Source organism: Capra hircus, chromosome 11 (genome assembly GCF_001704415.2).
Source record: "Capra hircus breed San Clemente chromosome 11, ASM170441v1, whole genome shotgun sequence".
Classification (NCBI taxonomy): domain Eukaryota; kingdom Metazoa; phylum Chordata; class Mammalia; order Artiodactyla; family Bovidae; genus Capra; species Capra hircus.
In genome coordinates this window covers 21824507-22112864 of record NC_030818.1, presented here as the reverse complement: position 1 = coordinate 22112864, position 288358 = coordinate 21824507, and the positions used below count along the sequence as shown (strand labels likewise).

The 288358-nt window shown below is 40.4% G+C and overlaps 2 protein-coding genes and 1 non-coding gene across 4 annotated transcripts; 1 reads left to right on the top strand and 2 right to left on the bottom strand.

Annotated features, from left to right (window-relative positions):
- TRNAW-CCA lies at positions 145805 to 145876 on the bottom strand. The gene has a single exon. It is a non-coding gene; the product is annotated as a tRNA-Trp (tRNA).
- THUMPD2 (THUMP domain containing 2) lies at positions 170651 to 209313 on the top strand. 2 transcript variants are annotated; one of them, XM_018055158.1, is made up of 10 exons: positions 170651 to 170796; positions 176137 to 176272; positions 177610 to 178013; positions 178922 to 178999; positions 181704 to 181756; positions 184865 to 184952; positions 191293 to 191364; positions 191871 to 191985; positions 201392 to 201500; positions 208272 to 209313. In XM_018055158.1, exons 1-10 carry the CDS (start codon positions 170671 to 170673, stop codon positions 208594 to 208596), a joined length of 1506 nt encoding a protein of 501 aa, XP_017910647.1. In that variant the 5' UTR covers positions 170651 to 170670; the 3' UTR covers positions 208597 to 209313. The 2 variants fall into 2 exon arrangements, with proteins under 2 accessions (XP_017910647.1, XP_017910648.1); XM_018055159.1 differs by lacking the exons at positions 191871 to 191985; positions 208272 to 209313 and having other exon boundaries at positions 201392 to 201463.
- TMEM178A (transmembrane protein 178A) lies at positions 227613 to 286265 on the bottom strand. Its single transcript, XM_018055157.1, has 4 exons — positions 285195 to 286265; positions 243028 to 243141; positions 239607 to 239744; positions 227613 to 228586 (listed from the first exon to the last, which is right to left on the bottom strand). Exons 1-4 carry the CDS (start codon positions 285592 to 285594, stop codon positions 228345 to 228347), a joined length of 894 nt encoding a protein of 297 aa, XP_017910646.1. The 5' UTR covers positions 285595 to 286265; the 3' UTR covers positions 227613 to 228344.

The following is a 288358-nucleotide window of genomic DNA, read 5'->3' as shown; positions in this document are numbered from 1 at the left end:
TTATCATATTGTGACTTTCCATATAAAGTTTGGTCTGATACTGAGTTTCTCTGCTGTTGTACTAGTGTATTTGTCTGTTTACACGTTAGCATCTCCTTCTTTTAATTATAGAGGCTCAACGTTAATCTCTGATAGGTTTAGTCCACTCTCATAATTTTTCTTTTTCAGTGTTTCTCTTTTATTCTTTACATTTGATTATTCTTTATGTTTGACTTTTAATAAAAATTTCAGCATCAATTTTAAAGTTCCATAAAAAGCTTATTTATATCTTATCAATTAACAGGAAGAACTGATATCTTTGTAATGATGTGTTTGAGTTATTTGTATCTTTCATTCTCTTCAGTTTGTCAAATGTAATATACCATGTGCAGATATATTTTCTTTGTTTATTCTTATACTTTGATTTCTTGCATCTGACTCATTGATTAATGCCTCTAGTGAAACAATGAAATTAGTGACTGTATTGGCATCCATGCTATCTATTCCTTATCATGGAAATGCCTCTAGAGCTTCCTCATTAAGAAAATGGTTTTTGGATTTATATATATTTAATCATGTTAAGTGGAGAAGGCAATGGCAACCCACTCCAGTCCTCTTGCCTGGAGGATCCCATGGACAGAGGAGCCTGGAAGGCTGCAGTCCATGGGATTGCTGAGGGTCGGACATGACTGAGCCACTTTACTTTCACTTTTCACTTTCATGCATTGGAGAAGGAAATGGCAACCCACTCCAGTGTTCTCGCCTGGAGAATCCCAAGGACGGGGGAGCCTGGTGGGCTGCCATCTATGGGGTCACACAGAGTCGGACATGACTGAAGTGACTTAGCAGCAATCATGTTAAGAAAGTAGCCTTCAAGCCCTCAATTCATTTTTTTAATGCTTTTATCAGTTAATTTTGAATTTTCTCAATGCCTTTATGAATATCTATGGAGATGGTGGCTTGGATGGTAAAGAATCTGCCTGCACATAGAAGAAACATACCTCAACATAATAAAAGCCATATATGATAACCCACAGCAAACATTATCCTCAATGGTGAAACATTGAAAGCATTTCCCCTAAAGTCAGGAACAAGACAAGGGTGCCCACTTTCATCATTACTATTCAACATAGTTTTGGAAGGTTTAGTCACAGCAATCAGAGAAGAAAAAGAAATAAAAGGAATCCGGATTGGAAAAGAAGAAGTAAAACTCTCATTGTTTGCAAATGACATGATCCTCTACATAGAAAACCCTAAAGATACCACCAGAAAATTACTAGAGCTAATCAATGAATATAGTAAATTTGCAGGATACAAAATTAATACACAGAAATCCTTTGCATTCCTATACACTAATAAAGAGAAAACAGAAAGAGAAATTAAGGAAACAATCCCATTCACCATTGTGACAAAAAGAATAAAATACTTAGGAATAAATTTACCTAAAGAAACAAAAGACCTATATATAGAAAACAATAAAACACTGGTGAAAGAAATCAAAGATGACACAAATAGATGGAGAAATATACCATGTTCACGGATCAGAGAAATCAATATAGTGAAAATGAGTATACTACCCAAAGCAATCTATAGATTCAATGCAATCCCGATCAAGCTACCAGTGGTATTTTTCAGAGAACTAGAACAAATAATCTCACAATTTGTATGGATATACAAAAAACCTCGAATAGCCAAAGCAATCTTGAGAAAGAAGAATAGAACTGGAGGAATCAACCTGCCTGACTTCAGACTATACTACAAAGCTACAGTCATCAAGACAGTATGATACTAGCACAAAGACAGAAATATAGATCAATGGAACAAAATAGAAAGCCCAGAGATAAATCCATGTACCTATGGACACTTTATCTTTGACAAAGAGGGCAAGAATATATAATGGAGACAAGACAATCTCTATAACAAGTGGTGCTGGGAGAACTGGTCAACCACGTGTAAAAGAATGAAATTAGAACCTAGATGTCCATCAGCAGACTAATGGATAAGAAAGCTGTGGTACATATACACAATGGAATATTACTCAGCCATTAAAAAGAATACATTTGAATCAATTCTAATGAGGTGGATGAAACTGGAGCCTATTATACAGAGTGAAGTAAGTCAGAAAGAAAAACACCAATGCATTATATTAATGCGTGTATATAGAATTTAGAAAGATGGTAATGATGACTCTATATGCGAGACAACAGAAGAGATACAGATGTAAAGAACAGACTTTTGGACTCTGTGGCAGAAGCCAAGGGTGGGATGATTTGAGAAAATAGCATTGAAACATGTATATAACCATATGTGAAATAGATGACCAGTCCAAGTTCAGAGCATGAAACAGGGCACTCAAAGCCAGTGCACTGGGACAACCCTGAGGGATGGGATGGGGAGGGAGGTGGGAGGGGGTTCAGGATGGGGGACACATGTACACCCAAGGCCGATTCATATCAATGTGTGGCAAAACCACTGCAATACTGTAAACTAATTAGCCTCCAATTAAAATGAATCAATTAAAAAAGAAAAAAGAATCCATCTGCAATACAGGAAAACTGGGTTTGATTCCTGGGTTGGGAAGATCCCCTGGAGCAGGACATGGCAGCCCACACCAGTATTCTTGTCTGGAGAATTCCCATGGACAGAGGAGCCTGGCGGGCTACAGTCCATGGGATCTCAAAGAGTCGGATACAACTGAAGTGACTGAGCACATGCACATGGAGATAATCACATGATGTTCCCCTTAGAGTTATCAGTGTGTGATATTAATCAATTTACTATTAAAACCAACCATGAAATAAATTTCACTTGGTCATAGTGTATTTTTCCTTAATGTGCTGTTGAACTCCATTTGCTATTATTTTTGCATTAATATTCATAAATAACATGGTTCTGCTATTGTAATTTAATAGTATATTTAGCAGAATTAAGCATCAATATTATCTTTGCTTCATGAAGAAATTGGGAAACCTTTCATCTTTGTTTTCAAAGCTCTGGAACAACTTACACAGCATTAGACTATTTGCTTTTTGAAGACATACTAGAATTCCTCTGTGAAACCATCTGTGCCTGATCCTATTTTTGTGGGATACTTCCTATCTCTCATTATTTCTACTATAGACATTGATCTGTTTATACTTTAACACCAATTGGGCCAATTTTTGTAATCTCTATTTTCCTAAAAATGTATCCAGTTCATCTAATTTTTTTAATTTGCATATAGGTCTGTACTGTACTAGTAGTTGTAAATTTTCTTCTGTTTTGATGCTTATGCTCCCCTTGTCAATTATTATTTTGTATTTATGTGATTTCTCTTTTTGTCTTGATCAAGTTAGTTAGTTTTGTTGACTTTTAAAGAAATACAATTTTGGATTTATTGATTAGGCCTACTTATTCACTATTCTTTACCTCACTGACTTCTGCTTTATCTTTATGATTGCCTTCCTTGTGTTTTATTTAGTTTTTCTCTCACTAGTTTTCTGAGCTAAAAATTTATTTTCAGAATTTCATTTTTACTGTAAGTGTTCAGTTCTATGAATTTTTCTTTAATGACGGCTTAAAATGTATGCTACAAATCCTAATATATAGAGAGCTTTTTCTTAATTTTTCATTTTATAATTTCATTTTGTATTTCCCTTTTCACTAAGAAGTTGTTTAGTAAAAAGCTTTAAATGTCAAGAAGAGAATTTCTCTTTTTGTTAGTTATTTCTAGTTTTATTGCTTGTGATCATGGAGTTTCACTTGTAATATTTCTACTTTATGAAACTTAGTAATTCGTTAGAGCTGACTTGTACTGGTTTCTGAAATTCAATTGTCTTTATCTCTTCCCAGCTCCTTGTTCAGTGGCATTACATTGGTAACTTCAAATTGGCTATAAGAGGATTTACATCAGAGAATTTAGCAAATGGTATCACAGCTTTTTCTTCTAGAGAGCTGCTTGTTAAATATTTCTCACTGCACCACTGAATTTACTGTGTGAATGTACCTATAGAGTACCATACAATCAAATTGAGTGATTATTGCATGAACTTGAAAATGTCTTCTCTATCATCAGGGTATAGAGTTATACCTATTCATAAGATCTTCCACATAGATTGTTTCTAGGTCTTTCATCTCTATTTTTGTCTACTTTGTCTTTCCAGTATTAACATTGATGTATGAATGTCTCCTGGTATTACTGTGGTTATCTCTGTTCCTTTGCAGCTCCTATAGTTTATTTTTATGAAGGTAGTTGTTATATTATTTGATGCATAAATATTCATAAGGATACATCTATACTGTGAATTATGACTTTTCCATCAGAAAGTATCCTTCTTAGGTCTCAAAGAGATAATTCATACACTGATGTTTATAGCAGCATTATTCAAAATATCTAAATGCAACCCAAGGGTCTATCAGTAGATGAATGACTACATAAAATATACATATAATGGAATATCCAACCTTAAAAAGAAAGGAAATTCTGACATATTCCACAACATAAAAGTTGAGGTTATTATGCTAAGTGAAGTGAGCCGGACACACAAAAAACAAATACTGCTTGGTTTCACTTATGAGATACCTCAGGGCTTTCCCAGTAGCTCACCTGGTAAAGAATCCACCTGCAATTCAGGAGACCCCAGTTTGATTCCTGGGTCAGGAAGATCTTCTGGAGAAGAGATAGGCTTCCCACTCCAGTGTTCTTGGGCTTTCCTAGTGGTTTAGATGGTAAAGAATCTGCCTGCAAGGCAGGAGACATGGGTTCAATGCCTGGGTTGGGAAGATCCCCTGGACAAGGGCATGGCAACCCCCTCTAGTATTCTTGCCTGGAGAATCTCCATGGACATAGGAGCCTGGCAGGCTACAGTCCATCGGATTTCAAAGAGTCAGACATGACTGAGTGACTAAGTACAGCACAGCATGAGATACCTAGAGTAGTCAAATTCATAGAGACAGAAAGTAGGATGGTGGTTGCCAGGGGTTGAGAAGGGCTGGGAGGATGGGAAGTTATAGTTTAATAGGTATAGAGTTTGCTAAATGAAAAAGTTCTGGAGAAAGAAGATAATGAGGGTTATACAACAAAGTCAAGATACTTAGTACCACAGATCTGTACACTTAAATATGGTTAAGACAATAAATTTTATGTTCTATGTATTTTACTACAGTACAAAAAAAAATGGGGAAGAAAGTGCCCTTCTTTGACATATTTATGTTTTGGAGTTTGAATTCTATTTTGTCTAACATCAAGATTATTACCCCTACCTTCCTTATTTTTCTATCTGCCTGCCATGCCTTAGTTCATTGATTTGTTTTTAGCCTTTCAGAATTACTTACTTTCCGCTATAGCTCCTATACACAGTTCATGTCTTGTGAGCCAAATTGAGTATCTTTTTCTTTTAGTATATAATTTAAACCTATTCACATTTATTGATATAACAGATAATGCTTGATCTCAACCATGGCAAAATTTTATAATTACATGTATTTTGCTATATTTGCTACTTCTCTTTTTCTATGCTATGCATTGTTTGTTCTTTAAACAACTTTTGGTATTAGAAAATATTTGTATTTTAGTACTTGTGATTACAATGGTTCTTATGTGTCTGTAATGCTTCTAATCTCCTGGGTTGATTGGATTTTGCCTTTGATGATCTGGTTTATCAGTTTTTGTTACCATACTTTACCTCCTACCTCCTGCTAATACAAATACCAATAAGCTTAGTTAATTTTCTTCTTTCCTGTCCCTTTTCCTCCCACTTTTCAGTCACATTATTTCTACTATTTCATAACATTTGTGCTTTTGCTACCCTCATCTTCATCTTTTTTTTTAATTCTTATGTCAATATTTACACACTGAAAAATTTCATCTGAGTTTCATGTTCAGCAAAATCCTTTGGATGAAATTTCCTTCATCATTTCTTAGGGAGGGAGGAAGTTTATCCTCTACAACTGACAAAATTAATGCAATAATGACTACATATTCAACTTTTTCTGCCATATAAATGTTATTCCAAAACTATGCTGTTGTTATTTTATTTTCTTTAAACAAAATTAGTAGCAAAATACCACTATGTCTCTCATTTCCATCCATGGCTGCCAGGAAAAAAAATCTTAAGTCCATAGTAATATCTTTTGCACACTGAGTAACCCATTTGAAAATATCATCATTAAAAGCAACAAAAACAGACCACACATCAAAAAAAAAAAAAAAAAGTCTTTCCAAATACCTTTTAATAACATTCCCACTAGAATATTTAGATAAAACCACCATTTAATTGAATCTCTGCTAAAACATATAACCTTAATAGCATTATTCAATGCTGGCATCATCCCCAGTCAATCGCAGCTCTGTTTATTCATTTGATGTCTTAACACTTAGTTGAATCATCTAATGAAAACATCCCAAGAAAAAGAATGGTGTAATTATATAAGCATGTGGAGCAGAACAATTATAAAGCAAGAGCCATTAGCATTCAGTCAGGTTAGAGAGTTCATCAGCATATGCATATATCTTAAGGTGCAGGCATCAGTGGCCTTTACTATCTGTTTCATTGGGTTTTCATTCTGCATGTTTATTAATTTTCTTTAACTAGATGCCATAGAATGTTTTCCTTACTTAGGTGTTAGTGCTCATGTACATGTATTCACTAATTCCAGCTCAGAGATGCCCAGGAGCCTTGGAAACCTAAGCGGAGTATAATTACAGGACCCTGGGACATCAACAGGGAAGAAACAGACAGGGAAGTCTATGTGGAGAGAGACCTTTTATGTACATGGTAGGCACAAGGTCTACAATTAAATTCCTAAGTGGGCCTTCAACAGGCACACTGGTTCATCAGGAAAACCCCCAGCATTTAACTATAAGCGAAAAGGTCATGTAAGTTTAGAAGTCCTTTTTGCAGCCTGACTCCATTAGTCTGATGGGAAACCTTTGAGAGAGAGCAATTTCTCTGAACCTATTTTCTTGGTAGCCTTTTGCATCCTTCCTTTTACTCCTCACCATCCTCTCACATGGCAACTATAAATATCTCTTCCTTGAAGGCACTTGCTTAGGTACTTGACAGCTTGACTCAGTTCTCAAGAAGACGTGGTTTTGATTCATGTGTGCCTAAATCACTTGCTTCAAAATATCACGTTTCTCGAGTATACCACTTGAGTCAAGTGAAGGCAAGGAAAGTTTCATGAAGCTTGATAGAACTAAAATCCTCTTTGGGAGAAAGGAAAAAACAATCTGGCCACTACAGAATATCATTCTACAATGAAAGGGACTAGATGAGCAGTCCCAGGAACAGAATGTATCAGAACATGTTCTTCTGCAGAGAGGTGTCAGAACCTGAGATGTATGTCACCTAGGCAGGTTCCTTGTCAATACATTCACTCTAGGTGCCCTAATATAAGGAAATGAAAACCTTAAAGGCAGAACACATCACTTTTATACCTCAAGAATTTTAAGGACATACGTGTGTGAACTTCAGTCTTGATGAGGTGATTAGTACACAAAGGGAACATAAATGACTCATTTTCAATGACTCACTCTCTTTTAAAAATTTTTAAAATAGCATTTAATTTCAAAGGTTCAAATTATGTGATCAATTCATCTATGACATGTGTTAAGAAATCCTTCAGCAATTAAAAATTTCCTAGGAGGAAGGGGATGATAGCAATCTGCTAGTATCTTTTTTATATTGATGTTTTGCAAAAATAGCTCACATCTCTTTATAGATAATTATTCTCAAAGTTTTCAAGTAGTATGATTTTTAGCCTTCTCTAGTCTAGCCAAAGAAAGGCCAATGAGAGCACCTACAGTGAAAATGATGAGTGAAAATGACTCACCAGGAAAAAGGTACAATGTAGTGGAAAGGACTGAATTTAGGACAAAACAGGCAGGCATGTGATACACAATGACAGAGGTTTTCGCCGAAAACAAACAGGTTGAAAAGATAACTAGAGGCCTGAGGTTTCCTGGACATTACACCTAGATAAATCTGTCATGATGTGATTCTTACCATCAACTTCACAGACCTATGAGCCAGGCACTCAGACATGTACATATTCTTAGTGACAGGGTCAAAATAATGAAATTCACATTGAGACTCACATACAAACCAAAAGGTTCCCAGTGGGGGTGTGGTAGCCATGGAGATTCTAGAAAGAACTTGCAAGATAGAAACTGGTACAGCCACTATGGAGAACAGTATGGAGGTTCCTTAAAAAACTAAAAATAAAACTACCATATGCCCCAGCAAACCCACTCCTGAGCATAACCCTGGAGGAAACCATAATTCCAAAAGATACATCCACCCCAATGTTCAGCACTATTACAACAGCCAGGACATGGAAGCAACCTAAGTGTCCATCAACAGACGGGTAGATAGAGAAGATGCGTTACATATATACAATGGACTATTACTCAGCCACAAATCTCTTTTACTTCACTATCCTGGCATCCACATCCCGAGGGACTTGACTGTCCAGAGTAACCACCACTTTCCTGTCACTAAACTGTTGTATCTACATGAGACTGGCCTTGTCTTGTTACCAAAATAACAGAACAGTCAGCAATCAGAAACCTGTTGAGTCTAGCAATGTGATACGGCTGTTTCCTTGAACTCTATCCTCCAGCAGTTCTGACATGCTTACAGTTCCCTCAAATTCGCCATGAAATTTTCTCCTTCTTCCCTGACTTCTACCTGGTTTGTTGCTATTTACATTCCAGGATCAGATTAGGTATCTGTTCTTCTAAGAAGCCTTCTCTGACCTGAGCTCATTCATAGCTTTTCTAGTCCTGTTTTGTTTCAAAAGGATTATATATGTATCCCTTTTGTACCAATTAGACTATATAATCCAAAACTTCATGGCTATTTATCTCACTAGTCTACTATCTTGTGAGCAGAGACTGTGTTTTAACCTCCAGTACTAAGCACAGCACTTGGTAACTAGAGCTCAGTAAATGCATAACCCATAGTGAACAAGAGAACACATGTCACTGGGTACCACATTTATCTTCTTTGGTCTAAATCAAACTTATTTTTTTAATTCATTTCACCAAAGATTTTATTCCGGCTTCTTTTCTTGCACCGAAGTTTGCTGTTAGTCATTGCTGTTGCTTTCTTAATGTCAGCTAACCTTTTCTTGATCACTCAAGCTTTTCTTTTTGCATTTGCTTTCTGTTTTTGTCTGTTATGTTGGTTTGGGAGTTAATCTCTGTTATATCATTCGTGTGGGAAACTATATTCCAGGTTCCAAAAAGTTTTATATATTTTATAGGTTTTTAGTAATGGATTCTGCCTTTACAAAACCAACTAAACAGCTATACCTGCTAATGCCAAGCTACCATGATGGGGCTCTGAAGAGTGAGCAAGGAAGTGCTCCTTTCCTGGAGATGGTATGAACATGTTTATAAGCTAAAATATTTTTAAAAAAAGAAAAAGAAGGACAAGGTGGCAGAGTCAGGATACTTCTATGTTTGTCCTCAAGATGTCTGTTAATTAAACTAATTCAAATAACCATGCTTGAGATGTATTAAAGGTTTCAATAAATCAGGTAAGGTCCTGGATTAAGCAATTCACATATACTATTTAATTCTTCCTAGTAGCTCAGAGCTTCCCTGGTGGCTCAGCCAGTAAAGAATCCACCTGCAATGTGGGAGACCTAGGTTCAATCCCTGGGTTGGGAAGATACCCTAGAGAAGGAAATGGCTACCTACTCCAGTATTCTGGCCTGGAGAATTCCATGGACTAGAGAGTCCACCGGGTCTCAAAGAGTCAACACAACTGAATGACTTTCACTTCAGTGGCTCAGGTGGTAAAGAGTCTGCCTGCAATGTGGGAGACCCAGATTCAGTCCCTGGGCTGAGAAGATCCCCTGGAGAATGGAATGGCAACCCACATCAGTATTCTTGCCTGGAAAATCCCATGGACAGAGGAGCCTGGTGGGCTACAGTCCATGGGATCACAAAGAGTCAGACATGACTGAGCGACTATCACTCTCAGCTACTATGAGACAGGCATTATCTCCCCCATTTTATAGAACAGGAGACTGAGGCTTAGAAATGTGAAGTCATTGTCCAGGGTGGAAGAGCTAGCCAGAGATGGAGACAGAATTTGACAAGATCAAGACTGGCTCCAGCTGCACCTCGGTGAAGCATGGCTTCCTGTCCAACCCCATTAAGCTGTCAGGAAGAGTGATTACCCACAGGCATGGCAAATAGGTTTTAACTCATGCCAGCTCTGATATATTTGTGATTGTTTTGATAAAGATTCCAGTGCTCCATCAGAGCTCAGAGAAAAAGAATGCTGTTCTCACTTAGTAATATCTGCCTTTGGTGAGAAAGTGGAAGAGGGACTATTTGCTATGTATTTGCCAACCCTGGAATAGTGAATTCTCTGGAGAGTTTCTATCTTTCCAATACTCCAGTTAGAGTTATAAGAAGAAAAATAACATTGACAATTGCTGCCACTCTTGATTTATTTTTTAATGGAAAGACACCCATCTGTGATATACAACTTAAAAATGGAATTCAAGCTGCTAAATTGTTCTGAAATCTGTATTAGGAAAGGTTAACCTCAACTACTACTGCTTCCAACATTCTATAACTTTTTTAAATGATAAAAGAAGTGATAATCCAGCAGCAGGGACAAAATGAAGTGGTATGCTTCACCCGCACACCCCCCGCCACCCCCAAAACACCAAAAACTAACAAAATTTCCTTATAACTGTCAACCAACTGCCAGGAGCTTCATGATTCATGCACCCAGATTAATAAATCTCAGTTCACCATTGACCCAGGGAAATATACAGGAAAATCACATCTGTCTAAATATATCCAACCATTTCTCATCACCAGACCAGCAACTGCCATGACCCAAGTCATTCTCATTGCTCACCTGGGTGACTAATATCCCTCTACATGGCCTCATGGTTTCTATAATAACTTTGTCCTCTGCCGATTTTAGCACAGGTGCCAGATCAATTCTTTTAAAAACATAAGTCAGATCCAGTCACTCATTTCTTTGCTCAAAACCATCCAACATCCCATACTCCTCAGAGGAAAAGCCAAAGTTCATACAATGGCCTCTGAGGCACTAAGCTGCCTTTTATTCCCCTTCCTATCTGCATCTCACTTCTATCCCCTGCCTCCCAACTCTAATGACACTAGCCTTTGCTATTCTGTAAACATGCCAGGCTTGCTCCATCTCAAAGCTTTAGTGCTTGTGATTCTCTCTGCCTGGAACGTTCTCCCTAGGTCTCCCCACAAACTCACTCTCTCACCTCCTTGTCTTTGCTCCAACATCCTCACGTCCACATTCCCACTCTCTACGTCTATTTCTCTATTCCTCCCCTACAAATAGGTTCATCTGTACCATTTTTCTAGAGGACTGTTACTTAATAAAGATGCCAGTTTCCAGGGGTCTTGGTCCCCAAGGCTCCACACTAAAGTGCTCAGTTCAGAGTGACCCCAAGAGCACTTTTTGTCCTCACTACTGTGTAGCCAGAACCAATGTATCATAATATGCGTTGTACTGCCACCAACCCAGGTGACTCTTGTGCACTTGCAAGTCTGAGAAGCATGATCCTGAGTGGTTAGTTTCCAGCAAAGGGCTCTGAGGCCTTATCAATGGAAGTACAAGTCAGTCTTTGGACTTCAGGAAACCTATGTGTTGTTTGTTCTTACAACAGAGCTTTAAAAAAAAATGTTGACTTCAACTGTCAGGGTTCCATTTCTAAGTCCTGCATCAGCTACATGTGAAATCTCCTAAATTTAAAAAATCTTTACTGTGTCCCATGCTGCCTTTAGTTCACATGCCATGGCCAGCATGCATCTCAGCTTAGCCAAGAAAGCATCACACAAAGAAAGTAATACCAGAACACTTACATTGAAAGCCCATTGATTGATCACGTTTCCCTCTTGGGGCCCCTGAGTCATCTGTTTAGGTAGAGAGAAAAATAGGCCCTCCCTCCCATCAAGGAAGTTTTGAGTTTCAGATGGGATGGTATTTGTGAAAGTCCTCTGAAAGGATAATAGTGCTGCATAAGATGAGGTATTATCTAAGCATTAGTATTTTACTTGCCATTTCCTAACACATGCTTGGCTCATGCTTAATGAGATGGATTCATGCCATACCATGATTAGGAGTTGAGGCCCAACTGTTGTTTTTTCTTGTGCCAGAAGCCAAAGCAGCTAAGGTAGGACATCTTCCAATCAGATGGTTTTGGTCCTAATTATTTTGCACAGCACCCACACACACAGTAATACACTTTCCCTTGCCACTGACAGTATTATAAGAAATAATTACCCTTCCTTCCTGAATCATCAAATCATTAGAACCAAGTCTCTCCCCACCCCTTGCCTAGAGTTCTCATCCTCTTTCTGTGCTTCAACCACCCTGTCCCTGACAAATCTTCCATCACATTGAGGAACAACTAGCCTTGTCTTCACCAAGAAGGAAACTTCTCACCCATGGGAGCAAATAGTTGCTGTCCTTGAATCAACATGCAGGCTAAAACATCTCATAAATCTGCATTCCTATCAATAACATCTATTTGCCCTGGGAATTTGGATATCATTCCCAACTCTTCAGCTCTTGCTGATTCCTCTCTGACCTCATTGTTGTCCTCTGAATTCACAGGATTTATCCACCAGCAATTCCGCTATCTCTCCAGGCCTGCCAGTTGTGATCTCTGCCTCTACGCTATATTGTCGACCAGAACCAAAGTGCCTGGGCCTGGCCCCTCTGAGTTACTTGATCCCAAGGCCACTCAAGAGCTAGTACTGGTACCAACATGCTGGTCCTTCTCATGAAACAGCTCGCTCTGCTTGCGCCATTATCTGGGTGCCATTTCCATCTACAACCCCATGGTTGTTCTATGGGACACTCTCCAACAGCTCCCATAAGTTCTTTTATTTTAAAAGATGAACTTATCCAATGAAGTATAGTGAACATATAGAGAAGCACATGAGCCATAAACAGCTCAGCAAATATTCAGAGTGAGCACATGTGTATGATTTCCATTCAGATCAAGAAATAGAACATGTCCAGCATCTCAGAAGCCCCTTCATGCCATTTCCTAGTCATTAAAATCCCTAAGATAAAATACTAGCTACTCCCAGTCATCATCCACATCCCAACAAAGAACCATTCCCTTGACTTTTAACATCATAGGTTCGTTTTGCCTACTTTTGAGCTTTACCTATGGATTCATGCAGGATGGATTCTTTTCTGCCTGCCTTTTCCTACTAAGCAGGTCTATAAGAGTGGTCTGTGTTGTCACATGCAGCAGTTTTTTATTACCATAAAATATTATAGGTTATGAATATACCACTACTTACCTACTTTTGATGAACATTTGGCTATTTCCAGCTTTGTTCTGTTACAAGTAGCATTGCTATAAACATCTTTATTTATACATGTCTTTTGGTGAACATAATGTACACATTTCCTGTTGAGTGTATAACTGACTGAGAGGATGTATACGCCTTCACTGTCAGTACATGTGACAGTTTTTCAAAGCTATTGTGCCAGTTTATACTCCCATCAACACTATCTGTGAATCCCAGTTACTCTACATCTTTGCAAACATCCAGTGATGGCTTTTACATTTTAGCCATTCCAATTATTGTGATTTAATGCGACCTCTCATGACTGATGATTTCAGGCATCTTTTCATGTGTTTATTTGCATTTTATATATTTGCCTTTGTAAGTGCCTGTTCAAATGCTTTGCCCATTTTTCTGTTCACACATCTTTTTCTTATTGCCATATGGGGTAAAAATATTTATATTTGTAGGTAGTAGAAATGTCATCTCCCACTCAGCAATTTCCCTTATCACTCTCTAGCGTCTGTAAGAGATGTTCCAAACTTAGAGTTCAGATATCAAAATTTTTCCCTTTTGGTTATTGCTTTTTATGTGTCCAAAAGACACAGCAAGCCTCTAACGCATGCACATTGTTCCCACCATGGCATCTGTTGATATGAAAGTCACTCAAAATAGTCGACCTTTAAAGTCATACAAATGGCAAAATTTCTCAGGTTTTTCCTGAAATTGACTTCTCAAAGGTCAGCCAAGGGCTGGCCTAGACCTTTGAGTCATCCACACACTGCTGATATAAGATTTATTGACATTGGCTTGAGAAATCCAGTTCCAAAACATCCCCAGTAAATGAAGCAAAGACCTGTTTTAAAAAATGCCTCCCTCACAATCACTTATCAATTTGTTAAATAAAGACAGAAAGTATTGTATTTAATTATGTTGCCTTGTTAAAAAAAAAAAATAGTGATCAGCATTAGATTGTGAGGACCTTTATCCCCCAGAGACATTTTAGGGCCATTTTGTTGAATCCTCATCACAGAGAAAATAATAATATATCTTTTACAGGTGAGAATTTGAAGTACAACTGTAAGAATTTAGATAATACTTGAAAGCCCATAGAACAGAGTTTGTGACATTGACTAAGCAGTCAGTAAATCTTGGGTATTGTTGTTGCTGTTCATTTTGCACTGGTAAAAAATAAGGCCCACAGAGATAAAGAACCCAGTTCTCAACTCACATGGCTATCTCGTTGCAGAATTAAAACTAAACCCTATGTAATCATATTCTCAGCCAATAGATCCTTTTTCTTAAACAGTCTGTCAGCATTGCCTGCTGGAAATAGTTTCTGAGGATATTTACAGGAGAAATGGATTCATAAACACAATAGCTGATGGGGGGGCAGCACACGACTTCATATTTTCCTGTTTATCACTCTATAAATACTGTGCTTATAATGATTTGATCTTTTTGTTGCTAAAACAACATCCTTCCTATTTTTCAAATAAGACCATTTTACTTCAAATACTAATGTTACCTTCTCCACCAAAATGATAATGGTGAGTGTTTCAGTTAATTTTGTTGGGTAACAAACTATCACAAAATGTGGCAATGTAGAACAGCAATCATTTTTCCCCCCCTCAGGAATCTAAGGGTCAGTAGTTTAGGCTGTGCTTACCTGAGTGATTCTGATCTCAGTTGGACTCATACTTTTGTGGTCAACTACAGATCGGCTACCCAGCTCTGCTCCTGGGGGTTGAACTTTAGCTGCTGGGTTGATGGAGTCTCTGGGCCATGTAGCTCTCATTTTCCCATAGTCAGCCTGGGCTTATTTGAATGGTGATTCCAAGAGAGCAAACAATTTGTGCTATATTGTATTGGCCAAAGCAAGTCACAAGTTATTGGAGATAGTCATAGAGATGATGGGACTGTTGGTTGACCCAGACAAGTGGAGGCTCCTTATATGTTAATAATGATAATTTTAAAAATGCTTTTGCAATTCAACACTCCACTTTTTAATTTTTTTTAATATAGATTTATTTATTTTAATTGGAGGTTAATTACTTTACAATATTGTATTATTTTGTCATACATCAACATGAATCTGCCATGGGTGTGCATGTGTTCCCCATCCTGAACCCTCCTCCCTCCCTGTACCATCCCTCTGGTCATCCCAGTGCACAAGCCCCAAGCATCCTGTATCCTGCATTGAACCTGGATTGGCGATTCATTTCGTATATGATATTATACATGTTTCAGAGCCATTTTCCCAAATCGTCCCACCCTCTCCCATAGAGTCCAAAAGACTGTTCTATACATCTCTGTCTCTTTTGCTGTCTCACATACAGGGTTATCATTACCATCTTTCTAAATTCCATATATATGTATTAGTATACTGTATTGGTGTTTTTCTTTCTGGCTTACTTCACTATGTATAATAGGCTCCAGTTTCATCCACCTCATTAGAACTGACTCAAATGTATTCTTTTTAATGGCTGAGTAATACTCCCTTGTGTATATGTACCAAAGCTTTCTTATCCATTCATGTGCTGATGGACATCTAGGTTGCTTCCATGTCCTGGCTTTTATAAACAATGCTATCTATACCTCAGAAATCATTCCCAATACATGCTGAAAGATAAACAATTCATTCTTGGTGTTAGAATAACCTGCTCTTGGAATGGAGGTCCCACTATTCCCAAACTAGCAGCCACTTCAAGGACTAGGATGCACCGGTGAGAAAGTAAGGTGTTGTTGAGACCACCCAGGCTGTATACATGACTGAACCCAGTTAGGACCTCCACATCAACTTTTAGGATTCTGACAGTCAGGTGGGGTAATCTACTCATCTTGCAGCTGCCCCAGACAAGCCACAAGCCACATCTTGCATTTGCTCCAGACAACCCATATAAGTTCCCTTTTCATTAAACCTTAAAGGTACCAGTCTGGAGTGGTCTGCCTCTTTCTTCCATCTCTTTTCACCCTCTATGCATGAAGGCCAATTTGCAAACCAACACAAGTCCAGCCCAGATTCAAGAAGTGAGGAGGTAGACTCTACCTCTCAATGGAAAATATTGCAAAATCACACTGCCAAAGTCAGATATGGTAAGGGAAACAGTTGTGGCTGCTTTTGAAAAATATGACATTGAATATATGTAAGCATCATATAAATATGTGAATTCTATCCTTGTGTGGATTAGAATTGCTGCCATCTTTTAGCAAAATAAAGCTTTCTCTGTAGTCACTAAAGATTTATATTTTATATTTTTTCCTATCATATGAGCAAATATTTTAAAATTATAATACCCAAGGTTGGCAAATTAGGAAGGAAATGTACATTCTCATATGTATATGCAAAGAGCATACTTTTTGAATCAGGAATCTCTAATAAAGTTATGTTTTAAAAATGTGGCTTTCACAAAGACATACCCTCCTCCCACCAGCTATTTAATTAAGCTTTTTTTTAAATACTGAAACACTGAAAAAGTTGAGGTCTAATAATAAATTGGTTAAACACTGATATAACCATATAATTAAATACTATAAAGTCATTCAAATGAAGATGTAGTCAAATATTAAATGATATGGAAAGGTAGTCACAAATATTAAGATCACAATGATTATGGTGTTATTTGCATTATTTGTATTTTTTAATTATAACTATTTTCTAAAGATATTACAATTGTATTTTTGTTTTATTACAATCAAATGGATAGATGCCCTTTGACAATAAACTTGTCAGTCCTTTTACCTGCTGCAAATGTTGCATTTAGAAAAAACTAAATCTACCTTCAGTTCAGTCGCTCAGTCGTGTCCGACTCTTTGTGACCCCTTGAACCCCAGCACGCCAGGCTTCCCTGTCCATCATCAACTCCCGGAGTCCACCCAAACCCATGTCCATCTAGTTGATGATGCCATCCAACCATCTCATCTTCTGTTGTCCCCTTCTCCTCCTGCCCTCAAACCTTCCCAGCATCAGGGTCTTTTCCAATGAGTCTCTTCTTGGCATCAGGTGGCCAAAGTATTGGAGTTTCAGCTTTAGCATCAGTCCTTCCAATGAATATTCAGGACTGATTTCTTTTAAGATTGACTGGTTTGATCTCCTTGCAGTCCAAGAGACTCTCAAGAATCTTCTCCAACACCACAGCTCAAAAGCATCAATTCTTCAGTGCTCAGCTTTCTTTATAGTCCAAATCTCACATCTATGCATGACTACTGGAAAAACCATAGCTTTGGCTAGACGGACCTTTGTTGGCAAAGTAACGTCTCTGCTTTTTAGTATGCTGTCTATGTGTGTCATAGCTTTTCTTCCAAGGAGCAAGTGTCTTTTAATTTCCTGGCTGCAGTCATCATCTGCAGTGATTTTGGAGCCCAGAAAAATAAAGTCAGCCAGTTTCCACTGTTTCCCCATCTATCTGCCATGAAGTGATGGGACCAGATGCCATGATCTTAGTTTTCTGAATGTTAAGCTTTAAGCTAACTTTTTCACTTTCATTAAGAGGCTCTTTAGTTCTTCTTCACTTTCTGCCATAAGGGTAGTATCTGCATATCTGAGGCTATTGGTATTTCTCCCAGCAATCTTGATTCCAGCTTCAGTGATAGGCTATTATCACAGAAGAACTTACAAATCTCATGTACTGTAACACATTGTTTAAACCTGAATCTGTGCCATGAGTCACGAACCCATGCTTGCCAGTCATTTTCTGTTTTAATACTGTAGTAACCAGTATAGGCAGCACAGTATTTTGGGAATGGAAGTCATAAAATGTTGTTAATAGGTCCAGCTTTGCCATGTTCCAGTTGAATGGCTTGAAAAAAATCCTTTTTATTTCATTTTCCCACCTGTCAGATGGGATACAACTGACCAAACTTCTTGAGAGCAAAAGCTGACCAGGTCTAATTCAACTTTGTGTCCTCAGCCATGCCTGGGGATGCATTATATGTCCTCCAATAGTGCACCTGCCTACTTCACAGAGGTGTTTGGGGAGTCATGGAGGGTGCATCACTCTATTAGGAAGGTTTCCACAACGAGGGAAGATGAATCAGACACCACTTATGCACCATGTCAAGCCCTCTCACATTCACCTATGGCAGGACATTTGGCCACGTGTTCTAACCTCAGTGCCTGCAGTATGCCAGCTCTATGGGAAATCTGTCCAGTCTCACTTGGGACAACCAAATAGCATCTTACCACACACCCATATCAAGGAAGATTGAGACACTACAGGACCCACACACATGCAACACAAAAGTACATAAGAATTAGCACTTAAGGTGATACTCTGACCAGTGGACAAAGTCTTTTCTGTTTGTCCCCAAAAGAGACCATCCCGAGAAACGGCCGTTTATATGGCCAGTGAAACGTGGGTATGCATCATCATGTTAGATCGTCCACCTTCCTTGCTTCACTTTCCCTTTCCCTCACTTCTACTTCCTAGGATTTCAGGCCCCCACAGGAAGGGCCTTGAAGGGCAGTGGTTAATGAAATCCTGGTGGACAGAGCTGTGAGCAGTATATCTGACATTCACTTTGTATGAAGAGATCACCGAAGGTATAGGTATACAAGGAATCCAGGGCAGTTGATTGGCTGGTTTATCAGGGGTCCAAAAGGAACAGATTAGAAGACTGGGGAGAAAGAGTTCTATGAAAGACATAAAATGATGGACATTTTTGAGCACAGGCACCAAATGTGCAAGGTTATGCCTCACGTTCTCCAGAGAATGTGAATGTCCTCCAGAGAGCACCCACCATAGAGGAGATTCTCAAAGACCAAATGGATAGGAATGACTTGTCCCGCACGAGGCCAGGCTGTCTCCTTGACTACCCAAGGTGGCATGATGAGCCCATAAGCAGAGAAATCATGGTGTAGGAATGGAGGCCACAAAAGGGCCCCTTAGCACAGACTCACTTTAAGTAAGACAGAGCCAGTTCTACCACTGCTGAATGCACAAGCTGCAGAAGGAAAAATTAATGCCGAGCCCTCATATGGCCCCACGCTGGAGGGGACCAGCCAGCTGTTGGATGGCAAGTTAACTATATCCATTCCACCTTAAAGGAGACAGCTATTTATCACAACCAGAATCCATGTCTACTCTGTATATATGTTTTCCTTCCTCGCTACAGAGCAGTATTATCCTCTGAGGACATATGCAATGTCTGTTCTCCTGACATGACATCCCATATAACATGACTTTGGCCCAAAGGACCAATTTCTTATTAAGAACATTCAACAACAGGTACACAAACACATGCTATCCAAAAGCAGTCAAGCCAACAAAATGCTGAATAGGCTGCAAAAGGCTCAGTTCTTTAGCAATGTTGAAGATAGCCCTAGTGTGTTGAGGCCTTCTTATCTAAAATGTGATATACACATTTAACCAATAGCAGTCTGTTCTCAATATGGAAAATATGAGAATCCGAAGGGTAAAAATAGATTTACCCGCTTTCATCATCACCTCTGGTGACCCACTGTGAAATTTGTGTTTCTCATACTATTTCCTAATTTGGGATGGGGGCAGGGAAAAAGTGAACAACGTGAGGAATAAATTTTTCCATCAGGTAACACACAATGGTTCCAGTGAACTCTCCACTGTAATACCAAAGGCTTCCTTATGTTACCAAAGAAGAGAATCATCCTATTGGTAATGGCAATCAACCCTGACTGCCATGAGGAGCTGGGGTAGCTGCCATGCAATGGATGAAGGGAAGAGAAGCAGAGGATTCCCTGGATTCCTCGGTGCTTCTCAATAATCACAGTAAACAGACAAGAGTAGCCTTCACAGCCTGACATAAACAAGGCATAGAAAACCTGAGGGATGAAGGTTTGAGTCACCTTACTGGGGAAGCACAGATGGGAGAAATCTGAAAGAGACGGTGGAGGAGGGGGATGATACATGATTAATTAGCAACTGTCATCTGCATCATTAACCATCTTGTCCAAGTTTTTGCAGAGTTTGAGCTGCCCATTACCTTGGAAGGTCCTCTAACAGGATTTGCGCTCTCCCCTCCCAGAGAGACCATCATTTCATAGAATAGGAGCCAAATATGATGTCTGTTCTCAGTCCTGCACCATGTACTTCTTATCTCCTGCCCAGGGGTTCCTGTGGTTACTATGATGGAACATGCTGCAGAGCCCACATAGGCATATCCAAGGTGTTCAGAGGAATTAACACCCACAAAGTTAACTTTTGACCAAGGGCAGGCAGAAGCCAGTGGATAAATTCTTCTCACTTCCTCCCTTGGACAGACTTTTTGCAGACCAGTCATTTACACAATCTCTAAGAAGATGATCCAGCAAGATGAGCAGCTGATCTTGACACCAAGTGGCGGTGGGCTCAATAGTGTACCTTTGTATTGGCTTTCCCTCCTTTCCTAACTCATTTCCGTCTTCCCTCCTGTTCCTTGGGACTATACTCCCTAATCAAGTAGCACAGAAGCCTCTGCCTCGGGCTCTGATTTCATCAAAAACCAGGATAAGACAGAAAGCAATGGGCAAGCACAGCTGTGATGTTCACACCAGAGGAGAAAAACCTCTGAGGTAGACGACAAGGAATCTAGAAGTGGGAGGACACAGTCCACTCTTCCCAGAAACATGAGTCTTCATGAACTTCCCAGGGACCTGGGTTCAATGCCAGGATTAAGGCAAAGACTAGTCCTGTAGTCAACAAATGGATAAATATTCCCAAACTCCCTTTCTTCTTCATCAACCTCAGAATCTTTCCTGTTCTGATGGTGTTGACCCTATCTTCATCCCCAAGGATAGTCATGATACCAGACATGGCCTATCAAAAGCCCCCCACCCCTAGAACCATGATTGTTTCAAGCATTAGTCTCTGATTAGAACCAAACCAGTCAGGATCTTCTCTGGGATCTTTCTACCAGTTCTATAAGGGAAGAAAATAAAGCTCTCTTTTTACTGGGGCACTCAGACTGGGAGGATGTGAGTCTTGAGCTTCTAGTGGCCTTCACTCATGTCGCATGGAATCTGCCCAGTAACACAACCAAAAGGAAAAATGCAGAGCAGCAAATAAAGACTTTTATTATTGATGCCACTTCCACAGGTCCAGGTGGGACTATCAAGAGATACACATATATTAGTTTCTAGGAAAGTAGTCAAGGTACTACTTGACTACTATGACCACAAGGTTGTAGTACACAAGGTATTACTATAACCACAACACTGTCACAATGAGGTGAGCCCTTATTAGCTTCCCTGGTGGCTCAGACAGTAAAGAATCCTCCTGCAAAGTGGGAGACCTGGGTTCAGTCCCTGGGTTGGGAAGATCCCCTGGGGGAGGGTATGGCAACCCATTCCAGTATTCTTGCCTAGAGAATTCCATGGACAGAGGAGCCTGGCAGGCTACAGTCCATGGAGTCACAAAGAGTCGGACATGATTGAGCGACTAAGTACACAGCACAGGTGAGATTTGAAGGCTGTCAAAATGCCATCAAAGCTAGTGTAAGCCTAACAATCTAAAAGTTAGAGCTGCTACTGCTGCGAAGTCACCTCAGTCATGTCCGACTCTGTGCAACCCCATAGACGGCAGCCCACCAGGCTCCCCCGTCCCTGGGATTCTCCAGGCCAGAACACTGGAGTGGGTTGCCAGTTCCTTCTCCAATGCATGAAAGTGAAAAGTGAAAGAGAAGTCGTTCAGTCATGTCCGACCCTCAGCGACCCCATGGACTGCAGCCCACGAGGCTCCTCTGCCTATGGGATTTTCCAGGCAAGAGTACTGGAGTGGGGTGCCATTGCCTTCTCCGAAAAGTTAGAGCTAGCTTCACACGTGTCTAGATCTGGGATTCCACACATTATATAACCATGACTACCTCTGTTCCTCTGTTTTCAGCTCTCAATTCTACTCTTTTTTGGCAGGGAGGGGCTTTGCTATTGGGCAGCATTCCTGTGCAGAACAGTCATGGCCTTGAGGATCAGGGTCATTATAGTAACTGCAGTAACAGGCAGGGTTACAGCCAGTGAGTGGGGAGTGAGAGAGGGAGCTCTGAGTCGGGGAGCAACACATCCATCTCACAGCCAGAAGAATATATGCTCCCTCCCTTCCTGGATTTGGTGAAGATTATAAGGTAAACAGAGGCAGAAATCAAAGTTGGAGTCCTAGGGGTCCCCTGGAAGGGAGCTAGGGAGAAAAATGTTTCTTTTGATTGGCACTTTTTTCCTCTGTGGCTCCACCTTTGTCTACTATAAGCATGAACCACATCAAACATTAAGCAGATAACATCTGACAGACACAAGACCATGTTTCCTCTTCCCCTTACCACAATAACATTCCCCTGCACACCATTTGGATTTATCACTCTTTCCCAGAATTCTAACAGCTGAGTCATGAGAAACCACAAACTGAGAAACAATTTGATTTAAAAAAAATTTTTTTAAGTTAACATAAGCATCAAACTGTAAAATCTGAGCATATATGAAATTTAGTTTTGCGACTAAACAAAATTCCCAACAAAGTCAATTTCATACCTAAGACACACATAGGTAAGTAACATTCTTATGATGCCTAGGAATTAAGCATATAAGTGGTTTGAAGAAATTACTTGTTGCATTTTTCATAAAGTCAAGGCAAACTTTATGAAAAATGAGTCAGTTGTAGAGACAGGAAAGAAAACAAATGGTTCCCTTAATCCTCTCCCATCAAGAAGCAATTCTGGGAGGAGCTAATCAGTTTCCAAAGGACCCCAAACCTTGCCAGGAATGTAAACTTCCCACCCTACTCCTAGCAACCAGGGCCAAGACAGTGGTCAGCTGGTGCCTTGTAAAATAGCTGGAGCTTCACTTGCCCTGTGATTAATCCAAGAGATTCCAGAGCACCTTCCTGTTTCTTTTAAAGAACATACAACATTAGACAAAAGGATTTTGAAGGCAAGAAACTTCACATCCAAGATGTCTAATACAGCAATTTTGCCAAAATCAGGGGTTTCCTGTCTTTAATTTCTTTTGCTTTCTATAAAATTTTAGGCATGCTGAGCTCAAAGAAAGAATGAAGGGCTGAACTGTGATCCTTCCAGAAAAACGAAAACAAATGAAGCAAGATAAATGAAGCTAATGTGTATATGCGTGCTCAGATGTGTCCAACTCTTTGTGACCCCATGGACCATAGCCCACCAGGATTCTCTGTCCATGGAACTTTTCAGGTAAGAATACTGGAGTGGGATGCCATTTGCTACTTCAGTGGATCTTCCAACCCAAGCATCAGACTTACATCGCTTCTGTATCCTGCATTGGCAGGTGGGCCCAAATGAAGCTAGTATTAACAGTTATTTAGAAGGAAATTATAATAAAATAACTGATACTTTCCTTTAATTTCAAAAAACGCAGACAATAAGAATAAAATTCAAACCCAAACTTCTGATCCCCTTCCATACCTCTTACCTCTCCGCTACCATGTCCCTACCTGGAAAGGTGCTCTGATACCTGAAGGCAATAAAATGTTGAGAAGGAGAGGGACCCTGCCTGTCTATAATCAGGGAAGCAGAGGGTATGTGAGAGTGATGAAAAGAGCCCCCTAACCCAGACTCTGGGGATTAGAAAGGCTTCCTGCAGAGAATGGTATCTTTGCCAAAAACTAAAAGTCAAGTTTCCACAATGTGGAGAATAGTGTTCCAGGAAGAGGAATCACATACATTAAGCCTGGAGAGGATATTATCACTGAAAGATGCTCAGGTGAGTTCATTTGAGGGATGGATGTAGGTAGAGAGCAGAGAATGAGGAAGAGATGAAAATTGGGGGAAAGAGGCAGAAACAAGATCATGAAGGGTTTTAAGTCATGTTTAGGTGTTTGCAATTTATCGTAAGAAAAATAACAAGACATTGAGGAGATTTAACTGAGGGAGGGACCTATACATAAGTATTTGAGACTCTTTGCAATCCCAGTGTCTAGTATGGTGCCCAATTCTTAACAAGTGTTTAATAAATGTAAGGGGGTGAGGAGGTATGGCAAGTACAGAAGAGAAGACTAACCAATAAAAAGATTGAATTTTATAGACTGTTATAAAGTATTTATAAACATTCATAATTTTAAGTGTATGCTATAAATCAACTCATATCAGTCATAAAACAAAACCCATCACAACGTTTAAGATGCTAATATCACATCCTAAATATTAAAAACAAAACTATAACTTATTTCATGAATGTTTTCTCATTGCATAAACTCAATAGTTAAATGCTAACACTAAGGGAATAGGTGGCAAGAATGTTCTGGAACTTGAGGCAAAGACGATAGCATAACCGTAAAGAGTATGGGCTCTGGTTTATTCTACCTGCATTCAGATCCTAGGTCCTAACAAAATCCCCAGATATGGAACATTAGCCAAGTTACATTTCTGTACCTCAGTTTCCTTGTTTGAGAAACAGAAGTGAAGTCAATTACCTCCATAGTTTATTGGAGGACTCAGGTTACATAGTACCTCTAAAGCAACCACACCATGCCTGACAGGGTGACAGCTTGCTCACCATTCACTCCCCTCCTAGGTGAGAAAAGAAGGCTTTAAAGCACAGCATTACGAAGACTTTAGAGACCGTATGGAATTCTCAAGGGTTGGAGGATGCTGAATAAAGTTTAGAAAGGAGAGTGCCAGAGAATCCTAACCCACTCTGAAATTTTGTCTAGAGTTGGGCCCACCACCTTTCTTTGGAATTTAGAATCGAGATGAAGTTCTCATTCATTTTAGGTACTTCATTCATTCATTCCACAAGCATTTCTTGAATACCTACATGCCACACACCACATTAAGGAGTTATAGAGTTGACAATGAAATAACAGATCAAAAATAAAAAAGAAAACAAGGGAACCAGTACATGAAGTACTGTCACAAAGAAACTTATACCTACAGGAAAGAAATGGAGAGATTTAGGCTGGGGTTCATCAGACATTTCGTGAAAGGTGACCTTCTTTTGCTTTCCTAAGCCTAGAGATGAAGTGCTAACAATAAAGGCTCTGAGCAAAGTAATCACACTGCCAAGCAGAGGAAATGGTGTGGTCCAGATACGTAGCAGATACACGTAAATATAACCAGCAGGTCCTGATGTATTGATTAAAATCTCAGGGTTAGCAGAGCTTGTGTGGACTTCCTGAAGAATCTTCAAAAATTAAGAATTAAGGAAGGTAGAGATAATACATAGGAAGTTTTACATATTTTTTATGTTAAGGCCAACAACAAAGACCAAGGAAAAGAGGGGTGGTAACAGGACCTGTTCATGAGATGAAGGTAGAGATGAGAGAGGAGGAGCAGCAGCAGCTTCTTCAAAGGTACTGCTGCTGCTAAGTCACTTCAGTCTTGTCCGACTCTGTGTAATCCCATAGATGGCAGGCCACCAGGCTCCCCCGTCCCTGGGATTCTCCAGGCAAGAACACTGGAGTGGGCTGCCATTTCCTTCTCCACTGTATGAAAGTAAAAAGTGAAAGTGAAGTCGCTCAGTTGTGTCCGACTCTTGGCGACCCCATGGACTGCAGCCCACCAGGCTCCTCCATCCATGGGGTTTTCCAGGCAAGAGTACTGGAGTAGGGTGCCATTGCCTTCTCCTCAAAGGTACTAGAGAACTTAAAACCATATGTGCAGGAGTTAGGAGTGGTGAGTGGAGGAGACTAGACACAAAAAGGAACAACAACAACAAAAATACATCTTTGGGGATGTCATTAAAAAGAAAAGGGAAAGAGAAAAGTCATTAAGAATTGTAATTCACATATGCTGTTCAATAAGGGTTTAGACGAACAAAGCAGAAGAGTAAAGCATGTCTTGTATTAAAAAGGAGGGATGAAAACTACAAAGTAATTTATCAGTGTAACCAGCATGGTCCGTCTCTGTCACATATCCCCATTACCCAAATGATATTATCTGAGATCCTTACTCCATTTAACTGGATAAATCATCCCCAAGTATTCCGGACTCTCTGCGAAATGCTCCACACTCTAGGAATCCACCTCAATTGTCCCCTGGCTCCAGGCATCTATCTGCGGACCATCACTTGTATAATGTCCTGCCACCTCATTGGATGCTTCCAACAAGCCACTCCTCTCCTTTAGACTGCTTTGTCTAAAGCCTGGGTACAAATGCTTCCTCAAGTCTCAGTTTAAAACAAGTCAAATAAACAAGATTTTGTTGCTGTTTTGAGGATAATAGAGGGGTTGAAAAAATAGAAAGCAGTAAAATTGAAACCACTTTTATTAGATATGGTGCCCACCAAACCTCTAAGGGGCTTCTTGGTGGCTCAGATGGTAAAGAATCTGCCTGCAATGTGGAAGACCAGGATTCAATCCCTGATTTGGGAAGATCTCCTGAAGAAGGGAATGGCAATCCGCTTCAGTATTCTTACCTGGAGAATCCCATGGACAGAGGAACCTGGTTGGCTACAGCCCATGGGATCACAAAGAGTTGGACACAGCTGAGGGACTACACTTTTCAAACCTATAACCTAAGACCTCTTCCATCTAGACCATCTTTTAGGAATCTGCTTATGAACCACATATACCCTAATGGAATGTCTTTAACATATCTTGGTTTTCAATAAAACAGGTTCCTAATCCCAAGGCCCAGAAAGACAAAGGAATTTATTCCTCACTTCCTAGTGCTCATTCAAGACCTTGGACCAGCCTCCCCTTTTCAAAGGAAAAACTCCAAGGTAAGGCCTTGCTGTATGGCTTTCCTTTGAGTGAGTTCATAAATATTCAAGAGCTTATGCAGATTCCCAAGTCTGGATATTCACTCTTTTTAAAAGTTCCCTGTGTTGTACAATATATCCTTGTTGTTTATCTAGTTTATACATGCTAGTACATGTCTCTTCATCCCATCCCCCATCTTGTTCCTCCCCAGCGTTCCTCTCCCCAGCAGTTTGTTTTCAGTGTCTGTGAGTCACTTTCTGTTCTGTTGTATACATTAATTTTATTTCTAGATTTCTGGATATTGACTCTTTAATGTAAGATTCAGGACCTTGGTCTAGTTTGTGCTGAACTGCATTAGACTCAGGACACATGAGGCAAAGATCATATCTGCACATGTCTCCAGCCATGACAGGCCTCAGTTTCTTCTCTGCTATCAGCAACTGCTTAAATACACACAAAGGCTAGACTACATTGATACACAGAAGTCCAAATGTATGCATAGTGAGAGAAGTTGCTTAGTTGTGTCTGACTCTTTGTGACCCCATGGACTGTAACCCACCAGGCTCCTCCATCCATGGAATTTTCTAGGCAAGAGTACTGGAGTGGGTTGCCATTTCCTTCTCCAGGGGCTCTTCCTGACCCAGGGATCTAACCCGGGTCTCCCGCATTGCTGGCAGACATTTTACCTTCTAAGCCACCATTGGAAAAAGCATATTCTAGGAAAAACAATCCCAAGATGCAATTCTGTCTGCTGTAAAGACAAACACTGTAAATTAAAAAGTCAAACATCTTATTCTGAGGGGGCCAAGAAGCCTCAACCCTTTTGAAGTCCAGGAAGAAAACTTTATCCTGTGTTCAGCTCAAGGCCCACAGGATGGGGACTAATGGTGTTCAGAATAAAGAATGATTACAAACCTCTGATTAAGTAGCTGCTCTTCTTTAAGTTCTTAAAATGAGCAATTATTTTTAGCTTCTACCCACCGCATTGTTAGGATTGCCACCCGACACTAATTATATAAACAATTTGATATTTGTGAAGTTTTTTTAAAAATACTGGTGCATTCACAATATATCCATATATTAAAATTTATTTTTCATAATTTAAAAAACTCTGAAAGCCAAATACATGCAAAGGGCTTAGATCAGTATAATGTATCACCTCAGCCACTATAAAAGAGGTCAGTCTTTGCAAAGCTGAAGACAAAATAATTTAGAGATAATAATGAAGATCTTGAATACCACAAAGAGAGGGCATGTCCTCAAATTTTCACATCCTAAATTATATCCTTAGTTCATTTTGAAAACTCATTGCCATATATTCCTGGCCGGAGACCTTAGAAACCATTCAGCTCTTGGAACCCTTAACTACTTTTGTTCTTTGGTTGTCTGAGAGTCACTAATTGATCAGTTGCTTCTCAGACTGCATGTCCCTTATAGCTAAAGTCCTACAGAAATTGTATATGTAAATCTTCCATAAATCTGAATATCAACCTTGGGCTTCCAATTAAACATAACATAAATATGCATTTATTTTTACTTCTCCCAACTCCACTAAGATTACAGTGAATTCAGTTCAAAGCAGGGCAAATTTCTTAGACTTAGGAATTCCTTGGAGGTACCAAGTGCCTTTGAGGTCATGGGAACTCAGTGAAAACTCACACGCTGAATATGAAATCTCTAGTTCTTTTCCCAATATAACTCCTAAAAGGCAAAGCAGTCAGGTATATGCCCCTCACCCAGAAGGTTGGAGAATTATCCCTAGGAAAAACTAAAACTAGACACCTAAATATATTGACATTTTGCACCCGCAATGAAATGTCTTAGTCACACTTTGAGCCACAAAAGTGGGCAAACCCCACAATCATATGAGACTTTCCAAAGAGCATTTCAATGCCCCACTTCAAAATGTACAGCCAAGGACCAAGAAAGGTATTAAGAAATACCTCTAAAATGAAGACAGAATACAAAACAATAGGGAAAAAAAAGATATAAGAGTCAGAGATAATGCAGGGAAGAGAAGAATAAATGGAAAGAACTATTACCGGTCATGCTCCAAGAGAAGATTTTTGGAAACACTACAAGAATGAGGTGCTTTAAGGTGATATCAGCACCACAGACACACAAAACCTCCCTCACTTTTGTCCCCTTCCAACTCCCACCCCCAATTTCAGCATTCATCCCTGGACAAAAGTGCCTGAGTCTAGCACCATACACCAGGGGACCTAGGAAGTCTCACCTACCCATAAATCAGGTAACAGGCAGACAGACCTCAGTCTTAGCTGTGGACTTTGCAGTAGCCCATGACTGTCTCAGCCACAGTCCATGAGCCCCTGGAAAACATTGTCTCAAACACTCACCCAGGGACCTCCCTGGAGGTCCAGTGGTTAAGACTCCACATTCCCAGTGCAAGGGGCCTGGGTTCAATCCCTGGTGAGGGAACTAGATCCCACATGCTGCCACTGAGAATCCTCAAGCCCCAACAAGGGCCCACATGCTGCAACTAAGACCAAGTGCAGTCAAATAAATACACACATGAATAAGTACTTTGTAAAAAATAAAAATAAAAAACAAAAACCACTCACTCGTGGATGAGAGATTCTTTGTGGAAATCCAAGTTTTCAGAGAAGTGCCAGCACAGTAGTGAAGAAAAAAAAAATCAATTTGGATGCATTGAAGTGGGTCAGAAGAACAATTTGACTTTACTTCCATCACCCCTCCTCCAAGATGGCACAGGTTAGGGCCAAGAGATCTCTTGCTTGTGATTTCTCCTAAACAAGAAAGGGAATGTGTGAGTTAACAACAGCGTTCTCCAGCTATGCAGGATGCTGCCAAAGAGGTTAATTTCTCTCTCATCCATCCAGAGTAATGATTGTGAGCTACATGACTGGGAGGTAAGTGGAGGGGATAGAAGAGACTGGGAGACTGGCAGATATATCTCTAGGGGAGAATTGAAAGGAATTAACTCCAACAGAAACACTATCCTGTCCACAAGCTGCTGGGAATGTCTCATCCACAGATCTCCCCAGGTGACCCACAGGCACCCTACAAAACTCTGCATGCCTCATCCACACACCCTGTCATCCTGTGACTGGCTACTTGTGCACGCTCCCAACAGTGACAGCAAGAACTATATTTGGCAGACATCCAGTGAGCATGCACAAAAATCCAGTCCAAATATACTAGACACAGAGAGCCCATAGACTTGAACTTCATCTTTGGGAAAACACAAGAGGTTGTCACCCACTCAAACTAGTGTGTTGCAGAATCTGGAAAAGTAATACAAGTTTAAGAATCCTGCAACAAGCAGCAGAAAGCATGGACCAGGTTACCCACAGAAGGACTGAGATACTTCAGAATCTCTAGCAAAACTAATGGAAGTCATCTCTCTCCAGAAAGCAGTTATTAAAAAGATAGAGGTAGTTCTAAGAGACACATGTACCCCAATCTTCATCGCAGCACTGTTTATAATAGCCAGGACATGGAAACAACCTAGATGTCCATGAGCAGATGAATGGATAAGAAAGCTGTGGTACATATACACAATGGAGTATTACTCAGCTGTTAAAAAGAATACATTTGAATCAGTTCTGATGAGATGGATGAAACTGGAGCCGATTATACAGAGTGAAGTAAGCCAGAGAGAAAAACACCAATACAGTATACTAACACATACATATGGAATTTAGAAAGATGGCAATGACGACCCTGTATGCAAGACAGCAAAAAAAAACACAGATGTGTATAACGAACTTTTGGACTCAGAGGGAGAGGGAGAGGGAGAGGGTGGGATGATTTGGGAGAATGGTATTGTAACATGTATACTATCATGTAAGAATCGAATCGCCAGTCTATGTCCGACGCAGGATACAGCATGCTTGGGGAACGGTGATGATCCAGAGAGATGTTATGGGGAGGGAGGGGGGTTCATGTTTGGGAACGCATGTACACCCGTGATGGATTCATGTCAATGTATGGCAAAACCAATACAGTATTGTAAAGTAAAATAAAGTAAAAATAAAAATTTTTTAAATAATAATAAAAAAAATAAAAAGATAGAGAATGTGACTGCTACTTCAAACATAAACAGCAATGCAAAACTTCAAGGAACATGAAAAAATCAAAGTAACATGAAACCAAAGGATCACAGTTGTCCGGTGATCAAACCCAGAGACAAGGAGACAAGTGACTTAGCCATTAAGAATTAAAAATAGCTGTTTTTAAGAAACTCAATTAACTACAAGAAAATACAGAGGCAATTTAACAAAATCAAGAAAGCAATATATGAACAGAACAAGTAAAATTAAAAAGTACCAAACTGAAATTCTAGAGCTGAAGAATAAATAAATTCAACAGAAGCAATCAAGCAGGAAAAAAAAAATCTGTGTTACGGAAGACAAGAACTTTGAAATTATCCAGTCAGAAGAGAATAAAGAAAAACATGATAAGGAGTGAAGAAACCTGTGTTATCTATGGATACTCACAATGTTTTTAATTATTGTAGTTCCCAAAAGAGAAGAGTGAGATGAGAGCAGAAAGTTTATTTAAAAAATGATGGCAGAGAAAATCTGGAGAACGATTTGGACATTCAAGTTAAACTGATAGATCATCAAATAAAAAATCAACATAGACACTCTCCAAGAAACATTACAATAAAAATGTCAAAGATCAAAAGCAAAAAGAGTCTTAAAAGTAGCAAGAGAAATAAAGCATATAACTTAGGAAACCCCCAATAAGGCTATAAGCAGATTTCTCAGCAGAAACTTTACAGGTCAAAGGCTAATGGGATGGTATATATTCAAAGTGCTGAAAAAAAAAAAAAACCTGCCAAAGAAGAATATTTTACCTAGCAAAGCTTTCTTTCATAAATGAGGAACATTTGCTCCAGGACAAACAAAACCTAAGAGTGTTCACCACCACTCCCAAGCTAAAAGATCTGAAGGGAGAAATAGACAACACAAGAGGAGCAGGAAATTGAATATTCCACTTTCAACAATGAATAGATCAATCTTACATTTAAAAAAACAAAAAAATTCTGGACTTGAACCATACTTTAGACCAAATGGACCTAACCAACATATATGGAATATTCCATTCACCAGCAGCAGAATGTACTCTGCTTAAGCACACACAGAACATTCTCCAGGATAGTTCATATGACAGGTCACAAAGTAAGTCTTAGAAAAACTAAGAGGATTGAAATCATACCAAGTATCTTTTCCCCAAAAAACGACATGAAACTGAATATCAACAAACAAGAAAGTTGGAAAACTCACAAACATAAAGTTGTTTATGCTCCTGAACAACTAGTGGGTCAAAGAAGAAATGAAAAAAGATATCAAAAATATCTTGAAACAATTGAAAATGGAAATACAACATACAAACACCTATAAGACATCACAAAGGCAGTTCCAAGAGAAAAGTTTGTAGTGGTAAGTGCCTATACCAGGGGAAAAGATCTCAAACAACCTAACTTTACATCTCGAAGAAATAGAAAACCAAGACCAAACTAAATCTAATGTTAGCAAAAGGAAAGAAATGAAGATTAGAGCAGAGATAAATGAAACAGACACCAGAAAAAATTAGTAGAAGCGATCCATAAAACTAAGAACTCCTTTCTTGAAAAAATGCACAAAGATGACAGATCTTTCGCTAGAATAACTGGGAAAGATCAAATAAATAAAATTAGAAGAGGCTTTGCCACTGATATCATACAAATAGAAAGGATCATAAAGAAACATTATGAACGACTGTATGCCAACAAATTAGAAAGCCTAGAGGAAATGGATACATTTCTAGAAACATACAACCTACCAACACCAAATCATAAATACAAAACTTGAACAGACCAATAATGAGCAAGGAGAGTAAATCAGTAATTAAAAACTTTCCAGCAAAGAAAAGTGCTGGATCAGATGGTTTCATTGGTGAATTCTACCAAATATTTAAAGAATTATCACCAATCCTTGAGGCAGAGATTCACACTTATTAAGATGGCTGTCATCTGAAGGACAAGACATAAACATTGGTGAGGATGTGGAGAAAAGGTTGCAAGAATATACCTCAGTATAGCCATTACAGAAAGCAGTGTAAAGTTTCCCCAAGACATTAAAAATCATCATATGATCCAGCAATCCCACTCCTGGGCATATGGCCAAAGGAAATAAAAACAGGATCTTGAAGAGATATCTGCACTCCATACTCACTGCACCACTATTCACAAGAGCCAGGGTATGGAAACCTCCTAAGTGTTCATCAACAGATCAACGGAGTATTACTCAGCCTTGAGAAAAAAGGAAATCCTTCCTTTTGCAACAACATGGATTGACCTTGAGTACATTATGCTAGTGAAATAAATCAGAACAAATACTATATGATCTCATTTATATGTGGAATTCAAACATGCCAAATTCATAAAAACAGAGTGGTTGTCACTAGGTGCTAGGGATGGCAAGAAAAAAAAAAATAGAGATTGTCAAAGGGTACAAATGTACAGTTGTAAGATGATTCAGTTCTGGGAATCTAATGTACAGCATGGTGATTATAGTTTATAATATGGTATTATATACCTGAAAAGTTCTCATCACAAAAAAGGAATGCTAATTATGTGATGTGATGGAGATGTTAGCTAATACTAGTCATTGGACTTCCCTGGTGGCTCAGACAATAAAGCGTCTGCCTACAATGCGGGAGGCCCAGGTTCGATCCCTGGGTCAGGAAGATCCTCTGGAGAAGGAAATGGCAGCCCACTCCAATACTCTTGCCTGGAAAATCCCATGGACAGAGGAGCGTGGTAGGCTACAGTCCATGGGGTCGCAAAGAGTCTGACATGATCGAGCAACTTCATTATCTGACTGTCCTGTTGCCATATATCAGTATCAACTCAATATGGTAAATTTCTTAAACTTTTACAATGTTATATATCAAATGTATCTCAAGTAAAACCGGTAAAAATCACAATAGCAAAAGTTATTATCAGTAAAATTTGATATGCATTTAAAAATGTGGTAGATCTGATTGTGAAATATTCCAAGGGAATATTTTAGAAAAGTAAAAATAGAGCATTTTTAAAAGAAAAAACAATGAGGTGCTTTAAAAACTAAAGCAGAACAGTATGGAACAAGAGACAGTTTGTGATAAGTAAAAATACTATATATATACATATATGTACACACATACATATATATGTGCATATATATTGTGATATATATGTCTCAGAAGATAACAGTTGAACAAATCTCCCAGGGAAGCAAGTAGTAGCAGTAGTTTTGGGGTATAAGCCGCTTGAAATGCAGCTATACTAACTGCTCCTACTGGAGCTATGCCATATCTGGTCCTACTCTGGAACTGAGCTTCCAGGGCACCATATAAATCTAGTCCCTCCTAAATGCTCTGAAGCAGACAGAGGCTTGCAAGCTTTGTTCCTTCCTCCTTTCACACAGTGCCAAAGCATTATCAGTCAGATCATTTACTTTATTAGATAGATAGTTGGAATACAGGATGCCAAATATCGCCATATTCAATTCAAACCATATAGACACTGCCCTGAAGCAGGGAGATGGGAAAACCCTCAGAAATGTCTTACTTACTGTGTAACATGTACCACAAAGGAAAGGGGTATTTCCCCCCTGAATTTCCTGCTTCCACAGTCAGTTCCAAAGAAATGATTAAAATGTAGGAAAATATGAGCCTTTGTCACCCATCACCGCTGAGTAATAATCACTTCAGTCATGAAGGAGTCTGCTCCGATAAGGAAGCACAGTGCCTGGAAAATGTAATGTTTCATATTCATGCATCTGTGCTCTTGCAAATGCTTTCTTGGCACCATCGTATTTTGTATGATTAATTTTCCACTAGATTTACAAAGGAATAAAAGTCCTTCTTTATAGGAGTTTGACTTGTATTTTATAAGTAACTCCTGACACCAAATGCTGAAATTATGCCTTAGCTTTCAGCAGGGGGAAAAAAATGTTATTTTCTCTAGCTAGACATTTTTAGTTGGACATTATCTTTTCTAACATAACTCTAAGTTTTATCATTTTTTTTAAGCAAAAGCACATACTAGATAGGCATTATAATATACTGAGTCTTCAGGTCTATTATAGCCCTTCTAAATTTCCATATAGAAAAAAACCAGTAAAACTCAGGGTCCCAGGTCTCCAGTCCAGGACATACAGAGCAAGTTACTATACAACCCTCAGGGTACCAGAGTGTGCATAGCAGAGCTCTGTAGGAGAATAGCATGACACTGACGTAGGCTTGATACCCATTCTCAGAATGCAGAATCATCCCTCTTTTCTGAATTTAAGTTAGGAAGTGATAGAAGGGCTTCCCTGGTGGCTCAGACAGTAAAAGAATCTGCCTGCAGTGCAGGAGACCTGAGTTCGATTCCTGGGTTGGGAAGATCCCATGGAAGAGGGCATGGCAACCCACTCCAGTATTCTTGCCTGGAGAATCCCATGGACAGAAGAGTCTGGCGGGCTACAGTCCATGGGGTCACAATGAGTTGGACACGACTGAGCAACTAAGCAAACAAAGTGATAGAAATTTCAGGGTCCTGTGTCAAACGAAGAACCAGAATGCAAGCTATTCGCCAGGTGCCATGCTGTGCATCATAGGTGTACATCGTGCATATATATCAGGAGGCACTATATTTTGGAGACAGCTTTTATAGACAGTAAACACTATAGAACAACAATAACAACAACAAACACAGCTTCCTCTCACATCCCCCTAATCCTTCCTTCCCTCATCAAACACACATACTCGCACAAAATTTGATTCATTACACTTATGATAGGCCCAAGAACTTATATCTCTAAAAACCTCCAGTGATGATCACAGAGGGCAGGGGTCCCCAATCTCGGGGATCTAAGCCCTGATGACCTGAGGTAGAGCTGATGAAAATAATAGAAATAAAGCGCACAACAAATCAGAGAAGGCGATGGCACCCCACTCCAGTGCTCTTGCCTGGAAAATCCCATGGACGGAGGAGCCTGGTAGGCTGCAGTCCATGGGGTCGCTAAGAGTCGGACACGACTGAGCAACTTGACTTTAACTTTTCACTTTCATGCATTGGAGAAGGAAATGACAACCCACTGCAGTGTTCTTGCCTGGAGAATCCCAGGGACGGAGGAGCCTGGTGGGCTGCCGTCTATGGGGTCACACAGAGTCGGACATGACTGAAGCGACTTAGCAGCAGCAGCAGAACAAATATAATGCAATTGAATCATCCTGAAATCATTCTATACTCCAGTCTGTGGAAAAATTATCTCCTACCAAACCAGTCCCTGGTGCCAAGAAAGGTTGGGGCCCACTGAGCTAAGGGACCACCTTGCTAAGTCAACCTTTAAGTCTCTTCCAGAGCTTTGGTAGATAGAAAATATGGCCTGTGCTGTCCAGGAGCTTGAAATATAGTTAGACAGTTAGAACAGAGCAATATAGGTGTTATATGAGCTATATCAGTTTAATAAATGTTCTAGAATTACAAAGATTTCAGAAGCTCCTCTCTGGAGGAGGAGGACCCCAAATAAGTGTCAAAAAATCTGTAGGATGTGCAAAGTCAAGAGAGCTAGAAGAGGCCATTCACGGAGAGAGACACAAAAAGAGCACTGGAGTGTGCTGCTGCAGGCCCCGTGATGCCTGCAGATGGATACTGGCCATGAGCAATGCCAGTTTGGTCTTGAGACAACAGTTCTCCCCTCTGGAGAGCTTTCACCCAGGCTGGTTTACCTTATGAACCTTGAAGCGAAAAGGAGAGGAGTCCTCAGCCTACTATATCAATGTAGGCAGCTTGGTGTATCTTTCAAGACCTAACTCAAATCTAGCCTCATTTCATAAAGCCTTCTCAAGCCAACCCAAATCTCTTATGTTTTTCTCCTCTGAGCCCAGCTAGACATGAATTAAGAACGCTTCATCCAGTTCCCTGGATTACATCCACACAATACATCCTGAAAGGTTCTGCTGCTTGCCCAGTGTCACCCAGGTAGAAGAGCTGGGTGAAGTAGACCTCTGCTCTCTTGTTGAGAACCCAGCGTTCTCCGCGGTGGTTGCCTAGGGATGGGGAAGTTGGGGGGATAACGGCTGATGGGGTATGGAATTTTCTTCTGGAGTGAGAAAGATGTTCTAAAATTGATTTTGGAGACCACTGTGCAATTCTGTCCAAGAGCCACTAAACTATACACTTGGGTGAATTATATGGCATATGAGTCATCTTAGACACAATAGATAATTCAATATTCTGAAAAGTTATTCAAGTAACCCACAGTAAGGGAGAAAAAAAGAAATACAAAAAAAAAGAAAAAAATTAAGATGGTACACTTAAATCCTAAAATATGTAAGAAGTTATAGCAAACAAGGGTTGGACACGACTGAGTGACTTCCCTTTCACTTTTCATTTTCATGCATTGGAGAAGGAAACGGCAACCCACTCCAGTGTTCTTGCCTGGAGAATCCCAGGGACAGGGGAGCCTGGTGGGCTGCCATCTATGGTGTCACACACAGTCGGACACGACTGAAGTGACTTAACAGCAACAGCAATGCTAAGAAGGAAATTTATAGCACTAAATGATCATGTTAGAAAAGAGAGGTCTTAAATCAATAGTCTAAGCTCTTGTCAAGAGCCTGAAAAAGAGCCAGATAAACTCAAAGCAAGCAGAAGGAAAGAAATAACAAAAATCAATTTAAAGTAAGAAAACAAAAGCGTTAATGGGAGAAAAAAAAAACTAGTTCAATGAAAAGATCAATATAATTGTCAAACCTCAAGCAAGACTAACAAAAAGGAAAACACAAATTATCACTAATAGTAATAAAACATATTATATCACTATAGTCCCCACAGACTTCAAAAGGATAATAAAGGAATGCTAGGAATATCTCTGCAAGCATAAATGCAACAGATTAAGTGAAATGGACCAACTCCTCAAAAACAAACTATCACAATTCATCCAACAAAAACACAAAACTTGAATAAGCCCATAACTATTAAAGATATTAAATTATAATATTGGAACTCCCAAAAGAGAAGTTGCCAGATCAAGATGGTTTCACTGAACAATTCTACCAAACATTTAAAGAGTTAACATCGATTCTACATAATCTCTTCCAGAAAATAGAATAGGAAAGAGTAATTCCCAGTTCATTTTATGACGAGAGTTTTGTCCTGATACAAAAACCAAACAATATTTTAAAAACCACAAATATTCTTAAATATAGTTGCAAAGAGTCGTTAACAAAATACCACATAGAATCCAGGAACACACGAGAGTTATATGTCAATTACACCCTAATTTTAAAATTTTTATTTTAAAAAAGAATTGTACACATGACAGGCCAGGGTTTATTTAGAGATGCAGGATGGGTCCAATATTTTATAGTCAAACATTGTAACTCACTACATTATTAATAGTCTAAAAAGAAAAATCCCTGATGGTACCAATTAATATGAAATCCGCATTCAATAAAATTCTACTCCCATTCATGATTAAAAAAAAAAAAGTAAAACTTCTCAGTAAGGAGAGAGAAATTCTTCAACTTGATCAACAGACTCTACAAAAACCCACAGCTAAGACTTACTGGTGAATGAATGACTGCTTTCTAAGTTCAGGAACAAGGCAAAGATGTTTGTCCCCATGCTTTGATCCATTACTGTACTGGAAGTTCTAGCCAGTGTAATAAAGTAAAATAAACAAATAAAAGGCACACAGGTTGGAAAGGAAGAAATAAATCAACTCTAGTTGCAGATAATATGATTGTCTATGTGAAAAAAATCCCCAAACAACTACAAAACAAAACTTTCTCAAACTAAGTGAATCTGCAGTCACAGAATACAAGATAAACATAAAAAATTGCATTCCTCCATACTAGCAACGAATACTTGGGACAATGAAAGTTAAAAAGCAGTAGCACTTAGTGTTGTTCGAGAAAATAAATCAAACAAAAATAGAAGGTGCTCTTCTAATAGACTGAACTGGAAATAACGTAGATGTCCTCCAACATCGGAATAAACTGTGGTATACCTATACTATGGCACACTGCTGAGTAATAAAAAGGAATAAACTATTCAAACAACTAGATAAATATCCAGAGGAATCTGCTGAGTGTACAGAGCCAATTGCAAAAGGTTAACGTGTGTGCGTGCGTGTGTACGCGTACTTAGCTGTGTCCGACTCTTTGCAACCCCAGAGACTGTAGCCCACCAGGCTTCTCTGTTCATGGAATTTTCCAGGCAAGAATTCTAGGGCAGGTTGCCATTTCCTAATCTGGGGGTTCTTTCTGCCCCAAGGATTGAACCTGCAATTCTTGTATCTCCTGCATTTGTAGGTGGATTCTTTACCACTATGACACCTGGGAAGCTAAGGGCAAACTCCAGAAAGCAGAGATGTTTCTGCCTACTTAGGGACCAGGATGCTTTCATGTGTGAGGTGAATGTGATGATAACCACTACACTACAAAGTTTACATACTAATTCTATTTAGATACCATTGTTGAAATGATAAAATCACAGAAAAGTTGAAGAGCTCAGTGGTGGCCTGGAATTAGGCACAAGGCAGAAAAAGGCAGGAAATGGGTATAGCTATAAAAAGGCAACATGAAACATCCATGTGGTGATGGAAAAGTTCTGTATCTTGACTGTATCAATGTCAGTATCTCAGTTGCGATGCGTTGTCGTTTGGCAAGATACTCCCAAAAGGGTAAACTAGCTGAAGCATAATAGGGATCTCTGCATTATTTCTTACAATTGCATGAAAAGCTACAATCTGAAGTATAAATTTATCATTTAAAAAGAAGGTGGCATGCTTCATGAAATAACATGAATAAAATTTTGAACAAGCAAACATTTTCTAAACCTAAGTATCCTGTTCTAGATACTCATCCACCCCTCCAGCCTGATTGTTCTGTAGGTCTACTAGGAGCAGCATGCGGGGTAAAGGGTAAGGAAGGTCACACACCTAGAAATTATTGCCAAGCCTTGGAAGTTACTCCATCAACTCTAAGTTAGACAGAATGCCACCCCCTCACCCCACAATCCAGTTTCTGCTCCACAGCCAAACAGGAAGGAGACTTGAAATCTCAAAGACTTTATCCTATCTAGGAAAAAGAGCATGAGGACAGCAGTCCCCACAGACCTCTAACCAAGATAAGCAAGATGACATCTGTGACAAGAACTGAAGTTCTCAAGAGGCTTATTAAGTGAGGAATTAAGGTCTGTAGTGGTCATGATTGCAGTTTGAAGGAAAGGGAAGGTAATTCACACTAGAGAGTTCCCTCATGCCTACAGTTTGCAAATGGAAAAGTAAAATAGGAATTGAGATACAAAGGTGAGGAGGAGAGATTTTAGTTCCAAATTGCCTGGTTGTCTTGGAGCTTGAGGCAACCACCCCCTCCATCTCCACCACCCACAGGCACATGACCTCCAGAATTCCTTTCAGGATGTATGTTGCCAGTAACACAGCAGAATCCAATTTCGATCATGTGGTATCTCCTGTCATATCAAATTGTCTCATCAAATCATTTTCTGTGTAGGAAATTTAGCAATACTCTGCATTTCACACACAGCTTTCTCAAGTTGAAGAATTTATGTCATTCCAATGCTAACACTGCCCTCTAGTGGCTCAACAGGCAGCTAGCTGGGCAGAGCTGAACTTAACCTCTTTGCTCAGTTTTATAGCACTCTCCTCAACCAAAGCAGCTTCACAAGATAACAATTTCTTTTTGCTAAAAACTAATTCATCCTATGATATCACGCACAAGCACATTAGAACAGTATTTGCAACTAGGTTAGCTAATATGACTATGTTTAAGCCTCACTGGTGATTTAGTCGCTCAGTCGTGTCTGACTCTTGCAAGCCCATAGACTGCGGCCTGCCAGGCTCCTCTGCCCATGGGATTCTCCAGGCAAGAATACTGGAATGGGTTGCCATTTCCTTCTCCAGGGGATCTTCCCAACCCAGGAATCAAACTCAGGTCTCCTTCATTGCAGGCAGATTCTTAGCAATATCTAAATTTATCCCAGATTTTAAAGATTTGATAGGATTCTCCTTAAATATTCCTCATAAATGTATAATATCAATGTTACAATATTAAAACATTTGCCCACAACTCTAATAATATTTATGGTATAAGTTGAATATTTGGTTTCCATTGCCATTTAAGGAAGAAAGCATGACTCTGCCTCTTTAGAAGGCAAGATGTTGGGGAGTTGTATGGCATATAAGACACATGGTTTGAAGGATCCCAGATATGAGTTTAGATCCAACCCTGATACTGGTTAAGTATCTCGGTCAAATCACTTGATTTGACCTTGGTTGCCCCTTCTATAAAAATGGAAATAAAAATAATGCCTGGCTCACAAACAAAATGGGAGAAACTTAGAATTCCTGGCATAGAATAGCTTCTTCAGAAATCATGTGTATTATGAGTTATAAGTTTGTGTCAGTTACACATGCCAAAGAAACTCAAGTTATACTGGAAAAGTCATTAGGAAGAATTATGAAAAATAATTTCCTTTCCAATCTAATGACCAAGATAGGAACATAAGCTCCTATCTCCAAATACTGTCTTAGTAATTCTTTGAAATAATAGCATTTACTATATGATATCCAGTGTTTTCAATACTTTACATTAGACATTTAATCCTACAAATACCCTACCACAAAATCAGCAACAGAGATCAAGCTCCCACAGCTTGTCTGAGGCTCCATGGGCATTTGAATCAAGACACTTAACTGCGCCCTTCTACTACTGTGTGGGATCACCTCCCTCAGGCAAGTCCAAGCATGTATAAGGGAATGTCAGCTTGAGATTTGTGTTATCACTGATGGCTTACTCTTAACAAGACTGAAGATCATGCTGACTAGTTTTAGAGAATAGAGAAATAAGCCACCACCCAAGAATCAAAATATACATTTCTAATAAGAAATTCTTCCTACCCACTCATTTTATTTGCTTGCCATGCATAAACCAGAAAAATGAACAAGCAAAATGTTTTCACTTGTTCAGCATTTTATGATATATGGTTTCTTCCACCTCCTGAAGACTATTTTCATCCTCACAACAATGCTGACATAGGCAAGTGTTATTACCCATGTTAGACATCCAAGGCCAAGATGGGTCAGTAGTAGGTCATCCAAGATCACAGAACCAGTAAATGTTAGAGCTATGAGCCATAAACCCTATTCTTCGCTGCCAATCACATTTTTCCCCTACAAGTGAAGTGAAGTGAAATCACTCAGTTATGTCTGACTCTTTGCAACCCCATGGACAGTAGCCTGCACCAGGCTCCTCCGTCCATAGGATTTTCTAGGCAAGAGTACTGGAGTGGGTTGCCATTTCCTTCTCCAGGGAATCTTACTGACCCAGGAATCGAACCCAGGTCTCCCACATTGATAGACAGATGCTTTACCGTCTGAGCCACCAGGGGACCTTTTCCCCTACAAGGTCTTTGTAAATAAGGTCTCCAGAAAATCCTGTTCCCAAGTAGATCTCAAAGCCTATTTTCAACACCACCAGCCGTGGAAAACCCAGTCTTTATTAGGGGGAAAATGGAAGAAGCTGGAGGTTGACCAGGCCAGGTAATTCTGAAGGAGCCATTGTTGCCTTTCCCTGTTTCCCAAGTCAGCTGTGGTTCCTCCAAGCCATGAAGATTAGGACAGGGATGGCAGGTGGAAATGAATCCTCACACCTATCTTTAAATCCATCAACACAGAGAAACAGATCATCTGCCAGCTCTCAGGATCCATAACCACATTGCTGCATCAGGAGGACACACATCCTACTCTGCCTTACAATCAGGGGGCAGTGAAATTGGTTTTGTATATTGCTATTTTCAGAACTTCCAGTGAAAGCTGAAGATGATGAAGAAGCACTTCCCAAAATTATCACATCAGACCTTTAGTGGTTCATCCTACCCCAGCGTTCCTTTAGGCCCACATCTATATAGTCAAGCTCTATCTATCATATCCTAATATCTCATCTTCAAAAGATATTTTAGATGTTAGGTTGGAAGGATGCAGTCCCTTGAAATTGCTATTCTCCATCCTGAGAAATCTATCAACTATTCATGTTTACAGTCTTCACTCAAAATAAAGCCATACATATTAGCTATTTTATTGAAGGAGGGAAAAAAAACCCTCTAAAGAAAGAATTGGCTGTCTATGCCCCAACTACCATGATGTCTTATGGTGAAGGCGTGAAGCTTCAGTGGCCTTTCGATGCAAGAGGCAAAGTCACCCTCAAGCATACAGCGACAACGAAGACTACACTTTCCAAAGTTGCCTGGCAAATTATCTTGTCCCCCACTAAAAGGGAAACAAATCTCTACAGACACCCGCAGCTGCAAGCAATTACTCATCTTCATTAAACACTCACTGAAAAGACTAATTCCAAGGACCCAATGTCTACACCTGTGTGAGCAAAGTAAACAAGTTATAAGGGAAAAGGGCAACATCTACATTAAAAAAAAAAACACACATCTATAAAAACCTGTAAATGGTCATTTTCAGAACACCACTATTAACTAATCAAGGCACCCAATTACTCTTCTCGTTAGTAAGTGGCCTGCATTACTCCAAGAATAAATAATCTATGGCTTCTGTTGCCAAATATTGTTAGTCTCCTGCTACACAAAATACAAGTCTCACTCTACTCTTTAAAAATGGCATAAAATTAACAATTTGAGAGAGACTTTAAGGTCCAGGAATATCCTCCAGCTTTCACCCAGGGACTGAAAAATATGTACTTAAAAGGTTTTACAAAGTAACAAAAAATGTCAAGGGTGTGAATGTGGAATATTGAGTTGGCCAAAAAGTTCATTTGGGTTTTTCCATAACATCTAATGGGGCTTTCCTGGTAGCTCAGATGGTAAGATCTGCCTGCAATGTGGGAGACCCAGGTTCGATCCCTGGATTAGCAAGATCTCCTGAAGAAGGGAACAGCAACCCATTCCAGTATTCTTGCCTAGAAAATGCCAAGGACAGAGGAGCCTGGTGGGCTATCGTCCATGGGGGTCACAAAGAAGTGGACATGACTGAGTGACTAAGAATAGCACATAACATCTTATGGGAAAATTCAAATGAATTATCTTGGCTAACCCAATACAAAATACTACCCACTCTGGACATGACCTAGGATCCAGCATTGTGCTGGGAACATTTCATTGGTTATTTTATTTTCACCACAAATAAACAATGTTGCTAGTATCATTTTCAAAGTTCAGAGAAAAGAAGTAACCTGTCCTTGTTTTCACAGCTTGCGAATAGTCAAACAACAATGGGAATCCTTTTACTCCAAAACCCGAAGTCTTAATCACTCAGCTGGTCTAGGTAATGGGCTGAGTGTTTAATAGATGGAATCTCAAATTAAGCTAACATGTTGAAATCAACTGAAGAGTTGTTTTTCAACACTAATGTGTGGATTCAACCCCCAGGGAATGAGTAAATAGATTTCAAGTCTGTTCTGGACTTTGGGGTTTTTTTCTAAAATTTCCCAGGTTAACTCTCTTGCGTTCTCAAAATTACTGCAATGATATAACTAGTGGGGCTCCTGCATTCCTTTTCTCTTTATATCATGTTCTGGAAATGGGAGCAGTTTAGCAAAGGCTTAAGAGAGTTGGTTTGGGATCATTTGGATCTGGGTCTGAATCTCAGCTCAGTCACTCCCTGCCTTTGTAATTAGGGCAAAATTAATCTTGCTAAACCTTGGTTGTCTTGCCTATAAAATGGAAACTCAGTTGATTGTGATTATTTAAGGGCTTGGCATGGTGTTGACAAGCAGTAAAAATTCCCAAAACGTCACTACTGTTATTACTACCATCATCTTTGAAATATTGCTTATTAGTTTAGTGAGTTTGTTAAATCAAGATGGAAATCATGCATAAAATAACACTATTAATGTTGATAACCATCTTGGTGATTATTCACTGGTGTTTGTGAGATATATTCACTTATCACCTCATTTAATACTCATCACATCTCTGGCATTATTGTTTCTATATTACATGTGAAAATGAAGTCAGGAATACTGTCTCTTTCCTAATTTCACACAGTTCCTAAGGGGCAGAACCAGAAATTCAAACTGTCAAGGTTCAAGTAACACTGAATACAAATTGAGTGGTATTTTTGCAGAAACATATTAAAAAGCATGTAAGAGTTTTTCTTCAATGTAGAATCAACAGTTTGAGGTTATCTTTTGAACTGCCTGTAGAGTTAGTTTTTAAATACAAGATAAAATCACTCTTTGTTGTTATTTTATATGCTATGAAGTGTGACCCAGCTTGATCACTCAATCCACGGTGTTTAAATATTTGAGTATGGATTTGTTTTCAAACAATGGACAATAGAGTTTTCCGTCAACAAGCATGTTCAAAGAGATTTGCCTCAGATTCTGTAGTTTCAGAAAAGGAATTTCAAACTGATGAAGCTATAATAGCATTCTACCAAAATGACCAGAAAAGTTTGAACCTCTTTGGATGGACAAGGTCTGGTTTGTTTTTCATTAATTTCCTCATTTTATTGCAGCAGCTTATATACGCCTAGACTTATTTCTGAGGCACAAGTGAGACATCCAGAAATTTCCAATGACTAAGATTGTTACAGGAAAAAAATCCAATTTTATTTTCACTTTGGATTCCAGTTGGTCCTTTTTCTTCAGCTGGGAGTCATTTTTCCCCTGATGCACACAGATGAAATCACCTGACTCCATTTTCTTTGATTTCATAGAAATGGCCTCTATAAAGTTATCCTGGAGGTTTATTAATTTTCAGAGTAATTCCTTTACATTTTAATAGCTCCTCCTAAAGTTATATATTTCTATCAAACCCGTAATCTTTATGCAATTGAGGGTATTCTTTAAAATGCCTGAAAACTCATTTCAGAATCTTAGCCCTGCTTGGTAACAACCTAGAGAGATGGGATGGGGAGGGAGGTGGGAGGGATGTTCAAGTGGGAGGGGACATGGGTAAACCTATGGCCGATTCATGTGGATGCTTAGTAGAAACCAACACAATACTATAAAATTATCCTTCAATTAACAATAAATTTTAAAAAGAAAATCTTTTCCATAAGTAAATATGTATAAAATACAGATAAGGCAAAATTAAGGATCAATATAGGCAGCAAATGGACATTAGGTCCAAAGACTATGATAACTAGAAGGGGTACTAGGGATCATGCAGTCCAACTCACCCACCCCTATCCATGAGTTAAACTGAGGCTAAGAAGTGTTGAAGGACTTGAAGCCTCTCAGCTAGCAGAGTGGGAACTATAACTTCTAAAATGTTTCTTCTGACTCTTAGGGTGGGGTCCCACATCAATGTCTGCATTGCTTCAAGCAATAATAAGATAGCTCCTTCAGGTAGCCCAGGTTTATAAAACATGATCATCGTGGACACAGCATGGGGAGGAGTGTGGGGGACAAACTGGGAGAGAAGCACTGACTTATATACACTGCCATGTATAAAATAGATAGGTAGTTGCAACTTGTTACAAAGCACAGGAAGCTCAGCTCGGTGCTCTGTGATGACTTAGAGGGGTGGTATGGAGGTGGGAGAGTGAGGTTTGAGAGAGAACAGATAAATGTATACATATAGCTGATTCACTTCATTGTACAGCAGAAACTAACACAACATTGTAAATCAATTACACTAACAAAAAAAAATTTATTAAACAAATAAGAGATAAAAAATAAAAACATGATCATAATGAGATATTATAAGGATGAAGGAAAAAACACTAATGTTAAGTCCAGAACTGTTAAACTCCAGGAACTAGAGAATCAAGTTTCCTCCGGCTTACAGAGAGACTTGGAGATCATCTGATCCTCACTTACTTTACAAATAAGTAATCCACGTGCAGAAGAGTCGACATAACTAAAGTAACAGCAATAGTTAACACATATTGACTTTTGCTCTAAATTGAGCACTTTCCTAAGCCACTGATATGCACATTCTCAAATGCCTCCACAGGTAGATCCTATTAGTAGTTCTGTTTGTAAAAGAGGAAATTGAGCAAAAGGAGGTCATTATCAAGTTCATACGGCTGCTGTGGTAGGCAGCCTTCTGAAATGGCCCCCAGGGATCCCTGCCTTCTGGTATTCATCTTTACTAGTGACTAACAGAACACAGCTAAAGTCATAGAGTGTCACTTCTGAAATTTGGTTACAAAAGCCTGACTTGACTTAATGGTCTTCTCTCTTCAGTTCTAGCTTACTTGCTCCAATGAGGCCAGATGAACGACACAAGAGGAGAGGCCCACATGGCACGGGACTGAGGGTGACTTCTGGCCAAGAGCCAGCAGTAAACTGAGCCCCTCCACCCAACAGCCCACAAAGGACTGAATCCTGCCAGTAACCAGGGGAGTGAGTTTAGAATTAGCAGCTAATGTACCCTCAGCTAAATCTGGAGATGGCACAACCCAAGCCAACACCTTGACTGTAGCTGGTGAAGATCCAACTAAGCTGCACCAGGATTCCTGATACACAGAAACCAAGGCACAATGTTGCTTTAAGACACTAAGTTTTTCTCCTATAATTGAGATCTAATCTTCCTGCATTGTGGTCAGAAAAGATGCTTGGAATGATTTCAATTTTTTTTAATTTACCAAGGCTAAATTTATGGCCCAGGATGTGATCTATCCTGGAGAAGGTTCCGTATGTGCTTGAGAAAAAGGTGAAATTCATTGTCTGGGGGTTAAATGTCCTATAGACATCAATTAGGTCTAATTGGTCTATTGTATCACTTAAAGTTTGTGTTTTCTTGTTAATTTTCTGTTTAGTTGATCTATCCACAGGTGTGAGTGGGGTATGAAAAACCATTAAAAATTCCAACATATAGAGGCTGAACAATATGCTGCTGAATACCAACAAATCACAAAAGAAATAAAAAAAGAAATCAAAATATTCATAGAAATGAATGAAAATGAAAACACAACAACCCGAAACCTGTGGGACACTGTAAAAGCAGTGCTAAGGGGAGAGTTCATAGCAATGCAGGCACACCTCAAGAAACAAGAAAAAAGTCAAATAAATAACCTAACTCTACACCTAAAGCAACTAGAAAAAGAAGAAATGAAGAACCCCAGGGTTAGTAGAAGGAAAGGAGTCTTAAAAATTAGGGTAGAAATAAATGCAAAAGAAACAAAAGAGACCATAGCAAAAATCAACAAAGCCAAAAGCTGGTTCTTTGAGAGGATAAATAAAATTGACAAACCATTAGCCAGACTTATCAAGAAACAAAGGGAGAAAAATCAAATCAATAAAATTAGAAATGAAAATGGAGAGATCACAACAGACAACATAGAAATACAAAGGATCATAAGAGACTACTATCAGCAATTATATGCCAATAAAATGGATAACGTGGAAGAAATGGACAAATTCTTAGAAAAGTACAACTTTCCAAAACTGAACCAGGAAGAAATAGAAAATATTAACAGACCCATCACAAGCACGGAAATTGAAACTGTAATCAGAAATCTTCCAAGAAACAAAAGCCCAGGTCTAGATGGCTTCACAGCTGGATTCTACCAAAAATTTAGAGAAGAGCTAACACCTATCCTACTCAAACTCTTCCAGAAAATTGCAGAGGAAGGTAAATCCAAACTCATTCTATGAGGTCACGATCACCCTAATACCAAAACCTGACAAAGATGTCACAAAAAAAGAAAACTACAGGCCAATATCACTGATGAACATAGATGCAAAAATCCTTAACAAAATTCTAGCAATCAGAATCCAACAACACATTAAAAAGATCATACATCATGACCAAGTGGGCTTTATCCCAGGGATGCAAGGATTCTTCAATATCCGCAAATCAAATGTAATACACCACATTAACAAATTGAAAAATAAAAGCCATGATTATCTCAACAGATACAGAGAAAACCTTTGACAAAATTCAACATTCATTTATGATAAAAACTCTCCAAAAAGCAGGAATAGAAGGAACATATCTGAACATAATAAAAGCTATATATGACAAACCCACAGCAAACACTATCTTCAATGGTGAAAAATCGAAAGCATTTCCCCTAAAGTCAGGAACAAGACAAGGGTGCCCACTTTCACCACTACTTCAACATAGTTTTGGAAGTTTTAGCCACAGCAATCAGAGCAGAAAAATAAATAAAAGGAATCCAAATTGGAAAAGAAAAAGTAAAATTCTCACTGTTTGCAGATGACATGATCCTCCACATAGAAAACCCTAAAGACTCCACCAGAAAATTACTAGAGCTAATCAATGAATATAGTAAAGTTGCAGGATATAAAAATCAACACACAGAAATCCCTTGCATTCCTATACACTAATAATGAGAAAACAGAGAAATTAAGGAAACAATTCCATTCACCATTGCAATGAAAAGAATAAAATACTTGGAATATAGCTAACAAAAGACCTATATATAGAAAACTATAAGACACTGGTGAAAGAAATCAAAGAGGACACTAATAGATGGAGAAATGTTCCACGTTCATGGATCGGAAGAATCAATATAGTGAAAATGAGTATATTACCCAAAGTAATCTATAGATTCAATGCAATCCCTATCAAGCCACCAACGGTATTTTCCACAGAGCTAGAAGAAATAATTTCACAATTTGTATGGAAATACAAAAAACCTTGAAAAGCCAAAGCAATCTTAAGAAGAATGGAACTGGAGGAATCAACCTGCCAGACTTCAGGCTCTACTACAAAGCCACAGTCATCAAGACAGTATGGTACTGGCACAAAGACAGAAATATAGATCAATGGAACAAAATAGAAAGCCCAGAGATAAATCCATGCACCTATGGACACCTTATCTTTGACAAAGTAGGCAAGAATATACAATGGAGAAAAGACAATCTCTTTAACAAGTGGTGCTGGGGAAACTGATCAACCACTTGTAAAAGAATGAAACTAGAACACTTTCTAACACCATACACAAAAATAAACTCAAAATGGATTAAAGATCTAAACATAAGACCAGAAACTATAAAACTCCTAGAGGAGAACACAGGCAAAACACTCTCCGACATAAATCACAGCAGGATCCTCTACGACCCACCTCCCAGAATATTGGAAATAAAAGCAAAAGTAAACAAATGGGACCTAATTAAAATTAAGAGCTTCTGCACAACAAAGGAAACTATAAGCAAGGTGAAAAGACAGCCTTCTGAATGGGAGAAAATAATAGCAAATGAAGCAACTGACAAACAACTAATCTCAAAAATATACAAGCAACTCCTGCAGCTCAATTCCAGAAAAATAAACGACCCAATCAAAAAATGGGCCAAAGAACTGAACAGACATTTCTCCAAAGAAGACATACAGATGGCTAACAAACAGATGAAAAGATGCTCAACATCACTCATTATCAGAGAAGTGCAAATCAAAACCACAATGAGGTACCATTTCACGCCAGTGAGAATGGCTGCGATCCAAAAATCTACAAGCAATAAATGCTGGAGAGGGTGTGGAGAAAAGGGAACCTTCCTACACTGTTGGTGGGAATGCAAACTAGTTCAGCCACTATGGAGAACAGTGTGGAGATTCCTTAAAAAACTGGAAATAAAACTGCCATATGACCCAGCAATCCCACTGCTGGGCATACACACTGAGGAAACCAGAATTGAAAGAGGCACGTGTACCCCAGTGTTCATCACAGCACTGTTTATAATAGCCAGGAAATGGAAGCAACCTAGATGTCCATCAGCAGATGAATGGATAAGAAAGGTATAGTACATATACACAATGGAGTATTACTTAGCCATTGAAAAGAATACATTTGAATCAGTTCTAATGAGGTGGATGAAACTGGAGCCTATTATACAGAGTGAAGTAAGCCAGAAAGAAAAATACCAATACAGTATACTAACACATATATATGGAATTTAGAAAGATGGTAACGATAACCCTGTATGAGAGACAGCAAAAGAGACACAGATATATAGAACAGTCTTTTGGACTCTATGGGAGAGGGAGAGGGTGGGATGATTTGGGAGAATGGCATTGAAACACGTATAATATCACATGTGAAATGAAACACCAGTCCAGGTTCGATGCATGATACAGGATGCTCCGGGCTGGTGCACTGGGATGACCCAGAGGGATGGTATGGGGAGGGAGGTGGGAGGGGGGTTCAGGATAGGGAATACGTGTATACCTGTGGTGGATTCATGTTGATGTATGGCAAAATCAATACAATATTATAAAGTAATTAGCCTCCAATTAAAATACATTTACATTAAAAAAATTTAAGACACTAAGATTTGGAATAATTTGGTATGCAGCAATTTGATAAATAATACATTTACAAAATTGGAATCTCAGGATTTAAGCTCAAAGGCAACTGACATATCCCATTTCTTAGTTTATAGAATAACATCACATGGATAGTCTATGGAAGATCATAATCAACCTCAAGTAGCATGACTAATTCAGGTCTTCATTAATTAATTTTAAAAATATTACTGAACCTCTACTAGAGATAAGCAACTCCTAGATTCTGTGATATGAACATTTATGATACAAGGTTTCTGATCTGATTATACTATGTACTTTCTATTAGCAAGGAAAAACATGCAAACAAGTAAACATTTTTTAAATTACCACTCAAATTCAAGTTATACATATTTATTTTTCTGATTATATATGAAGTTTTGTATTTTAATGTAGATATGCACTGAACATCTAATACCTACTCTTAATAAGTTTTATTTTTTAGTAGCACAAGGATTAACCCTATTTTACACATAAACAATGTTATTTAGTATAAAAACCATTACCCACTCCTGTCTCTTCATTCAAGCTAAGCACACTAATATTTTAAATAATGCTTCCTGAAATTAAGATAGGAAGCAGACATACAGCAGATGGGGTTTTATAAAAAGAAATTATAGGAAAAGAATATGAGATATTTAGAAGTAAAACACAAATCAGAAAATAAGGAAGTTTTTAGGGAAATAAAAGGCAGGGGTGACATTAAACTTGACAGAAAAGAGTGGATAGAATTATTGATTGCTGGCTGTAGCTAACCCATGTTCTGACTTTTTTCCCCCTGCTTTCCTCTTAGGTACAAATGAGGAGAGTTTGCACTAAAATGATAATCCACGGCTTATTTGAAAATGTATCTGACTTAATTAGCAGAGGATGACAGAGAGGATAATGGCCCTGAATGTTGATTTGGGGTTCCTAATGGTTTTCAAGAGAATTTGTCTCAGTTTCGTTGATGAAACTGACAGGCTATGAAGTCAAAGTAGTGACAGAATAAAAAAATGATGTGATTTTCCCTCAAGCTATTGGATAAAGAGCTGGAGATGTAAATTTTTCACGAATTTATGTTTTAATATCCATAAATATTTCTTTCTGCCTCAGATAGTTTAAGGAGTCTTTCCTTTTCTCATCTTTTCCAAAAATATTAGTTTTGGCTTACTTTTTGGTTTTACGCTTTTTCTTTAGCTGCACAAATGCTGTGTTCCACCCTAATGACTCTTTTGCGAGAAATAAAGCAGTGATTTTTCTCTTTTTTTGTAATTCTCTAAAGTGAAAGAACTTCATACACACTAAATTGCTGCTGCTGCTGCTGCTGCTGCTGCTAAGTCACTTCAGTCGTGCCCGACTCTGTGAGACCCCATAGACGGCAGCCCACCAGGCTCCCCTACCCCTGGGATTCTTTAGGCAAGAACACTGGAGTGGGTTGCCATTTCCTTCTGCAGTATATGAAAGTGAAAAATCAAAGTGAAGTCGCTCAGTCGTGTCCGACTGTTAGCGACCCCATGGACTGCAGCCTACCAGGCTCCTCCGTCCATGGGATTTTCCAGGCAAGAGTACTGGAGTGGGGTGCCATTGCCTTCTCCACACACTAAATTAGCCACACCCTTATCATTCTTGCCAGACTGTGTCTAACAGGTAAGTATTTTCGAGGGAATTGTCCACCGAAACATGAAGACTCCATTGGAGTGTGAATTACTCAGCTTAGGCTGCCAGAACAAAACATCGTAGTTGTTTTGTTGGCATTGTAACATTAGTTGGCACAAGTAACAGATATTTCCTATGGTTCTGGAGGCTAGAAGTTCAAGATGATGGTGCCAGCAGGGTCGGGCTCTGGTACGGGCTCCCTTGCTGGCTTGCAGATGGCTGCCTGCTCCCCATGTCCTCACACAGCAGAGAGAGAGCAGCTGTAGTCTCCTCCTCCTAAAAAAACTAATCCAGCCATTCATGAAACTTTACCCTCCTCTAAACTTAGTTGCCTCCAAATGCCATTATGTTGGGGGTTAGAGCTTCAGTATATGAACTTGGAAAGAAACACAAGCATTCCCTTTATAATATTGCCTAATATCGTTGATTTAGGGCACTAGGGCTGATGAGTTCATAGACTGAGGTGCTCTGCTTAGCCTATGGGACTGTAGTCATGAGCAGCTAAAGAGAGAAAGCCATGCCAAGCTGGACTATCTATGATGCACACACTAACAGAACTAGCTGTGTAATGGAACAGGAATTTTAAGCAAGTATAACAAATACATAGAAGTTAACACAACATAAGCCAAATTAATGTTGAACACAAAGCAGGGCTAAACTCAATGATGTTAAAAATCTTTAAAAGCTGGATATGGAAGTTATTACATTGAAATGAAAACTCAGTAGAATGAATTAACAGCAGAATGGACTAAATTAAATCACAGATTACAGAGCTGAAAGATTCCTGGGAGAGTTCCTCAACCCAAACATCAGGAAGGACATAGGTAGGGAAAACAAAGATGAAAGATATGAAGAACAGAAGAAGGTGTGTCCACAAAAGAGAAAAATTAGGTGGAAAAAATGACTGATGAGACTTTCCAGAACTAAAGACAGACCTGAGGGCTCAGGAAGATTTCAGACTACAAGGAATTTTAAGAGGACAGAAATGTAACTGAGGCTCTTTACTAACTAAAAACAACAACAAAAATTCAAGACAAAGGCTTCTGAAGCGGCTGAGGGAAGCCGATCTCCTTCCCAAAATCCTGAAATCAAAGTCTGATTTCTCAGCTGCATTAGCCCCATGAATACCAAGTGCTAATATCTTCAAACTTCTGAAAAGATCATTGTGGTGCTGGTGATTTAGTCGCTAAGTCGTGTCTGACTCTTGCGACCCCATGGACTGTAGCCCACCAGGCTCCTCTGTCCATGGGATTTTCCAGGCAAGAATATTGGAGTGGATTGCCATTTCCTTCTCCAGGGGATCTTCCTGACCCAGAAATCGAACCAGGGTCTCCTGCATTGCAGGCAGATTCTTTACTGACTGAGCTATGAGGGAAGCCCATTAACCCTAGATTAGGGTGAATGAAAAGATCATTAACCCTAGAATATTATATCCTATTATGCTAATATTCAAAAACAAAGACACAATCCTATTTCAGACTTGTGAGATGTCACCAAAGAAGGAAAAAATACCAACACTGAAGCCATTTGAAAGATATTCTACAGGAAGACGAGAAATGAGTGCAGAAGGAAACAAAGAGATGGGAAGTAAGCAAAAAAAAGGTTTTTTTAGTTTAAATAAAGAGGAACAGGATGAGGAGGAAGGAAGATGGAAGGTGAAACGGAAAGAGACAGAAATGGGGATACAGGTGAGGACAATCAAAAGGGTAACAGAAAAAGAAAAATATACTCAATCTTGGAGGGGGAAAAGAAACTTAAAATGCTAATAAAAGAATTAGGGGATGGAGGTGGAGTATGAACAGACATAGGCAGATGAGCCTGTGCTCTAGTACCCCCCTTGTGTTGCTGGGAGCCGTTAAGTACCGACACATTTTGTAACCTGATAGGGGAATAGCTATAAATATGGCTTTCAATAATTTAGGAGTAACCAGCAGAATAAAAGGAGAAGGCAAGGCACCCCACTCCAGTACTCTTGCCTGGAAAATCCATGGATGGGGGAGCCTGGTAGGCTGCAGTCCATGGGGTCGCTAAGAGTCGGACACGACTGAGCGACTTCACCTTCACTTCTCACTTTCATGCATTGGAGAAGGAAATGGCAACCCACACCAGTGTTCTTGCCTGGAGAATCCCAGGGACGGGGGAGCCTGGTGGGCTGCCGTCTATGGGGTCGCACAGAGTCGGACACGATTGAATCGACTTAGCAGCAGCAGCAGCAGAATAAAAATTAAAGCCCAACTTTTAAGCCTCTCCAGAAAAAGAACTTTTTTAAAAGAAAAAGCATAGCAAATAGGAAACACTGAGCTAATTCTCAGATATTTTTGTCTTTGAGTCTCTACAGTAAACCACATTAATAAATTTTCTGACGGTAAATCACTCGTTTGAGAAACTATTTAATCACAATGCATTAAAAAGTTTTTATTAGATTATCTGTGAACTATATTCTTTTATCTAGACTTATAAATGAAATGGCCCTATAATTTTATTTTTTGTGTGTTCTTGTCTGATTTGCGTTATCAGAGATAATCTATCTCTGAATGATGATTCAAGCCGCCTTCCTTCCCCAACCCTCTTTTGGTATACTGTGTTCTGAAAACATAGTAAAGTCAACTTGTGCTTTGAATAACCTATAAAACCCTTTGTGCCTAGCACATGATGTGAAGGGGGTGCATTCTTGCTATTTTAATATCTTTAATGGCTAACAAGGCCTCAAGGCTCTTTTCTGTCTGGCCCATACACATCTGCAGATAGATCATCTTTTTCTTAGAATCTGTGGTCCAGGCAAGCAAGCCTACTTGCAGTCATCTCAATGCTACTTCTTCCCCTCTCTCTTTCTGTACTCTGTATGTGTTCTTTCTTCTGCCTAGAATCACCCACGACACTATCTGCCAATCCCCACTTGCTTTTTAAAACCTCTGCCTGGGCATTTCCCCTCCTGAACACTTCCTCAACACGCCCTCTAAGGCAGCCTTTAGGAGGTTCACCCACCTAAACACCCTCAGCCTTCTTGGCACCAGGGACCAGCTTCATGGAAGACAATTTTCCACAGACGGGTGCGGGTGGGTAATGGTTTCAGGATAATTTGAGCTCATTACCTTTGTTGTGTACTTTACTTGTATTTTTATTACATTAGCTCCACCTCAGATCATCAGGCATTAGATCCTGGAGGTTGGGGACCCCTGTTCTAAGGGACCTCACCAGGGTCTTGCTCACTGGATGGAGTCAACTTTCACAAACACCCATGCTCCATTTACATGTCTTGGTTTCATAACTGACACATTTTCATGGTCCTCTGAGGTCAAGATCGCAGTGTGGGACACATGTTCCCGCTACAGCACTCTGGGTCTCTCCTTTTATTGGAGCCACACTGACCTCAATACAGAGGAGAATTTATCAGGCCTCAGCAACCTGAAGACTCTAAACGGGGAATTTTAAATAACTAACCTAAGAAACAGGTAGTATGTTTCAACTTGCCAGAATCCTTTTACAGGGCCATTAACTTACCAGGATATACAATCGACCTGAGAGCGAGCCTCAAGGCGTGCTCGAGTCACCCATTCTTCATTAGTTCAAGCTCTTTGTGTGACCCCACCACAACCCCCACACCCTTGTGATCACAATTCTTCTCACATTGCACTGACACTGAGTGTGCCTCCAGCTTAGAAGTGGGTTAGCGAAAACTAAAAAGCCCCTGACAGACTGAACACTATTCTAAGGAACCATTTACATTATTGAATCAGATTATGTCTAAAGTGGATTAAGAAGAAGTTAGGGACTTAAAAAAATGATGACATTAATCACCGACTTATTCTTTGTCTACCTTGCATGTCTGAGTTGTGTGAGTTAAATTATTTGACCTAGTTCTATGCAGAGGCAGATGGAAAGAATCTGGTCTTTCCTTTAAGAATTCAGCACAACTTTTAGCTAGGGGAATTAGATGAACATTTCAAGCCAGGAGACTGTCATTTAGAAAATTCAGAAAAGCCAGACCTGGAATCCGAGGTCAGGTTAAGTTCCAGCCACACTGTACAGATCCGATTCCTTGGGCTAGTGATTTTAGTATTCTGCTTGCTATCTCTATATAAAATAAGCATTCCTATCTAGCTCACAGGGATCCCTACCATGAAAGGGGTAAAATGAGATTTCTCTTATGAAAGTGACTTGTAAACAAAGAATTACACAGATCTATTATTCAGTAAGCAAAGAATTGTTGGCTGGCCTTAAGAAGGGCTGCAGTATTTCATGCCTGGCTTGTACCTTTTGTATATTAAATACAAGAGATAATTTTCTAGATGACAGTCTCCTGGCTTGAAACATTCATCTAATTCCCCTGGCTAAAAATTGTGCTGACTTCTTAGAGGAAGGACCAGAATTTTTCCATCTGCCTATACATATAATAGGATCAAAAAGCTTATCTCAAACAACTCAGATGTGCAAGGTGGACAATTAGTCTATGATTAATGTCATCTTTCTGCCAGGTTCCTAACTTAACTCACTTTAGACATAATCTGATTCAATAATGTAACTGGCTCCTTACAATCATGTTCAGTCTTTCTAGAGAAGGATCCTCAGGGTCCAAGCTTGCCGCTACATGCCACAGCCCCTCTCCCTAACTTGGCATCGAGGTTATGGAAGACTCAAGTGTTTGAGTCCCTAGGGACATTGTGGGTGCACCAGTCTTATACTGGAGTTGTGGGGCTTGGCTGGCCTGACCTCTAGAACAATAGTCCTGGCTGCAATAGGCTCTGCTGGCCTTCCTTGTTGAAGCTGGTGTAACTCAGGCTCATTCTTCTGATTCAGATGGTACTCCGGTGCTGACTCACCATAGTTTGATTTCTATGGGCTGCGGGTCAGGAACTACTCACCACCACACCCTGGGTCAAGGGTCACCACTGCGGTATCAGCCCCCTTAACGGGCCCACTGGCACACGATCTGGACACTTCCTGACAGGGGCATTAGGGCAACTCACTATTGGCTTCTCTGTGCTGAGCTAAGGGGTGATTTCCCATGGCCGCATGCCAGAGAGAGTGGGGAACCTTTCTGTCTGGCATTAGCCTCGCTTACCCCACACATGTTTCTTCTCTTCAAGCCTAAACCTGGTGAAGGAGAAACTGGCAGCACACATCTTACCATGTCCCTTCTCCCTTTTTGTCTGTATTCTCTGTACACTTTTTATAAGCCAGCGGATAGAGGAGGCAGCCTCTTCATTTTCCTGCATCCAGTCCTCCCCGCACCCAGACCAGAGGAGCTGGCTGCCATGAACAACTTCCTCACCCTGGGCAGGACTCTGCTTATTTGTTGATCCATCCAGTCTTAGATATTGATATAAAGGAGAAATGAGGGAATCAAAACATTTCTCAAGACCCTATTTTAAATATCAAAATCTGAGGATGTCCGTGCTCTTTCCCTTAGCATCCCTTTTGTAATATAGTCTGTTCTTCAGCCCTTCAGGCCAACACGTCTGCCTGTGGGAGGCTGAGCCTGTATCCAGAAAGGGAGAAAAGGAAGGCAAATTAATACATTTTAAAGACATTACACCTGTGACAGACAGGTGGGTACACTGTGGTGACATACAATGTTTCCATGGAAGGATGACGAACGGAATTCAGACATAGATCTCCATCTGAAAGACCCACTCCCAGAGGCCTCTTGAGATCTTAAAACAAGGGATTCCCTGGTATTCAGGGACCCTGGAAAATGCAGCCTAGAGAGGGTCTAAATTTTCCGAGTGGTTAACCCTAGTATCAGTGTATGGCCAATATCCCGTATACTGCTGCTGTTGATGGAGGGGAAACAGTTGATCATGGCTAGCCTGACCCCTGTATCTGCAGGGAGCAGGGCCACAAACCCAGATGTTCACAGGCAGTAGACCAAGAATACACATGTCTGAAGCAGTGGGCTATAACAACTTTGGAGAGTGAGTGGGGCCTCCAGGGCACCACAGAGTAGAGACTTTAAAAAATGTCTTAAATGTGGTTTCTTCCCCCACTCCTTTGCCCCCCCTGCTAAAGCACTCAAGCCCAAATATATCCTGTATCCCAAATTTTGCATCTTTGGAATTTATATACAATTAAAATAATCCTAAATGATTGGTGTCCTCAGAGTAGAGAGGGGGGTGGCAGCACTGAAAGTAAGTAAAGCATCTCAAAAACACACCAAGTGAGGAGTTAGGAACTCACTAGCTACACTTCATGTAAAGAATCTGCCTGCCAATGCAGGAGACACAGGGAACGCAGGTTCAATCCCTGGTTCGGGAGGATCCCCTGGAGTAGGAAATGGCAACCCACTCGAGTATTCCCACCTGGAAAATCCCACGGACAGAGGAACCTCATGGGCCACAGTCCATGAGGGGTTGCAAAGAGTAGGCATGCACACTTCACATTCGACTTGAATGACACTTTAAAGTAAAACTTATTTCATCTACATTGATGGTGAAGAGGGTGTAGATTGTATAGTGGGGGGTTTATTGAGTTGGCCAAAAAGTTCATTCAGGTTTTCATACAATGTTACAGAAAAACCTGAATGAACTTTTTGGGCAACCCAATATTTCTATCATAATTGATCTTTAAAAAGTATACCAAGTCAGGAGTCACAAATCCAAATGGCCACAGGGCTCATGCTGGAAGGATCACTGTGTGGAGCAAGAGGTGAACTAGAGGATTGGGGACTGTGAAAACCTGGGAGGCCTATCTGCCTGCAGACACTCAAATGCAATGTTTTAATTTAGTCTTGAGGGACAAAAAACATCTGCTGTGTCTCCAGGGTCAGCAGGACACTTCTTGGGACCTCTGGTGTATGTGAACAACTCATCTATCTCCCAAAGAGATGGAACTGGTTTCTATTTCATAGAACAAGATTATGTTGGAATTAAATATCCCCTCGTTAAGAGCATATGTGTGTCTGTGGTCCCAACACAAAACACAGATCTATGACCCTTGAAGGTATTCTCTATGAAAAAGATCAGTGAGAAGACCATGAAGATACAAATGTCACAGGTTTCAAATCTTTCTCCTTAAAAATAGGCCTGAGACACTCATTCCTTCAGTTTCTTCTCACTACTTTAATAAAGGGTAACCTGAGTTAGAGAAAGCCATGGGCTAGGGGGAGGGAGTATGTGGAGAAAAGATAAATAATAGGAGAAAACCCAGGCTTCCTGTATTAGTCCTGCCAGCTCTCCCTCACTTTACAACATTCCGTCTTTTTATAATAACTGAAATCAATCAAGTTTGCCTGCAGATCTATTTCCCTGTGCTTGTCTAGTGCTTTTAAATCATTGGATTATTTCCCATCCTTTAGGAGTTAGAAGATCTCAGAGATCCCAGAGGCATTTAATCCAACTTTCTGCTTGGGCCGAACAGAGGAGCCCTTCCCAGACCTCACTGTACTCCCTGTTCACCCCACATCCCCATCACTCCCTTCTGTTTCCCCATCAGGGAGCTTGACTTTCAACATTATCTTATGCTCTGTTGTGTTTTCAGATTCCTGATGACTCATGCTTCCTGCCTGGCATCATGGAAACCAGAGTCCATAATCTTTCTAGAGTTTCCTTCCCACTTTCCCTCACCTACTGCCCCTCAACCCCAGGTTGTAGTCAGGATCAACGCCACCCACTTATGCTCAACATTTTGCTGGTGGACTCAAGGATATGGCAAAGAGAGCAAGATGCAGAGTGAGCATCCACAGAAGTGTCTGCCTAGTAGGGAGTAACTGCTTCAGAGGAATAATCATAACTCAACTAATCCTGACTCTACAATGTGGCCTGAGACAGACCAGGCTCTGGACAGCTGCTGGCCCAATTTGATTTCAAATTCCTAAAGTGACTTGTTTCAGTAGTTACCACACATGAATTTCCTCTTTCTGAAAAAGACCACACAGATCTTACTGACATTTAATAGTCATGGTTTCTCCTTTTATCCTTTTCTCAGAAGAGAAAATAGGGACTTCCCTGGTGGTCCAGTGGTTAAGAATCCACCCTGTGGTGCAGCAGACGTGGGTTCAATCCCTGGTTGGGGAGCAAGATCTCACATGCTGCAAAGCAACTGAACCTGATTGCCCCAACTACTGAGCCTGTGCATCACAACTAGAGAGTCCATGGACTGCAGTGGAAAATACCCTCATGGTGCAACAAAGATTCCGCACGCTGCAACCAAGACCCAACACTGTCAAATAAGTAATTAAAAAAAAAGAAAAGAAAGCAAGTATCAATAAACCTGATGATTATTAGAAGGGTGTGAACAAGCTGTGCTTGAGATCAAAATGAAATTTCCCTGCTTTTCTAAGTTGATCACTTTGTTTTCTGTCTCTGTGTGTGAAGTTATAGAATCCACCAAAATCTTGTAAGATAAGATCTCCTCAAAACCTACACTTCTAGCTTCACCAATTGCAGTGATTCATCCTTCTTTTGAAAACGTCTGTGTACTCAGCAAGCATCTGACTGCCCTGGATGTTTAGCCTGGGATTCAAGGTGTATCTACGCTATGGATCATCAGAAGATCTCATAGACTTATGGCTTCTCTTCTTCCTCCCAAGCAAAGACCAATCCTAAGAGGGTAAAAAAGGTCACTTTTGAAAAATAGGCGCCATGTGTTCTGGGAAAACAAGCATGGGGTTGGAGGTGGCAGGCAGGGTAAAGGGACAGAATTATGACCAAATGCCATTCAGAATATTTCTACAATACTTCCTAGCATAGTTGTCCTTCTGGATAATTGTTCTTTCCCTGCAGCCCTGCCATTTTTGCCCTGGAGAAGAGGAGGTCAAGTACCACCTGGGGCAGAAGGAAATGTAGGGGCATTTCCTGTCAGTGGAGGAGAAACAGGAAGTCCTTCTTGTGAGGGGAATGGAGTTGCAAGGTAGCCTGTGAGCAGTCAGATTAAGTTTCAGCTGGAGGAACAGGGAGTAACTTTCAAAACCCAGTTGTCTGCCAGGTGCCTGGATAAGGCATGTCCAGACACCAATTTTGTCAGTAATATAATAAAACATTTTATCCTTATCTTTTTAAACTCTTGTATCATTTTTAATATGTTATAAATAGAAAACAGCTAAACAGAAGTGCTGTTTATTAATTCCTCCTAAAACCCCCAGTAAGTATCAGGAGACCTTATGCAGAATATTAGCAATTCTCCCAAAGGGCAGCTTTGATTAAATTCTAACATCGTAAACAATCATAGGGATAAAATGGACTGTTGAACCTGGTTAAGGATCATTGTTAGCCTTCCATGGGAGATGGAAGGGAGTGAAGTGAAACCACACTGTTACACAAAGGTAAGATTGAAAAGGACTCTGAGGAATGAAGCAATGGGGAAAAAAAACTTGGCTCAATAACTAAGATGTTCTTGAAGGAATTCAGTGTCATTAAAGCAAAATCAGACTTCTGTTCTTCCTCCCAAGTCTAAGAGTATGAAAGAGGTCATTTACGAGAAAGAATAGGCATGCGTAGCCATCAGAATATTATATAACACAAGAGTCAAAAATCACAAGGCAAGCCTTGGACATTCATGATGTCAAGATTGGAACAGAAGGAATTAAAAGGTGAAACATTATTATTTCTATAAAGAGGCGGCAGAACAGATGCTGGTGCTTTGGAACAACTACTCGATTTCCTGTGCCAGAAACCCTGCACGTAACAGGACAAACTATGAGAGTGCCAAGGGGAAGGGTATCGTCAAGATCAAAAGGAGATGTGAAGGAACCTGAAGCCATTGCTCCACATTTCTTGTCCCTTCCACTCCCATAGTGAGATCCATAGACAAAGCCTTGACTGCCTCTTGCCAGTGAACCATGCATTCAATGACCTCTTTGTCAAACCAAATTTTAGGTCAAAAGATTTTTTTTCCTTCGCCAACTACTTGGGCCTCTATCAGCATCCCATTAAGTTGGAGGATATAGACAAGATAATGGGTTCTTGAAGCCCTGTATGCCTCAAGACTTGAATCTTTATTTCTTTTTTCATTAAGTGCAAGCCATCTCTCCTACACCTTCCAAGTAAACCTACTCTTCTCTATTTGTTCATGTCACTCTTGCCTCTGGGATTCTGCAGGACATAGCCCACCCTGGAATCACATTCTCAGTCTGGCCTGTATCCCAGTCACTCATCCCTCGGTCCCACCCCCACCCCCAATTCACTAGGCTTTATACTATGTTTTTCAAAAGGCTATCACTATCCATAATTTTTCACCATAAACTATTAGAAAAGAAGTTGCTCTTTTAGAATTCACTCTGCCTAAATATGCAAATTCTAGGAGTTTGTCTATTCACAAAAAATTTTTATATATATGCAAGCAAGAGGGTAAATGCAGTTTGTCCATGTGAGGATGTTTGGATCATTCTTTTACTAGATTAGAGGCTCCTAGAGGGTAAGAAGAGATCTTGTCTGTGATATGTTACTTATCTCCCGAAACAGGTTATTAATGCTTTTAATAATGAAGATGAAATTCCCCACAACACTGGTTTCACCTCAAGACAAGAAAAAGGGGCAGGGTATGGGGAGGGACTGTTTGGTGCTTATTAGGCTTGCTATTATCAGAAACAAAACCAGAAAATAACAAATGTTGGTGACGACGTGGAGAAAAGTGAGCCCTACTATTAGAGGAAATGTGAAATGGTGCAACACCTAGAGAAAACAGCATGGAAATTCCTCAAGAAATTTAAAATACAACTACCATATAATCCAGCAATCCCACTTCTCAGCATATGCCCAAAAGAATTGAAAGCAGGATCTCAAAGAGACACATGCACACCCATGTTTGTTACAGCATTATTAACAGACAAGAGGTGGAAGCAGATCAAACGTCCATTGACAGGTCAACAAATTAACAAGATGTGACATACACCTATACATAGAATGGAGTATTATTTACCTTTAAAGAAAGAGGAAATTCTGCCCCGTGCTGCAGTATGCACGAACCTTGAGGCCATTATGCTAAGTGAAAGAAGCCAGTCACAAAAAGACTGTATGATTCTATTTATAAGGGATCTAAAGTTGAACCCCAACTTCACCATTTTCTCACTATATGATTCTAAGAAAATTAAGCTCTCTATACCTTCATCTTCTTATCCATGAAATGGGTGTAATACTACTATCTACACATCATGGTATTGTGAGGAATAAAGAAGTCACTACACATAAATGCCTAGACCCAAGCTTGTTATCTCAGAAGTGTTCTGTCATTTCCTAATAATCGCCAGGATGGTTAAAACTGGTTTGGTTTGCATCTTACCACAGCATGGACCTGAGGCTTCCACAATAGCTCAGAATTTAAAGAATCCACCTGCAATACAGGAGACCCCGGTTCGATTTCTGGGTCAGGAAAAATCTGCTGGAGAAGGGAAAGGCTACCCACTCCAGTGTTCTGGCTGGGGGAATCCTATGGACTGTATAGTCCACAGGGTCGCAAAGAGTCAGACACGACTGAGCGACTTTCATACCATGACCTAACCTCTATACGAAGAAATTTACTTATTCAAAAATGTCAAAACCACGTATCCCCTTCAGAGTCTGTGCTAGTTGCTTAGTCGTGAACAACTCTTTGTGACCCCATGGCCTGTAGCCTGCCAGGCTCCTCTGTCCTTGGAATTCTCTGGCAAGAATACTAGAGTGGGTTGCCATTACCCTCCCTCCAGGGAATCTTCCCAACCCAGGGATTGAACACAGGTCTCCCACATTGCAGGCGACTTCTTTACCATCTGAAGGTGACAGTGAAGTCGCTCAGTCGTGTCTGACTCTTTGTGACCCTGAGGACTGTAACCTACCAGGCTCCTCTGTCCATGGGATTCTCCAGGCAAGAATACCAGAGTGGGTTGCCATTTCCTTCTCCAGGGGATCTTCCCGACCCAGGAATTGAACCTGGGTCTCCCGCCTTGCAGGCAAACGCTTTAACCTCTGAGCCACCAGGGAAGCCCTTTTACCATCTGAGCCACTAGGGAAACCCAAGAATACTGGAGTGAGTAGCCCATCCCCTCTCCAGGGGATCTTCCCAACCCAGGAAACAAACCAGGGTCTCCTGCATTACAGGCAGATTCTTTACCACCTGAGCTATCAGGGAAGCCTCCTTCAGAGTTTGGTAAGGATTTAAATAAGATGATCCAAAACATTGTGTGTGGGGTCTAGTCCATGGTAACCCATCACTTTTGAGTTTTCATAATCAACAACTTTTAAAGGCATTCTTCTTAACTCATGTGAGAAAAAGAGTGCAAGACTCCATCTCTTGTTCTCATACTTATTCCTTTTTACTGAATAAAGATACATTTACAACCATGATATAAGAGAAAGGCCAGGAGAGTGGATATAGCATGGGCAGAGTGCCAAGGAGGGAAGGAAACTCAGGCAAAGTCTTCATGGAGGGATGGCATCTAAACTGAACTTACAAGATTGGGCAAGAGGGTCTTTTGGAACTATGATTTTCTCTGGGTATATGCCTAGTAGTGGGATTACTGGGTCATATGGTAGTTGTACTTTTAGTTTAAGGAAACTATAATTTAAAAAGACACATACACCCCGATGTTCATTGCAGCACTATTTACAGTAGCCAGGACATGAAGCAACCTATTTGCTCACTGACAAATGAATAAAGAAGATGTGGTACATATACACAGTGGATTATTAGTCATAAAAAGGAATGAAATTGGGTCATTTGTAGAGATGTGGATGGACCTAGAGTCTTTCATACAAAGTGAAGTCAGAAAGAAAAAAATACTGTATATTAACATGCATATGTGGAATCTAAAAATATAGTACAGATGAACATATTTGCAGGGCAGGAATAGAGATGCAGATATAGGGAACAGATGTGTGGACCTGGGGGAGGCAGGGAGGTGGAATGAATTGGGAGACTGGGATTGACATATGTGCACAGCAGCATGTGGAACAGATAGCCAGTGGGAAGCTGCTGCCTAGCGCAGGGAGCTCAGCTCCGTGCTCTGCGATGACCTAGATAGGAGGGACTCTTGTTGCTATTCAGTGACCGAGTCATGTCCGACTCTTTGCCATCCCATGGACTGCAGCATATCAGGCTTCCCTATCTTTCACTATCTCCCAGAGTATTCTCAAGCTCTTGTACATTCAGTCTGTGAGGCCATCCAGCCGTCTCATCTCCTGTCACCCCATTTTCCTCTTGCCCTTAAGTCTTTCCCAGCATCAGGGTCTTTCCCAATGAGTCAGCTCTTCACATCAGGATGGGTGGGATGGGAGTAAGATATGGGGAGAAGTCTGAGACGGAGGGGACAAATGTATACATTTAGCTAATTCACTTTGTTGTACAGCAGAAACTAACAATAACAACACTGTAAAGCAGCTACATCCCAATTAAAAAAAAAAAAAAGAATGGACAAGACTTTAACAGGGAGGAATAGTGGGATTGGAGGTAGAGCTTCATTTCCCGAGTGAGGAAATTGCACCTGAAAGTGTAGAATTCCTTGCTCCAGGGGCCCCAGTGAGCAGGTTGTCAGGGTCCAGACCTGAAGCCAATCTGGTTGGCTCACAACCCACACTCTCACCCACTGATTCCTCCAAGAATCTTTATGTCTTCCTCTTTCAGAATAAGATTTAGGGAATAAAATTTTTCAACATTAGATAATCCAAGTTAATCTAGAAAAAACTTTCTGGCCCAGTTAATGTCCTCCCTCCCACAGCTATGAACCCTCTAGCTGGCCTGTCTTTACCTGACATACATGAGTCACACCCAAACCCTGGGAGGCCCCAAGGAGTTAAATTTAAAATCACATTGCATTCTGGGGAACAAGAGGCCTGCGGCTTTGATCTTGACACTGTCTCCACATTGCAGATGTTGATGGAGCTGCTCCTTAGGGTCAAGCCTCTCAGGAGGGCTGCAGGGGTGACAGGATGGCACTAACTTTGATGCTGGGAGAATTATTTCATCATGAGTTTTTCCTCCCCAAGTAGAGATGGTGATATTTACTATATATTCCTCACACAATGACCACAGCCTAGGCTAATGAATGTTTCTATTTATCTCAGGGAGGCACTGAAACATTTAAGGGAAAACAATTTGGGGCTCTATGATATTTATTGGATGTGTCTGATCTAGTGGAGACCCACTGGTCACCAATGGCAGCAACATTTCAGAAACAAGCTCGCTATAAACCAAATAATCTATCCAGGGTAATAGTCTGTCCTCTTCTGCCCACCAGGAGTCAGTCATCTATCTTCCATTGATTCCAGTTTTTTTCTGAGTCTCTTTAGGTCATAGAAGACCTTGACTGACACCTGATGCAATTAGATTTGCCAGAAAGTAAGAATTTAGAGATGGTACAATAGATTATGCCAGAGCTACATCTTACAGAGAAGATGGGAAACCAAGACAAAGAGAGCTAGTGGGGACATATCTGCAAGGATTGTCCCTTCACACCATCTGCTAGTATCAGCAACTCCCACTGATAGACATTTCCAAGGGGCCAGTCACCATGGCCACCTGCTTTAAATGCCTGTTACTCCACACAAAAACCCTGGAAAATCTGTAGTACTGCTTATACTTTACAGTTAAAGAAATGGAAGCTGAGAGGAGCTAGGAAATTTGTTCCAGGTCACACAGCCACCAAATGGCAGAACTGACATTTGAAAACAGCTCTATCTAATCTCAGATCTCCTGCCATCCTTCTCCCACACACCCCAATCCTGTGACTGGTGTCCTAGAGACCCAGCCATTCTGGAAGCAGGAAAGGAAGGGGATAGATGTTAGAGATTATAGTTAAGTAGGCATCTCCTAGGCCTCGACTTATAACAAAGTTGATCATCAGGACACATATGGCTTAAGTTGATGACTCAACCATTACTGGAACAAGAAGAGGCTTTAAGCAGAAGACAGACCCAAGGTCCATCCAGCCACAAATTATGCAGCTTCTCAGAGTTTTTCTGTTTTCCAGAAAAGGGGAGCCCCCACCACCTGGTTCATAAGGTCGTTATGAAACTGAGTTACCTAACATACAGTAAGTCATCTAGAACATAGTAAATGCCTGAGCAATGCTAACCCCCCCAACCCCTCCTCATAGCCCCATAATTCCATTCTTCTGTCTCCCAGTTTTATGAGATGAGCATATAGCTCAACAGAATAAGCTGAGTCAACCAAATGTGCAACCTTGCCATGGCCTGGGTTTCTCTTTCACAGTTTCTTTTTCTGAAACTTTATAACTGACTAAAAAAAATAACAAATGTTTTGAATAAAAACCTACCCTTTGCCAATCTATTCCCTTTATGTCACTCCCTTTTCTACATAAACCTCACATGTGGGAAACAAAATGTACTTGATAATATGCTTTCAAATATAATTTCCTTCCTTCCATCTTCCCTGTGGGCACAGCTCCCAGAAAAAGTCTTCATACCTCATTAAAAATAAAAATCACTGGAGTTTAGTTCTGGCTAGTCTCTCTCAGTCCCAAAAGATCTGGCTGTTGTAGATTTTCCCCCATAAATACCCTAAAGGAGAATGACAATAGAAAAAACAAACCTCCACAGGAAGGCTATAAATCTTATTACTGTTTAAGGCATTATGTTTACGACTTGCCACCTTTGATAAACAAAGATACAACTTTAATACATGTGACAAAGAAATGTTAATTATGTGATGTGAATCAGATGTTAGCTAATGGTAGGATGGTCACTGTTTTGTAACATATATATATCAAATCAGCATGCTGTACACCTTAAGTTTAAAAAGTTATACATCAATTATATTTCAATAAACATGGGGGAAAAAATACATGTGACCCAATAGTTAAAACCAAACGCTCTGAACCACACTTTCCAACACAACAAATCCATTTTGATTTGTATGAGATTGTGGTTTACTTTTGGTATTTTTGTTACTTTGAAATCCCTGAGCACCTTTTTGTTTTTAACTATTCACCAAATCCCTCTCACACTCTCATGCTTCTAGCCCATCCTATCATCCTTTTAACAATACAATTTTATAGTATCCCATGGATGCCTGGAAATAATTTTAGTAGCTGGAAGGCAGATGCCATGTAATTCATTCTGGTTCTTGGTTCAGGGCCTTGCATATAATGGATGCTAAGTATTTAAAGTCAGTTGAACTGCATCTTATTCATCTTTCAGATGTCAAATAGAGCCTAAACAATTACCAGGTATCTAGGCCAGACTTTATATCCTTGGTTATTTTATTGAGCTGGTGGATTGTTAACTTTAAGGCAAGCATGGTACTTTACACGGGAGAATACATTGTATAATAAAACATTCCCTGGATATTCAATTAACTGGGAATTAAGTTGAACATCCCATGTAATGAACAATTAGTGAGCTGGAGAAAGCAGCTTGGGTCCTACTTCACAACTCTTGTGGAAAACAAGTAATTGATGTTAATTCTTGCAGCAGAAAGATCAAGGAAGGATTCACTTGAAGTGTGAAAGTATCATTTCTCATGTTGATAAGGACCTAAGGTTCTTCCAGTTTGTAAAAAGGCTCTGATTTTGTGACTATTGTACTATGTGAGACTAAGCAACGTAGGACACTTCAGTAGCATAAAAAATGACCTAGATTTAAAATGAGAAATTTGTGAGGTTGAGAGACCCTGGTCTAGATTAAGCTCTGCCACTTGCTACTTGTGTGACCTTGACTAAGTGACTTTTCTTAACTGTGATATGGAACATGGAATTCCTTCCCTATGTAGCTTATAAGTGCTGTGAAGATCCAGTATGGTAATAAAGACATATTTGATAAACTAAGTATATAAATATGTTATAAGTATTAAAGCATATTTAAGAAATGAAAAAGTTCCTGAGTCATGAGTAGCCTCAGCCAGCCAGTGCACCTCAAAATGAGCAGCCCAAGGGGTCAGGGTCAAGGACATAGCTTCAAACACAGCCCTCTAGCAAGAAGGCTGTTTTCCCTAGGAGCCCAGGTTCTCCTCATAGCAGGTCTTAATCCCCAAGGCTATTCTAGAACAAATGGAATCCCTCAGAAAGCATTTAGGAGATGCCTGGGAGACTGCTAGGGAAGGGTACCTGGTTCTCACCACTGTTGGCCTCCATCAAACCCCAAAGTGGTGACCAGCCAGCCTGTCCTGAGGTAGACTTCCAACTACAGACAACCTGGAAAACCAAATTGGGTTCCACTCCAGTGGCAGTTCCTTAAATACAGAAACATTTATAGAGTGAAAATAATTTGTCAAAGACATTCTACCAAAAGGTGGTGATCTCAAACCCTGGAGTTTAGGGATTAGTCACGAGTCCAGGCACAGTCCAAATGCTTATGGAAACAGGGGCAAAGTAGTGCAGAAAAGAAGTTAGTATCAAAACATAAGGTGGCCAATTCTTTTTAGCTGATAAAAACTCTGGCAGAAAAGTAGCTTCAAATGTTTTTCTTTCTAGGCAGTCCTTGGAGATGAAATTATCTAGAACGGTCTTCACAAATCATATGCTTACTTGATCGGAAGAGGCAGAAGGGAGAATGTAGGTACACTTCAAAGTCCAAACTATGTTTAACTTATTGTAAGTCCTAGAAATTTAGGACATTTAGTGACATGCCCCCAAAGCTAAGAAACTGTACATGAAATTCTAAGATTTTTCTTTGAGGTTTGGCATTAGTGTTAGTTCAGTCAACATGCATCAGTCTCCTCTCATTTAATAATACAGAGTAAACCTCTACAGTTATACTCAAAATAGATGTTAAAATAAGAATTAAGATGTGTGGCTACAAATCTTAAAGAACTTAACATGGGAAAGAACAATGCATAAATCAGACATGTGTCACTGTTTTGGTCGCTTTAAATAAGTTGTCTTCAGTGGGAAGTTCAGAGTTAAGGGAAGATTTCTTAATATGTAAGGCCATGAATTATAAGACATGAGGATGGGAGGGTTTTTTCAAATCCTAGGAAACAAAATGTTAGTGATTGTGGTACAGTACTATTGGCCCTAGTTAAAAAAAAAAAAAAAGAATTCCTAACAGAAAACTTATTTTTAAAAATCTGAGAATTAAAAATCCCCAGTTCTTCCTACACTCTGCCTATGAAAACACTCTAAATCCTAACTTTACTGAAATGTGCTTATTTCTTTCTTAAGTGATCCCTGGATTTGGAGCCATAATAAAAGATCAATGAGTGATGGGTTCTTCTCAACCACCCAATTGCAAAGCACTTTGTTAAGGGCACTCAGAGACGCATCAGATCTCATGAGGTTCCTGCCATCACTTTATTGGAATGCTTAAATTTTCAGTTTTATTGAGGAAAAATATGAGGTAAAATGGAAAATATGATAAGAGATTAATGTGTTTAATGCACCATAAGGTATTTTATAAAGTAGAATATGACTACTTATTCTGTACATAGGGTCAACTAAGGGTTATTAAAGGAATTAGAGTGAATGGGAAAGAGCCAGGAAGACATCATTGAGAAAAGGATCAGAATTTTTTCAAAGATGAATAGGATTGTGATAGAATAAATAGGGAAGGTACTTCATTATGCCAAACAAAATGCAAAAGTGAGAAGAAAGAACAGAGGACTAAGGGTTGAACAGTTTGGCTGGAACTGAGGGTGAAGTTATATCACCACAAGAAAGACTAAGAAAACATGTTGTGAAGGACCTGAACAGTAAATTTCAATTTGCTATTTAAAAAAAGAAGGAAGGGAGAGAGAAAGAAAACCGTCTTGATGATGACCCAGCCCTGACTCCAATGGCATAATTAAAACAATATTTTAATGAGATCAATTTAATAGTAAAACATGTAGAAAAGGAAAGGGCCAGAGTCACATGGATCAAAGCCGAAGACAAGGTACCCAGCAGCTCTTCCGAAGCTCAGTTTCTTTAGCCATCCAAAGCTGTGCTCACGAAGAATGACAGAACACCAACTTGGACTTGTCTACTGGAAGACTGTCCATATAAAAATAGCTGTCAATTATTTAAGTATGTTTTCTGCATGCCAATCAATATTATTAAGAAATGAATCCTTCTCTTGTGGATTCTATCACTCCAGTAGAAAGGTGGTTCAATGAAAACCATGGATGATAGACTATCACAAAGTCTTGATTCAATTATCTTAGAATGGCTAAATGATAGAATTATTTAAATCATGAAGCCCAAAAGTTCTATTGGTTCCTACACATCAGAAGCATTGTGCTAATTTCTGGGGACCAAATGTGTAGAACGACATTAGTTAATGTACCAGAATTGTCCAGAGTAGGCAACCAAGTTGGTAAAGAATCTGAATATAAAGCCAAACAACGGAAGGAGCAATTCAGATTCCTTACAAATCTACTTACAAATCTCCTTATTGCCAAATTCAGACTTAAATTGAAGAAAGTGGGGAAAACCACTAGACCATTCAGGTATGACCTAAATCAAATCCCTTATGATTTTACAGTGGAAGTGACAAATAGATTTAAGGGACTAGATTTGATAGACAGAGTGCCTGATGAACTATGGACGGAGGTTCATGACATTGTACAGGAGACAGGGATCAAGACCATCCCCAAGAAAAAGAAATGCAAACAGCAAAATGGCTGTCTAGGGAGGCCTTACAAATAGCTGTGAAAAGAAGAGAAGCGGAAAGCAGAGGAGAAAAGGAAAGATATGCTCATTTGAATGCAGAGTTCCAAAGAATAGCAAGGAGAGAAAGCCTTCCTCAGCGATCAACACAAAGAAATAGAGGAAAACAATAGAATGGGAAAGACTAGAGATCTCTTCAAGAAAATTAGAGATACCAAGGGAACATTTCATGCAAAGGGGCTCAATAAAGGACAGAAATGGTATGGACCTAACAGAAGCAGAAGATATTAAGAAGAGGTGGCAAGAATACACAGAAGAACGGTACAAAAAAGATCTTCATGACCCAGATAAGCACAATGGTGTGATCACTCACCTAGAGCCAGACATCCTGGAATGTGAAGTCAAGTGGGCCTTAGGAAGCATCACCATGAACAAAGCTACTGAAGGTGATAGAATTCCAGTTGAACAATTTCAAATCCAGGAAGATGATGCTGTGAAAGTGCTGCACTCAATATGCCAGCAAATTTGGAAAACTCAGCAGCGGCCACAGGACTGGAAAAGGTCAGTTTTCATTCCAATCCCAAAGAAAGGCAATATTAAAGAATGCTCAAACTACCACACAATTGTACTCATCTCACACACTAGTAAAGTAATGCTCAAAATTCTCCAAGTCAGGCTTTAGCAATACATGAACTGTGAACTTCCAGATTTTCAACCTGGTTTTATAAAAGGCAGAGGAACCAGAGATCAAATTGCCAACATCTGCTGGATCATTGAAAAAGCAAGAGAGCTCCAGAAAAACATCTACTTCTGCTTTATTGACTATGCCAAAGCTTTTGACTGTATAGATCACAATAAACTGTGGAAAATTCTGAAAGAGATGAGAATACCAGACCACCTGACCCACCTCTTGAGAAACCTGTATGCAGGTCAGGAAGCAACAGTTAGAACTGGACATGGAACAACAGACTGGTTCCAAATAGGAAAAGGAGGACATCAAGGCTGTATATTGTCACCCTGCTTATTTAACTTTTATGCAGAGTACGTCATGAGAGACGCTGGGAGAAGCACAAGCTGGAATCAAGATTGTGGGGAGAAATATCAATAACCTCAGATATGCAGATGACACCACCCTTATGGCAGAAAGTGAAGAACTAAACAGCCTCTTGATGAAAGTGAAAGAAGAGAGTGAAAAGGTTCGCTTAAAGATCAACATTCAGAAAACGAAGGTCATGGCATCCAGTCCCATCACTTCATGACAAGTAGATGGGGAAACAGTGGAAGACTTTATTTTTGGGGTTCCAAAATCACTGCAGATGGTGATTACAGCCATGAAATTAAAAGATGCTTACAACAAAGGTCCGTCTAGTCAAGGGTATGGTTTTTCCAGTGGTCATGTATGGATGTGAGAGTTGGACTATACAGAAAGCTAAGTGCTGATGTATTGATGCTTTTGAACTACGGTGTTGGAGAAGACTCTTGAGAGTCCCTTAGACTGCAAGGAGATCCAACCAGTCCATCCTACAGGAGATCAGTCCTGGGTGTTCATTGGAAGGACTGATGCTGAAGCTGAAACTCCAGTACTTTGGCCACCTGATGTGAAGAGCTGACTCATTGGAAAAGACCCTGATGCTGGGAAAGACAGAGAGCGGGAGGAGAAGGGGACGACAGAGGACTAGATGGTTGGATGGAATCACTGACTCAATGGACATGAGTTTGGGTAAACTCCAGGAGTTGGTGATGGACAGGGAGGCCTGGCGTGCTGCAGTCCATGGGTTTGCAAAGAGTTGGACATGACTGAGCGACTGAACTAAACAAATCTACTTGCCCCATCTATTATATAAGATGTAAAATACAAGAAAATACAAATATGAGAAAAATGAGAAGTACAGTAACTTTCACCAAGAGTTAAGAAGCCATTCTGAAGAAAAAGCATTAATCTGTACTACTCTGGATATAGATCATAAGCTGTAGGTTGAAAATATAGTGGAGTAACTTTGGATAAATATAAGAAAGTTCAGACAACCAAATATAATCATATGACAATAGAACAGAACTCCTCAGCATATACTGACCTTTCTAACACCAGAAGTTTAAATCAGAAGCCAAACCACCATCTGTCAAGGAGGCAGTGGGAGTGAGTCTTTAATTTGATGCAAAATCTAGGATTTAATTCAACCCTTACATCCCCATCCTAGAATATTCTCCTCTCCTGAGAATCACTTTATTTGTCTACCAGGAACTGAAGCCTACTCCAGCTAGCTTAAACCAAAGGAAAGTTTTACTAGAAGGAACTAGGGGTGCCTCAAGAATCCAAAAGGCAAGAAAAGTAGTTAGGCCATAGAAGGGACTGGAAGAAAGGACAGAAGATGGTCAGGATCCAAGAAGCAATCTGTTTCTCAGTCTCTCCCTCTCTCCCTCTCCTCCCCTCCTCCTTCCCTCCCTCCATTTTTTATATCTTTTGATTTATATATATATATATATGTTTATGTATACACACTTATGTGTGTGTGTATGTGTGTATGTGTGTGTATATATATCAACATTCAGATGGCAGCAATAACTCCCATCTATGTGAAAGCCTCATCTGGATCCTCAGAACAACTCTAAAGGTCAGGTGAGTGTATTACTATCTTCATTTAATTTTGACTCAGCTTTACAATCTATGAAATGAAATCTACCAGTCTTACATTAATGGTCTAACTGGGCCTACATCCAGAATTTCCCGAGTCTTTTCAACTGCTCCTGCCACACAATGTGCTGCGTCCTTCAATCAAATTTGTTTGTTAATAAGTTAGTAAACTCAAATAAGAATTACTTCACAACCTGATGAGTAACAATCAACCACCTCTTACATATCTCTTCACAACATGTTGCTTTCAATTACTACATTAACTTGAACTTGGCCTTGAAAATATTCAAAGAATGTTATAGACAAGGACAGATACGTAACTACAGTTCCTTGTGCCTGGGACACTCCTTGCCCCTCTCCCCAGTATACATCTTTTTGCCATTTCCCCCACTAGGATATAAGCTCCATGCAGAAGTGCCTAGAATAGCACCTGATGGCAGTGTAGATGCATGATAAACATTTTTTGAATGAATAAATAAACCCATCTCTCTGTTGCAGAGTCTATGGCCCTCTAGGAAATCTGGATCCCCTTCCAATGAAAGGAATAACTTTCTTGGAGTCTTTGCTTGATTTTGCTTTGGAGAAACTTTATCAAAAGCTTAATACAACTTGGAACAAGAGAAGTAGGTGGATAATTTTCCAAGAACAGTAAGATCTCCTCTGAAACCTGCTTAACCCAATAGAAAAAATCAGGGAGAGAATCGAAATAACAGACCCACATTAAAAACAGACATAGACTTATTAATGCTTTGATTGAGATACTGAAAGGTGACAAAATCGTGATGAATGGAGCTATTCGGAGAAGACTGAGAACATGGGTTCCCAGCACCCAGAGCAAAAGGAGAATTGCCACGGGACAGAAAGGGGTAGATCATCTGCCCTCTAATTACATTTAGAACCTGACTTCTTGCAAGTGAAGAAAAGTCAGATTCAAGGCCATTACAGAGTCCAGAGTACTGGTGTCAAGTACAGCTTTGAGCATAGCTCAAGTAAGGATATCAGGACCAAATTTCTTTCCTTCCACCTCTCTGCCTTTTTCTATCTTGAGAGTACTGGTGTCAAGTACAGCTTTGAGCATAGCTCAAGTAAGGATATCAGGACCAAATTTCTTTCCTTCCACCTCTCTGCCTTTTTCTATCTTGGTTCTATCTTCAGTTGGCTTTCACTCTGGGGCTGTAAGAGATCCCAGTATTTCTAGTCTACATGCTTCAAGTTTAACAGGAAAGAATGAATCTGCTTTGGTGATATCAGTAACTCATGTCCCAGAATTGAGTCTCATTAACTCTGATTGGCCAACCCATCTCTAACCTAACTACTGTGGCTAGCAGAATGGCATATGTAGATTGACCTGTGCCTAGATATCATGCTCCATTGTTAAAATGAAGTATGGCGTCAACTTCTTTTGAAACATATAGACTAAGAATGGGGAGAGAGATGGCTCCCTTAATGGACTATTAGAGCATATGTTTCCTAAACAGGCAAAGCAGATATTAGACTAAAAAACAACTAGTGCTTACTGTTTGCCAGCTAAGCTCAACTGTGTTTTTTATCCTAGTTGGACAAGAGTATGCTTTGATTCTGCATTTTTAGAATTCCTCAAAACAATCAAGAGGTCATATAAATTTTGGAGACAAATGTAAATTAACATCTGGCTCCAGCGTATATTTACTATGTGAACTAAAGCAAGATATTTAACCTCACTGGTCAATTTCTTATTTATAATATAGTGATAATTCTTCCCCATAGAATTATTAGGACTTGAGTAAAATATGTATCTATATTTCTTAGCTCAATGACTGACTAGAAAATCCCCAAAAGGATAGCTACAATGATGATATTAATCATGATGGTATCTGGAAATGCACCACTGCTAGCAGAACTTAGTTACTAACCTATTTCTCTATTCCACTACACTCAGCATACTCAAGGCATAGTTCACCCAAAGAAGGTGCTGTGGCCATCCTAAGCCATGTGTCCTACCTTCCTTTGATCTACCATCTCAGGTCTATGAAACTAAGATTTCATTAGCCTTATTTTTTTGACCTCTTAATGTATGTTAGGGTTTCCCTGGTGGCTCAGCTGGTAAAGAGTCCGCCTGCAATGCAGGACACCTGGATTCGATTCCTGGGCTGGGAAGATCCCCTGGAGAAGGGTATGGCCACCCATTTCAGTACTCTGGCCTGGAGAATTCCATGGACTCTATTAGTCCATGGGGTCGTAAAGAGCTGGACACCACTGAGCGACTTTCACTTCACTTCACTATATGTTAAAGCAAAAATCGGGCCTCCCTGGTGACTCAGACAATAAAGAATCTGCCTGCAATGCAGAAGACCAAATTCTATCCCTGGGTCAGGAAGATCCCCTGAAAAAGGGAATGGCTACCCACTCCAGGATTCTTGCCTAGAGAATTCATGAACAGCGGAGCCTGGTGGGCTAGAGTCCATGGGGTTGCAAAGAGTTGCACTCGACTGAGCAACTAGGCACGCACACAAAACAAAAATATTTATCTTTTCCACAAAATAAAAGCTTAACTAGCTCTACCTTTTAAAAAGGCAAAACTTTATCACTGTAGAAAGGAAAATATCAAATCCCTTTGGAAAGCTGACCAAACACTGAAAGCCCTGTTTAAAACAAGCACATTTTGCCTCCAGGTCACACTCTCTGCATCTGTCATTTTGGCATATTCTACAAAACCCCCTTTTCTTGGGCAACTGAAACATTCAGTTTATCACCCCCTGTTGCTAGGGCTTAATGAAGCTGGTTCATTGACAGAAGTAGGCAAACTGTCTTAATATTTCTCAGCATCTTCCCTGCGTCAAGCAAAATGGAGCTTTCATCTTAAATATTAAAACCTCATATTTCTGCTTTTCTTTGAACATGCTGCCTAAACTATAGGCTCTCAATGACACTGGGAAGGACTTACTTGGACCATTAGAGGGAAGGCAATATTTCTCTGTACATTTTAACAGTGTTTCTAATGCTTTCTCTATGTCCTTTCTTTGCCTTTCACTATGACTAGCAAATCCTCAGAAGGCCTCTTGGCACTATCCATAATTCAGCTTGTCCTCATTCAATTTGATTCTACTTTAGAATAAATAATAGCTCATTATGGTCACTTTTGTCACACTGTGAGTATCCCTGACATCAGAGGAGAAATTCAGTTTTATCATTTGGGTCACTATCTGAAGTATTCTTCGTACATGTTTGTTGTATTAAAATTTTCATAAAAGAGTTTAACATCTTTTTTCATGGGACATTTTTTAAAGTCTAGTTTTCTAACATCTCTACAAGGAGGTAGATTGGGGACCATTAGGCCACTCAAATGACATTACAGCCTTCAGATTTACTTTAGGAAACGTTAGAGAGCAAGAAGAATTTTGTGTTAGAGAGTACGTAGTCTCAGGAGAAAACTTTAAACTGTATGACTCCTTGATAACATTCAAAATACTTTTTCTTCATCATGCAGGTATGAGAGTCCCACAAGCAAAAGTTTAAAAATAGAACACCAATGAAACTAATCGCAGCTCATCACATATTGTCATGAGGTGGCTAAAACCAGCACATTCTCTGCTAGTGAAAAAAAAAAAAAATCCTCGCATGAGATATTCACTTTATTAAACCTATCTGCATAATGAGTACAAAAACAATGATTTTGATATTTTTTTCTCTTAAAAAAAAATAAAACTTCTAGAAGAAACACTTCTAGGCTACTTTCTCCTGGACTAATGAAGCCAGAACGAGCATTTTCTTCCACGATTGTCATGAAAATGAAATTTCTCAAGTTAAGTCTTTCTAACCAGGAGATCTGACAACACTGACACCCTTGTTCTTCAACAACAGCTTGTTTCCCTAGAAGACATCTGCTTTTAAGATATTAAGAAGTATTCTGTTTAAAAATCAAATCATATTTATGAACCTTGCTTTTATTTTCTCCCACTCAAATTTTATCTTTACTTTCAAAAGACAAAGATACACTTCGATTTCTCAGGATTTTTATATCATCTTCCTTTCAGACTTACAGTCACTATTCTTCTATAAACTTAAGATTACAGTGTTTGCTGGAATTGGAAGGAAACCAAAGTCTTGGGATATTTTACAAGGTTTTATGTCAGAGAACATGCTCCCAACCCACCTGATAGAGTTCCAGGTAAGCAGAGAGGATGGTAGTAAAGTCAGTAACTACACGAGACTTCCCTGCTCCCTCCGATACTTCGCGCTAGCTTTCTTATGAGCTTATCCTTGCTTGCTCCATCCTCATGGAGCTTACAGACAGAGAAGGCCCTTCATTCATATTTCTCTGGGCCCTGGCAGTCACTCAGCTAGTCTTGGCCATTCATGTCAGACACTGGGTTCAAGATCAGACACTGGGTTCTCCTCCCCCTTGGGCTCAGCCTGGCAGTCTAGAGCTCTTCCTCTGAAAGAGGTTCCAATGACTCAGCCTGATTGCCTTTCCTCTTTAGTCATTACTGCATTTTCTATTCCTTGGGCTTGCTGCTACCCCTACCGTCAAGTTGGCTGAATGATGCTGAATGTATCAACTCTACGCTTCTTAGCAGATACCTATGATATCATTTTTCATTAATGGTCTTATAGAAAATCACTAAGGAGAAACCAAAGTCATCAACATGGAGATGTTATCGAGTTACTAACGAAGCAAGCGGCAGGCCACTTATACTCTAGCCCACCTGTTTTACTACCAGGAGTGGAATGACAAACCCATCACCACAGGCCCAGTGAAGGTAACCAGCCTTTCAGGGGCTCACCAGACCAGATGACTCCCAGTTCTCCTGGCCCCTAACACTCAAGGGCAGGAACCCTTGGAGCATCTGCTTAGAGGGCAAGACTCCACAAAGACCCAGAAGCACAAAAGTCAGATAGCATCAGAAGACAGGGCCCTCTGCTCTGTGAGATCTGGGTCACCCCTGTAGGATACATCCTCTGATGAGGCCCATTTTGAAGAGAACTCTGGTGCTTCAAGCAGTGAACTTTGCCAAGGTCACACAGCTAATAAATGAACTCCCCCACCCCTAATCTGCTGACTCTGAAACTCTTGACCCCTGTGCTCCTGACGGGGAAGTTTCCATGTGAAACTTTCCACGACCCTCCAGGGCAATTCTTTCTGGCCTCCTCTATCCTAAAGAATTTTTAGCTGTTGTGTCAATGCATGCATGCTAAATTGCTTCAGTCATGTCCGACTCTTAGCAACCCTGTGGACTATAGCCCGCCAGGCTCTTCTGTCCATGAAATTCTCCAGGAAAGAATACTGGAGTGGGTTGCCATTTCTTTTAGCAATGGATCGTCCCAACCCAGGGATCAAACCCAAGTCTTATGTCTCCTGCATTGGCATGTGGGTTCTTTACCACTAGCTCCACCTGGTGCAAATAGAAACAAGAGGCTCTTTTCCCTCTGCCCTCCTCACTAGCAGCTTCAGGTCCCAAATGTAAATATGCATCTTGGGGGAGAGGCGAGCCAGTTCTAACTGCCTGGGGAACCAGCCTGGGTTCAGGGTTGGAAGACAGGCCTGCACCACGGGATGGGGGACAGGTCAAGGCACATCCCGCCCACTTTCCAGGGAGAGGGTCCTAAAAGCAAAAAGAGACTTTAGAGGAGAGGACATTGATGGGGGCTCACAGCACAGGAAAAGCTGAGAGGAAGGACTGGAGACACCACAACAGTGAAAAGTTGTCACACAGAGAGGGGAATGATTTTCTGTCACTGCCACAAACTGGAAACCATAAAGAAAGATTGCTAAAGCTCTAGGAAGCCTTGTGGGTGGAAGCCTCCGTAAAATATCTAAGCGTGCTAATTCATTTCAGTCGTGTCCAACTCTGCTTGATCCTGTGGAATGTAGCCCGCCAGGCTCCTCCATCCATGGGCTTCTCCAGGCAAGAATAACTGGAGTGGGTTGCCATGCCCTCCTCCAGGGGATCTTCCCTAAAATATCTATACCACCCTTCTTAAAAACATGCGGTTTTAACAACAACAAAAATATTCAAGTCTTCTAAAATTAGTTTGTTCTTTTGTTCCTGGGCCACATGAGACTTGGGAATTTATTTAAATTACACAGAAAACAAATCAGCACCTGACCACCATTGCTATTTCTTTGGAAATAACTTAGAAACCTCTCTGATATGATTCATTCTACCCGTGAATGCTACTGCTAACTGTAATTCCAGTAGACGCTGGCTCTTTTTTTTTTAAGTCAAAAGAAATTTTTAAACACAAAAAACCTGGTAAATTGGGCATTAGAGGTTTGTTTTGTTTTTTTTTTAAGCACTCCAGGAGAAAAGGAAAATCCTAGCAAAACATAATCAGCTCCCTGGAGAGCAGAAAATAAACCATGTATAAAATGACTAGATGGCTTGCTTCCAAAGTGATAAAAATATAGTTTGATTATGGGGACTCAGCAGGGAGGTGGGTTTCCCTAATAAATATCTCGATTCCAGGTGAGCATTTGAGACCTTAGAAGACTCTGGGAGCATGTACATGTATTCAGAGGTCATTAGTCATCATTTCGTGGACTGTTATGCCAATTTCTCACCTTAGTGAAGTCTCCAGTTGAGAGTCCATTAAATTATATTTGCTCTTCAGAGACTGACTTCCTGATCTACAAGGCAGAGTAATGAAATAGCGATACTCATATCAGGAGATGAAACTAAGGAGGTTATTTCCAGCTAAGCAGGAAATAATTCACCTGGTAAATAACACAGAAAAAAAAAAAAAAAAAGCTAAAATGTTGGAAGCAACAATCTTAATACCAAGTTAACTCCCAAGCTGCTAAAAGTATAACTCACTTTGTTAACAAAAGTGGGTTTTTTAGACTCTTAAGGAAGCCATTACCTGAAATAGAAGCTGGTTCTGGGAATACAAGGCTCAGGGAACATTTTCTTCCTGGCTCCAATAAAAGTGGATCCTCCAGCAGACAAGGAACTCCTATAACTTCTTACCCAGATCTACCATCACTAAGAGCAACAGCAAGTTACATATGGTCATGAGATATTCAGGATCCTAAAGAACAAGGAATCCCAGCGCCTTCATTTTTTCCATCCTTTTTAATAAAAGTAAATTTCAAATAAAATACAATGACTCTATTTTTAAATATACAGTTCAGTGGCATTTAGAACACTCACAATGTTATGCGACCATCACCTCTAGTTCCAAGACACTTTCATCACTTACTCCAGAAGAAAACCCTGTACCCACTCAACAGTCACTTCCCATTTCCCCTCCCCCCAATCCCTGGCAACCAGTAGTCTGCTTTCTCTGCAGACTTAACTATTCTGGATATATCATGTGAATTAAATCATATAAATATGCAATCTTTGGTCCCTGGCTGCTTCTACATAGCATATGATTTTTGAGATGCACCCGTGTGGTAGCACTTAGTAGTACTTCAGTATTTTTCACAGCTGAGTAATATTCCATTGTATGGATAGATCACATTTTGTTTATCCATTCATCCGTTGATGGACATATGGGCTGTTTTTACCTTTTGGCTCTCATGAATGCAGCTGCTATGAGCTGGGACCCTTACTAATATAGTTTATTCCAATAAAGCACCTTAAAACACTCAATAAGTTGCATATAATACCTCATTGGATCCTCTAATAAGATCCTCCTGATTCATCTCTCAGATACAAAATACTTGTTCCAAAAGGTATATTCTAAGCAACCCACTCGACCATTATTAAGTGGCAGGATCCAGGTCCTTTGACTGTTAGTAGAGAGCTCTGTACCCCACACATGTAGACTTCTGGTTCTTAACTCAATATTATTTTCATCTGGAACCAATTATCCTTGGGAAGTTAAGGCCAGGCAAATTCATACTCCAAACTCTATTCAAAACTGTGGCTAGATGCAGTTCTTAGAAAGTTGATATTGGATTTTCTCTTTATAGTCTGGGATCTGATACAGTGTCTCTCTAGCACAGAGCTGGCACCAAAAGGTTTGGAGGGAGCAGAAGGAAAGGGATGGGGATAAAGAGAGAGAAGGAAGAATGATACACACCAGGCAGATGCACCATATAGCAGTTAGGAGGATATTTGTTCCTCTGGTTTCCTGAGATTTTGCCCCCTATACACACAGTGGGGACACCGGGCAGGGGAGCTTTGGAGCAAGTCCAGACTATAAGCAAAATCAGTGGTAGAAAGTGCTGAGGTCAAACCCCCCAGTCTGCAAATTTCCTGCCATGACATCAGGCCTTTTTCTCATTCCTGTTTTAAAACAATTTGACTATCTAAAAAACAAGCCAATATGAAAACTAATAACAAGAGCCATAGCAAAAATATATTTCCTAAAGGGTGTTAATTCCATCGTCTCACTGCCAAGGTTGTATTACCCACAGCATGCTCTATGTCCAGGAGAAATCATGGCTCTGGGTACACTGTTCTTCTAGCCAAGTCAATCCTGGATTTACAATCCTACACACAAAGTACAGAGTTTCTAGGATACTGGACAGGTCCCAGAAGATGGATTCTGATCTTTGAAGCACTCTAGAATCATAAAATCTCAGAAACCTGTCCAAGTAATATTCCCAATCTGTATGCCATTGCAATACATATTAAAAAATTATCCTCCTACAGCGTGTTGGGTTAAGTGGCTAGCTGCTCACAACTGGAGGTAATGGGTCTAGGCCTGCTAGCTGAGAGGGATGGGAAACTTGTCTTTTTAAACAGAAGCAAATAAAACCCCAGTCAACCAAATCAGCAACTGGTTCCAGAATATTACCTTACCGGTAAGAACTTAGTGCTTAAAATTTTCTTCCCTTTTTCTTGTTGATCTTTCACATTAGCATTACATAATCCTTATAGTGTCTCTTAGAAGTAGGTGGTATTATTCCCATTTCATAGATGGGGAGACTGAAGCTAAGAGTAATTGATTTATCCAGCTGCAAGTATCAGATCCACTCCTCTAAATCAGGCCTGATTAAATTTGTTGTTCATGACACAATTTGTTCCCAAACTTGGATATACATCAGAATGAGGAGAGCTTGTTAAGATATAGATTCCCAAAGATGGACCCATGGGATCTGTGTTTCTGATAAGCCCCCAGGTACAGCCAGTCTTGGGCCCACATTCAGGAATCATTGCCGAACTGACATCCCACCACAGTGGTCTAGAGAACTTAAATCTGACCAGGTGGTCACCATTGCCCAATAGCTACCGACCAAGCTTTCATCAGGCCTCTCTCCTCCTCACAAGCCTCTGAACTTTGACCCCAAGCGTGAGAAAGAGCTTTCAATAAAATGTATGTCTGTCATGCCCCTGTCGTGCCCCAACCCATGTCTGTCTGTCTGCTGTCTGGTCGCTTGCCTTATTTCCCCTCAAAGTTCTCCTAGCCCTGCTTTCCCCTCCCTACAAAAGAAAAGGCTTTTCCTGTTTGGTTTTGAGATGCTTGTAGATCTTGAGATCTGAGTGTGCACCCTCTTGCAACAGCCTTTTTGAATAAAGTCGCTGCTTACTTGAATCCAGACTTGTTTTTTATTGACAAAGCCCTCAGTTACTGACTAGGCCTCAAGCTGCACAGAGGTTTCTCCACAGGGGGGAAAAATTACACATTATTTTGGTTTTTTTTTGTGTAGACGGCAAACTGGCTGGGAGTTTGACCCCCTGCCCTGCTTTGGGGTAGCATCTCAGGCTGACATGTATTAGTACCCACTGTGGACCTTTCTGACCTAAGCTTCAGAACTCAGTCCCTGGCATTTGAACATCAAGCCCTATGGGGACCCTAAGATAACAGACTTGGTATTTTCTCCAGTTTTTTCCCTCTCAACTTGAAGATAAAGGTGTCTGCCATGAAATACTTCCCTCTGGAGATGCACCAGCATGCTTGCAAGCATCCTCCAGAAATGCTCTGCAGAGTTGTCAAGGCTCCTCCTGTCAAAGGCATCTTGAAAACTGACTATTTTCCTCTAAGGAGCTGCCTCCCTAGGCTTTTCTCCACTCATGGTGGAGACGCACACTTTATATAAACTATGACTAAGCAGAATCCAAACAGTGTCAGGCTGCCCCCGCATGCCTGCGTCTCCCGGCTGAACACTTGGCCTTGGCTTTGCAGAATTCTTGCCAGTAAATCACCCAGATTCCCAAGATGCAGATTATGGGAAGAGGAGAGTGCCAAATAATGAAATTAAAAGATCTTTTCTCTAAATGTAGAATCCCTTTCCACCTGAATTAGAAAGCATTAGGCTGTTTCTGGTTTGATGCTTAGGATAATTTCATTTGAGAGTTGTTTCTACAAATAATTACACAATTATGCTCTGTTACACAATTCTATGATGTTGCCAACTTTGTCTTTCAAGCAATAGAAGTCAACACAATCAACATTTGTTTTTTTCTTAAAATTATGACAGTCAGAAGCAATGCTGCATCTGCAGTGCTACCAAGGCAGTTCTAAAGCTTTCCAAGAGGCAATGCTTTGTCTTCTCTACTCCCCTAGAGACTCAAATAAAAGGCGATCCATAGGTTAGCAGGGGCTTCCCTGGAGGCTCAGACGGTAAAGAATCTGCCTGCAATGCAGAAGACCCAGGTTCAATCCCTGGGTCAGGAAGATCCTCTGGAGAAGGGACTGGCTCTCTGATCCAGTATTCTTGCCTGGAGAATTCCAGAGAAACCTGGTAGGCTACAGTCCATGGGTTCGCAAAGAGTCAGACATGAAGGAGCAACTAATATATACAATCGTTAACAAGCAGCAGCGTGTACTGGAAGAAAAACCCTGGAGGGAAAACAGCCAGGTTTCAATACCAGTTCCCCACCTGTCTAAGCCAAGTTCCGTCTTAGGCAACACAACCACTTTGAGTCTCAATAATCTGTAAAAGTAGGCATGAATAGCATACAACCCAGCCTACCTCATTTGGTTAGGAAAATGAAGCAATTCGAAAGCACTTTAAAACCAGTAAAGTGTTTTAGAAAAGCAAAGCAATAAACAAACACAAAGCCCCATCATTAAAGCCTTCAACCCATCCCAGCACGGCTGCTGGTACCCTTTATTTTACACCTCCAGAGAAAAGAGAATAATTCTCACCCTTGGAATATATCCTGAAGTCTTCATGAATGACTTTGTCCGAAAGACCGACTGACTGTACAGGTAAATGGCAGTATGTTAACAAAGTGCATAATGTATGCAAATCTGCCTAAGATAAATCTTAGGTAATATATACACTCAATTTAAGTACAAGAGAACTCCACTGTCTAAGGCCTCATTTGAGTTCTTACAGGAATTAAGCAATTTACATAACTCAGTAGAAATTGTTGCATACACAAAGGTGCAGATTTTTCTTTGAAATGGACAAGAAACTTGAAAGATTTTTCCAAACAAATCTTTTCATAATCTCTCAAATACATTCTGTTTTCTCATGTTGGACCTGCCATGGACAATTACTATATTTCCAACACTTTGGAGAGAAGGAAACAGAAGCCCAAAATGAACAAATCAGTCAAAAAAAGCCTTTTAAGTATCTGTGAAGTTTCTCTAACACTGGGCCTGGAAAAGATGTTGAAAGCTCAGTTTCTGCCTTGTGTGAGTTTACCTTGTTGGGGGGCAGGAGTCTCCGTGGCCTGGGCGCTAACCGAAGAGTTGCGGAAGACTGAGTTCAGAATTAAGGCTTCAGAAGTAACTGTCACCACAAACATTCCAAAACAGATCTAAGACCCAGTGTGCCTGGGACCCTTTTTCACCAAATCTCACTCATCTTTAGTGGTTCTCGAAGCGCAACCTTGGGGCCAGCTGCAGAGCGAGCAGGGCGTTGTTAGAACTGCACTGTTCTCCTGACCCACACCAGACGGCTAAAAGGCGTTGAGGGTGGGGCCCAGCAATGGTTTACCAAGTCCTCCAGGTGATTCTGATGCAGCTAAGTATGAGCGTCTCTGCTCACTTCACAGTATAGCGGAAAAGGTATGACATCTCTGGTTTTAGGGTGCTGTCCCTAGTGCCTGAAGTGGTCCTGGATTCAGTGCATACTCCCTTCATGTGCCACTTTGTATCATTTTTATCATTAGGAAAAAATTAAGTCATGTTGAAATCGTGGATAATCCATTAGTCAAATTCACTTCACCTGCCTTCACTAATCAAGGTCGTTTTTAAGACTTGCAATTCCTCCAAGCTGCCCATAGCCTACACAATAAGATGTTTGCCGGAGTTGTTTTCCAGAAACTTAGAGTCAACTGTGTCTAGTTGGAACTGAGCTGGTTAAGACTGGATGGGACCACCAACTGGGCATGCACATATTTGATATCAGAGGGCAGAAAACTCCACTCCTTAGAAATGGTGCTAAGCTCCTCCATTTTCCAATGTGCAGAGGCCTACAGCTTGTCAGGTGCCAGCAGAAGGAAGATTACTGCACCTTTTTCCAGTCACCTTTCCCCACCTCCGTGTGCCCCAAATGGCCCTGCTTCTTCAGTCTTTATCCCATAAATACCCCTGCCCCTTGCCTCTGTGGAGGACCTGAAACTGGTTCTCCTGACTCCTCGCTTGGCTCCCTTGTGAATGAGATTTGCTCTACTGCATTGCACAACTCCAGGGCTGTGTTTTACACAATACAACCTGAGTTATATAACACTGCAGTTTTGACCACAATTCACATTTTTATGAATATCTTTCAAATACATATATCCTCCAAATTGAATCAATGGTCCACATCCTTTTAGAAACTGTTTTTTCAATGAGAGATATAATCATGAATACTTTGTCTTTAATATTTCTAATCACCCATCTCATAATGACAGCACAGTAGTCCTCTTATGAATAATTACGTTATGTGTTAGTCACTCAGTCGTGTCTGACTCGTTGTGACCCCATGGACTGTAGCCTGCCTAGTTCCACTGTCCATGGGATTTTTCAGGCAAGAATACTGGAGCGAGTTGCCATTTCCTTCTCCAAGGGATCTTCCAGACTCAAGGACTGAACTCAGGTCTCCTGCATTGCAGGCAGATTCTTTACTGTCTGAGCCACCAGGGAAGCCCCTTATGAAAATGTTATCTTCTTAATTGAAGGATAGTTGACGTACAATATTATATAAGTTGCAAGGGCATAATATAGTGATCCACCACTTTTAAAGGTTATATTCCATTTACAGGTATTATAAAACATTGACTATATTCCCCATGTTATGCAACAGACCCTTGTAGTTTATTTTATATATTATAGATTGTACCTCTTAATCCCCAACCCCTATCTTGCCCTTCCCTCCTTTCTGCTGTCCATTGGTAACCATTAGTTTGTTTTCTATGTCAGCACAGTGGTCCTTTTTGTTGGCTTACCATAATTTAAGAAATCCTACATTTGATAATTTGGGTATTTATAGTATGGAACCCTTACAGATACTACGGAAACAACTTACAGCTGTCTGTGCACGCCTGTGGTGGTTGCTTTGTGGTTATAGCCTAGGCAGAGAAGTTAAGAATCAGGTTTGTCATTATTTGTGGTGCTGTAATTCTATTCTTGCTGGTAGCAAGCACTAATCTCTACATTTTGGAATCTTCCTGTTTTAACCTATTTATGCTTGCTCAATTAAATATGTTAAGCTTGATCTTTATCACAGGAGCATCTAGCTCAACATCCAGTCAATGGGAAAACACATGGATTGGTCTGCATGTTGCTGTGTTAAGGTGAACTGAGATCCTATCACAGTTCTAGTTTTAATAATTTTAAGAACCTCCATACTGTTTTCCATACCAGTTGCACCATTTTATATTCCTACCAACAGTGCACAAGGGTTTCAATTTCTCCACCTCCTCACCAAAACTAGTTATACAGCAATCCCACTCCAGTTATATATCCAAAAGAAGTAAAAGCAAGATCGCCAAGAGATATTTTCACACTCACGTTTACAGCAGCATCATTCACAAGAGTCAAGAGGTAGAAGCAACTGAAATGTCCATTGACAGATGAATGGATTAATAAGATGTGGAATATACATGAAATGGAATATTATTCAGCCTTAAAAAGGAAGGAAATCCCATCACACACTACAATATGGATGAACATTGAGGACAATAGGCTAAGTGAAATAATCCAGTCACAAAAAGACAAATACAATATTACTCCACTTATGAAGGATCTAAGGTAGTCAAATTGATAGAAAGTGGAATGATGGTTGCCAGGACTGCAGGGAAGAAAGAATGGGCAGTTGTTTAATGGGTAGAGAGCTTCAATTTGACAAGACGAGAAAGTTCTGGAGATGTTTTGCAACAATGTGAATACACTTAATTACTGAACGGAACACTCAGCAACAGTTAGGATGATAAATTTTATGAGTTTTTTACCACCGTGCAAAAAGAGAAAGGAAAAAGTGCACTCAGCTTCATGTCTAAGTACTACCTACTGGGTCTAATGTTCTGTGTGCTGACACATAAAACCTGTATCTGAAAGAGTCAAGGAGCTTCCCAGGTGGCACTAGTGGTAAAGAACCCACCTGCCAATGCAGGAGACGTAAGAGACATGGGTTCGATCCCTGGGGGAGAGCACAGCAACTCACCTCAGTGTTCTTGCCTGGAGAATCCCATAAACAGAGGAGCCTGGTGGGCTACAGTCCATAGGGTCACAGAGTTGGATATGACTGAAGCAACTTAGCACAGAACAGCACGAAAGAGTCAAACTCAGAGAAGCAGAGAGTCAGTGGTGGTTGCCAAGCGCCAGGAGGGATAGAGATATGGAGAGCTGCTGTTTGATGGGGGTAATGCTTCAGTCAGGCAAGATGAATAAATTCTAGAGACCTGCTGTTCAACACCATGCAACAACACTGTGTGCTGTGTGCTCAGTCCTGTCCGACTCTTTGTGATCCCACGGACCGTCGTAGCCCACCAGGCTCCCCGGCCCATGGAATTCTCCAGGCAAGAATACTGGAGTGGGTTGCCTGGGTTGCTGTTTCCTTCTCCAACACTGTATTGGGACTTAAAAATTTGCTGAAGTGCATGGAGAATTTTCCCCCATGTTCCTGACACTTTGCTCAGTGAAGTTCGGCTCCTTTCCAGCATCTGGAATCTTTCAGTGGCTTCCTTTCTCCCAGGACTGAACAGACCTCTGGTCAATGTGTATCTTATGGAAGCAAAGCCACTCTGTAAGGAACCGTGTTCCTGTGCTCTCAGCACTGCAGGAGACAGACCTCAGCCTTCCAAGGAGCCGGTTCATAACAGAAGGCCCGAGAGGCATGTCGGAACTCGGGAGCACTGAGATTATGAGCTCCGGGCCCACCTGGGGCAAGCAAGGAAAACCCACAGGTGGGTCCAGCACAGCCAGACCCCTGGTGGCAGTGCTGCAGCCATTTGGCTGAAAGCTGCAGAGCCTGCTCTAATGTACCATCTGGGGAGGAAATGAATCACATGATAGAACTGAGCAGGGCTCGCCTCTCAGCATGTCTATGGGTCGTTAGTCAGCTCACATGGGCTGGAGGGAGTCCTGCTTTCTCCTTCCTCCAGGTTATCACCAGATGTACTGCGTTTTCCTTTTCTCCAGTTATGGCAGCTGCTGAAATATACATGGAGGGAAGCAGCACTGGTCTAGGGAAGACAGTGCCTGAGAATTGTGTGGAGGCAAACATCAGCTCGGCTTCTCCCTCTCCACTGATTCCTCAGTGTCCTCACTTGTACACGGTGAGCCTGGCCACCATCCTCGTCTCTCACGTGTGAGCTCTTAGGCTGAGCCTGCAAGTCCTATCACTGATGAACTTGCCCCCAACACATTCCACTTCCACCTGCAGCCTTTTTAGGGACAAGCCCTGACATAATGGGGCATTAATTATGCCAGAAATTTAGAAAAGATATATGGGCCTTGTTTCACCCCTTGAAATGGTCTCTTCCCACTATCCCCTCTGTTTCTACTTACATGAGTACCATTTACCCTTCTTCATCCTCCTTTCAAGTCATATCAAGCTCCCCTCAGCCAGTCATTTAGCTCTCTCTGACCATCCAGTCCACAGCCAACAGTGGGTTCTCCCTTCCCAAGTCCCTGGAACCCTCATTGTCCCCCTTGATTCTTGGGTGCTTAAACTTACTTGTATTATCCTTCAATTTTTTGTGCGTATGTCTCATCTCTACCACTAAACTATAAACTCCTTAAAGTCAGAGATTGTAAGAAATATCCCCATTCATGCCCTGCGATGCCTCCCATCACAGAATCTATCCTAAGAAAATTACCACAGGCACTTATGATCAGTGAGTGGCAACCAATATGTCAACACTAATAACCACTCTGAAAGTTTTTCTCCCAACATAGCCCAAAATAGCAGTGATAGTCTGTCTCTTCCCTCACTTATCACTGTTCTCTGCTTCCTAGTTCTCTGCATCCCAGAGACTCTGGAGATTGCAGGACCAAGAAAGAAACTCCAGTTTCTTCAGAAACAAGCATACAGTCCTCCAAAGTTCTCAAAATCAAAACACCGTATTCTAAATCGAAATGAGTAAAGATGATGGAATTACAGAAGAATACTGACCAGGAGTAAGCCCCCTCAGCAACAGAGGAGACATCAGTGTGAATGGTGGGGCTCAGTGGCAGGCAGAGGAGATGGTAGGGTTCCCGGCAGGAAGAGCGTGCGTCTCTGCCATTGTCTCCAGGGACCCACCCCTAGGGGATCAGTCCCTGTCTCCCGATGTCTGCCATTCATTTAAAAATTGACAAAGCCTTCTGTTCTTCAATCAGAGATCATGTTCAAAATGCAAATATTCCCAGTGCTTAAACTGCCATTAAGATGTAAATGGTTTGTGTCAGATCCTTCACTTAATATAGGCTGCGACAGCAAAACGATGAAAGGAGACTCACTGAATGAAGAAAGAGGGTAGAGGGAAGCAAAAGTCTCCCTTTGGGGCCGACAATGAATTTTATCTCTCTCTCTCTTTTTTTTTTTTTAGCCCTGATCACATCTGCTCTAGAATAATAATAAATCAACAGAATCAAAAATCGCAATTTACTCTTATAGAACGTAGCCTACAAAACACCTTCATTTTCATTGTCTAAATCATTTTCCAGAACAACTCTGTGACTTAGACATAGTTCCCACCTGACCGGTAAACAAACCTAGCCTCTTGGAGGCAAAGAAAGTACCTTAAGATACCACAGGTCAAATCAGGTCTCTAAGCTTGGCCCTATGTCCATGTATTCAGCAAGTAATAATGAAGGACCTACTCCAGATCAGACTGTGCCAGGGGCTGGGAATAAAATGATGGGAAAAACCCACACAGACTGTCCTTAGGGACCTTGGAGCTAATTAAGGGGATGAGTGCTTGACTAATAACAGAAGTAAGTGTAGCATCACAGATGTGCCAAGAGATACAGTGGTGATAATAGGAGAATTGACCTACAGCCAGCCTGTGCATTCCAGAAATTCTAAGAATGCCAAGCTGGCAGCAGCAGAGAGCGAGACTGTGGATAGCTTAGGGAGGTAGGTGGGAGCTAGATTGTGCAGCATCTGGTTTCCCGTGGCTTCAGGGCTTCCCTAGTGGCTAAGATGGTAAAGAATCATCTGCCTGCAAGGAGGGAGACTGGAGTTTGATCTCTGGGTCAGGAAGATTCCCTGGAAAAGGAAATAGCAACCTACTCTAGTTAGTATTCTTGCTTGGGAAATCCCATGGACAGAGGAGCCTGACGGGCTACCCACCCCCACCTGCCCACCACCACCACCACTATGGCGTCATAAGAGTCAGCACGACTTAGTAACTAAACAACAGCTAAACAATGACTGCTAAGTCCATGGTCTTTCTGCTAAGAATAATTGAGGGCACTAACATGTTTCAAGCAAAAGGATGATTCAGAGGAGTCTTCCTAACTGAAAAGAATTGTTGTGGAACCATATCCAACTGAACTGAACATGTCCAACTGCAGTGGGAAGCCACAGCCAACCAGATCTGAGAGCTCTGGCTTAAGCCATTACACCTTCCTCTTTCCATCCAACCAAGCATCTCTAGAGAGAAGGTTCCACTCCAGTGATGTCTCAGACTCAGGCTCTGCCCTAGGACAAGAGCCTGCAGACGGAGAGCTGGAGAACAAGGTAGGGAGTGATGACCACCTCCTGATAGAAAGAAAGGAAATAATCCCACAATGACTGAGCTGCAGTCTTTTCTCCAGATTGTGAACATTTGGTTTTCATTGTTTTCTGACATTTATTATTGCAGAGAAGTCAGAGGCCATGCTGATTCATTGTTTTATGCAATCTCTCTTTTTGCTTTTCAGTCTTACGTAAGCTTTATTCCTGTATCTTTTCAATTCAAAATTTGACTCCGAGTCAGGGTCACTTCTGATGATCTCTAAAACACAGATTGCTTTCAGTCAGCCTATATGAATCTTTTCTCAACTTAGGAAAGTTTTCTTTAAGTTTAAATATATTGTTAGTTAGTGCTTCTATTTGGAATGTTCTGGTACATCTTTGGGATCATATAAAATGATTAAATTGGTTCTCTATTCTCCTATATACAGGTATGTATAAACATATATATATGTATATGTTTATACATATATCTGTATATATACACATATATATGGATATACAAGTATATATCATCTGACATGCATGTATATAGAATAACATCTTATTTTTCACCTTCATTATCTCATTGTACTTCTCCTCTCAACTCTGAGCTACTCTGCTTGCTTTCCACACCATTGATTTGATATCTGTAATGTCTATTCTTCATGTTACTGCCACTAATAAGAATTTAAATTCTGTTTCATTTAAAATTTTTTTCATCTTATTACATCAGTTGCCCTGATGACATCTCTGGTTGTTCTCTGCTTCATTTTCTGCTTTTGTTGTGCAGATGCCATATCTTCTACATTTTTATTAAGGCAGCTAAATAATTAAATTTTTTCTTGTGTCCTTCCAGTAAGTAATTTTGATTAATCTATGCCTCCTATGAATTTTCAGGATTATATACCGCCTCACTTATTTTGCAGAAAGTTCTGTCTCATAGGAAACATATCCCTATGGTTTTTGTCTTATTTTTATTAAAACTCAAATGAGGAGCTATCTATCCAGGCCTGCACTTCCCAAGAAATAGGGAGTTTGAAATGTCCTTGACCCAATTCTTTGTTCCATCTGGACCTTATTGAAAATGCTTTCTCAGATCCATAGGCTGTTGTGTGCAGCTCAGACCAATTTCCAGTCGTGAATGGACTTTTCCTCAAGAGCAGCTCTGCCAGGCTTCGGTGGCATTGTTCCCTACTCTAACTGGCTGCTTCCCTGGCGAGCTGAACAGATGGAATGAATAAAAATCTCTCTCAAAGCCTGCCTTCAGCCCATTACTCATGGAGTCAGCCCCAAGGAGGGGATCATGAACCCCACGAGTTTATCACCCCCACCACTCTCTGCCCATAGAGGCTCCAGTCTCTCAGTGGAAGGGTCATAATGAAAGCGAGAAAGATTATATTGTGGTGACATTAAATTACTAATACATCAGCCAAGCGCTAATGGAGATGGTTACCTAGTTTTCCAGTTGATACCAATCTTGCATTTCACATTCCGGCAGCCCAGTGGAGTGATCACAAAGGTGCTCAGCACCCACTCTTAGGAAGACAATATTAACTGATTTCTAAGTACAAGTGGGCTGCTGATTATGTTTTTCAACCCAGTTCTTCAGCTGTGCAGTCTGTGGAAATTTCTCTCAAGTTTGAGCAATGGGCTGCCAGTCATATTCCCCATATTTTTCAGTGTTTTCCAGGATATTTTATTCAGAAGCCAAGAGAGATTATGTAGGGACCATTTGAACCCCACTCAACACATGTTTTTAACAGCGGTTTCTTCTCATTAATGTCAGGACTCAACTGCAGGAATTAACTCCAAAGCTAAGAAAAGAGCAGGGTAGGGAAATGCAGACTGGAAAAATGCAGTCCACTCTTCCTGGGTCCGCACATCTCATCCTCTATCGAATGGAGAAATTATAACGCAAGAAGACGGCCTCAGGAGCACCTGGCTAGGAGCTATGTCTGAAAACTGAAATCAAAGCAAATATAAATGCTCAGGTTCAAGTGTGAGCTAAGAGCTCAAGACCCTGAGGTCTAGCTCTGTTCTTGTCTGGCTGTGGGACCATGGGAAAACTCCTTGGCTCCAAAGCCTTGGGGGCATTCATTTATTTTATTTTATTTATTTATTTATTTTTTTTTTTTTATTTTTTTTAAATTTTAAAATCTTAAATTCTTACATGCGTTCCCAAGTCATTGCTCTCAGTGACTGGTTCTCAAGTAGAAGCGATGTTGCTGATAAGACAGTACCATCCACATGATGAGTATGGAGGCAGGTAAAGACAAGCTCAAGATCTCTGCCCAAAGTGCCATCCAGGTCTAAAATCCTGTGGTTTTAATGAAAACTGCATTCAGCAAATGAGAAGTAAGTTCTGGGTGATATCTGGTCCTATCTCTGGAAGGCCCATGGCTTCCCTGAACTGCCAGGAAATGCTCTTGCCAAGATCTCTGGAATGGCCTAGCCCAAGGTTGCTTTAGGGCTGGTGTGTGCTTTCCAAAGTGGTAATGTTCCTTACATTGCCAAACCAGCTGTGCTGGATTCAAACAATGACAAATGATAAATATAAAACCCATTAAACCAAAACAGGCATAAAGTAGTTTAGGCAACTATATATTGCACAAGCTAGTGTTACCTGATTTTTTTTCCTTTCTTTCCAGCAGAGTGGGAAGGTGAGAGAAAATCTCGAGCTCTTGTACAGCATTTCCACCTGAAAGGGGAATGGTGCCCACTAATGATGCCTTTACTGTGTCTCCTATTCTAGAAGTCACACAAAGGGCTACCTCACAGGGCTGTGCATTCATGCAGACTGTAATATGGATGACATTCTCCAGATTATATACTGCACATCCAAGACAACCATACACAACAACTCTTATACATACACATGTCAACATATTTGTATGTACGTAGCCAATATATACACATATTTGTATATATTGTGCCAAACATATACATACAAACCAAGGTATTATACATATATATACATAGATACGCACAGTACCAAACACAAATACACTATCTAAATATTAATGCATGCATGAAAATACAAGTACAGCATACATCACATGTATAATACATATATAGCTAACACACACATTCATATACATATATGTGGAATATATATATGGACATACCAACATATACACAGACACATATCCGTATGTGGTGTGTCTGCGTGTTTAGTCCCTCAGTTGTGTCTGACTCTTTTCACCCCTAAGGAATGCAGTCTGCCAGGCGCCCCTGTCCATGGGATTTTCCCAGCAACAATACTGGAGTAAGTTGCCATTACTTCCTCCAGGGGATCTTCTTGACTCAAGGATCAAATCTGCATCTCCTGTGTCTCCTGTGTTAGCAGCAGATTTTTTTTACCACTGAACCACCAGGGAAGCACACATATCCATATATAGATGCTAAACATATACACAAATAGCCAGGCACATATACACACAGCACAAGCAATAATACCCATGCATAAGGGTTGATGCATTATAATTTAAATTATTGTTTAAATAATTTAAATGATACATTATAATTAATCAGTGAAAACAATAGCAATTTTAGCAATTACTTTTTATGTGCCAGGCACCTTTCTAAATGATTCACATGTGTTAACTCATTTAAACCTCAAAAAATTCAATGAGATCTTAATTTTAGCCCCATTTTACATGAACCAACTACAGCAAAGGAACTTTTAGTAACTTGGTCATAGAGCAAGTAAGGATTGGAACCATGATTTGAATAGGATCCATATTCAAAAGCTATATGAAAGTAATTATATCTACAGTATTAGGGAACACTTCTCTGTGAGAGAATTATGTCCCTTAGTAATAGATGGCATGCGGTAGAGTCTATAAGGCCACAAAGTTGGACTGCAATGGCCTCTTACAGCCCTTTGAAATGTTTTATTCCTTTCCTGATGCCTTCTCTGTGTGCATATCCTCCCTTACCATTCTAAGTCTATCCTCCTAAACACACACACACACACACTCATTTTGGCAGTCTTTCAGATCTTCTTTATATATTCACACATATATGTAATTCTTTATCATAATATCTAACATTTATAGAGTGCCTAATATGTAAGAAGATGCTATGCATGTGTGCGTGCTAAGTTGCTTCAGTCATGTCTGACTCTTTGCAACCCAAAGGACTGTAACCCGCCAGGCTCCTCTGTCCACGGGATTCTCCAGGCAAGAATCCTGGAGTGGGTTGCCATGTCCTCTTCCAAGGGTCTTCCAGACCCAGGATCAAACTTGTGTCTCCTGCGTCTAATGCATTGAAGGCAAATTCTGTACTCACTGAGTCACTGGGGAAGCCCCAGAAGATGCTCTATTTCTATACTACTTATTTTCACAGCATTCCTGAAAGGTATTTAGTATTTAGTAGAAGAAACTAAAGCACAGAGAGAAAGCAATTTGTTCAAGGACACACAACTAGTAAATAGCAGAGCAGAAGTAAAAACCAGGTGTTCTGACTCCACAGCTCATGCTCTTCCCTCTACCACCCTGCTTCTCTTTCTTTTCATCCCGTAGAAATCTCTACCATTTCCACGCACAGATCACAAAAATTGTGAAGGATGAAATCTAGTGAGCCAAAAGATCTTAAGATTTTTGAAATAAAGTTGTTGGATTGAGGTCCAAATATCGATTTTAAAAAATCACTGTGGCCGTGTTAGGGAAAAAAGAAGTTTCACACAGCCAACTGGCTGCTTACAAAATTACTGAAGGTCTGGGCGGGGCCTGACTTCCAAACACCATGGCAAAATGGGCTGCCCCTGGAACTTCTACCTCTGTCCCAGGCAGGGACCTGGAATGAGGATGGTGCTATTCTGCTGCTGGCTTTCCAGGTCCCACTGGGCCCGCTGTGATCTGCGCATCAGGGGCTGCTTTAGGACAGTTGGCCCTGGAGCAAAGCCTCGCCTGCTGAGCTCTCATGAGCAAAACCGATGCTTCCTGCACCACCACTGTTCTACCCTCAGAGCTGATGTCTGAATTTAAGTCTCTTTGAAGTGCATCCAACTGATAAAACCCAAACCACATCCAAATCCCTACTGCAAGGAAGGCTGGGAAAGCAAGTTGATAGTTGTCCAGCTGCAGTACAGCAGGCACACAAGAAACATTGAAATGGTTGTTGAGAGACACAATGCCCATCCCATCCTTTTTAACAGAAAGGAAGTGAATCTCTAAAGAAGTATTTGCAAGTGTACATAGTCAAGTAAGAACACCTGTCAGTCATCCAGCGAATAGCCCATAAAGGAAAGCACCTGCTCTGTCCAAAGGCAAAGTCAATCCTTTGTGCTAAGCAACCAACTTAGTCCTGGGAGCTTTGTAACATTTCCCTGGTGACAAGGAAGACCCTCAAAGTTTGCTACCCATCAGAGGTATGACCAGAGCAAGGGATGATGGGCTGACTTCCTCCCAGTCTCAAACGTTGAGAGGCTCTTTCCCAAGCCTGAGAGGGGTACAGATGGTGCTAAGTTGCCCCTCAGCGGGCTGTGAGAGGTAAAGCACTTTCCGAGAGCTGCCATGTTCTGGCCTGTCACCACTTGGACCCTGCCCAACCCTTCATATTTCCATCTGGCACACCAAGGACTTGGCAGGGAGAGAGGCCATCCCAGTCCAACCCAGGCAAAATGAAACACTTCCCTGTCCCAATTCTGAAGCCAAAAAATTAAAAGGGCTGCAGTGATTCCCTTTTTCCAAAATCACCTTGATTTTAATCAGTCTGTCTCTGCCTGCCTTCGTGTCAGATGGGCTGCTAACCAGATGTGACTAAGTCGACGCAGCGAAACATCTGAATGCAAGGGTGAATTTTTTTTAGAGTAGCTGAGGTTTAGGAATCCGATAGAGCTGTACAGCCATTGTGGATATAGGTTCCGATATGTTCCTATATTACCGAGAACTTGAGTTTTCTAAAACTGTATTAGACTTAAGGACACCACCAGCCATTCTCAAAATATCTGCTGCTGCTGCTGCTGCTAAGTCACTTCAGTCGTGTCCAACTCTGTTCGACCCCATAGACGGCCCCCCACCAGGCTCTCCCGTCCCTGGGATTCTCCAGGCAAGAACACTGGAGTGGGTTGCCATTTCCTTCTCCAATGCATGAAAGTGGAAAGTGAAAGTGAAGTCGCTCAGTCGTGTCTGACTCTTAGCGACCCCATGGACTGCAGCCTACCAGGCTCCTCCATCCATGGGATTTTCCAGGCAACAGTACTGGAGTGGGGTGCCATTGGCTTCTCCACAAAATATCTGCTAGTAGCTACCAACTGCAACCTTATGGTTTCAAGGTCTTCTCTTAAAAACATGAACATTTTTTCTTATTATATTCATGACTAATAAGACAATTCAAGCTATAGCCTCCCAGCAGAAGGCAATAAATTCTTTAGCCAGAGTAGAGTTAGATAATTAAATTGCTTTTTAAAAGGCAGAAAATAAAAATGAATTTTTTAAGGGAAAAAAATTTTTTATGAATATCTTCCATGGACTAGATACCATTTTAGGCATTCTACATCTTATTTGATAAATTCTCACACTAAATCTATCAAGCTATTCTCACTCCATTTTTCACTGTTTGCTTCAGGGACACAACTACTGTGCTATGGAGGTGGGCTTTGCACCTAAATCTCTGATTCCATAACCCTTGTGGCTCCCAGTAATATGTGGGTATTTCTCAGTTCTTTTTTAAATGTGTCCTACCCCTAAAACTTTGCTAGGCATTCCCTTTGGCAGTTTATATTACAAAAATAATAGGCACTCTTTTTCCTTTCCCAATATGAATTATTATATTTTGTTATTAAATATAGAACTGTTGTATGATCATATATAGTCTTTCAAAATGCACATACATCCACAGGTTATAATGATTCACCGTTTCCCTCACCATTGCTATTGTGCCTTAAAAGGGTTAAAATAACATCAACCAAAGAAAAATAACTGAAAAGAAAGTGGATGAAAGTAATAAACAATGTAAAGAGTCACGAAGTTGAGAGATACAGTCACCTTAGAATAAGATATTCCAAATTCAAGTTGGATCTCTTAGGAGTTGGCATTTTCATTTACATATTTGTGATATCCTACACACTTCAAATTGTTGTAGAATTAGAAATTATATGCTATGCAAAATTATTTATAAGTTGAAAGACTGTACAAAAGAAGATAAAGTGTTCTTTTTGGATACTAAGATATTTATTACTAAATTGACCTCTATGACTTGAATAAACAAATACTCATATTAGAAAGGAGGTACTTTCTTAGGTACAAGCGAGTATGATACTCTGAAAGAAATTTGTGTCAGACATCTGTTTGACTCAGACATAAATTTCTAGAGAACAGAGATTTTTGTTTTGTTTCATCTTTACACTGGACCCAGGATGTATGGCCTAGTAAAAGAAAAAGGACATATTTTGGAGTCAGAAATCCTGGATCTGACCCCAGTTCCTCCACACACTAGTTGAGGAACATTACAAGACTTGCTATCTCTGATCCTCATTTCCTCATCTTAAAAATTACACATTCATCTGCATCAAAGGCTCATGGTAAAAATCGACCACATATTTAAGAGTTCTATATATGCTTCAGTTCAGTTCAGTTCATTTCAATCGCTCAGTCGTGTCCGGCTCTTTGCGACCCCATGAATCGCAGCACGCCAGGCCTCCCTGTCCATCACCAACTCCCGGAGTTTACTCAAACTCATCTCCTATTATACTATATTCAATATATCAGCATCTCTGAATTGACCACGCATCAGAGAAAACACCAAGTTATTCTTAATAAAGTTAATTTTTAGTTTTTTTAAAAAAGGGTTATTTTTGGAGGAAGAAAAAAATCTAACCCACCTTATCAAGTGTATGTTTTTTGATGAAGATCAAACATTTAAGTTCCCCCACCTTCTTTCCTGCAATATTAAGATGAAGCTCTTGTATCACTTTGGTTTCTTTTTTTGGACATTTAACATCCCAATACTATTTACTGAGCAAAGATAATTTTCTTGATATTACAGGTAGCCCCGTTTAGCCAGATCAGTAAAGCGCTGGCTCTCCACAGCGCCACCTAGTGGATTAGGAAGCATGTGCACAGCACTCCTCTACAATCAGAACGGTTGTTTCTCTACGTTTCTGCTTGCTAAAATGTACACTACACATAGAGGTATATTAAAGTGAGAAATCTGATTTTATCTATCTACTTACTATCTATTAAAATGTAAAGAAAATAATTTACTTTTTCTTTTTAAAAATATTTAAAGAAAATACTTTTAACAAACCCTGCGCTCAGAATATGAGAAGAGCATGCTTCTAAATGCATTTAAAATACTCTCTATACATAAATCTAAGAATACCTGTGAGAAGATTAATATTAGCATTTGTCAAGAGTAAATGCTTTAGCAAATATTTTCCCCCCCAAATGGTAAAAGTTATATGCTTAGTCACTAATAAAACACAAAATATGTTTTAGAAAGTGACAAAAAATATAGGGAAAATGCATAACTTGATGGGGGCGTGAATACTAATACAAAAAAAATATTTGACTAGTGGTGAAGTGTCAAGGATAAAAGCACTCACACAAACATAGACACACACAGACATAACTTCAAGTGGTGATATGTACTTTTTCTTGGGCTACAAATACAACTGACATTTGCCTTTATTTACATTAAAGAGGTGGTAGGTTAAAGGGGACTATGTTGTGATAGCTCTGGGTAATTTGCCAATACCTGCCCAGGGATTAATTAAAAACAGATTAAATTAAAATTAATTAAAAACAGATAACAGATTCATGACAGTCCCTGGAAAATTATCAAGCAGTATCCTAGGCAACAGATGCCCACCAAACTTCATTCTTTGCTAATATAAGCATTCAGAGATAGAATTTTTATTCCCTTCTAATGACTTTAAGCCCAAAATATTTCAAACATATGGAAAAGTATAAAGAATAATGAGCCCGTGTGAACCCACATGAACAAATGTTGACATATTGCCCAATGTGTTTCAAATATTGTTTGGTTTCTTTCTTTTGTCTTAAGGAATAAAATATTGCAGTCTTCTGAAGTCTTCTATTAACTCCTCTCCAATCCCACTTCCTTTCTTTCTACCCAGAGGTAATCACAATCTTGAGATTAGTATGATTCATCTCTATGTATGTTCTAATTCTAAGACATGCTGGAATTGATACTGACAATTCTGAAATAATATAAAAGTTCTTGGTGAAAATAGTCAAAGATAGAATGTGTTGCTTTTGCTTGTCTGTTTTACTTTACAGCCCACATAAACCTGCTTAAAATCTACCCCAGTATTGAGAAAAATCAGCTTTCAGAATTGAAACAAGTCATTGTCTGTTAACAGAGGTGACATTCTTTTTAGCTTGGGATAATATTTTTTTCTTCAGGCACAGCAATTTTAGTCAAGAGACTCAGTACTGCTTAAATTCTTTTGTTCTAACAGCTTTCTTTGCAATAATTCTCCCATCCCTTACATAGTATTTATTATCCAGAATGTTCCGGCTCATATTAGCATCTTCCACCATTAACCAAAGGGATTTCGAAAATGATAGATAGCAGTATTACAAATCAGTCTGCAGCCCGTTGCTGATGGTAGTAACTCAATGACACTGAACACTCAGGCTGCAGCCCCCGATACTTCTGAAGACTCTACAGTTTTAGAGCTATCTTCATCACCTCTATAGTCTGATCAAATGAATTGCAAAATCTCTCTTCATTTCCTTTTCAGAGATAACTTTTGAAAGCACTATAACAGAATAAGCTTTTAAAACTTATATTGCCTCTTGTTCCGTTTTTTTTTTTTTTTTTTTTACCATGAGCTGAGCAAGAATTTTGAAATCTGATCTTCCAAGCTAGAGCTATGAAATATGTAACATATGTAAACAGAAGTACTAAGGGGTGCTGACCATCTGGTCTTGCCTTCTATAGGAACCGGTGTCTTGCCTGCTATCATGTATTTATGTATAATAATATCAAGATGGAATGTCTTTAACTTTAGGACTTTATAGAGACAAAAGGAATTTTCAGGATGACTGAATTCACATTTGCTAGAAAATTTTATAAACAAGTTACCATATATATTTATATGTAACAGTACATGGGGTTTAGCAACTGTAATAAACTTTGACAGCCAGGGCTAAGGGAACAGTTGTGGTGGTCTTTAAGCTCTTTATTCTTTCCTTGGATGGTCTGAAACCTGAACCCTTCATGCTCACACAGATCCTTTGCAGGCTTCTATCATTTTCCCTAGGAGATGGCGAAATGTTGCCACTGTTCTCTGCCTCCACATCGAGGGCCTGATATCTGCAGAGCAGCTTCACTGTAGTTCTGTGTTTCCTCTGAGCATGGTACCATTGGAGGGGGAGTAGAAGCAGCACCTTTGCAGTAATGGAGCGACGAATGGCTCCTATATTTGCATGTACTATGATCCTTTCTGTGCAACATGAATAGTCTTCAACCTCTTCATAAAAGTAACTTAAGAACATCCAGCGCATGATGACTGAAGTAGCTTCATGCCCAGTCATTGGATGGAAGATGTCTTTTGATTGTCATGGGGAACCATCAGAAATGATTGATCTGCTTTCTAATCTTGGCCACAAAGATGAGCTGAAAGTCATCAATACTATTATAAGAGTAATTTCATAGCCCTCTCTAACTACAAGAAGAGGGTAGCTGCAAGAAATGGAGATTCACTGGCTGAAATAATAGAAAAGGAAACAGAGATATTATGGTCCAATCCTATCTTTCAATTCGACCTCTCTCACAAACGCGGAAACTCTCACCCTACTAATTAATGTCTTCTTTCTCTGAACTCCTGCTGCATTTCATCTCTACTATACATTGTCACGTGGCTATACCCTAAACCATATACTCTGACTTTGGTTCATAACTTAGTCTTGACTTTGCAATCTGTTTGTGAGAACAGGTACTCCCCAATACACACAAGTCCCTCTCAGCCCTTATGCTGTATCTAGGCACATGTCACATGCTCCATAAATACTCCTGTTTGATAACAGAGCACTCATGACTTGCTAAGGACATGACTCCCTAGGATACGCTTGGTATATCAGCCTTCCCCAAATAAAAGCTAACATGCCACAAAACCAGAGCCATTGCCAAGCACTTCTTCTTGAAATGGAGAAGGTATAGGATGAAAGTTGCACCGTAGCCTGCAGACTGTGTTTCTGAGCTCCCTGCTGGTTAAGACCTGCTCTGCAACTGTTAGTACCGGTATAAGTTTGTACTGGTCTAAGTGCAGAACAGGTCTGCCCGGTACCGATGTCAGAGTGGATATCACATCATCACTGTCAATCTCCCCATTAAAATGCCAACATCTTGCCTCATCCTTGCTTTCCCTCAAGTCATCCATGAGCTGATCAGGAGTCTACATTGCGGTGGATGTTCAAAGCAGGGCACCTAGTGTTCTGCTTTGGTGTGAAAAAGAGCTGACTGTAGACATTTTCCCTCTTTCACAGATTATTTTGCAACTGCTTAATAAGAAATGTGTTGTGGGGCCAGTTGTGATAAAGTGCTGTTAGATCTGTGACCCTAACAGAGAGGAAAAGAGACCTGCGTGGTCTGCTGTGCCAATGAAGCATGAAATGAAAGCCAGTTCATTTTTTCCACATAACCCTAGAGCAAAAATAAACCAACCAACCACTAGTTCTAAGTCCCAAACCCAGGGCCATTATTATATAGAATCCCTTCTATCTATAACAAAACCCTTCAACTATCCAAGTAACATCAATTTAAGATTAAACCAGGATACAGACTCCAACACAGCAGCTACACTGATTTGTTCAGTCAGTCCTGCAGACAATGCTTGGTACGTGTATAAAGTCACTCATGAATCTGATATAATCCTAAACTCCTAAGATGTATGATCCACATATTTAAAATGATACTATTCATTTGACACAGAAGTATTGGCCAAAAATGGGAATTGTCTTGAGTCGCTATATTAATTCACTTAAAACTGTAGTCTATAAAGAAAAGGACCTCATTCGTATTGTTCAATTTTATCCTCAGGGCCTAGAAGAGTGAGTATCCCAAGAGGCATTAATTTGGTAACTGTTAAATGTTACATGAATTCATGTAATTTAGTTTCCTTTTTCATGTATTCATGGTTTCTTTGTCCACTTCACTTGCCTTTTGCTATATCTGGGTCCTCCCTGGAAGATTGCTGGTCACATCTAGGCCCACAGTTCAGCGCTTTGACTCCATAACAAACACAGGAGTTTGGAACTTCGTGCTAGAATTCAAAAGGAGACTATTTGGTAGTAGTGATTAAAGGTGTTTTTTATGGACCTAAAAACATGCTATACTGGTGCCCTCCAAACGGCATCACAGTCTTTCCACTTAAAAGTTCACTTCAACAAGTGACGAACAAAGCAAATCCTAGCAAAACAGTGAGAACGCAAGAAAATGAACCCAGAAAAACAAGTCTGCCATGAGACTATCACACATAACTTTGCCTGGTTAGTCCCAGAGACTTTCAGAATAAGGGGTGTGCAAGTGAGGAAAGAAGTAAGAGATGAGGGAAGGGAGAGTTTGCCAGCAATCTTGGCTGTGCAGCTTCAGACTTAATTGAAATGGAAATTTGAAGATTAAAAACCCCTTGAGCATCTTTGAGACACGAGAAAGGGCACCGAAGCACATTTAAATCATCTTTCCCTTGAAAAACAAATCAAAAAGTTGAGACATTTTTATGCCACACAATGGAAAGTCAAGTTTCAACCTTGCAGAAGAATAGGTGATTCTAAATTTGAAAGTAGAGTTTGGGAATTAATGGTACCATTAACATTTAAAATGCTGTTTTGAGCACATGCACTTGAAGATTATAACAATGTGAAGCTCCTGTATTTAACAGCTCACTGCTTCTATATACTTTGCTCTCAGAGCAAGCATGACAAATTAAAGAAGGGATGCATTGGTCCTTTGTCATTATGACATACACAAACAAGAGGCTTTTGCCAATTGCCCCTGTATGACCTTAATAATAACTGAAGTCTTCCTTCAGTTTTCCTCCCATGCTACTTCCTCCTATATCTTCTAAAACAGAGACCATAGCAGTGCTTAAATACAGAATCTTGCAGAGATATGCACATTTTTTTTGTCACTGAAGTACATGACAAAAGACTGCAATCAATTTCAATCTGCTTCCATTAATTCATTCGGAGTTATGCCGTTGAATCTCAGGGGCAATCAAATCCTACCTATTAATGGGTTACTAATATTTAGATATAAGGGAAATATCAAATGCAAACAGAACTCTCAAATCTCACAATGAGAGTAAAATTTAAAAGAAAGCATGAACATCTGTATCCTTCTAATATTTCAGCTTGGAGTCTTCATCAACAGTAGAATCACTGAGGCAGTGGACAGGGAGTATGTCTGCCTCATAGGCTCATCTCGCTGCGTTTGTCCTCTGCCTTTGTGGCGCTAAGGGCATGCTTGGCCAAGCAGCAAAAATATGCAAATGTAACCATGGCTGTATACCTAATAGTCGTGTGGCTTTGGGCAAGAATTTCTTGGAGCTTTGGTTCTCCATCTATAGTTCTATCTCAGACTCTTCCTTGAGTTCCAGATATGTAAATGCAACTGTCTTTCTGACAGCTCCACCTTGACAATCCCAGGCACCTCAGTCTCACAAGAAACTAACCTGTGATCCAAACCAGGAACTTGGTTCTCTTCCATCATTCCTCACTCATCCACCTGAGCCAGCCAGGGTCCCTGACATCACCCTCTCTTCTGATGTCCAACTTATTACCAGGTTTTGTTAAATTTATGCCTTTCATTTCTGCCCACCTCTCCCCAACTCCAGCAAAGTTCAAGCCACTGTCTCTCTCATCAGGACTACTGTAAGTCATCTTCACTGGTCTACTTCCATTTACTCTTGTTCCTCTAATCATTTGTCCATCTAATCTGTATTTTTTTTTAAGTGCAAATTTTATGACACTGTCCTTTCCCTTAAAATACTTCAGTGATTTAGTCTAGCTATTGAAAATCCAGCAATGTTCCCTGAATGCCTCTCAGTTGCTTGCCCCGCACACCACAGCACCTTTGCACATGCTATTACCCTGCCTGTCATACTTCTGTCATTATTTCAGCCAATATCTAGTCTTCCATCAGACCTCATCTCAAGTCTTACTCAGAGGAGCTTCTCTTGCCTTCATATTGTATCAACTCTCTTTATACTACATGCTCATAGTATTCTTACAGTTGTAATTTTCCATCTGTTTCATGATAATTTGAATGCTGCCAGCTTTTCCATTAGACTAGAAGCTCCACAAGGGTAGAAATGAAATCTCACTTTTTTCACGCACAATAGTTACTTGTTGAGCAATTAAATGCATCCCCCCAAAATAATTAATTAATTAATCTATAGGGCTTCCCTGGTGGCTCAGGCGTAAAGAAACTGCCTACAGTGCAGGAGACCAGGGTCTGATGGGCTCCTCTGTCCATGAGGTCACAAAGAGTCAGACATGACTGAGCGACTAACATTCCTACTAATAAAGTCATAAAATTAATAAAGCTCTGACCACTGAAAGCCTACGTTTATTATTTAACTTCTCTGTGCAATTGCTAGCTGCTTTAAAATGAAGCAAAGCTGTATAATTATAAACCCAAAGTTGGCCTATTGTCTGATTTCACTGCTAGCATAAATAAATGAGTCTTGAAAAAAATTCCTAAATATCTAATGCTTGATGAGAAAGCAAACTGTCTGTCAAGGCACTGTAGGAAATGTACACAGGAAGGGAACATTTTGTTGAAGAAGTTGAAAACAGGGAGAAAGGCTGGTCCAGAAAAATACCAACAAAGAGAACAGCCTAGATGAAAAATACCTGAGTGGGAAGGGGCAAGAGGAGCACAGCATGGAGTGCGTAAGAAGCATGAGCCACAGAAGGAGAAAGAGAGATAGGAAATTATGAAATAACAGATCTGAGTCGTGTATCACCATGAGCAACCTCACCTCACACAAGATCTGATTGGGCAGGTACCCTGTAAAATACTGCAGGTCTAAAATTTGATTTTTTTTTTTTTTTTTTTTTTGCATAGGACAGCAGTTTTACTGAAGTGTTTTCATCTTTGGAAGCCTGAAAGATATTAAAGCAATGATTGTCTCCTGCCAACAGTGTGCTATTTTGTTGGCTGGGCTTGCGGCAAAACAGTTTGATTTTGGCTGTGAATGAGAGTTTCTTGATTACCTGCTTTAAAACCCTCTCTGCAGGCTCTATGAACAGATTCTGGGGAAGGCCAGCCTCAGAGGTGCTTCAGGAGCTCCCAGGAGAACCTAAAACACATACACACACACAAGCCTCTTAAGCACAACGCAGAGGTAATGCCTACAGGGCTTTTTCACTTGAGTAAAAAGAAGAGAGAACCGAATGTCACTCTTTATAAGAATAAGCACTTTTTGTGGAAAACCCTCTTTCTGAATGCTGCATCCACACAGCCAAAAAATCTAAGGGACTCTATAACTGACTCAAGACCCCGCTCTTTACATCTCCAGTATTTTAGTATATAATTGCTATTCCTCTTCCTTGGTGACTAGCACAGCAAACCCCCAAATTTGTGGCCTTCCCACAAGTCTTAAGCTCTTAAGCTGACAATTGGGACTTAGCCCTTTCTCAAGAGACTTTCCAGCCTGGCAGGTATACTGATCAGCAGAGTCAGGCCCTCCCTTATCCATTCCCTCCCACCTGCATGGGTCCTGGCCTCTTGCTAAGAGGTGGTGTTTCAGAACCCAGCCCTCTCTTAACAGTTATGTCATCCAAGACGTAACTCTTTAAGAGAATTTGGTCTGGATCTCTTAGCATTGGATTAGGAACCCTAGTCTTGTCTCTCAAGTCTTTGGGGTTTGAGGGAAGACACAGGTGTGTGAATTTTCCCCTAGCTCATGGTGGTTTCCATATCAAGAGAGCCTCCCCTAGTAGCTCAGAAAAGAACCCATAATTCTCTCCTGGCAAATTCAAACTCAGGTATTTGGGGAGACTAGCCCCAAATCTCTCCCATATGTTCTTCCAACAAAGCATTGGGATGCATTTGAGAATTTGGATCAGGAAAAACCCTGAGTTTCCTAATACTACCATTCAAGCTAGTTTCCAAAGACATGGACAGATTTAAGATGTGAATCATGCCTGCCCAAACACATACCATGAAGGAAACATTATCTCAAAAGAGATGAGCAGAGAAAATAGGAAAAATATAAATTACTTTTAGTACCCAGATGAATCTCTGGCAAGGTATCATGTTTAGTTTTCAGTACCTAACTAATTTTAATTGCTGGTAAAAATCAAAATATGGATGTAAAGTGGATCTTCAGAATATAGAATTGCCTCTGTTCTCAAGTGACCCAGCAAACCTTTCCAGTGACTGAGGACAATATATGTGTCAGGTTTAAGGCAATTGTGAAAGTGAAAGTGAAGTCGCCCAGTTGTGTCTGACTCTTTGTGACCCCATGGACTATAGCCTACCAGGCTCCTCCGTCCATGGGATTTTCCAGGCAAGAATATTGGAGTGGGTTGCCATTTCCTTCTCCAGGAGATCTTCCAGACCCAGGGATTAAGCCTGGGTCCCCTGCATTGTAGGTAGACGCTTTACCATCTGAGCCACAAGGGAATGATAGTCCTCATCAGACGCTCCCTTAAATACAAGAATACAGTCTCTCAGAAAACCTGTAGAGATACAGAACTTCAGATAAAGGAAAATATCTCAGGTCTTCAAAGATTTCAAAGGGAGGAAAGGAAGCCAGGTTGAAAGAAGAAGGGGGAGGAGGCGGGAGAGGGGGCCGAAAGGGGTGGCCTTACAGACATCTCCTGCCATCTACAGATACCCAGGCATTATGGGACTTTACTCTGGGCCTCTAGAGACGGGAGGACTGGAACTCGGCTCTACCAGAAGTCAGACCAGAATCAAAATTCGAGTTCTCTGCCAAGAGGAGGTGATCAGTCTCCAATCCTCAGCAATTGTAAGAGTAGCCTATCAGGCTCCTCCATCCATAGGATTTTCCAGGCAAGAGTGCTGGAGTGGATTGCCATTTCCTTCTCCAGGGGATCTTCCCGATCCAGGAATCGAACGCGGGTCTCCCACACTGCAGGTAGACGCTTTACCGTCTGAGTGATCAGGGAAGCCCAATAAAAAACCCACTTACAAAATAATGGGAACTTTAACCATGCAAAATAAACTAAAAGAGAACTGGTATACATTCAGGAACTTCTGAGCTTAATTATGAATACAGATTTTATGTCCAGTCAAATTTACATTGAGAGGAGAAGCTATTTTTATTTCATGACAGCATGACCTTGGTCATGAGAAAACAACAATAGGAACAGAGAGCAGAGGGGATGCTGACGGACCTAATACTGAGAAGCAAGGTATCGTCCCTATCATCTAGTCTTCATGCCTTCAAAACCATCCTAAAGTCTTCTAAACTTGAAAAAGGTTCCCGCAAACTGGAAATAATATACTGACGGTTTCTCTTGCAATCCTATACTTATACCTCTTGACTATATATACTATGTATGAACATCACACCCAGTTTAGGATGTAATTCACACAACTATGGTTCCTTAAGCCTACATTCTGATATAAGAGGTAAATCACTGTAGAATTTTTAAAAATATTTTTCCTAAATCAAACAATGATGAGGACTTCCCTGATGGTCCAATGGTTAAGATTTTGTCTTTCAAAGCAGGGTATAAGGCTTCCGTCCCTGGTCAGTGAGCTAAGATCTCATATGCCTCATGGCCAAAAAACCCCAAACGTAAAAAAAAAACCAGAAGCAATATTGTAACAAATTCAATAAAGGCTTTAAAAAATGGTCCATGCTGAAAAAGAAAAAACAATGACATTGAGAAGCATATGAAATGACTGTTCAAACTAGAGAAAGTTTCATTACCTCATCCTCCATGTTTCTGCTTTGAATTAAGAAAATCCTTTAAAAGTCAGAATAGTTACTGTGTACTTAACCGATTCTTAAATAACCTCTGATGATGTGAGTATAATTCTTTCTGGTAGTTTCTGCAGTAGAAAGAGAATCAAGTTGTTAAGAAACTAAATGACCCTACCGATCCAGTCCATGGAATTGCACATACAGACAATGGATACAGGATTCCTGACAGAAAATTAGTCAGTCACACCCTGATGGTAGCTCAGCCTGTTAGCCCCATGGCTCCGGATTAAGGACAGGAGGATCAGATTCTAGTTAAAAATAACGTCAAATTTAAATTTTTCCACTGATGCAGAAGAGGATCTTTTGTTCAAGAAGGAGAAGAAAATCATCACACTCAAAATGAAAATTCACATTTATCTCATCCCCCAAGTCCCCACCCCTCAGGATATTTACCCTCTGACCACAGTTCTTCTTAGTTGTTTCTAGAAGTTTATAGACTGTCTGAAGCCTGCATGTCATATACACCCTCTTCTGGCTCCTTTGGGGTCACCTTGTTCCCTACACACAGGGTGCTATTCAGGCATTTCCTTAATGTCTGGGGCACCTGCAGCAAGACTCTGTCAAATACCCTGAGGTACTCGGGCTTCAGCCATAATCCTTTAATGGGGTAATTGCCTTCAGTCTTCTCTGCTTTTCCTCTGTCCTTTCTCAAAAATGTACACATTCATTTTCCTACACATCCACCATAATATTTGTGTCAACAGCAGTCAAGCATAAGCAAACGTGGATTCTTTAAGGTGAAGGTATGAAACAGGGACAGCAAGACAAAACAGGGACAGCAAGTACAAGACAGGCTTCCCCCTCGTGATCCTGTGGCCAATCTCAGTGGGCGCTGCAAGTAACAAGGTGTGGAGGATGACCTCTGCATAAGAAACCATGAGTGGATGCTGCGCTCCCCCCTCTTTTTATGGAAAAATTAAAGGAAAATATCGGAGAAGGCATTGGCACTCCACTCCAGTACTCTTGCCTGGAAAATCCCATGGATGGAGGAGCCTGGTGGTCTGCAGTCCATGGGTCGCTAAGAGTTGGACAGAGTGACTTCACTTTCACTTTTCACTTTCATGCCTTGGAGAAGGAAATGGCAACCCACTCCAGTGCTCTTGCCCGGAGAATCCCAGGGACGGGGGAGCCTGGTGGGCTGCTGTCTATGGGGTCGCACAGAGTCGGACACGACTGAAGTGACTTAGCAGCAGCAGCAGCAGCAGCAAAGGAAAATATTAGCAGAAGAGGGTAAAGAGCTTGAGGGTACCTATATTTCAAAGCCCTATTTACTCAAAACTCTGGCTACATTTCTACCACATTTACTGAAAAAGCCCAAATTTATTTGATGTTGTCACTACAGATGGGTCAAATTACTTGGATTATAACTTTAAGGGACTGATTTTTCACAGTTTGGGGGGTGACCAAAAATGGCCCTTCTCAGTGACGACAGTCATCACCACACTGTGTATTACATCCCAGAACCTACTGAAGCTGAAATTTTGTATCCTTTGACCACCTTCACCCATTCCCTCCACCCAAAACCACCAACCCCACCCCACCGCAACCACCAATCTCTTCTCTGTTTAAAATATACTTGTTATATCCTTTTGTTTTGAATGTTTCTGTAGCCCCATATACGAAGTATATCTCTTCTAAACAGCATACATACAGGTGAATTTTTTTTTAATCGAGTTAAACAACCTTTATTTTCTAGTGTATTTATCTCAGTTACATTTGCTGTGATTACTGATATATTTGGGTTTAAATCTACCAATTACTGTTGTAGATTTTTTTGGTCCTATCTGTTCTATATTTCTTTTTTCTCATCTTCTTGCCTTGTTCTGTATTAAGTACTATTTTATTATTCTATTTTTCCCTTTATTAGCTTCCCAGCTAGATAACACATTCTTTCACTATCTTTGTAATAGCAACCATAGAAATTACACATGCATTCTTGTTTTGTTAAAATATAATTTAAGTTTACACTTTTATCAGTTGAACAATGCAAGGATCTTTGAACATATTAATGTGATTTACCCCTTTGTACTATTGTCGTGACATATTTTAATTCTCCCTATATTTTAAACCCCATCGGTTCTTACTGCTTTGGTAGCTCTCTGATGTGCATGTATACACACACATACACACACTCACGTACTCAGCTTTTCTGGCTTTTTTTTTTCCAGTGGAAGAATTGGTCAGTAACCAGCCAGCCTGTTGTTGTTGGATTGGGAAATCCAAATAACTCTATCTTAATGCAATAAGTAAACCATAATTTATCTGCTAATATTTCTAAATATCATATTTGTTAGATCCTTAAGATACAGTCATAGATTTTATATTTTCATTAGCAGTTGACTATGCTTCCTTTATTTAATTCAAGGGTTGGAGAAGTACAGCCAAGTCAGGCCTATCTCCTATTTCTCTGTATAGTTTTATTGGAAAACAACAGCCACACCCATTTACATATTGCCTATGGCTGCATGCACACTACAGAGACCATATGGCACACAAATCCAAAAATATTCATTATCTGACCCTTTACAACCAAAGCTATGGTTTTTCTAGTAGTCATGTATGGATGTTAGAGTTGCACTATAAAAAAAGCTGAGCACTAAGGAACTGATGATTTTGAACTGTGGTGTTGGAGAAGACTCTTGAGAGTCCCTCAGACTACAAGGAGATCCAACCAGTCCATCCTTAAGGAAGTCAGTCCTGAATATTCATTGGAAGGACTGATGTTGAAGCTGAAACTCCAAAACTTTGGCTACCTGATGTGAAGAACTGACTCATTGGAAAAGACCCTGATGCTGGGAAAGATTGAAGGCAGGAGGAGAAGGGGAAAACAGAAGATGAAATGGTTGGATAACATCACCGACTCAATGGACATGAGTTTGAGTAAGCTCCAGGAGTTGGTGATGGACAGGGAAGCCTGGCGTGCTACAATCCATGGGGTCACAGAATCAGACACGACTGAGCAACTGAACTGAACTGAACTGAACTGATCCTTTACAGAAAAAGTTTGCTAGTCCTCTGATTTAATTTCCATTTTGAAAATCAAGACTTTTACTGATATTCTAGTCTCACTGCTTCCACTATCTGTATTCCACCCTATTCTAGAAATCACTGATAGATTAATATTCTAAAACTCAGCTCTAATCACATTACTAATCATATAGTATTCTGCCATATACGAGTTATCTGTATGTACTTGCTTTCTTACTAAAATATTTATAGTATTCCTTTCTTGACTGCAGTATTTGTCCTTCATATTCTAAAATTCCTTTTTACTAAACTACACATGATAGGTAATCAATATTTATTCATGAATAACAAGTTTATTCATTGTTAGAAGACATAAAATGTTCTTTTTCACTCTGCTGTTTCAACAGTAATGATAGGCATCTGAAATGATACATATTATTTTCAGCTCATTACACTGCAATTTCACTTGAATATAATTCACCACCACCTCCACTGGGCTGCTTGCCTTTCTGCCACGCATCATCCCTCACAGAACCCAGCTTTATCCTTCTGTCCCAGGCTCTTGCTCCCACCAGCCAATTCAATTTGGAGCCCTCTTAATCAATTAAATGTTCCTCTTTCTAACCACATTCTTCTCAGTGCTTATGAGATGTCTTGTCCTTTGACTCAGAAGTCATGATTTAGTAGATAAATCCTGCTCTGCTAAATTATATTGAGTCAACCAGCTCACTTTCCCACCCTCCCTTCTAGTCTAAAGCCATAGGGTTTAAGTAGAAGCGTAAATGAACATAAAACCTGAATGGCCTTTCCTTTATTTTCCTTTATTGCCCGGAGATTCAAATCTCTTACAGATTACTCCTCTAGGTGACTCAGCAAATGCAGAGACGTTTTAGTGTGAGCAGGACAAACTGCAAGGCCACAGCACACATCAATACTTCATCTGAAAGGGCCTCCAACCAACTCTTTATATACCACTTTGCTTATCACTGAGACATGTTTAACTCAGAGTTTTGCATAAACTGTCCTTTAGAACATAGGTCTTCCTTGAAATGTTTACAGGTTATATAAAAATGACTTCCTTAGTGATAATTATGCTAAGTTATAAATAAAACCGGTTTTTCCACTGTCAGTCTTTAGAGTCTTCACTATTCTAATGGGCACTCTGGACCTGGGAGGGAGGGGTACACAGCAAATTACCTTTTCATTCACTTCAGTCTTGGAGATAAGCTATTAGCATCTTGATGGACCACTGGTATTAACTCTGAGTATAGTTTGTAAATGCTGATAGAACTCTCAACTCCAACTAGGGCACTTAAGAAGATGTTTAATACCTAGTTGAACTATCTTCCTCTTATTATTGCTTTCTACTGAAATACTGCTGTACTGTCAACTTGAACTCAGCATTCCCATGAAAGCTGAATATCTTTCAGCACAGTACTCCCAGCAAAGCCTAAGCTATCTGCCTATGAGCTTGCCTGGGGAGCTGTGAGGAGTAACATATCTCTTAATGGTGACAATTCTAATTGGATAAGTCTGAAGTTAAACAGCCACAGCAATGAGAAAAACCTAGCTTGGAGTCTTTATACCTCTCTATATTTTTATTTCATTTAATCTTGTATGTTCAGTTTGAAATCACTTTAAATGACATTCAGGGTCAAAAAGGAGAGAAAATTACAATTCTACACCCTCATCTCTTACTTTATATTTATTTGCCTCTCCCCAATCCTTCCCTTATGTTTTTTCCTTAAAAGAAAATAAATAATACTGCCTGGTTTGCTATATGTTTCCTTTCCTTTTCTGGGTAAGGTTATTAAATCAGCTGGGTATCGGTTTATCACTTGGACCAGCTTGTTGTAGAGGCAATTTCTTCAGGCATATTTCTCATCTCCAACACGCTGAGGGAGACGTGCATGATTAGTTTATGAACAGATGCACACTGCAGCTTCCTCTGATAATGGAACCATAGAAGGCATGTTTAGGAGCCATCCCGTCAGTCCAGAAGCCATTATGAGGGCCCTCATAAGGATCAGAGAAGCCTGGCAGGCATACTGGTAAGAAATGAATGACAGAGGAAAGTTATTGGTCACTAAATTATTTCATGTTCTGCTGAATTTTTTAAAAATCACTTCCAAGCCTGTTATTTTACTACCAGTGTTAGAAATGGGCTTTCTCTCAAACTTGAAGTATTCTTGTACAGGCATTGTCCCCCGGAAAAACTAGTAAGACATAAAATTGCATCCACACACATTTCTCCTATCTCTTCTCCTTTCCCAGACTGTATCCCTTCTAACATGGGATGAAAAAGGAAGCCTGAATATGATTCTTCAGGCAGAACTTGATCACTCAATTCCCAGTGAGCCACTCAGCTAACTCCTAGGTATGTATTCTAGAAAGCCAGTTTAACAAAAAATAATTACTATGTGCATCAAAATACAAAATGCTTCTATCATGTCAACCTTGAAAATTAGTGTATCTATAGCTGATGTAATATTTATAGCAGAAAAAAAAAGGATATGACATAAGTAAATTTATGAGGGAAGTGTTCAATAATTTGTCTACAACAAAATTTTACAGCATTTAAAAAATGTAGACAGAGAAATATTGTATATGTTAAATAGAGAAGCAAAATATATGTCTCAAACTCTGAACAAATCATGCATGCATATGGATACACTGAGAAAAGCAAATTAATGCACCAGTAATTTTTACCTTATAAAAATTTACATCAGAAAGTATCTCATCATCTTCACATTTCCTTTGCATCCTAATTAAGGTTGCCTTTAGCCAATAAAAATACAGTATACTAGACAAATTTTAATTTCAGATTGAAGACAACTAATATTTAGTATAATTAGTGTAAAATATAATTAATATAATAGTTTAACTTTTTAACATAGTATGCATGGAATTTGAAGACATATTTATATACCCCCAATTTTTTTTAACTGAAAATTCCAATTTAAATGGATATCCTGTGTTTTATCAGGCAACTCTGGCTTCTTTCAACATAACAAGTCAAATGGAGAACTGGAAAAGAGGTTAGTGTTTGGGAGGAAATGATTATTTAAACTTGAGTGAACAGTCTTCTTCTTATGCATGTCCCCAAAGAGAAAGGCTATGTCAGACTTGGTTTGTCACTATTAATGTGAAATTACCCAAAGTGGGTAGAGATTCACACCAGTTTCTGCAATGACCAGCTCACCCCAGGATGCCTTTGAATTAAATAGCAATCCTTAGTACAGCCACACATGGTGAACCATTTCTGCGAATATGGCACAAACCACAGAAATTTCATGCAGAAATTAAAATTTCAACCCCTTTTCTCTGATGGGGAGTAAAAGGCACTTAGACTTTCTGGCCTCCTCTTTATGACAAAAGTCCAAATGGAGAAAATAAAATATAAAATGCTTCCATCATGTCAACCTTGAAAATTAGTATATCTATATGCAAATAAGCTTTTTATAGCAATACTATTAGCACGTTGCTAATAGTAGGCAGAATGGTTTGTGGAAATAAGATTTCAAATTCCCAATATTTTCCTTTACCAACCATAACAATAGCCTGGCTATCTGAATTTTAAATGAGGACATATCATAAAAATCTCCTTGAAAGTATAGAAGACAACTTACAGAGCAGCCAGTAAAATGCCTCATTTTACAAATAAAAATGGAAGTGCTGACCGGTTAAGTAAACTCTTCAAGGTCACATCTACACTGTGGCTTCCCTTTAGGAAGAAAAGCTGAAAGTTTTTCATTTTTCTCACCAGTGCGGATAGGTGATTGAGGACCAACCATTGACAACAGCCCATTGATTTACTATGACTAGGAGTTTCAAAGCAAAATGCACAAAATAGGGCAATATAGATAATTCTTGACATTTTGCTTTCAGTACAACTCAAAGATGAATTCAAGGATTATGATTAGTAAATATGTATTGATTTCCACTAAGAATATAAAGAATACTTGATTATGCATTATGTTGATTTCCAAGTCAATAACTTTTCTCTATGGCAGCCTTCAACTCTGCATTCAGGCAACTGTGCACTGATGCACACAGAGAGGATTGTGGGGATTCATTGAAATAACCCATTAAACAAATAATTAAAAACAAATCCCACATCCAATTTTTGCTTCCACAAATAAGAAATCTATACACCTCTCTTGGAGAAATTGTTAGATTAAAATTGTGGAGAGTAACAACATTGTTATTTTGTGGCCTTTTGTAACAGCCTAGTTCAGTTCAATTCAGTTCAGTCGCTCAGTCGTGTCCGACTCTTTGCGACCCCGTGAATCACCACACACCAGGCCTCCCTGTCCATCACTAACTCCCGGAGTTCACTCAGACTCACATCCATCGAGTCAGTGATGCCATCCAGCCATCTCATCCTCTGTCGTCCCCTTCTTCTCCTGTTCCCAATCCCTCCCAGCATCAGAGTCTTTTCCAGTGAGTCAACTCTTCGCATGAGGTGGCCAAAGTATTGGAGTTTCAGCTTTAGTATCATTCCTTCCAAAGAAATCCCAGGGTTGATCTCCTTCAGAATGGACTGGTTGGATCTCCTTGGAGTCCAAGGGACTCTCAAGAGTCTTCTCCAACACCACAGTTCAAAAGCATCAATTCTTCAGTGCTCAGCTTTCTTCACAGTCCAACTCTCACCTCCATACATGACTGCCGGAAAAACCATAGCCTTGACTAGATGGACCTTTGTTGGCAAAGTAATGTCTCTGCTTTTCAATATGCTATCTAGGTTGGTTATAGCTTTCCTTCCAAGGAGTAAGCGTCTTTTAATTTCATGGCTGCAGTCACCATCTGCAGTGATTTTGGAGCCCCCAAAAATAAAGTCTGACACTGTTTCCACTGTTTCCCCATCTATTTCCCATGAAGTGATGTAACAGCCTAACTATCCACCAAAAGCTATGCTAACAACAGGTACTCAAAGTAATAAAGCTTGCAGGCAAAGTTGTAATCCATTGTCAGATTAGATGCAAAAGCAGCATTTCTGTAGCAGTTTAAAAGAGTTTTAGAGATTGCTAGCAAGGAACTAGTTTCTTTCCTTACAGCAAATGTTACAGAACAAAATACAAGCTTTTTCTTCATCCAAAATGAAGCTCCTTGATATAAAAGTGAGCAAGATGGACTCATAAAACACTTGTATTTTATTCAGTTGCCTTACTCTCTTCTTTTCAAGGGAAGGGTGGCATCTTGTGGTACAAACATAACTTGCTTCAATAAACTTACTTTCCCTGTGAGCAAAACAGTTTGGGAAATGGCATCTGGTTCTGAGCATTTAAATTTCTTCTCCCTACAGGACCAGCCCTGCTCTTGCCCTTTGGTGGCTGCCACTGCTGTCAGGAGACCAAGGGCAGTGGGTGGAAGGTGCTTGGCTTATTAAACACAGTCTGACAGCCATAACACCAGAGCAAGATGCTTCTGGAACAGCGGCACTCACCCCTTCCCCACCCTATTCTCGTGGGTGGGGCAGGGAACCCTGATTTTTAGATTTCCTGAGGTTTTTCTTTTCTCCTTGCTGACCTAGCCTACATGATTAACCCTTCCTATAATTACAGTCTCAAGCACTTTGCTTCTAAAAGCACTTAGCCTATTTCTGGGATAGAGAATGGTAGCTGTGGGTTTACAGCAATTCAGTGTTAGCATTTTAATCACAGTGCAGGGAAGAAGGAAAGCCCTGCACAGTTGGGACCAGGAGGAAAAGATACAAAAATGTTCCAAAACAGCTTATTTCATATTGAACAAAGGCAGGAACTCTGCCATAATAATGACTTTCATGGGAGTTTACTTTAATTGTAAACTTTTGCCTTCACGGATTTTTTAAAATTTATTCATTTTTAACTGAAGGATAATTGCTTTACAATAGTGTGTTGGTTTCTGCCATACATCAACATGAATCAGCCATAGGTATACACATATGTCTTCTCCCTCTTGAACTTCTGTCCCACCTCCCACACATCCCACCCCCACAGTTGTCAGCACCAGCCTGAGTTCCCTGAGTCATACAGCAAGTTCCCATTGGCTATCTATTTTACATATGGTAGTATATATGTTTCCATGCTGCTCTCTCCATTCGTCCCACCCTCTCCTTCCCCTACATGTCCACAAGTCTGTTCTCTTCATCTGCATCCCCATTGCTGCCCTGAAAATAGGTTCATCAGTACCATCTTTCTAGGTTCCATATACATGTGTTAATAATACACGATATATTTTTTCTCTACTTTGTATAATAGGCTCTAGGTTCATGCACGTCATTAGCACAAGCTCAAATGCATGCCTTTCTATTGCTGAGTAATTGTGTATATGTACCACAATTTCTTTATCCATTCATCTGTCAGAGGACATTTAGGTTGCTTCCATGTCCTAGCTATCAAAAATAGTGCCGTAATCAACACTGGAAAAAGAAATGAAGGAAACAATAGTAGAGGTTAATAAAACTAAAAGCTGGTTCTTTTAGAAGATAAGCAAAATTGACAAACCATTATCCAGACTCATCAAGAGAAAAGGGGAGAAGAATTAAGTCAACAAAATTAGAAATGAAAAAGGAGAGGTTACAGCAGACAACGCAGAAATACAAAGGATCATAAGAGACCATTATGAGCAACTATATGCCGATAAATGGGACAACCTGAAAGAAATGGACAGATTCTTGGAAAAGTTCAAACCTTCCAAGACTGAACCAGGAAGAAATAGAAATTATAAACAAGTCAATCACAAGCACTGAAATTGAAACTGTGATCAAAAATCTCCCAAGAAAACAAAAGATCAGGGTCAGATGGCTTCACAGGGTGAATTCCATTTAGAGCAGCACTAATGCCTATCCTTCCCAAACTCTTCCAAACAATTGCAGAGGAAGGAACACTTCCAAACTCATTCTACAAGGCCACCATCACTCTGATACCAAAACCAGATAAAGTCATCACACAAAAAAAGAAAATTATAGGCCAATATTATTGATGAATATAGATGCAAAAAACCTCAACAAAATTCTAGCAAACAAAATTCAACAATACATTAAAAAGATCATACACCCTGATCAAGTCAGGTTTATCCTAGGGATGCAAGGATTCTTCAATATATGCAAATCAATCAATGTGATATGTCATATTAACAAATTGAAAGATAAAAACCGTATGGTCATCTCAACAGATGCAAAGAAAGCTTTCAACAAAATTAAGCACCCGTTTATGATAAAAAACTCTTCCAAAAATGGGCACAGAGGAAACCTACCTCAACATAATAAAGGGCTTCACAGATTTGACTTTCCTGGAAGGATCTCCTTTCACTTGTCAGTGACACTTAAGACTGAGGTCCAACTGTGTTTTCTCCTCACGCTGGAATCACACCACTGGGTGTGTCAGACACACATGCACACAGCACAGCCATCCATCCATTCATTTCTTCCATAGCTTGGATCACAACCTATCATTTTTGAGGCGGCGTCGAAGGTTTGCAAAGATGTTTAAACCATGTTTAGTTGTATTAATGGCTTCTAATTTCTCCCTACTCTTTTTTCAATAAAAATCTCTATGATGCACAATTGTTTCATTAGCACATTGTTCCAATATACATAATATGTATGTGGACATGTCCCCATGTTATGAAATTTAATGCCAACATAGGCTCTCTTGATGGATGTATTTTGGAATCCCCCCAGTTATTCAGCACTTAGGTCATTCTTATAAATAACATTTGTAACTCTCCATGCACATTTCTGATTACTTTCTTGGGAAAGGAATCCTAAAAATATTTCTGAGTAAAACATTATGCGTATTTTAAGAGTTTTTAAATACATTACCAAATTAGCCATCTAAAAGACTATACCAATTTACATTCCACCCAGCAATATTTTCACACAGCAATTTGAGTTTTATTGCCTATTTAAACCTTACTATTTTGATAGGTGAAAACTAGTGTCTCATAGCTAAAGGAAGAACTTGTATGATTTCTAGCAGACAAAATATTTATGTTTTCACTTCATATGAATGCCTTTGTTTTCATTCCTTCAAACTCTTTGCCTATTTTTCTATTAAATTGTATATCTTTTCATATTAATTGGACCAATCTTCTTCTGTACAAAGTCAACTATTTACAATTTAAAAATTGTCCTCATTTTTTCAATTTTACCTCAATTCCAATTTTTAAAAATACTAGTTCAATCTGTTTATCTCTTAAATCTGCCTCTTCTTTTCTTTTTCTAACACATTTTCACTTGCCTACGCGCAATAGCCTTTATACCTACCAGAAGTTGACTTTCTTCCTTTATCAGTCTAGGATTTGCAACAGGCCATGTTTCATGTCTGAAAAGAATGGACTGATTATTCAACAAATGGTGATAAAACAATTGGATGGCTAAAAGGTTGTAACACTGAGATTCTTACCATAAACAGACATACACAGAGGCATGCACAAATTCCAGATGAGTTTAAGATAGAAAGATAAATAAATGAAAAGAAAAGAAATAATAAAATAATGAATTAGAAAAAGAAATGAAAAGAAATAAAGGCTTTGAGTCTCATTTAAAAAAATGTCATGCAAAGTGCAGTAATGAAACACAGACACCAAGGACTTAAATAAACAGTCAAGTGGATGATATCCTCATGGATTGGCTAGCTCAAGGGCTTGGCCAAATACACAGCTCTGTGTAAGAGAACCCTCCCACATCCATGAATGTTTAGAAGAATTCCCAAGATCACTGATCCTGAGTTTCTCATCACTGGCAAGGTGTTAGGAGAGATGCATGTAATCTCATTTAAAGAACATAAGGTAAAGCAGCAGTTCTTACATGCCTGATTGGAGTCACAGACTCATACCTGACAGATAGGTAAGTAAGTAGATAGGTAGATAAAATAACCAAGAAATCAACATCTAGATTATGGATATTTTAAAACCCCTCCAAAACAATAAAAAGACAGTAAAATGGGTGAAGTACATAAAAAGAAAATTCATAGGAAAAATATACAAATGATGAATATACATGTGAAAAGATCTCAGAATAAATAGCAGTCAGGGAAATGCAAATTCAAACAATTAGATGTTATACTTTCATCTACAAAATCGCCAAAATCAATAATTTGACAATATCCAATGTTGAGAAAACTGGCAAAAACCCTCATCTGAGTGGCAATTGGCACAGCCCATCTGGAAGGCACTTTGACAGTGCTGACTCATGTTTTAAATGTACAAGCTCTTTGTCTCAGAAATCCACAAGTATGTTCCCTAGAAAAAATTTACACTTATATACAAAGGTAATGCAAGAAATTTTTCAGCATAATTTTTCAGTTTTATGGGTGAAATTTCAATTAACATCTTTGTAAAATTATTTGTGCATATGTAAGCATATATTTTATAGAATAGAAGTGGATTTGCTAAGCCAAATTAAATTTTTATATAAATGGACTAGTTGCCTACAAAAACATTAGGTATTGTTGACTTTTAACAAACAATGGATAAGTGGATGATATCTCAGTTAAACAATTTGCATTTCCCTAATTACTGGAGAGGTTTTTAATTTTTGCGCACTTGAATTTATATACCTTCTCTCTAATAACTTTTGAGTTTTAGAAATTTTTCCTAATGTTTTTTAATTTTTTACCATTTTTAAGTTTTAGTAAACTATGCATAACATAGAACTTACTATTGTAACTATTTCTAACTGTACAGTTCAGTAATGTTAGTTCAATTCAGTTCAGTCGCTCAGTCGTGTCCAACTCTTTGCAACCCCATGAATCACAGCACACCAGGCCTCCCTGTTCATCACCATCTCCCGGAGTTCACTCAGACTCACATCCATTGAGTCCGTGATGCCATCCAGCCATCTCATCCTCGGTCGTCCCCTTCTCCTCCTGCCCCCAACCCCTCCCAGCATCAGAGTCTTTTCCAATGAGTCAACTCTTTGCATGAGGTGGCCAAAGTACTGGACTTTCAGCTTTAGCATCATTCCTTCCAAAGAAATCCCAGGGTTGATCTCCTTCAGAATGGACTGGTTGGATCTCCTTGTTAAGTATATTTATAATGCTAGGCATTCAATCTCCAAAATTGTTTCATCTTGCAAAAACTGAAACTCTGCACCCAGTAAACAACAAGCCCCCATTAACTGTCATTCTATTTTCTTTCTCAAATGAATTTGATGACTCTGGGACCCTCACAAAAGTGAAATCATATGGTATTTGCCTTTTGTGATTGATTTATTTCAATGCAATATATTTTTAATGTTGAAAACTGGAAAAAAACCCACTAAAAAGCAGAATAGTTAGATAAACTATAGTATATCCATATTTTTATAACATTCAATTATTTGTTTTATAAGAAAGATATAGATGTATTGACCAGAGGTAATTATAACTTAGGTCAAGATCACCATCTTGGGTGCAGGTGGTAAAAACTAGCAGATTCTTGATATATTCTGAAGTTAGTGCTAATAGTATATACAACTGGGTTAGCCATGGGATTTGAGAGAAAGATGGCACTAATGTTTCTGACCTGTGAAAAGGGAAGATTGGAAAGGGTATTTCCTGAGATTGGAAAGATGATTGGAGGAACAGGTTGGGACATGCAGGAATCAAGAGGGGACATTTGGTCATTAAATCTAAGATGTATTGTTGACATCTATGGTGCATATATAACTATAAAAAAGCATTCATTTTAGCTCACTCTCTCATGCCTTGAGGTTAGACCAATACACTTTTTAAAAGAATTCAGTAACTTTAACCACGTGGATTAAAATTCTTTTTCAAAGTTAAAAATATATATATACACCATATGCAATTATAATCTTTTTAGTCAAATATGCATTTTAATATAGTCAAATATACATTGTATAATAGCATTATACAATGCTACCACCTGCATAAAATGAGTCAATCATAGTTTAATAAGACTTGGATACAGTGAAACAATTTATAATGTAAAACAGAATTATCACATTTGGTGATTATCAAAACTGCAAACCGAATAAAATGAGAAGTTCCATCTGTTACTCTCTACCTTTCACCCCTACGTGAAGGAAATATAAAAGGGAAGAGCTCCAGGAGCTTCTCCAAGTGGCTGCATCAGATGAAAGTTCTCATTTGGCAGGGAATGTGTGTTATTCATTTTGAATCACCCACAGCGGCTTGTGTGTAGTAGGCGTCCAATTAACATTTGTGGAATTTAATCAAAACCTATTGAGCTGTAAAGAAAATTGCCATGGTCATTTTTCAATACATTTGCACAAGCATTTATTATGAAATGTTAAAAAAAAATAGCTTAAGTTCTGGCACTTCAATTATCCACAACACAGACAATAACTGAGAAAATAAGTGAAAAAGCATTAACTACCATAAAACCACCTGTACTATTGAAGCAAAGTCGCCTTTAGGCCAGAGAAGAACTTAGAGTTACAGGTAAATTAAAATTCATTGGCTTAATAAGAGTAAATTAGAGGCAATAGGAACAGTTATTTTAACTAGTAAGTTCAGTTCAGTTCAGTTCAGTTCAGTTGCTCAGTCATGCCTGACTGCCACACACCAGGCCTCCCTGTCCATCACCAACTCCTGGAACTTGCTCAAACGCATGTCCACCGAGTCAGTGATGTCATCCAACCACCTCATCCTCCGTTATCCCCTTCTCTACCCACCATCACTCTTTCCCAGCATCAGGGTCTTTTCCAATGAGTCAGTTCTTTGCATCAGGTGGCCAAAGTATTGGAGTTTCAGCTTGAACATCAGTCCTTCCAATGAATATTCAGGACTGATTTCCTTTAGGATGGACTGTTGGATCTCCTTGCAGTCCAAGGGACTCTCAAGAGTTTTCTCCAACACCACAGTTCAAAAGCATCAATTTTTCAGTGCTCAGGTTTCTTTATAGTCCAACTCTCATATCCATATATGACTACTGGAAAAACCATAGCCTTGACTAGACAGACATTTGTTGGCAAAGTAATGCACTTTGCCAAAGTTATTACCAAAGTAATAACTGGTAAATAACAACAAATGAAAGAATAAAGGATACCAATTATAAAGTAAATAATGTAAATAATATATTGACCACTAGTGGCATTTTTCTCTTACAAAGTGTTGTAATTGATGTGCATGATGTGAAAAGATTCATTTCCACAAATGTGTTAATAATACATAATTAAATGCTACAGGGATTCAAAGTGAGTAATACATAGGCTCAGTTGCCAAAGAACTAAAAATCCCAAGGCAGAGATAAGAAAATTATACAACTATAAACAAAGGTGGACTATGAGGTTTATACAATACTGAGAATACAAAAGGAAGTGAAATAAGAAAGATGTGATTCAGAGGGTGTGGAAAGAAAGGAACCCCGCTACGTTGTTGGTGGGGCTGTAAACTGGTATAAGCAGTATGGATAATAGTACAGAGATTCCTTAAAACACTAAAAACAGAGCTATCATATGATCCAACAAACCCAATTCTGGGTAAATATTTGAAAAAACTAATTTGAAAGGACACATGCACCCTAATATTCATAGCAGCATTATTTACAATATCCAAGAGATGAAAGCAACCTAAATGTTCATAGGCAGATGAATGGATAAAGAAGATATGGTACATATTTACCATGGGATATATGTACCCATGGTACATATATAAAAGGACCAAATATAAAAGATAAAAAGAGAGACAAAAGAGTTAAGGATGGAGACCCATCCCAGGGAGGGAGTCATAGAAGAGGAAAAGTTTCCAAACACCAGGAAACCCTCTCACTGGCGGGTCTGTGGGGAGTTTTGGAATCTCAGAGGGCAACATAACTGCGAGGAAAAAATAAATAAATAAAACCCACATATTACACGCCTAACTGCAACTCCTAGCGGAGTAGCCCAGATGCTCGCGAAGGCCACAAGCAAGTGGGGGCTGAACAGGGAGGCGTGGGCTGCATTACTTGGGGTAAGGACTGGGCCTGAATGCCCTGAGGACAATCTGAGGGAGCTAACGTGAGATAGCAACCCAAACTGTGGGATAGCCAGAGAGAGGGGGAAAAAAAAAAAAAAAGAGGAAAGAGAGAGAGAGAGAACTTTCCCACGAAAAGCTCTAACCTAATGCACTGCCAACCCTGTTCATAGAACAAAGGACTGAGTGAATAGCAGAGAAGAGCTAGCCAGCAAGAATGGACCGGCCCATTCCCCGCCAGAGGCAGGGAGGCAGGCATGCGACAGCCAGATCCGGAAGGCAAGGAGCAAACTTGGCCCCAGAGATGGCATCCTCTACCAAACTGCAAGCAGGCTCCCAATTGCTAACGAAGTCTTCCTGGGATCCTGGACGGTTGACATCCACCAGGAGGGTCGCAGCCAGAGATCAGCTCCCCAAAGGAGACACACAGCACACCTGAGATGGTGCTCCCACTGCACACCCAGGAAACCGAGGGGCCGGGCCAGGGGAGGTGATAAGACACACCACCCCACCTGAGGAGAGGGCACTCACCAAGCCCCTGGTCACCTGAGCTGCTCAGATCTGGGAGGGGCACAAAATGCATGCCCGACCGAGTCTGTGCCTTTGTGGAGTACCCGAGAACCTGAACCTGAGCAGCCTAGACCTGGGAAGTGCACGCAACTCAGGGCCTGTTTTAGAGCAACCTCTCAGTTCCTGCAGAGCAACCTGGAGCCTGAGCAGTGTAGACCAGGAAAGCACACATGCCATGAGCAGGAATAAACCCAGTGTGGCCCGGACACTGTGAGCACTCCCCACACACACCACTGATATTTGTTTGCAGTGTTCCTGCCTCCCTGCAGCACAATTGAACAAGTGAGCCTAAATAAATGACCACCTTCCCCCCTTGTGTTAGGGTGGAAGTTAGATACTGAAGAGACTTGCAAACAGAGGAAGCCAAAATAAACAAAGAAGAGAGAACCACTTTAAAAGTGATGGGTGAAACAGATTAAAACCCTGTAGTTAGCACTGACTACACTGGAAGGGACCTATAGACCTTGAGAAGAAGTATAAGCTGGAACAAGGAACTATCTGAAACTGAACTGAACCCACACTGCCCTCAACAGCTCCAGAGAAATACCTAAATATATTTTACTATTATCATTTTTAAATTTTTTAATGTTTTTTTTATTTTTAAGTTCTTTAACTCCTTTAATTTTCATTTTTAGAACCTAGTATTACCTTGCAAAAAAAAAGACCCTATTTTTAAAGCAAATTTCATATTTTTTTTTATAACTTTTGCAATTTTTTTTTAATATAGTGTTTTTGAGAGTCTAACCTCTACTCTAGATTTTTTAATCTTTGCTTTTTGGTATTTGTTATCAATTTTGTACCTTTAAGAATCCAATCTTCAGTACTCATTTTTACTTAGGAGTGTAATTACTTGCTTGATTGCTCTCTCCCCTTTTGACTCTCCTTTTTTCTCTCCCAGGTCACCTCTATCTCCTCCCTCCCCCTTCTCTCCTCTACTTAACTCTGTGAATCAATTTGGGTGTTCCAGGCTGTGGAGAACATTTAGGGAACTGATTACTGGCTAGATTGGTCTCTCTTCTTTTGACTCCCCCTCCTCTCCTCCTGGTCACCTCTATCTCCTTCCTCCCTCTTCTCTTCTCTATGGAACTCTGTGAACCTCTCTGAGTGTTCCAGACTGTGGAGAGCAAATAGGGAATTGATTACTGGCTAGATTGCTCGTGCCACTTTTGATTCCCCCTCTTCTCCTTCTGGTCACCTCTATCTCCTACCTCCCTCTTCTCTTCTTCATGTAACTCTGTGAACCTCTTTGGGAGTTCTTCACTGAGAATCTTTTCACCATTAACCTAGATGTTTTATCATCAGTGCTGTATGGATGGAGAAGTCTTGAGGCTACTATAAGAATAAGGCTGAAAGCCAGAGGCAGGAGGCTTAAATCCAAAACTTGAGAACACCAGAAAACTCCTGACTCCAGGGAACATTAATCGACAAGAGCTCATCCAAAAGCCTCCATACCTACACAGAAACCAAGCTCCACCCAAGAGCCAACAAGTGTCAGAGCAAGACATACCAAGCTAATTCTCCAATAATGCAGGAACATAACCCTGACCACAAAAATGCAGGTGGTCAAAAGTCACATCAAACCCATAGATACCTCAAAACTCACTACTGGACACTTCATTGCACCCCAGAGAGAAAAGATCCAGCTCCACCCACCAGAACACCAATGCAAGCTTCCCTAACCAGGAAACCTTGACAAGCCACTCATCCAACCCCATCCACAGGGAGGAACCTCCACAATAAAGAGGAACCACAAACTGCCAGCATAGAGAAAGGCTACCCCAAACACAGCAACCTAAACAAGATGAAAAGACAGAGAAATATTCAGCAGATAAAGGAACATGATAAAAGCCCACCAAACCAAACAAAAGAGGAGGAGATAGGGAGTCTACCTGAAAAAGATTTCAGAATAATGATAGTAAAAATGAACCAAAATCTTGAAAACAAAATGGAGTTACAGATAAATAGTCTGGAGACAAGGATTGAGGCGATGCAAGAAAAGTTTAACAAGGACCTAGAAGAAATAAAAAGGTGTCAGTCAATAATGAATAATGCAATGACTGAGATCAAAAGCACTCTGGAGGGAACCAACAGTAGAATAACTGAGGCAGAAGACAGGATAAGTGAGGTGGGAGAGAGAATGGTGAGAGTAAATGAAGCAGAGAAGAAAAAAGAAAAAAGAATTAAAAGAAATGAGGACAATCTCAGAGACCTCTGTGACAATGTTAAATGCCCCAACATTTGAATCATAGGAGTCCCAGAAGAAGAAGACAAAAAGAAAGGCTATGAGAAAATATTTGAGATAATAGTTGAAAAATTCCCTAAAATGGGAAAGAAAATAGACACCCAAGTCCAACAAACCCAGAGAGTTCCAAACAGGATAAACCCAAAGTGAAACACTCCAAGACACATATTAATCAAATTAATGAAGATGAAATACAAAGAACAAATATTAAAAGCAGCAAGGGAAAAAACAACAAATAACTCACAAGGGGATTCCCACAAGGATAACAGCTGATCTTTCAATGGAAACTCTTCAGGCCAGAAGGGAATGGCAGGACATACTTAAAGTGATGAAAGAGAAAAACCTACAACCCAGATTACTGTACCCAGCAATGGTCTCATTCAAGTATGAAGGAGAAATCAAAAACTTTACAGACAAGCAAAAGCTCAGAGAATTCAGCACCACCAAACAAGCTCTTCAGCAAATGCTAAAGGATCATCTCTAGACAGGAAACACAGAAAAGGTTAATAAACTCGAACTCAAACAACAAAGTAAACGGCAATGGGATCATACTTATTAATAATTACCTTAAACGTAAATGGGTTGAATGCCCCAACCAAAAGACAAAGACTGGCTGAATGGATATAAAAACAAGACCCCTATATATGCTGCCTACAAGAGACCCACCTCGAAACTAGGGACACTACAAACTGAAAGTGAAGGGCTGGAAAAAGATATTTCACACAAATGGAGACCAAAAGAAAGCAGGAGTAGCAATACTCATATCAGATAAAATAGACTTTGAAATAAAGGTGGTGAAAAGAGACAAAGAAGGACACTATATAATTATCAAAGGATCCATCCAAGAAGAAGATATAACAGTTATATGTATATGCACCCAACATAGGAGCACTGCAATATATAAGGCAAATGCTAACAAGTATGAAAGGGGAAATTAACAGTAACACAATAATAGGGGGAGAGTTTAATACCCCACTCACACCTATGGATAGATCAACTAAACAGAAAATTAGCAAGGAAACACAAACTTTAAATGATACAATGGACCAGTTAGACCTAATTGATATCTATATGACATTTCACCCTAAAACAATGAATTTCACCTTTTTCTCAAGTGCACATGGAACCTCCTCCAGGAGAGATCACATCCTGGGCCATAAATCTAGCCTTGGTAAATTCAAAAACATTGAAATCATCTCAAGCATCTTTTCTGGTCACAAGTGGTAAGATTAGATGTCAACTACAGGTAAAAAAACTATTAAAAGTACAAACATATGGAGGCTAAACAACACACTTCTGAATAACCAACAAATCACAGAAGAAATCAAAATATGCATAGAAACAAATGAAAATAAAAATACAACAACCCCAAACCTATGGGATACAGTAAAAGCAATACTAAGGGGAAGGTTCATTGCAATACAAGCTTACCTCAAGAAACAGGAGAAAAATCAAATAAACAACCTAACTTTACACCTAAAGCAACTAGAAAAAAAAGAAATGAAGCTCCCCAGGGTTAGTAGAAGGAAAGAAATCATAAAAATTAGGGCAGAAATAAATGCAAAAGAAACAAAGGAGACCATAGCCAAAATCAACAAAGCTAAAAGCTGGTTCCTTGAGAAGATAAATAAAATCGACACACCATTAGCCAGACTCATTAAGAAACAAAGGGAGAAGAATCAAATCAACAGAATTAGAAATGAAAATAGAAAAATCACAACAAACAACACAGAAATACAAAGGATCATAAGAGACTACTATCAGCAATTATATGCCAATAAAATGGACAACTTGGAAGAAATGGACAAATTCTTAGAAAAGTACAACTTTCCAGAACTGAACCAGGAAGAAATAGAAAATCTTAACAGACCCATCACAAGCACAGAAATAGAAATTATAATCAGAAATCTTCCAAAAAACAAAAGCCCAGGACCAGACGGCTTCACAGCTGAATTTACCAAAAATTTAGAGAATCTAACACCTATCCTACTCATCCAGAAAATTGCAGAGGAAGGTAAACTTCCAAACTCATTCTATGAGGCCACCATCACCCTAATACCAAAACCAGACAAGGATGCCACAAAAGAAGAAAACTACAGGCCAATATCACTGATGAACATAGATGCAAACACAATTCTAGCAAACAGAATCCAACAACATATTAAAAAGATCATACATCATGACCAAGTGGGCTTTATCCCAGGAATGCAAGGATTCTTCAATATTTGCAAATCAATCAGTGTGATACACCTCATTAACAAATAGAAAGATAAAAACCCTATGACTATCTCAATAGATGCAGAGAAAGTCTTTGACAAAATTCAACATCCATTTATGATCAAACCCTCCAGAAAGCAGGCATAGAAGGAACATACCTCAACATAATAAAAGCCATATATGATAAACCCACAGCAAACATTATCCTCAATGGTGAAAAATTGAAAGCATTTCCCCTAAAGTCAGGAACAAGACAAGGGTGCCCACTCTCATCACTGCTATTTAACATAGTTTTGAGGTTTTAGCCACAACAATCAGAGAAGAAAAAGAAATAAAAGGAATCCAGATTGGACAAGAAGTAAAACTTTCACTGTTCGCAGATGACATGATCCTCTACATAGAAAACCCTAAAGACTCCACCAGAAAATTACTAGAGCTAATCAATGAATATAGTAAAGTTTCAGGATATAAAATCAACACACAGAAATCCCTTACATTCCTATACGCTAACAATGAGAAAACAGAAAGAGAAATTAAGGAAACAATTCCATTCACCATTGCAATGAATAGAATAAAATACTTAGGAATAAATCTACCTAAAGAAACAAAAGACCTATATATAGAAAACTATAAAACACTGATGAAAGAAATCAAAGATGACACAAATAGATGGAGAAATATATCATGTTCATGGATTAGAAGAACCAATATACTGAAAATGAGTATACTACCCAAAGCAATCTATAGATTCAGTGCAATTCCTATCAAGCTACCAACGGTATTCTTCAGAGAACTAGGACAAACAATTTCACATTTGTATGGAAATACAAAAAAACCTCGAATTGCCAAAGCAATCTTGAGAAAGAAGAATGGAACTGGAGGAATCAACCTACCTGACTTCAAGCTATACTACAAAGCTACAGTTATCAAGACAGTATGGTACTGGCACAAAGATAGAAACATAGATCAATGGAACAAAATAGAAATCCCAGATATAAATCTATGCACCTATGGACACTTTATCTTTGACAAAGGAGGCAAGAATATACAATGGAGAAAAGACGAACTCTTTAACAAGTGGTGCTGGGGAAACTGGTCAACCACTTGTAAAAGAATGAAACTAGATCACTTTCTAACACCATACACAAAAATAAACTCAAAATGGATTAAAGATCTAAATGTAAGACCAGAAACTATAAAACTCCTAGAAGAAAACATAGGCAAAACACTCTGACATAAATCACAGCAGGATCCTCTATGATCCACCTCCCAGAATAATGGAAATAAAAGCAAAAATAAATAAATGGGAGCTAATTAAACTTAAAAGCTTCTGCACAACAAAGGAAACTATAAGCAAGGTGAAAAGACAGCCTTCAGAATGGGAGAAAATAATAGCAAATGAAGCAACTGACAAACAACTAATCTCAAAAATATACAAGCAACTCCTGCAGCTCAATTCCAGAAAAATAAACGACCCAATCAAAAAATGGGACAAAGAACTAAATAGACATTTCTCCAAAGAAGACATACAGATGGCTAACAAACAGATGAAAAGATGCTCAGCATCACTCATTATCAGAGAAATGCAAATCAAAACCACAATGAGGTACCATCTCATGCCAGTCAGAATGGCTGCTATCAAAAAGTCTACAAACAATAAATGCTGGAGAGTGTATGGAGAAAAGAGAAACCTCTTACACTGTTGGTGGGAATGCAAACTAATATAGTCACTCTGGAGAACAGTGTGGAGATTCCTTAAAAAACTGGAAATAGAACTGCTATATGACCCAGCAATCCCACTGCTGGGCATACACACCGAGGCAACCAGAATTGAAAGAGACACGTGTACCCCAGTGTTCATCGCAGCACTGTTTATAATAGCCAGGACATGGAAGCAACCTCGAAGTCCATCAGCAGATGAATGGATAGGAAAGCCATGGTACATATACACAATGGACTATTACTCAGCTTTTAAAAAGAATGCATTTGAATCAGTTCTAATGAGGTGGATGAAACTGGAGCCTATTATACAGAACGAAGTAAGTCAAAAAGAAAAACACTAATACAGTATATTAATGCATATATATGGAATTTAGAAAGATGGTAATGATGACCCTATATGCGAGACAACGAAAGAGACACAGATGTAAAGAACAGTCTTTTGGACTCTGTGGGAGAAAGCAAGGGTGGGATGATTTGGGAGAATAGCAGTGTAACATGTATATTATCATGTGTGAAATAGATCACCAGTTCAGGTTTGATGAATGAGACAGGGTGCTCAGGGCTGGTGCACTGGGATGACCCTGAGGGATGGGATGGGGAGGGAGGTGGGAGGGAATTTCAGGATGGGGAACACATGTACACCCATGGCTGATTCATGTGAATGTATGGCAAAAACCACCACAATATTGTAAAGTAATTAGCCTCCAATTAACATAAATAAATTTTTTAAATTTCAATAAAAATTTTTTTTAATAAAAAATGATGAGATTCATGGAAGGAGGCCAGGGAAAAGGAAAGATTAGGGGGGCTTCCCTGACTCTCCAATGGTTAAGACTCTGTGCTTCCAACGCAGGGGGCATGGATTTGATCCCTGGTTGGAAAAACTTAAGATCCAATATGCCATGTGTCACTGCCAAGAAAAAAGAAAGACCAAGGAACTTACCAAGTGAGCCAAAGCATAGGAATAAGTTGGAGATTAATGAGAGACATAAATGGAAAGGTGGGTTGGAGCCATACTATGGAAGGCACACACATCAAGATGAAAAATATTTTAATAAGCAAGGGTGAATATTTGAGACATAGAAGGATATTAAGCAGATAAATAAGATGATCAGAATTTTGGTAGTGAGAAAATTAACAATCTTGTATAGACCTTGCTCCTTCAAGTGTGGTTGCCAGACCAGCAGCATCAGCATCTAATCTTAGCTTGTTAGAAATTCCGACTCTCAGTCTCCACTGCAAACATTCAGAATCAGTCTACATGGGGACAAGATCCCCCAGGGAACATGCAGCACATTAAAGTCTGAGAAGAAATGGTTTAGAATAGCCTGCTGCTGCTAAGTCATTTCAGTTGTGTGCGACCCCATAGATGGCAGCCCACCACTCCCCCGTCCCTGGGATTCTCCAGGCAAGAACAATGGAGTGGGTCGCCATTTCCCTCTCCAATGCATGAAAGTGAAAAGTGAAAGTGAAGTCGCTCAGTCGTATTCAACTCAGCGACCCCATGGACTGCAGCCTACCAGGCTCCTCCATCCATGGGATTTTCCAGGCAAGAGTACTGGAGTGGGGTGCCATTAAGGGAAAAATTCTGAAAATGGAAAGCCAATTAAGAGTTCATTAATATAAGACAAATTAAAGTTGTAAGAATACAACTATGAAAAGTTAAAAACCTGAGATACAGAATAAGAAATCATTTAAGCAAATTTAAACCAGTCGTACACAAAACAAGAAGACACAAGTTGAACAGAAACAACTACACTTTACAATGGCAGCCTGTGGAGGGAGGAAGGGAACAGAGTTGGGATTGAGGGTAAAAGAGCATGAGTGTGTAAGCAAACAAACAAGCCAGGTTCCTTGCAAGGACAATGTGCAATGAACTGAGGGGTGAGGTTAACCCAACCCTCTGCACTGGGCTCTGAAGTAATAATCATGATAATCAAGAAAGTCCACAACCCATCATTGTGCGCTTTCAATTATTCTACAAACCTCATGTCATTGTTTTCCATCCTCCTTTGCTTTGTCCTCGTCTTCCTAGTCCTTCCTCTCTTTCCCTCTCATCCTCCTCCTTCACCATTTCTTTTCTCTCTTTCTGTTCTTATTTTTTCTTCCTCTTCCATCTCTTCTTTCCATTCTCTTTCAACCCTTCCTTCTTTTCTTCCAGAATGAAAACTTTTATCATGTATATGCCACAAATTTTACTACAAGGCTATTAATGATAGCATTTATTGATTGTTTACTATATGCCAAGCATCATTCCAAGCTCTTTGTATATATATTTATCCTCACATCAAGTATGTACTATTGTTCAGAAAGTGAAGGATCAAATAACTTGCCCAAGTTCACAAAGCCAATAAGGAACAAATAATAAGTTCAAACTCCAGGCAATCTGGCATCAGAATCTATGCTATTAGTCACCACGCTACACAGCCTGCTCTGAGATAACTCTCAGAAGTGTTCCAAATCCTAATAAGAATGTCTATTGTAGCATGGTTTAAAACAAACAAAAAAAATCTGTTCTTAACCTAATGTCCACTAATAGCTGTCCATATGTGCGTCTGTTTGTCATATGAACTAGATCTTGCATGTATTTACATGAAGAGACCTAAAGACGTAAGTGAAATACATAAGGAACAAAATACTGTGTATAATGTAATTTATTTTGTGTGATTTCCTTTTTAAAAAGAAATGGGTGTGTGTGTGCATACATGTGTACAAAATTGTGAGTAAGTATATCTGCAAAAATATTTTGGGGAAATCTAGGAATATGTTCACAGTAGTTTAAGTTGGGAAAAAAGTCTGGGGTAGAAAGAAAAAAAAAACTTACTTTTTATTTTTCATCCTTGGAGTGCTTAACTATTCTAACCACACACTGTTTGTTGTTGTTGTCCAGTCACTAACACATGTCCAGTTCTTTGTGACCCCGTGGACTGCAACATGCCAGGCTTCCCTGTCCTTCACTGTCTCCTGGAGTTTGCTCAAACTCATGTACAGAGTCAGTGTGATGCCATCGAACAATCTCATCCTATGTCACCCCCTTCTCCCCCTGTCATCAGTCTTTCCCAGCATCAGAGTCTTTTCCAATGAGTCTGCTCTTCACATTAGGTGGCCACAGTATTGGAGCTTCAGGTTCAACATCAGTCCTTCCAATGAATATTCAGGGTTGATTTCCTTTAGATAGGCTGGTTTGATTTCTTTGCTGTCTAAAGGACTCTCAAGAGTCTTCTCCAGCACCACAGTTCAAAAGCATCAGTCCCTCAGTGCTCAGCCTTCTTTATGATCCAACTCTCACATCCATACATGGACTACTGGAAAAACCATAGCTTTGACTATACAGTCTTTTGTTGGCAAAGTGATGTCTCTGGTCTTTAATACACTGTCTAGGTTTGTCATAGCTTTTCTTCCAAGGAGCAAGTGTCTTCTAATTTCATGGGTCCAGTCACCATCCGTACTGATTTTGAAGTGCAAGAAAATAAAGTCTATCACTCTTTCCATTTCCCCCATCCATTTACCATGAAGTGAATGGGACCAGATGCCATGATCTTAGTTTTCTGAATGTTGAGTTCTAAGCCAGTTTTTTTCACTCTCCTCTTTCAGCTTCATCAAGAGGTTCCAGAGTTAGTCTTCACTTTCTGCCATTAGGGTGGTGTTATCTGCATATCTAAGGTTATTGATATTTCTCCTGGCAATCTTCATTCCAGCTTGTGCTTCATCCAGCCCAGCATTTCACATGATGTACTCTGCATAGATGATAAATAAGCAGAGTGACAGTATACAACCTTGATGTACTCCTTTCCCAATTTTGAACCAGTCTGCTGTTCCATGTCTAGTTCTAACTGTTGCTTCTTGACCTGCATACAGGTTTCTCAGAAGGCAAGTAAAGTGGTCCAGTATCGCCATCTCTTTAAGAATTTTCCATGGTTTGTTATGATCTACACAATCTTTAATGTAGTCAGTGAAGCAGAAGTAGATGTTTTTCTAGAATTCTCTTGCTTTTTCTATGATCCAATGGATGTTGGTTTATACATATATAAAGGAAAAGACTACTCCTAAAATAACAGAAGGATACATTGAAATTATGAAAATCACATCAATAATGGTGATAATTCTGCCCTCAAGTTAATCTATAAATCTGAAACAAAGTGACAAGAAAAACAACAATATCTTTGTAAGCCAATTAGGAAGTTCTATTGGGCTTCCCAGGTGGCATAGTGGTAAAGAATCTGCTTTCAAATGCAGGAAACACAAGAGACACAGGTTCAATTCTGGGTCAGGAAGATCCCCTGGAGTAGGAAATGGCAACCTGCTCCAGTATTCTTGCCTGGAAAATTCCATGGAGAGAGGAGCCTGGCAGGCTACAGTCCATGGGGTCACAAAGAATCAGACACAGCTGAGCACAAATACAATCCTACTTCTAGGAATTTATCCTACCAAAACCTCCCTAACTCCATGATCCATGATCCATTTTCAAGCCATTTACTGTAGCATCGTTTGTAAAAGCAAGCCTGCAAACAACCTAAGCGATCATCAATAGACAAGTTAGATAAATTATTGTGTATTTATCCAGTGGTATATTGTGCAAGTGATTAAAAGCAAAGTATTACAAAGCTCTCAAACTATTACCTGTTTTTTTTATCAGTTATAATTTTCATTTTAACATGACAGCTCTCTTTCAGACTTATTTATAAAATGTTATTATTTATCACTACTGTGCATACATAAAAAAGGAAAATGTAAGTGAAATGAATGTAGGGATTCCTAAACCTTTCTCACACTCACAGAGTTTAATTCCCTCTAGGCTCAGAATTACAGAAATCCATATTTTGCTATGAAATGTCATCCTCTGTGCTTCATTATTATCTTCAAGATCACCTTCAAAAATGTTGACACATTATATTACTTGATGAGGGAATCTTTTAAATTTTTACTAAAAGAAGGAATTGGAAGGTTTTTCAGTTCTTCCAAAGTGATCTTTCTAACGGTCTCTTGACTGAAACATCAAGGCATTGCAGTGGTACACCCTGTGCATTCCCAGACAGTGGTAATTGCACCACAGTTCACTTCAGCTCAGTTCAGTCGCTCAGTAATGTCTGACTCTTTGCGACCCCATGGACTGCAGCACGCCAGGCCTCCCTGTCCATCACCAACTTCCAGAGCTTACTCAAACTCATGTCCATCAAGTCAGTGACACCATCCAACCATCTCATCCTCTGTCTTCCCCTTCTCCTCCTGCCTTCAATCTTGCCCAGCATCAGGGTCTTTTCCAACGAGTCAGTTCTTCGCATCAGGTGGCCAAAGTATTGCAGTTTCAGCTTCAGCATCAGTCCTCCCAGTGAATATTCAGGACTGATTTCTTTTAGGATGGACTGGTTTGATCTCCTTGCAGTCCAAGGGACTCTCAAGAGTCTCCAACACCACAGTTCAAAAGCATCCATTCTTCGGTGCTCAGCTTTCTTTATAGTCCAACTCTCACAAACATACATGACTACTGTAAAGACCATAGATGGAAGTTTGACTAGATGTAAGTTTGTTGGCAAAATAATGTCTCTGCTTTTTAATATGCTGTCTAGGTTGGTCATAACTTTTCTTCCAAGGAGCAAGCATATTTCAGTTTCACGGCTGCAGTCACCATCTGCAGTGATTTTGGAGCCCAAGAAAATAGTCTCTCACTGTTTCCATTGTTTCCCCATCTATTTGTCATAAAGTGATGGGACCAAATGCCATGATCTTAGTTTTAGGAGCATATAAGAGAACTTACTCTGAAAGTTGACATTCAGAATGAATCCTAAAGGTTCTTAACCCTGAAGTAAACAAACTATTTCTACTTCCTCATCTCCCATTCATTCTTCCTGCCACCTCACCAGTAATGACTCTTGCCCAAGTGGAAAATGATCTCTTGTCTGGCAAATTTATTTAATACTTTACCGTATCTTACTTTATCTCTTTTTCTCTCTCTTTGTCTTGTCAAATCTTTCAGTATTGTCCACTGACTTTATTATAAACATCCATGCCAATATCATGGCATGTAAGGACATATACCTAGTTTGAAAAAATCTTCATTTCAAAAAAATTAAAAAACCTATAGGAAAATAGATTAAGATGCAGCAGAGAAATAAAAAACAACAAAAAAAGTTCATCTTATTTCATAAGCCAATTGACAAATACAATATAAGGAGCATTTGATAGAAGTAATAGCCTCACCAGTACCTTTATTCCCAAGTAAAGTTATGGTCAGGAGCAAACCAAAGATCCTAATCTCTGTAGGCAGGGAGTTCTCATGGAAAAGAAAGGAATAGCAAACTAGATATTTTGAACTAAGCTCCTCACTGAGAATAGCTAAGAGCACTGAACAAAACCCAAAACAACAACTAAAAGAGGTAAACGTGAACCAAAAACCTTACAAAATAATGCAGTATTGCAAGACCATGATTAAAACACAAGAAATGAGAAATGTAAGGTGAGGCACCCAAAGCTATACTTTTTCCAAAGACATTTGCTTATAATGGAAAAGAAACTATGAAGCTCATCTCTATTTTGGAAACCTCTTAAATAAAAGGAGACAGAAATCAAGGTCTGGACACTGCCAAGGAATAAGATTCTGATAAATTAATTCCCACTTTAAAATTATGAAAATCATGCCCTCAGAGTAGATGTTAACCAAAACTAAATCAGCAATAGCAGCAATTTGTAATCTAACTTCCAATCAGCTGAATGTCCAGGAATCTCAAGCTTTGAACCAAATGAAAGCATGCTCTGGGTAAAGCATCATCATCCTAGGCATCAAATATTTCTCCAAATATTTTTCAGATAAAATGTGCAGCATAGACTTAAAAGTAATCAAACACACAAGGAAACAAACACCAAAAAAAATATATATATATATATACATATATATATATACACATATATATATATACATATATATATAAACAATACATAACAGAAATAACTCACAAATATATGATGCATTGAAATTATCAGGCAAAGACTACTAAGAAAAGCAAAACAAAAAAAAATTGTGCTTATTATGTTGAAAGAAATAAAGACCAATATTTAAGTTTAAGACAGAAATTGAAAACTATTAAAAAAAAAAAAAGACTAAAAGAAAAGCAAGCAAAAGTCCAGAATTGAGATACATAATTCCTAAAATTAACAACTCAACAGATGGTTTGAATATTATATTAGACACAGATAGAAAAAAAAATAGTCATCTAAAAGACAGGTCAAAAGAAACTATCCAGAATATAGCACAGAAAATTCAAAAAAGACATTTAGAGGATATGTCAAGAAGATATAATAAATGTTTTTCAGAGACCCAGAAGACAAGAGAATGTGCTGGAGACAATATCTTGAAAAGAGAATAGCTAAGAATACATGAATACTTATGAAAGATATTAATCCACAGATTCAAGAAGACAAATAAATTCTAAGCAGGATACATTAAAAAGAAATCCACATAGACACCATATCAAAAAGGGCAGAAACAGAAGACTAAGAAGTCTTAAAGCCAGGAAAAAAGTGCTCCAAAGGCTCAAAAGTTAGAATTATAGCTGACTTCACAATACTGACAGTGAGAGCCAGGAAATATTGGACTACCTTCAATGTGTGAAGAGGGGAGATGTAAGGGAGAAAATAGCACTCTAGAATTCCATATTCAGTAAAAATATCATTCAAAAATAAAGTACAATATTTTCAAATTAGGGAAAAAAGGTTTAGTTATCATGAGAAGACTCACATTAAAGGAAATTCTAAAAAACATATTTAATGGAAAAGAAAGATTATCTGAGATGGAAGCTCTGAAATGCAGCAAAGAATAAAAGATGAATAAGGTGGTAAAATATATAAATATGAAATATTAAATGTATAAAATAAAAATGTCTTATGATTTCTAAAATGCTAATAACAAAAATTATCTGGACACAACAACATATTAGTTATGGCAATGATTAATAGAGATAAAGTTTTCCAAGGTACTTATATCATCTAGGTGAAAATTTTCATTAACTTAGACTTTCACAAATTATTACTGAATATTTTTGGTAATTATAAACATATCTTCTAATTTTGAAGGTAAGCTCTAAAAGAATAAAATGTTTAATTTAAAAAATAATAGCTTTTTTAAAAGATGGAATCATAACAAAACCTAAAAGGAAGCAATAAAGGAAAGAGAAAGAAACAAAGAATACGTGGAACAAATAGAAGACAATAAGATAGTAGATTTATATCCAAACACTCAGTAGCTAAGCGGGCAGAATCTCAGAATTAGAAAGCCTTCCTCACCTAGTCACAGGGAGTTTTGAAACAATCACAGGCCTCACTCAGACACAGATAGAAGCAAGCTGCTCCATAAACTCTGCAGCATGGAAAAAGCAGGGGGTGGGGGGAAATGCATTCTTCCTTAGAGCAACTAGGTTCCACGAGAAAAAAAGAGGAGAAAGATCTGGACCCTGCATGCCCACTTCCTGTCCCCAAGTGTACCAGGGAAATAAACCACTTTTCTTCTGAAAGGATGTGTGAGGGGGTAGAGGGGGGTTAAGAATATTACAATGACTGAATAAAACTAGGGAAAATTCAGGCCATGGTCATAGTAATATTTAATTGTTCTAATCTATGTCACTGAGATATACTTGTTTGATGGGTGTAAGAAGGAAAAGTTAGGGAAGGAGAAAATAAGTGTACAAATAAGGCAATTCTTTAAAAAGCTATATAATCTATGCCAAAGCTAGAGAGAACATCGCAGGTATTTCCAGGAGTTATTAGGACAAAAATGAAGGAGCAGATACAAATGATTAGGAGAGAAAGGGAAGAAGAAGTGCTCAATCCAGAATTTCAAATAAAATATAATTTCTTCAAGGCTTTAATTTACCTTAAAGAATATCAGTGGCACAAAAGGATGCATTTTAAAGGATGCATTTTTTCAGCTAAAATTGGAGAGCAGTTTCAGTCAAAGGATTCAAACAGAAAAGATATCATCTCAGTCCTTCAATCTTTAAAAATACCCCTAAACTAGCCACCTCAGAAAGATAAAAATATATCCTGCATTTAAAGAATTCCAGAGAAAGACTTACACACCATCTCAGTAATTAATTTCAACACTTGACACAAACTGTTTTTATCAACTAAATTAACTATCATTCAGAACCTTAATAGGAATACCTTTTTAAAAACTAAATTAATTTAACCTAACCCTTAAATCTCCAGGAAAAAAAATATCATACAAGTTCCATAAGGCTGGTGGTAAGACATTCTGTTGAACTCTCAGGCAAACCTTCCCACAAGAAGACTTACAAAACCAGGAAGTTGCATGAAAATGAAAAGAACAGAAAAGAGTATCAGTCTTCATCATCATTGCTTGACAGACCTGGTGTAGGTGCAGAATTTATAATCCTGAAGTGAATGGCTTGACTTTGTGGAAATCAATGAAAGTAAAATTCAATTTAAATTTTGCATTAAAATACCATAAATTTCAAGATATGACTTTGCTGTTGTCATAAATCAGCAAGACTGATAAAAATTACTACACATAGAACTAGAGAATCATCATTCAAGTACGTAAATTATACCCTTGAAGTAGAGTATTGGCCCTTTCAGCCTCATCAAGAAGAGAAAAGTTGAGTCAAGTCTATATACTACAGACATACCATTTTATTCATATCAGCAGTCTTCAGAGGTGGAGATTGACACAGCTAAGTCAAATGTATATAATAGGCAATGATTAATAAACTTACTAAATTTGGGAAGAAGCAGCTCTATACACTGTCCTTTTTAAACACTGGGCTTTCCTTGTGGCTTAGCTGGTAAAGAATCCTCCTGCAATGCAGGAGACCTAGGTTTGATCCCTGGGTTGGGAAGATCCCCTGGAGAAGAGAAAGGCTACCCACTCCAATATTCTGGCCTGGAGAATTCAGGGGGTTGCAAAGATTTGGACACGACTGAGTGGCTTTCACACACATATAACTTGAGAACTGGCAATATTTTACAAAAAAATAAGTACGCTTGTGGCATGACAATGAACTAACCCAGACTGCTAGCTTCCTCTCCTGAACTCAATTTTAAAAAAGCAAAAACCAAAACAAAGGAAAAACAAGAAAAACAAACCAAAAACCAGGGAGGAAACATACGCATTTTAAAAGCCAACATAAAATCCATATGAGCCTCCTGAAGATCTAAAAAGTGGTTATGACCTTAAATGGAAAAGAAATAAAAGTCTGCCTCAGGAGGTTTACAAACCAGGATACCAGCTTCAGACTCCCCATCCTGGGTCAAGGAATCACAGAAGGATTCAGGGATGAATTAAGATGGAATATATGTGAGATATTATGAATATATTTAAGAAATATGAAGGAGAGTGTTACCATCTACATAATATTAATAACATACAATTGACCCTTAAACACACAGCAGGTAGGGATGCTTACCCTCTATACAGTCAAAAATCTGCATCTAACATTAGTCTTTCCTCCACATCTTCAATTCGACATCTACAAATTCAACCAACCACATTTCATGCTGTATTGCAGTACACACTTATTTAAAAAAATCTTTATATGAGTGGATCCATGTTGAAACTCATGTTCAAAGCCATGTTGTTCAAGGGTCAACTATAAAGGGAGAGTAAATGAAAGGAGGTAAATATTTGGAGAATTAATGATTGATAGTTTCCCAGAATTAAAGATGAAAAGCCTTAGATTAAGAAGGCATATAGCATACCAAGGGGCAAACAGAAGAGGAAAAGGAAATCCAAAATCTAGACATCAGTAGAGGAAAACTAAAGGACTTCAAAGTTCAAGAGAAAATTTGGAAAGCTTCTAGTAAGAAAGAGCAATTCAACTACAAAGGATAAAATTCAGATGATTAGTTGTCTCGAGCCATAGCAGAGACAATGAAAAATGTTTTAAAGGGTTTAAAGACAAAAGCACTGAGGTTAAAATTTTATGCCCAATAGTGTCATTTAAATATAAGAAGGCAATAAGTAAGTATCATTTGTATGCAAAGCCTCAGAAGAAAGCTCAGCATAGCAGAAAGACCTGCTATGAAAACACTTTTACAATAAGTACTCCAAAAGAAAGAAAAAAACTAAAGTCTGATATAAAGAAAGTTAGAGTGAGTAAATAAGTTTAAAAGTTTTATTTTACCTTTAAAAAGCAACCTATTTTACCTTTTACCTTTAAAGAGCAAAAAGTTAATACCCATAATAACCTGAGCTAAAGGGGGATGATACCAAGTGGATTTTCTTGAGAAAAGAGGAAAGAAGAGGTTGCCATCAGAAGTAAGACACCATTTTACAGATGAGGAAACTGAGGTACAGAGAGGTTAAAAAACCTATGTAAGGACACTCAGCCACTAAGATGTAGTGTCAAATTCAGTGCCTGAATTCAAATTCAGGCAGTATAACTCAGAGCTCAACCTTCAAGGAAAAAATATAGATATTGATAAAAATCAAGAACTATGAAAGGGAAAGAAAAAACCATAAAAGTAGGTCTTAAGTTTAAGGTAATCACCAGATATACAAACATTTAAAATGTATACCTGTCTAACCAGCATAAGAATATTTGATGTATTGATCAGAAGTAAAGAAAGGAAAAATAAATTGACCAATGAAAGTATGATAAAGAGATGAAACAGATAGTTTTAATAACTTTAAATATGACAATAACTAAAATAAATGCAAATCATTACATTAAACTAACCAACAAAAACAAACAGGGTGTCAGGTTGGTTTAATAACAAACAAAAAATAAGATTTAAAAATACATTGTCTAGAGACATGCTTAGTACAGAAAAGCTGGAAATGAAAGGAAGGAAAAAAGATGTAATAGGCAAGTGTGAAGCAAAAGAAAGCCAGAGAGGTGGTTTTAACATCAGCTGAAAGTGAATGTCAGGCCAAAAATAGCAGGGAAGAATATTATATTCAGGTTAAGAGGATATAAACCCAAAAGGTATAATGATTATACCCCTAAGTGCACTTAGCAACATTTCAAATAGTAGTTCACCTACAGTTAGTGCCTATCAGATTCCAAGCACTGTTCTAAGAGCTTTACTTGTATTAACTCATTTAATCCTCAACAAACCTATGCTGTAAATATTAACCTCCATTCAGCAGAGTAGGGAACTGAGTCATAGAGGGTGAAGAGGCTTGCACAAGGACATGCTCAGACTACACTTTCTCAACCCCTATTTTCCGCTCCTATTCTAAATTATAAAGTAATAACCGACAAGTTTTTAAGGTGATAAATCAAGAACAAATTATGAATTTACTTGGAAATTTTAACACACCCTACAGAAAATGATGGATCAGGTAAGGTAAGGTAAGGTGAAGTCACTCAGTCGTGTCCGACTCTTTGCGACCCCGTGGACTGTAACCTACTAGGCTTCTCCGTCCATGGGATTCCCCAGGCAAGAATACTGGAATGGATTGCCATTTCCTTCTCCAGGGGACCTTCCCAACCCAGGGATTGAACCCGGGTCTTCTGCACTGGAGGCAGACGCTTTAACCTCTGAGCCACCAGGGAAGTCCAGATAACAAATAAATAAAGTAACAGAACATGAATCAGCAAATTCTGCCTTGCTGGCTGGCAGCCAATTTTTGAAAATAAAATTTTATTGGAACACAGCTACACTCATTTATTTACATAGAGCCTATGGCTGCTTTTGCATTACGACAGCAGAATTGAGTAGTTATGACAGAAAATATATGGTCTGTAAAGCCAAAAATATTTACTATCTGTCATTTAAGGAAGGATTGCCAGCATCTGCTGTAGAAGATTTAAAAAACAAAGTTAACAAGAACCAGTGATAGATAGAGCTTTTTATACCTAGAGAATAGCATCTACACATCTCCCAAACAGTATAGCAAATTCATTACCTTAAAGCTCTAATTCTATCCCCCTTGCACAAAAACACAGTTGTCCAAAATATAACCCTAATCACAATATTAGATTATAAAACAAACACAAGGGCCAGGAAAGTGAGATGAAAATTAATGTCTTCCTTAAGAAAAGGTATTTGAATGTAACAGTCAAAGGCACAGATCTTTAGTGCTAATGTAAATGACAGTAGAATAGGTGAATAAAATGTCTCAGTGCAACTGTGAACATTCATCAACAGAGTTAAAATAAGCATTACCCTCCATTTATTGAATCATCCACTGCACATCCCTTGAAGGAGAAAAAGTGAGAATAACAGATAAGAGCCTGGGCACTGAGGTCAAGCAGCACAAATATCATTCTCAGCTCTGCCACTGAGCACTCTGTGTACTTCAGAAAGTCACTTAACCACTCTGTGCCTCGATTTTCTGATGCGTAAGATGAGACTAGCACCCAACTAACCACAGTTATTGGGAGTAATAAGTCAGTTCAGTTCAGGCGCTCAGTCATGTCGGACCCTTTGTGACCCCATGGACTGCAGCACGCCAGGCTTCCCTGTCCATCACCAACTCCCTGAGCTTGCTCAAACTCACTTCCATCGAGTCCGTGATGCCATCCAACCATCTCATCCTGTCATCCCCATCTCCCGCCTTCGATCTTTCCCAGCATCAAAGTCTTTTCAAATGAGTCAGTTCTTCACATCAGTTGGCCCAAGTACCAGAGTTTCAGCTTTAACATCAGTCCTTCCAATGAATATTCAGGACTGATTTCCTTTAGGATGGACTGGTTGGATCTCCTTGCAGTCCAAGGGGCTCTCGAGAGTCTTCTCCAACACCACAATTCAAAAGTATCAATTCTTTGGCACTTAGCTTCCTTTACGGTCCAACTCGCATATCCATAAATGACTACAAGAAAAACCATAGCTAGACGGACCTTTGTTGGCAAAGTAATGTCTCTGCTTTTTAATATGCTGTCTAGGTTGATCGCAGAGACATTACTTTGCCGACTAAGGTCCGTCTAGTCAAGGCTATGGTTTTTCCTGTGGTCATGTATGGCTGTGAGAGTTGGACCTTGAAGAAAGCTGAGCGCCAAAGAATTGATGCTTTTGAACTGTGGTGTTGGAGAAGACTCTTGAGAGTCCCTTGGACTGCAAGGAGATCCAGTCAGTCCATTCTAAAGGAGATCAGTCCTGGGTGTTCTTTGGAAGGGCTGATGCTAAAGCTGAAACTCCAGTACTTTGGCCACCTCCACCTCATGCGAAGAGTTGACTCATTGGAAAAGACTCTGATGCTGGGAGGGATTGGGGGCAGGAGGAGAAGGGGACGACAGAGGATGAGATGGCTGGATGGTATCACTGACTCAATGGACGTGAGTTTGAGTGAACTCCAGGAGTTGGTGATGGACAGGGGGCCTGGTGTGCTGCGATTCATGGGGTCGCAAAGAGTAGGACACGACTGAGCAACTGAACTGAACTAGGTTGATCATAGATTTTCTTCCAAGGAACAAGCGTCTTTTAATTTCATGGCTGCAGTCACCCATCTGCAGTGATTTTGGACCCCCCCAAAAATAGTCTGTCACTGTTTCCATTGTTTCTCCATCTATTTAGATGGGAAATATTGAGTAATAAGTGAAATTATGCAAATGGAAAGGCCTTAGCATAGCATAGCTCCTAGCACATAGGAAGTTTTCAATCTATTAGTAATTCAGATATCACTCAGTTGATCATTGGGAAACCATCATGACTCCAGAAACAATGCACTATGAAATTACTTGCTTTTAAGTTAAAAAAAAAAAATTTCTGTTGTTATCATATGTTGAACCAGTCATGTTTGAGAATATAAGTTTCTGGTCTCCTCTTTTCTTTCATTCACTAAGAATAACCCAAGTTTAGAAGAAAGAGCATTGGGGGGGAGTGGGCAGGGTAAAAGTCTGGCACAATAGACCCAAAATGTAAGGAAATCCAAGTTTAAAAGCCAATGTTTTGTCGGTTCTGTGAATATCTCCTAAGAACAACTGTTATGAATGATGGTCAAGCCAGATATGTTTTTTATGATCAGTATCCTAGAAAACAAGATGCTTTCTAGAAACAAAGTTCTCCCTGATAAAAAATCAATTTTAAGAACAAAAGTCCAAAGGATATTTTCTCTTAAATCTAACTATAACCATTATGTTGTAGGTCAAAAATCTCTATCTCATTATGATTAGGACTGAAAAGAAATAGAAGACAATGTTATCAGACTAACAGAAATAAAGGTTTAACAATATTTAGGTGGGTTCATTTCTTATTATACAGTTAATAAAGGCAGAGCAACAGAAACTGGCAAAACCCATGATTGAAAGATCTGATTTAATAACAGAACTTGGACCCAGAATATGGCATTAATGATGCTTTGGGGGAAAGTTTAACTTTGCATCTCTCTGGACAAATATTTTAATTTGAATGTTTACTTTGTAGAATTAAAGAAACCTAAGCTAAAATTGAAGCCAGGACAGCCTGTCAAAGGAGCTCTCTTTGCCCTGCATCACATCATCAATTACTCCAAACAGGAAGAGGCATAAGCCTACATCTCTGATAGGAAGGCATCTCCTACTCAGCTGTCCAGCAGGAAAAACAAAACTCTTAGCCACTGACAATCCAGTCTGCTAGCAGCCCCAACAGATAAGAAGCCTCCGTACTTTGGACTTGCAGCTTCTTCCAGTGGTCCCCTTGGTTATTACAGCCCCTCCCTTCTCCTCCCTTTTCCCCATAAGAACCTATTTGGCTTCCTTGTTCTCTGAATTGCCTATGGTCCACCATAGTTCACATATCCCACATTGCAGTTCTTCTGACTATTTCAGAATAGGCTTGCTTTTGCTGGTAAAATAACTGGCTATTATATTATTAATGGGTTTCCCTGGTGGTTCAGATAGCAAAGAATCTACCTGCAATGCAGGAGACCCGAGTTTGTTCCCTGGGTTGAGAAGATCCCCTGGAGAAGGGAATGGCTACCCACTCCAGTATTCTTACCAGAGAATTCCATGGACAGAGGAGCCTAGTGGCCTGCAGTCCATGGAATCTCAACGAGTCAGAAATGACTGAGCAACTAACACTTTCACTTTCACTTAATATTATTAACATTGACAACTCAAAGCATAACCACAATCTCTATAATAAAGGAAGCCTAGGGAGGAAAAATATTCATTGTTTTGGATGAAGTTTCCTGTAAGACTAAGTCTCTTTTGTGGGAAATTTCGAATTGGGAATACTACCATTTAAATAGGACTGTTAGACTCATGGCTGACCTTGTGTACCATGGATTTCATCTGATCTGAGACCCTTTACATAAAATATGGGAATCTCTTAAGTGATTATTGGAAACCTTTAAATCAATTAAATTAATTTTTTTTCTAAAAACTTTTTTTTCTTAAGCTTTTAAGTCTTCCTAGATCCCCTGGAGAAGGAAATGGCAACCCACTCCAGTATTCTTGCCTGGAGAATCCCATGGACGGATTAGCTTGGTGGGCTATAGTCCACAGGGTTGCAAAGAGTTGGACATGACTGAGCGACTGACACCCCCCTCCCCTCGCCCAGAGCAACTCACACTATGATCTCTTCAAGGCTCATCAGTAATTATCACAATTGGTCATTTCTTTTAGACTATTACTGAGAAATATCCCCAAAATAAACTCTGAAAAATTAATAGTTTGAGTTGTGTTATTCTTCTTGTCAAATGATGGACTGGCTGAATTTAAATCTTGTATTTAAATAAATTACACTATCAACTCCAAAGGAAAAAAATAATTAGAATAGATTCATTAACACTCCATCTTACTAATCCTTTTCCTAGGATACATAAAAACAAGATTTTTCTTTGATTTCCAAATATTTTTATTGAATTAAATCTAACCACACACAAAATACATAGCTGTGTTGATTTTTAAAATCATAGAAGCAACAGCAAGCAATTTGAAATTTTATACGTTTTCTTCTGATATTTATTTACTGAGATATTTGTTTTCAATTTCAACAGTAAATAAAGAAAGAGAATAATGTCACACACATCACAAAATCTCATTTCTGTAGGCAATGTTAGTGTTAATGCAATCAAGTGAAATAAACATGAAAAAACTTATAAAAGCTATACCTGAATGATGATTAATATTTTAAAAATTTGTTCCTTGGGTTGTATCTTATCACACTTCTGTTTACAGGTAATCCAGGATGTAAGATTGGATGATTTGCCTCTGTCAGATGTTGAAGCCCAGGTAAAATAAACAGTTTTCATTAGATGCCATAAAACTTCAGCCTAGAAGGCCATCACAATAACTCAGGAAGGTAAATAAAACACAGAGCACTCCAACCAATATATTTTTTTTCCTCCTCTCACTTCATAAAACCAAACTAGGCTAAAACCATGCAGCCATAAAACATCAACCAGCCCTCAATCACCTCTCTCAAAGGCTCCAGAGACTTCTGTTTGCTCTTAAAAGTGACCATGAGAAGCCCCTTACATTGTGTAGTTTGGCTAAAGGTGAAGCCCTGTCCCTTTTCCTGGATATTGTTACAAAAGAGCAACATTGTTTTGCTGTATGTACAAAAGAGCAACATTGTGCAAAACAAAAACCATTCTCCTTGGTTTTTGGTGTTTTCTCTATTCCCTAGCCATGCACCACACTCAAGTATATTTAAAAGACTTTTCTTTAGAAAAACAAGCCATGGGCTAGCTAGTAAAGAATTTTCCCCACTAGGTTCCCTGTAATAACCCTTATATTTAGTTGATAAGAAGTAGATATCAATAATAGTCATGCCCAGGTCTACAGAGATCTTAGTATTTTTTAAATAACTAATTTTCTGAAAATAGATTTGCCATCTGATCCAGAAATCCCACTCCTGAGCATATGCCCAGACAAAACTACAATTCTGAAAAGATTCATTCACCTCTTTGTTCATAGCAGTACCGTTTACAATAGCCAAGACATGGAAATAACCTAAATGTCCATCGATAGATGAATGTATAGGATAAAGAATATGTGATTTATACATATATACATATAATATTCCATTGTATATAATGGAAAATTATTCAGCTATAAAAAAGAATGAAATAATGTCATTTGCAGCAACATGGATGGATCTAGAGATTATACTCAGCAAAGTCAGTCAGAAAGAGGAAGTCAGATACCATAGGATGTCACTTATATGTGGAATCTAAAATACAACACAAATGATCACAAGCAGACTTACAAACATAGAGAACAGACACGGTTGTCAAGGGGAAGTGGGGGTGGTTGAGGGAAGGACTGGGATGTTGGGATTAGCAGATGCAAACTGTTATATACAGGATGGATAAACAACAAGGTCCCACTGTATTGCACAGGAAACTATACTCAATATCCTAGGATAAACCATAATGCTAAAGCACATGAAAAGCATATATAAATGCATAATTGAGCCACTTTGCTGTACAGCAGAAGTTAGACACAACATTGTAAAATCAACTACAGGTCAGTAAAATTTTTTTTTTTACCATTGTCTCAAAAACAATTTTTACAAACCTTCCTAACTACTTTACATAAAAATTAAATTTTATCTATATGACTTTTATCAATATCTCAAGCAATTAATTGAGGTAAAATCAGAGGAAGACCCTTGCAACCATGCTGAGTCACCTCAGTTGTGTCCGACTCTTTGGACTGTAGCCCTCCAGGCTCCTCTGTCCATTGAATTCTCCAGGCAAGAATACTGGAGTGGGTTGCCACACCCTCCTCCAAGGTATCTTCCTGACCCAGGGATGTAACCCACATCTTTTACAGCTCCTAATTGAAGGTAGATTCTCTACTGCTGAGCCACCGGGGAAGCCCAAAGAAGACCCTTCAGTTCAGTTCACTTCAGTCACTCAGTTGTGTCTGACTCTTTGCGACCCCATGAATCGCAGCACACCAGGCCTCCCTGTCTATCACCAACTCCTGGAGTTCACTCAGACTCACGTCCATCGAGTTGGTGATGCCATCCAGCCATCTCATCCTCTGTCATCCCCTTCTCCTCCGGCCCCCAATCCCTTCCAGCATCAGAGACTTTTCCAATGAGTCAACTCTTCACATCAGGTGGCCAAAGTACTGGAGTTTCAGCTTCAGCATCAGTCCTTCCAATGAACACCCAGGACTGGTCTCCTTAGGATGGACTGGTTGGATCTCCTTGCAGTCCAAGGGACTCTCAAGAGTCTTCTCCAACACCACAGTTCAAAAGCATCAATTCTTCAGCGCTCAGCTTTCTTCACAGTCCAACTCTCACATCTATACATGACCACTGGAAAAACCATAGCCTTGACTAGATGGACCTTTGTTGGCAAAGTAATATCTCTGCTTTTTAATATGCTGTCTAGGTTGGTCATAACTTTCCTTCCAAGGACTAAGCGTCTTTTAATTTCCGGGCTGCAATCACCATCTGCAGTAATTTTGGAGCCCCCCCACTGTTTCCCCATCTACTTCCCCCCTTGATGCTACTGCTAAGTCACTTCAGTCGTGTCCGACTCTGTGCAACCCCATAGATGGCAGCCCATCAGGCTCCCTCATTGCTGGGATTCTCCAGGCAAGAACACTGGAGTGGGTTGCCATTTCCTTCTCCAATGCATGAAAGTGAAAAGTGAAAGTGAAGTCACTCAGTCGTGTCTGACTCTTAGCGACCCCATGGACTGCGGCCCACCAGGCTCCTCAGTCCATGGGATTTTCCAGGCAAGAGTGCTGGAGTGGGGTGCCAGGAGAGACTAATTCCTAAACCTGTCTCTTTCCCCCCTCTTTGCATTTCTGGTTGGTGGGGTTTCCCTAGGCATTCACAAAACTGCTATTATATCAACCAGAGTGAGCTGGCCAGCAGAGAGTAACAAGAGTGACACCTGTCACAGGTCAGGAAGAAGGCCCACGACTGACTACATCCCTTCCCTATTTTCAAACAGAGCAACATGTCACCATCAGAATGTCCTTCTATGTCCAATATAACTCCTTTCATCTGTGGCTAACATGTATAAATTTCACCAGCCCTCTGCAGAGTACACATTGGTTATAGTACATACTCAAAAAATGAATCTAGTACTTAAGGTTAATTTCGCTCTCTAAAATGATGCTTTTATCTGAATATTTAAAGGTATATCATGTCAATAGTAAAAACATTGAGATTTGCCTTTACCTGATTTTAAAACTGTAAACCTTGCTCTTTCCTGCCCTCCTAGCCCTTCTTCAGCTGTTCTATCTTTAAACAGCACTTTTCACCTTCTAAGCAACACTTAGAACGGGACATGGAACAACAGACTGGTTCCAAATTGGGAAAGGAGCACATCAAGGCTGTATATTGTCACCGTGCTTATTTAACTGATGTGCAGAGTACATCATGTGAAATGTTGAGATGGATGAAGCACAAGCTGGAATCAAGATTGTGGGAGAAATATCAATAACCTCAGATATGCAGATGACACTATCCTTACAGCAGAAAGCAAAGAACTAAGGAGCCTCTTGAAGAAAGTGAAAGAGGAGAGTGAAAGTTGGCTTAAAATTCAACATTCAGAAAACTAAGATCATGGTACCTGGTCCCAATCACTTCATGGCAAATAGATGGGGAAATAAAGTGACAGACTTTATTTTGGGGGGCTCCAAAACAACTGCAGATTGTGACTGCAGCCATGAAATTAAAAGTCACTTGCTCCTTAGAATAAAAGCTATAACCATCCTAGACATATTAAAAGCAGAGGTATTACTTGCCAACAAAGGTCCACTAGTCAAAGCTATGGTTTTTCCTGTAGTCATGTATAGATGTGAGAGTTGGACTATAAAGGAAGCTGAGCACAAAAGAACTGATACTTTTGAACTGTGGTGTTGGAGAAGACTCTTGAAAGTCCCTTAGAGAAGACTCTTGAGAGTCCCTTGGACTGCAAGGAGATCCAACCAGTCCATCCTAAAGGAGATCAGTCCTGGATATTCATTGGAAGTACTGATGTTGAAGCTGAAACTCCAATACTTTGGCCACCTGATGTGAAGAACTGTCTCATTTGAAAAGACCTTGATGATTGCAAGATTTAAGGCAGGAGGAGAAGGGACGACAGAGGATGAGATGGTTGGATGGCATCACTGACTTGATGGTCATGAGTCTGAGCAAGCTCTGGGAGTTGGTGATGGACAGGGAAGCCTAGCATGCTGTAGTCTATGGGGTCATGAAGAGTCAGACATGACTGAGCGACTGAACTGAACTTTCACCTTCTAACACATCACATATCTTACTTATTATAAAAATGGCTCCTTTGCTTGCCCTCTGCAGCCCCCAGCTAGAATGTAAGCACCATAGGGGTATTTTTTTTTAAATAGAGTGATTTGTTTCATTCACTAATGTTTCCCATATGTTTACCTAAAATTGTGCCTGGCAGAGTTTACATTCAATAAACATTTGTACAATGAATAAATTTTATTTTTTACTTATCACTATTCTACCCTGCTGACATTAATCACTGGAAATATAAAAAACATAAATGCAAAAATGAGTAAGAATTATACCCAACCTTGGTCTGTTGATAGGCATGTCAGGGAGTGTTTTACAGGAAATATCACAAACCTTTGCAATAACAGTTATACATTTAGGCAAATAGTTTTAGAGTTTTAGCTAGCTTTTCTGAAAAACATTTCATTCTGGGATCTTTCTGCATCCAGTTTGAGTATTGCCTATGATAACCTTTGTTTCAGCTCAGGATGCTTTTGTAAGCAGGTAATGACAGAAGAAACCACCTGCAATGCCAGAGACCCTGGTTTGATTCCTGGGACAGAAAGATCCCCTGGAGAAGAGATAGGCTATCCACTCCAGTATTCTTGGGCTTCGCTGGTGGCTCAGACGGTAAAGAATCTGCCTGCAATGCAGGAGACCTGGGTTCAATCCCTGGGTTGGGAAGATCCCTGGAGAAGAGAATGGCAACCCACTCCAGTATTCTGGCCTGGAGAATTCCATAGACAGAGGAGCCTGGCAGGCTATGTAGTCCATGGGGTCACAAAGAGTCGAACATGACTGGGAGACTTTCACTTCACTTCAGTGACAGAAGAGCCACTGTTAGGGAGATTAAACCATAATGAAATAAGCACCTTCATAGTTCAACAATGTTATTAAAGACCCAGGTTCTTTTCAACTTTCTGCTTCCCTGTTAACTTCGATTTTTTATCAAAATGCTTGTTGCCTCATGGTTGCAAGAGGGCTGCCAAGGCATAAGGTATCACACCTGCATTCAAGGCAGAAAAAAAAAAAAAAAGGAGGAAAATGCCATACCATCGAGTTCTCTGGTATCTGTCTCTTTTATTAGGAAAGCAAACGAGGTTCTAGAACATACAGCAGAGATTCATTGGCCAGAACTAAATCACATGGCCAACCACAGAGATTAAAAAACCAAGAAAAGCAAAGATTTGGCAAAGAACAGGATTGCCTGACAATGGTTTTCTAACCAAGTGAGAGGGTTTTTTTAATGTTAATGCCTAGGCCCCATTTCAAACCAGTTACATCGGAATCATGGAAGGAAAGCAGGAATCATATTTTTATTTTTTTAAGAATTTCTTATTTTCATGGCATTCTCTCCCGTTCTGTCTTTTATTTGTTTGTTTGTTTGTTTTTATATTATAGTTGAACAATGTGTCAGTTTCATGTATACAGCAAAGTGACTCATTTATACCTAAGCAAGTATCTATTTTTTTTTTCAAATGGGTATTTTTAAAAGCAACATTGGTGATTGTCATACACAGGGCAAGGATGAGAATCACAGACTGGGCCACTGAAGACTTATTGACAGAATCAACCACATCCATGGCTATCGTGAATGAAATAATCTGGCTTTTGTAAAAAAAAAAAAAAAAAAAAAAGGATTAAGGAAAGGGAATGGGTTGGGAAAGCAAATAGCACCAGCCACATTTGTTAACTTAATGTTGTTATCATAACTCTACTTGAAAGGACTCACTTTGTGGTTCATTCCCTCATTCTTTCAGAAGACATTCATTAAATACCCCCTAGTCAAGGCTATGGTTTTTCCAGTGGTCGTGTATGGATGTGAGAGTTGGACTGTGAAGAAAGCTGAGCACCAAAGAATGGATGCTTTTGAACTGTGGTGTTGGAGAAGACTCTTGTGAGTCCCTTGGACTGCAAGGAGATCCAACCAGTCCATTCTAAAGGAGATTAGCCCTGGGTGTTCTTTGGAAGGACTGATGCTAAAGCTGAAACTCCAATACTTTGGCCACCTCATGCAAAGAGTTAACTCAGGAAAAGACCCTGATGCTGGGAGGGCTTGGGGGCAGGAGGAGAAGGGGACGACAGAGGATGAGATGGCTGGATGGCATCACGGACTCGATGGACGAGAGTATGAGTGAACTCCGGGAGTTAGTGACGGACAGGGAGGCCTGGCGTGCTGTGATTCATGGGGTCGCAAAGAGTCAGACACACTGAGTGACTGAACTGAACTGAACTGAACTGAAATGTAAGGCACTGGGGACAAAAGATTAAGTTCTTAGAGACTAGGCTATGGTTTTTCCTGTGGTCATGTATGGATGTGAGAGTTGGACTGTAAAGAAGGCTGAGCGCCAAAGAATTGATGCGTTCGAACTGTTGTGTTGGAGAAGACTCTTGAGAGTCCCTTGGACTGCAGGGAGATCCAACCAGTCCATTCTGAAGGAGATCAACCCTGGGATTTCTTTGGAAGGAATGATGCTAAAGCTGAAAGTCCAGTACTTTGGCCACCTCATGTGAAGAGTTGGCTCATTGGAAAAGACTCTGATGCTGGGAGGGATTGGGGGCAGGAGAAGAAGGGGACGACAGAGGATGAGATGGCTGGATGGCATCACAGACTTGATGGACGTGAGTCTGAGTGAACTCCAGGAGATGGTGATGGACAGGGAGGCCTGGCATGCTGTGATTTACGGGGTCACAAAGAGTCGGACACGACTGAGCGACTGAACTGAACTGAACTGAACTGAATGAGGGACATAAATATGTAGGGGGAAAATCCATTAAAATCCAATATCCCTGACTTCCCTAGTGGTCCAGTGCATAAGACTGTGTGCTTCCATGGCAGTGGGTGAGTTCAATCGCTGTCCAGGGCGAGGAGGGAGGCAGGAAAACAAAAAATCCAATGTGCCTAAGTCTGGGGGAGAAGGGGAAACCAGAGGCTGCTCAGTTTAATAAGATGAAAAAGTTCTATAGATTAGTTGTATAACAATATGAATATAGTTACTACTGCTGCTGCTACTGCTGCTGCTGCTGCTAAGTCGTTTCACTTGTGTCTGACTCTGTGCGACCCACAGACAGCAGCCCACCAGGCTCCACCGTCCCTGGGATTCTCCAGGCAAGAACACTGGAGTGGGTTGCCATTTCCTTCTCCAATGCATGAAAGGGAAAAGTGAAAGCGAAGTCGCTCAGTAAGTATCCGACTCTTCGTGACCCCATGAACTGCAGCCTACCAGGCTCCTCTGTCCATGGGATTTTCCAGGCAAGAGTACTGGAGTGGGTTGCTATTGCCTTCTCTGAATATAATTACTACCAAACTGTATATTTAAAAATGGTTAAGATGGTAAAATTTTATGTTATGTGCTGCTTACAATTTTTTAAATGAAAACAAAACAAATGAAAAACAATATGGTGAATCCTAATAGAGGAATAAGGCTAAAGAGCTTATGAGAGAACACAGGATTGTTTTTTCACTTTCAAAGCCTTTGAAAGTGAATAATCACCCAATTATCCTTTTTAGTAACCATCTGTCTCTACTCCCCAGTTTCATCCTTTATGACCTGATCTTGGGACAACCTGTTGTTGTTCAGTCACTAAGTCATGTCCAACTCTCTGCAACCCCATGGATTGATTGCAGCATGCCAGCCTTCCCTGTCTTTCACTGTCTCCTGGAGTTTGCTCAGGTTCATGTCCATTGAGTCAGTGACATTATCTAACCATCTCATCCTCTGCCACCCTCTTCCCCTTCTCCTTGGGACACTTTCTTGCTTAGAATGTGATCGACAAATGGATATAGATTGTGGTCAATTTGGGGGCCACTTTTAGTGTTTAGGCTTATAAACAGCTAAATTTGGATTAAACTTATATCTAGTCAGTCTTTCCTCATTTTTTCCCTTGCATTTGCCCCCCATAAGATTTAGCTTATTATTGAGATTTTTGTCTCAAGTTTTTGAATATCTCTTTGACAGCATCTGGGTAGAAAGCCAATTCTAATTTGAAGAAGAGCAAGGAATTTCCAGATCAAGTTATCACCTAACACTCTTTTCAACAAGTTATGTATATGAATGTTTTAAATTCTATGTATACCCGTTCTGAAATAGCAAATAGCATTACTTATCATATATGAGCCAAACATTTAAAACATATGAGTGCCAAGTTTACCTGCAATTGTTTGGATTATCAGTGGTCTCCAATATTTGTTATAGGGCCCTGTCTTCCAGTTGCCCTCACTGGGCATTCAGTGTCAAAGTCTCCTTCAAGGAAATCAAACTCTCAGAACTGTGACTGCTATTCTCAGGCCCAAAACAAAGAGCGTCAGGGTTTGTAACAGTGTTCCTTCCCTCCCCTAACACACATACACACTCTTTCACAACTTTAGAAACTTGCTTTTTAAAGAACCCAAGTTCATCATCACATCATTAAATTGGAAGGATGTTTCCAATTTAAAGAGTATGCGTACCCCCAAAGTCTTAAAAAGTCTGGAACATCTGTACAGAAATCTACATCCAATGTAGAAAGCCAATACAATATCCACTGCAAACTACATACAATATCAGATAACAAATTTGAGAAATTCTGATTTGTGTGATTAATCCATGTTCAAAGCTAGTGCTATTTTAAATTATAATAATAATACTATAAGAAAATTACTATCTAAAAATATAAAATTGAGGATGCTGAGCCTAACTTCTGATTCTAATCCCCACTAGTTTATCTGCCCTGGGATACTCCAAATTGCAACACCTATACCTGTCAAGAATAAGAAATAAGCACTTAAGGATTAGACACTGATTTATATAAAATTTATTGCTTCAGGTAAGAGATAAATTCAGATAATTAGGTTTTTCTTATGGACTCTACTCTGAGTTTTGACTTCTGTTGAATTTACTCAAAAGGTATACACAGTCCATGTAGAGGGTGCCACCCCCTTGCCACATCAAAGTTCAGTTGAGTTCAGTCGCTCAGTCATGTTCGACTCTTTGCAACCCCATGAATCGCAGCACGCCAGGCCTCCCTGTCCATCACCAACTCCCGGAGTTCACTCAGACTCCCGTCCATTGAGTCAGTGATGCCATCCAGCCATCTCATCCTTTGTCATCCCCTTCTCCTCCTGCCCCCAATCCCTCCCAGCATCAGAGTCTTTTCCAATGAGTCAACTCTTCGCATGAGGTGGCCAAAGTACTGGAGTTTCAGCTTTAGCATCATTCCTTCCAAAGAAATCCCAGGGCTGATCTCCTTCAGAATGGATTGGTTAGATCTCCTTGCAGTCCAAGGGACTCTCAAGAGTCTTCTCCAACACCACAGTTCAAAAGCATCAATTCTTCGGCGCTCAGCTTTCTTCACAGTCCAACTCTCATATTCCTACATGACCACAGGAAAAACCATAGCCTTGACTAGATGGACCTTAGTCGGCAAAGTAATGTCTCTGCTTTTGAATATATTATCTAGGTTGGTCATAACTTTTCTTCCAAGGAGTAAGCATCTTTTAATTGCATGGCTGCAATCACCATCTGCAGTGACTTTGGAGCCCCCAAAAATGAAGTCTGACACTGTTTCCACTGTTTCCCCATCTAAAACACAATACTATATATAAAATAGATAACAAGGACCTACTGTATAGCACAGGGAACTATACTCAATATTTTGTAATAACCTATAAAAATAATCTTAAAGCTTATATAAAGACTGCATATATCTGAATCACTTTGTTGTATACCTGAAACTAACACAACATGGTAAATCAGCTATGTTTTAATTTAACAAAGACCAACACCATGATAACTTTGAATTCTAAAATACCTGAGGCAAATAGCTGTTTCTATTTGTTTTACTGAAGTTTGGGCTACTTGAGAGAGTCTAACACGGCAATACCAGAAACAAATTTAATTGAGTATTGAAGATCCTTCTTAGAAGTCCTTCAGCAACCACACCACAGGCAGCCTCTTTCTGGCTACTTTTCCCCTCTGGCCTCATCTTTCCCCACTGCTCCCCAAACCTCCTTTCCTTTCCTGAGCTTCCCTCTCACCCATATTCCCTATCTCCCCTTGACTTTTTAAGCAGCACAGTTTAATTATTAATATCTCTAGATTTCTCTAGTTGAAGCCTCGCTGAACTCCATCAAGGAATTTTCTTAAAGACTCATGTGTACCTAAGATGAATTCTGAAGCTACTTTTAAGATTATTTTTCTCAGCCTGGGTACACTTAGATTTCGAATTTTGTGAGGCAGAAGATCTGTGTCACCTAAGCTGATCAAAGTGACAGAGAAATAGAGCAACATACATATAGCGATTAAAGATACAAATACCTTTATCTATCTGGGATCTAGAAGTTCACGCAGTACCAAATAATTTCCAACATTATGTCCTGTTCTGAAGGTATTTTATCAAAGCCTCAAACAATTGCCTAAGTTAGTGCTACAGATTGCAGCCTTTATCTTGCATCTGTATTGTTTTTCTGTTAAGCCAAGTAATTAATACTATAATTAAAAATTATAGCATTAAATATAAATATAATATTCTTAGTTATTAAAATTCCAGGTGGCATTAGTGGTAAAACCTGCCTGCCAAAACAGGAAATGTAAGAGACTCAGGTTTGATCCCTGGGTTGGGAACATCCCTTGGAGGAGGAGAGATCAACTCACTGCAGTATTCTTGCCTGAGAATCCCATGGACACAGGAGCCTGGTGGGCCACAGTCCATAGGGTCGCAAAGAGTCAGACATGACTGAAGTGACTTAGCACAGCACAAAAATTTTTTTACAGAAAATTGTTGGAAGATAAGGCTGACTATGTGTGGATATGTATCAGAAAGAATTTTCCGAGAGTGCTAAAAAAAAAAAATCTGTTTTTCAAAGCAGCACAAAATCTCTGTGGGCAGCAAAGAATTATCACCCTTCAACAAAAAGAAAAACAGAAAGATGTGAATACATAATAAAGTAAGTTTGCTCGCTCCACACTCCACTCCCAACATTTCGTGCCAACAATGGGAGGAAAGTGACTGAATCAAGCCAACATTCTAATAAAATCTCCATATTCTATTCTGCCAAATACCATTCACGTTAAAACAGGGTGTTTTTTCTGTACTTTTGAAGAAATGAAATCTGCCCTTTGGTTGCTTTTGTTCACTTGTACTTCATGTCTGCTTAAGTGTTAAGGTGACTTTTTTTTAATGGCCACTGATAAACCAGGCAAAATAAACGGCCATCTACTAGAAAGCAGCAAGAGGAGAAAACGAAAGGGGGAAAATATAAAAATATGGCTATCCTAGGTGGTTTAGGAAATTTCTAGAGCTTTCTTTGGACTAGGAAATAGAAAGACAGGTAAGAGCAAACCTCTCAAGGAAAACAGTTCACAGCGAACATACTCACAAACGCAGCGCAAGAAAAGGAATATTAAAACAGCAGCCTCAGTAAAGTGAGTATAACTGCAAGAATAAAGTGGCTTTGTTTTATTTAGGCAATATAGCCCATTAAAGTAAATTGAAGAAAATTGTAGACTCAGTCATTCTTTCAGTCAGCAAATACATCGAAGAAATAATTTCCAAACTCTCTTCTAACTGGGACACTATAAAGGTCTATCAAATATAAATATGGTTTTATGGGCTCAAAATACATTTAAACAAATAAAATCACATCAAATACCCTAGTGTTTTGAAACATGCATTAAACACTCAGCATGCTTTTCTGAAAGAAGCACTGAATATAGTAGGCTTTATTTGTACATCAAAAGAATTTCATGTACTGCATAACTAGAGAAAGATAATATCTATAAAAAAACTGTCTCTCTAGATCAAGCATAGCAGTTGCATCTTTTGAATTTTGATGCTACGCAAAAACTATACAGATATAAACACTAATGAATAAATAATGCTTTAAAGGCAGTATTTATATACATAATGCAATAATTTTCTGCTAAATTTTCTCTTTTTGACCGTACACTCAGGATGATTACTGTGTGCATGTAAATGGCTTAAATGATCAGTATGTAGCCAAGAGCTTTTTTCCAAAGCACTTTTGCCATTGCAAACATAAAAATACGTTTATTCTTTCACAGCTGCATTGACTTGGTTGAAATGCATGTATCCAGCAGACCTCTGCCTCTAAGCTTTTACCACAATGCCACAATTCAACTGAACTCTAAAAATATTTATAAAATTCTACTCTTTGTAAGTTACTATGATGGCCTGTGTGAACAAGAGTTCATCATACCTCCACAGTGCCCACCACCTGTAAATCTACCTTAAGGAGGTGGGCTTCCAAAGGCAGAGAATGTCCTGACTTGGCAAAGATGCTCAAAAGTTGCTGAGAAGCCACAAACAGGACAAATGCTCACTCAACTTCAGAATAAGTTTATTTGTTCAATCTTATTTATCAAATGCCTACTATATGTCAGGCCCAGGTGCTTTCCTTTCCTTCCCATATGTCATATTTTATATATGATGCTTTATACGTCTCTCTGGGCAATCCAGCACTATCACTTTGCTTCCCATTAAACTGACAGGTTCTCAAAGGCTGGGACCATATCATATCAACTGACACATAGCTGTGGAACCAATAAATATTTATGAATGAATAAATAAATGATAAAACATAATTTTATGTAGTAAAGGCAAGGAAAGAGCGTCATAGAAGATGTGGTATTCAGTCATCAAGACAGTATGGTACTGGCACAAAGACAGAAATATAGATCAATGGAACAAAATAGAAAGCCCAGAGATAAATCCACGCACCTATGGGCACTTTATCTTTGACAAAGGAGGCAAGAATATACAATGGAGAAAACAATCTCTTTAACAAGTGGTGCTGGGAAAACTGGTCAACCACTTGTAAAAGAATGAAACTAGATCACTTTCTAACACCATACACAAAAATAAAATCAAAATGGATTAAAGATCTAAACATAAGACCAGAAACTATTAAACTCCTAGAGGAAAACATAGGCAAAACACTCTCCGATATAGATCACAACAGGATCCTCTATGACCCACCTCCCAGAATATTAGAAATAAAAGGAAAAATAAGCAAATGGGACCTAATTAAAATTAAAAGCTTCTGCACAACAAAGGAAACTATAAGCAAGGTGAAAAGACAGCCTTCAGCTTTCAGAATGGGAGAAAATAATAGCAAATGAAGCAACTGACAAACAACTAATCTCAAAAATATACAAGCAACTCCTGCAGCTCAGTTCCAGAAAAATAAATGACCCAATCAAAAAATGGGACAAAGAACTAAATAGACATTTCTCCAAAGAAGACATACAGATGGCTAACAAACACATGAAAAGATGCTCAACATCACTCATTATCAGAGAAATGCAAATCAAAACCACAATGAGGTACCATTTCACACCAATCAGAATGTCTGCGATCCAAAAATCTGCAAGCAATAAATGCTGGAGAGGGTGTGGAGAAAAGGGAACCCTCTTCCACTGTTGGTGGGAATGCAAACTAGTACAGCCACTCTGGAGAACAGTGTGGAGATTCCTTAAAAAACTGGAAATAGAACTGCCTTATGACCCAGCAATCCCACTGCTGGGCATACACACTGAGGAAACCAGAATTGAAAGAGACACGTGTACCCCAATGTTCATTGCAGCACTGTTTATAATAGCCAGGACATGGAAGCAACCTCGAAGTCCATCAGCAGATGAATGGATAGGAAAGCTGTGGTACATATACACAATGGAGTATTACTCAGCCATTAAAAAGAATACATTTGAATCAGTTCTAATGAGGTGGAAGAAACTGGAGCCTATTATACAGAGTGAAGTAAGCCAGAAAGAAAAATACCAATACAGTATATTAACGGATATATATGGAATTTAGAAACATGGTAATGATAACCTTGTATGCAAGACAGCAAAAGAGACACAGATGTATAGAACAGTCTTTTGGACTCTGCGGGAGAGGGAGAGGGTAGGACGATTTGGGGGAATGGCACTGAAACGTATAATATCTTATAAGAAACGAATAGCCAGTCCAGGTTCAATACAGGATGCTTGGGGCTGGTGCACTGGGATGACCCGGAGGGATGGTACGGGGAGGGAGGGGAGAGGGGGGTTCAGGATGGGGGACACGTATACGCCTGTGTCAGATTCATGTTGATGTGTGGCAGAACCAATACAATATTGTAAAGTAAAAAAAATTTTTAAAAAGAAAAAAAAGAAGATGTGGTGTTCCAGCTTAGGCTTAAAGAGAAGAAAAGGAAGCAGGTTCTAGACACAGGGAACAGTATAAGCGAAGGCCTGAGAGAGGGGAAAGAGTAGGCATTTGGGGGAAGCTGGCAGTTGAATTGGTTCTGGTTCCCTTCTGGGAAGATGAGCCTTGGCTCACCACCAACCCCACTCAACTGTACCAGAATACAGGGATGACATACTGAAGCCTGACATATTGAAACAACTCCCCACGTCATTCTGAGGAGTATTTCTGGTTAAGCAACGTTATTTATAAAGTGTGTAGAAGGGATGATGAGCAAAGGAGAAATAGTAGGCAAAGTTGCAAATTATCAGGACTTCCCCGGTGGTCCAGTGGTTGGGAATCCATCCACCAATGCAGGGGACAGGGGTTTGATCTCTAGTCAAGGAAAATCCTACATGCCAAGGAGCAACTGGGCCCATGAGCTACAATTACTGCAGCCCACACCCCTAGAGCCTGTGCTGCGCAAGTGGAAAAGCCACCGCAATAGAACCTGAGCATCACAGTGAGGAGTAGCCCCTGCTTGCAGCAACTCGACAAAGCCTGTGTGCAGCCAACAAAAACTCAGCACAGTAGAAAATTATTTTTTAAAAAATGTTACGCCAGAACATTCAGTTCAGTTGCTCAGTCATGTCTGACTCTTTGTGACCCCATGGACTGCAGCATGCCAGGCCTCCCTATCCATCACCAATTCCAGAGTTCATGTTCATTGAGTTGGTGATTCCATCCAGCCATCTCATCCTCTGTCATCCCCTTCTCCTCCAGCCTTCAATCTTTCCCAGCAGCAGGATCTTTTCCAATGAGTCAGTTCTTCTCATCAGGTGGCCAAAGTATTGGAGTTTCAGCTTTAGCATCAGTCCTTCCAATGAATATTCAGGACTGATTCCCTTAAGGATGGACTGGTTTGAACTCCTTGAAGTCCAAGGGACTCTCAAGAGTCTTCTCCAACACCACATTTCAAAAGCATCAATTCTTCAGCACTCAGCTTTCTTTATAGTCCAAATATCACATCCATACATGACTACTGGAAAAACTATAGCTTTGACTAGATGGTTATATTCTGTCTAGGTTGCTCACAACTTTTCTTCCAAGGAGCAAGTGTCTTTAAATTTCATGGCTGCAGTCACCATCTGCAGTGATTTTGGAGCCCCCACCCCCACCCCGCGCCCCACCAAAGAAGTCTCTGTTTCCACTGTTTCCTCATCTATTTGCCATGAAGTGATGGGACCAGATGCCATAATCTTAGTTTTCTGAATGTTGAGTTTTAAGCCAACTTTTTCACTCTCCTTTTTCACTTTCATCAAGAGGCTCTTTAGTTTTTCCTCTCTTTCTGCCATAAGGGTGGTGTCATCTGCATATTTGAGGTTATTGATATTTCTCCCGGCAATTTTAATTCCAGCTTGTGCTTCTTCCAGCCCAGCATTTCTCATGATGTACTCTGCATATAAATTACATAGGCAGGGTGACAATATATAACCTTGACATACTCCTTTTCCTATTTGGAATCAGTCTGTTGTTCCATGTCCAGTTCTAACTGTTGCTTCCTGACCTGCATATAGATTTCTTAAGAGGCAGGTCAGGTGGCCTGGTAGTCCCATCACTCAGAATTTTCCACAGTTTGTGGTGGTCCGCACAGTCACAGTACAGGGACTTCCCTGATAGCTCAGTTGGTAAAGAATCCGCCTGCAATGCAGGAGACACCGGTTTGATTCTTGGGTCAGGAAGATACCCTGGAGAAGGAATAGGATACCCACTCCAGTATTCTGGCCTGGAGAATCCCATGGACTGTATAGTCTGTGGGGTTGCAAAGAGTCGGATATGACTGAGCGACTTTCAATTCACTTTCACACAGTCAAAGGCTTTGGCATAGTCAATTAAGCAGAAATAGATGTTTTTCTGGAGCTCTCTTGTTTTTTCCATGATCCAGTGGATGTTCACCATTTGATCTCTGGTTCCTCTGCCTTTTCTAAAACCAGCTTGAACATCTGGAAGTTCACGGTTCACGTATTGCTGAAGCCTGGCTTGGAGAATTTTGAGCATTACTGTACTAGCGTGTGAGATGAGTGCAATTGTGTGGTAGTTGAGCATTCTTTGGCATTGCCTTTCTTTGGGATTGGAATGAAAACTGACCTTTTCCAGTCCTATGGCCACTGTTGAGTTTTCCAAATTTGCTGGCATATTGAGTGCAGCACTTTCACAGCATCATCTTTCAGGATTTGAAATAGCTCACCTGGAATTCCATCACCTCCACTAGCTTTGTTCATAGTGATGCTTTCTAAGGCCCACTTGACTTCACATTCCAGGATGTCTGGCTCTAGGTCAGTGATCACACCATCATGATTATCTGGGTTGTGAAGATCTTTTTTGTACAGTTCTTCTGTGTATTCTTGCCACCTCTTCTTAATATCTTCTGCTTCTGTTAGGTCCATACCATTTCTGTCCTTTATCGAGCCCATCTTTGCATGAAATGTTCCCTTGGTATCTCTAATTTTCTTGAAGAGATCTCTAGTCTTTCCCATTCTGTTCTTTTCCTCTATTTCTTTGCATTGATCGCTGAGGAAGGCTTTCTTATTCTCTCCTTGCTATTCTTTGGAACTCTGCATTCAGATGCTTATATCTTTCCTTTTCTCGTTTTTCACTTCTCTTCTTTTTACAGCTATTTGTAAGGCCTCCCTAGACAGCCATTTTGCTTTTTTGCATTTCTTTTCCATGGGGATGGTCTTGATCCCTGTCTCCTGTACAATGTCATGAACCTCATTCCATAGTTCATCAGGCACTCTATCAGAACTAGTCCCTTAAATCTATTTCTCACTTCCACCGTATAATCATAAGGGATTTGATTTAGGTCATACCTAAATGGTCTAGTGGTTCTCCCCACTTTCTTCAATTCGAGTCTGAATTTGGCAATAAGGAATTCATGATCTGAGCCACAGTCAGCTCCCAGTCTTGCTCTTGCTGACTGTATAGAGCTTCTCCATCTTTGGCTGCAAAGAATATAATCAATCTGATTTCGGTGTTGACCATCTGGTGATGTCCATGTGTAGAGTCTTCTCTTGTGTTGTTGGAAGAGAGTGTTTGCTATGACCAGTGCGTTCTCTTGGCAAAATTCTATTAGCCTTTGCCCTACTTCATTCCATATTCCAAGGCCAAATTTGCCTGTTACTCCAGGTGTTTCTTGACTTCCTACTTTTACATTCCAGTCCCCTATAATGAAAAGGATATCTTTTTTGGGTGTTAGTTCTAAAAGGTCTTGTAGGCCTTCATAGAACCGTTCAACTTCAGCTTCTTCAGCATTACTGGTTTGGGCATAGACTTGGATTACTGTGATATTGAATGTTTGCCTTGGAAACGAACAGAGATCATTCTGTCGTTTTTGAGATTGCATCCAAGTACTGCATTTCAGACTCTTTTGTTTACCATGATGTCAACATGGTCAACGAGGTGATGGAATTCCAGTTGAACTATTTCAAATCCTGAAAGATGATGCTGTGAAAGTGCTGCACTCAATATGCCAGCAAATTTGGAAAACTTAGCAGTGGCCACAGGACTGGAAAAGGTCAGTTTTCATTCCAATCCCAAAGAAAGACAATGCCAAAGAATGCTCAAAGTACCACACAATTGCACTCATCTCACACGCTAGTTGACCGTGACTCTTCTGTTGACCCATTTCTTCTAAGGGATTCCTGCCCACAGTAGTAGATATAATGGTCATCTGAGTTAAATTCACCCATTCCAGTCCATTTTAGTTCTCTGATTCCTAGAATGTTGACGTTCACTCTTGCCATCTCCTGTTTGACCACTTCCAATTTGCCTGATTCATGGACCTAACATTCCAGGTTCCTATGCAATATTGCTCTTTTCTGCATCAGACCTTGCTTCTATCACCAGTCACATCCACAACTGGGTATTGTTTTTGCTTTGGCTCCATCCCTTCTTTCTTTCTGGAATTATCTCTCCACTGATCTCCAGTAGCATATTGGGCACCTACTGACCCGGGGAGTTCCTCTTTCAGTATCCTATCATTTTGCCTTTTCAGAATATTACACATTAAAAAATTGCAAATTATCGGAACATAAATTATATGAGTTGATATCAAGAGATAGAGAGATCAGTACAGGCCAGGTCATGGCAGTGCTGCCCAAGGCAGAAGAAATAACTCCTCCAGCCTCAGGCTGGCCAGCAATGTACTCTCCTGGTTAGAACCACAGCTGAGCCAAGGCTGCAGAGTTTTAGGACTGAAGATCGGAAAGCTCATGTAACCTGACTCCATAAGAATTTTCACAATATATCCTACTGGACTGTGAGCTGGGTAGGGGGCAGGGCAGAGTGGAGGAATATCCACTTACTGAAGTTGATATCCTATTGTGAACAACAGCAGACACACTTGATAGAGATTCACATTTAGTAGTTTCTGTATATCTGATTTATATAACTACAGAGCTAATTTAATGCTGTTTATTAAATAATATGAATTCTAGTCTTCAAGTGATGTATTCGTTGTCAATTTAAAATTCAGAGTTTAAAAAACACCTCTTCAAATACTGTTAAGAGAGTCAATCAAATCAGGTGGCCCAGACTGGATAGTTAATTTAGTGCAGAAATATTACCTGTATTATGAATATAAAGACATTTTGCTGGAGCATGGAAATGTCTGCTCTTGGGCCTAGAAATTCCCAGTTTGGGCCCAATGCTTAGAGAAGACAGAGCCTGGTCCTTATCTTAGGAGAGTAGTGGGGCGGGAAGAAGATGACAGGATGGAGTTGGTAGGAATGGAACAAAGCTCAGTATGTACAGTATAAATCAAGGCTTAGGTTCTAGCCTCAGCTATGCCCCTAACTCACTGTACCTGAGCCTCTTTAAGCATCAATTTCCTCTATCTGAAAAATAAGAAGATGAATGAGATGATAGTATATCTCCTTTTAAAAAAATATTTCACATCTTTATTTTTAAAAGTTATATGTCAGAGATATAATTTGTTTTAAAGTCATGCTGGTAAGTGTGAGCCTGCTATGTCACTTCAGCCTGTGTCTGACTCTGCGATCCCAAAGACTGTAGGATGCCAGGCTCCTCTGTCCATACGATTCTCTAGGCAAGAACACTGGAGTGGCTTGCCATGCCCTCCTCCAGGGGATCTTTCCCACCCAGGGATCAAACCCACCTCTCTTATGTCTCCTGCATTGGCAAGTGGATTCTTTACAATTAGCGCCACCTGGGAAGCCCACGCTAATGCATATTTTTTTATTGCCTGTTTATATTATTATAGTCAAAGATTAAAAATAAGAGTACACTATTTATACTCTTACTTGCCTTCTTATCCAAGTTCCAACTTCTTTTCCAAGTTCCGACTTATTGTTTTCTCCAAGGTACAACAGAAGGACCTATTACTGATGAATCTTTCTTTGTTATAGTCATTTAAAGAGTAGCAGTACAGGTGTTACAGGGAAATCATTTTTAAGGCTTCATTTTCCCACCTTAAAAAATATTGATTTGAAAATATTATTCATTTATTTTATACCCCAACAATCAATCAGTTGGAATAGGATGTCTCAATATTAGCACAAACCAGTAATCTTATCCCCTTTCTCACTACCGGGGAAGAACTGAGGTAAAATCTAATGGATATTTAAAGCAACGCCATCAGTTACTCCCTCCAGTCTTTCACACTTTATGTTGCTTTGCTATAGTCGTCATTCATTTCTTTAGCATAGCGAAGCCATGATATCAGAGGCAAAGCTGCGCCATGATAGCATCTAAGGATCTAACAGATCAATGACAGTCTTTATTCTTCCCAGTTATATATCCCAATCACATCCCTTCCACCTGGGATTCTAAATAATTCCAGATGCCTAATCAGCGAGCTTCCTTCCAATCCGTTAACCAAGGAGACCCACAGGGCACCCCCCAGCCGATCAGAAGTTCCTGGGACCTTCCGGCCTGGCTCGCCCTTGGCAACACCCGGCCCTTCGGCCCCTGCGCGCCGCCTCCGGGACCTCGGGGCCGCGCCGCGCGCACCCGAGGCCACGTGACCCCAGCTGCCATGGCGGTGGTTCCCGGAGGTCCCCGTTCCGGGCCTGCGGCGCGCGCCCAGTTTTTCTGCACAGCGGGCCGCGGCCTAGAGCCCTTCCTGATCCGGGAGGTGCGGGAGCGGCTCGCTGCCACCCAGGTGAGTCGGCCTCGCAGCGAGCTGGAGCGCGAAGCAGGGCGGCCCAGGCCCCACCCCTGCCCGTGGTCCCTCCCCGTGGTCCCTCCCCGCTGGGGTCGGCCCTCGACCCGCGAAAGCGACGCGAACTCGTCACTGTCTGCCCGCGAACCCAGTTCTGCTGGCAGGTCCTTTAATTACTGCCAGAAAGACCCGCCAGCCCTTTCCCCTACACATCTGTCACTGTCAAGGCTGAAGGTTTTTTTTAAAAAAGAGCGATTGATGCGAGTTACTTCCTAGATTCTTTAAAGAAAAATGTTTGATAGTGCCTATAATTAGAATTAGACCTGTGAGAATTCTTTCTCCAGCTTTAAAATGCAAATATAATCGTCAGGTTCAGCTATTTTTGTCAGTTTCCTGACACTGTGTTTATCTCCTAGGACTGTTGGAAGGATTCAATGATAGAGGTTATTTAAGTACAGTGTAAATCCGCAGTAAATAGTAGCTAGAAAAATACTCTTGGAGAAGGCAATGGCACCCCACTCCAGTACTCTTGCCTGGAAAATCCCATGGACGGCGAGCCTGGTGGGCTGCAGTCCATGGGGTCGCTAAGAGTCGGACACGACTGAGCAACTTCACTTTCACTTTTCACTTTCATGCATTGGAGAAGGCAATGGCAACCCACTCCAGTGTTCTTGCCTGGAGAATCCCAGAGACGGGGGAGCCTGGTGGGCTGCTGTCTGTGGGTTCGCACAGAGTCGGACACGACTGAAGCGGCTTAGCAGCAGCAGAAAAATACTCTAGGATGCCTCAGAGAAGGAAGTTAGCAGTTGCTGGAATTATTACACTGTTAATTTCGATGAAATGAAGAAAGTTGTAAACATCAGTTTACGTTCTAGTACATGCTGAGCCTGTTTCTTGAAAACAGGGAAAGGATGTAATAGAAAAAGGCTCCAATGTCTTGATGGGATTATATATGACAGTGTGAATGATGTATTTTTGGAAAATGAAAGCTTATTGAAAGAAATTGACCACTCCACTCCCAGGACTCCTGAAGTGTTGAAAGCTCACAAAAGGAGTTTCTGTGATGATGATTGGGGAGAGGAGGATAGAGAGGCTCATGAAGAATGACATCAGCCTTGTTACACTAACTGACGTTTGTGGTTTTAGTCACCGAACATCATAGAGTGTTGAATGTAGCTAGTCTGAAAAAGCAACAGTATGATAGCAACTGCGGACATGGGTTAAGCATTTAATATGACAGACACTTAACTTTCACAGCAACCCTATCTTTTGAGGTGAGCTCCACATTGAACGGAAGTGGAAAATGAAGCACAAGTAAGTCCAATAAAATAATCATGTCATGGAACCAGAAAATGGCAGAGCTGGGATTCACACCCACGCTGCCTGTGAAATCAGACATGTTATCATGTTCAACCTAGGCAGGTTGGCACCTGGTTCCAGCTCCTCGAACACTTCGAAGCCATGACACCATGCCGCTCTGATTTTTGTTTTTTTCAGATGTTCACTTAGAGTTCCTGGTGTGAAAACTAGAGAAGGCTTGACCCAATCTGCATATGCTTCATTATTAAAAAACTGACCTCTCTGCTTGTTCTCAGTGTTTGCCGTTTGCACCTCCATGGTGTAGTTTGACATGTTCCTCTATTTTCTGTATTTCCTCTAAATTGGAGTCCTATAAGTTATAGCTGGCACTTGGTCACGTTCAGGCTTGATTTTCCTCTGGTGTTGGGGCAAGCCTCTATATAGGTTCCTGGGTATTTTTAAATATTTAATTTATAGCATATAAATATATACTCTAATATGGAGTGTATAGCGTACCTTAAAGAAATGTATTGGGTAAAGTTAAGCTTTACTTTGTAATTCTGTTTAATGTGTTAAATACTGTTATTATAAAAATAAAAGTAGAAACAGTAATTTTGAAGATAAAATTCACTTTAGTAGAGGTGTCTGCAATGCCAGGGAGCCAGGAGGCCCAGTCAGTTGATTAATCAGCCTTTAAAAACCCACATAGCGAAACAGCCCACATAGTAGCGTTAAGCAGATAGTCGAGTTATTTCAGTTATTTCATTTAATGGGATGATTACATAAGCTTCTCTGAAGATTCTGTGCATTCCCTGTAGATTGGATACATTTTTAAAAATTAAGTAAAATATATATTTTTAATTCTCTCTTCTAAAATGAAACACAAAAGCTCACACCCCACCTCAGTCCTTCACCTAGCACTTCAAAATTAATTCCAAAATTAAATGGCATCTGTAGAATTAGGAAACTTTGGTATCTCCTTGTACTGTACCTTACCTTTTTGCCTTGGCTTAAGCTTTTCATCTTTGCATTAGATCTGACTCCCTAAATTTTAAAAGAAAAGCAAAAATACTAACTGCTTAGATATTCTAGCTGACAACAGAGCTGTTTTTTCTTTTAATAAAGGCTGTTATTTCATCTTCTGAAGTGTTAGAGATAAAACCAGTTGGTTTTAGACATTTTTAATGATTTAATTCCAAATGGAAAAAACAGATTGGATATATAAATAAATTTTCAAGTAACAAATACTAGTGTGAAATATTCTAAAATGCCACAGCCCTCCCTAATTATTATAATTGAATATGATCAGTTACAAACAATAAAGAAAATGAGTAACAGTAGCTTCAACACAGTTTGAAACCATAAACACCAAAACTCATTTTTCTACTACTTTGAGATAGAATACAAAAAGTGAGCTATTAAAGCACTTTCATGTATATGATTGATTCTCACAGTGGCTGTTTTACCATTTCATAAACTACTTCTGATTACATGCTCATTTCTTATAAAAGGAATGTAGGCCTAATGTTAATTTTTTTAAATAAACAGAATAAACCAGTGTTGGTGTTGATTTTTAGAATGTATTTAACATTTTAAGTGGCTAAACACATATTATTCTTATGATTGAGCACCCCAGTAGATTAAAGTACCTTTTAGGTCTTCTTAATTAACTTGATTTTCAGTCGAAAAAATTTTTTGTTCTCCACACCCTCCAATAAAATATTTTTAGAAGTTCATTATATAAATTGTCTCCCTTGATACTCAAGTAAATGAGAAAAGATCTTTGTACTATTAAATAACTAATTTAATGTCTAGACTGGTCTAGATGTTTGTATTAGTTTGTTTATAAGACTTGAATCTTAGAACCATAGATTTACAGTAAAATATTTATTTCAGTTCCCCCAGAATCTTAACTGGCTATTTCATGTGATGGCTTAATATCAATTATACTTTTAGATTAAGTAACAAAATCTAAACTTTAAAAAAAATTACCTTTTAAAATTTTGTTTCCAAGTTCTAAGCATTTTGAGGTATTCAATTTTGACTTTAGTGGGAAAATGTCACCTTTGTAATGAGAAAGAAGTAAATTGTAAAAACCAGAACTTCTTGTTTTGGTTACTTCATTATCCCCTTAAATATTGATTCCTAAACATTCTTTTCACTCCCTACTTCCTCCGTCTGTCTTAGGTGCATTGCTAGTACCTAAAGTCTTTGGAGTTTTTAAAATTTATTTGTTTTTCCAGCTCTATTTAGATATAATTAATATATAGCATTATTTAAGGTGATTTGATACATTTATATGTTGCAAAATGATGACCACTATAGCATTAGCTAACACCTCCATCCCATCATGTAATCAGCATTACTTTTTTGATGTGAACATTTAAGATCTACTCTTTTAGCAACTTTCAGCTAGGTAATACAGAATTATTAGCCAAACTCACCATGCTATACATCAGAATCCCAGAACTTGTTAATCTTACAACTATAGAAGTATTGGGGTTTTAATTGTCATCAACTTAGGGCTTCCCCAGCAGAGATTCTTCTTTATCAAGCTAGAGTATAACTTTAGAAATTACCACCCCAAAAGCTTAATTAGAACAGGTCAGATCAAACATACCATACACTTGGAGTTCAAGTTCCCACTGAGTGGGAGCTGCCTGTACACATGGAACACCCCTGGTTCCATAGTTGCCTCAGTCCTAGGAGATGACTTAAAACCATGTTAGTTAGCCCGAGGCCACTGCTAAAAGGAGACTGCTAGGATCACCCACATCCATCCTGAGCTTGAGGGGGTTGGGTTGACCCAAAAGGTTTAGGACTCCATTGGCACTGAGCGTCATGTGCTGGACCTCGCTTGACTCTCGGAGTCAGTGCTCTTTTCATGTTCCTTTCTTCTCTGACTGTCCACATATCTATCCTGTCTTTCAAGCCTCTTTCAGTTTGATGCACACTCTTGCTTCTGTCCATCGTCCGGTTCCCACGGCCAAGTGGTTCATTATTTCTCCCTCAGTAATCTACTTCTCCCCCCAGCATCACATTCAGCACTCAGTCCTTTATGCCCCATCCACAGAAATCTTTCTTCCAGCTAGTTTCGCACTGTCATAGTTTTCATCAGAAGTCTCTGATGGTGAACCATTACCATCTGGGGTAAAATCGTGACTACTTTTCAAGCTGGGCCTGAGCTACACCATCCATCCGCCTGACACCCTCAGTCGGCATCACACAGCAGAGGTGGCCATGCTCTCTTACAGTTTACTTCACCAGATTGTCATGCCCACCTCTGCATTCTTCCCCTTCATTCCTTTGTGAGAATCCCTCTTACCAAATCTTACAGGATTCTTTCCCAAGACTTTTACTAATGATGGCTTCCATCGTTAGTAATGCTTATTGTACCTGCAACTTATCAAAACATTTATTAACATTTTACTTTTCTCCTGGGCTTAATGCAAGTTGTTGTCTTATACATTTTACATTTTAATTGTATGTCAGTATGTGCCTTTTAGATTATTATTCATCTTTAGGGTTTATACTCTATGCTTCCTTGTAGACCATGAGGTAGATGTTTAATAAATACCTACTGATTAGGTTAAACTTGGTCTAGACACCTGATTTGTCCTATCCATTTTGCCTTTCCCTTGCCCACTTTTAGTAGTTGTGTGAGATTTGATAATCAGTATTTTGTGTTCTATTTTTTTTTTAGTAGAGTGCACACACACTTTCCAAAAGGTAACACAGAAAGATTACTGTCTTGGTCACTGACTATGTGACTTCATACAAATTATTTAACCACTCTAAGCCTCAATTTCCTAATCTATAAAATGGAGATGATAAAATATACCTTAGAGGGTTGTTACAGGATGAGGGGGAAAAACATTCAGAGTGCCTAGGATAGTCTAATGAATAGTAGATGCTTCAGAAATAGGCATTTTTACTATTGTTAGTCTAGATGCTATGTTTTAATGCAGTAAGGGGGAAGGGAGGGAAATGATTCTTAATCTGACATTAAACTACATTAATATCTTTTTTTTCTATCTCTAGGTTGAATACATTTCAGGAAAAGTTTTTTTCACTGCCTGTTCTGACTTGAATATGCTGAAACAATTGAAATCTGCAGAAAGGTTATTTTTGCTGATTAAAAAGCAGCTTCCATTTCCTGTTTCTTCTGTAAGTAAAGGTAGGTGTATACCTGTTGCTTTTATCTACATGATATAGTACACTCCAAAGTTTTTTGCTTGGAAATTAATATGTAGCCATTTCACATTTTTAAGAATCATTCATACCCCTGGGATCATTAATTAGTTATTTTTCTGTATTTCCTGAATATTATCACCTAATTGTGTTTCTTCTCTTTTACAAGTGCTTGACCAATGTGCTGCCTTCCTTCTGAGATTTTAGTGTCCTAAGTCACGTTTCTTCCTTGAAAATTATGATCAGACAGCTTCTCTAAGGCTATATATGGTTGGTTCATTTATTTAGATTTAGGAGCATGTAATAACCCCGAATGCATTGATTTAAATAATTGGTCAGAACTATAAATTTTACCTGATGAGTGATATAATTGGAAAATACTACATAGTAAAATTTCCTATTGTGGGGAACGTTAAATTGATAAAGCATTAGAGTTAAAGAGGGCTTAAGAGATTTCTTATCCACTCCCTACTTTTATAAATATGCTGCTGAAATAATGTAAAGATATTGGCAAAAGCAAAAAAGGATCAGCTACAGCTGGATAAAACATTGCTTAAACCTTATTTTGATTGCTGCTTGTGCACAAGAAATCATGTCATCACAGCCTATAGTAAACTGTGTCAGGAGCAATTCAGATGGCGAGAAATCAAAATGGGACAGAAAAATTGTTTTAAAACAAATCCTCAGATATTACATTGTAAGGTCAGTATGATTTCATCCCAATATTCCACACACTTTCATCTTTAAAGAACTACAGTAATTACTCCTTGATCATCTTGATGGCTTTTGTTTATCGAGAAAAGATTACATTTTACTAAGCATGACTGCCAGTTCCTAAATTATGAATGAGTTGTGTATCTGAAATGTTACTTTGTGGAAACTCGTTTTATGATCTCTGCTAATATTTTGTGGTCTTAAATAGTCTCAAGATTCAGTTGCTCTGTTTTTGAGCTCTGTTTTGCAATTTACTCTATTTCTTAAAACTTAATTTTTTATAGGCAAGATCAGCATTACGTTAAAGATCAACAGACATTGTACATCTCTGTGTATATCAAAGAGATACATATGTTATCATAGGACAAATGATCTTGCTAAAGTAAATGGTAACTTTATAGGAATTTTAAAACAGGTTTGATGTTAAATATGGAATACGTGAATGAACTTTATTCTGCACAGTATTCTTAAGTTAAATTATATAAGTCCAGATAAAAGGGAAATCAGTATTCATGTAGCAATTAAATTTATTTTAAAGAAATAAAGGTAATGGGATTTGAGGGTGTGAATTGCTTCAGTAAAGGATAAACTGAGATTTTACTTATTTAGGAAAAATATTTAATGAACTGCAAAGACTTATAAATGATGATCCTGAAAGTTGGTTGAATGCCATTTCAATTTGGAAGAATCTTCTTGAACTTGATGCAAAAAAGGAAAAACTTTCTCACAAAAATGCTAACCCACTCAAAAGGAAAGTAGGAGAAGATGATACCGCTGCTAAGAAATTGAAAACAGAACAAATCCAAGAGATCCAAGAGACTAAGGAATGCCAGCTGGAAAAACAAATAGAAGAAAAACTATTGGAGCAAGGAAATTTTATCACTGAAGAAGGAAAATTTCAAGAACTTCAGAATGATGTAATGGAAGCTGCTGATACACGTAACCAGACCGACTTAACTTTCAGAGTCTCCTGTCGCTGCAGTGGAGCCATTGCAAAGACCCTTACTGCACAGGTACACTTGCCCCCCAGAGTGGATTCCCATTTTCTAAAAGAATTAATTATTCTTTAGATCAAAAATGAGGTGAAAACCTTTCTCAGCATGCATAACCAGGCCCAGACAGATCACTCAACCCAATCTCACATAACTAACTAAATCTCTTCTAAAAATGCATTTTCCTTCTTAACTTTACCTGAGATACTTAAGAGGAATACTGTGCCAGTCTACATAAAGAGTTCCTTTTACTTTCTCCCTAAAAGTTTCCTTAAACTCACAGATACTGTTTACATTTGGAAATTCTAATATCATGGCCCTAAGCTTTTTGGCTTTCTCTTCAGTTTGGTTCTGTGTTGATTGAGTGGTTGCTCTGTACCAGGTCTTGCATGTGGGATCTTCCCAGGACCAGACTGAGATACACAGGTGTACTTAAAAGGAGAGCGAACACCACAAAAGGACCCTGAAAAATTTAGTGATATAGAGGGCATAGGTGTGGGTCCTTGGGCCAGTCTTGAAATCAGACAGACTCTTCAGTCTGAACCTAATGCTACTAAACGGGTAATTTTTAAACATTCAGGATTGCCATAGCTAAAATAATTCATCTTTCAGTTTGCATCTATTTCCTGGGACCTAGAATGACCATATTTATCAGGCCACAATCTGGTTATTTCACGTGTCTGAAATTACAAGGAGAGAGGTTACACACAAGTAAACGTCAATGCCATAAGATTTGTTGGGGTGGAAGAGGCACAGTGCACCCTTATTGCCTTGAATAGAAAATGCTTTCGTGTAGTATTTTAATATTGTAACCTTAAATTACCATCGGATAGTATGATTGATTTCCCTGCCAGTTTTTTTGCTTACATTTAAACTTAAAATTTTCATTTTTAGTATTCTTATCTTTTTTTAACCTGTTGCCTTTTCAGGAGGTAGGAAGAGTAATTGGAATTGCTCTTATGAAACAGTTTGGATGGAAAGCAAATTTGAGGAATCCAAATTTGGAGGTAATGAATGTTTATTTTATTTTATATGCTCATAACCTAATTCTTTAAAGACAATGTCAACTATTCTTTTTTTTTCTTTTTTTTAATTGAAGTGTAGTTGACGTAAAATATTATGATTCACGTGAATTACACAGTGATTCAACATTTGCATACATTATAAAATCATCACAAGTCTACTAGCCATCTATCTCCATTCAAAGTTATTACAGTACAGCTGCAATGTCAACAACTTTTACTGTGCTTTTTAACCTTGCTTTAAGTTTTAAGTCATGTCTACATGGGTCCAGCAGTCTGATTCCTCCTTAGCAACAGAATACTGCAGATTCTTTTGCTAGTAGTTTTCACTGAAAATGTCGCATTCAAATTGAACTTTTGGAATGGAATTGTTTAGTCGCAGTTAAACTAAACACTAAAGATGCTCTCTATAATCACTATAATACATAACAAATATCTATAATAAGAAATTCTAGTTAATGTAAAAAATAAAATTAGAAAACAGACCTGTGTTAATAGTGGCTTTGTTAGGCTTGTGGGATTATTTTTCTTTCCCTTTTCTCTATTTTCAAAATTAATTTAATGAGGTTATACCATTTTTAATTGGAACAAAGTAAACACATGGGAAAATGAATTCTATCTATAACAAATGTTCTTCAGTGTTTTTTGAAGACCGTAAGTTTGACCAGTAGTCATTTTTCTGATTCATTAATTGATAGATTATTTTTTATAGCTTTAAACGGAATAATGGCTAGTCAAATCAGAAGGCTTTGTGTTGTTTTCTATTTTGTTATTTGATTTTTTTTTGCTTTTAAAAAGGCATGCCTAGCATATATCCTTTATTGCTATTTGGCAAAATAATACTGAGAATGTTTTTATATAAGCGTATCTTCCGTCATCTCCCCGTCTGTAGTTTTCTTATTTTCTGTCTGGTTTCCTCCTCTCATCTCTCCCTGACTCCATCTCACTGTCTCAGAACTACAGTTTTCTCATAGTTTAGCTCATAAACAAATATATCTAATTTAATTCTTATCATCCATTTAATGCAAATAATAGCTATTGGTAGAAATAATTGACATGAAACAAAATCGACAACAGAATCACACATAGTAAAATCTGTGTGACCAAAACTGACGGAAGAATCAAATTTTAGCAAATTTTGTTCTGTACAATTAACAGAGAAAACTTCATAGTGCAAAAAGCTGTACCTGATAACATTTGATATATAAAAATGTCAGTATATCATAACTTTAACTGTTAAATAGAAAAGAATCAATACCAATCAATAGCTTTGCTAACATGAATAAGATTAAAAAGTTGGAAAGTTTAGCTTCAGCGATCAAAGAATTAAACTAAATGGAATTCATTCCAGATTATTCTTTTCTTAGTAAAAGCTTATCAAAAGTGGAATAGTTCTGATTAAACTATGTTAAAATTCCTTTGGGGTAAAAGTATTAGGAATCAAATGTTGTTGAGGTCAAAGAGCAGAGTTAGAATATTCCATAAACCTCATCAGGCTAAAGGAGTAAGATTGTTTTAAAATTTATGTGGGCTACTGATTTCAACTTGAGACATTTAAATCCTCATCATGTCCTAACATGAGGACTATAGCTAACACTGCTGTGTGGTATAGGAAGGTTGTGAAGAGTAAATCCTGAGAGTCCTTATGGTGAGGAAATTTTTTTTTCCCTTTTTTGCTTTTCTTTTTATCTACATGAGAAGATGGATGTTAGTTGAACCTATTGTGATAATCATTTCACAGTGTACATGAATCAAACCTTCATGCTATATGCCTTTGATGTATGTCAATTATTTCTCAATAAAACTGGGAGGAAAATAGCAGGAGAAAGATGATAGAAAGGAATAAACTCTTCATATAACTGATGCACTTTGCTATACACCTGGAAGTCGCACAGCTTGTGGATTAACTATACCCCAATAAAAATTTTAAAAAGAAAAAAAAAGCACTCCCTATAAATAATAGAGTGAAAGGTCACTCTTGCTATAGTGTATTTCACTTAAGCAGATTTTCTGTTAACCATGGTATCAAGTCTTACTTGAGGCTAGAATAGGGGTAGATTTAGGTAATTGTCTCTAACCTAAACGGAGAAGGCAATGGCACCCCACTCCAGTACTCTTGCCTGGAAAGCCCCATGGACGGAGGAGCCTGGTAGGCTGCAGTCCATGGGGTCGCTAAGGGTCGGACACGACTAAGCGACTTCACTTTCATGTTTCACTTTCATGCATTGGAGAAGGAAATGGCAACCCACTCCAGTGTTCTTGCCTGGAGAATCCCAGGGACGGGGGAGCCTGGAGGGCTGCCGTCTATGGGGTCGCACAGAGTCGAACACAATTGAAGCGACTTAGCAGCAGCAGCAGCTCTAACCTAAAATGCTTAAAAATCTAATTTAGTTAGGGTAATTCAAAGAATCGCTATAAAGAAAAGTGATCTTGAGTTCTTCATAATGTGATTCTCAATATAAGTTGTTTACCAAATTGACTTCAGAATTTTTCTATGAGATGTACTTAAAATTTACTTTGCCTCCGCTCAATAAAAAAATACTATGGAACATTTTTCCAGATATGAAGAGGTCTTGGAATTTCTTATTAAAATATAGGTTGTATAGCTTCAAAATGGAAGCTTTCAAATTGCCGCGCAGTGGGTAATGCATTACCTGGTCCATTCTAACTTCAATATTTGTTCTTTCAGATCTTTATACATCTAAGTGACATTTACTCTGTGCTGGGAATTCCTGTGTTCAGGTACGTATTATTTCTAAGCTTCAGGTTTGTGTCTTAGGAGAGTTTGTAAAACTAAAAACCTTGTGTTTTTATTCATAGTATGAAACACTGATATATCAGAGGGAGCTTAAATCAAAGCCTCTGAGTTCTTTGCTTGAACCAGTAAAGTATTTGCATGGAACTTTGGATCCTGATTGGACTGGTTAGAGTTGTGAAAAGATTTGATCACAATAATCGACTGATTACATGTTTCCTATTGAAAATCATATCTATTTTTTAATTAAATTATTTTCACAGGCCCACAGTTAAACTAAATTTTAGTCCATTGGCCTCTTGGATTTTTCATTAAAATAGAAAATACATCACAGTTCTTAAAATTCATCTTGAACATACTTCACATTTTACTGCAGTTTTTTTTTTGTGGGAGAGTAATTCCAATTTTTAAAATCTTCTTCAGGTTTTCTCCCTAGTTATGTTGGGTATTATACAATAATAAATGCAGTTGAATTTTTCTGAATATTTCTTATTCAGAAATATTTATTGAATGTTTATCGTACAGCAGTACTTTCTTAGATGCTTTGGAAAGGAATGGATGGTTGGATGATGGAAATAATGATTTGCAGTTTCTTGGGAGCATGTAAATATTGTTGGCATCTTCAAAACATTTTATATGCATAGCCATGTTTACATAGGATAAAGTGATTTAGATATCTTTTCTCTAGGTGATTCTAAGTATGGAATATTTTTAAAATCATAAAAATCCTATGGAAAGATCCCATTGACCCTGAGGTCACATTTGTGCATGTGTAAGCCCGGATCAGGATGTAAAAAAGAATGCTTAAGGTCATTGTAACAGTTTTATCAAATGGATAAAACTGCACCATTGCAGTTGATTAGCACAGTGCTGAGGGCTTTCTGGATGTTCAAGAAATGCTGAATGACTGAGGTCTCGCTGTGTGCTAGTTATAGGATAGGCCCCACTAGCCTCGAGATTACAAAAATCATGCGCCAATAGTCACTTTAACACATAAGAGGTCATCACATGCCTCAAGGCCCTGTTGGCTTCCCTTGGCCCCCACCTACTCCAGTACCCTCCCAACTCTCCCAGACCAAACCTAACCCACTGGTTTACATCTACACCTACGAGGTGTCCAGGCTTCCATACTTCAGTGCCTTTTGGAGTGCCAGGCCCTAACCCCTGCAGATGTAGATGGGGATACCCTATATATTATAGATAGGAAATGGCCTAAGAAAATGAAGAAATGATATGAAAGATATTTCATAAGATATGAAATACAGGGAAAGGAGAGTATGTTTAGTTTATATCTGTAAGTTTTGCAGTACTTCTAGGTAAAAGGTGTCCAAACACACATTTGAAGATAAAGACCTGGGATTCAGGGGACTGATCTAGGCTAGAGATGGAGATGAGAATGTCTTCAACTTGGTGATAGATGGTGTGTAAGAGAATAAAGAAGAGATTCATATATGAGGACAAGAGGATCAAAAGCCACATTTATTTTTGTATTGGGGTAAAAGCCAGCTAAAATTCCGAATAAACACACTAGCCAGGTTCTGTGAAAGTAGAGAATTATTTTTATTTTCAAAGAGTTTATTTCTGAACAGTTCTTTTCCCTGAATAATTTTATTTTACTGATATAATGAGGCCCTTTTGTTGAAGTAATAGCAGATTAGTTTTGTCCAAGCAAAATAAGAATGGGTTCCCGTGTGTCACATATTAATAGAGTTGGCTCCCATAAAATAAAACCTCTATTAGCAAAAGTATGCACACAGTAGTCAAAACTTTCAAAGGTTCTATGTAAATCCCCTATGCGTAGAAAAAGACTTTGTAATGTGTATGGACAAAGACAGTTTTCCATGCCAATTCTCTCTGTGTGTGTATGTGTCTAGAGTAAAAGTAATTTCTCAGTTTTGGTTTCACCTAATGTGTTTTGTAGTGAGATAATTGCTGCAGTTAGCCGCTGAAGCAAGATTTGTTGATCAAATTATTTTATAACTCTTCTGCCCACAAAGTTTATATCCCGGATTCCAAATCTCTGGATATAGTACTATTTACAGTATGAAATTTTATTTCCTGAAAAACCTTTTCAACAAAAATAACGTAATAGTTTTATCATGCAGGCTTCTTCATCATAATAGTAAATACACAATTACACTGTTTTATTTAAAAGACATACCTCATCTAATTCTAAGATCTTAAGAGGCTTGCAATAAATACAGAGAAAACAAGATAACTTAAAGAGCAGAAAGAAAATGATGAAAGGAAATAGGGTTTGGAAAACACTGTGGCTTGGTGTAATGTTAGTAGAAGAGCTCTTAGTGGCTTTGAAACAGGCCTAACTGCAAAACAACAACCAAGCATTGATTTTTTAAATCATGCATCATGTCTTACCAATAAATGGTATACACAAAATAGGAAAGTGCATTGAAATTGGCAAGGCAATGTTGTTCACTGCACTAGAAACATAGAAATAATATTTTGAAAATCTGTATCAAATCTGGAAACACTGATATTAGCAATAATGGGGTAGAAGATCAAGTATGAAGTGATATGTAATGGAGACCAGTGAACTCATTGGGGAGTCCTCGGCTTCAGCATTTCATTCAATAAATTATTTTCGACAATGCAGTGTCAAGCTTCGTCCCAACTTTAGAGAAAGGTGCAAATGAGCAAAAGGCAAACTTAAAAAGGGACCTTTTAGAAGTTCTTTAAGGGTTAGCATCCATTCAGCTGCGCTCCCTATACTGCGTCTGTACCACAGTGCAGTTTACTCCTTGATGACTCTGGATCAGTGACAAAAGGTCTGTTCTACATGGGAAGTCAGGGAAGCATATAAAATTAGAAACACTTCCCTCATATGGTAAGATTTTTTAAGTTAAACACATAAGGGTTTAAATTTCGGTTATCTAAAAAATTTTCCTTTCTGAAATACCACACTGGCTGGTTAGACAAGGTGCCAGTTAGAGAAGGTAATCTTGCATTAATAAAAAGGTTATATACTCTCTAACTTAGGGAATACTTCAGTGCATAATGTACAGGTATGAATGGGTTAATTATTTTTGTTTGTATCCTATTAACATACAGTAATATTGGGTGGTGTTTTACTTTAGGGTTCCTTTAGCCTGCAGAGCGTACATCAAGACAGCAGGGATGAGATCTACCATAGCCTGGGCGATGGCCTCCCTCGCAGAAATTAAGGTAAGGAACCTGTTCCTGTCCCTTTTAATTGAATACCAAGGTCCTTTCCATAATTAATTTACACAGCCTCTTATTGATGGTTGCTTTCTTTTCTCTTTGGTTCTTTTAACTTTTTTTATTCTGTTTTTCTATTTCTTTTCTTGCCATTACACTTATGAACTGCAGAGAAAGGCTTTTGTCAAACTTCTGGGAGTATTTTGGCTATGAAAATGCTGAGTCAAAAGATAACTGCATTTTATTATTTCTAATTTTTTGTCACAGTCATGTGGCCTGTACAACTTCTATTCCTTAAAATTTAACCAAGATCTTAATCAGTTTTTGTAAATGCTCCATGAACATAAGAAAATAATTTTATTTTCTCGTCAAGAGATGGCCTCTGTATCTTTTAGTTGCTGTTTTACTGTCTGCTCAGTACTGAAAGAGGTATTTTGAAATTTATTAGATTATATGTTTCAAGATTTTGCATTTTTATTCATTGTCACCTCATTCGGTAGTTTGTTCTGTAGTGTGGTTTATACTCATTTATGACTGTTACTGCCTCATTGTAAAGTGTTCCTTTTTATTGTTATTACAGTTTTCACTATGTTGATTTGTAGGTTTAAACTTAAATTTCACTGTGTCTTATTAGTATTTCCACTCTTTTTTTCTTTGCATTTTCCTTTGTAGTTCTGCTTTTTCAACTTTGTTTTCAGTGTGCATTTTTTATAAACACAGAGCTCTATCTTTATCCCACAATGATAGGCTCTTTCAGTGAGAGAATTCAGTACAGTATTATGATAGATAGACCAGTTATGATAGATTTCCTTTGCAACTTGTTGCAGTTTCCTATTTTTGCTGCTTTCATCAAGTGAGTCGTCTCATTGTTTTTCCTGAGGTTAGATTTTACTCTGTGTGCTGCTCCATTCAGGGCTCCCTCTCCCAGCTCTCTTAATTAAACACAGGAGACTTGACTCTTACTGCTAAAGACATCAACTCTTTTCTTTACCACACTGTTTTTTACCACCGACACCCTGAACTTCCTGCTCTGTCCGCTCCTCCTTGTCATGAGATGAGACCTCCAGGGTACTTTTTCTCTTCTTCGTCCCACCTTTGCTCCTCCCTACAGGGAGACCTTTGAAACATGTTTACCCTCTTCCACTCCCAACTACCAGCTTGAACTAAATTATTTATTATGCATCAAAATTTCCAAGTATACCCCTGCTGTTTTCAAAAGTTCTTACACTGCACTTACATTACACGACCCATCTGTAATCATTAAGATGCAGTGTGTAACATGCATTCTGTATACACACACAGAGGTGGAGTGTGAGGTGCATTGCTTCTCACCTTTCGTCTTCACTGTATCTTTCTCTCTCCGAGGTCTCAGCTCTGCTCTCTTTGTTGCTTGGATAGTCTCTTCTTGGTACTTTCCTCCTTACACTTCTTCTTGTCATCTGTGTGTCCCCTTTTGGCTTAGTATGAGATCCTTGAGTTGCGGTCCTTTCTTCTCAGAGGTCTGTAGATGGCGTTCCATTATCCTTTAACTTCCAGTGTTTTAGGGGAGCAATTCCTGCCAGTATGATTTTTCTTTTCCTTGATAGCTATCTTGTTCTTTTTGTTTGCAAGCTTGTAAGAGTTTTCTTTTTAATCCTCTAATCTCAGGGATATTACCAGATGTACTTGTATCTTTTTCTGTTCAGCGTAGAACTAGGTAAGTCCGACTCCCTGAGTTCCCTTTCCAACTCTACCACTTACAGGCTGGGAAACTTTATGTAAGATCCATAACATCTCTGTGCCTCGGTTTCTCACTTCCAAGATGAAAATAGTCATCTCATAGGACTATGTGAGAACGAAGTGAATCAGCATTTATCAAGGGATTAGAACAACACCTAGCATATTAGGAAGTACCTAAATTTTAACTTCTGCCATGGTAATGTCAAGGAGGGAGAAATTACCTTGCTATCCCCCCTTGAGTTCTTTAGAGTGATCTTTAATCTTTTGAGTAATTAAATTGACACAAGACAGATTAACAGGAGAAAAAAGATTTTAATTTGTATGCATGAAAGTCTTATAGAAGTGGGACCCCTGAAGTGATGGCAGCAGGCTATTTATATATTATTTTTAGACAAAGAAACATTTGTGAAGATTTAACAAAACAAAGGGGTCTCTGCTTGGGGTAGCAGACTACTGAAGAAGTAAGTTCGTTTGTCCAGCTTTCTCATGTATACAGCCTTGAATTCCTAACTCTGGTGATAAAGATGCTTTCTATCCTCCTAGTAGAGGGAGGATACCTTCACTTGGGAGATTAAATTCCTGCTTTCAGGGGAAGAGAAGTGGGCCAGAGTGTATTTTCTTCTTAATATCATTTATTTTTACCTGCTGTTCCTTAAGTAACTTTTAATCCAAAATAATCAATATGCCATTAAAGCATATTTCGGGGCATCCTGCCCTGGACCTCAACAGTAATAATGATTATAATAACTGTTATTTAGGATATATAATAATTATAAAAATCATTTTTTCCTCCAGCTCAGGTACTCTTTCATCCATTATTTACTTATTATTTCCTCAACTATTTTGCTTTAGTGTCTTTTACCTTAAACAACTTCCTCTTTTTTGCTTCTGGAGTTGCTGTGATAATGTTAAGCTTCCTTTCTCACATGTTTTCCATCTCTTTATATTTTGCCTATGTATTTTGAGTTTTCCTTGGACATTATCTTCCAAGGTATAACCGGAGTCACCAAAATGTGCTGTACTTTCTTGAAATGTTTAGGTTTAAAATCACAGATTTTTTTTAGCTTTGGAAAATTGTGTATGTGTATGCCTAGAGAATTCCATGGACAGAGGAGCCTGGTGGGCTGCTGTCCATGGGGTCGCACAGAGTCGGACACGACTGAAGCGACTTAACATGCATGCATGCATTAGAGAAGGAAATGTAAGCCACTCCAGTATTCTTGCCTAGAGAATCCCAGGGACAGAGGAGCCTGGTGGGCTGCTGTCCATGGGGTCGCACAGAGTCAGACATGACTGAAGTGACTTAGCAGCAGCAGCAGCATGCTGTATTTGGTAAAGAACTGTCTGCCAATGCAGGAGGCGGAACAAACCTAGATTCATTCCCTAAGTTGTGAAGATCCCTTGGAGAAAGGCATGGCAACCCTCTTCAGTACTCTTGCCTGGAGAATCCCACAGACAGAGGAGCCTTGAGGGCTACAGTCCATGGGGTCACACGGAGTCTGAGGTAGCGTAGCACACATCACATGCTGTATTTGATCTCTCTAGTGGGTTTAACTTTTTCACATATTTAGCTGTTCCCTCCAGAAGTTTCATTTCACTAGATGTGTACTGTTTGTTCTGCCTGTTTTCGCTCTAGCTTTTGAGGGACTTCCTCCCCTTAGATGTGCACAGCACGGTTCTTTTTGGGAGAACACAGTGTGACCCACCGTATAAATGATCCCAGTATCCAGCCTTGATCCAGGTGTCCCCTCTTTGGAGCTTGGTACCTAAAACTCTGCACAAGCAGCTCAACCTCGAGTAGGCCAATGCCATGGAAACTGAAATTTAAACCTGGGGTTGTTAGGTCCTTTTCATGTTCAATGTAAACCATTCTCCTTCATACAGATCATAAAAGCAAGGAAAATCAAGTTCTATGTAAATCTTGGTTATTACTTTAAGCATATGGAAATACTTCTCTGCTACTGTCTATGTCCCCAGGTGTCATGACTAGAAAAGTCCTGCAGTAAAATAAGGACATTGAAAAATATTTAAGGGCAGATCACCTCATCGAAGAGGGACTGTGGGGAGAAAGAGCATGGAGTTTGGTACATTTTAAGTCATTAATAAAAATTAGTTCTCATACCACTATTAATCTTAGAATTGTCGTTTAAATCATTGTTCTTTTTGTTACTTTTCTGCCCCTTCATGGGGGATCCATATGACACTCTGGTAGAATTGAGTGTCAGGGAGAAGCTTCTGAAGGACATTTTGTTTCTTTCATCAGGTAGCCCCTGGCTCTGGCTGAACCCCGCTGTCTTCTGAGCACTCTGCCGCCTCTGTAGACAGACCAAGGGACCGCTGGGCCTGGAGCTGGGGTAGGTGTCCTGCTTGCACCTCGCTGCCCTTTCTGCCCAGGATCTCTCACTGCCTTAGAAGCACGTGCCATCCAGTCATCCTGGTCGTCTGCAGATCTCTTGTTGTACTAGTGTACACCGCTATTCGTGCCAGAAGTCTATCAACTCAGTGTCTGTGCTATCCGATCCCTTAGTGTCTTGCTCTCCCTGCCTCTCATGATCTGCTGTTAGTCACATCCTAGAATTTATCCTACCCAGAAAAGTATACCTTCCCCAGATCTCAGCAGTGCTGCTCTTACCCTCCTTCTCCTGCCCACTCACTTCCCCTTGTGCCCCGCCATCGTGTTTTAACTCCATGAGGCCTCTCATCACCGGTGGCCCTGTGCTGTGCTGTGCTTAGTCCAGTCGTGTCCGACCCTTTGCAGCCACATGGGCTGTGGCCCGCCAGCTGCCTCTGTCCATGGGATTCTCCAGGCAAGAATACTGGAAAGGGTTGCCATGCCCTCCTCCAGGGATCTTCCCGACCCAGGAATTGAACCGGGGTCTCCTGTGTTGCAGGCAGTCTTTACCAGCTGGGCTACCAAGGAAGCCCAGTAGGTGGCCCTACTCACCACCTGTACTCAGCCCTCCCTTCCCACTTGGATTTTAGGCTCTAGCATTACAGTCATTCCCTTGAGCATACTTGTAATTCTCCTGCTTCTTAAGTGACGTAAACGTTGGAATCAAAAGAGAAGTTTAACGTGTTCTCCTCATGAGGTCTACCAACATATTGGAATTATAATGGCTTATAATTAGTAGAATCTCATTATAATAAATGAACTGTCCTGTTTCGCTCCATTACTTGTGTGCTGGATTCCATTCCCTCCTGCCTCTGTAAGAACTTTCTTCTCTGCTGGGTCATTCCCATCAGTATGTGCACGTGCTAGAATATCTTGCAACTTAAAAATGAATTGACCCTCTCCTGAACCCACACGATCCATCAGCTCTCACCCCCTCCTCTGCTTCCCTTCAGAGAAACGCTTAAGACCAGTCATCCATGTCTGGTGTCTCCTTCTTCCTCCCCGTGCTCTCGTCTGTCCCCCTTCCCTCAGGCTCGCCTCACTAGCACTCCACTGAAACCACTCGCCTTGCTTAGCCTACTAGCGCGTGGGCGCCACCATCACACCTGCTTGTTGGATGCTTCCCCTTTGTTTCAGGACCAGTCGAGGTTCCGTGTCAGGGCACTCTGCTGTCGGTGTGCACTGCTAGGCCTTCATCCACCAAACATTGGGACTTAGGAGATCACCAGCATCCAGACGATAGACTTACCTATTTTTTTTTTAACCTTTTCATAAAAACTTCACTCACGCCAGACCATTGTCATTTTGTAATATTCCACATTGCCATCCATCCTGTTGGTTTCTCCTTTAAAATATAGCCAGAATCCAACTACCTCTCCCCACCTCCACCAATGTCACTCTTTATTGGGCCACCATTATCTCTGCCTGGATTCCCTACTAGCCTCCTCGTAACTCCCCTATTTTTCCATGGTCCTTTCTCAACAGGGCAGCCAGACCAATCCCTTTGAAATGTTACATCATGTTTCTCCTCTGCTCAGGACGCTGCAGTAGTTTCCCATCCTTCAGAACAGAATCAGAATCCTTGTAACAGCTACAAGATCAGACATGGAGTGACACCCTCTGTCCCCCAGAGGGGAGAGTCATTAGTTTTTTTCCTCCAAGTTTCCTGCTCTCCTCTCAGGTTCAGAGAGGATGGCCCCTTTCCTGACCTCTTCACATTGTGGGTGTCATGCGCCTGACATGCTTTCGCCAGTTCAGTGTTGGTGGAAATGACATGTGTCACTTCCAGATGGCACTTTAAAAGCCAGGGCCTGATTTGGTGTGTTTTCTTTGCCCCTGCTGGTGACCCCTTCACTGTTTCACTTTCCGGGAAGAAGCAGAAGCCCCAGGTGTCATACCGTAGGCTTGTACCACGAGCTGCACAGTGTCTTGAACCTGTAGGACATGGCGGTTGTAATTGTACGCAGCCCATCTTGGTGGAGCTGCCTGGCCCCCTCTCCGATGTCATCACCACTGCCCGCTCCCACTCACTGTGCTTTGGCCGCACTGGCCTCCTGCCTAATCTTTAAGCGTGCCGAGCACACACCTGCCTAGGGCTTCAACTACCTGAAATTCCTAATAAAGTTTAGAAAGGAGTCTTTACTCGTAAATGATTGATTCCTCAAGTTTTAGGCTTCTTGTATAATGCCTGTTACAGCAGATTTAACAGTAGCAAATCAACGTTTCTGTCTACAGGCTGGTGCAGTTGTTTTAGACCCAATGTGTGGACTTGGAACAATACTTTTGGAAGCTGCTAAGGAATGGCCAGTAAGTTCTAAAGTCTGGTAAACCAAGCAGTGTTTTACTTTAATCAGTGTGTGTTGTGTATACACTTGACAATTATTTATAGGTAGATTGTTTATTTAGGGATTATAATTATTAATTATGAGTTACTATTTAATTGTAGTCAAAGTAGACTAGGAAAGGTTGATTAAATTACTGTTATTTCTTTAAATACTGTGATAAATTTAGGAAATTATGACAGAATTCCAATAACTAGTCATGACCTACATTATAGAAATCCCTCAATTCCTTAGACATTTTTATTGTAAAATATTAATTGTAAAATGTTAAAAATTAATGTTTTAACATTTTACCAAAAACTTCTCAAGTTTTGGTCCTTGAATGTTATTTTAAAGAAATATCCTAAATTTCTTTTAATCTGAATTAACAAATCTATTGATTTCATTTTCATCATTTGAAAAAATGCAAGTAGATTTTCTTAACTACATAAAATATGGTTTTATTTATAATTTGAATTTCTCCCCTCATAGGATGTGTATTATGTGGGTGCTGATGTCAGTGACTCCCAGTTATCAGGTGCATATGACAATCTGAGAGCTGCAGGCCTCAAGGATAAGATTGAGTTACTTAGAGTCTCTGTTATAGGTAAGATATTAAAAATGCAAACATTTGGGGGAAATAAACATGTGTAAACACACTTAGAATCATAATCATCACTCACTTTTCATATGTTAATATAAAGGCTGAATTATTTATACCTTGTGATATATCTGTGGAGCCAATACTCAGTTTACTTCCAATATTATAATTGTAACCTTTTTATTTTTCAAAAGATTCATTGTCAGGAACTATATTTTTGTAGTTTCCCTAAGCATATAAGTAAAAGCATGGTACAAAGTAAAAGCATCTTAAGAAATTTTAAGATGTGTTTGTTGCATCTGAACCATTTTTCATATGATAACCAGGGATCATTTAGTATAGGCATAAAAGAAACAGAATAATAACAACAATTTGTTGAGAATCTGTGAATTCTTTGCAATAAACTATATGAAATGTTTTGAATTATCTTACCTTCCCCTTGCTTCAGTTGGATAGTATTCCTATGTTATGGGGAATGAGGTAACAAGCCTTCCCAGTTTGCTACACCAGTACTACTTTTAATGCTAAAACAGAAATTCCAGGGCAAACCAGGATTCATCACCCTGTGAGGCAGAGGAAAGCCATTACTCCATGTTAACTGTTGGGGAGTCAGCAGCAAGAAACATGATAAGGAATCAAGTCTATGAAGTCCAAAATAATATTTTACTAACGCCCATGGTATTTAGACTGAGAGAAGCCTCAGATTCCTCCTATCTTTCCCTCAGTGTGCCTTTCTCCCTTAAAAGTGACCGCATTTAATTCTCAGCTAAGAAAATCATATTCTCTTGGCACAGTGAGAATAGGTGATAGATAAGTCCCTGTAATCTAGAGAAACAGCATATTGTTAAAAAAAATTTGTTCTATTCTAGTAGAAAAGTAGCAATGCATTGTCGACAAAATATTAGGATAACTCTTCTATAAATGCATGATGAAGTAGCCTCAGAGAAGAAATTGTATTGTTGGTTGAAGTCTCATAATTGTTTGCTGCCAGTGACTGTCTTTTCAATCTTTCTGTCGAGGTTTTTAAGTGGACTCTGTGTACAACACAAGTTTCTAGAGGAAACTGAGGGATGATTAGATTGAAATCAAGTTTTCATATACATTTCTTTAAGAAAGCTGGGGGGGGGGTTTGAGATCTTCAAGAAAAATGGAAAAGCTCTATAAATTGTTCCAGAGCAGTGGTTTTTCCAACCCTTTACAGTCTCAAAAGTGCCTTGGTTGCGTGAGAAAGGAAGTACTAATTTGTCCATCAGAACATCGCTGCTGTACCAGCTCCACTTTCATCAGTTCTCATGTTTTGGGTATTTCCCATAAGATTTCACTTTAAAAACAAGCATTAAGTGCTCAATTGTTAATAAAGAAAAGGTTTTTTTTTTTTTAATTTTCTATTATACCTAGTAGCCAAATAAATCCTAGCTTTTTAAAAGATTAGCCTTTTTATTGTCTGTTAAGAACAGACAGTAGTAGAGCAAGGATGGAAACAAAGAGACTAGTTGCAAGACTATTGCAATAATCCAGGCAAATGGTGGTGGCTTGGGACAAAGTGGTATTAGTGGAGGTGTTGAAAAGAGGTCAGACATATATATACACATATGTATATGTATATACATATTGAAGGTAGAGCCAGCAGGATTTGTTAGTGGATTAAATGTGAGGAAAAGAACAAGGATGACTAAGCTTTCTGGCTTGAACAGCTAGAGTGTGCCATTGCCGTTTACTGAGTTGCGGAAAACTGCAGGAGGAGCAAGTTAAGAGCTGGGGGCCTGTTCAGTTCCACATGATGATTAAGAACCATTAAGATCTCAAGGTAGATAGTCAACATACAAATCTGGAGTTTAGGGGAGACGGTACACATCACTAGTCTAGATAACATTTACATCCATGAGATCACCTAGGAAATGAGCACAAATAGAGAAGAGAGAGGCTTTCTCTGAGGATGAAATGCTTAGAGTTCTGGAGGGTGAGAATCTAGTAAAAGGAACAACCAGGGATGAGAAAGTAAGAGAGAATCTGAGCAAGAATGAGCAGCTGTGTCAGATGCTGCTGGTTGGTGAAGCAAAACTCAGGCTTGACCGGTTCCGTGGAGCAGAACTCAGGCCTAACTGGTTCCGTGGAGGAGCAGGAACAAAGGCTTGCCTGCCTGAATGGGATCTGGAGAGAACAGGAAGAGGTAACTTGAAGACAGCTAGTTCTCATCATTTTTGGGGGTAAGGGAAGCAGAAAAGTTGGCGTTCTACCAGGTGTGTTGTGGTTCACACAATATTCTGCGCAATTCATGAAGCTGCCTGGCTGCCCTGGCATCTGGGAAGTCAGGGGAAATGTGAGAAGTGATAGGTTGGGTGTCCGTGAAATATGTGTGGGAAATAGGGAGTGAGAAGCCCACCTTAGAGAATTTGAGTGTTTTTGCTACAGTGGCTTTATCATATATCATATGCTATAAATCCCTTTGGTAACACTGTTCTGTAACAAACTCTTTCAGCAGCGATAAGGTTTTAAAAGTGCATATTTAATGAAAAATTATATACTGAGTTTCTGTTTCTCAAGAAAGCTTTTGATGAACATACAACTAGAATAAAATGTTTATTTACTTTTATCATGCACTGTGAGGGCTGTGGTGATAGGAGTAACCAAATGAAATAAACTTGGTTATAGAGGCATCTAGCATTTACTTCCGGAGAAGGCAATGGCGACCCACTCCAGTATTCTTGCCTGGAAAATCCCATGGACAGAGGAGCCTGGTAGGCTGTAGTCCATGGGGTTGCTAGGAGTCGGACACTTCACTAGTCGCTAGGAGCGACTTCACTTTCACTTTTCACTTTCATGCATTGGAGAAGGAAATGGCAACCCACTCCAGTGTTCTTGCCTGGAGAATCCCAGGGACGGGGGAGCCTGGTGGGCTGCTGTCTATGGGGTTGCACAGAGTCGGACACGACTGAAGCGACTTAGCAGCAGCATTTACTTCAAAACTTAGTCATTATTTTAAGGCGAGCAAGCCAAAATTAAGTGTTTATCAGATGCAACAGAACGAAATGCATTTAACTATCACTCTGTGAAGCATGACTTTTCATTTAGATCAAATGAGCACTCTTCTAAATTAATTTTGTTCATTTTCAATTCCAAATTTTCTTATGTATATAAACAAAATGAAGCTATAGCTATTAATACATTGGCTCCATTAGCAGAAGACCTCTGCAGAAAGTTAAATGTTACCAGTTTTGTATCAGTGTTACCAGATCCTTCAAAAAGAAAATTAGCTTAGTCAGTTCCAGTAATGGTTTAGTATTCCTACCCCCTCCCAATTCTTGGAAATTTAGGAATTTTTTTTCTGATACAGAGATGAAACATCTTTCATTATTGCGAATGCTACTGTAGATTCAGCTCAGCACTGCATCTGTGTCTGTTTAAGCATTGGTAGACCACAGAATCCTGGTGAAGATCAATGTTCTTATTAAATAAAGAAATCTATGACACAGAAATGTACTTAGAATTTGACATGGTACCTACATAATTCATAATTACCTCCAAACAAGCTGTGATGTTCTGAATTGAAATAGTAACTCAAGTTATCAAAATAATAGACTTAAAAAAAATTTTTAATATACACAGAATAACTGAACTGTAGGCTATCTGTAAAGACGGTTGAATGCAAAAAAAGCAATTCAGCCTGACAGTACATGTTTTTTTGTTTGCCCATCATTTGTTGGGTTTTAAAATGTTTAATCTGAGTTTAAAATGGGAAAAAGACAGTCTCTTTAGCAAGTGGTATTGGAAAAGTTGGACAGCTGCGTTTAAATCAATGAAGTTAAAACACATCCTCATACTGTGCACAAAAATGAACTCAAAATGGCTTAAAGACAAACGTAACATTGAAGGTGGGAGAGAGGCTTAAGAGGGACAAGATATCTGTATAGTTGTGACTGATTCGCATTGTTGTACAGCAGAAACCAACACAACACTGTAAAGCAGTTATCCTCCAATCAAAAAAAAAGATATAATACCATAAAACTCCTATCCTAGAAGAGAGCATAGGCAAAGCATTCCCCAACATAAATCGTATCAATGTTTTCTTGGCCCAATCTCCCAGGCAATAGAAATAAAAATAAACAAAGGGACTTAACCAAACTTATAAGCTTTTGCACAGAGAAAAGAACACAAAAAGACCACCTACAAAATGAGAGAAATATTTGTAAATGATGCATCCAACAAGTGCTTTATCTCCAGAATACACAAACAGCTTATACAACTCAACACCAACCACAAAAAAAAAAAAAAAAAAACCCAATCCAAGGAAAAAAAAAAAAAAAAGAACAGAATCCCTTAATAAACATTTCTCTAGAGGATAGATGGCCAATAGGCATATGAAAAGATGCTCAGCATCACTAAATATTAAAGAAATACAAATCAAAACTACAATTAGGCACCACCTCACACTGGTCAGAATGGCCTTCATTAAAAAGTCTACAAATAACGAATGTTAGAGAATGTGTGGAGAAAAGGGAACCCTCCCTCCACCATTGGTGGGAATGTTAAGTTGGTGCGGTCACTATGGAAAACAGTAGGGAGGTTCCTCAGAAAACTAACGATAGAATTATCATATGATCCACCAATCCCACTACTGGGCATATATACTCGGACAAAAGTATAATTCAAAGAGATGCCTGCACCCGAAGGTTGATAGCAGCACTATTCACAATAGGCAGAATTTGGAGACAACCTAAATGTCCATCAGCAGATGAATAGGTAAAAAAGATGTGGTACATACGTGTGTGTGTGTGTGTGTGTGTGTGTGTGTATGTGTAATGGAATACAGCTCAGCCGTGTGTGTGTGTGTGTGTGTGTATGTATAATGGAATACAGCTCAGCCGTGTGTGTGTGTGTGTGTAATGGAATACAGCTCAGCCGTGTGTGTGTGTGTGTGTGATGGAATACAGCTCAGCCGTGTGTGTGTGTGTGTGTGTGTATGTGTAATGGAATACAGCTCAGCTGTGTGTGTGTGTGTGTGTGTGTGTAACAGAATACTGCTCAGCCGTAAAAAAGATGAAATAATACCATTTGCAGCAACGTGGGTGCAGCTAGAGATTATCGTACTAAGTGAAGTAAGTTAGACAAATACCATATAATATCACTTATATGTGGACTCTTAAAATATGGCACAAATGAACAAAAAAAAAAACAATCTTCCTATCCACAAAACAAAAACAGACTCATAGGCAGGGAGATCAGACTTGGGACTGCCACGGGGAAGAGATGAGGGAGTAGGATGGACTGGGAGTTTGGAGTTGGTAGATGTGAACTATTACATTTAGAATAAACAACAAGGTCCTACTGTATGCCACAGGGAGCTGTATTCAATCTCCTGGGATAAACCATAATGGAAAAGAATATAAACAAAGAGCTGTACGTGTATAACTGAGTTACCTTGCTATATAGCAGAGATTGGCACAACATTGTAAATCAACTATACTTCAGTTTTCTTAAAAATTTAAATTTTTGAAGATGTACTGATGGCTGATGTTCCTAGCCAGAGTATCTTATAATTGTGCTATAAACTTTTTTAAATAAACAAGTTGCCTAATTGTAGTTGCATTTTTTTCAGACTTCATTGGAAATCTGTAATCAAAGAATTCAACAAATGGAGTACAAAAAACTTTTAAGTCTTTAAAGTTTTTGATAAATTGCAGTCATTAGAAACAAAACTGGCAACAGCACTTTAAAATTATCTCCCAGATGCCAAACTACATTTTGCATATTCAAGACTAATTATGGACTTCTGCATTAGCAATACACATTGAAATTTCAGCTTCATTGAAGTATTTGTATTCTCTTTTATGAAATCAAAAAGAATAGTATAAAGAGAAAGATAGTAGAAGAGAAAAATTTCACCAGCAGCAATCATACAAAGAAAAGGCATAATCTAATGCAGTAAACTTCAAAATCTATCCACGATGGAAACAAAGTCATAGAGCAATAGCCAATGAAATAGTGGCTACTTACAAGGTTACTAAGGCAAAGTGGGACCCAGAAATACCATGTTCAACCAAGATGTCATTTTAGTACAAAGATATTTTCAAATATAAAAAGTTCAGGCAACGTTTCACTAACAAGCATGTCGGGGAAAAAGTATTAAAAATTAATAAAATCCAGACATTTAAGAGATGAACCAACTGAGGAATAGAGAAAGCCAAGGTGAAATGACCGGTCATGAGGACTGAATCAAAAATACAACTATTTGAGCAACTGAGAATTAGAAGACAGAATGCCATTGTTATAAACCTAGATGATGGAAAGAATAACAAAGTACAATGAAAGAAAATATAAAAAGGATGTGCTCAACCTTGTAAAAGTTCTGAGTTTACCCAGTCTGTTGTCTACACATATACATGAAAGTTATTTTAAAGGCTCTTAAAACTTTGGGGGAGAAAATACCTTAGGGCTATATCCTGGTTTTAAGCAGTTCTTACTCAAACTTATCCCCAGAAGGAGGGAGTAAATAGGACAGTTTTATTCAAGACATACCAGTGTTTTACCTTTTTTTCATGTTTTTGAATCATCCTGCAGAGATGTAAAAAAGATGATTTTTTTACTTGTTTGTTTTAAGCTATGTTTCTATTTCAGAATTCTATCTCCTTAGTTACAAACTCTGTTCACAAGCAATTCAAACATTTAATAATTTAAAAGATTTTACTGTGTGTTGACTCTTATGGGTCAGGTGCTCGTGATTTTAGGAGTTTATGCATCAGCATCTCTGGAAGTGGGGCCAGCAGTTTGCATTCTACCAGGCCCTTCAGTTGATTCTGATCCACACTAAATATCAAGGTTGGTTGTAGGGCCCAAGATTTCGCATTTATAGTTCCAGGTGATACTGATGGTGCTTCTCCGGGGACTGCACGTTGAGAACCACTGCTAAGGGAAAGGCAAGTTGGAAAGAGACCTATCTGGAAGTAGCAGCCCCACTAGGTCTTTGAGGAACCATGAGAAGGAATTGCTAAGTTCTGCAGAGCTTCCTGGAAGGATTCTGACCCACTGGCTCCACCTGGCTGTCATCTCCTTATACACACTAGAGAGGACCTTGTCCTGTAAATACTGACAACAGCTGACAATTACTGACTGCTCATTGTGTGCCAGGCAGTGTCTGTTGATAGTTTCTGTAGGCTCCTCACATGTTAACTTCTGAGATAGGTACTCTTATCCCATTTTACAGATGAGAAAAGTAAAGCAATAATTTCTCAAAGTTGCACAGCTGGTAAGTGGCAGAGCCAAATGCAAGCTGACACCAGAGCCTGCACAAAAGCTCAGATTATTTTCTGTTGTATTATTGGAAGATGACACTGATTCTATGTAAAAGATTACTCTCTTCTCTCTCAGTGATGTTTATTCCTTCACCATCTAAAATGATTTAAAGCAGTTTCGTAAATTACAATACAGAGTAGAAAAATTGCAAATGAAAATAGATTAACAAGAAGGGAAAAAAATCCAAACCGGAAGATGGGCAACTCATGTTTGTTGTGTGTTTATGTAAGCAAAAGACTTGGGCTCAATCTCAGGGGTAGATTACTGCCTGGTTCCTCATGTATAAACGTTTGATAACCATGTTTGCTCATTGTCTTTCGTGGTTTTACAAGTGTAGTTACAGTGTTCAAGTGGATGTGTCCTGTATCAGTGTGTGCATGTTCAGTTTGCTCAGTCATGTCTGATTCCTTGCAGTCCCATGGACTATAGCCCGCCAGGCTCCTCTGTCCATGGGATTTCCCAGGCAAGAATACTGGATTGGGTTGTCATTTCCTCCTCCAGGGAATCTTTTCAACCCAGGGATAGAACCCACATCTCTTGTGTCAGCAAGCAGACTCTTTACCACTGAGCCACCTGGGAAGCCCCACTCTATATCAATATCCTAAAACTAAATGAAAAAAGAAAGTGAAAGTGATAGTCACTAGTCGTTTCCGAATCTTTGCGATCCCATAGACTGTAGCCCACCGGGCTCCTCTGTTCATGGGGTTTCTCCAGGCAAGAATGCTGGAGTGGGTTGCCATTCCCTTCTCCAGGGGATCTTGTGGACCCAGGTACTGAACCCGGATCTCCTGCATGCAGGCGAATTCTTTACCTTCTGAGCCACCATGACGTTGGGAAAAAAAAAGATTTTCTGCCTAGTTCTAACAAAATAGTATCCCATTACTTGTTTTCTAACAACCCACTCTTTCTTTTATTAGCAAATGTTCATTCATTAGACTTTCTCAGATAACAGGATTTTTTTGTTGTGTTTTTAAATTTCCTGTCAACAAAAATTTGTATTCAGAATAGTAAAGATTATTTAAATTCTATTGTACTTTATAGAATTAGGTGCTGTCTGAAATTTAAATAATTATTTAAAATTTAGATGGTGGTAGTAGAAGTATAAAGAGTGCAAAATGTAAAGTATATTCAAAAAATGTGGAAGTTAAGATTGGCTGTGTTACCTTGTGGTAATTGCAAGGAGATCCAACCAGTCCATTCTAAAGGAGATCAGCCCTGGGTGTTCTTCAGAAGGAATGATGCTAAAGCCTGAAACTCCAGTATTTTGGCCACCTCATACGAAGACTCATTGGAAAAGACTCTGATGATGGGAGGGATTAGGGGCAGGAGGAGAAGGGGACGACAGAGGGTGAGATGGCTGGATGGCATCACTGACTCGCTGGACATGAATTGGAGTGAACTCCGGGAGTTGGTGATGGACAGGGAGGCCTGGCACGCTGCGATTCATGGGGTCGCAAAGAGTCGGACACGACTGAGCGTCTGAACCGAACTGAACTGACTGAATTAATTTCTGAGAGTAAAATGTACAGTTGAGAAAGAAATTTAGATTTGATAGTCAAACACTATATTTTGTTTTAGTGATGTCATTTTCTTGATTGTTTAACTTTTTCTCTAGTCTTAGGACTTAAGTGGATGTTCTTAACCTTTGGGGTTGCCATTAAAAATACAATGAAACCTATGGGTCACTTTTCTTAAAAACAAATAGATCTACAAATGGATTTTATATATGATCATGAAAAGAAAAATGAAAGTTATAGGGTATAATTTTGTAAAAGGTTTTTCTAGGCGTCCTAATATATTTCTTCTTGGATCTAGCAATTTTCTTCTCATGTAATATTTTTGAAGAGTTTGATTTTCTGGTTAATTTGAAATTCTGCTTAACTTATGTCATATTTTATTACACTTGAAAAACCACTTTTCAAAAAACAAAATACAACAATTGTAACATCTATTTTTAGTGATTCTGAAAGCCTTCAGGATCTTGTCACTCCTTAGAAACAATATTAAAGCCTTAAATTTTATTCAGTATGCAAAAATAATCCTATGTACTTCAGTTTTCTCATATTTAAGTTAAAAATGTTTGAACTTACTGTAATAGATTTTTCTCATTTTTGTATTTCAGAATTGCCATTGCCATCAGAAAGTGTCGATATTATTATTTCTGATATTCCATTTGGGAAAAAGTTTAAGTTAGGAAAAGACATCAAAAGGACTCTGCAGGAGATGGAAAGGTAAGTTGTTGAGTGTCTTTCCAAAATCTTTGAGCCATGGGGCATTTAACCAAAATGTATTGTAGCTCTTCAGTTAAGATTTGATTACATTTTAGTAATTTCCTCGTGTTTTTATAGCTTAATTTTCTAAGATTTCAAATCAGAAGTTTATATAGTTATAAACTTGATATAGTTATTCTATATCATCATAATATAAGTTTTATTCAGGAAAAGATAATAATTTTTCATTACAGCCAAAAATTGGAAAATCTAAAATAGTGACATATATTTCAGTCACTGAGCTAGTTAATTTACACATTTACTTCTAATTCTCCCCCCAACCCTGCCTCCTATGTGTTAATCCCCCACATTTTATAGGAGAGAAACCAGAACCCAGAAATATTATCCTTCTCAAGATCACAGAGCTACTGAGCAACACGACAGAATTTACATAGGAAACATTCAGTCGTATAGAATGGATGCCTGCATTGTTGGTGTGAAATGAAAATGCGGGAGTACTCGTCATGTAATGCTTCTAAGGTCAACCTCAGGGAGTATAATGCAGTGACGTGAAAGTGTTTCTTTGAGAGGTTCAAACAGTGAGACCTGAATATGAATTTTGCTGGTCATTTCGGTTGATAAAGGAGAGAACCTAGAACACAAGAGAGGAATGAAGGGACATGGATAAGGGGTCAGTTTGTATTAAATTGTCTCAACTGAGTGTTTGACGGTGCAGGACAACATAGTACATGGTTGGGAGCCTGTATGTAACCCTTTTCCACAGTTACCTGAGTTATGACGTCACCTAGGGTCTCAGCACCTATAACTCAGACATTTCCTGAGCTCCTGTATCCCCTTCTGCTTGATGGAGCATTTCCCTCAAGATTTTGCAATGCTGATTTCATATTAACACCATTTCAGGAGCTTCTGAAAAACACTGATACCCATTCTCCACTCCTACTCACTGACACTTTGATTTAATCAGTCCAGGGTAGAACCTGGGCATCCAGTATTTCTTAGTATCTCCCAAGGTGATTCTGTGGTGCCCCGAGAATTAATAACCACAGCCTTTGTGCCTAGCAAGGTAACTTACCAGTTGTACTATTAAGCTAGCCTGTGGTGAGATACTATTGTAAGAGCATGCTACGCTTAATATGAAGCTTTCCACCCAACCTGGAACTTTCCACTAGAGGTGGCAGCTTAGCCTACCTGTTGATCTAGTGCTGAGCGTTTTAAACACCTTCACAAGTCACTGGAGGGCAGTGTTTGGAGTAGACTGTCCTTTCATCACTAGTAAAATCAGACCAGCCTGACTTTCTCTCGGTCAGTTTTGATTTTTGTTCTAAGTAACTGAAAATGAAACTAACAGATATGACCACCCCCACATTGTTTCGGGCAATTTAAATATTTACGCGAGAATCAGGAAGACATTCAAGATTTCCCATGTAATTCAGGTGCCTCCCAGAAAGAAAAATGGTACTGATGAACCTATTTGCAGGGAAGGAATGGAGATGAAAATGTAGAGAATGGGCTTACAGACACTGTCGGGGAGGGAGAGAGTAGTTCAAGTGGAAAAAGTAGTATCAATATATATACACTATCGTGTAAAATGGATCACTGGTGAGAAGTTGCTGTGTAACACGGAGCGCAGTCTGGTGCTCTGTGATGGAATAGGGAGGGAAGCTCTAGAGGGGAAGGATGTATTTATAATCACAGCTGATTCAAATCATATGGTAGAAACCAACACAACACTGTAAAAATTAAAAAAGCAAAAAATTTTTTAAACAAAACTTAGAAAAAAATAATTATGCTTATGGACATAAGGAACATTCCTGGCTCCTATGTATGACCAAGCTTCCTTGCCACATGCCCTCAGCCTTTATGGTTTGACCTTTGACCTTTTGTGGTTTGAGCTTTTATACAGGCCATATATTGTAACGCAGTGGTGAAGAGCATAGTCTCTGGAGTCAGAATACTCAATAGTTCTTCTGTCATTTCTGTCATAGGCACATTGCTCAATCCCCCTGTGCCTCATGTTTAAATAATAGTACCTACTTGATAGCGTTGGCCTGAGGAGTCAGTAGACTTAAAGCTCTTTAGGACAGTGCTCATTTTCTAGGCCAGAATACTAGAGCTGTTCCCTTCTCCAGGTGATCTTCTCAAGCCAGGGATCAAACCCAGGTCTCCCGCATCGCAGGCGGATTCTTTACCAGCTGAGCCACCAGGGAGGCAAGGACAGTGCTAGGTGCCTTGAAAGCTCTCAGTAACTGTTAGCTCAGACCTGATTTTTCAGTGTCGAACAGTTCTAGTGCTTTTGAGAAATAGGTGGGGATATACATAAATATATCTAAAGTACACATAACTTTTTTCCCAATGACTTACCAGTGTTTAGGCTCTAGATATAAAGTGGAAGGGGATGGAGGGGAATTATATTAAAAATAAGAAAAAATACAAAATAAACATGTTTATAATAGGCAATGGAAATATTGGGTCCTGCGTGTAACAGAGCACTGGATTCTTCAAGAAAGAACGTGTGATCAGAATTTTAAATTGTCCGACAGTTGATTGCTCTGGTGGTGTGAGCACTGCACTCTCAGCTCAATTATTTCCTCCTCAACTTACTTCAGCAGTAACAATCTCATGTATGCAAAGGAGAAATACAGAGAAGTATAATATTTGAGCTTTCTTCTCAACCAGATGAGCAAAATTAGAAATTTAACTTGTTCGGCTTGAAGGAAGAAGTCACTAAATGCCCAGAAGATTTGAGCTGGATTCATGGAAGAAGCATGATCTCAGTGAAATTTAGAAATTTGCAAAGAATGAAAACGGAGACCACACCATGTTTTATACGTGCAGATATTCAGCAAGTATTTCTTGGGGAATAATGAAGCAAAAAGCATGTTCAAAAAACAATGAATATACCAGACTGTTCGGAATAGAGATGAGTAGTAGAAGGTTAAGGCCTGACGCCATCCAAGTTCAAATAAGTTGGGTGTTTGTGTCTTGCAGGTTCACATGTAAAAGAGAAATCTCTTTTATGTTGTTTGATACAGAGCTTCCCCAGCTTATTGACCACATAATTCTAGCTGGTTTCTTTTTTATATATACAAGAAATAATCTCTCATACTATATTAGTGTTTTAGAGGGATACAGCTTGAGACATATTGCTTTATGATTTCTGAATAGCTTTCTTAGAAATTTATGTATATATGAATGTGGAAAGATGCTTAGAAGGACATTTTATCAAAAATGGTCACCTCTGAGTAGCAGGATTCCAGGTGATTTTTCCTTTATTTTCTTCCATTATGTGAAAAAAGTTATAAATTAATTGCTGAATTTCCTGTTAGACATCATTCCACGTACACATACACAAATAGATGTTTTCAACTTTATATTAATAGGATCATCCTTAATTTACTGTACTGTATAATCTGCTTTGTTTTTTCCACTCAGAAATATGTCATAAATCATTCTGAGGAGTTGTTGTAATGTACATGATAATTTTCAGCGGTTGCCACAGTGGTTGCATTATATGTATATACCATTATGTAGCCTACAGAACTTAGGGATGGGTATTTAGGTAACTTCCACCATTTCATTTTAATAAAGAATAACATTCTGAGCCATCTTTGCACAGTTCATCAAACTGACTATAATGAGCAAGTTATTTAAAACCACAGTGCCTCTGTTTCTTCACCTGCAAAATGGATATGGCAACAGAATATACTTGAATTCTAAGGATTAAATGATATACAAAGCTTTTAAAACAACATTCATCACATAATACATGCGTGCATGCTAAGTCACTTCAGTCATGTCTGACTCTGTGCAACCCTATGGATTGTAGCCCGCCAGGCTCCTCTGTCCATGGGATTCTCCAGGCAAGAATACTGGAGTCAGTTGCCACGCCCTCCTCCAGGAGATCTTCCTGACCCAGGGATCCAACTCACATCTCTTTCCTCTCCTGCATTGGCAAGCAGGTTCTTTACCACTAGTGCCACCAAGGAAGCCCTTGGTACCGATAAATATTAGCCATCTTTGCCATTAATTGTCCCTATTACTCTACTAATACTAGAACTTCTGCTCTTATATCTTAAAATAATTTCCTAGCTCTGAGATTGCTGGGTCAAAGGTTATGTACATTTCATATCTTTGATATATTATTGCTAAACTACTGTCAAAAAAGTAATATCAATTTTTGTCTTTAGGAATACTCATTTTTTTCCTAATCTTGCCATCTTGAGTGTGGTAGTCTTTTTATTTTTGTTAATATGGTAGGTGAAAACTTGTATCTCATTATCTTAATTGTGTTTTTTCCTATGTGTTCAGAGATACCTGTGTATTTTGTTTCTGTCCCCTGGTGTCCAGCCACATCTGTCATCTCGCTGCCTCCTCTCCCAGTAGCAAGAGTTTTTCCCCTGGTTCCTGCCTCCTCAGGAACTGTTCTCTGACTATTTCTTTCTTACCTTCAACCTGTCCACCTCCTCATTCTTTCCAGATGAAGTTATCCCTTCCCCAGACATTTTTGTGGCCTTTCATACCCACACACTGTACTAGGCAGAGGGGATCTGGCTGTGAACAGGACAGAGTTTTTGCCCACGTGGGGCTGGCATTCCAGCATGGGAATACAGATCATGAATAAATCAACAGAATAATTTCAGATCATGAGAGATACAGTGAACACTAAAGACGACATTTTTGCCGGAGAGTGACGAAGAGAGCAGCAGTGGTTTCCTTAGATAGATGCTCAGGGAAAGGCCTCTCCAAGGAGGTGTCTGAACTCCGAGATCTGAATGATGAGAAGCACACGAGGGAGTGGGTGTCAGTGCTCCAGAACAGCAGAGCTGGATGTCCTGGGGCAAGAAGAAGGGAGGTCAGTCTGTGCAACACACAGTGAGCAAAGGGAAGCAGGCAAGTGGGAGTCGAGAGTTTACTTGAAGTTTAATGGTCGAGAGATTCGCAGGGATGTCCAGTTGTGTCTGGTGTGGAAAATCAGAAGGGGAGGTTGGGGGATGATGACAGATTTGGAAATAAGACCTGTCAGGCTGCGGTAGTGTGGGCAGAGGAGAGCATAGAATGAAGTGAAGCATAGAATCTGTGATGTCCTTTGCAGACAGACTCGTTTAGACTGGCGGACGGTTGAGATGAGGGAAAGCAGCTTCAGCTCCTGACCTCATTGCTGGGTGTGGTGGGGGCAGGGCTCCCTTTAAGTCTTGGTCGTCCAGCTGGCACCTGGTTTCTTAACCTCTGCAACCAGGTTTCTTCAGAGAAAAGTCTACACTTGCTCTCCTCACCTTCCAACCCCCTGCCTTGCCTCTGCAGACCAGTACTGGCTCCTGGCCCCAAGTAGGAGTGCTGCCCCAGGGTCACTAACATCCTTATCACTTGTTAGTCCTGTAGCATTTGACACTGCTGAGACCGTTCATTCCCGTCTTGAAACTCTGCTTTTCTGGCTTCCATGCTATCACCATAGTTCAGGCCTTCTCCTTGGCTGTTTCATGGGCTCTTCCTTCTCCATCCTTCCTTGGATGTTAAGTCCCTGTTCCTTGACCCCTTTTCTCTCCCCTCTCTGTTCTTCCACCCTAAGTGATCTCATCCCCCATTATTGCTTTGTGTTTGTTAAGTTCCTTCAGTTGTGTCAGACTCTTTGCGACCCCATGGATTGTAGCCCACCCGGCTCCTCTGTCCCTGAGATTTCTCAGGCAAGTATACTGGAGTGGGTTGCCATTTCCTCCTGCGGGGGATCTTTCCCATCCAGGGATCGAACCTGCCTCTCATGTCTCCAGCATTGGCAGGTGGGTCCTTTGTCACTAGCACCACCTGGCTTTATCTACCATTTATTATGGGAAACTCAGATCTCCACCTCCAACCCTGGCCTCTCTGACAAGCTCCAGGCCCTGCGCCCAGCTGTCTGTTGGCCCCCTGCTCAGCATGTTCCAGACAGAGCTCTTCCATCCCCTCGTCCCACCCGCTCTGGTTCCCCCCAGCTGGACTACTTGCAGTACGTCCTCCTCTCCGCATTCCCTGCCTCGGGCACCCCCTTGCTCCAGTCCCCCGGTCCCTGGGCCCAGCTCGCTCCTGCTTGTCCTTCACACCCACTGTAGCTATTCTCACCCTCTGAGGGTCTTCCCCACTCTGAGTGCCCAGGTTTGGGTCCCACCTAAGGTGTTTCCAGAGGCCCTCACCCTTGCCTTGATAGTGGCGTTTGCCACACATGCTCTTGAGCTCTTTGCTCGCCACTCTCCCCCACTGTTCAGTCATCTCTTTAGCAACTCGAGACTGTATGTCCTCATTCATCACTGTTTCCATATAAGTGCTGTATAGACTTTGGTCACGCGATTAAGAAAGTGAATCCTCCTCCACCGGCTGACGTTGCCGGGCCTTCCCTATCGCCCTTTGTTTTCGTCCTCACTCCTTCCTGGGGACTTTGTTCTGCTGTTGTTCAGCCTGCTGCCTTTCATGTACTCAGATTCCTCAGGATCCTTTCATTTGCCTTTTCCTTTGTACAATCACTTATTAAACTGTGACTACAAATTACTTTGAGGCTTGCCTTTTAAATAGAGTAAAAATAGATAATTAAAGCAGATTTGTACTAGTGATTTCATAATTACTATAATGAATATGCATTATGGAAGATACTACCTAATTATCAAAATTCTCGCATTTAAATGGCTAAAATTAAATTTCAAATTAAGAACACCAAATATTTTAAACAAAGTGGGATTGTTTGTTGTCTACAAAGAAAGAAATACTCATAATAATTAGCTTTTTTTTTTTTTTTTTTGGTCCCAGAGTGCTTCGTGTTGGCGGGACCATCGTGCTGTTACTCAGCGAAGATCACCACAGGCACCTTAAGGGTGGTGAGGCGAGTAGCGGCCCTTTGAATTCCCAGGGCGGCCGCACAGAGGAACCTGGAGGCGAAGAGTGCTTGACTCCTGCAGGAAAAGCTGCTGTATCAGAGCCAGCGTCATCCTCATTCGTAGCCGGCAACCAGGAGTGCTTGGACAGAATGCCACCGCTTGGCTCTTTGGTGCCAGTGGACTGCTACAGAGTGAGCCTTGGAAAAACAGACGCACTCATCTCCAAGTATAAGAAGTCGTCCTCCCCTGGGCGATAGCGGCCTGCTGCTACTGAGTCCTTACATGTCAGCTGAACAGAGTAGAAGGCAGTTGTCTCAGGGGTCTTAACAGTGCCAGAGAGTTCCAAGTCAACAGATTCCCCTAAAACAGGGTTGTGGCTGCTGGACGCCTGTTCTTCCATAAGAACTTCTGTCTAACACTCTGAAGAGTGTTTCTGACAGAGGACAATTAACAGATATTTGAACTAAAGGACTCTTAAACCTGCCCTTCTGTCAAAATGTGAATAGGTCTGCTCTGCCCACACTGTTTCTAAGCAGAAGCTTCAACTTCAAAGCCAAGGATTTCAGAGGCTCACCATAAAGTATATCTCAGTCACCACAAATTTGATACTATCTTCATTGTCAGGTTTTTTGAAACATAGAAACTTTTATTTTTTAATATTAACTTCTTTTGATATTTAACTTGATTTTTTGAATCTATAATTTTCTTCTCCATTTTAAATGAAAAGAACTTTTATTCACAGTACATTTTTTATGCCCCCATATTATGTAAAGCATCAGTGGGAATAATAATATGAATTAAACCAATATCCTCCAACATGATGGAAAGTAAAGTTTTGGTTTTTTTCTAAAAGCATTGTCACTTCATTCCTATTTAAATGCATCCTTTGTGTTTACTTCTTAAGGAAACAGTTGATGAAAAATATGATTTTTTTCCATAGCCTAATAAAGCTTCATGGCTGCTTTGGTACCATTTGAACAATGTTTCCATTTGGGGGAAAATTCTCACCTTGTGAATCCCACCTCTCCAAAATAGAAGCAAAAGCTTGTTTTCTGGCTAGGGTGAGACGTGTAACCTTAGCTCAGTTATCAAGGTCCACTGTCAGTGTGGGGTGAGTGGGGTACAGGTGATACATGGGACTTTTACCCAGAGCACCTCATAGTGGGCCCAGTGGGACAGTAATCTGTTGTGTATTCATACAGTAAATGTTCATTGCAAACTTACTATCTGCCAAGGCACTTTCTCAGCCCTTGGAGCTATCAGCAAACCAAGCAAATCCCTGCCCTCATAGGATTTAAATCTAGTGGGGGAGACAGATAAGAAATGATAGACATAATAAGTCATTTATTTGCTAGGTCAAAAGATAACCTAGCAAAGATAATCTAGGTAAGTGGAGGGAACTTGCAGGGAAAAAATAAAGCAGAGTAGTGACGGGAACATAGGAGGATGGGGGCAAATGTTTTGCATTCTGCTTACAACAGCTCCAGCTTCACTGAAGATGTGAGATTTGAGCAAATATTTAAAGGACATGGAATAGTGTTCCAGGCATATGGAACAGCCGTTGCAAAGGCCCTGTGGCAAGAGAGTGCCTGATGTGTTTGAGGAACAGCAGAAAAGCACATGTGGCTGAAGGAGAGTGAGTAATGGGGAGAATGAGAGGTTAAAGAGAAAGTGAGGGGCAGGTAAGGGTGGGAGGGGTTGGTGGGTGGGTTTAATCACATAGGACCTTGAAGACTACAGGAAGACTTTGACTCAAAAGCAGTATAGAGCTTTTAACAAGTCACAATCTAACATACATTGTATGGGATCACTGTGACTACTGTATTGCACATCGATTGTAGGGAGGCAAGGGTGGAAGTAGGCCAGTTGGGAATTTTTGCAAAAATCCAGGCAAGAGAAGATGGTAGCTTGCCCCAGGATGGTGGCAGCACAAGTAGTAAGAAGCAGCTAGATTCTGGATGTATTTTGTAAGCAGAACCAGCAGGATCTGCTGATGGAGAAGACGCAGGAATGACCGCAAGATTTTTGGCCAAGCACCTGGAACAGTGGAGTTTCCCAGTCAACTGTCCAGGGAACAACAACACAGCAGGAACAGGCTTGGTGTGAGATAGCAGAAGTTCAGGTCCAGATTTGCTCGCTTTGAGATATATATTAAACATGCAAGTGGAGGAGCTGAGTAGGCAATTGAATAAATAATCTGCAGTTTAAGCTGAAGGTCTGTTCTGGAGATAGAAATTTGGGGATTTACATCATAAAGTTGCCATGAAACTGAATGGGGTCACCATAGGATGGAGTGGAGGAAAGAAAGGAAGAGGAGCAGGGCTGAGCCCTGGGTTCCTTCCAACAGAAGAGGGATCTGCAAGGGAGACGGAGAAGGAACAAGCGGTGAGGCAGGGGGAAAACAAAAGCAGTTGCCTGGGAGGCAAATAAAGAATATGGCGGAGGGAGGGACCAACTACTAAACACTGCTAACCAGCCTAGTAAGAGAAGGCCTGGAAATTGACCACTGGATTTAACAATGAAGAGGTCATACGGGACCTTGATAATGGGAGTTTTACTGTTGTAGAGAAGGAGAAAAAACACCCTGGATTGGGCTCCAGAGGAAACAGGAACCAGAGGTAGTATGTATAGGCAATGCCTTCAACTAGTTTTGCTGAAAAGAGCAAAAACGAGGTATTAGTTGGTCAGGGACATGGTGTTGAATGATTTCTTTTTTTTAAGATGAGAGAAGTAGCAGCATTTTTTTATGTTGATGAGACTGTTCCAAGAAAGGTAAAAAACTGATGAGCCAGGAAAAGGGCCAAATGCTAGAACGTCCTTGAATAAGGATGTGGTACGAGTCCATACATGGAGGAATAAGCTTTCGATAAGAGCGTGAATAATTTCTCCATGGTTACAAGTGGGAAGAAACATACAGGCATTTCTGCTATAACATGATAAATGTGTTCCTGAACACTTTTTCAGTCCAAAATCCATGCACTAAAAATAACAATTTATGGAAAAATAGGGTTGGGGCAGACCATTCCAAACCTATCCAACTTTGCAAACTGCACGCTAGCAAAAACTGACATAGTTGGTTTTTTTTTTAAGCCTTATATTTCATATAAATAAGTCATAAAATAAAGGACTCCACCTTCCCAAGAAAAGGGCAAAGACAGCCTGCTAGAATTTAGGAGAAGGAAGGATAGAAGCTGCTGAGAAACGCCAACGGGTGGCCATTTCCTTCTCCAGGGGATGTTCCTAACCCAGGGATCAAACGCACATCCCTGTGTCTCCCGCATTGCAGGCAGATTCTTTATGCACTGAGCCATCAGGAAAGCCCCCTCCAGGACAGAACCTGTGGCCAAACCACCAAGACCAGGAAGGACCAGGAAGGAGCGGCGTTACGTCAAGTACCTTATTCCGCAGCTTGTCCTTTCAGCTCACCCCATTGGCGTCCTTCCCATTCGGCAGCTTTTATCTGGTGGAACAAAATATTAATGTGCTGGGGAAAAAAATCACTTGTGATCCAACCCAATTTCCATATGACAGTGACATCATCCCCCTACTTAGCAATAATATTTAATGCCTGTCACAGAAACACACAGCGTAGGAGAACAGACTGTAAGTGGGAGCAGATGCTGGAAGGTGGGTGGATGTGATGCCAAAAGACTGTGGAAGTCTTCCGACCACTTCCATTTTCTCAGTGAAAAAGTATGTGGTTATTTCACCAGTTTCTCAGTCTGTGGTTAGAACAGCTTCCCTGTGCACTGAAAGAATCCACGCAATGAGTTCCAAACCAGGAGCTTGGGGTGTCTATTATCGAAGGACTAAGGTCACGTACTCCCTAGGCTCCCCCTTCCTGTCAAAATGACCAAACAAAAGCAACACTGTACGTCTGTAGGAACTGCAGATCTTGCTGCCACCAAGAAGAATGAGGCCCAGATGCTCGAGGGCACAGATCCCATCACTTGGCGTCTGAATGCAACCGGTGTCAGCTTTGGGTCTGCTGCTCTGGCCCATTTACTTCTCCTGGAGCCCTGGGTAGGAGACAGCTCTCTAGCTGGTCCAGGCACACTGGAAGCAGCTCTGCATTTTGCCCTTAGGACCCAGGAGAGTGAATGATGCCCAGACAGTCTGGGACCAGCCTGGATGCTGCGTGGACTCCGCCGCAGGTCCTAAAAGGGAAAGTGCAGCTGCAGCCTCTTGGCTTTTGGAGCAAAGCCAAGCTTTCTTATGCAAGTAGTTATTCTTTTGAAATAACTCTTGCTGCTAAGGGCTTGACCATAGGATTTTAGGTGACCATGTGACCTAAGCTTTCCATCCCGAGATTCGATCCAGCAAACCAAGAGTGCGAGGGCTCAGTCTGACAGCATGCCTTCATCAGATGGGAGTGACATATACCAGCACTGAGTGTGTGTGACCGACAGTCCTCACCCAGCGAGGCGCCTCCTGCCTGCCACTCCCCTCCCTCATAATCATGGTCCCACAGGGAATTCCCAATGAGCAGATCACCAAGGAGGAAAAAAAGCCAAATCTGGTTTGCAGATGGCTCTGCCAGTGTAGCTGTTATCTGCTGGCATTTAACTCCCAGAGCATTTCAGCCCCACTTGGGGTCAAAGGATGATGGGGAAAGGAAATATTCCCCAGGAGTACCACTTGAAATGGTCTGCAATGTCTACTTTACCTGAAAGGAGAGATGGCCTGGGAGGAGGATGCCCACCGTGTCATGGGCAGTGACTACCAGTTTCAAAGGATGGTGAGCAACATGAAGTGTGGGAAGAGGAATGTGGATGGACATCTCAGGATGGGCCCCCATATGGGAGAATCACTGGGTCTCTCACTGGAATGGTTAAGAACTCCCACTGTGCATGAGACTCAAGTGTGTGAGCAGCAGATTGCCTGGCCTGTCCCTTCAATGTTTTTCACTTAACAGCCTCATGGACAAAGTGGGCGTGGTTTCAGACACAGAGATGGGGCACTGGCCCAACAAGGACTTCTCACCAAGGCTGATTGCCTGCTGCCTCTGCTGATGAATTTTCAGCAGCAGTGACCAGCCCTAAGACTTCGATATAATACCACATGGAGGAGGGGAATTAGAGTGGAGACCCTTCCCTGGTAGGAAGGGCAAGAATCTGTCCTCACTAGACTATCTGCTCACTCTGGACTCCAACTCTCCAGACCAGCCATGCCTTTCGTGGACCTTGTTTCTCTGCAACAATACTTCTTATCAGAGTTCATTTACAGTGCTGTGTGTGAGACACACCACTATGAGATCTGTGAGACCAATGTTCATTGAATTTCTAGTCTTGTACCATCTGCCCCATCACCCGAAACAGAAGTCCTGATGGCAGGGTGGAAGGGCTACTCGACACTCAATGACTGTGCCAGCATAGAGAAGTCCTTGAGAGGCCGAGAGGCCGAGAGGCCTCCTTGCAGAATGCTATATGCATTATGAACCAGAGACCAATAGATGGTGCTCTTCCTCCCGAAGTCAGAAAAAAGGGACTGGGGGTGAAAGTGGAAGGCAAGCCTGTTACCATACCCCACTCTCTGGAAGGGTGTCAGCAGAAGGATCTGGCCTCGGGAGTCAGAAAGGCACAGAGGGCAGCATTCTGGGCCCAAAAGCAACGGTACAAGCTGCAGTGTGGGCGCCCAGCAGAGGCTGCAAGGGCTCACTGACAGCAGTCCCGTCACGGCAGCTGGATGATGCTTCTGGCTGGGTAGCCACACAAACTAATTTCCTGCCCTCCTGAACACCTTAATATACATATTTTTAATGATGTCTCTCTGCTAAACTGCCTAGGGTAGATCCTGTCGGTTGCAGCTGGGAACCCTGTCCCACACACCTGCGTTACTGAAGCCCACCCCCGTCCTCCGGGCGCTGCCCTCTCCTTCTCAGTGGGGTGTGCTCACCTGTTCTGCATTTATCCTTTTGCCAGGTGTGCATTTGTCCTTTTGCCACAGGTCTTAATTTTGTATAATTTCCACACCCCCACTTCGCCAAAATTACTTTTAATGTTTTGGCTTCTTAAAGACGTTGAGCAATAATACAGTCTTTTTCATTCTGTGCCTAAACCTTACTTGAATATTTAGAAGAGAAAAAAGAAACGTGCAAAGTTGGATATCTTTGTGTGTGTAACCAAGATGCAGCAAATGGTAGGTAGAAAATGTGTTTCCTCATGGACTTGAATGACAGTTGGTGGACATCCTCAAAGGCAGTGGTTCTAACTATCTTTGCATACTTGGCAGAATTAAATCATGGTTTCAGTGTCTGTTAAAACAGCTTTAATAATCAAATGCACAAAATGATAAAGTTTTTAAAATAAGTTTCCAAAATTTGAGGATATCTTCTAGTGGGAGGATTCTATCATATTTTCCCCCACCCTTGGCACAGGGCGTGGCCCCCAAGAACAGTTAATATTCCTTGAATGAAATTAAACTGGCTCCTGTTGGAAGGGAACAAATAGATGTTTGTGGATCTGAGGACAGTTAATTAAAGAGACACCCAGAAAGCCATGTGAGAGACAGACAGCTGTCTGGGGAGAGGCCTCCTTTCTACATAACCTAGAAAACTAAGCCTCCTCAGGGATTCTAAATATATTGATTTTTCAGGAGGAACCACTCACTTGGATATTGGGTAAATATGAGCTTTCAAGGAGCCATGCAAGAAAGCTTTGGGGCAAAAATTAGTGAGATGAGAGGTCTTCACAGAAAAATCCTGGTAATAAGAAATCTTGAGTATTTTCATGCACGTTATACAAACACTACATATTTTTACATAGTGTTTATAACATTTTCAATTCTCTTATTCTTTCAGTCATTCATTTGCTCCTTCATTCATTGGACTGCCAAGTGTCTCTGAGTACCTGCTGTGTGTCAGGCTCTGGGATGCTCACTGGTAAAGTGAAAAGGTGGGCAGGGAGCAGGAAGACAGCAGCCAGAGGTCTCCACGTAAGACAGGGCTATCCCCGACCTCCAGACATAGGGGGACAAAATCACTCCCTGAAAGAGCTTGACAGAGAAAGATGGACAGAGTCCAGGATTGAGAGCAAAAAATTATGGATTTGTGGGGAGTTTTAAAAAGCTGAACACATGCCTAAGTATGGCTAGCTTCATCTTTTAGTTACATCATCTTTTAATGACATCTCTTCTACTAAATTACCTAGAGTAGTTGCAGCTGGGAACCCTGTTCTGCACACTTGGGTTATTGAAGCCCACTCCTGTCTCCCGGTCACTGCCCTCTCATTCATATAAATTCTGTGAATTTATGATGCTCAAGAGATTCAAGAATTCAAAGTATCATTTTGCCATCCGAATGCCACAATCATTTAATACTGTCAGTTTTCATCACGTTCCTTTAAGTAATGGCCTTCTCAAATGTGTAATAAATGAGAACAATTACACCAGCCCCTCTCCCTGCCCATCCTCCTCTTCACATTTCTTCTTACCACTGAGTGGCTGTCCTCCTAGCTGCCCTTCTGTGGCTCCTCCCCTTGATATGTCTACACTATTTAGATTGAATTCACCTCAGAAGAGTGGGCATATTAACCATGTATTCTGCCAGGGGCCCCCAAATGCCCAGTCCTGGACTCTGGGTATTAACATGATTCACTGGGCCAGAGGTTTTTTGGTTTTGTTTTTATGTAAGTCAGATAGTTCATCTTTCAGTGTCCTATCTTTTTGCCTTTTCATACTGTTCATGGGGTTCTCAAGGTGAGAATACTGAAGTGGTTTGCCATTCCCTTCTCCAGTGGACCATGGTTTGTCAAAACTCTCCACCATGACCTGTCCATCTTGGGTGGCCCTACACGGCATGGCTCATAGTTTTGTTGAGTTAGAAAAGGCTGTGGTCCATATGATCAATTTGATTAGTTTTTTGTGATTGTGGTTTTCATTCTGTCTGCCCTCTGCCAGATAAGGATAAGAGGCTTATGGAAGCTTTCTGTTGGGAGAGACTGACTGTGGGGGAAACTGGGTCTTATTCTGATGGGTGGGCCAAGCTCAGTAAATCTTTTGTCCAATTTTCTGTTGATGGGCAGGGCTATGTTCCCTCCCTGTTTTTTGACCTGAGACCAAACTATGGTGGCCTAAAGGAAATCAGTCCTGAATATTCATTGAAAGGACTGATGCTAAAGCTGAAATTCCAATACTTCAGCCACCTGATGCAAAGAAATGACTCCTTGGAAAAGACTCTTATGCTGGGAGGGATTGGGGGCAGGAGGAGAAGGGGACAATAGATGATGAGATGGTTGGATGGCATCACGGACTCAATGGACATGAGTTTGAGCAAGCTGCAGGAGTTGGTGATGGGCAAGGAAGCCTGGTGTGCTGCAGTCCATGGGGTTGCAAATAGTTGGACACAACTGAGCGACTGAACTGAACTGAAGTCAGATAATATGTATGACTGTCTTGCTCAAAGCCCTCCAGTGATTTTCCTCAGAATAAAACCTAAAGTCTTTTTTTTTTTTTTTTTTAACCTAAAGTCTTGATCTGGCCCCTGGTACCCATCTAACTCCATCTCTGACACATAGTTCTGTCCCATCTCAGGCCTTTGGACTTGCTGGCCCTCTCCCTGGGCATCTCCCCTTATGCCTGCTCTGCTCAGGCTCTCAGTTGAAATGCCCTCTGATAAGCAAGGCCATCCATGGCCTCCTTACCTAAGCCAGCCAGCACCTCACCCTTCACATCTAGTCTCAGAGTTCTTTTTCCATTTCTCTTTATATGTATGACATGCTTGTCTGTTGGCTGTCCCCCCACCGTTACAGCGGCAGGTCCTTGAAGGCAGTGGCCTTACTGATTTGCTCACAGTTTCTCTCCTGTACTGAAGTCAGTCTCTGACACATACTAGGCACTCAATATAGATTCGGTAATTAAAAGACCACATGAAGATTCCATTCCACGGTCATCTTCCAACCAGATGAACAGAGCCAGAAAGGCCTGGATGCTAGACCAAGTTCCCTTTCCCTCTGAACAAACGCATGCACTCCAAAAAAGAAAAAATGTTCAACTGTTAGTCCCTGAAGAGAAATTCCCCCCGCCCGCTTTCTTTTCCTTTGTGACATTAGAATGTATGGAATCATGCAGCCCAGAACCAGCTGCTCAATCGTTACTAGGTAAAAGCTTGACATTTTCTGTGACACCCTTCTTGATTATGTAGGCGTATCACAGCCCCACAGGCTGTCTGCTTTTAAAAATAATGAAGTTGTACTAAATTTCACTTTAACCCATTGCATTCTTTCCTCCTCTGGCTCCCCACAGTTACTGGTCTTTTTTTGGACAAGGTTGTGAAAAGCGGGCATCCATGCATCTGGCCCTGTCCAGCTCCACAAAACTCTTAGCCCCTTAATCCATCTCTCTTCAGCTCACCCTCATTACTCCCTCTCCTTCACCTCAGTTCCCTTGAAAACCATTCCTCACTCCTACAAACACTCTTTAAACTGTTACTTGATTTGGAAAATCCTTTGTTTAAGAACTAGCTCATCCTTTGAATCAATACCGCATTCATCACGTGTGTTATCTCCTCCAGATTACCTTTCACACTTGGTTTAGTTTCCATCCCCCAGTCCACTCTATCTGAGAAATGTGTTGGCACAATAGTGATTTACTGTAGCCACAGCAGAGGCATATAAAACAGACACGGATGCCCCATTGGCATGTTTGCAGGAATACAGATACTTACTTTGTTCAACCTCAACAGCTACTTAGCTCTTCTGTTCAGGGTTAGACGCCTCACCAGAGACTGGCTAAGAGACCTTAGGTTAGTACTCAAGTCTCAGTGTCCTCTCTTGTCAACAGCAATTATGATGAGGGCCTCAATATACCTTCCAAGGCTGCACTGAGGTTTGGTTTGGTTTTGAACACACCACTCAGTGAGCAACCTCTCCAAGAGAAAACATAAAATGAAGTACTCTCCTTGATTCATTAAAAAAACAAAAATAAGAACCTGTAGGCTATCCTTTTTTGACTCAACATCAGATGGCTTTACTTTACTGTTTGTGTAATTGCCATGCTCTATTTTCAAAGTCAATTTGCATTCAACTTGGATAAACCAAAGTTTACAGAAGTCTTCCAAGTATTTCATGGGCTTCTCAAAAGTGTGGTGATTGCCAACATCCCTGGAAATCACATAAGCTCATGGATGTGTCTAGAGGTTCAGGAGAGGTGATTGGTTTTCAATACTACACATCAAGACAGTCACAAAACAAGGACTAAAATCCATGAGTCTCTGAGATCTGATTCTATCTCTACCCACATGCCCCCTTTCTGAGTAACTGCTCTCATTTAACAACTTTTAAGAAGCCATCAGGAATGCTTTCTCAGGACAAAAGAAGGCAGACCCGCCCAATTAAATATTAATCTTTGAGCCGCCCTGGTGACATGGGAATTTCTCAAAACATTCAGTGGGGGAAGTGCCAAGAAGGTAATTAAAATTGCTGTCATACCTTTAGGCTCCTGAAGGTCACTCATGTAAGGAGAGGTTCTGTGCTTGTAAAAATAGGTCTGGCATTCTTTAGAGAATTACAAAGGTCAGTGTGTGCTCTGGTTTAGAAATGCAGTAGCTTGATTAAAAACTGCAGAGCAATAACTTCCAAGGGGAAACCATAAAAAAAATGTGGGGGAGTATGAACGTACCCAGATGTATACAACTTTGAAAAATAAAATCAAATATAGTTAAAAGCGCACTGGCAGTGTTTGTCCTGGGGCTCCAGTAGGTGGTGTGGATGTCATGTGGAAAAGTGGAAAAAGTAATGACTTTGGAGTCAGCAGGCCAGAATCTAAACCTTGGCTCTGCCATTTGATACCTTACCAAAGGTGATTTAACCACAAGGAGCCTTAGTTTCTCCACTTAGAAAGGAGCTATAGAAACTAAAATGGACTGAAATCAGTGAATTTAACTCAGATGACCATTATATCTACTACTGTGGGCAAGAATCCCTTAGAAGAAATGGATTAGCCATCATAGTCAACAAAACAGTCTGAAATGCAGTACTTGAATGCAGTCTCAAAAACGACAGAATGATCTTCATTCATTTCCAAGGCAAACCATTCTGTATCACAGTAATCCAAGTCTATGCCCCAACCAGTAATGCTGAAGCTGAAATTGAATGGTTCTATGAAAACCTACAAGACCTTCTATAACTAACACCCCAAAGAGATGTCCTTTTCATTATAGGGGACTGGAATGCAAAAGTAGGAGATACCTGGAGTCAAGAGTCAAGGAGTCAAGAGCCTAAAGTCAAGAGATACCTGGAGTAACAGGCAAATTTGGCCTTGGAGTTCAAAACAAAGCTGGTCAAAGGCTTTGCCTGAGAACAAAGGCAGAGTTTTGCCAAGAGAACACACTGGTCATAGCAAACACCCTCTTCCAACAACACAAGAGAAGACTCTACACATGGACATCAACAGATGGTCAATACCAAAATCAGATTGATTATATTCTTTGCTGGAGAAGGAAATGGCAACCCACTCCAGTATTCTTGCCTAGAGAATCCCATGGACAGAGGAGCCTGGTGGTCTTCTGTCCATAGGGTCGCCGAGAGTCAGACACGACTGAAGCGACTTAGCAGCAGCATATTCTTTGCAGCCAAAGATGGAGAAGCTCTATATAGTCAGCAAAAACAAGACTGGGAGCTGACTGTGGCTCAGATCATGAACTCCTTATTGCCAAATTCAGACTGAAATTGAAGAAAGTAGGGAAAACCACTAGACCATTCAGTTATGACCTAAATCAAATCCCTTATGATTATACAGTGGAAGTGACAAATAGATTCAAGGGATTAGATCTGATAGACAGAGTGGCTGAAGAACTATGGATGGAGGTTTGTGACATTGTACAGGAGGTGGGGATCAGGAACATATCCAAGAAAAAGAAATGCAAAAAGGAAAAATGGTTGTTTGAGGAGGCCTTACAAATAGCTGTGAAAAGAAGAAAAACAAAAGGCAAAGGAGAAAGGGAAAGATATATCCATTGGAATGCAGAGTTCCAACGAATAGCAAGGAGAGATAAGAAAGCCTTCCTCAGTGATCAATGCAAAGAAATAGAGGAAAACTATAGAATGGGAAAGACTAGAGATCTCTTCAAGAAAATTAGACATGCCAAAGGAACATTTCATGCAAACATAGGCACAATAAAGGGCAGAAATGGTAGGGACCTAATAGAAGCAGAAGATATTAAGAAGAGGTGGCAAGAATACACAGAAGAACTGTACAAAAAAAGATCATGACCAGATAATCACGATGGTGTGATCACTCACCTAGAGCCAGATATCCTGGAATGCAAAGTCAAGTGGGCCTTAGGAAGCATCACTACAAACAAAGCTAGTGGAGGTGATGCACTTCAAGTTTCAAATCCTAAAAGATGATGCTGTGAAAGTGCTGTGCTCAATATGCCAGCAAATTTTAAAAACTCAGCAGTGGCCACAGGACTGGAAAAGGTCAGTTTTCATTCCAATCCCAAAGAAAGGTAATGCCAAAGAATGTTTAAACTACTGCACAATTGCACTTCTCTCACATGCTAGTAAAGTAATGCTCAGAATTCTCCAAGCCAGGCTTCAACAGTACATGAACTGTGAACTTCCAGATATTCAAACTGGATTTAGAAAAGGCAGAGGAATCAGAGATCAAACTGCCAACATCCATTGGATCATCAAAAAAGCAAGAGAGTTCCAGAAAAACATCTACTTCTGCTTCATTGACTACACCAAAGCCTTTGACTGTGTGAATCATGACAAACTGGAAAATTCTTCAAGAGATGGGAATGCCAGACCACCTGACCTGCTTCCTGAGAAACCTGTATGCAGGTCAGGAAGCAACAGTTAGAGCTGGACATGGAACAACAGACTGGTTCCAAATCGGGAAAGGAGTACGTCAAGGCTGCATATTGTCACCTCGCTTGTTTAACTTATATATCAGAGTACATCATGAGAAATGCTGGGCTGGAGGAAGCACAATCTGGAAGCAAGATTGCCAGGAGAAATACCAATAACCTCCAATATGCAGGTGACCCCACCCTTATGGCAGAAAGTGAAGAACAACTTAGGAAAGTAATGAAAGTAAAAGAGGAGAGTGAAAAAGTTCCTTAAAACTCAACATTCAGAAAACTAAGATCATAGTATCTGATCCCATCACTTCATGGCAAATAGATGGGGAAACAATGGAAACAGTGACAGACTTTACTTTTTTGGGGTCCAAAATCACTGCAGATGGTGACTGCAGCCATGAAATTAAAAGATGCTTGCTCCTTGAAAGGAAAGTTATGGCCAACCTAGACAGCACATTAAAAAGCAGAGACATTACTTTGCCAACAAATGTCCGTCTAGTCAAAGCTATGGTTTTTCCAGTGGTCATGTATGGATGTGAGAGCTGGACTATAAAGAAAGCTGAGCACCGAAGAATTGCTGCTTTTGAACTGTGGTGTTGGAGAAGACTCTTGAGAGTCCCTTGGACTGCAAGGAGATCCAACCAGTCCATCCTAAAGGAAATCAGTCCTGAATATTCATTGGAAGGACTGATGCTAAAGCTGGAACTCCAGTACTGTAGCCACCTGATATGAAGAACTGACTCATTGGAAAAGACTCTGATGCTGGGAAAGACTGAAGGCAGGAGGAGAAGGGGATAACAGAGGATGAGATGGCTGGATGGCATCACTGACTCAACAGACATAGTTTGAGCAAACTCTGGGAGATAGTGAAGGATAGGGAAGCCTGGTGTGCTGCAGTTCACGGGGTCACAGAAAGTCAGACATGACTTAGCAACTGAACAACCAAAAATTACTTAGTTGTCATCCTTGATAATGTCCCCTCTTTTCCCCCTCTCCATCTACCTTACTAGCATGCCTTGTCAATTCCATCTATAAAGTATATCTCCCTACTTCCATCTTCCTCATCATATTCGTACCCACCATTACATCTCCAGGACTCCAGCAACAGGCCCCCCGCCCCACTCCTTCTCAATGGGCTTCTCCACTTCAAGTCTTGCATCCTTCCAATATATTCTTCATCCAGCAACAACACTGACATTGCTAAAACAGAAATCAGATCCCGTTGTTGTCCTTCATTAAAGACTTTCATTGCTTTTCAAGGCCAGAATAAAACCTCGTCTCCTTATGGTGACCAGGAAGGCCCTGCCCATCTTGGAAGTCTCTCCTGCACCACTGCCCCTTGCTCTCGCTCTTCCAGTCTGTGGTCTTCCCTCATTTCTTGTCTGCAGACAGACCCTGACAAAAGTCCATGTGTAGCCCAAGGCCTTGCACATAGCAGACAGTATTCTACAGTACAGTACATGCTGACAGAGGAAAAAATAGGAAATAAGACAGAAAAGTATCTTATTCTATAGCCAACCAATTTGTTTTCCTCTTACCGATGCTATAAGAAGACATATTCTATTAGGTTTTAGAACAATTAGAAATCTTTCTTTTGAAGGATGGCAAAATATAGGTTGTAAACAAAGAGGAAATACATTGGATAGCCATGTTCCCAGCATGCAGTGGGGTGACCTGAGCATCTTCAGGCATTTGTGGTTGTCCTACAGCAAGGAGAACTTCCGGTCAAATGACAGGGCCCCAGGGAAATTCAAATAATGCTGTTTAAAAGGGTTCTTGGTCCGTATAGCTATTTACATTCAAAGGAAATAATTTTTGAAGCATTCCTTTCAGAATTCCAATTAGAGATTTGAAACATATCAGCACATAAATGGAAAAACTTTAAAATGAGGTGTAGAACCATATTGAGGTTATTAATGTAATACTGTTTGAACCATCAAATAAATGTCCCATGGTACTTAGTTCATAACACATTTCACGTTATATCTGGGATAGTTTAGGTTAATAGTCCTTTTAATTATTCTAATGAGACTTCCTTGCTTGCCAAGCTATATTCTCATTCCACTTAGCCTATAATACTACTGTTTATTTTTTATGGGATCCCTAAAATTGGTGCTAACAGAGTCAGCTCTGTCTAGGGAAGAAGAGAGTTTGTTTCTATGACTGAACTCATACATTTATTCCACAAAGGTTTATAAGCACCTGTTGGGTTCCAGAGCTAAACACTGGAGACAAAACTCAAACAAGACACAGTTTACACCTTGCAAGAGTGTATCATCCAGTTAGGGGTGAGAGGGTGACTTCAACTGGGAAGTCTTCAAGAGGCAAACTCATCCCCCCCACCAAAAAAAAATTTAATAATGTACTTTTCATGTTACTGAGGATAGATTCAAATAAGAATGATATGAAGTAAAGTACATAGCCAATGAAAACATAATTCAAAAGAAATTTACTTAATAACTGGATTGAATTATTTTAATCCTGGATTTATGGAATCCTGTGGGGCCTGAAGGGACTTCCTAGGTGGTGCTAGTGGTAAAGAATCTACCAGCCAATGCAGGAGATCCAAGAGATGCAGGCTTGATTCCTGGGTCAGGAGGATCCCCTGGAGGAGAAAATGGCAACTCACTCCAGTATTCTCATCTGGAGAATTCCATGGACAGAGGACCGTGGCGAGTTATAACATATAGTGTTGAAAAGAGTTGTGTATGACTGAAGTGACTTAGCATGCACATGGGGCTTAAAAGGGTAACAAATTTTTTATTTGTACTTTATTGCATTTCACTAGAAAAAGCTTCACAGGGGCAATAATTTTGGTCTGTTTTGCTTCATTGGTGTTCCCCAAGTGCCTAGAAAACCACTTAGAATTCAACAAATATTTGAAGTATACCAGGACTCTTGCTTTGGAGGGGGCAATGGCACCCCACTCCAGTACTCTTGCCTGGAAAATCCCATCGACGGAGGAGCCTGGAAGGCTGCAGTCCATGGGGTCGCTGAGGGTCAGACACAACTGGGTGACTCCACTTTCACTTTTCACTTTCATGCATTGGAGAAGGAAATGGCAACCCACTCCAGTGTTTTTGCCTGGAGAATCCCAGGGACGGGGGAGCCTGGTGGGCTGCTGTCTATGGGGTCGCACAGAGTTGGTCATGACCGAAGTGACTTAGCAGCAGCAGCAGGACTCTTGCTTATTAAGGGTAATGGTGCTTCAAAGAAGGAGGGGATAGGGTTTCCTTTGAGTGGGCAGCAATGTTCTAACATTACAAATAAACCAAAAATGATACTGATAAAAGGAGGGGTCCATGGGGCCTATGATTACCTCATTAAGGCTTTGGGTAGAGCTCTCTGTTTTGGTAAATGTTATCTATATGTGGTAGATGGACCTGAATCTTAGTCTACAATCTCGGGTGTTCTGTAAATTTATTTACTTTTTATTCAAAGCCCTTCCTTGCAGGTTTAGGGGGTATTTGCTCTCAGTCATTACGGGGGACACACACAAACTGTACCAACATCCCCGGACCTCCCAAGGGTCAGACAGACCACCACTGAGATGTCCATTGGTCACCCAGTTGTGTCCAACTCTTTGTGACCCTCTGGACTGTATTCCGCCAGGCTCCTCCATCCATGGGAATTTTCAGGCAAGAATACTGGAGCGGGTTGCCATTTCCTCCTCCAGGGGATCTTCCCGAGCCCGGGATCAAACCTGGTCTTCTGCACTGCAGGTGGATTCTTTCACCGAGTCATTGGTGAAATTCTTCCAAGAAATGCACAGACCCAGCTAATCACAGGCCTGCCACCCTTTTCTCTCTCCAGTCTCCGGGATGCCCTTGAGCACTTCTCACCCACAAAGTCAGTCCTCTAGCCTGGGCTCCCTTCTGGACTTCTGCATCCTCTCTTCAAGGAGATCAGCGACCTCTGCTTTCTGCTCTGCAGAAATGCTCGAGGCAAAATACACACACACACACACACACACACACACTCACTCACACACACACACACACACACTCACACACACACACACACACACACTCGTAGCCTAGCTACAGGCATGCAACTCCAAGTGGGAGAGAGAGAACATGAGAACAACATTAATGAATTCTTCTGCACATGCAGTACTGTGTGGCCATTTCAATCACTCCTCATCTGCAAGACAATGAAGAAAACAGCTCTATGAGAAGCCTAAGCACTGGAAGCCAAATGCCCGTCTTTGGCTACATTTACTCACACTCTAAGACAGTAAATAGAAAGCAAGAAACCTTGCTCTGAGCTCACTTTGGCTGAAAGGCAGGGAAGCTCTGTTCTTGCCAACACAAGTTTGAATCCTAAGTGTACTCCCCTGACTTCTGGGCAAATCTTTCTAGTATGTGAACCCTTCAACCTTCTGTCACTCTGAGGCTGTCTTCCACTCACACCTCAAGCCCCTGGGAAGCTTCTCAGAAACTTCAAAAGTTACTTACTCAGACGCTGCTCTGGTGGTTGGAATATAAATGCTCAAGAGTCCTGACATCTTCTATGGGGCTCTTTAAAGAAAACTTCAAAGAAACGGCTCTCCGGCTTTGAAATTTTCCCACATAAGTAATAAATGAAAATAATTGCCCCTTTCTATACATCTCTGATCTCATCCAGAGGGATGGGTTTATTAAATAGGCCTGAGAGATTGTCGGGGAATATAGCCACAGGCCTCAGCAAGAGCTTATGAGATCACTCGGATCATCTAACCTCTTCTGAAAGGCTTACATGACAATATGTGGACAACATCGCTTGGAAATCAAGTTTGATTTTTGGGCAGGGGTAGGTAGATTATCACTGTCCTTTTACAATCACGAAATCAGGTTTTATCATGAAGAGAGAAAAATCTTTTACAAAACTAAAATCTGAAACACTGCTGTACTTCCGGTGTAACATCTTTTCTCTTTTATAGCCCATCTTTCTCACATGTTGTGTGTAGAATACCAGATAATGCCAAAGTTAAAAGGAAAAGCAAAAAAGTTAGCTAGTAAACCCACCCTTCCATCTAGCGCTTCCCAGCTGGCACAGTGGTAAAGAATCCGCCTGCCAGTGCAGAAGACACAGGAGATGCTAGCTCAGCCCCTAGTTTGGGACGATCCCCCGGGGGAGGAAATGGCGACCTACTCCAGCACTCCTGCTGGGAAAACCCCATGGACAGAGGAGCCTGGCGGACTATATATAGTCCACGGTGTCATAAAGAGTTGGACACGGCTTAGGAATTGAACATACACACTCTTCCATTTAAAAGATAAGGAAACACCATGGAAGAGTTTTAATTTTGTCCTAATACCCACACATTAAGAAAAAATGAAGTGAATGCTCTGAGTCTGCCCTTTAGCTTCATTGTCAGTAAAATGGAATAAAAGTACCTACCTGGTGATCGGGCCACTCAAAATAGTTCTTCTCTCGCTCTCAGCACATCCTCTGCTTGATCCATCCCTGCTCTACCTACACTCTACTCAAGGGAATATGCTTGCCCCTGCCCCTCAGGCCAGAATGGCTCCACCTGCTAGTTTATTAAAGGGAAACATACACCCTCATAATAGTTGTTAACCTGAGGGGCGGGGGCTGTGAGGGAATGTGTCCCAGCTTCGTTTCCCTGGTAACTAATGAGCCAACCTGACTCAATTCCCTTAGAAATGGTAGCCTCCTTCTACCCCAGGTAGCAAAGAGCACTGCCATAGCCTGCCTGCCGTCTACTGAGGGGTATTGCTCTAGGACCTTTTTGCTTCAGATGTGTATGATTTCATGCCCAATAAACTGTTGATGTCTCTCTGTTGCTGTCTCTGGGCTCTGTCTTCCGTCTTGAGGCTGGTCATCCACAAGGCTTGGAGGGTGCTGCCTAACCCTACCTGATAGAACTTTTGAGAAGATTTGAATTTTGATATTATACCTGGAAAAAACATAGTCCAGTTACTGGCACATAGTACGTGCTAAATAAATGTTAGCTATTAAGGAGATACCACAGCTCTGACCCAGTATAGTGATTCTCAATCACAGCTGCATGTCATACCTGAGGTGTTTCTTTCCCCAAAATATTCAAGCTGAGGCCCAGCTGCAGATATTCTATGATAATTGGTCTGAGACAGGGCCCAGTTTAGGTACAAGTGAAGATGATTAAGCAGGTGATTCTGATGTGCAGCCAAGGTTGAAACCCTTTGGCTTAGGAGGTCCAAGGATAAGGCCAGAAACTGTAAATCCTTATCACTGGCTAAACACCAGACATACCACAAACAGAGAGGAAGAGGGAGAGAAGAAAACTCAAAATACTTCGGTAAGGCTTTACAAGAAGCTTGAACAATGATATCTTTCGTCAATAGCATGTGTGCGGGTGCCACAAAAGAATAAAAATGACCAACCTCATTGAAATGAAACAAGTCTGTTAAAAACAAGAGTTCTCACCTGTCCAAATGGCTAGGGAGACCTACTGCCATGGCTGAAAGACAGAAAAACACACCCAGATTAACAAGGAGGCAGTCATTTAATGCAGAGATCCGGTTACCATGAATAGACAGGTTGAACAACACATAGGACTTCAAACAATACTGCATAGTATTACAGGGTAACTCTTCCACGGTTGGTCTGTTTCTCTTATGATTTCGATTCCAGTACAAAGATGGAGAAGAGACTTCAATTAAAAAATAAATAAGGCAACAGAAGAATCTTCTTGTAACAAAAAACATCAACGAATAATGCACAAATATTTGGAGCTGACACAACAAGAGACCATTAGGACAAGTTCTGAAGGTGCGGCATGAAAATTTAACAAGCATGGTACAACAACAAGAAAATCATTCTCGCTTTGTTATGAATCCTTTTGCAAATAGAAATGACTCTCGGGTAATTGTTATATACAAACTTTCTGAAATAAGTGGCAATCGTACAAATTTTTCCATTGCAGTTTCCTCTGTTTCTAAACCGAGAAATGTTCCATGGCACTGTTCCCTACTCCTCATAGTCAAAGCATAAATAGTCATTAAAGCACTTGAATCCACAGTAGTCTTGTCCTCAGAAAAGTATGGAGGTTTTGCATGATTAGATATCAGTCATCCACAAGGGGCTGGCAGGCAACAGGCTGGAATGTAAAAGACGGTATTTGTGCTTGGGATCCTGACTCAAACTCCGCTCCGTCCCCTTCAAGAGTCGTCCGCGCTGTGGACGGGGCCACCAAGCAGTGAACTTGAGTGTGGACAGTCATACCGTGGAGTCCCTGCCAGACTTCAGATGTGCAATCTTGGTCCGGCTGATAAATGGGTAAGCAATGCAGAGACCTCCAGCTGCCACAATAAAGCCTAAACTGCACCAGGCACAAAAGATAGACCAGCTGTAGCCGTGTTCCACATCATCAGGCAGGCTATAAATTAGCTTCGGGAGCCGGTTCAAATCATAGGAGATGCTGGCAGCGTAAGTGCAGAGGGAAATGGTGCAAAATATTCCTATAAATAATACAAAGAGAGCAGAGCGATCCGTTACAGTTTTGCCGGCTACAGGCAAATGCCAGACAGGCCTTTGTGAACATCAGATCAACAGATGAGATGATGAGTCCAAATTAATAAAAGATCCACAATTCTTTCACTTGAATTACTTCATTCAACAAACATTGGCAAAACCTTTATGTGCCAGACTGTATGCTAGGTTCTGGAGACACAGGAGTGAAAAAAGACAGATAAGGGAAATTCTGGTAACTTGAATTATTCAGAATTATCTAAATTAAATGGTGTGTATATATGAATTTTTTTCTTCCTAAAAACTTAGAAATTTTGATTATTTTTAAGGAAAAAATCTTCTATAATCACTCAACCCTAATACAAACAATTTTCATTTCCTTTTTATTATTTTTATTTATTTTTGGCTGCACTGGATTTTCTTTGCTGTGTGCGCGCTTTCTCTAATTGCAGTGAGCAAGGGCTACTCCCTAGCTGTGGTGCTCAGGCTGTAGGTTGCCAGATCGGTAGATGTGGTGCTCTTTAGTGGCTCCAAGGAATGTGGGATCTTCCTGGACCAGGGGTTGAACCTATGTCCCCTGCATTGGCAGGCAGATTCTTAACCACTGGACCATCAGGGAAGTCCCAAGTCTCATTTCCCTTTGTTCTCTACCTGAGTTGATGCATTTTTTAGAGAGCTGCAATCATACCAAGTCTTTCTTTTTCAAGAAACATTATCCTTGAAATTTATCCGGTTGTCTGTGAATAGTATCTTAAATTAATTTTTACAAGTTTCTTTTAAGGCACAGAGCTTGGCATGTTCTAGGGCCTCAAAAATCTTTATTTTTAATGAATGGATAAAAAAATTTTAAATAACATAAATTAAATCCAAGAAGCTGGAGTTGATGTAAAATAGCTGACATTATATATAAGAGATCTATAATTCAACCACTCAGAATGCAGGTAATTTGGGTGGCCTAAGGAAAATGAGAGTCCCTTGGACTGCAAGGAGATCCAACCAGTCCATTCTAAAGGAGATCAGTCCTGGGTGTTCATTGGAAGGAATGATGCTAAAGCTGAAACTCCAGTACTTTGGCCACCTCATGCGAAGAGTTGACTCATTGGAAAAGACTCTGATGCTGGGAGGGATTGGGGCAGGAGGAGAAGGGGATGACCGAGGATGAGATGGCGGGATGGCATCGCCGACTCAATGGACATGAGTTTGAGTAAACTCCGGGAGTTGGTGATGGACGGGGAGTCCTGGCGTGCTGCGATTCATGGGGTCACCAAGAGTCGGACGTGACTGAACTGAACTGAAAGAAAATGAACAATTTAACTTGTTCATGTCAATATGCTATATACAATTGTCCTTTCAGAACACTAAAATCAGCATTCTGATAAAAATGCTGCAAAAGCCCAAAAGACAGGATTCTTAGTACTCAAGGATGTAGATGCTTCTATTTCACCACAGTGGACACCCAAGGATGCTCCTTTTTGGTAGGTATGGGATTGCAATAAGGCAGTTGCTGAGCTGAAGGTGGGTAATAAATACAAAAATGAAGTCAAGTATCAGAATGTTTCATTCTGTTCTGAGTACTGCACATCTGTTTTTAGTATTTTGGTTTATCCCTGTGTACAAAGGTGGTTATATCCATTTGCTGGAAAATTGCTTTGGTAACCTTAGGGATCTCTGCAGCATCTCCATAGGATTCAGAGACAGGTTTGGAACTGTAAAGAGAGGGTGAAAAGTAACAGACCCCTACATCCCTTTTTAATAGAGCTTTGGGGATAAGAAACACCAGAAGAAAACAAACTCAGAACAGGCACCAACTGGGAGGAAATAAAGATCACCTTAATGCCTCCTTTTTTCCCCTTAATGACATTTTTAAGTGCTAGAATTTGCCTGCACTTAAATTGCATAAGGACACATTGCCTGAATCCTTTTCCAAACGTGCATTTAGAAATGTTTTAAATGAAAAGGACACTTGATCTGAGGTGATTTGATATCTCCTACTCTTGGCATAATTCTATTTTTAGACTCTAAAGCGATTATGTTTTATAAAATCTTGTTTTCTGACTTCTTGTTCCAAATTATTATGGTAAACACATTGCTTTTTGAGTTCTCTAAAGAAAGATCATGATGGAAATAAGTCTTTCATAAAGGATTGGTCCAGTTAAAACCAGAATACTATTTTCAAACCATGTAAAGAGCAAATGTTCTTGCATCTACATGAATCTTTTCACTGGCAGCAAAACAAAGACAATGTTTTATATGTAACAAGGCCTGTCTAATGAGTGCTGGTAATAGAACAATAGGCAGAAGAATTTGATCTCTTGAGTATCAGCGGGTAAAATATTAAAAATAGAACAGTAACCTGCTCACAGGAGAACCAACTCTAATCTGCATTTATCTGTCTGCACATAGCTGAGTGCTTGAAAGTGAAGCTTTTTACAAGCAACATATTTTTAATGACCTCAGAAAGTATGAGTTCAAACTAAGACTCTTAAGCATCCTTTGATGTCCAAATGCATTGGGCTGGGATGAAGGTAATATGCATTCTGGTCCCCAGCTCTACTACTAATCACTGTGTGACCTTGAAATTACCTAACCTCTCTGAGTTTCATCTAGGAAAAAAAATGGGGGCTTGGTTCCTGAAGTCCCTCGCTGTGACAATTTTCAGGGATTCTATTATTCCACAACATAGCATAGAGCCAGGCCATGTCCCAAAATTTCCAAGTGAATCTAGTACTCAATATTATACAGCTAAATAAAAATTGAATGAGTCATGAATTTTTCTTTCTGCACATACTCTTTTTGATTTTGTACTAAACTTAGATTTTATTGGCATCTCACCCCTGCCAACACCCAAAACTGCTTTGAGTGAAATGAACTTTTTTTTTCCCTTGGTTTCTCCTCATTTTATTATATAAACAATGATTGTACTACAATTAGAAAATGCACATAATACAATATTGTGATGGTTTTTGCCATACATTGACATGAATCAGCCACGGGTGTACATGTGTCCCCCACCCCCCATCCTGAACCCCCCTCCCGCCTCCCTCCCTATCCCATCCCTCTGGGTTGTCCCAGTGCACCAGTTTTAAGTATCCTTCTTAATGCATCAAAACTTGGGCTGGTCATCTATTGAGTGAAATGAATTTCAGTGTAACAACACCAGCTCATACTGAACAGAAAAAGATTGTAACCTGAGGATTTAATCTCTCTCTGCCCTGAGTGTCATGCCCAGGGCACTTTGTGCTTACCTCATGGACACTGTGAATGATATCACTAATAAAAGGTTTTTGTTCCCCACCCCCCCACCAAGTTGCCAGAGAGCTGAAACTCCCCTAAAAGGTACATTTGTACCCACCCCCCACACCCAGGAGCAAAAACTGGCAAATTCATGGCATGCTTTTTGGCTACTGACCTCACCCTTGGATCCACCTTGCCTCGCAAACTTGACTGCTTCTTTGTCTTATTTGTATTTCTCATTTTTATTTATCTTATCTTGAAATATACACATCTCTGTGCCACTTAAGTTCTTTCTGGAATAGGGCATCACCAAACCTTGATGAAAACCTGCTTTATTTCCTTCTGCATTTACTCTCTCAGCTGGGATGGGGTAGAGCAGACTCCATGAGCCTATAAATATGCCTGATATCTGCTCCTCCCTCTCCCCACAACTGTCCCCAGAGGCTGCTCTTCTGGGGACATTGTTTTCTCCCTCTTGAAGTGGTTCTGAGTGAGAGAAAAGTAAAGATGAGCCAAAGAGCATATCTAGGAATTTCCCCTTTCTGGGCCCTCACAGCTCTAAGGAAGTTTGCACATACATAGCTGCCACAGCTCTTATTAATGGGCTGGGCAGCACTGTTTCTGATTATTACAAAGAAATGTAGGGACAGGAGACAAAGCAGTGTTTCCAATGCTTGCAACCAGCTTTTGGAAAAGAGGCCTACTCCATTCAAGATATCTTAAGAAGAGGAAAGAAAAACCCTAACTTCAAAGACGCTAAGGAAAAGTGTTTAAAGGATGAAAACATCTTTGGTGTAGCTAGACTTGGTCAGTTTTGACCCTGTTTAATTCTATTTCCCTATACATGTCTTATAGCCTTCATGTGTGTTAGTTGCCTGGGATGCCTTAAGAAAGTAGCAGCAGACTGAAATGGCTAATACAACAGAAATTTAGTTTATCACAGTTCTGGAGGCTAGAAGTCTGAGATCAAGGTCCTAGAAGGGTGAGTTTCTTGCAAGGCCTCTCTCCTTGGCTTAAAGCTGGTGGTCTTCTTGTGCCTTCACACATCCTTCCCCAGATAACTATTTGAGTCCAAATTCTTCTTCTTTATAAGGATACCAATCACCTTGGATTAGGGCCCACCCTAATGACCTCATTTAGATTTAATTACCTCTTTAAAGACCCTGCCTCTAAACACAGTCACACTCTGAGGTTCTAGGAGTTAGAACTTCATATGAATGGGAGGGGGGCCACACAATCCAGCCGACAACATTGGGTGCATGTGTTCAATGTATGAAGTACATTTCTATCCCTTTTATAGGCCTAAGCAAAACTTTACTATTTTAAGAGTTATTTACTCAGTTTGATCCCTGGGTTGGGAAGATCCCTTGGAGAAGGGAAAGACTCCCCATTCCAGTATTCTGGCCTGGAGAATCGCATGGACTGTATAGTCCATGGTGCCTCAAAGAGTCGGACAGGACTGAGTGACTTTCACTTTCTTTCACTTTCACTCAGTTCCTCAAGAGTTATTTATAAGTGGAATTCCCTGGAGGTCCAGTAGTTAGGACTCTGCATTCCCACTGCCAAGGACATAGGTCCCTGGTCAGGGAACTAAATTCCCACAAGCTGTGAAGCATAGCCAAAAAATAAAAGAGAATTATTTGTAAGCCCCTCCTACATTCCAGACCCAGTTCTGATTATCATAGAGGTAGCTGAGTTGAATGAGTTCTTGATGGTCACAGCCATCATTTTCTTGACACTAACATGATTGTGAACCCCAAATGTTCTTTCCATTCACTTCCAAGCACGCATCTCAGGGAAAAGGAGTAGAGACCCCTCCCCACCCCAGACTTCCTGTAAGTTCCACATGGGGCCTAATAGCACAGAGGACACGGGAGTCAGCAAAACCTGCTGAACAAAATTGAGTTCTGCAATGCAGTGAGTTCTACACACCTAAGAACCAATTCATCCCAAATTGCCTTCTGTAAGATTTACCTTGGAAAAGGAAATGGCAACCAACTCCAGTATTCTTGCCTAGAAAAATCCCATGGACAGAGGAGCATAGCGGGTCACAGTCCATGGGGTCACAAAGAGTCGGACACGACTGAAGCGACTTAGCATGCAAGATTTATCTAGATATCAAGTTATTTCAGATAATGTTGCCTTTTTTTCAGTAGCAACTTAGTTAATGCAAGATATGGGATGAGGGCATGGAAAGATAAGGTACCAACCTTGAATTTCTAAGTTCTAAATCAAATGATCCTTCTTAAAAATCCATGAGGAGAGAGGTCACCTCTCTTCCCTCTTCTCTTAGACTTTTCCTTCATTTTCTCCTCTCTCCTGACCAACCAGGAGCTCCCTAGGGCAACCACCACTGATACTTTTCAGCCCAGCTAGTGGTGCCAAGGAAAAGGAGTTTATAAGCCCCAAGCCTCTACCCTGGCTATTGCTGGTAGCATCCTCAAAAGGGTGAATAATTACTGGTTCTGAAGAGCCCTGTAGGCAGTTACTTTTCTTATAAAATATTAAAAGATTTTCTGCCAAAATTCTGAATTAATTAGAAGATACGGTGATATCACAGAATTATAAGACTGGAAGGGATATTTTCAGATCAGGAAAGAAGTGAATTTACGCTGCATCTCAGACCATCAACCTAATTTCCTTCCCTAAACTCTTCCCAGTGCCCGTGGCCAGCTGGTACAGTGTAATTAGGGTAACTGGGCCCACTCTTCTGACCATCCTCCTTTGATGTGCTTGAAAGGCAGAAGAGAGCAGAAGCTGCTTCATTCTGGATAGCCTGTTTGATAAATAACGTAGCTGCAACACCCAAAGGCATAAACATTGATTTTTTTTCCCCCACCCCTTCAAAAGATGGCCTGCCCATCATTCTGGTCTCTGCAATTCCACAAAAAAAAAAAAAAAAGCCTCACGCTACTTTTCACACAGATTACTCAAAGAGCCATTGCTAAGTTGCCTTAACTAAATGACTGGGCAGGACTAACAGAGACAGATGACACTTCTTGAAAAAATCAAATACATGATCCACAGACTGCAACTACTAAACCCAGAAAGCATCCAATCTTCTTCTGAGAGATTGCAGCAATGTCACTGACCAGCAAATCTTGGTCTGATGTGACACAAGGCTATTGACAGTCCTTATTGATCCTGCCTACTGTGAATATTCATGTGTTTGGCTACAGAAATGTTAAGGTATTTGATTTTAGACCCTGCTTAGGGTGTTAGATAATACAGAATAATATTACCTTTCTAAAAATCTAAAAAAAAAAATTTTTTTTTAATCCTGAATTCCAAAGTGCACCTGGCCCCAAGAGTTTCAGATATACCATTTAGAACCTATTGTTTTAGGTAATAATCAATGGATACCCTAGATAAGTCAATAAACCTACAGAGGAGGCCTTTAAAAAAACAAAATGAATGTATTGAAGCAAAACAATGGATTGCCTAATGTGGGTGTTATCCATCCCGGAACTTGGCTGGGGTGGCCTGGACTGTTTCTTCTTTCTCTGCTGTCCCCAAAGCCCTGTATTGTTAGCAGTGGTCACTCCTGGCACAGCCTATGAAGGGGAATGGAGGCCCCCAAATATTTGCACTGAATAAATTAACTTTTGAAAATATTTATATGTCTAACAAATGATAACCATCTTTCTATCACAATGGTGATCTAATGAAAGCACCATTTGAAGCTGATGCACATGCTCACTAGCAGTGCCCGAAGGCAGTGCTGTCTGGTGGAGGGCACCCCCTCACCCCGGATCATTAGTCTCACTTCCTTAGTCCTCTGGATACGCCTCAGTGACAGGGTGTGTAACCTCAGAGGACAAGAAGTCAGAAGGCTGGCTCTATTTGGGGCCCTGTGCCCCTGGCCCTGCTGGAGGACTGCTTGAGAGCCCCCAGGGAATTAGGATGAGCAGTGACAGTTACAGCCCTGCTGTTCCACATGTGGGTAATCAAGAGCTGTCTGTATGCAATAAGACAGAAGGAGAGATCGTTTCCAAGTTTCCATTTTCACATCTCAACTGTCACATCACTGATGATCTTCATTGAAGGTTTGACTAATAAATTCAGGTAGAGTGAAGATGCCAGCGCCTTAGAGGAGGCTAAGATTAGCATCAAAAATCGGTGGGAGTGACGCTGACTAGGACTGCCGAAGACATTTCTGCTTAATTAAAATCAATTCTTTTAACCCTTATTTGCTCTCATCTCCTGCTGCTCCTTGGAAAGGTCCTATAGCTAATTTATCTCATGTAGTGGATTAACACAGCTATCTCAGTGTTTACAAAGAAATGGAAAGGTATTATTTGTAGCAGCAAAAATGAAACAAACCTCCCTAAATCCCACAGTACAGGACTACAGCACAGCAAATCCCCTCCATGGAAGAAAATGCAGCTATTAAAATTGATTAAAAACAGAACACAGAACAATATAGGGACATGGGGAATGGATTTGGTGTCATGTTCAATGGAAGCCTAGAAAACAAAACACTTCCCAAATTATGAAGGTTGCAAACATTTTTCTTCTTTTTTTTCTTTAAACTTTTTCTTCTGAAATAACTGTAGACTCAAATGCAGCTGAAAGGAGTAACATGGTAAGGATGGAGGATGAGTGGGAGGGAGGCTCAAGAAAGAGGAGATATATGTACACTTACAACTGATTCCTGTTGTACAGCAGAAACCAATACATCATTGTAATTATAACCCAATTAAAAAATAACATGTGTGCAGGCAAGATCCTACATACCCATCACTCAATTTCCCCAAACAGTAACGCCTTATGTGTCTCTAGGATAACAGCACAGCCAGGAAACAGACAATGACACAATCCATCCCCCTTATTCAGATTTCTCCATTTTTATACACACTCACTAGTGTGTGTGCACACTTAGTGCCATGAATGTCACCATGTGTGCAGACTATGTGACCACTTTCATGGTCCAGACACAGGGCATTTCCATTATGAGAACGCCCTGAATTATCTGCCCTTTTAAAGCCACAGCCACTTCTCTCCCCTTTGTTTCCTTTTGTTTTCATGAGACAAAGATGTGGGCAAGACTTGGTTTAGGCTAAGGAAAATATTTTAACAATCTAATTTTTCAGATGGTGACATCTATAAGTGGATTTTCCCGTTAGTCCAAAAAAAATGTCATTTGGGCAATCAAAATCAAAAACAAAAAAAGCCAAACAGTGTTATGTGGGTGTCTGTCTATCCTCCGGGACTGGTCATCAAACTTCAAGTTGACAAGTTTGGGATTTTTGGGAGGGGTGTTGCAGTGGGGTTTTGCTATTGTGGCTATTGTTCTGCTTGCTCTTTTTTGTTTAACAATTGCACAGGGACTTTGATAAATCCTGCTGAGCCCTGAGTCAGTCTGGCCCGAAGTTACACACTCAGTTGAGGGTTGAGTGGAGGCAGGTGGGGCTAGCTCAAGAAACTGGAGCCGATTATACAGAGTGAAGTAAGCCAGAAAGAAAAACATCAATACAGTATACTAACACATATATATGGAATTTAGAAAGATGGTAATGATAACCCTGTATGCAAGACAGCAAAAGAGACACAGATGTATAGAACGGACTTTTGGACTCTGTGGGAGAGGGAGAGGGTGGGATGATTTAGGAGAATGGCATTGAAACATGTATACTACCATGTAAGAAACGAATCGCCAGTCTATGTTCGATACAGGATACAGGATGCTTGGGGCTGGTACACGGGGAAGATCCAGAGAGATGATATGGGGTGGGAGAGGGGTTCAGGATTGGAAACTCAGGTACACCCATGGAGGATTCATGTCAATGTATGGCAAAACCAATACAGTACTGTAAAGCAAAATAAAGTAAAAATAAAAATTAAAAAAAAAAAAAGAAACTCTGTTCCTAACTCTGCTCGGAGCAGACCCAAGACTGAACTCCCGCCTCCTCTCATTTAAAACTAAACAAGCCCCTTCACCTCCCAAGAAATGCTCACTGAGGCTGGCTTTATGGCCCTATGATTTATTTTTATGCCAACAATTGTTTCATATCTAAGAGCATCCTAAATTATTCATGCATTACCCACATTAAAAGTGTCCTTTAAAAACTAGTACTACTGAGGATTTTGTCTGACCCTCAGCTCCTTTCATTTTCCTAAGGATACAACATGTGGCATTTTCAGGGCTGGGGGTAGTGAATCTGTACTTTGATGCCTATGAGGACAAGAATTAGAAAAATGAGGGCTCAGCTAATAAAGGAAGGGAAGAAAAGGGAGAAGATTTTTAGCCTCCCAGGGCTACAGTCCTTCAGTCTCTGTGTAATCCCCCAAATTTGGAAAAGTTGATGTTCTGCTAAGAATTTTTCAGGACCCAGGTGACTTCTAAATGCTCTGTTCACAGTGATCATCCAGGTTCCAGATCACTGCCAGTTATAGCTCCATACCACCAGGTAGAAAACGCACCCACAGAACTTAGAAGGAAGGGCCTCTGTGGCAGAACTGGGTTAGGCGGGCTGACTGGTTGACCCTCTACCTGTCAGTCATGAAGACAGAGAAGACAGCGCCAACCACCGAGGGCTGCTGCTGCCTCCAGGTAACACCGGCTTGTGGCCGTGACAGTGAGAAGTGTCAGAAAACCCAGTCATGCTCACTTGAGTAACAGGACTCCAGAGAAGCAAAAATAAGCTTATTCAAAGTGCCTGCACATCTAGAGTAATAGCGCCCTGATGCTAAGCGTACTCGGGTGAGACTGCTAACTTGGCACTCACTAATCACTATCACACTCGTGTCCTGAGAAGAAGCAGGAGGAAAGATTTTTTTTCACCAAAGCCATATTCAGTCAATTTCAGCCTTCAATTCAGCTCTTTTGACTCGTTCTTAGACAAAAATGTCCTTCACCTGCTAATCGGTAAGACCAGCTGTGTCTCCACACACTCCCCACCCAACCTCCTGCTTTAAAATGAAGTCACTGCTCGGTTTAAAACCTTCTGGTGACTTCCATCACCCTTGGATTAAAATCCAAGCCACTGCCTGCTTCTCTGCCTCACAGGATGCTGTCCCTCCCCTCCTTGCTCTCCGGCCACACTGGTCTCTCTGTAGCTCAAAACACAAACATCACCCCAGCCCTCCTTGGGGCTTGGCATTGTGCCTTGCTCTGCCTGCAGCACACACCCCATTTAGAATAGGGTCCCCAGGCCAACTCGTTTCTCTCTCTCACAGCTTTATGGCTATCATAAACAATCATTTGTGTCTCCCCACAACAGAAATGGAGAAGGATTTTATCTGCCTTAATCTCTGTGTGTCTTTAGTATGTAAAGCAGTGCCTGGCCCACAGTAAGTCCTCAAAAGATATCTGTAGAATAAAATGAATGAATCTGTTTTTGTGCGTAAAAATGACACCAGTGACTCCATCACTAAGGATGGACTGAGCTGACCTTCTGCCCAGAGGCAGACTGTGCTGAGCTATCATCCTCTGCTGGAGGGTTCCTGAGAACCAATGGTCCACTTTTGCTAAGAGTCCACATCAGAGCTAGGGGGACAATATGAAAGAATGGGACAGAAAAATCAGATCTGCCTCATACGGAGATTAAACCCAAGACATCTCCATCTAATCTTGTAATGCACCACAATAGGGAAATCAGGACTGTGTTTTTAACATTGCTATTTTCTTTAAATTCTATATGGCCTACCAAAGCCAAAGAACCTTTTGGTTGCTTTTCTCACAAGTGAAAATAAAATTAACAGAGAGATAACAAAGTGAAGCTGCAGAACAGCCTTCACTTTTTCTGGGAAAGGTGTCAGAGGTGCTCCACGTACCTGTCATGAGGAAAAGGAGTCCAGCCACGTGCTGGGTCAGGCTTTCCTCCCAGAAGAAGCTGACTGTGGCCACAATGCAGCCACAAAGCAGGACAGCCACAGCCATGCCCAGGAAGCCAGCAGTGATTCTTCTTAAATCTAATCTCAAATACAAACATTCAAAACAATAAGAAGGACAGTTATTGAAAATTAGAGAATCAAGAGCTCTGTATACACTGTGAAAATTAATAAGTTGCATGGATAGGCATAGCATCTACAGGGCCAAGGTGATTTAGGAAATAAACTTCACAGGTATTTAGTAAGAGGACAGATGGGGTATAACGAATTGAGGTATCAGCATCTGCCTTCTCTAAATTCACGGAAAAGTCCATACCAAGTAGAACACAGACCAGAGGACACCAGGGCAAACAAGGGCTATAGATAATGAGTTACTTAACAAACTAAGAGTTTGTTTGCTAACAAACAAGGTTGTACTGAACAAACTGAAGAAGGTTTGCAAAAGAACTTTATTATCCTTCAAAGAGCAACAGAAACCTAGGTCACCACCAACTGCAGTGACTGTAATTAATTTGACTTTGAGGAAAAAGTCTAAAAGGTAAGCTACAGTGAAACATGGTTTTACCTGTGCACCAAGGATGCCAATTCTTTTATTTTTTAAGTTATATTTCCTCCTGCCTTTTTTCAAAAAGAATTTGAGAAAGTGAAAGCAGTTGTACCTAAAATGGGACCCAAGATGTACATATAAGATATCTGCTCATAAAGGCCCTCTCCCCTTAAACATAGGTCCTGCAACCCATGCATCCAAGTAGTCGGGTTAAGGAAGGGCTGTTTTCATGGCCAAGCCCACTGTATATGCAACTGTCAAGTTTGGCCTATCACAAAACCACCAATGGTTGTGATCACTGGGCCAGGAACCCATCCCCTCCCCACCTTCTGGGCCATAACCAAGAGATGGACTGACTTCATGCACTTTGGTGCACTGGGCTTCCCTGGTGGCTCAGATGGTAAAGAATCTACCTGCAATACAGGAGAGCCAGGCTCAAGCCCTGGGTCAGGAAGATGCTCTGGGGAAGGGAATAGTAACCCATTCCACTATTCTTGCCTAGAGAATTCCATGGACAGTGGAGCTTGATGGGCTACAGTCCACATGGTTGCAAAGAGTCCGACATGGCTGAGCAATGAACACTTTGAATACTCTGGATGCCCACCCTCCTGTTATTTTCTTTTTCTATTTTCCTCTCTCTTTTTTTAAATTTGAATGACGATACTTTTTAAAATTGTGGCTAAATTTCTCTGATCCCTCTTAAAGCAATAGATCCCAAACATAATGCTGACCCTGAGACCAGTCAACAGTCCTGGGCAAGGTGGATCATGTGCACCTATGCACATACAGAGCCCAGACAATAGGTACGGCCCGCTGCATGAATGTGGGCTGCTCTGCAAAGGTGCCCAGGCAGACACCACCTCACTGTGTGTCCCTGCGGCTCCCGGGCAACTCAGGGTGGTGTATACAGGGTGAATTACTGTAGCTTCCAGTCTTAGCCTTGTCACACATGGTTCATCCCTTTCTTTCAAAAGAATTTCTTATTTCCAGCTCAGAGCATCTATACTACTGAATCAGGGCATTGCAGCCTAGAAGGGAAGGTGTACACATCACAGAGCTAGGGGTCACAGACACAGTTCATTTAAAGGGGCTGTTTAATATTACAGTATAGGTCATTTTGAGACATTCGATGCCATCATAGCTCAGCCACCATAATCTCACAACCTCCTAAATTCCCTGTGATTCAAATTTTATTTTCTATGGCCATTAAAACGTATACACACAAGGTTCAGATATAATCCACATGGGATTCACATTAGTACCAGACATGTTAAGCTTATCTGGTAAACATGGTACAGATCACCAAGGGTGACTGTCTTGGAAAGAGTCACACCTGAGACTACCGAAAGCATCTTTCCATGAGAATCTCAAAGAGGATTAGGAGGACAATGCTCAACATGGTCTTGCTGGGTGAGTAAAGAGATAAGGTTTTTTTCAGGACCCTGTAATGATTTTTCTCACCTAAAACCAATGACCATGTGGCTTTCTGGATAGATGATTAAGGCAAAGAACCCCAAAAATGCTCAAAAGTAATTATAAGAACACTTAGATAAGGCTCTGACTAAGGTCTGTTGAGAAATGACCATTAAGATCAGCGAGCCAAAAATAATTTTCAGGGATTTTCAGGTTTATTAAGAAATAAACAATATTTAAGCCAAGGACTTTCCAAGTTCTAAATGTGCCAATCACAATATTTATAACATTATACCACTGCTGTCGGCAGTATCTTAAGAGCTTCCATTTATGTATTTGAGATTCAAAATAGAGCCCTTTGCTCTGCAGAGAGATTTTACTTTGCAAAATTAAACTCTGCCTTTGTAGTGACTTTGGTCACCAAACAAGATCACTGAGGTCCTTGCACTGATTGCATTGGAAATGACAATGTCAACCTCTGACTGGGGTAAACACTAAAAAGAATTAGGCCTAGTATTTTTTTGCTTTCCTGTATTAGCCATCCCTAGGCAACGTGAATCAATAGTTTTCAGGTAAATATCAGTTTTATTTGGTGTCACGCTGCACGATCCTTTCTAGACTTTCACATTTTCCTGACAGTAACAAAAGAGTTCCTGCCATCAAGATGTGGAGGTAACAGACACCTTCTGAGAAAATTAGAACATACACTCAATAAAGATATTTGAGCAGAAACACCAAGGTCTGAGACAGAAATAGTAACTAAAATGAATACTGGATAAACAAAACAAAAATAAGAGCACCTAAGGTATAATCTGGTCACCTCATGCAAAGAGTTGACTCAGACTCTGATGCTGGGAGGGATTGGAGGCAGAAGAAGAAGGGGACGACAGAGGATGAGATGGCTGGATGGCATCATTGACTCAATGGACGTGAGTCTGAGTGAACTCCGGGAGTTGGTGATAGACAGGGAGGCCTGGCGTGCTGCGATTCATGGGGTCGCAAAGAGTCGGACACGACTGAGCGACTGAACTGAACTGAACTGAACTGAAGGTATAATCTCCTGGGCTCATTGAGACAATTGCCAGATCAGGGCCTTGTACCCCATGACTCGGTAAAGGAAACACCCAGGATGTGGCTTGTATACAGATGCCACCAGGACAGACAAGCTCGCTGCACTGTCTCCCAGAGCCCCACGCCTGACTCTCACACGTCCGATCTGCAAACAAGCTGTGACCTCGGCATGGTGAGATGACCCTCTAAGTCTCTGCCCAAGTCAGATGGGGCCCAGAGGCCCACGCAGGATCAGCACAGCATCTTTCAGTCCAGATCTGAAATGGCTGGTGGGAATGCTTTTTGTTCAGAAAGACACCGCTTCCCCTCTGACCCCTTCCTGGAAATACTCACGAAGCAGGTGCCATTCATCTTGCTGGATTGTCTTGGTCAAATTGAAAGGGATGTTTCGCAAGCGGATTGGCTGAGAAAAGTGGTACTTGATGGCTGTACATCGCTGTGCAATACCTTGAAGGAAATAAGAAATGTGAGCTACTAGTTTGTGCATTTGTAATAGAATTCTGGAAACTGAAGGCAGGATACTGCATCCTAAACTGGCTTGAAGGGACAAGGAAGAAGAATCTATTGATTACTCTCATTAATAGAGACAAGTCAAAGCAGTAAAAACCCAAAACATGAAATAGTTTTTGAAATCATGTTTCTACCTTTGAATGTATTAAATTTGATAAGAATCTAAACTCCCTTAATTGTTTTCTCAGCACTGAATTTGTGTTAATTAAACACAAAACTCCTCAAGGAGAAATGGCCTAGAAGTATACAGAGGATTGGGAGAAATCATCTTGGAATGTTAACACAGATAAATTTCATGCATCCAAATATGATCCAACCTCAAACTCTCAAATGGGTTGCATCAAAAAGTACATCAGGAAGTGTGTTATTTGTAAACCAGAAGACATTTTTCCATAAAGAGCCTTCCACATGATGGTTTAAGTGGTAATTAGGTCTCCAGACAACCCGCAAGAGCCTAACTAGCCCTAGAGTAGCTGAAGTAACTCCTTAATACAAATTTTATTGATCTGAATTTGAGGTCCTAAGAGAAAGGGTAACATTAAAAGGAGAAAGAAATGTGTTTCCTCCCTTTTCTGGTTGTTTGCATAATATTTTGAAAGGGGCAAATACCCACTACTTTATCTAGCAACTTCTTCTATAGTCCCTTCCAATCCATGCTTTTATTGCATAGATTAACACAGGCCTATTTTTCCCCTAAAATTTGCTGGATCCAACAAAAGTATCTATCTTCCTTTCAAAGTAAAATAAAACAAAACGTCGTTCTTTCCTTGTACATCACCGTGATCAGTTGTTTGGATAAATGCAAACTGATTAATTTTTAAAGAGCTGTGAGTAAATGTTAATCCTTTAACTCAGGCAGCTATTAAAAAATATTCTCATAGATGCACATAAATCTCTAATTGGTAGACTTTGAGTAAATGTAATAATAAAGTGAAATTTTTTTAAAGATCAGACATTGAAAAGGGAGATTAATATTTGAGCATAGTTAATATCATGAGTCAGTTAGCCCCTGATATGAAGGCACCTACAGGGTCATCTAAGTTTCTCAGTCATTAGTGTACATAAGAATCACCTGGGGAGATAGTTTAACATGCAGACCCTGGACCTCACCAAAGATATTCTGAATCAAAAGATTTGGGACGGAGCCACAAACCTGACTTTTAACAAACATCCCGAGTAATTCTGATACAGGCAGCTGAAAAATACTACCCAAGACTATCTCTGCTTTTTGGAAGCTTATTTTTCTTTTCCTTATGAAACCACAGATTCTCCAAAAAGCTCAAAAGTGAAACTGAAGTCGCTCAGTCGTGACCAACCCTTTGTGACCCCATGGACTAGTAGCCTAACAGGCTCCTCCCTCCATGGAATTCTCCAGGCAAGAGTACTGGAGTGGGGTGCCATTTCCTTCTCCAAGGAAATAAAAAGCTCAAAGCTCCCTTTTATTTTTCTCTTTGGTTGTGAGGTCTATAAGCCATATAAGTTCAGTGTTTATATATGTTATGTAAGCAGGAACTGAAGGGCTAAAGCAGAGTTGAACGACATGCCCCAACACACACACACACTGCCCACCAGCAAAGACTGGGAACTTATTCGTTCTAGGCAGTTAAGGACATTTCCATATAGTCATTAGCTTCCCACTAAGCTAGTCAAGCAGAGACTTTAGGGCCTACATATGACAAAGGATACAGACTTCACAGAATTAGTTCAGTAGAGTCACTAAAAATAAAAAAAAAAAATTGACACAAAAAACAATAACAAACTCAGAGCAGGAGGAAGAATCTAATTTCCAGAATTGCTATATAATTTTAAATGCCCAGTTTCAATTAAAAAGTACAAAGCAAACACAGAAAAGGAACATATCACACGCACATAGGAAAAAAAGGTCAGTCAATAGAAACTATCACTGAAGAGGCCCAGACACTGGATTTACCTAACCAAGACTTCACAGTTCAAGGCTTTGTTTCTTGGGTTTTGTTTTCTGTTTTTAACACACTGCCAAACAGGTGAGATCTTAGCTCCCCAACCATGGATTGAACCCCTGACCCCTGCAGTGGAAATGTGGAGTCTTAACCACTGGACCACCAGGGAAGTCCCTAACCAAGTCTTTAAATCAAATGTTCTAAATATGTTAAAAGAATTAAAGGAAACCATGTCCAAGGAACTAAAGGCAAGTGTGAGAATGATGTCTCACCAAATAGAGAATATCAGTAAAGCAATGAAATGTATGAAAAGAAAAATAAATAGAAATTCAAAAGTTGAAAAGTATAATAACTAAAATTTTAAAATTTATTAGAGGGGCTCAACAAAGTTTTGAGCAGGCAGGAAAAATAATCAGTCAACTTAAAGATAGATCAATTGAATTATCCAGTCTGAGGAATATAATGGGAGTTCCAGAAAGGAGGAGAGGAAAAAGGGACAAAAAGAATATTTGAAGAGCTAATTGTCAAAAATTTTCCAAATTTGATGAAAAAATGAATCTATACATCTAAGAAGTTTGATGAAGTAAAAAAAGGACAAACTCATATTCAGATACACCATCATCAAACTGTTGAAAGCCAAAGATGGAGACTCTTGAAAACTACAAGAAAAAAAGCAATGTATCATATGTAAGGACTCCTCAAAAGATTAGAAACTGATTTCTCATTAGAAACCATGGAGGTCAGAGGGAGTGGAATGACATATTCAACACACTGAAAGAAAGATTGTCAACCGAGAATTTTAAATGCAGCAAAGTTATCCTTCAGGAATGAACAGAAAATGAAGACATTTCCAGTTAAACAAAAACAGAGAATGTGTCACTAGCAGACCTGCTCTATAAGAAATAGTAAAGGAAGTCCTTCAGGCTGAATGAAATAACAGTAACTGAATCCACATGGAGAAACAAGCAAACAACAAAAACATCTGTAATGTTACAAAACAGGGAAACATAAATGGAATTACCTTAAATATAAATAGACCAAACATTCCAACAAAAGCAGAGATTGCATTATAGGTAAAATAACATGATTCAACTATGTGATGCCCACTGCTGCTGCTGCTACTGCTGCTGCTGCTGATGCTGCTGCTAAGTCGCTTCAGTCGTGTCCAACTCTGTGCGACCCCATAGACGGCAGCCCTCCAGGCTCCCCCGTCCCTGGGATTCTCCAGGCAAGAACACTGGAGTGGGTTGCCATTTCCTTCTCCAATGCATGAAAGGGAAAAGTGAAAGTGAAGTCACTCAGTCGTGTCCAACTCTTAGCTACCCCATGGACTGCAGCCTTCCAGGCTCTTCCATCCATGGGATTTTTCCAGGCAAGAGTACTGGAGTGGGGTGCCATTGCCTTCTCCAGTAATACTGACTAGAAACACACTTTAGATTCAAAGACACAAGTAGATTGGAAGTAAAAGATGGAAAAAATACACCATGAAAATAGTCACTGAAAGAGAGATGGAATAGCTATCAGTTCAGTTCAGTCGCTCAGTCGTGTCCGACTCTTTGTGACCCCATGAATCGCAGCACGCCAGGCCTCCCTGTTCATCACCAACTCCCAGAGTTCACTCAGACTCTATACTAATATCAAAAAAATTAGACTTTAAAACAAAAACTGTTACTAGAGACAAAGAAAGACATTTTATAATGATAAAAGGGTCAACTCACTAAGATTTAACAACTTTAAACACATTTTATCTGCTTACCAACAAAGCCCCAAAATACTCAAAAAAACTGACATAATTAAAGAAAGAAATAGACAATTCAACAATAATAGTTGGAGACTTTAGCACCCCACTTTCAATAATGGTAGAACAGTGGAGAGTCAAGAAATAAACAGAAGGTTTGAACAACACTATAAACCAACTACAGGCATCTACAGAACACTCCACCAAGCAGCAGAATACATGTAATTTTCAAGTGTACACTCCCCAGCATACACCATATTTTATGTGATAAAATAAATCTCAATGCATTTAAAAGTCATACAAAGTATGTTCTCTGACTGCAATATAGTGAAATTGGAAATCAATAACTGAAGGAAATTTTGGAAATTCAGAAATTTGTGGAAATTAAGTAACACTTCTAAACAATGAATGAGTCAAAAAGAAATAACAAGGAAAGTTTAAAAACACTTTGAGATTAATGAAAACAAAATCACAATATGTGGGAATCTATGAGATGCAGCTTGGAGAAGGCAATGGCAACCCACCCCAGTGTTCTTGCCTGGAGAACCCCAGTGGAGCCTGGTGGGCTGCAGCCCATGGGGTTGCTAAGAGTCGGACACGACTGAGCGACTTCACTTTCACTTTTCACTTTCATGCATTGGAGAAGGCAATGGCAACCCACTCCAGGGTTCTTGCCTGGAGAACCCCAGGGGCAGCAGAGCCTGGTGGGCTGCCATCTATGGGGTCGCACAGAGTCGGACACGACTGAAGCGACTTAGCAGCAGCAGCAGCATGAGATGCAGCTAAAGCAGTGCTTAGAGGGAATTTACACCTGTAAATGCCTACATTAAAGAGAAAGCCTCAACTCAGCAGCCTGACTTTCTATCTGAAGAACTAAAAAGAGAAGAACAGACTAAACCCAAAGCAGGAAAGATTACATAATTAGGGTAGAATTAAATTTAGTAGAGACTAGAAAAATGAGGAAAGTTTTTTTAAAAAACTGATTCTTTGAAAAGATTAATAAAATTGACAAATCCTTATCTAGACCATTCAAGGCAAAAGGAGAGAAGACTTGAGTTACTACATTCAGGAATGAACCAGAAGACATCACTTTACAAAAACAAAAAATGGTAACAAGAGAATACTGTGAAAAAATTACATGTCAACAAATTAGATACTACAGATTATATGAGAACTTCCTAGAGAGACACAAATGACCAAAACTCACTCAAGAAGAAACAGAATATGTAAACAGATCAATATCAACTAAAGAGCCTGAGTTAGTTATCAACTTGGTTAAAAAAAAAAAAATTCCCACAAAGGAAAGTCCAGAACCAAAGAGCTTCACTGGTGAACTTTACCAAATGTTTAAAGAAGAATTAACCATGTTTCATAAACTCTTAAAAAAAAAAAAAAAAAAAAGAGGAGGGAACAATTCCCAAATCATTAGATGAGGCCAGTTTTGCCCTGATACAAAAAACAAAGGCATCACAAGAAAAGAATATTATAAAACATTTCTTATGACTATGTAGTCATAAGTCCTCAATAAAGTACTGCTGCTGCTGCTGCTAAGTCGCTTCAGTCATGTCCGACTCTGCAACCCCACAGATAGCAGCCCACCAGGCTCTGCCGTCTCTGGGATTCTCCAGGCAAGAACACTGGAATGGGTTGCCATTTCCTTCTCCAACAATAAAGTACTAGCAAACTGAATTCACCAACATATAAAAAGGATAGAACATCATGACCAAATGCAATTTATGCCAGGATGGTAAGGTTGGTTCAACATAAGAAGATGAATTGAGATAATATGCCTTATCGATAGAATGAAGTGCAGAAACCACCTCATAGATTAAAAACAAAAAAAAAGCATTTGTCAAAAATCATTTGATACCAATTCTCATAAGACCTAGATATAAAATAGGTATTATTAATTCCATTAGATAGGAAGAAAAATCTGATGCTCACAAAGTAACTAGACCAAAGCAATAATACAAAGTACAAAGCAATAACCAAATTTTAACATATACGATGTCACCCAAACTTTGCATAATGCTCACTCAGAAAAGTTAGGAATCCTGACTCTTTTAGAAATGTTTCTTAATTCTGTGGGTAGTGAGACCTGTAGTCAGTTTGTTTTCATGGAAAGGCATTTTATTTTAAACACAGGACTGTATACATGTTAATCCCAAACTCCCAATCTATCCTTTCCTCTCACCCTTCCCCGCTGGTAATCATAAATTCAAGAACTGTAGTTATTAAATGAACTGTCAGTTTGAAGTGAAAAACAAATTTTTCAGTTTAGCACAAGCATATGCTCTTTTGGAAACAAACCTGATACCAAAATTGAGGCTTCTGTCTATACATTTTCCATACCTTTCAACACACATTATTCAGAGACTGCATTGGCTCATGGTGGACTCAGTGGCTTCAGCCTTCCTGCATCTTACAGAAGCTGCTTAAGGCTAGATATGGGGTTGGACTGGGCAGAAATTCTCTCAGACTCAGAGGGCTGGCCTTCTACCAACTCCTGTGCTAAGAAAATGTTTGGTCCCTTGCTAAACATCATTACTAATACTCTCAGAGCCCATTTCCTCCTCCATCCCTGCTGGAAATGGGTGTGATCCCAGGGGGCAGAGGCAGTAGCAGAAAGGAGGCGGGCAGCCAGCCCAGTGTTCTGCTCCCCACACGTGCCAGGGATGAGGTAAGCACCGCACACGCAACCAAATTACCTTCCTTTCCCCAGGAGGCTTCCAGGCTAAATTTAAACTGCCGAGAACTCTGAAATGAGAAGAAAAAGGAAGTGGGGAGAGTGACACGGTCTGAATGGAGCATCTAAAATCCCAAAGATTAGGAGTATGGTGGGGAACCCAGAGCAACTTCCTTGAGTTTGCAAGAAAATGCTCTACAGCCTGGGAGTTACACTCCCTTGAAAGATTATTCGAGATTTCAGGCAGAAGTGGGAGTAAAGATGGAGAAAGGACAGATCAGCAGTAGGGTCAGAGGCCTGCCATTAGCTCTTTTATATCCTTTAAACATTTGTTCCACCATCACAGCAGAAAGTCAAATCGATTTGAAAAGGAAGTATATTATTACGTTCTGATTTCCTATGGCACACACGTAAAACTGACAAAATGAAACTTTACGAAAATCACACAGGAAAAAATCTGTAGTTGCTTGATGGTTTGCTAAAGACAAATTAAAGTTCTTTTGATAAAAAGACAAGAATACATATATACATAGAGGGGGGTCAAGATAGAAGTTCCATGAGATATATTGAAGAGTGATACTGTGAAAATCCACAAGGAGGCATTCGATGCAAATTTTTTCAAAGCCACGCATGCAAACTTTGAAATTAACTGGCTTTCCGGGCTTAGAGAGCAATGAATCTGGTTCTCTGGAAAGGAACACAAAAAGCATGAGATCATAGCACCAGATGGCATCACACAATGGGGGGAAGAGACACGCAGGGGGTTGAAAAGAACAACTCATGGTCTATATTTAGTGATTAATTAGCTTCTTAAAGGGCCAACAGAGCCACTCTAATGATGAGATAAACCACAGAATAAGATACATAGACTATGCTGCACAAGGGTTAAAAATGGGGCTTAGGGGCTGGTGAATTTCTGTTGTTTCTGATGCTTAAGAGAAATGAATCAAATTCTGAGCTAAGTTACAGAAATACATACTCTAGGTTAAATGACTGAGAAAGTGAGAAACAGCAGAAGATGCTGTAAAAAATCATCAATCAATGACGAGGCAGTACATGCAGTGGCTGAAGGCCTTGCGGTCAGCCAGACTCAGACTTGAACCCCAGCTGTACGATTTTGGGCAAATTACTTAACCTCTCTGAGACTCAGTTCCCTCATCTGTAAAAGAGTGGGAACAATGGCAGATACTTCACGGGGTTATTGAGAGAAACAGAGAGGTAGCACAGGATGTGGCCCACTCTACGGCTCAGTAAACATCAGCACTGGATTATGAGTTATCTCTCAGCATCTGCCCGTGTTCACCACCAGAACAATCAGACACCCTGGGAGTCTGAGCCCTAAATCAGCATCGCACATCAACCCAAATGCACAGAGAAACACACACACTCATGAAACACCTGACTGTACAATGGTCTAACCAGTGGCTCTCCTGTTTCCTCTCCTCCTTCACCACCTCTCAAGACTCCTATCGAATCTTCACTTCACACCTGAACAGCTAGCTGGCTAACTGGCCACTCTGCCACTATTTCCCCACCTTCTACCCCACCCTGCATGCCACTCTTAGATAAACCTGCTGTGCGAAGGTGTGGGGCCTCTGGAGCCTTAGGTGCCCATCTGTAAGGTAGGATATGAAAACCTTTATGATTGCTGCTATATCCACCTGTCTTTCACAGTATCATGAACTTAATATGTTTCTTTAAATTGATAACTCTACCAAAGCCTTTGACTGTGTGGATCACAATAAACTGTGGAAAATTCTGAAAGAGATGGGAATACCAGACCACCTGACCTGCCTCTTGAGAAACCTATATGCAGGTCAGGAAGCAACAGTTAGAACTGGACATGGAAAAACAGACTGGTTGCAAATAGGAAAAGGAGTATGTCAAGGCTGTATATTGTCACCCTGCTTATTCAACTTATATGCAGAGTACATCATGAGAAACACTGGGCTGGAAGAAGCACAAGCTGGAATCAAGATTTCCAGGAGAAATATCAATAACCTCAGATATGCAGATGACACCACCCATATGGCAGAAAGTGAAGAAGAACTAAAGGACCTCTTGATGAAAGTGAAAGAGAGAGTGAAAAAGTTGGTTTAAAGCTCAACATTCAGAAAACTAAGATCATGACATCCAGTCCCATCACTTCATAGGAAATAGATGGAGAAACAGTGAAAACAGTGGCTGACTTTATTTTGGGGGGCTCCAAAATCACTGCAGATGGTGACTGCAGCCATGAAATTAAAAGACGCTTACTCCTTGGAAAGAAAGTTATAACAAACCTAGACAGCATATTAAAAAGCAGAGACATTACTTTTTCAACAAAGGTCCCATCTAGTCAAGGCTATGGTTTTTCCAGTAGTCATGCATGGATGTGAGAGTTGGACTATAAAGAAAACTGAGCACCGAAGAATTGATGCTTTTGAACTGTGGTGTTGGAGAAGACTCTTGAGAGTCCCTTGGACTGCAAGGAGATCCACCCAGTCCATCCTAAAGGAGATCAGTCCTGGGTGTTCACTGGAAGGACTGATGTTGAAGCTGAAATTCCAATACTTTGACCACCTGATGCTAAGAGCCAACTAATTTGAAAAGACTCTGATGCTGGGAAAGATAGAGGGCAGGAGGAGAAGGGGACAACAGAGGATGAGATGGTTGGATGGCATCAGTGACTCAATAGACATGGGTTTGGGCGGACTCCGCAATAGAAATGGGTTGGGTGGACTCCGGGAGTTGGTGATGGACAGGGCAGCCTGGCGTGCTATAGTTCATGGGGTCACAGAGAGTCAGACATGACTGAGCGACTGAACTGAACTGGGACACAGTTTTACTTGCCATCCTGTAACATTGTATTTGTTTTAGAATTCTATATTTATTTGAAAACAAGGTGCCTTGCACAAGGTAGGTGCCATATAATTGTATAATGAATAGCTTTAAAGCTGTGCCAATGTAGCAGCTTCCACATTTAGGCAAACAGAAGATAAGAACATTTCTAGGGCACTCTGAGAGCAATATGCTCAGAGTTTTCACTGTCCAACTCTGTCTTGTTCCTTCTGAGACCATACCATCAGCTTCCCCCTGAGTCAAGCGCAGGTTACAAGCCCCTACCTTCTATCCCTGACCCCCAGCTCACTTACCTGTAACTGGTCCCCACTGGCTCCCCCTACCCTTCCCAGACATGTCCCATCTCTCCCTACCAACCTTCCCCTTAGAACAACCCACAACCTACTAAGCCCTCAAGGCTCAAAGTCTTCATTCAAAAAGTCTTCTCTGAGCACATGGCCCATGCAGCTCACCCCCTTCTCTGGCTTTATTTTGATGTTCGAGGCTGTGCCACACAATCTGGCTCTAATTACTCAGTCTTTATTTCCTAGCAAATCAGCAAGTCTGCCTCCCTCAAAAATCTGAAATTCCTTAAGGGCCAGACTGTGACTTCCCTTCTGGGTCTGTGACGTTTAAGAGGTACGTCAGCCACAGCTGTTGACGAATGCAGTATAACTGATACTTCGGGTCCTCTAGCAGGTGAAAGGGCTGGTGAACAGTGTGCGTGGCTTCCTAAAACATTTCAAAAGCAACTTGGAATTCCATAACTGGCCCACGGGCAGAAAAGAACTCTTTCCCCACCAGCTCTGCCTGCACAAATCCCAGGTTAAAAGGAAGGATCAACTGTGGGGTCACAGGGCAGGGTGGCCACCATGTTCCTGCCTAAGAGATTAAATTTCAGGGGAAGTCAGGTGCTAACCAGAAAAAAGGAAAGGGTTTCCTCATCACCTCCTTGAATCACCATGAACAGCTCTCACTTAGATAAATACACTAAGTACAGTAAGCCTAGAAGCTTAAAGCTGATTTTTAAGCCTAAAATGACCAAAACCCATCCTGAAGGGCAAACCCATCATGAAGTGTCCAGAACTGAAGGGAAAAAGATATAAAATCAGTAAACCTATAGTGTTGCTGTCTGGTAGAAATGGAACACAAGTCACATAAATAATTTTAAAATTTCTAATAGTCACATTGTAAAAATAAGCAGGGGATATTAATTTTAATATATTTTAACAAGCAATCAAGATTTTGAAAATTATGAATGAGATATCTGACGTGCTTTGTTTTTACACCAAGTCTTCAAAACCTGGTGTTTGTTTTCCCTTATGGCACATCTCCTTTTGGAAGTCTCCTTTCAAGCGCCCATAAGTCTCGTGTGGCTGGTGCCTCTTGCACTGGAGAGAAGAAGTTTCCAGATGAAGGTGAATAAGACTCTATAAAAGCAACTAAGAGCAAGAAGGTTGGATACTGCAAGTGCCTGAAAGGTGTGAACGTCATTCTTTGCTGAGACTCTTTCTCTACAATATACTAGCTTGTTCTACTATAATTACTTATGATTAATACTAGTGGAGAATCAATTTTTAGCAGTGTGGAATTGTCTTTGTGTTCACTCTGTTGGAGCCAGACAGCCTGGATTTGTATTCTGGCTTCACCACTCACTAGCTATGTGCCCTTGGCCAGTTACTTAACCTCTCTGGGCATCAGTTTCTTCTGTTGTAATATATAGACAATGACAGTTCATCTATCTCACAGAGGATTAAATATATAGTACTTATACAATATTCATGTAATATTATTAGTGTACTTATTATTACTATTGTTAATACTACTACTGTTACTACTTCTACTGCTGCTATTTTGAACAAACCCAGACAGCCATACTATTAAAGGTAAGACGCAGGTGAGTTCCTTGAACTGTGGTAAACACATGATCTCTGGGGTTCAATGCCAGAGGGATGGTTCAATGCCGAGTCTGATGGATTCAACCTACTGCAGAGATACTGAACATCAACACAGGAAATTTTTTTTAAAAAGGACAGTGGAGAAAACCAGAAATAATACTGGTCAAACAGGCCCAGTCCTGTGTAAAGGTGGACACCATCACTGGGTTAGGGTTATGACTGGTCTGTTGAATTTGACTTTCCTTTAGTTATGTTGCTGGGTCTAAAACATAATAAAACATTTAAAACTTGCAAACCAGGGATTCTCAGTTTTGAACCATCATGGCACACCATTAGGGACGTATCTGGTGGCTTGGGGATTTACAATTAGAGGCTGAAGAGAGGATGTGATTTTCTGTGGCTTATGGGGGGTGTTAGCCCAGCTGGACAGTCTCTACCGCTCTCCCTTTCTCCCTTCCTCCCTCCCTCCCGCCCTCTTCCCTTCCCTCCCCTACCCGCTCTCTCTAGCAGGATATGAGAGAACTGAAATGTAGAGACAGGTCCTGGCCTCTTTTTTTCCATCTCAGAGGTGCCAGTATGGGAAACAGGGGAGTGATTATACCACTGGAGAGAAGGCAGATGCCCTAGTAACCGACACCCGCTCCCTCGCCCTATTCCCTGAGCCCCGGCTCATGTGAAACCAAATACAGCCATCAGCTAGTGGATCCAGGAGCATCGCACACTGTGGTATTTTCCCTTCGCCCCACAGGGGATACCATGTTGCAGGGACAGGCCAACAGTCATTTCTAGTTACTCCTGCTCTGGTCACAACACGCTGACCTCAAAGAGATCAATACACTCTGGACAATAGCTGTCTTAATAGTACCTGGGTCTGTTGTTAATACATACTTGAAGTTAAAATCTCCTGGACTCAAGAAGGCAACCAAACAGTCAGTGTGGGAAGCACATAAAGCTGTCTTCCCCAGGACTTTTTCAATTCATGTGAATGTCAATGAGTATATATTTTTTAATCAGAAGGTTAAACCCTTATCCTCTAAATATTGGGAGACACTTGGGAATGTGCGGTTTTTTGTGTGTGCATTTAATCTATGTGTATAAGAAGCAATATGCGCAGTACTGTGCTCAGTCACTTCAGTCATTTCTGACTCTTCGTCACCCTATGGACTGTAGCCTGCCAGGCCCCTCTGTCGATGGGATTCTCCAGGCAAGAATACTGGGGTCGGTTGCCATTCCCTTCTCCAGGGGATCTTCCCAACCCCGGGATCCATCTCCTGCTCTCCTGTGTCTCTGCATTGCAGGCTGATTCTTTACCTGCTGAGCCACCTGGGAAGCCCCACAAAGAAGCTGCATGCAAGAGTGCAAACTAGATCAGCTTTGGAACCAGCACATTGTGTAATTTAAACAATACGCTTGCCTACCCTGAGCCTCCATTTCATTTGTAGAACAGAGGTGATACAATCTCATAGAACTGTTCACGAGGGTCGAACAAGGCCACATATATGGAGTGTTCTAACACTCCCTAGCCCATAACTGATGCTTCATAAAGGCCAGTGTCCATTCACACCCCTCTCTTCCCACCCTCTTCATAAGCAGGACCATTACAGGGTGAGTCCTGACCTGAGAGATGGCAGGAATTTCATCCTCGTCTCCAGCATTTGGGGAAAAAAAGAAATACTGGCTGTGTGTCAGTCACTACCTTTTGCCATCAAGAGTCAATCACCTCATCATTTATTCTTTATTTCATTTGCTCATTCATTCAACATTCATTTAGCAAGTGCCCTTTAGATGGAGAACCTGCTTTCTGAATCTAGAACATGGTTCCACAAAAACTGAAAACTAACAATATCAAACCAAACTACAACTCTAAAATGGGGGAAGGGGGAGAGAGTGGAGGATGAATGGGGAGAGAGAGGGAGCAATCTCCCACCTGCCACATATGAAGTATGAATATGAAGCAGCTCAGTCTTGTCCGACTCTTTGCAACCCCGTGGACTGTAGCCTACCAGGCTCCTTCCTCCATGGGATTCTCCAGGCAAGAATACTGGAGTGGGTTGCCATTTCCTTCTCCAGGGGATCTTCCCTAACCAGGGATCAAACCGGGGTCTCACGCATTGCAGGCAGACGCTTTAACCTCTGAGCCACCAGGGAAGCCCAATGACCTGCCACATGACGACCTATAATACTGATGGCTTTCCCCAACTACTCAAAAAAGAGCAACTTTCTGGAGAAAAGCTGCCTCCTGTAGAGTGGGTTGGCAGTGTCCCAGGGCAAATTATCCTTAAAAACAATGCACTCTTGGCCCTTTCCAGGTACCTTCATAGAATTCTTCAAATTGAGCTACACTTTCAAAACTTTGTTTCCTCCGTAAAGATAAGCCCTGGATCGAGCTGAATTGACTAACTGCTACTATACATGGAGATGTTTGGTAGAGCTAATTTATGAAAATATAGACAAGAGCAATAGCTCTGCTGAGACCGTGAAAAAAATCTAAACATATTTACTATCATGAACAATGTTCTCGTGTCCCCTTCACCAGATGGGCTGCTGGATTTATGCTGGGATGTGTCACAGACACACATCAAGATAAATGGAAACTAGAAGCCCCTTTAAAACCAGCCCTTAGGATCTCAACAGAGAGCCTGTTCTATTGCTGGCTTGATAACTGACAGGGTTGTACTCTTGGGCTTTCATAGATGATTGAAATCAATTTTAAAAAACCATATAAACTATTTTAAAACAATATCTTCAACTTTTTCTAAGTAAAGATCAAGGCTAAGTACTTGGATGTAATCTCACAAATGACAGAATGATCTCTGTTCCTTTCCAAGGCAAACAATTCAATATCACAGTAATCCAAGTCTATGCCCCAACTAGTAACACTGAAGAAGCTGAGGTTGAACACTTCTATGAAGACTTACAAGACCTTTTAGAACTAACACCCAAAAAGATTTCCTTTTCATTACAGGGGATTGGAATGCAAAAGTAGGAAGTCAAGAAACACCTGGAGTAACAGGCAAATTTGGCCTTCGTGTACAGATTGAAGCAGGGCAAAGGCTAACACAGTTCTGCCAAGAGAACACACTGGTCATAGTAAGCACTCTCTTCCAACAACACAAGAGAAGACGCTACACATGGATGTCACCAGATGGTCAACACCGAAATCAGATTGATTATATTCTTTGCAGCCAAAGATGGAGAAGCTCTATACAGTCAGCAAAAACAAGACCGGGAGCTGACTGTGGCTCAGATCATGAACTCCTTATTGCCAAATTCAGACTTAAATTGAACAAAGTGGGGAAAACCACTAGACCATTGAGGTATGACCTAAATCAAATCCCTTATGATTATACAGTGGAAGTGAGAAATAGATTTAAGGGACTTGATCTGATAGACAAAGTGCCTGATGAACTATGGACGGAGGTTCGTGACATTGTACAGGAGACAGGGATCAAGACGATCCCCATGGAAAAGAAATGCAAAAAAGCAAAATGGCTGTCTGAGGAGGCCTTACAAATAGCTGTGAAAAGAAGGGAAGCAAAAAGCAAAGGAGAAAAGGAAAGATATACCCATTTGAATGCAGAGTTCCAAAGAATAGCAAGGAGAGAATAAGAAAGCCTTCCTCAGTGATCAATGCAAAGAAATAGAGAAAAACAACAGAATGGGAAAGACTAGAGATCTCTTAAAGGAAATTAGAGATACCAAGAAATATTTCATGCAAAGATGATCTCGCTAAAGGACAGAAATGGTATGGACCTAACAGAAGCAGAAGATATTAAGAAGAGGTGGCAAGAATACACAGAAGAACTGTACAAAAAAGATCTTCATGACCCAGATAATCATGACGGTATGATCACTCACCTAGAGCCAGACATCCTGGAATGTGAAGTCAAGTGGACCTTAGGAAGCACCACTATGAACAAAGCTAGTGGAGGTGATAGAATTCCATTTGAGCTATTTCAAATCCTGAAAGATGATGCTGTGAAAGTGCTGCACTCAATATGCCAGCAAATTTCGAAAACTCAGCAGTGGCCACAGGACTGGAAAAGGACTGCATTCCAATCCCAAAGAAAGGCAGTGCCAAAGAATGCTCAAACTACCACACAATTGCACTCATCTCACATGCTAGTAAAGTAATGCTCAAAATTCTCCAAGCCAGGCTTCAGCAGTATGTGAACCGTGAACAGATGTTCAAGCTGGTTTTAGAAAAGGCAGAGGAATCAGAGATCAAATTGCCAACATCCGTTGGATTATAGAAAAGCAAGAGAATTCCAGGAAAACATCTGTTTCTGCTTTATTGACTATGCCAAAGCCTTTGACTGTGTGGATCACAATGAACTGTGGAAAATTCTTCAAGAGATGGGAATACCAGACCACCTGACCTGCCTCTTGAGAAACCTGTATGCAGGTCAGGAAGCAACAGTTAGAACTGGACATGGAACAACAGACTGGTTCCAAATAGGAAAAGGAGTATGTCAAGGCTGTATATTGTCACCTTGCTTATTTAACTTCTATGCAGGGTACATCATGAGAAACACTGGGCTGGAAGAATCACAAGCTGGAATCAAGATTGCCAGGAGAAATATCAATAACCTCAGATATGCAGATGACACCACCCTTATGGCAGAAAGTGAAGAGGAACTAAAGAGCCTCTTGATGATAGTGAAAGAGGAGAGTGAAAAAGCTGGTTTAAAGCTCAACATTCAGAAAACTAAGATCATGGCATCCGGTCCCGTCACTTCATGGCAAATAGATGGAGAAACATTGGAAACAGAGACTGACTTTATTTTGGGGGGCTCCAAAATCACTGCAGATGGTGACTGCAGCCATGAAATTAAAAGACACTTAGTCCTTGGAAGAAAAGTTATGACTAACCTTGATAGCATATTAAAAAGCAGAGACATTACTTTTTCAACAAAGGTCCGTCTAGTCAAGGCTATGGTTTTTCCAGTAGTCGTGTATGGATGTGAGAGTTGGACTATAAAGAAAGCTGAGCACCGAAGAATTGATGCTTTTGAACTGTGGTGTTGGAGAAGATTCTTGAGAGTCCCTTGGACTGCAAGGAGATCCAACCAGTCCATCCTAAAGGAGATCAGTCCTGGGTGTTCATTGGAAAGACTGATGTTGAAGCTGAAATTCTAATACTTTGGCCACCTCATGTGAAGCATTGACTCATTGGAAAAGACCCTGGTGCTGGGAGGGATTGGGGGCAGGAGGAGAAGGGGACGACACAAGATGAGATGGTTGGATGGCATCACTGACTCAATAGACATGAGTTTGGGTAAACTCCAGGAGTTGGTGATGGACAGGGAGGCCTGGCGTGCTGAGGTTCATGGGGTTGCAAAGAGTCAGACATGACTGAGCGACAGAACTGTACTGAACTGAAGCAATTTTAAGGAAAACTGACAGTTTTGAACTTCACTCCCTTTACTGTTTCAGTCCACCTCTCATAGTTAGGTGGCCTGGTAGGTTCCAGAGGCAGGAAGCAAAGGAGCAAGAAAATCTCCAAATTGGATGAATTATCAATGATTCACTCCAACAAGAGCTGAGGATGGCACTGACCACCTTCCAGGGGCAAGAACCTTATGGCAGAAGAAGCCAAATCTCCAAGTCATTTGTAGCAGCAGCAGGAAGACAATAGGCAGGGCAAGATCCCCCTGTATCCAGCAGCTTTTACACTATTTCCCATGAGTTCTGGCTCTTCCAACAGTTCCATGGGCATTTCTAAATCATGACACAAATCTGCAGCCAGATAGCACACTGTTGAGACCCCCCAGAACTGCTATAGTGCAGTTATAGGAAAATGATAATCATGCTCTTATTTATTATATAGCCTGTGATGCTATAGTCAACATGCCTTCTCATGCATCCTTATAAGGTACATAAGGCACCTATCATGTCCCTTTCACAAAGAGGGCACAGTGGTCTGCCTTAGGCCACACGACTAAATGGTGATGATGATAGTTTACAAAGGACTTGTTCTGTGCCAGGGTCTATGCTGAGAGCTTAACCCACATTTCTCCCATGAGATAGGTTCTGTTGTACAGAGGAGAAAACAGAGGCTCAGCGGTTCAATAATCTGCCTGAAGTCCCACAGCTAACAAGTGACAGAGCTGGCACTGAATTTGCATCTGCTTCCAAAACCAGTTCTTAGATATCTTAACAGACTCTGTCAGATGAGCATCACTGTGATCATATCTGACCACATCTGATCATAACTAATTAGTCCTCTTACATGAACAAGGACAAAGCAGGCAGGCATGGATGGACATATGGCGTTGCTTTTATTGTAATATTAATGTGTGTATGTCCATCCTCTTTGCTCTCATACTGCCCTTTACCCACAAGGAAGCAGACACAAAGACCGAAGGAAACCATTATCCAAAGCTCTGCAGGCAAAATTTCTTTCCCTGCTCGGTGAACAGGTTTTCAGGTGCTTACAGAGGCAGAGGAAAAACAAAAAAGGCACAGGAGTAGCTGGGGAGAGAAAGGAAGGTGTAGAAAGGATGGGAGGGGCAGGAGGGCCATTCGAGGCAGAGATTCCACCTCAGAGCCCTGGACACACATGGGTCCCAAATCCAGTGACGGGGCGGGGGTGGGGGGTGTTGGGGTTCAATACCTAAAATGAGAATGGAAAGGATAAACTTCCCCCATGACCAAGCAGAACTCACCTCTGATGGGAATCTCTGTAGGGGCTGGGAGGGGGAATGGGCAGGAGGAGGGAAGCCCCACCCCCCAGCTCCCTACTCTAAATTGAAGTCCCCATCCTTCCCTCTACCAGAACTAACCACCTACCCACACAGTCCAAGCAGCCAAAATAACCATTGGATGCTTAATCCTGAAGCATAAATGCACCTCTGTCCAGTTCCAGGGATAGTGTGAAGGAGAGCTGTGATTCTCTGTTTCCACCTCTGCTTATCCCATCTGGTCATCACAAGTCCTTACTGGAGGACGAGCACAGGACAAGATAACCTGAATATAGTCCAGGGCTGTACCTTATTTACTACGATCCTCACTGCACCTTATAACACACACACACACACACACACACACTTATACACACTGCCAGATTTCAGGCCACATCTCATCCAAACATCCCCACCAAATGTTTCTAGTCCTAATTTTACATCAGTCAGAATAAAAGACACAGACAACCGGGCAGGAAAAAAAAAAAAGTGCCAATAGGCAGTTCAGCTAAGTATCACTTCAATCAGCTATTTGTGGATATGGCGCTAAGAATCCAGAAAGTAGGCAGAGTTGATAAGAAGGACAAAAATTACAGTTTAACCCTTAGCCCCTACTCATCTAGTCGGGTCAGCAGCAATGAACCTCTCCTTTGCTCCCCACCCGGCCCTCTAGCCATGTGCTCAGTGAGTTCTCTCCTTCAGCTACCAGCTCAGCCCAGAGCTATAGCCCATTAGCATTCCTATCACTCTCCTCAACCCAAGGGGAAAAACTTCCAGCTGCCTCATACTTAAGCATCACCCTCAGCACCATAAGCCTGAGCCTGTGCATAATTGACAAGGAATATGTTGATAAGGAGTGGGACTGTTCCAAGTTTCTGAAGGATAACTAGGTAATTAAAAGAAAAACCTAATTTAAGAAAAATCATAAGAAATGCTTTAAAACTCTCTGGCAACATCCTTTATGGATTATCCTCTTTTACAGAGACCTCAGTTTTGCCTTTGTCTGCTTTTCAAAGCCCAGGGCTAGATCGCCACTGTTTGAGGGCATCCACAGCCCCCAGCCTCCTCTGGGGGTAACTTAAAAGCCCTGAACTAGAAGCAGAAAGGCCACTTCCATTCTTCCTCCAGGCTCAGAAGTATCTGAGTTTTCTCCGGTCTGAGCACCTGGAGGCTTCTTGCTCAGGACTCAGCATAGTACCGTCTGAGGACCCTGGCAGCCCAGCCAGCAGTTGCCCTCACTTTTATCAGGCAACACAAAAGGACTAAGAGAACCCCATGAACTCCCAGGAGCGCCAATATGTAGAGATAAAATCAGCCCATGCAGTGCTCCCTGCTTCTGGCTGCACCACTTAGCTGCCTGGCTGGCTTAAAAACATAAAGAGAGCCGGCCAGCTGCCAAAATACACCCTGAGACAGACAGACAGACAGACCCACACACACACACACACACACCTCCACTACCACACACCAGGTAATCCATCAGCTCCCAATAGACAGCCTGGGCCGGCATGTTCTTCATTCCACTCAGCACCCTCTCCTCGCAATTGGCTTAACATTAAATTACGGCCCCACCCCCTGCTACCTTTGATTTCACAGGCTATTCCAAGGACTATAGGGAGGAAGGAAATGGCAACCCACTCCAGTGTTCTTGCCTGGAGAATCCCAGGGACGGGGGAGCCTGGTGGGCTGCCGTCTATGGGGTCGCACAGAGTCGGACACGACTGAAGCGACTTAGCATAGGGAGCACAGGTACTTTTGATACTTGATCACCTCCTGCATTGCCCCCACCTGGGGGCATGGGACTGACCTGGCCTTATCTAGTTTGATGTGTTGGGAACAGTTCTAACATCAGCAAATGAACCTTGTGATTTCCCTTCAATCCAATTCTACCTATAAGTGAAAACAAACACAAGTCTTACCCTCAGGGAGTCTAGTGAAGGCCAGTGGCATTGTTGAAATTAATAGGACAAGCAGATGCAAAATTATGACTCTGACATAAAGGAGACGCACGCAGTGACTGGAAACCATAGAGGAGGGTGTCTGAGTGCTGAAGACAAGGTGGAGACAGTTCAAGCACACTGAGGTCTCGAGGATGAGCAGGATTATCCTTGTGGAGCAGAAGGAAAGGCACACACCAGGGCTTTGAAGAAGGAGGCCTGTGGGACTGGAGTGCAGAGGCCGAGGAGGTGTCAGGGAAGATGGTACCAGAGGGGAGGTGGAGGCTAGATCACAGAGAGCCTGAAGGTGGATCTCCACTGTGAAACTCCACTGTGAGCCTCAGTGGAACCAACCCAGATTGTAAAAGATCAGAATCAATGATGCGAATCGATTAAAAAAAAAAAGAAAAAAAGCCAGAAAACACTTCCCTTTTTTCCCCTAGTGTGGAGAATGGATGGGAGCAGGCGCAGAGTCATTTGAGTGGAGATACAAGCAGGTGTCTACAGAACTGCCCAGAGAAACAGGTTCCCAACCAGGGGAAGGCAGAGAATATCTCCTGCGGTGAAACTTAAAACAGAGCCAGAGTCAGCCAGGTCACAGGGGTGGTGACATTAGAGGCAGCAATGGGCATTCCAGACAGAAGAATAGCAAAAGGGAAGGCAGAGAGGCAAGGAGTGTTTACAGGGACTGATAGCAGGTTCAGTACCGTGTGAGATGGAGCATGATGAGAAATAAAGAGCCAAGAGGGGAGGTTGAAGTGAAGTTGCTCAGTTGTGTCCGACTCTTTGCGACCCCATGGACTGTAGCCTACAAGGCTTCTCTGTCCATGGAACTTTCCAGGCAAGAGTACTGGAGTGGGTTGCCATTGCCTTCTCCAGGGGATCCTCCCAACCCAGGGATCAAACCCAAGTCTCCCACATTACAGGCAGACGCTTTACCATCTGAGCCACCAGGGAAGTCAGAGGGGAGGTTGTCAGAGAAAACTTGATCCTATCAGTTCCCTGCTTAAACTCTTCTGTGCTTCCTGATAACCTGCTGGATGAGGTCTCCTATCAGAGACCAAACAGGAAAAGCTCCCTCCCCCATGATGCAAGGCCTCATCCAGCAAGTTATCAGGAAGCACAGAAGGGTTTAAGCACGGAACTGATAGGATCAAGTTTTCTCTCCAGTAGATGATTCAGTCAGGCAGACAAAAAAGGGGATAGGTGGAGAGACAAGAGTCGGAAAGATCAGTTACCTAGAAGGCTATGAGTCCACTAAAATACTCTGCAGATATTAAAAAAAGATTGAAACTGGAAAACTCTTGTGGCTCAATCCTGGATACAAGGCAGTATATCATATTATCTAAATATGTCTCTGTACTTATGGTGACCAGGGTGGAAGGGTGGGAGGAAGGGACAGTTAGGGAGTTTGGAATTGACATGTACACACTGCTATATCTAAAATGGATAACCAACAAGGACCCACTGTATAGCACTGGGAACTCTGCTCAATATTATGTAACAACCTAAACGGGAAAAGGACTTGAAAAAGAATGGATACATGTATATGTATAATTGAATCACTTTGCTGTATACCTGAAACTAATACAACAGTGTAAATCAACTATACTCCCATATAACATAAAAGTAAATATATATATACATATGTCTTTATATATTTGCATAAAAACTGGATGAAAAGAAATCAAACTTTGAACAGGATTATATAAGTAAGTTGGAGGGCTACAGTTGATTTTTGTTTTCTTCTTTGCAGTTTTCTGTATTTTCTATAACGAGCACATGTTAATGAAAGTTCATAGTAAGAAAGAAAGATATAAACCACAGAGACAGCATGAACCATCCTATCACACTGATGGCAACAATTAACATTTTGTGAATGCATGATGTTTAGTGACCCTAAATCTTAAGCCACAAGATAAATATCATTCTCTCCCTGTTCACAGAGAGGAAAATAAAAAACAAGGAAGCAAAATGATTCATTTAACATGACACAAAGGGCTAGAGGCAGAAGCAGATAGGAACAAGGTAGACGCAGGGACTCTTGAGCTGGTTCAATTCCTTTTTTTGCTGAGAAATTATTTGAACACAACAATTCATACACAATCCCATAATTAAGACATAATTAAGCCAAAATAATTAGAACCAGCCCAACAGACTGCATGATTATCAGCCCAGGTCAATAAAGAAGAAGCCAGTGCAAAGCCGTGGATAGACAAGGCCACAGGCTACACTGTTACAAGGACTGTGATTCCAGAATTATGAGTGAGATTATGACAGTATTTTTCAAGAAGTGAGGAGGGCCAGCCTTATAAGGGAAGACAGCAGAAGTTGCTTCCCCACAGCGCCCATCCTCATGCCTCCCGATGGTGTTAAAAGAGAGGAAAATTCCAACACAAGTGGGACATGGTTGCTCACTTAACTCCCATGCCAGAAGAGGTAGCATGGTTCTATTTCTCTAATTACTGACCATCTCCTGGCTTTCCCCACAGCTCCATGATCCTGGAGCTACATGATCCTGGCTGAAGCCACAGTGACATATATTGGACGCTCCTGGCTCCCTCCTCCCTAGGATGAGTTCCTATCCCCTTCCTGGGCCAGGCAGCTGTGGTGCCAGGATAGCACCAGGCCTGACTGCTGTCCTTCCATGAGTGCCCAGAAAACACAGCAAAAACAGCCTCATGGGAGACGGGCCCATGTGATCCTTATTTATTTATTTATTTTAAAACTTCAGAAAAGCTTAGAGAAACCCAGTGGTATTTTTTAATATAGTTCCTACAGCCTAAAATAACATTCTTGGCTTTGCTGGATGGGAGGGGTGAGGTCATGGGGAAGGAGGATGTGAAAGGGAAGAGGCTGCCCCAAATTGCCAAGCTTGCAGATTAAAGAAGCACAAATTAGTCAGTGTCCAAGTTTATGCTAAAATGGACAACACTGAATTTTGCAAGCTAATAAAGTGGTGTTTACTTGTAAATATACAGAAAATGAATAACCAATGTACATTTTCTCAATCCACCCGGGCAAGTGGTCCTGAGGATCAATAGAATAACAATTAACTGGAAGTTCAGTATCCAGGGGTCCTAAATTAACCTTACCACAGTAGACCCCCCTGTACATGCTTCATCTAAAGAAGGTGGAAATGGGAGGTCATGGTGGAGAATGGCTGGCAAGTCAAGGTTGTGAACAAGATGACCTTGTGGGATGCCCTACAAACATGACTTAGCCCTGTCTGTCCGTCTCCTGGATACTCTCACAGACCCACACATCTGCCCTCTCAGTGACCTTTTCTATTTTTGAGCCCTTTTTAGTCCCTTGGGCTATGTCATTTCTGCCCAGCTCCCAGTCTTACTTTCTACCCCGGAAGGATGGTCACAAACATTAGATCATTCCATAAACAAGAAGAGCCAGACACTTTACCCAAGGGTCTCTTACTGCAACACAGAACACCCCAAAGGCCTCAGGCAGTGACCTGAGGAAGCCTCCAAACCTTCACACGCTGGAGTCCCTCCAGAAACCTTACCTGCGACTATTTGCCCAAACTTCAGACCTAACTCCAACTGGCTTCACCTACAGCTCCCGGTTCCTAGCCCATTAGAAGCAGCAAGGTGGAACACAGAAAAGGACAGCTCAAGACAGACAATGGAAACAGAAGGAAGTGATATTTAGAAAGCAGCATTAAAAAAAAAATCAGAACCAACACAATCATTTTTGTGAAAAGTATTGTGTTACCATGTCCTTTGGTTTTGAGGCACATAGTTCCACATACCTCTGTGCTCCCCGAGAGGAACATATCATATTAATATGCTATATCCCAGTTATTATATCATAGTTCATAGCAACAACCTTGAGTCATTCAGCAAAAGTTAAATTTAGTGCTGTTTCAGAAGGCAGATGAGAAGTGTGCAATCCACTGAATAATACATGCATCCAGTTAGATAAAAACAAGTTTCTGAGGCACAAAAAGGTAGGTTTTAGCTCTCTGGAAAACTCACCTTTTCCTTCCTGACACTATAAATAAACCATAAAAAGTAATAATCTGGAAAACTCTGAAATCATGAAGTTCAACTTTAAAAATGAGAAACTTGGATTTAGAGAGGTTTAAATGACTTGCCAAGGTCCCATGGGTGGCACAAACGCCAGGACCAGGCCCACAGTTCCCGGTTCCCAGGGTTCTCCATCTCCTCCCCACTCCATGTGCCCATCTTCCCCTCCGTATACAAACAGTAATTAACAGCAGTCCCTATGTTGTTCTCCTCAACGCTGAGTCAGAGAACATGTCTCCTTTTTCTCGTTGTAAAAACTGCTGAGTTATATGGAAGCAATCTGCTGTGTAAATTTAAGGTGTTTTTCCTCATGAATTCCATGAATATCACACTCCTCGTCATATGGCTTCTACAGAGTAATTTCAGTTTCCTAGAGCATTATCTCCCACAGATTTTGTAAGAGTCTTCCTAGTGTTACTGTTTGTAAAAGGAAACAAACAAATTCAAAAAGAACGAAGAGACTTTCTAAGAAATATATCCCCAAATCAACAGACCACAGTGAAGACCGTTAGTGATGACTCTTTCTCCTTGGAATTTTGTCTCCCCCATCTTCACCATCACCAATCAAAACAGGTCTCTCTCTCTCTTTTTTTTTTCCTTCCTCTTGGATAAACTTCTAAATCTTCCAAATGCCCCAAATGCTTATAATGGGGAAAGGTGAGATGGTGGTATGCTCAGCTTCCAGACCATATACGCACACTGTCTTCCGGATCTCACGCTCTCTCTCAGTAAGAATCAGCCCGACTGTGACAGGGATAACTCAGATGAGTATCTTGTCTACCCATCTCTGCTTTGTCTGGAAGGATTTAAGTGAAAACAACTGGTCCAATCAAATATCAGAAGTGGTGCAACAGATCTACCATTCTAATCATTGCCATGGACACCTAAAGAAGTTTACCTGGGCATATCCTTTCATCTACATAAAGGAGAAAATTTGGGGGCAAGGAAAGTCATATCAAATTCAAATTTTTTGAATAGGGCTTTCAGTGAAATTAACTATTATGCCAGTGAAATTAACTATTATGCCAGTTACAATATGTGGCAAGCCACCTAAAATATCATTTAAGGGGAGAAAAAAAACCAAGTGAATAATGAAGATTCATAATATGAATTAAAGTGATCAAATATAACTTCCAGGTATTTAACACAGTGGATTATTAAATTCAGAGAGTACATCTCTAAAACCTTTGAACAAAATGAATCATAGTAGATAACTGTGGATTTCTCTGACTTCATGTGGCTTGTGAGTATTAAATACTGTCATGAAGCAAAAAAGGAATAAATGCAGGATTTTTTTTTACCTGTAGTAACAAAAAAAAGTGTATGACTTTTTTCTTTCATCAGAATCTTTCAAACTTCTTCAAAGAAGTTTAAAATGAGCAAGTAAGGCAAAATTTAAATTATACGATACAATTTTCTAAAGGGCACTTCTTTTTTGCTCTCTATTATAAACTCTAACTTCAGTTCCTAAAGCCAGGTATAACTTATTATTACCAATTCCCTGTGAAATTATCTAAGAAGAAGAAAAAAAAAAATTATACAGTTGAGTCCTTCCGACCAAATGGCAAACATTGCTTGGGCAGAAAAGAATTCCTGGAACAATATGGAAAGTCCTGCTTTCTCCTTTGAAACCCTCAGGAAATGAAAAAGAAAATTAGCAAAAAGAAAGCATGTCACATTCAAAAGAGCAAAGGAAAGAAATGTGGGTGAACAATTGAAAAGAGAGAAAGGTTCTCAGATTTGGCTTGTCCTAATGCTTACCTGCTTCTAGAGAGAAATGACCTTTCTCTATCCTTACACTTTGCTGAGTTAATTAAGCTGCTGTTTTGCTGGGCATCCTATAATTACTGCCACTTAATGCTGCAAAAGACCCAGCAGGTTACACCAATCCAACCCCTATATGCACAAATGAGAAAATGAAGATCTGAGAGGTGAGGTGACTCGCCCAAGGTCACATAGCTAGTTAATAGCAGAGGCAAGGAGATGCCCCGAGCCTCTGACTCCTGTCACCTCAATAAACCGCAAAATAAACTTGCTGAGAGGGAGCTGATTTCAGCATGCCAGAAAAGCCACCGGTCTCTTGGAGAGCTATCTCAGCTTGAAGAGCCTGAAGAGCACACTTGAACCCCACATGGTCTTCCAGGCTTTTTGTCAGCAAACAGCCTCCTGCCTAAGACCTGACACAGCATCCAAATAGCTCAGAAACAAGCCTGACGAAGGGCAGCCACCAGGAGTCTTTCAGTGATTCATTCTAGCTCTTGTGCTTTCTGGTGAAAGAAAGTATGTAACTGGACTTGAACAGCAGTACTGAAAAACAGAACATTTAATAAGCCAAACCTGTACAAGGAAATACAGAAAAAACCTGGGAAAATACTACCTATCTATTGAGTTCCTATCATCTGAAAAACCACCAAATCAGGTCCCGTGAGAGAATAAAGGAAAAGTTCCTTGAAGGTAGGGACTTCCTGCTATGGGATATAAGCTGAAAGACGAGAAAATCGTAACAAAAATGTAATCCTTTTGCTAAGGCTATGGTTTTTCCAGTGGTCATGTATGGATGTGAGAGTTGGACTGTGAAGACAGCTGAGGGCTGAAGAACTGATGCTTTTGAACTGTGGTGTTGGAGAAGACTCTTGAGAATCCCTTGGACTGCAAGGAGATCCAACCAGTCCACTCTAAAAGTGATCAGTCCTGGGTGTTCTTTGGAAGGACTGATGCTAAAGCTGAAACTCCAGTACTCTGGCCACCTCGTGTGAAGAGTTGACTCATTGGAAAAGACCCTGATGCTGGGGGTGGGGGGCGATTTGAGGTCAGGAGGAGAAGGGGATGACAGAGGATGAGATGGCTGGATGCTATCACTGACTCGATGGACATGAGTCTGAGCAAGCTCCGGGAGTTGGTGATGGTCAGGGAGGCCTGGCGTGCTGCGATTCATGGGGTCGCAAAAAGTCGGACACGACTAAGCGACTGAACTGAACTGAAGAATGTTTTGTGAGGAAAATCCTCCATAGAGAAGCACCCTGTTAGTTTTACAGTGGTTTTTAGAATACATCAAAAACAAAAGCTACCATAAATGTTTTGTTTTATATAATATTATTACTGCTCTTTTAAAATGCCAATTGCTTTCCCTTCTTTGAATTGTTAGTGTCCTAGTCTTTGAAAGCTCAGAGTAAGTCTCTCTTCTCCCTTTCCTTGAACTGAATGAGTGGGTGAAAAAGAATGGACCAAATATGATGGTGATTTGAATCAATCCAGTGGAATTTTTTCAACAACTATTCCATGGGAAGATAGCCATATGCCAGATACTGAGCTAAGTGGCATCTGTTCCCAAGCTAGGTAGGGAGCAAAGTGGGCAAGGAAATAAACCACAATATAATGTGCCTGCATGCTCAGTTGCTCGGTCGTGTCCAACTCTTTGCAGTCCCATGGACTGTAGGCTGCCAGGCTCCTCTGTCCATGGAATTTTCCAGGCAAAAATACTGCAGTGGGTTGGCATTTCCTACTCTAGGAGATCTTCCTGACCCAGGGATCAGACGCACGTTCCCCTTGTGTCTCCTGCATTGGCAGGTGGATCTTTATCACTGCAACACCTGGGAAACCCCACAATACAATGTAGAAAGTAATAATATAGAGATATGTACAAAGCACACTGGGGTGCTAACTAATAAAGCAATTAATCTAAGGGGAGAGCCAAGGAAATCTAGAGAGGAAAAAACAATGGAATCCTTCAAGGAGTGACCAAATGGACAAGGAGCGGCGGCGTTTCGGGCAGAAGAAACAAATTCCACAGTGACACAGAGTGAAGGGCATAAATACTGAAAGAAGAGCAAATGATCTGGTGAGGCCTGACCCCAGAGTTCAAGGAGAAGTGTCTGAGTACATAACAAGGAAAGGAGTTGGCGCCACAAGGAGAAGGCTTTTTTATGAACTTCGAAGAAGTTCAGACTTTTAGATATGGGCAGTGTAATGATTTTGTTTTGGTTTTGCTTGGTTTTGACCCCATTAGCCATTTTAAAGCATGTAATGTCTTGCTCCTTAGTACATTTTATTACCATTCCTACCATCTATCTCTAGAACTTTTCTATCAGCCCCAAAGAAAATCCTATATCCATGAATCGGTCACTTCCCCATTCTTCCCTCCTATTTTGCTAGCTCTATGGCTTATTCTGGATATTTCATATTCATGGAATCATATAGTACTTTGCCTTTTGTGTCTGGTTTCTTTCGCTGAGCATAGTATGTTCGTGGTTCACCCATGCTGTGGCATGTAGCGGTACATCATTCCTTTCTAATGCTCCATTATACAGACACAGCATATTTTCCTTAACCATTCATCAGCTCATGAACACTTGGGTTGTATCCACCTTTTGCCTATTTGGAACAGCACTGTTATGAATATTCATGTACAAGCTTTTGTTTGAGCCCCTGTTTTCCATTCTAGAGTATATTCCATTCTAGGTTATATTCCTAGGAATGGAATTGCTAGATCATTCGGTCAGTCTATTTTTACCTTATTGGGGAATCCATCAGACAGTGATTTTTTATCAAAGTAAGGGCATGATAAGATTGTATTTCAGAAAGATAAATGAACTTGATAGATATTTAAAGAAACAAGATCTTCGAGGGTTGGTTCCTCAAAGATCTACCGAATAGTTGTTCATTTGCTCTTTCCTGCTTTATTTCCTGCCTCTCCACTTTTTTTTTTTCTTTTTGAACCTGCAAATTGGCATGCAATCTGGTGGTCCTAAAATATGTCCTCCCACATACCTTGTGGCTCTACACCATCTTTTGAGGCTTCTGGGCTGAAATCCTGCTAGCTCAGCCCATCTGCAGTACTTCAGATTGTCTTCTTGCTTTGTAATTCCTGTTGTAAAGAGGTATCAAGCTTTAATAAATAGGGCTCTCAGTTTCAAATAAGAGGTCCAAGAGGAGCACAGCAATTCCATCAGGAAAGGTGAAGTGCCCTGGACTGTTGTGACTTGAACACTCCTGCTGAGATGCTTGAGCTTCATCTTAATATGCTCTCCTTCCATCCCACTCCCCCAAACACAGAATTACATGTTGCTGAACAACCACTTCCTTAGGTGACCTTCCAGCTTTGAACAACACTGACCTCATCAACCCAATGTGTATTAAATTTATAGCAACTGCACTATCAGATCTTAAGAGGGCATCAAAATTCTCTAAAATGTGTAGTTTTGAAAACTTCACATTCCATTGTGTGAAGTGCAATTATGAAGAAGCCTCCATAAAAACAACTATGCAGTCCCTGGGTTACTAGAGATTAAAGAGTCACCAACCAGCCTTTAGAAAAGCAAAGCACAAAGCTTTCAGGGTGCTTCGATACGCCCATGAAAAACAGAATATGCTGCTCCCAAATATGCCACTCTGATATAAGAATCATTTTGAGCTGAAGGCAATCGAGAAGAAGCAGATACAAGAAAAACTCTGCCCTTCTCCTACTTGCCTAACAGCAGGACATAAATTTATAAAGGTGCTGCCTCCTTCTTCCACCAAGAAGGATAGAAGTTAATTACCAGAGATAACTCTAGATTCTCATCAGTGAAGAGATGGTAGCAGAGGAATCTACATAACAATCCTTGCTAATTTCTAGCCCTGATTTACCACCAGTCTCTCCTAATATTTGCCTTCCCACAATCTGTCAGCCCTGGAAACTCAAAAGTCCTTTTCCTTTGTCTTACCAGTTCTCTAAAAATGTACTGTTCCTTCATTAAGATGTCATATGAACCTAAGTCCTAAACACCACTTTGAGCTACCAGTCCCCGAGGGCTCAATTTGCATGATGCACACGGTAACCTCTGTTTTTCTGTCTTCATTTGTCTTTCATGAGTCAATTTACAGGAACCCAACCTGAGAATTTAACAGACAAAGCTAGAGGAGGTGACAGAATTCTAGCTGAGCTATTTCAAATCCTAAAAGATGATGTAAAAGTGCTGCACTCAATATGCCAGCAAATTTGGAAAACTCAGCAGTGGCCACAGGACTGGAAAAGGTCAGTTCTCATTCGAATCGCAAAGAAGGGTAGTGCCAAACAATGTTCAAACTACTGCAAAATTGCTCTCATTTCACACGCTAGCAAAATAATGCTCAAAATTCTCCAAGCTAGGCTTCAAAAGTACGTGAACTAAAAAATTCCAGATGCGCATGCTGGATTTAGAAAAGGCAGAGGAACCAGAGATCAAATTGCCAACATCCATTGGATCATCAAAAAAGCAAGAGAGCTCCAGAAAAACATCTACTTCTGCTTCATTGACTATGCTAAAGCCTTTGACTGTGTGGATCACAACAAACTGGAAAATTCTGAAAGAGATGGGAATACCAGACCACATTATCTGCCTTCTGGGAAACCTGTATGCAGATCAAGAAGCAACAGTTAGAACCAGACATGGAACAACAGACTGGTTCCAAATAGGGAAAGGAGTACATCAAGGCTGTATACTGTCGTCCTGCTTATTTAACTTCTATGCAGAGTACATCATGCAAAATGCTGGGATGGATGAAGCACAAGCTCACATCAGAATTGCCAGGAGAAATATCAATAACCTTAGATATTCATATGACACCACACTTATGGCAGAAAGTGAAGAAGAACTAAAGAGCCTCTTGATGAAGATGAAAGAAGAGAGGGAAAATCTGGCTTAACACTCAACATTCAGAAAATGAAGATCATGGCATCTGGTCCCATCACTTCATGGGAAATAGATGGGGGAAAAATGGAAACAGTGACAGACTTTATTTTCTTGGGTTCCAAAATCACTGCAGATGGTGAATGCAGCCATGAAATTAAAAGACACTTGCTCCTTGGAAGAAAAGCTATGACAAACCTAGACACTGTATTAAAAAGCAGAGACATCACTTTGCCAACAAAGGTCCATACAGTCAAAGCTATGGTTTTTCCAGTAATCATGTATGGATATGAAAGCTGGACCATAAAGAAGATTGACCACCAAAGAACTAATGCTTTCCAACTGCAGTGCTGGAGAAGACTCTTCAGAGTCACTTGGACTGCAAGAAGATCAAACCAATCAATCTTAAAAGAAGTCAGTCCCGAACATTCTTTGGAAGGACTGATGCTGAAGTTGAAGCTCCAATACTTTGGCCACCTGATGCGAAGAGCCGACTCATTAGAAAAGACTCTGATGCTGGGAAAGATTGAAGGCAGGAGTAGAAGGGGACCACAGAGGATGAGATGGTTGGATGGCATCACCAACACAATGGACATGAGTTTGAGCAAGCTCCAGGAGATGGTGATGGACAGGAAAGCCTGGCATGCTGCAGTCCATGGGGTCACAAAGAGTTGGACACAACCGAGCAACTGAACAACAGCAACAATCTGAGAACTTAGGGATACAGAGAAAAAAGATGTTCTTTTACTCCCCTATCCCCATCAGGGCAGGTTGTAGAGTGGGAATGTGGTAAATCTGGAAGCACCAGCAAGAAATCTGGGTTCTCTCTGTCCTGTTCTCCCTATGGAACGATCGCAGGTAGGACTGGACCACTGTCTGGACTTGGTGCTGCAGCAGCACTAAAGCAGCCATACTTCCTTTAGCTAACAGTAGCCAGACTCCCTTCAGGTATCAGGCAGGCAAGTGCCTCCTGGGGACACTGAAATCTTAGCCTCTGTCATGAGAAACTTGATTGGTCTAAGGGATCATGATAATTTCATTCAATTCACTGGGCACTGGTTTAGGAATGGTCATGTGACATAATTGTAACCAATGAGGTCTGTGGGAAATCTGGGAGCCTTCTGGGGCATTACATTCATTCTAAGAATGTTTTAGGAAAAAGGGGGCATGCCCTTTCTCCTGCTTTAGCCTTTGAATTACTGTTGTGTGAGGAAGTGACCATCAGTCCTGCTGGTGACCAGGAAGAGACAAGCCTGAAGGCAAAGCTGCCCATGCTGCAACAACTAAAGCCCAAAAGAATTCAATTGCCCAGCCTAGTACAGGCTTCCTCTAGACTTCTTGTTACGGGTGAAAACACATTCTTCTTGTAGGTTAAGTCATTTTTATCTGGGTTTTCTATTATTTAGCACTAAAAGATCTTTAGTAAACCTGCTTATGCAAGTGGATAAATGTTTATCAAGCATTTTATTAACAGCATTTTTGAAAATTAGACATAACCAAAATTATAATGTTTCATACCTGACCTTTTCAGGAATTAAAAACTCCAGAAACCTACATATATGGGACAATACTTAGCCGGGGGATGGGGGAGGAATAGGTCTGCCATTTTAACCTGCAAATAGAACAGGAAGAGTGCTAAAACAAGAACCATGTGATAATTGAAAAAATAAAAACATGCTCTAAAAAACACCCATGCCACAAATTTCCAAAATGAAAATCTGGGGCATATTAGTAAGGAACATTCAATTTCCCCCATGGCCTATTCAAATATGACTGCAGAATCATCTGTATACGGGTTTACTGAATTGTGAACTCTGTTTAATGCCTCTCAGGGTCTCTCAGACAGATTTATTTCAATAACTCTGTTACACTTGGAGGGCAAACAAAACTATGACCTTTTATGATTCCTCCTGTCATTTTTTTTTTTAACTTTCTCAAATCAGGTGTGTTGGGATGGGTTCAGAAGACTAACAGGTAATGAGTTCTTAATAAAGTTCCCAATTTCCAAATCAGAGGTGGTGCCTGGGGATGACTTTGGGAGATTGAAGTACACATGCTCATGGTATCCATCAACTTCCTGTACAAGCCTCACCCCTAAAAAGTACACAAACTGGATAAAGCCTCCACTCCCACAGCCAATCAGACTGCTTTCTCTAAGTTTCTTCTACATAAGATCAAAGGACCTCCCCTGTGCAAAATCTACAGTCTATTTTATAAATTAAAACTTATTTGAGATTTTGCTGATAACAACATTCCCTCCTTCACAGACATTCTAAAAACACACTTTTTGAGCGAAAAACAAAGAGTTAGAGCTGGTATGCCAGGAATTACATGTAATGGGCAGAAGTGTGCAGCGCACAAGAAAATTCTCTATCATGGCATCATAGTAAAAAAAACTGGGTGAGGATCACAGCTTAAAGTTCCTTTCAACTCTATGAATCTTTAATTCAACATGTGCTTACCCATTTTCCTCCAACCAATTTGAGTTTCTTTCAGAAACAAAAGGTAACCCTTGAGAAAAAAAGGAAAGAAATGCATGACTTTGATGCTTCTTCAGCAGGCATTTCTGCCTGGATTCTATCTTATACTGCTGAATAGTAAGCGAGTTCCTTCTGCCTTTTTGGTTTTGTTTCTTTCAAAAAACTGAACAAAAAGACAATATTTTTCATAAACGTTCTTATCGGCAGTCACTGTCGCTGCTTCTGCCACTTGAATTCAGCCTAGCTCTTTCTTTCTCTAGTATTTGTTAGTTTTAGATTCTTTCAACCAACATTTCCATTGTCTGAACATCAAAGTTGCCCTAAAATACTAAGGATCAAACTAAAACGCTAAGGATCCCTAGATGCTAAGGATCAAACCACCGGGAATAAGTGACTAAGTATTAGTGGCATAAAACAAATACTGAACTTTGATTGACCCAGACTCCATTACTGCCATTGGCTATTATATTTTTAGTTTCTCCTCTCCTACAGTTTATCTTCTGCTGAGTCAAACTGTTGCTCTGATCAGTTTCATAATCTTTCAATCCCATGACAAGTGATCAATTCTGATGGTTTTCAGGATAACTTCCTTGAATACCATTTAATGGGATGCCTATGCTAAAAATTTCATGACAACTATAAACATTACTGTAAGGAGTTCTCAAAACTGTGAGAACGTAAGGAATGGCATTCAAACTCAAATTAACCAAAAGCCCCAACCCACCTCCTCAGACCCCCTTTCTCACTACTGAGGGTATCCTTAGAGACAGCAAAACCTCACAGGGCAAGGAGGACACAGCACCCACGTGTTACACTAAGCAGCCTCTTATTTTCTAAAGCATTTCTTTTCAACAGTCAGTAACATTTGCTGATTTCTGAATGAAGCAAATGCTTACATCCCCCACACCAAATAAAAATTCCTTAAAATACAGGCAAAAGAGATCTAAGTCACATACAGCCTCCTACCCCTACCCCCATCCTCACTCTCTCAATTTGCCAGTTAAAGACCCTAAGAATATACGTCAGTGTTTTCTGGCATGGCAGATGGAAGCATCAGTGTTGATTTACAGTTGAGGGACCTATTTAAAGGGACAGTAAAGCCTTCTGGATTATCTATACATTCAAAATTTCTCACATTATTTCTGGAATCACTTCCCTGTCTACCTGTATGGTATCAAACAACCTGGTGGAACCAGAAGGGAACAGATTACATCCTTTTGGTCCTTAGAGGAGAAATGAGTTGATTGATTTTTTCCCATGAACAAAACACTTAAAAGTCTGAACAGTGGGGGCATCCAGCAAGTTGTAGAAAATAATTCAGTGTGTCCTCAGTCAGTCAAGATAACGGAAACTGAAAAATGGTTTGTATTGTTCCCCTTTTTTCACTTGCTAATGCATTTCCTGATGGGTGTCCCCATGACATTATTGTTTGGTCTGCAATCAGCTTATCTGGATGAGTTACAAGAAAGATGGAGTGCAGCCTGGAGTTTCCTGGTACTCTACAGCAAACAAAGGCTGTCAGCTTCATGATGGCTGATGCGGACTCTCTCGGGCTCCAAGAAGTTCAGTTACATCTTTTTAGTTAAAACTTGCAATAAAACAGATTAATCACTGCAATCATTTTTAACCGCAGGGAAGCACTATAAGAAAGTGAAAAAAAAAATAAACCAGCATCAATTTTACCAGGTTTTGAAGATAAAGTCCATTTTCTACTGTCAGGTGCCTTTATTTTGATAAAAATCTTTACAACCAGTTGTGCAAAGCTTTAGACAATAGTAATGGTATGCTGTTTTTAAAATACATATATATATATGTAGTAGAAAAAACTAATTTGTTACACTTACAGCAAGTCTACAGGGTTAAGGTGATCTTATCTGAATTGCCCCCAAATTATTGAGCTAATGTTTTACTCCAAAGGAGATACATTTGCTACTTGTACTATTTGCCAAACCTCCAGCTTGGTTGTTTTCAACTTTTTCCTTCCATCTCACCAATTGCTTCTGCAAGGGAGAGGGAAGTGAAGGGGATGACCAAATCAGATTATTTTTATTCTTTTAACAGCAAATGATACAAGAAAATAGGCCTCAGATGGTCACATAATTGAGTATCAAAGGACAATGGAATCTCTCTGAAAGATAAGATGGACACAAGAAAGATAGGCTCAAGGACACTGCCAACCTGATGTCACAGCTTGCTTGGCAGAGGTCACAGCTCAGTTACCTGGGATATACTGCACTGCAGGTGTACTCAAAGAGGAAAGGAGAGTTCATCTTGATAACTGTTGGGAAAACTCTAGGACCAGCCTAAATTTCTTCAATGTGGCCAATCACCATCGTTTGGCATTTGCCATTGACACTGGGCATCTCAGTTACTCCCTCAGTGAAATGTAACTCCCAGATGCTCCCCCAATAAAAGCTATCTTCTCTTTCCATCAAGAACACTTGCAATTATGAGTAGTCTGCCTGGTGGGGTTTAAGGGCTCTTTCTGAGCTTTGAAGAAGAGAAATCAGGAGCTAAGAAAAAAACCACAGCAACTCTAGTATGATTGGATGTGAACGTTCTATGGCATAGCAAAAAGCTCTTTTGTTGTTCCCCTCAAGGCCATTGCTAAATGTAATCCATGAGACATGGTAGATACAAATGTTATTGACTCTGGCAATTTTGATCACAAACCACTTAAAGCACCATCTACTTTTGTGTTTATGAATCACTATTAAAAGGTGACTTCTCTTTGCAGATGGAAAGAATAGAAGCAAATGTCTTTTTTTGATATCAGAGAGGCAACTGAGAATTTAATTTCTATGCAAGATAACCTTCAGGAGTGTTATCAATAGGATGTGTTGAAGCATAGGATGTCACACTCAGGTATGTTCAGCCTCAAGACACTGCAGCACAAAACTACAAATCTACTCATTAAGAGCTGTGTAATATGAGCTAGCAGTTGTTTAATCATAAAGTCGCAGGTAATACTGTTTCATGTCAGAAATGATACAGAAATAAAATGCATCGTCTTCTCTCCCCTGTGCAAGATGAATATGTGATACAATGGTGCTGGGAGACCCACCACAGAGATCAGCCACGATAGTAAAGAACAATCCATCTTCTGCCCAGATGAGAAACTCAGGCTTTGCTGATGGGCAATGAGAGAAGCAGTCTTCCAAGAGAAAGGGGGATATGCCAGGCGGTACATAAGCAGTCCTCTTATGTACTCCCTGGAACATAGACAAACTTTTTTTCTATTTATTAATATTACCCCCATCCCTTCAAGGTTTGTGTTCATTCATGTTTCATGATGTATTTGGTTGGCCAAAAAGTTCGTTCGGTTTCCCACACGTATATAGAAAAACAAATGAAATTTTTGGACAAGCCAATATATTTCAGTACAGAGCGTGCAAGCATACTCAGTTGCTCAGTCGTGTTTGACTCTTTGCAACCCCATGCACTGTAGTCGGCCAGGCTCCTCTGTCCATTGGATTATCTCAGCAGTAATACTGAAGTAGGTTGCCATTTCCTCCTCCAAGAGATTTTCTCCACCCAGGAATCAAACCCACGTCTCCTGCAGCTCCTGCATTGGCAGGCAGATTCTTTACCACTGCATCATCTGGGAAGCCCATGTAAGTACAGTTCCTGTATCTAATTTTTAAATGAAAAAATATAAATTACATAGAGTAGGGCTTAAGACAGTTTCAGAGACCACTGCCTTGAGAAATGAAGAGAGAAAAAGAAGTCTTAATGATATCCCCAGCACCCCCAAAACTGAAGAATCCCTTTGCCAGCAGCATCTTCTGGTCCAAGAGAAGGTCCGAGAACAGTGTGTAAACTAATGGGTCAGGAAGGAAAAACAGTGCTCGCCTCCCAGATTTCCCAGATACATCTGCTCTTGGGAGATAATTATTCTAACACAAATGATACTTTGGTCTACAAATGAGCTGGAGAAAATCATCTATCTATTTTTGTGTCAGGTAGAACTTGGTGGGTCCTGTACAGACTATTAATTTCATGGAAAATAAGCCAACAGGGAAAACAGATAAATCATTAGCAGAGTGAGGAAGAGACCCAATAAATTCCTACCAATCCTCCTACTTTCTCTTTCTTGCAGAGAGTAAAATGACAAAGTATTTATGTCCCACTGTCTTTGATATCTCTGTTTATCTCATTAAAGGAAAATGCTTCTGAAACCACAAGGACATATTCTATTTCAAGTTTTAAGAATTCAATCCCAAATGATTTATACAAGTGAACAATATGACTACAGAATTATAATCTTCACATTTCTAAAATTCTATCATTCTTAACTTCATAAAAACAAAACACTACAACATTCATTTCCCTTTTGTTTATTGCAGGCAATATATAATATTAGGATTCCGTTTACATAAACAAGGAACATATATTTGAAAAGTAGTATGGATTGCTTTTAATGAAAATTTTTAATTAAAAATTTTTTTCAATTAAACTTAAGGCTAGTAAGAACAGTTGGCACTTTTGATATCATTTCAATGACTAATCCCTACTCAAAATTAATTTCTCCAAAGTTCCATATAATGTATTCACAAGACTCATCAATGTTTATTTATTAAAGTCAGTGTTTTCAGTAACTGAAAGAAGCATTATAGAATGTTTCCAACTGAGTCTCTTTCCATCTGTCCTCCTATTTTACTGTTCATCAAGTAGTTTAAACATAAGAACTGCACTTTGAACAGAATGCCTGGTGTCACCCAAAGGATCCGGCTCTCCATCACTCTGCTGTGTACTTTCTGTCATTTACCTACCAGTGCTAGCAGCCTGCCCAAAGTGTTTATCCCACAGCCTACTAAAAGTAGTTACTCTATAACCTACTAGAAAATAACTACAGTACTTGATATACACTCCATTGGGGCAGGCATTTTTATCCATTTTTTTTCACTTCCGTATTTTCTATTTTTTGAAGTAAAAGTGAAAGTCACTCAGTAATGTCTGACTCTTTGCGACCCCATGGACTATTCAGTCCATGGAATTGTCCAGGCCAGAAATTCTGAAGTGGGTAGCCATTCCCTTTCCAGGGGATCTTCCCAATCCAGGGATTGAACCCAGTTCTCCTGCATTGCAGGCGGATTCTTTACCAGCTCAGCCACAAGGGAAGCCAAATTTTCTATACATAGAAGAAAACCTGACATTCAATACATGTTTATAGAGTAAATAAATTGGATGAATGGTAGGAAAAAAGAAATCTATCTTTAGGTCACCTCCTGTCATTTCCTGGGCTCTGTACACAATCTATGCCACCTGCCTTTCTGGCTTTCTTTTATACATAAAGGCTTCTTTCCAATGTGGTATTCCCAGGGGCACAAAGGGGCCTGAGGCCCTCCTCTTTAAACCCATTCTTTCAAGTTTCTACCACAAGGCTTCTTTAACTGTTCTAGCCTTCCTACTGCTGGATGAAGTGAAGTTGCTCAGTCGTGTCCAACTCTTTGCGACCCCATGGACTATAGCCTATCAGGCTCCTCCATCCATGGGATTTTCCAGGCAAGAGTGCTGGAGTGGATTGCCATTTCCTTCTCTAGGGGACTTTCCCGACCCAGGAATGGAGGATGATTAATTTGCAAACTTACCAGAGACTGTCTTTACTTTGAACAGCAAAGCTTTGTTAGCAACAAAAGTTAGCTGCAAGAAGGGTCTACAAGGAACAATAATTAACTGACCAACTCAAATACAAAAGAACTCTCACATGTGTAGCTGAAATCTTCCTAATATTAACTGACGGAATAACAGGGTTTTGATGGGCATTTATTTCTATAATGCAGTGCGAACTTAATATCTCTACAGCATTTGTAAGGTCTCATGTTATCCCAGCGGGCAAGATAGTAAAATGTGGATTAGTCAATATAGGAAGAGGACTTGGTGCTGGAAAACCTATATTCAAATTGTGTTGGGGACTGGTCCTTCATCAGCCTAAGAGAGTAGCAGTCTAGTCTTGGTTCTTAATGGGTTTATCAATAACTTTACCTCCACTCTTATTAAGGTCCTGGTTGGAGGTCCAATCTAGACCTTCTAGGGTCACTCTGGGCTAAAAGTAAATTAGAATCACAATGAAAGGGTGACATTCAGAGTCTGACAGTTTTCCCAAATACCTGCCCCAATAAGACGGCTGCTTTTCTGGTTCATATGATTTCTCTAAAGTAGATGAACACATAGACTTTTATGCTGCATTTCTAAGCCAGTCTCTTATAGTCCACACTGTCTGTTTATTTTTCCTCTACATCTCTCAGAAATACTTGCCCCGCCTCTCATAACAGGAAACGGAAACAGTTCCAGTTGTGAGACGTCTGCCATGATAACAATTCTACACTTTCCCCTCTGCAACTTTCACCCAACTCCTGGCTTTGTGCTCTAAATCCACACAAAGAAAGCTGATCTCTTTTTCTCTCAAAAGTTCACTAAATAAGTCAGGTACTTCTTGTGGCCCTTCCCATCCCTCCCCTCTCTCTTATCTGAGTCTACTAAATCTTAGGACTCATAAGGGAATTCAGAGAAGTAAAGATGAAACATGGGACACTAGTGGTCCAAATTTTTAAATTAGATGTGATGTTAATTTCTAGCCAGCGGGCTCATTTAAGAAACCCAGACACCGCCACAAATGCCAGCACATACCACAAATGCCAAATTATACCACAGATGCCAAAACAAAAGTAACGTTTACCTAATAGAGGTGTCAAAAATCATGTGTTCAAACTATTCTCAGAATCACAGAATTTTAAAACTATTCATTTCACCCATTCATTTCACAGATGATAAAACTGAGATCCAAAAGTAGCCCAAGGTAGATGGGGAGCAATACTGAAAGTACTGCAGGCCCTTTTGGCCCTCTTCCAAATAACAAACTATGATCCTACAATGTACTGAATGTCATTTCTCCAGACTTCATGTCTTAATAATGGCAGCTCGTTAACTTCCTAGGAAGCTAAATTTACATTGCTATTAGTACAACAATGTCAGATTTCAGAACTAGAAAAAAATCCCCTAAAGGATACTGAGCCTTCCTACAAGGAACAAGAAAACTGAAGACCAAGGAGGCCTGGACTTGGAGGAAATACTGAGATTTAGTGGTATGGGCAACAATGGAGCCCAGGTCTTCTGATGACAAGCTAGAACTCTTTAGTATTTCACCCAAAGAATTAGCTAAACACCAGCAATATTACAAAGCTGAAATCATTTTAATCTAAACTTGTGTTTATGATGAGAAAACTGTAATTCTTTAACTAGTACACAAGTTCCATCTTATGGAAGTGCTAGGCTGGACAACCATGTCAGAAAGATGTAGAAGGGAGTTCAAACAATAGGTGGGAGGTTGGACTGAATGACGTCTAAAGTCCCTTCAGCCTCTAGGATTATTGAATTCTGAACTTCCCTGGAGCTGAACACCTCAGCTAGCCAGGACGAATGAGGAGGTAAGGAATGTGCAAGTGTCCTATGGGGCATTCTCTCCTGCCCTTGGATTGAATGAACTCTGCCCTTCTGTATCAGGCATTATTCCATATCCAATTTACATGCAATCAAATACTCTAGGCACAGGAAGAATGTAAGGAAATGCAGCTCTGTCATTCATTCCCCAAGACAGACTACACTGCTTAGCTTTCAAAACTGCCTTGCCTAAATGAGCATTCCATAACTGAGCTTCCACTTTGAGCTTTTACAGTTTGTTCATGTACTATGCTACTATCAGCATTAATTATGCAGCATCTTCATGAGGAGAAACCAGATTTGGATGTGAGGTAGGAGAGGAAAGAATAAAGCGCAGTTTCCAAAAGAAGGTTATTGTATCTGCTCCCTGCTCCCCAAAGCACTGGAGTCCTTCCACCACAGACAGATTTCAGATGGCGGTCCCCAGCTGAGCTAGCCATGGGAAGGAGGAAGTTGACACGTTTGAGAAATGAGGAATACGCCAACTAACAAGACTTTGAGGCCAATGTTATTAACTCCCTCCTTTCTATGTAATTCCATTCCAAACCAGAATTCAACACAAATCTGCTTCTTTGCTTTCCTGAATGGCTACTAAAGATTTAGATGCAGTGATTTTATACGTCTTCTTTTTTCTTTTGCAATAATGAGTTCCAGGGAAGAACGTGGCTTTTGTTGTTGTTGTTGTTGTTGTTTTCCCCCGTCTCAGAGAAAAAGAATTTATCATAAGGGTCAAGCTCTGACAGCTAGAAGAAAGCTTCAGCAATAGGACCGTCACACTGAACGAGATCACAAAAAATAAATAAATAAATAAATTCAAAGGATCCAACACGCCTGGGAGCCAGGTATCCTCTAGACTTCAGAAGAGCAAACTGATGTTAACAAAACAGCCTAACAAGGTATCAAAATCTGAGCGGGTGATTCTGTAGAGACTCCGTGTGCAAATACAAAAAGCTCTACTTTCAAAGGCTTGGGCAGGTTTTCCACTCTGCTCGCCCTGAACTGAGGATGGTGCGCCCAGTCATCAGGAGGAAGGCTGCAAAACAGTCGATGTCCTAGCTGCATTCAGCTGCCTCCACCAGGGCATTACTGTCGTCTGAGGTCTAACCCAAAGGAACCCCCGCACTTCGGGGTTTAGAGGAAGGTTCCTCCGGCCTCCTGAGCTCCCCATTAGCCTGTCAGACTGGCATGACCACATCAGTCCCGTCTGCTACCAACATTAAATCAGTACAAGAATAAAGCCCTTTCCTCCTCTTCTGAGATTTGCACCACTTTTCTTCCAAGGGTATTTTTGAAAGGAAAGCACAACTTGAGCGAAGGAGCCCAACTGGGCAAGGTTGGGTCTTTTTGAGGGTTCCCTTCCTCGCCAGCGGCAACTGTCACATGCATTCCAAGTCGGGCAGGTGTACAAAGAGAGCGAAGGACGAGAGAGGAGAGGAGAAAAGGGGGAAGAAGGAGGTCGAGGAAGCAAAGGAGACAGAGGAGGATGAAGAGAAAAGAAGAGTCTGGGAAAGAAGAGCTAGAGAGAAGGGAGGGACGGAGAAAGAAAGGGAGAGGAATAAAGAAAGGAGGCGGCGGGGAAGACGAAAGAGTGTGCCGGGGACGCGGCGGGGAGGCGGCCGTGGGGACCGGCGCCCCTGGGGAGCCACGAGCTGCGCTCCGCTAGCGGGCGCCTGGGGCGCAGGGCGCGCCCGGCGCTCACCTTTCAGGATGAGGGTGTCGATGTCCCGGTCGATGCCCAGGAAGTAGCACTTCCTCCAGAGGCCCGAGTAGGTGGCGAAGAGCGGCCGGCCGCACTCGGCGTCCAGCCCGCCGAGCCCCAGCAGCGAGCGCCAGGACTCGGGGTCGGCGCGCCCTGGGCCGCCCGGGAGCAGCCGGCGCCCCAGTGGGGGCGAGTCCCGCAGCGGCAGGTGCGACAGCGGCATCAGGCGGTTCTTCTGGTCCGGGGGGTCGGCGCCCGCGCGGCTGCGCTCGCAGCTCTCCTTGTGGCGCCGGGGGTCGGTCTCATACCAGTGGTCGGTGAAGATGGCCGTGACCAGCAGCCCCAGGGAGCAGAGGCTGAGGCCGAGGCTGAGCGCCGTGACGAGCGCCCGCGGCTCCATGGCTGCTCGCCCCGCCGCCGGTGGGCCCGCGCGCCGCCGCCAGACAATGCACTTGGCCTCGGCTCGCTCCGCTCCTTCTCTCCCGCGCTCCCCCACCTGCCCCCTGCCGCCCGCGGCCTCCGGCTCCCGGCCCGGCGCGCTCCCTCCTCGGCTCCCTCCGACCGCGCGCCCGCCTCCTCCCGGGCCCGCCGCTCCGCGCCACCCGGCGCCTCGAGCACTTTCTCGCTGCCCCCAACCCCGCTTCCACCGCCGCTCCCGCAGCCCCTTCCCCTCCCTTTTGGAGCCCCCCACCCTGCTCACCCCCAGCTGTGCTCACCCCCAGCTGTCCACACCGCCCGATCGATCCTTCCGCCCTGCTCTCCCGAGACTCCTCTTCCCTTTCGAATCCCTCTCCTCGCCACCTTCACTTTTCCCCTGTCCCCTCCTCTCTCCCCTTCACCCAGTCTCTACTTTGCCCCTACTTTTCTTCAACTCGTCCTCCCTCTTCTTCGTCCCTGTCTCCCCGCTCTTGTCCCTTTCTGTCCCTGCCCTGGCCGCGACGCTTCTCCCCAGCTACCCACGAGCGCTCAGCCGTCCTCTCCCCTCCGACGACCTGAAAAGACATCCACCCACATCAGACTCAGTCTTGTCACTTGTCCAAGTTGATGTTGATCAGTGTCCCGTTTTGTAACCAGAAGCGAATCCCATCTGGGTCGGGCTGCGCGGTGATACTTAACTCAGGAATCTCGATCTGGAGCCGAAGACCCTCTCTCCCTCCACCGAAGAACGCAGCCTCTCAGACCCCTGGGCGGCTCTGTCACCCTGTCATCCCCCGCTTTCCCTCTCCCTCGCCCACGGCAACCTCTCAGCGCTCTCTCCGCTCCAGACCCTCTTCTGAAAGAAAAGACACCGAGTGTCACTAGAGCGATGGACCAATGGCCAGAGATTTTTCTCCCACTCCAGCTGCTCAGAGATGGACTTCTTTCTCGTCGACCACCTCCATCTCCCACTGGAATGACGGCCTCCTGGAATTTCTACAAGTCTATAGTGATCAATAAGCCCTTGCAATGGCACCTGGTCTGTGAGGTGATTGTTGTCCTTAAATAAAGTCCTTTGTAACAAATCAAGGGGATGATTTTTTATTTTTTCCTCCTGTGCAACTTACATGGGCTGGGAGGGTCAGCAGCGGAGCAATACTACACACCAAAGTCAACATGTCAGCTTGCTTCTGCTTTCTAGGGCACTCGGAGGCATTAATTGAGAATGGCAGGCAGAGTCACATTTTCTAAAATGAGGAAACCTTAGGACTCAGGGTCCTGAAAGAGTTAATCGCTGTGTTGTGTGGAATCTGATGATAGAGGAGCAATACCCTCCTGCCACTTAATGCCCAGGGGGCCACATCACAGACAGAAAACCATGCTGTGGGAGCCCAAGGATACCAAGTTTTGTGTTCTTTTGCCACATTAATGATCAAAAGGTGATGAGACATTCATTAGACGCTAAATGACACTACACGATTTAATGGGACTTATTAATTAGTGCCCCACATCAGTTGGTATGAATATGATTTATATATTTCCTCTGAAATGACCTCTGTAAAGGTGGTATAAGAATCTTCCTGGGATTTGTTTTCATTGCTGTTTATACTCAGCATCTTCAGAGGGTATATTGCCCATGAAGGCTGTGTACCTCCCTTCACAGATAGATCACTGGAGCAAATCTTTCAGTCATATTGGGCACCCCCTGCCTATTTCTGCTGACCTGACAATGTGAATTATTACTTGGATTGTCTCAGCAAGATCTATGGTGAGCTTCAGTCTAATTAAGGAAGACAAAGAATTATAATTTTAGTGTTCCTCTCACCTATAAGCTTTTCCTTAACAGGAAACGCTAAGCTCATCAAAGGAGTCTTATCTGGATTTACACCAAAAAATGATGAGACTTAGAAGCTTGCTTTTATTTATACTCTATAATATGTAAAATCCTCAATCTTTATGGATACACAGAAAGAATATCTTTCACTGTGAACCCACAGCTGATATCTGAAACTCACTCTAGTTATCATATGTCCTTTTATTTTTTGAAAATGCCTCTCGAGATCAAGATATTACAAACCCTGCAAGTCCCAAGGAAAGTCAAACCTTAAGCAACTCTTCACTCCTTTTACAAATCCTGATGTACTCTAACAAATAAATATTCTGCCACATTTCAGAGTCACCTGATTATCTTCACACAATAACCATGTCCCCAACTGGAGCCAACAGAAGGAAAACTCTTTCTCAGGCACTGCTGTTTAACTTAAAAGAAAATAATGTTCTGCTTTATTTTCTTAGCCAGAACCCTTTGATCATACCCTTCTCCGAAAACAGCATTATCCTTGAAGTTCATTTATGTCTATGTTTAAAACCAGCCTCAGCACATAATCCAAAGGTTACTATATGATGGATTACCCTTGACAGTATTTCATAAAAAATGTCACACATTACAAATATGGGCCAGCAGCATGTAATGAGAGCACTGCTTCTGCTGGTGCAGCATTAACAGCATCAGCGGGAATGTGACATATGATGTGTACACAGGTTTTGCTATAGTAACTGAGTATCGCGCCATCTATGTTCTTAAAATTTCTCTTTCGGATATTTCCAACAATGAGCTATCATCCACTAGGCCCACTCTGCTGGGGAAGTGGGAAATACAAAGACGAGTCGATGGTTCCCATCTTCTGGATGCTCCCAGACTAGTAGTGAGAGAGACACATAGCTTTTTGTGGTACTGTGAATAATGA

Excerpts from the sequence above, each read along its gene's own strand:
- TMEM178A (XM_018055157.1), bottom strand. The coding sequence starts at position 285,594 with ATGGAGCCGCGGGCGCTCGTCACGGCGCTCAGCCTCGGCCTCAGCCTC. Across the intron at positions 239,745-243,027 it reads AGATGAATGGCACCTGCTTC|ATTTAAGAAGAATCACTGCT; the intron begins GTGAGTATTTCC and ends ATTTGAGATTAG. Across the intron at positions 228,587-239,606 it reads ACTCCTTTTCCTCATGACAG|GAATATTTTGCACCATTTCC; the intron begins GTACGTGGAGCA and ends TATTATTTATAG.
- THUMPD2 (XM_018055158.1), top strand. The coding sequence starts at position 170,671 with ATGGCGGTGGTTCCCGGAGGTCCCCGTTCCGGGCCTGCGGCGCGCGCC. Across the intron at positions 170,797-176,136 it reads AGCGGCTCGCTGCCACCCAG|GTTGAATACATTTCAGGAAA; the intron begins GTGAGTCGGCCT and ends TTCTATCTCTAG. Across the intron at positions 191,986-201,391 it reads ACTTAGAGTCTCTGTTATAG|AATTGCCATTGCCATCAGAA; the intron begins GTAAGATATTAA and ends TTTGTATTTCAG.